The following is a 257,503-nucleotide window of genomic DNA, read 5'->3' as shown; positions in this document are numbered from 1 at the left end:
TTGTCGGCATTGCCACAGAACTTTAAGGATCAACTTGCCAACCAAAAAAAAAAAAAAAGTACTGAGATTTTGAACAGTAAATGGTAAAAGGTCTTCAAAGTTGGTGTATTATGAAAAAACTACACATGTATTTCAAGAAATTTTTGTACCAAAATAAACTAATCTTTAATTCTGTTTTTCCATGCGTTTTTTTGAAGTGCCGTCATATAGGTCAATTTGACACCTTAACTGTGGGGGAATGAGAAGACCATGTCAAGATGGCTGCTGGCAACGGAGCCTGCCTAGCAACAGGCTGTGATTGCTTAGGGCATAAACTGTCCCTTGACCAGATTGGCTGCCTTGGCTAACTGAAATGAACGAGTCTGCAGGCTGCTCGCCTCTGGCCGGCTTTCACCCGACTCCCTGGCTCTGTGTGATGACTCCGTGCCTCTTGCCCCCACCATGCTCCTCCTCTCCGAACGAATCCCCCTCAACACTTAACAATCGAGTCTTTTGACCCAATGACCATGGTGTATCGCCCTTGATTTGTCCTCAACATCTCAGCACTACTTTGTCACTTTCAATGTACAGGTCTGTGCACTTTTTGTCAAATTTACGCTTAAATATTTCATAGTTTTGATGCTGTTACAAACGGCATTTTCAATTTTCCATGCTGTGTTGCTGGTATATGGAAATGGTTGGTCTTGGTATCTTGATCTTATTTCCTAAGACTTTGCAAAATTGCCTTCTGAGACCCAACAGCTTGTTCAAAGATTCAACAGAATTTTCTACCTAGATGATCGTGTCGTCTGTGAACAAAAATTTTTTGCTTCTTCCAAAAGAGTCATTCTGTAAGACAATCCTTCTCTGAGACAGTGCTGGTAGTATTTGAGCTGTTACAGAGTGCTGTGGCGGAGGCCAGGGTGTCCCCGCCTCCTCTACTCTAAGGACAGCCCACTCCCCTCTTCCCACCCACTCTCCCACTGACAACAAGCAGCAAGGGCGGAAGCCAGGCTGTTGTGACCACGCCCACAGCCCCAGAGGGCTGACTCTGGGGGGGTGGAGCCTGCCGTTCCCAGGGGAGCCAGCAGTCTCTTCCAGTCTTCCTGGTGCCATGCTCTGCTGAGCACCGGAGGATGGAGATGGGGCATCCCAGAGCTGCCACACGATAGACGCTCTACCCCGCCCCCTCCTGTTGGAATGTAATGAACAGGGAGCCCAGCACACCGGCTTTGCAGGAGAAGGGGTTCCCAGGGAGCTAACTGCTTTCCACCTGCACTCCCTGGGCTGCCTGGCTCCCATGGTCCTGTCGCAGGCTGATTTGCATTCTCAGGATAATGGATCTCTTGTAACAGAAGATACCCAGTCCCAGCTGCCTGCACAGACATTGCAACCTCGGGTCTGTGGTTCCCAAAAGCGGTCTGTGGTTCCCAAAAGCGGTCCTGCCCCACTTCTTCCTCCCAGTCCCCCGTGTTCCCACAGGTCCTTTCTCCATGGCTCCCCCCACTCCCACCCTCCCACTGCCATCTTTGTCTCCGGCCTGGGCCCCACGGTCAGCGCAGACTGTCTCCCACACGTGGCTTTACGGAGTCGGATCTGAGCTGTGATCCACAACTGGAGGGCACTTCCCTTTGGTAACAGGTGTGATCCTTTCCCTTTAAAAACAGAGAAAAAAATGGGAGTGGTCCCTCAGAAGGGAGTGGGCTCCCCAACCCTGGAGGGCACCCACAGGGGATGAACAAGTACCAACTGGTTGTGGGAGTCCCTACAGTGGGTCAAAGGTCAAAATTGATGCCCTCCAATCCTTCACAATAAAACGGCCTGATTGTAAGCAGATCTCTCTCCTCTGCAGCTAGGTCAGCTCAGCCGAGCACCCCATTGGCTTTGTAAGAACTTCAGGCAGGGGCCAGCGCTGTGGCTCAGCAGGTTAAACAGCCACTTGTGATGCTGGTATCCCTTATAGGCACCGGTTTGAGTCTCAGCTGCTCCACTTCCAATCCAGCTTCCTGTAACGGGCCTGGGAAAGGCAGCAGAAGATGGCCCAGGTGTTGGGTCCCTGCCATCCACGTGGGAGATCCTGATGAAGCTCCCGGCTTTGGCCTGGCCCACTGCTAGCTGTTGTAGCCATCTAGGGAGTGGACCAACAAATGGAAAATCTTTCTTTTTGTCTCTCCATCTCCTCCATAACTTTGGCTTTCAAATAAATAAATCTTTTTTTTTTAAAGTTACAGAGAGAGGTCTTCCATATGCTGGTTTATTCCCCAAATGGCCTCAATGGCTGGAGCTGTGCTGATCCAAAGCCAGGAGCCAGGAGATTCTTCTGGGTCTCCCACATGGGTGCAGGGGCCCAAGCACTTGGGCCATCTTCTACTGCTTTCCCAGGTCATAGCAGGGAGCTGGATCAGAGGAGGAGCAGTTGGGACATCAACCTGCACCCATATGGGATTCCAGCTCTGTAGTCAGGCTTAACCTACTACACCACAGCACAGGCCCACCAAAAATAAATATTTTTTTAAAAAACGCAAAATGTCATGGAGCCTGAAAGGTCATCCAGCCCAACCTTCAGAGGGAGCCTGTGGGCCAGAGAGGAGGGAACTTGCCTGAGGTCACCCTGAAGGCCAGAGCCAAGGCCAGTGTTCTGTGCAGGCCCTGACTTCAGCCCTGCGTTCCTCGCGCTGCTCTGATTCCTGGGAGTGGGGCCCTGAGGACTCGCATTCCCGGAGGAAGCCCTTGCTAGGGGCGGCCATTATGCCCCACACCTCTACACTTGCTGATGGCCTGTCTCTTGTCCACCCAGGGGTGGGCTCTATGTGGACTTCCTCACTGGTGTTTTCCTGCACCTGGGCCCTGATGTGGGGTGCTCCACGAATAGTGGTCCAAGGAAGGAGGGTGGGAGTGAGGGAGAGCTCACCAGGATAAAAGGGGCCTTTGCTGCCATCCAGCGGGTCACCCTGCCCCTGACTTCTCTCCTCCCCATCCCAGCTGCCCTGGCCTGGCCCAGAGCCTCAGCTCCCATCTAGCCACCAAGACCACCTCCTGCCTGCATCCCCACCCACCCCGTAAGGCCACAGAGTAAGTTTTTAAAACACAAGAATTACTTTCCATTGGAATCCCTCTACGTATCTGGGAGAAAAATCTTTGCAAAACACAAAACTGATAAAGGACTCACTCCTAGAGCATACAGAGACCTTTCAAAACTTAATCCAAGAAAACAAGCAAACCGTGTTTTCAAACTGTACAATGATTTAAAAACACTTTGTCAAACAAGAGATACAAAGACATGAAAAACTGCTTGACATCTCATCAGAGGAATGCAAATGCAAACCATCGTGAAATGTGTGCCTTCCAAATAAATCAGAAATCAGAAGAAAAAAAAAAAAGGCTAAACCAAAAACCGAAGAACCTGGCAACACCAAATCCTGACAAGCACGCAGGGCAGTTAAACCCCCCTACCTTGCTGGTGGAAATAGACCAACAAGAGCGCAGATGTTGGGGCTGGCGCTATGGTACAGGGAGTTATGCCACCGCCTGCAAAACCGGTATCCTGTATGGGCACCAGTTGGAGTCCTGGTTGCTCCACTTCTGATCCAGCTCTCAGCTAATGTGCCTGGGAAAGCAGTGCAGGATGGCCCCTGCAGCCACGTGGGAGACAGAGGGAGCTCCTGGCTCCTGGCTTCAGATTGGCCCAGCCCTGGCCATTGTGGCCATTTGGGGAGTGAACCAGAGGATGGAAGATCTCACTCTCTCTTTCTATGCTTATTTCTGCCTTTCAAATAAATAAACAAATTTCAAAAAAATAGAGAGAGAGCAGCTGTTTCAAAATCAGTTGGCAGTTTCTTATCAAGTCACACCCACTCTTACCAAACAGCGTAGGAATCCTACCCAAGAGAAATGAAAACAGATCAATATTGATAGCTGTGTTAATAAAAGTAGCCCTAACTAGAAACAGTCCAAATGTCCCCAACGTGGGGACAGATACACGACGGCACACCTGTGGGAAGGGCACTAGGAAGCGTGCAGCGGGGAGGAATCTCAGGCCGCGCTGTGCAAAATGAAAGCCCCAGCCACAGAGCGCCACACGGGGACCATTCCATTTACACGGCCCCTGGAAAGGACAAAGGTGGGGCGGGGAGGGAGGGCGCCCTGCCTGCAGGCGACAGCGGGACTCGTTCTGAGGGTGGTAGTCGTCGCTGTCTCGCCGGCAGAGATTACACAGCCACATGCATTTGCCAAAACTACCATGCTAAAAAAGGATGAATTTTGTTGCATGTAAGTTCCGTATGTCTGACTTTTAAAACACTCCTCTGGCTTCTTACCTGCAGCCCAGCTTGGTGTCCCAAGGCAAGCACGGCTCTGGCCAACCTCTGCCCACACATTCTCCGCTCTTCCCCATCACCCGCTCCACACCCACGTGTCACTCAAAGTGAACCCCATGCCGTTTGCCGACAGGGCTCCAGCTTTTTTGCTTCCTTTCTTTGGCCAGTGTCCTTCCCTGTGTCCTAAAACTTTTTCCTCCTCCCTGGAACAAGTGAACCTTTGTGGAAAAGCACAGCTCGGAGCCAGCCACACCAGAGAGCCAACCGCTGCTGCAGACAGAGGCGCAGCGGCCCGCGCGGCTCACCGCCCTGTATCGAGACCCCCGCAGCTGCTCCCTTTCCCTGGAACCTGGGCTGGCCTTGTCACTTGCTGTGACCAATAGAAGGTGCTAGAATGGCATGGCATTCTGAGCCAGGGCTGCAAAAGGCCTTGTGCATGTGCTCGTTCAAACCCAGCCCCCTCATGCAAACAACCCTGGGCCCCCCTGCTGCAGGACAGGAGCCCGGTCTAACTGTTCCACCCAGGACCACCCACACACCGACAATGACCGAAGGCTTTGCTGGCAGCCACTGGTGGGCTGTAATAAAAGCTGACAGAGTCAGGGACTCACTGTGGCCCTGGCAAAGCTACTGCGACCTCATCTGGATAATAGAGATGATATCTACCTCCAAGGGCCTCAGGAGGCCCAGAGGAGATACTGTCCAAACAGAGCACAGGACAGCGCCTGGCCCGATCGCCTTTCTGAGCCCATCTCCACGTCTGAGAGCCGGCTCAGATGCCGCTTCTTCTAAGCAGTTTTCCCAAGTCTCCAAACCCGGTATAGCCCCTCTGCCCTTTGATCTCACATGGCACCTCCTCATCACACTCCTGTGCGCCCTCTCCTTGGGCATCCGCACCCTGGAAACCCAGACAGGGCCTGGAACACAAGCATCTAGAACAGGTGTAGCCTCCAAGTCAGGAAAAGATGAAATCATTTGTGCAGGCCTGGGACCGAAAGGCTGTGCCCCTCCCACCTTCGACACGGTCCCAGCAAGCATCTTACACGCAGTTGACAGTCATTGGATCTCGAATTGAATTAGGGGTTCTAGCCCCCCGAGGAGGCAATGACAACCTGCAGGAGAGTTTGGGAGCTGTCACTGAGACTAGCGGCCACTACTGGCCAACAGTGGGTGTGCACCAGGAATGCTGAACACACCATCACTGGACAGGAACACCGGGCCTCAGAGAGCCACTCCTCCAAGCTGCAGGGCCCTGCTGAGGCTTGCTGGCCAGGAGACAGGGGAGGGAGGAGACTCTTTCTTCCCAACAGGCCCTGCCCTGTGGGACAGACTTCATCGTTCCCACCCCTGCAAGGAGTCTTGCTTCGTCGAGCAGGGTCACGCAGCTAGGAGCCAACAGGTACACCTGCATCTTCTCCTGATGCCCGTGAACTTGTCCGAGCCTCCAACCGGCCATGGCCCATTGAGATGTCCAAGCTGATCTGAATGAGGCCATGGAGCAGACCTGACTGCCCCGAACGGGGAAGAGTCCAGGCTGCCTGCTGGGACACTGGCTGTGTCCACGCTGAGGTCATTTAGGGAGGAAGGTGTGCCTGAGGGAGGTCAGGCGACTCGCCGATGCCACAACAGTCTCCCTCTCACCAACCCAGGGCTCACATAAGGTTTCGTAACCCCAAGGGTTTCTGACCCGAGCAACTGGGAACCGAGACACGAGGGGACAAAGCTGAGTCCCATCCTAATGGGATGCCACCTGAGTGGCTCTTCCCAGAGATTCCCCCAGGCGCACGTGGAAGGCAGCTTTCCACGCTGCTACATAGAGCCTGCCCCATCAACACCCTGACACATGCTGTTCACTTCTGCCACGCCCTTCTCTGCACCCTACTCGGCCACCCCTGAGCAGGACATGCTTGTCCACGCCTCCTCTCCCATGCAGTCCACCTGGGATGTCCTCCCACTCTCCACTGGGCCTTCTGCACACTGCTCCGTCACCCCCTCCCCTCTGCCCCAAGGCCTGTGACCTTCTGAGAGCAGGACCCCTGGCTTCCAGCAACATTGTTGTCTCCCCTACCAGCCTGCCCCATCCAAGATAAACATTTTTCCCTGTGCGCGGTCGAGGGAGCCCTGCCCACCCCTCCAGGCCACGGGCCAGGCATGCTCCACCTGTCAGTCAGCCCAGGAGTGCGCTCCAGTCCCCACCCCCATCAAAAATTCAGGGAGAAGAAAGGGAGGAAAAACAGAAATATGGCCTCTGTCCCCACTAGGCACCATGCTGTTGCTATGGCAATGGCATCCTGGTGTGCTGCACAGGAAATGCATAGAGGGCGAGGCCGGGTGGAAGAGGAGATGGGGGAGGAGGGGGATTCCATGTGCTGAGGTTCCTAGGAGCCCCTCTTTCTTACCCGGACTTCCAAGTCTCACCAGAGCGGCATGCACACAGGTAAAGGAAAGTCACGCGAGAGCAGATGGGGAGAGAACAGGGAGATGGGGGTGCCGAAGGCCAGCTCTGCCTCGGCCTTCCCTCCAGGTCCCATCTTCCAGAAAGCTCCTGAGAAAGCACTGTGGCATGGGGGCAGGAGGCCTGGGTCCCCGGCACCCTCCTGCCTGCTCTCGAGCCGCCCTGTAACTGCGGGAGTGAGTGAGAGCCTGCCCCGAGAAGCTGGGAGCCACCGGGGGCAGTGCTGTCCTCCTCTGCCACTCCCGGGAGCCAGCAGGGGGCCTGGCCTGTGATCTGTGCTCAGTCCCTCAGTGAGGGGTGCATGCACCGGGCCATTCGCTGACAGACTCTGGGGAAATCACATTCAGTCTCCAAACTTCCATCTTCTTCACTGAAAACAATGAGGGTGACACCCACCCTTCAAAGCTGTCACCCACAGTCAGACACACACAAAGTGACCGGGTGCATGGAAAACACGCTCCACGCACAGGAGAAACGTATTATCATTTCTGAGAATGGTATCTCTGATCTCCGTCTCAGGCTTCTGGACAAGAAATACTTTAGTTGTAAATCTAAAAAAAAAAAAAAAAAATTTACAGGCTGAAGTCACTGGTATCTGCCATTTCCTCTGAAATCTATCAAAAATAAAAGATGATTAATAGGCAGATAGGCGGATGGGTAGGTAGAAAGGTAGGTCATAAAGCACCCAGAGTAAACCAGGAAGCATGACCTACACTGGCAGGATACAGGTGTACACTGTAAACTTCTTCAACTTTGCTGTATGTCTCAAAAGTTTCATAACAAAACAGCAGGCAAAAAGAGAAAGTGAAAAATGGAAAATAAACTTCTGCCGAATCAACTGAACGTTTTTCTTGTGGTTCTTCCGTGGCATCAGCCAGACCTGGTCCCTTTCACCAATGCATGTGCTTTTGCAGCTTTTTTTTTTTTTTTTTTTTTGACAGGTAGAGTTATAGACAGTGAGAGAGAGACAGAGAGAAAGGTCTTCCTTCCGTTGGTTCGCTCCCCAAATGGCCGCCACGGCCGGCGCTGCGCCGATCTGAAGCCAGGAGCCAGGTGCTTCCTCCTGGTCTCCCATGTGGGTGCAGGAGCCCAAGCACTTGGGCCATCCTCCTTCCCAGGCCACAGCAGAGAGCTGTACTGGAAAAGGAGCAGCCGGGACTAGAACCCAGCGCCCATATGGGATGCCAGTGCCGCAGGTGGAAGATTAACCAAGTGAGCCACGGCGCCAGCCCCACTTTTACATCATTTAACAAGTGTTTACACGCTCCGTCCACATGTGCCAGCCTGGACATGGACACGGTGGAGGACAGGAAGGCTCTGTGCAGCAGGCCCAGGGGCCTAGGAGCGAGGAATTGTAATATCCCAGGGAAAGTGCTCCAACCTGAGGATGCACAAGATGCTGGGAATGAAAAGACACTGTTGGGAAGGCTCAGAACGCCTATGTGTGCAGAGCTGTTAAGGACGAATAGATTTCCAGACAGAACTTCGGGGGAAGAGGTTCAAGAACAGAACAGCTGGCCGGACTGCAATGGAGCCCGCAGGCCCACATGGCCAGCAGGTGACCAGCTGCTGTTAAAATGATCTGCCTGCAAGATCCAAGAGACCCAGACAGGGAGCCAGGTGGACAGTCAGGCCCACTGGCCAGTCCACCACATGCTGGAGCGAAGCACCTATCACATCCACAGCTGGAAAGAATGAAAACCAAAAGACTTCTTCTCCCACGCAAGAGTTAAATCCCAGGCCCCGCGGCTTTCGGGAAGAAGCAGGTGAGGCTTGGCAGTGAGGATGAGGAGGATTAGCTGTACCCGCACAGTCCAGGGGCAGGCTTCGCATAGCTCCCACACGGGCCCTGCCCGGCCCCGACTGAAGACAGCACAGGCGGAAGGCGTGTGTTGGGCCACCTGTGCCCTCTTCCCAACCTGGAGCACAGACTGAGTCCCAGCCATGCGTTTCTGCTCCGTGCGCCGCTCCGCCTGGCTGCAGGATGTGGCAATTCTCTGCACCCCACCTCGCCAAGCCTCCCTAACCCACATGAAAGGGGAAGCCACATGGGGAAGACTGCATTGACAATCACTCTTTGCATTTCTATGTATTTTTAAAGATTTATTTATTTATTCATTTATTTAAAAGGCAGAGCGTTGGGCAGAGCTGCACCCCATTTGGGCGTCAGTTCAAATCCCGGCTGTTCCACTTCTAATCCAGCTCCCTGCTAATGTGCCTGGGAAAGCAGTGGAAGATGGTCCAAATGCTTGGGCTCCTGCACCCACGTGGGAGATCTGGATGAAACTCCTGGATCCTGGCTTTGGCCTGACCCAACCCTGGTGATTGCAGCCATTTGGGGAGTGAACCAGCAGATGGAAGACCTCTCTATCTATCCCTCTTCCTCTCTCTGTCTCCCTGCTTTTTCTCCCTTTAACCCTGCCTTTCAAATAAATAAAATGTTTAACATAAAATAAAATAAATTGAAATAAAAGGCAGAGCATCAGAGAGGGAGAGAGGGGAAGAGAGAGATCTTCCACCCACTAGTTCATTCCCCAAATGGCCACAAGAGCTGTGTGTGGGCCAGGCCAGGAGCCAAGAACTCCATCCAGGTCTCCCACTTGGGTGGCAGGCACCTAAGCACTTGGTTCATCATGCACTGCCTTCCAAATGCATTAGCAGGGAGCTGGATCAGAAATGGAGCAGCCGGGACTAGAACCAGCACTCCTGTATGGGATGCCAGTGTCACAAGCAGTTTCTTAAACTACAACAACACCAGCCCAAGTTTCTGTATTTGTATATATTATGTATTCCCCTTTCTTGAGCTCTCCATGCTAATTCACTTTTCATTTGACTGGATGTATTCTCCAGTAATATTTTCTGAAAAGGCACATTAGTGTGTACCCTGAATCCTTGTGAACCTCTCATTTGCCTTGCCCATGAATGCTAGTTTAGATTCTACAGTCTCCACTCCTGTTCATGAGGATTCTAGACACAGTATTTTTGGTTGTTTCAGAAGAGAAGCTCAAAACACAACTGATTGTCTTTGATTTAGACTGCAGATGTGTTTTTTTTAACGTGATACTAACCAAATTTTTAAAAGATTTATTGTATTTATTTGAAAGGCAGAGTTGGTGGGGGGAGATCTTCCATCCTTTCGTTCACTCCCTAAATAGCTTCAACATCCAGTGCACCCTCTGCTGGCTCCCAGGCGCATTAGCGGGGAACTGGGACTTGAACCAGTGCTCTGATGTGGGATCCCGGTGTCCCAAGCAGCAGCTTAACCCTCTGTGCCACAATGCTAGTCCCAGAGCACTTTTTGTTTTGTTTTGTTTTGTTTTGTTTTTCATCCTTTTACTGAGGAAGAAAAAATATTTAATATTTTTGTTGTATAAGGAACAGTGCCAAGGCAGGTACTTACTTACACTCCTGACCTTGGCCGCATACCCTCCAGTTTTATAAAGCTATAGGACAGAGCAGAGTGGGAACTGAAAAGAAAGGTAGAAGACAACAGATAAATCGGAAGGGAGCAAGGGGATGGAGGAAGAATGACAACGGCCACATGTGTGCCAGTCAAACACTTTCAGTCCCTGCAGCAAATCAGAAAGATGCCAACCAAACCTCTATACTGGCTGGTGACTCTGCCATGGACACAGGAGGAAGTAATCAATACTAGAAGTAGTGACCACAAAGAAAACTCTGAGCCACAACTACAGTGGAACAATCCAGAGGGAAGACAGGACGTACCAGATTTTGCTACTTGTGTCACACAAGCTAGGAAAAGCCTTACCTCTCCCATTGGGGAGGCATATCTACACTCCCCCATTCCTTGCCTTACCATACATTATACATTCCTCTGGGAGAACTGAGACCCTGGCTAGATGCTCCACTCCAGGCTAAGGCTGAGCGGTCCTAGTTCTGCAGACCACCTCTTTGCAGTGATTGGATTCAGGCAGGCAGAATGGTGAGAATTGTAAAGATTTTAAAAAATAAAGTAGAACCCAGAGAAAATGTCAAGCTGCCGCGTGTAGCACCAGCAACAAATTCTTGCATTTCTCTTCCCTGTCTTGGCAGTCCCCCTATAGAAGGTTACATAATTGGAACAGTGCTCTCTTCCCTGCAGTCTGCTGGTACCAGGCTATAACCTGGACAGTAGGGAGGGCCTGCCCCAGGCTGGATTGTGCAAGAGAGCCATCTTAGGTCTCCCTAAGGATGTTTATCTTGGCGCAGATCTTGAGAGCAGGGCCCAATTTGATGTTCATGGCACTCATAAGAAGCTCTTCCTTAAGTAGTAAAAGGGCCTGTCCATCAGTCTCCTGGGAGCAAAATTCCCCTGCAATCTCTTGGCAACCTTGGAGAGGAGCAATGAACTCATACACCTCCTCTACACTCCAACGGCTGGGATTTCCGGACAGGAACACAGGGTTGATGCCACGTAATTCCGGTGTAGGCGGAGCTGTAATGGGATTCCCCAGGTCACGTTCTCCATGCCCAGCTCGTACTGACAATGGCCCAGGAGGTGTTGGGGAGAGTGCTTCATCATAACTGGAATTATCTGAACCCCGGCTGGAGTCCTCTTGACCCCGGTGGCGTCTGCCCTGGATCTTGGCCCGGGCAACGTCAGAGGAGCTGCGTCGGGGTCTGCGCCGGCGCACACGAGCATAGTTGGCTTCTTGCAACTCTTTCATTTTTTTCCTCTTCAGCCAGAACTGGTGGCTACAGCTCACATTGTACCTCTTAGCACAAGTCATGGGTCAGAACCTCTTGGGGCCACGGGACTGCTCTGCAGGGGCGTACTTCCCACAGTACTCGCACTTCAGGAGGCTCGCCTTCTTCTCCAACTCAGCAGAGGGGCTGTCCCCTGCCAAGGGGTCCCTTGAAGGATTCTCACTGAGCCCCGCTGGAAGGCCGGTCTGCAGCGGCTCCTCAGACTCCTTCAGTGACTGAGAACAGCCCACCGGGAAAGGTTCTGCTCCTTCCTGGATAACAAAGCCTTCAATGATGTGCGTGAGAATCTGAGGTTTCACAATGGCCTGTGGGGGTTTTGAGTCACCCATTTGTCTGGAGACCATGGCAAGCGTAGGAGGTGGTGCTGATGGGGCAGGGGTCAAGGCTACTAGTTCACTGCTTGGGGTGTTAGCATTCACATTGGCCACTGGTTCAGCTTTCTCTCCAAGACTGCTCTTCTCCTCCATGATCTTTGGGCTCTCTGCTGCTGGAGATGCCTTGGCAGGAAGTATTGAACCCAGTGTGGGCACATCATCTCTCTCCTCCTCAGACTCAGCCTTGCGTTTAACAGACAACATCTGAGGTTTACCCGGCAGGTGCACAGACTGCATGTAGAAGGCAGCAGGGACCTGGGCTACAACAGGTGAGGTGGTAGTAGCACCACCCTTTACCACATGTGCTGTCCCTTGCACAGGAGCAAGGGTCATCCAAGGGGCCAATGTAGGAGGGCACTCCTGCAGCGCACCAGGAGCCTGGGATGAAGGTGGCGAGGAGGCCAAGTGGGTTTGACCAGGCTGCACTGCACCTGGCATCCCCCGAGAAGTAGTACAGCAGCTGCCAGCTGTGCCAGCCCCAAAACCTGTGCCTGGGCTGTACCTGGCTGCCGGGTGCCCACAACTTGCACAGGGATATGGGGGGGGGGGTTGTTGGGTAGCTGACATCTTAGCAGCTCCCAACTGAGGAGGTTTGATAGGTGCTGCAGGTGGTTTGGACTGGATGGGAATGGATGGCTTAGGGGCTGGGTCAGGTGGGAGGGACAGGGGTGAGGACTGAAGCATCGGTTGAACAACAAGGGTTTGGGCTTGTTGCTGGGACTGAGAAGGGGGGACCTGCTGAGTAGGTGGGACCTGTGGAGGCTGGGGGGCAGTGAGGGTTGTGGTTTGCTGCTGTGCTGTTGCTGCCGGGCCAGCTGGAGGTGTGTCGCTGTGTGCAGGAGCTGGGACTGGCGGTGCTGGAACTGCTGCTGGTGGTGAATGGCAATCTGCTGCTGGATCACCACCTGCTTCTGCTACAGGTGGATCTGCTGCTGTTGCTGAATCAGTGAGTGGGGCTGGATCTGCGTGTACGTGGCTGAACTAATAAGTGTCTGGCTGGGGGCAGGTGTAGCTGTCCGTGTCAGGTTCATGCCTACCTTCTGCTGACCACTCCCGGCTGCCTCTGCCTTCTTGGCCGCTGCACTTCCTGCCTCTGTCTGGCTGCCTTGGCTCACAGTCACTGTTTGGGCTGCAGGTAAGGGCTGTACCACTCCTGTGCCCTTCCTGGGACAGCTGCCACCACCCACTCCGGAGGAAGGCAACTGACCCAAACCTGCAGGCGCCTGGCCACCTCCACCTGGACCCAAGGACCCTGGCATGCTACTCCCACTGCCTCCACCAGCTTGACTAAGGTTGAGGGACTGGCCTGAGGCCCCAGACGAGGCCTGTGCCACAGCCAAGGCCTGGTTAGAGGCCTGGGAGAGGCTCGAGACAGGGGAGGCTCCGGGAGGAATGGCCTTCTGAGTGGAGCCTTGCATCTGGGGTCCTTGGGCTGAGGTCTGCTGGTTCCTCACTGCCAAGTTCTGAACCCGTAGATACATCTGGGCTTGGGACTGGTTGAGGGGTGGGGAGGTGGTGTTCCCCAGTAGCACAGACTGGGTCAAGGTGGTGGCACTGGGAGAGCTCACACTCTGGGATCGGCTGATGAGCTGTGCAGCCGACGTGGTGGCCAGATTGATTGAGGCCTGGGTGGTGGTAGCCTGCTGCTGGGTGGTGCTGGTGTTTGGGGAGCTGGCCTGCCGACTGGCAGCGATGGTGGCCTGCTGGACGGCAGCCAGGCTGTGCAGCTGGGCATCACTGAGCTGCTGCTGGAGCATGGACTGGTGGAAGTACTGCGCCGCATTGGGCTGCCGCTGTAGTGCCTGCAGAGCCCGCACAGCCTGTCGTTCATACAGGGACATCTGAGCTATCTGGGGCCGAGAGCTGCCCCCAGAGCTGGAACTGCCATTGGTGGAGTTGGAGTTCTGCTCACTCTTGGTCTCCACGATAGTGTTCCAGAGTCCCCAAGGGTGGCGCTCTGACTCATGACCTTCGCGCCTGGCTCGGCACCCTCGTCCTCCGAGGGGGCGTCCACCTCATGGGCCGGGGTCCCCCCCAGTCGCCAGGCTGGGCAGGGTGAGGGGCTCGCTGGGCCTCCGCGGCGGGCTCCCCTCGCCTCCTCCCCTTCCTGGAGGGGCGGGGGCGCCGAGGGCGGGGTGGGAGGTGCCAGGCATGGCCGCCGCTCCCCGCCCCTCCCCGCCCCTCCCCGCGCCTCCCCGCGCCTCCCGCCGCTCCGGCCGCCAGCCCGGCCGCGGCTCTCCCAGAGATCTTTTTAAAAAAATAATAGGATCTCTTTATCTCAATGGAGCTTTCTGTGCTATGAATACAGTACAAGAGGCAAATATGCATTTATGTACTGTACCACATTTGCCTTCTTAGCGTCACAACTTTAAAATCAACTCCTGAACTTTTTAGTGAACACATATGTGGTTAGAAATCATGCTGACTTTGCCCTCCTTAGCAATATTTACAATCTCGCTTATTTTTCTTGTCTTACTGCATTTGCTAGAACCTCCAAAGCAACGCGGGGTGATGCCAGTGATGCAGGCAATCATGGTGACAGGCCTCTGCACCCAGGGTCCTGGTCTCCTCTGTCACAGCCCCCAAGCTCTCTAGGACTGTTCCTCCTCCTCTATCGACGGCTCCACCCTGAGACAGGCTTTTCCTTGGGTCTTTGACGAGGGCGACATCTGCCCCTACACCTGCTTTGCCCAGGAGTTGCGCACTTTAAGCCTCTACAAAGAACGCACCCCCAGTATGAATAAACAAAACACCGAATTCTACCACGGCCCAGGCGGACGCCAGGGAAGAGGGAGCTGGCACCTGCAGACCACAGGACAGCACGCACGGGTGGAGGCGTCCACGGGGCCGACCCCTGCGGTCATCATGCCCGCTTGGCCTCATTTCTCAGATGAGAACAGTGTGTCTCGGTGACTTGGCCCAGGTCACACAGCATGGGGCAAGCTGGAAATCACAAGCCTGGTTACATGGGAAATCCTGTGGCTCCCACGCGCCTGAGTGTTGCAGGGGGCACCAGGGGTGGGAGGGAGACAGGTGCTGATGGACCGTGTGGGAGGAACATGGCCCTGGAAGGGAGGACTGGATCCCACCCTGACTCTGCAGCTCAGCAGTGGAGCGACGGGTGGGTTGCTCCTCTCGCTTCCCCTCTGCACGTGGAAAGCAGCCACGCGCCTTGGCCAGGAAGGGGTGGAAAAGGCAGTGCACATCACAAGTGTCCCTCAGGCCCTGCTGCTGCTCAGAGCTGTGGCTGCAGGCATGGCTCTCCCCTCGCTCTGCAGCCAGCCTGCTCGCAGACACATAAGGGAACAGCGAGGGCAGAGGAGACATCGGGGGACAAGGATGCTAATGCGCATGGGGACGAAAGTGTGGGGAGGAGGCTGCAGAGCAAGCTGCCTGCGGGGAAAACCTGCCACTTCCCACCGCAAACCCCAGGAGGGCCCAGGGACCGGCACACCAGCACCATATCTCAAAAAGCAGGCAGGAGACCACGACTGAAAGCAGGAGGCCAGCTGGACCTGATTTTCAGCTGCTCAGGGCCAGCGGGAGGCAGAGGGGTGGGGTGTGTGGAGCAGTCCCAGGAGACCAGGCATAGCCCATGGCCACAGTGTGACCACCGCGGGCCAGGAGGAAGGCCACGTCCTCTTCTCCTTCCTCTAACACCAGCAGCCACCTCCACCCCCATCGGGGACAGAGGTTCTCTCTAGAGAACCTCCTGGAAACGCTGGCACTGAGTGTCTCTCAAGAGAAGGGCAGGTGCCCAGGGAAGCCACCCTGCACAGGCCCCACCCAGACGCAGCATTTTCTAGTGCCTTCCTCTTCAGTGTGAGGAAAGACAGAAGAAAAGAAACTCAGAGGAGCAGGGGACAACGCGGGGAGCAAATAACTTCAGGGATCGTGTAGCTAAGATCCTTGGACAAAAGCGCTCGCAACACGCATGGCACAGAATTGGGAGCTACGCAAAGAATGTTCAAAGGAGCGAAACGCAGCTCTTGGGAACTGCAGAATATGACAGCCAAAATATTCAAAAGCAGCAGTAGGGCTGGAAGACAAAGACAAGGAAATTGTATCAGGAAATAAGAAAAAGGGGGAGAAAAAGACAAGAGAAGCAGAGAAGCAAACCCGGGCTGCTAACATCTATCTAAAGACATTCCCGAAAGAGAGAAGAGAGGAAGCAGAGGGCAGGAAGGCAGCAAAGACAAACACGCAAGACAACAAACCTCCCCCGAGACAGAGCGTGCTCAGATCTTTGTGGCTGTTGTATTTAAGTTCTTATTTATTTATTTGTTTGAAAGGCAGAGGAAAAAACAAAGAGCAAGAGATCTTCAATCTGCTGGTTCACTCCCCACATGCACCCTCCCCCCAACAACGGAGGCTATGCCAGGCTAAAGCCAGGAGCCTGGGACTCCATCCAGCTCTCCTACAAGGGTGGTAGGGACCCAAGTACTGGGGCCATCACCTGCTGCCCCCTGGGTGTGCATTAGCAGGGAGCTGGAATTAGCAAGTAGAGCTGGAATTTGAGCCCAGGGACTCCCAGGTGAGCTGCGTGCACCCCAAGAAGTGTCTTACTTGCTGCACCAAAGGCCCGCCCCTGCTGACTTTCCAGATGGAAAGACCATGCTGAGGCCCTCGCCATGGAATCTCAGACTACAAGGAACAGAGAAAAGACCCTGAAAGCTTCCAAAAATGGAAAACGCAGGTCTCGTGCAGAGAACAGGAAACCAGAACGCATCAGGCCCCTCGACACGCAGGCCAGAGGCCAGGACGCAGGAGAGGGAGGCCCACAAAGCTCCTCCTGGGGACAATGAGTTCTGGCCAACTTTTATTCCCAGCTAAACTATTGATCAGAAGTGCAGGCAGGAAAAATGCAAACATCTCTTGAGGCATGCAGTCTATCCAGAATCTTACCCTCCCCTGCCCTGTCTCAGGAATCCACCACCACAAGGGAGCTAAATCAAGAAGGATGAAGACATGGGATGACGTTGATGGGGAAAACTGAATTTTAAAAATTCCAGGGCTGGCACTGTGGCATAGTCGGTAAAGCTGCCACCTGTACTGCTGACATCCCATATGCATGCCAGGTGGTGTCCTGGCTGCTCCACCTCTGGTCCAGCTCTCTGCTATGACCTGGGAAAGCAGTAGAAGATGGCCCAAGTCCTTGGGCCCCTGCACCCACGTGGGAGACCTGCAAGAAGCTCCTGGCTCCGGGCTTCGGATCAGCACAGCCAACTGGGGAGTGATCCAGCAGATGGAAGACACCCCTCCCCCTCCCCCAACTTCCCCTCTCCCTTCCCTCCCCTTCTGTGCAACTCTTTCAAATAAATAAACAATTTAAAAAAAAAATCACATTTCAAAGCTGGCTTGCCCTGAATGCAGTCCTCCTGATCTCACCATAACGTGCAAAAACCAAACCGCTCAATCCTAAAGTGCATGTTTATTCACACTAACATTTCTGAAGTTGCAAATAGGTTGCCACTGACAGCCTCTTGGGACCATAAGACAGGGCAGCAGCCAACACCTGCAAGCTGCCGCCGAGTTTGCCCCTGCATTTCCTCGCCTCTTCTTTCTCAGGCTTCACCACAGCCTCCTCCAAGCCCACCATGAGCACCAACAAACAGATTCCTGGTGGCAAGGCCACTCAGGGCAGGGCCCAGCCTGCGTGGGCTGTGGGGGCAGGGCTGATGCTGACCGAGAGCCTCTTCCTTGCTAAGAGCTTAGATCATCTCATTTGCGTCTCCTCAGCCATCTGCGCTTCGACAGGGGACGGGAATGGGCTCAGAGAGCTTCGGCAGCTCCCCCCACTCACACAGCCTGCCAGTGGCAGAGCCAGGCTCTGAACTTGGACTTCTCTGCCGTTTGGCTGGCATTAGCTGGCGGCAGCTGTGCTTCCCAGGGATCCCAGCCTGGGCAACCCCAGCCAGCCCCAGAGCAAGCCCCTCCCCCGGGGCTCCAGCGGCACTCACTGCATGAGGGTATCCTGGGCTGGGTCTGAGAGGTAGCGCTTGGAAACCCCCAGGTACAGGGACCGGTATCGCTTCCGTCTATCCTTGGTCTCCATCAGCCTGGTGTTTAAGTAGCGGCCCACGCCTACGGGGTTCTGCACCGGGAGAGAACGGCAGGACATGAGCCAGCCTAGCAGAGGCCATGACCGCCGGCCACCCCCCGCACCCCTCCCTCCTCCATGTCAGTCACGCGTTGATGGTGAGGTCCCTAACCTGGAACCTCAGAATGTGACCAGATTTGGAAATGGAGCAGTTGTAGACATAATTAGCTAACTGTGGTCAGTGGGATGTTGATCCACTGTGACTGGTGTGGGGGAGGCCTGTGGGAGGGGGGTCGGGACTGTGACTGGTGGTGGGGGAGGCCTGTGGGAGGGGGGTCGGGACTGTGACTGGTGTGGGGGAGGCCTGTCTGCGGGGGGCGGGGGCGGGCAACAGGCTCTTGGGCTGGAAGGATGAGCACAGGGCCTTCCTGGACCCCAGCCCTCCCATCAGCCCTTCCTCCTGGGGACAGCTGGGCCTGTGGAAACAACATGCTCACTTGGCTCTCTCGACATCTTACTTGGGGTCCCCGTGTGAAGCGCCACCCCCAGCCGGGCTGCAGGCTGGAGGACAGGAAGGGAAGTCGGATGGGGGCCTGGCCAGCTGGTCAGTAGCGCAATCGCCCAGGGGGGCAGGCACACTGGGGACGGGCTGGCGCTGGGGGAGCTGAGGAGCTGGGGGGCTGGCAGGCTCCCCTTCAACAAGGGAGCGCTCAGAGGCAGGTGCCGGAGGGGGTGGTGGGAGGAGCAGATCAGGGAAGTAGGTAAGGTACACACCAGAGTACCCAGGGTGACAGGGGAGACCTTCAACACAGAAAGCTGTTCTGAGCAGGCAACACCAGTCATTGCCGCTGGGAACTAGCATGGGGGCTCCCTGATGGGGGCTCCTGGGGTGTGAGGGGCAGGGGGCATGCCGGTGAAGCCACTTGGCACCAATCCATGGAGCTGCTCTCTCTGTGCACCTTTCTGTCTGATCATTAGACGCCAGGGACAGGTGTTGTGGCTCAGCAGGTTAAGATGCCACCTGCAATGCTGGCATCCCATAGGGGCGCCAGTTCGATTCCTGGCTGCTCCACTTCCAATCCAGCTCTCTGCTAATGCACCTGGGAAAGCAACAGAAGACGGCCCAAATGCTTAGGCCCCTGCCACTCACACGGGAAACCTGGATGGAATACCAGAGCTCCTGGCTTCTCCCTGGCCTAACCTTAGCCATAGCAGCCATTTGGGGAGAGACCAGGGGATGGAAGATCTCTGTCTCTCCCTCCATAGCTCTGCCCAACAAGGCCCCTGTGTAAACTAAGGAGCCAACTTCCCAGAGCCCAGGGGCTGACCTGTATCACAAGACTGAGAAATTGAGGGCTAGGTTGCCTGCGTGGGGATGGCTGCCTCTGCGGAGGCGGAGAGAGCGGGAGGGGAAGGGGGCAAGAGGGGGCAAAAGGGGGCAGAAGAGGCCTTGCCCAGCCAGAGTGACAGCTGCTCCCGAGGCCTCAAATCAGAGAAATCAGAATTCCCTAGGGGAGATGGGAGCATGGGTTCTGGAGCAGCATCTTGCCTGCAGACTCCCAGCACCCTCCTCCCCGGGCTCCCGAAGCTGAGGCCCCGCACAGGGTCCAGGGGTCCAGCAGGCTGTGCTCTCACCAGTCCTGCAGTGACCCCGGCACCCACTCAGTGTGAGGACACGTGTCTTAGAGGAACAAGGCGGTGGCCATAGGGGCCTGTCCCTTGGGACTCAGGGCCCAAGACAGGTATGAGCGCTCCCCGCCCCTCCCCACCCTCGCCCTCCCAGCCGCCCCAAGCACCTGGTATGTCTTGATGCTGGTCCGCTTGGAGGCCAGGAGGAAGGGGGGCAGGCTGGCAGGCTGGCACTTCTTCTCCTGTGGAAGCCACGAGCCAGGGCCAGACGTGGCCTGGGAGCCAAGAAGGAAGGCAGAGCTAGAGGGCCTGGCGGGTGAGGGTTCTTGGCACCCAGCAATCCTTGAGCTGGGGATGGTGGAGGGACCCAGCCAGGCCCCACGAGGGGGCCCTGGGGGGCCCTCACGACCCATGCTCCCCCTCTTCCAACCTCCGCCTATCAGCCAGGCTCTCAGGGCCCTCACAGTCTGGCAGGTGCAGTGAGAGGCTCTGGGCCACAGCCTGGACAGCGGAGGCCACGCCGGCCTGTGCCACACGGGCTGGGTCACTCCCTGCCCTCCTTGCTCTTACAGGTGTAACTGAGCAGACCCCTCCCCAGATCAGGCCTCAGTATCCTCTCATGAAATGCAGAAGATGACCCCTTCCATGGGGACTGGAAAGTGCCCAGCAGGTCTTGGGGAAGTGACACACCTTCCCCGCCATGCCACCCTAACTCCTTCCCCGATGCTACACACAGACTTGCTTGGGGGAGAGGGAGGAGCCTGCTCAGAGCCCGGGCTGTGCTCTGCACGTCCAGAGAGGCACAGCTGCCTGCTGCCCTCTGAGGAGCAGGTGGGCAGACCCTGTGGAAGGTGGACCCTCTGGTCACCCTCTGCCCTGCTCCTCCTCCAGGGCTCTGAGGGCTGGGTGGAGGTGGGCACTGACTGGGCACTTCCTGGGTGCCAGGAGCCGCACTGTAGGCTCTGGGCACGCGGCCTCATCTGTCCTCACAGCCGCCTCACTGGCCACATGGGGAATGGGCACATCTTACCCAAAGTGAGGGGTGAGGGCACGAGCGGGACTGGAAAAAGGACAGTGCTCCCCAAGACTGCACGCTCCCTGGAAAGTAGCCCCCACCCTCGGAGAGCTGCCCTCCCAGACAGGCAGGTGGGTGGGGTGGGGGTGCAGACCAGCTTCCGGGGACACTGGCTGACGGTGGCCCAGTAGATCCTCTCCGTGGGCGTCTCCGGGTTGCGGGGAAGTTTTGAGAAAACACCGCGATTCTTGTTGTGACGTGAGTTCAGTTCTTCCACGAAGCTCTTGAAACTCATCAGTTCCCTAGCCTTTTTCTTCTGCAAGGGGGGGGGGGGGGTCGGGGGGGGGTCTTCTATGCCAGGAAACTCCAGAGCCTTCTTTCTCAGCCCCCACCAGCAGTCAGAGCAAAGCCAGTGCTTCCAGCAGGGTCATTCACTGCGGCCTCCCCCCCCCTCCACCGGCAGGTCAGGCTGGGCTCAGCCTGTCCCCGGCAGCACTGGACGTGCTGGATAGTGGCATAGCCTACACCAGAGAGGACTTCCAGGGCCACAGCACTGCTCTGTGGGACACTGCTCAGGCAGCCATGGTCCAAGCCCACAAAACAGATGCCACCCAGACTGACAATGGCTCAGGGCGGGGGGAGGGGGAGCTGGCAAGCTGAGACTCCACCCCGGTGTCCCCTCCCAGCCTTGGCCTCATCAACAGACCATATAGACCGGCACCCTCAGGCCCTGCAGGCCCCACGGCCAGTAGCCGGCCAGCCCTGGCATCACGGCCATGTGCACCCCTATGGAGCCCATGTTGGTGCAATGATGGAAAAGAGGCTGTGAGACAGGAGGCCCCGGGCTCAAATCCCAGCCCTGCCCTCTCCAGCCAGGTGGCCAGCTACGGTTTCCTCTTCTAACCCCAGGAGGGGCTGGATTCCGCCTGGCTGCAGGGCAGATGTAAGCAGGTGTGTGGCGTCTCTGGGATGGACTGGTGAGGCCTACCCAACCCCGCCAGCCTCCCAGGTGCGCACCTGCACAGAGAAATGACCGAAAGGCAGCGGCTCACTCCGTTCGCCAGAGAAGATGTCATAGGGGCCGCGGGTGCCAATGGACCGAGCCACGTAGGTGTCGATGCTGCTCTTGAGGGTATAGGTGCCGGGTCCCAGGCCACTGCCCTAGGGCACGGCAGAGGTGACAGTGCCCGTCACCCTGGCAGTCACTCAGAATCCCCAGTGCCCTGGGGGCCTCCCTCCAGGAAGGCGTGGGCAGGCTGGTGGGCTTGGCCAGGGGAGGGCCATACCTGGTGAACCAGGGGGGACGGCTTCTTGCTCATCCTGCACAGCAGGCCCTCGGAGTGGGACCGGTTCCAGGCATTCTCCTCCAGCCGCGTGTAGGGGTTACCTCGCTCCCCATAATTCCCAGGGCCTGGGTAGTAGTTCTGTGGAGCAGGGGAGGGGACTGACGGCATCCAAGGAGGAAACACTCGGGCCTCCCACCTCTAAGAGGGGTCAGGGTTTCAGGTCCCCGGGGTTACCTCCCAACACACGGCACTGGTGCTGCTCACACCTGCCCAGGGCCCCGCTGCCCCATGCTGGTTCCGTCTGACGGCTTCCTTCCCACATCCCGCACAACGTGAGCTCGCTGCTGCTACCCACACCCATGCCGCCCTGCCCAGCTCACTGCCCGGGCTCGCTCATAGTGTGCTCCCTCCCCTCGCCTTGGGGAAGCCACCAATCCTGCAGAGCCAGCTCAGCCGTCAGTCACCTCTCCTGGGGATGGCTTGCCCTGTGGCTCCAGATGGATGCCTGCTGTGGTGGCCTCAATGGTCCCATCCTTCAGAGCCCTGCACACACTGTGCTGTGGACAGTGCTAGACACAGAAGGACCCAGGTCCTGGGTTCGCATCCTGGTTCTGCAGCTTCCTAGCTGAGAAACACTGAGCCCCGTGAGCCTCACATCCTCATCTGTGACGTGGGGATGGTAACACTTTGCTCCGGGAGGTTACGAGGAAGCTGAATAATGTCTGTGAAGCCCCCTGCACAGTGGCCAGCTCACAGTGGGCAGCACCAGGAGTCAGGGTGGGGTGGCTGACAGTCTCGCGAGCAGAAGAGGTTAATAACTGTAGCTGGAATGACCATCGAGGGCTTGGAATGCCAGATCAGAAGGGAAGACGAAATTAGCCCTAGGACGTAGAGGGGGTCCTTGGATACCCTTCGCCCGGTTTTTGCAGCTGTGCTGCACCTCTGGGCCACACGGGGTCGCTGCCGTTCCACGGATGCCTCAGCCAGCCCAACTCCGGATCCTGGAAGCTGGTCCTGGGGAAGCCAGGCCCGGCGCAGGGCCCTCTGCTGGGGAAATCATGCCACTGCAGGCAGCAGCCTTGTTTGTTTTCCCCATGGCCCAGGTGACCCAGTCCATCCTGGAGAAAAACTCCAAGGGCAGGAAGTTGGATTCCGGAATGGTGTGCTGGAAGTTGTGAGAGCTTTAACATCTTGGTTCTGGAGGCAACCCCAGGAGACCAAGTCAGTACTATCTACATTCAGACAGACAAGGAAACTGAGTCTGAGAGAGGCAAACCACCTGTCCAGGGCCCAGTCCTAGGCCCTGGGGTGACTGGGCAGGGAGACTGGGGGAACGAGGGTGGCAACACAGGGGTGAGCATGACCCCTGCCCTGACGTTCAAGGGCAGCCCAAGTCCAGCGCCGACTGCTTCGCCAGTGTAGTCTCTCTCCTAACGTGAAAGCTTCAATTTCCCGGGTTCAATATCACACTCAGGCTGACGCGAAGCCAATGATTTTTAACCACCTGCTATGTTGCCAGAGCTGCTGGGGCCCAGGTAGCAAGGCTGATTCGGCAGCCAGTGGGGGAGTTTGGGAAAGAGGTTTTGTTAACACTGGGCCTCCAAGAGCAAGAAGGACCCCCAAAGATGGGCAACAGGGGACGGTCCCCAGGCAGATGCCCCACCCACTGCCCCACAGCACTGGGGCCAGGGAGACAGATGGTGTCAGATGGGCAGGGCTGAGCCCAGACGTCAGACCCTGCCCCCACAGAAGGTCAAGGACAGAAATCCTGGACACCCTGGACTCCAGCTCTGTGGGCCTGGGCGGCTGTCGCTCTCTGTGCTCAGTTTTCTCATCTGTGAAGTGGACAGAATGATGGTGCCCGCCTCCCAGGGCTGCTGTGGGCCGGGACTCCCCAGGGCGCGGCAGGCCCCGGCTGGGCACCCACTCTACTACTTCCCAAGCACAGGTAAGGGCTTGTTGGCTAAATGCCTCCCGGTCACCCCTGCCTAAGCTGCCACAGCATCTGCCGGTCCCCAAGCAGGGCAGGGGAGAACTCCCTGAGGTCACAGAAGGCCCAGGCCCCAGGGGAAGGCAGGGACTTTGGGGCCTGCGGCAGCTCTCGCCTTCTCTGACCTCCGGGACCTGACCCGCAGAGTCAGCAGAGCATTACAGAGAGTGTCTGGGAGCAGCTGCGTGCACTCACTTGGTCCAAAAATGCCCACTCCCTGCCTGCTGTGCGCCAGGCTCTGCTAGGACCTCGGCACGCTGCTGTGAATGAGCCAGCCCTCGGGGCTGCTGTCCACCGAGCACCCGAGCCCCGCGGGGACTCCAGGAAGACAGGCATCGCCTGGAGGGGCGAGGCAGGCTTCCCGGGCGGCCTCAGCAGGAGCAGCGGTGTCTCAGAGGGGAACGGCAGGTGCAAAGAAGCCTTCCCTGAGACACTGAGGGGCTGCGGGGGCCCTGGACGGGAGGCCGGCCAGGGCGAGGCTGTTCCCAGCCGGCGTGGAGGGTGGAGTGCACCTGCACCTACCCCAATGAAGCCCCGGAAGCGCGTCTCCCCGGAGCTGAGCAGCCCCCGCGTGCTGCACGGCTTGTGCTGCAGCAGCTGTAGGAAGTCTTTGATGTTGTAGGAGCCGGGCCCCAGCTTGTGTCCCTGCACCAGGAGAAGAGAGCACAGGATGAACGCGGCTGGAAGGAGCCCGGGGGCGGCTGTGTTCCTTACCCAGAGAGCTCCGCCTGCTCCTGGATGACACCGGGACGGCCAACATGGGCTGGGGGGCCCGGCCCCAGCCCCCGCACCTGCTGCTTCTTCTCTTTCAGGATGGCCTGGTACTGGAAGTGGGGCAGCTGGGTCAGCCGCGTGGCTTCCTGGGCCCGGGCCCAGCCTGTGCCCACCTCCTTCTTCAGCTTCTTCTTGCTGAAGCAGGTCTCCTTGGAGCTATAGGTTCCCGGTCCTATGTGGGACTAAGGCAGAGCAGGTGGAGGATGTGCCAGCCATACCAACCCTGCCCTGGGTGACGCGGCCAGCCCCTCACCCCACCCCGAGGCTGGCACGGGGACAGGGGACGCTGAGGCGCGGGGCCAGACCATGTGGCAGGCGTCGCGAGCTATGCCAACTCACCACCTCCTCGGAGTAGCGCCGGGAATACGGGGCCTCTGTGAAGGTGCTGTACTTCTTCTGGTTGGGGTAGACAGCGGACACGTCGAACCTGGCGGGGGACCCAGGCCCGGTGAGAGCGCCCCGGGGTGGGGGAGTTGGTTTCCCAGGGGAGTGACTGTGGGTGGCAGGGTGGCAGTGGCTTTGAACTCCACCTCTCCTCTGGCTGAAGGCTTCTCCATAGCCCTAATGCGCATTTCCAGGCAACACACTTTAGCTGCCTGCTGTAGTCCCAGAGCCTACAACTGTGCGTGCACACAGCAGGCGAGACACACACACACACACACACTCCTACATGAAGAAAGGAGGCCAGACTCCCGGGCTTAAGTCCAGCCATGACTTTGTAGCCGAGGGACCTACTGTGCGCCAGGTCATGTGGCCTCCCTAAACCTGGCACAAAGTGGGTGCTCTTGATATGATGTGAGGAAAGAATTCTGGGCACGGAGGCCAGCAGGATGGGGGAGAGGAAGTCCAGCCCCCTGCCCCCAATGGCTGCCCCAGGCTCCCGCCCCCTCCCCCACCCCCACCCTCCAGGCAGAGAGGGGCTGGGGGCGGGTGGGGCTTCACCTGTGGCTCTGCACACCAAAAGGCGCCCCGCTGAACCACTTCGGGGCGACATTCGTGCCCATGGCGTCGGGGCAGGCCCAGCCGCAAGGTTCCCTGGGTGCTCGGTACCCCGCTGCTCCGCACAGAGCCCACCTCCCCGCGCCGCCGCCCACCAGCACTGTCTGCTGCTGCCCCGGCAACCCGGGCCTTGTGATTCGTCCAGGTCGGTGCGCCACGTGGGTGCCACGTGGCAGCCCCCGCCGCAGTCCCTGCGCCTGCTCTGGCCCCTCCTCCTCCCCCCTCGTTTTCAAGACCCCCTTGCCAGAGACCATCCCTCACGGCTGCCGACTTGGCGGCCCCTCGTGCAGCCCCTCCTGTCGCGTTTGGCGGCCTTTGAGACAAAATTGTCCCTGGTTGCTGGCCGGATCCTTGCGCCCCTGCCCACGGCCAGGGACCACGAGACTCCGGAAGCGTCTCTTGGCGTTCCCCTGGGCTGATGGGAGGTCCGCCCACGGGGAGGGAGAGGGAGGCAGAGCTAGGAGCCCAGCGCATGGAGGGCAGGTGAGGTGGGAGAGCAGGTGAGGGGCCCATGCCTCCTGCACTCACCCTGCACTCTGCAGGGTGCCTGGGCCCCAGATGTAGCCCCTGGGAGTCTGGTGACTGCAGTGTGGTCAGGCCTTTGAGAGAGGGAGGCCTGTGACCCAGCCTTGCAGATCACGGAAGGCTTCCTGGAGGAGAATTCCAAACTCAGCACTGAAGCTTGGGTATGACCTGCCAGGTGAGAGCGGGAGTTGAGGGTGTGTGCCCCCCACCCGCACCCCAGGGCCGTGCTCTGGGGTTGTGTAATCCCATCCCCCCCCCCCATGTTCCCACCCAGGGGGCTGCAGGCGAGGCCGGCAGAGAGCCCCGCCCATGCAGGTGCCAGGAGTGAAGCCAGAGAGAGGTGGGATGTGCCCAGAGAGGCGGGGCCAGAGGCACAGTGGGTCTCCGGCCAGGCCCCGCCCAGCGTCCCTGACACTGCAAGCCGGCATTTACCCAAGATGCCGAGGCAGGCAGACGCTGGGGCACCTGCGCCCTCCCTGCGTAGCCGAGCAGGCGGTCAGCAGTGTCAGGCCCGGTGTACACCCGAGGATCAGACACCTGAGTCATCGGAGCAGACCCTGCCCTGTGGGTCACTTCCTTCTCCCAGCTCAGCGCCCTTCCGGGCAAAGGAGGCCGGCAGTCTCCCTCTGGCCAGGCTGCCACGGGCACTGGGTGACTTAGCTCAGGTACCACTAGGGGCACCCTGCAGGCTCTCACGGAGGCGTCTTGCATTGACCGAAAATGGACAATGGATGCTGAATGGGTGAATGAATGAATGAATCCATCCAGCTTCCCAGTGACACGTAAATCCTCCCAGAGACCTCTTTGAACCCTGGTGCTGCTGCCTCCTAGCTGGTGGCCTCGGGCAAGCACCCTGGCCAAGCGTCAGTGTCCTCATCTGTGACGTGGACAGGTGACTGTCATGGTGGCGGTGAGGCTTGGGTGGTGGCACCATCAAGCCCTGAGCCTGGGAGAGGCCTTCGGCGGGCCCTGGATCTGCTTGGGGACAATCGGCGGGCTCAGACCCACCCGCAGCTGTGTTACATCCCTGCTCTCCGAGCCCCTTGGCTGCACACCTCGTGCGGGAGTGACCAGAGCATCCAAGCCAAAGTTCACATGCCTGGAGTCTGGCTGCTGGGCGGACTGGGTGGGGTGGGTTGAGTCATTTAGGCCCCGCCCATCACCGAGACTTCCTGGCCCCGCCACTCTCTCTCTGACAACCAGCCTGGGTGTAGCTCCCCCACCCACTGCCCCAGTACAGAAGAGGAAACAGTGAGCTCCGGCCCTGGGTAACTGACCCTGGGTCACCCCGAATGTCAGCGACATTCCAGGGCTTCTTGGCCTCAGAACCTCTGTTGGCCCAATGCAAACCAGCCAAGCTTAGCCCGGCGGCGGCTCACCTGTCTGGGCTGTGGCCTTAGGTAGGTAGCTCTTCCCCCAGGACACACCTGGCTCCTCCAGGGGACCGCCGACCTGTTCAGACCTCTCCTGCGGCTGAAGTGCCCTCCCCCACCTCCCCTCCCCACCCGACCCCTGCTCACTGGCTCAGCAGTGAATCAAACCCAAACCGGGGAGGACTGGGCTTCAGCTGGGCACCTAGGACTCTGACCTCCCACATCACCGAGTCTGGGTTTCGTCCCCGCTCCCTGGCGCCTGTCTCCAGCTTCCCGCCGATGCAGACCCTGGGAGGCAGCAGTGCTGGGTTCCTGCCACCCACGCGGGACTCCTGGATTTGGTTCCCAGCTCCCGCGTCAGCCCCTGCGGTTGCATGCATTTGGAGAGTGAGCCAGCAGTTGGGAGTGTTTCTCTCTCTCTCTCTCTCTGCCTCTCAGATCAATACAGAAAAGTCCTAATTCTCTTTTTAAAAACCACCCCAGACAAGTGTGTGGCCTAGCAGCAAAGACTCCGGCATCCCGCACTGGGTGCCTGCGTGCACTGCCTGGCTCCGGCCGCCTCCGGCTTGCCCAGGAGACAGTGGTAGCTCAAGCGATTGGATTTCTGCCACCTGCATGGGGTGACCCAGATTGAGTTCCTGACTCCCAGCTGAGGCTGTTGCAGGCATCTAGGGGTGAGCCAGGGGATGAGAGCTCTCTCTCCCTCTCTGTCTCGCAATTTTTTTTTTTAAAGCCAAGCTCATTTGTTACAGTTACCTGCTACACCACAATGCCGGCCCCGCCACATTTTTTAAAAAGTCAGGTATTCTCAGAATCCACTCTTGATTCTCCCAAATAGGTGAGAGAACACGCTTCATCTCGTGATTATCAGCAAGTTAGAGTCACATTTTTATTAAAGGTTATAAATTTTACAGTAAAAAAATGGACAAGTGACAAATGGCAGAACACAGTTTTATCTTTTTATTGTTAAAGTCAATTTTTAAAATCTTGTTTAATAATTGGCTCTTTCCTTTTTTTGGGAAAATGCTGCTTTATTTTTCTTTTTTCCATTATTATTTGAGAGGTGGGGGTGGGGGACATCTGCTCCAGGCTGAAGCTAGGAGCCAGGATCCCAAACCTGGTCTCTCACATGTTGGCCAGGACCCAAATACCTGAGCCATCAGCCACAGCCTCCCAGCGTGTTCATTAGCATTAGCAGGAAGCTGGAATTGGGAGCAGAGCCAGGACTCTCACTCAAGTACTCCAAACCAGAGTCTTTTTTTTTTTTTAAGATTTATTTATTTATTTATTTGAGAGGCGGAGTTACCAGAGAGAGGGAGAGTCAGAGAGAGATCGTCCATCCACTGGTTCCCGCCCCAAATGGCCACAACAGCCAGGGCTGGCCCAGGGCAGAGCCAGGAGCCAGGAGCTTCTTCCTGGTCTCCCACACGGGTGCAGGGGCCTAACCACTTGGGCCATCTTCTACTGCTTTCCCAGGCCCTCAGCTGGCAGCTGGGTTGGAAATGGAGTAGCAAGGATTCGAACTGGTGCCCATATGGGATGCTGGTGCTGCAGGCGGAGGCTTCACCTCCTATGCCACAGTGATGGCACCTAGAGTCTTGAAAAAATTTATTTATTTATTTGAGGGGCAGAGTTACATAGAGAGAGGGACAGACAGAGAGAAAGAGATCTTCCATCTGCTGGTTCACTCCCCAGATAATCACAATGGCCAGTGCCAGGCCAGGCCAGGCCAAAGCCAGGAGCTTCTTCTGGGTGTCCCACGTGGGTGTGTAGGGGCCCTAGCACTTGGGCCATCTTCAGCTGCTTTCCCAGGTGCATTCGCAGGGAGCTGGAAGCTAAGTGGAGCAGCCACTCCTGCTGGAGTTGCAGGCTGCTGGCTTAATTCGCTGTGCAGAGCACAGCCCCCAGCGTCATACATTATTGAGTTTGGAGAAGCCGGGCGGGAACCGGCACAAGGGGCCTGTGCTCTCCCCAGCTGAGCAGAGGAGACGCAGAGACATCTCAAGCACACAGCCTGATAAATAAGGACCAAAGAAAGCCACAAGAGAGATGGACACTGAGCACCTGCCTGATGGACGACGGGACAGCAGCAGGACTGAGGGGGCGTGGCAGCTGGAAGGGCCAGGCCGGGTTCACAGAGCTGGCGGAGGGAGGCTGCGGCGGCGGCCGAGGGGGAAGGGCCAGCACTGCTTCAGCAAACTGGGCTCCCTGGGCCGCCCCAGCTCCGTGACCTGGGCAGGTCCCTTTCCTCCAGCCAGCCTGTTTCCTTTTCTGCTGAGCAGAGTGAAAACACGCCCTTTGCTCGCACCGGGGTTTGCGCGCCCCGAATCTGGCACTGCACCTGTTTTTCTGGCACACCTGATTGTGCAATGCCGGCGTCTTACAGCCGCTGAGCAGCGAAAGCGGAAACACCCACAGGGTGCTCCTTGGCCCGCACTCGGGCCCACCCACGGGCGGGAGGCGCCCGGTACCGGGAAGCGGCCGCGCCCTGGGCCTCTGCGCGCCTGGCTCGCTCGCTCGGGGGGCGCCTGGTCTCCTGCCATCCGCAGCCTTGGGGACGAGCGCGAGGCCAGGGAGCAAGCAGCAGGGCAGCAGCCATGGCTGAGCCGGAGGCCGTGGCCGACGACCTGGACGCCCTCATCGACGACCTGGACTACCTCCCGGGCCACTTCCACCTGGAGATGCAGCTGAACTTCGAGCCGCGCTCACCGGAGCCGCTGCGCATCCGGGACCTGAAGCTGCAGCGGGAGGGCCTGCGGCAGGAGCTGGAGCTGGCCGCAGCCTCGCAGCGGCCCGCCGTGCAGCACCTGCTGGGCACCTTCGCCTTCTACCTGGAGGAGCTGGACGAGGCCCGCGAGCGCTTCCTCCAGGTGGCCCGCGAGGATCCGGACAACCTCAACGCCTGGGCCAACCTGGCGCACGTGTACGGACGGCTGGGCCAGGAGGAAGAAGAGGAGGCGTGCGCCGCGCGACTGGCGGGCCTCATGGGCCTGGCGGAGGACCCCGAGGCCGCCGGGGACCCCCAGCTCCGCGCCGCGCGCTGCCTAGCGGAGCAGGGCTACGCGCACGGCTTCGACGTGGGCTGCGCCAGCGCGGAGGAGCGCGCGCGGGTGCTGGCAGCGGGCATCGCGCTGTACGACAAAGCGCTGGGCTACGGGCAACAACAGGTGGGTGACGCCCCGCATCGCCCCCGAGCTGGGAGGGCTCTAAGCTCGTCGGGATCCCTTTCTTCTGCGGAGATGCCCCCGCGCTCAGCCCAGTCCTTGCCTGAAGCTTTGCTCTCCTGGGCTGAGGAGTAGACCCCAGCGGGGCTGCCTGCATGCCCAGGTTTCTCTTTTGTCAACATTACAAATCCAACCTGGCCAATTCACGCTCTTCCCTGCAAGCACTGTGCCTAGCCTTTGCACACCCACCCAAGTAAGAGGCTCAGCCAGACATTGCCAGAAACCTGGGCAGCTTTCCTCCCTCTCCCTCGACCCGGACCCCAGCCATCCAGACCTCACCTCCTTTCCACTGGGCCTGGGCTCCCTCATATCTGTAAGGTTATGAGCACCACCCCAGCCTCCTGCTGCCGCCGGCCCCTCCCGAGCCCTCTCCTGCTGCACAGGTGCAGTGGCTGCCACCCTCCCTGGGCACCTGCCCTCCAGCTTCCCCCTCCTGTCCCATCCTCCCCTCTGCTGCCCGATCGTGGTGCTCCACCCTGTTGGCCACCCTGGCAGGTGCATCCTGGGCCCTTGGCGGGTGCTGGAGGTCCTCCGTGCTCTGCCTCTCCACCCTTCCTCTGCACACTGCCCTTCCAAGCCCAGCTGTGTCACCATTCTTGTCTTGTTCCCCATGAGCCAGGACTCCTTACAGCTCACCTCGTCCCTTTCTTAGCTGCTTCTTGGTGTGCTTGGGCTCCACCCGTGCCTGGAAGGTTCTCTTCAGCCTCAGGTTTGTCTCTGATGTCCCCTCCTCCAGGTGGGCCAGATGCCCGCTCTGGGCTCCCATAGCCTTGCTCCTACTGTCCACTTGCAAAGATGTCTTTCCAAGTCAACCCGGAGTGTCTGGGAGTAGGGAGAGTGTCCGCCTGGTGTACCACTGCCTACCTGATGGCTGGCATGGGGCCTGGTACACAGTGGCGGTTGGTGACTGCACCTTGTGTGGTGTGCCTGTGTGCCTCATGGGGCTTGGCACTAGGCAAACGGTATATTCGTTATCTACGGCTGCAGAACAAATACGCCCAAAACGTTGCAGCTCTAAACAATAGGCATTGTCTCATCGTTTTTGTGGTCGGGGATCTGGGCATGGCTTAGCTCCCAGCCTCGGGGCTGGGGTCTCATCTGAAGGCTTGTCTGACACAGGCAGCCTCCGCCTCCCAGCGAGCTCTCCTGGCTGCCGGGGGTGGGCAGCTCCCTCGCCCCCAGAATGTCTCGTTGCTCTGGCTGTGTTCTGTTCCTCAGGGCCAAGGCACCAGGCACAGCCCACTCTCAAGGGGAGGGGCTTCCGGCAGGTCGGAAATAGCAGGAGGCGCTGGCTGCAGGGCGGCTGGTGTGGAGGGCGTTATCCAGGGTTACCGAGGAGGGTACTGCCGTTCAGAGGGGCGCTGTGACCTCCGCGGTGGCACAGCACGGGCAGGCTTGAGCTCGTTCTGCCGATGTGTTCAAGTGTCTTAGATTTGGGGCGTGTCAGTGACAGCAAGTCGTCACGCCCGTGTGCTGAGTGTGTGCGTGGCAGCAGACCGCGGAGTGTTTGAGGCTTAGAGAGCCTGGGCCAGGAGCCAGGAGGCCCCAGTTCTCATCCCAGCTGCCACACAGCTCACAGTGACAGTCTATCCTCTCTGGAGTTCCCAGCCGGGGAATGGACTCGCGAGGGGGGCCTGTGCAGCCTCTGGGGTCCTTTGCTGCTCCCCGGAGCAGGGGGAGGCACCGGGGGTGGGGAGCTTCCTGGAGCTGAGCAGGAGGCAGAGAGTCAGGGGTAATGAACAGACCAAGGGCAGCCCCTTCCTTCCTGCCACCAGTCAGCAGGGCCGTGGTGGGGTTCCCCCTCGAGAGAGAGTGTGGCAGGGTGCCCAGTGTCCCAGGGTGTGGCTGCCAGGCTCGGGCTGTGTCCTTGGGCCTGGCCCTGCAGCCGCTCTGCAGTTCCACATGCAGCAGCCATGGTGGGCCCCACACAGGCCCCAGGAGACTGGGGATTTGCTGTCCCCAATTTGTCATCTGAGGCTTGGTTGAGATCTCGCTTGTCAAGTGCCTGGCACACAGAGCAGGTGCACCAGGGTGGGGATGCTGACACCAGCCTTCTTCGTCAGGAGGCTGAGGTTTGAGTGGCCAGCGCTGTCTGACTGTGCTCTGTGGTTTTGCACGCATCCCCTCTGGCCCCAGCGTCTGCTTCAGAAACTTCCCGACAGAGCCCTCGGCCTCAGGCTTGTTGTGTGATCCCCCCCAAGGATAGGTGAGCGTGCCCATCACTGAGTCGGTCCTGGGCACGTCCAAGAGGCATTTACTGGGCATCTGAACAAGTATTGAGCACCTACGGTGTGCCAGGTCCTGTCTTGAAGCAGCTCATGAACGCAGGGAGAAGCAAACATTTGGCTCCTCATGAGCCCCTCCCTGTGCGAGCAGAAGCCAGAGAGACAGACCAGAGATGAGTGCACAGCTGGCTGAGGTCACCAGCGCTCACCCCCCGCCGGGGCCCTGTGACAGCCATCTCTGAGAGCTGACAGTGGAAGTGCACTCTGGGGACACAAGGACCAAATGTTGGCAGAGACCTGGGAAGTCCTGGGTCGTGGATGCAGGGACAGTGACGGAGAGTTGGTCAGCAGCAGGGGCTGAGGGAGGCTTCCGGAAGAGGCCAGAGCACACTGCTGGGAATATGGTGAGGGTGCTCCCAGCAGGTGCATGGTGTGTGCCAAGGCCCTGTGGTGGGAGCCTGCAGCATGTGATGGTTCTAGTGATAGCTGACCTAGAGCAAAGGATGGGGCCTGGAAGGAGTGGAGCCCCAATCCTGGTGGTGAAGAGCACATAGTGGGTCTGCAGGCGGGTTCCTGCATCTCCTCTTACTGCCCATGACCCTCAGTCCCAGCAATCCTCAACTACTTGCAGTTCTCCAAGCATGCTGAGCTGTCCTGGTGCCTGTGACCAGAAAATGTACTCCACCTCCTCCTTAAAGGTTTCCTCCCCACAACTGCACACAGGAATACTAATGACCACCTTCTTTGCACACCTTCCAGCCTTTATCATAGTCTCGCAGTCCCAGCCTACAGATGTGGGAAGCAAGGCACAGCAAGGCTAAGTTAGCAGAGGTCGCGGAGCTAGTGAGTGACAGCTGGATCCACTCCACCCTGCTCGTTCTGCAGAGATCAGAGAAGCGGGGGTGCGATGCATGTATGCAGATGGCTGGTGGGCGCTGAGGAGACACCGCTCACAGGCGGCCCCTGGGAATCATAGACAGAGGGAAATCTGAGAGAGCTGCCATGGGCCAGGGAGCTCCAGGAGGGTGTAGTCATGGCCAGGGTGGGAGCCGGGAGAGGGGCAACAGGGGGTCCCCCAGCTGGGAGGGCGTCCACCCACAGGAGTGCAGCTGCCCTCTGTGTGCTGCAGCCAGGGCCTTCCCATCCCAGCGAGCAGGGCCAGGACCCTTCCAGGAAGGGCCAAGTCCTTGGAGCTCCGTGCTGCAGAGCTGTGATCAGCTGCCTGGATTGCAAAGAGAAATATCCGAGGACGTGAGTTTCCGGCACATGCTCCACAAATTGGCAGAGTCTGTGTGTGCATGTGTGCTCTGTGGCTTCCTCTCTTTGCCCCGCCCCCCACTTTCTCTTTCTTGAACTATGAGGACATGGAGGCAGACGGCTCTATCACACCTCCCCCGCCAGCTGCCCCTCCGCACACCTGGTCCCAGGTGGATGCTTGGTAGCAAATCTCCAGGGTGAGTGGGTGTTGAGATCCTAAGCTATGGGGAGGACAAGTCAGGGCAAAATTTGGCCTCCATCACCTTTCACTTCCCTGTGCTTTGCTTTCCTCATCTGTCAAATGGAATTCTTTTTTTAAATATATATTTTAAAAGATTTATTTATTTGAAGGGCAGAGTCACAGAGAGGCCAAGGCAGAGAGAGAGAGAGAGAGGGAGGGAGAGAGGTCTTCCATCTGTTGGTTCACTCCCCAGATGGCTGCAATGGCCGGAGCTGAGCCAATCCAAAGCCAGAAGGCAGGAGCTTCCACCAGGTCTCCCATGCAGGTGCAAGGACTTGGGCCATCTTCTACTGCTTTCCCAGGCCATAGCAGAGAGCTGGATCAGAAGTGGAGCAGCCGGGGCTGGAGCCATAGCTCACTTGGTTAATCTTCCTCCTGCGGCACCAGCAGCCCATATGGGCACCAGGTTCTAGTCCCAGTTGCTCCTCTTCCAGTCCAGCTCTCTGCTATGGCCCGGGAAGGCAGTGGAGGATGGCCCAAGTGCTTGGGCCCTGCACCCGCATGGGAGACCAGGAGGAAGCACCTGGCTCCTGGCTTCAGATCAGCACAGCGCCGGCCGTTGCGGCCAATTGGGGAGTGAACCAACGGAAGGAAGACCTTTCTCTCTCTCTGCCTTTCTTCTCTCTGTGTAATTCTGACTTTCAAATAAATAAGTAAAATCTTAAAGAAGAAGAAGAAGAAGAAGAAGAGCAACCGGGACTCGAACTTGCATCCATATGGGATGCCGGCACTTCAGGCGGTGGCTTTACCCACTACGCAATAGCACTGGCCCCTCAAATGGAATTCTAACATCAGGCTGAGAGGGGTGTATGTGCTGTGAGTGGGGACTGTGAGAACATGCAGTGGGGATCTACTCTCTCCTGCTGCCTACCTGCCCTCCGGCCCCTATCCAGCACTGTGGGTTGCTCCTTAACAGAGCCATGCCCAGCCTCTGGCCCCTCCAAGTGGTTTTCCCCTTGATGAGGGGGAGTGGATGGATTACATTTTTTCCAGGCTCTTGCCTTGCACCTAAAGAAGCATTCTGTGTACAGGCATGGATCTGGTGCACAAAGTGATAAAGCTTTTATTTAAAAAGTGAGGAAAATGGGGCTGGTACTGTGGCATAGCGAGTAAAGCCACTGCCTGTGGTGCCAGCATCCCATATGGGTGCCGGCTCGAGTCCTGGCTGCTGCATTTCCAATCCAGCTCTCTGTTATGGCCTCATAAAGCAGTAGAAGATGGCCCAAGTCCTTGGGCTCCTGCACTCACATGGGAGACCTGGAAGAAGCTCCTGGCTCCTGGCTTCAGATCAACCCAGCTCCAGCTATTGTGACCATCTGAGGAGTAATCCAGAGGATGGAAGATCTCTCTCTCTCTCTCTCTCTGCCTCTGCCTCTCTGTAACTCTGCCTTTCAAATAAGTGAATAAATCTTTAAAAAAAAAAAATAAAAGTGAGAAATGAACATACACACACACACACACATGAGCTCATGCACACACACACAGATAGCATGAGCTGCCCCCACAAAGAAACCTCTGTCATGGGTGGGCCCCCAAGAGAAAGGGGGTTGGGGAGGGGAAGGAGACTGAGCACCCAGCACCTCCTGCAGTCGTGGTCTCTGGCGGAAGAGAGAGCTCCGCTCAGTCATTGGCCTCCTTTAGGAGGTCGGAGGTGGAGCCGTCACAGCCATAAATCCACCTGGGAGTGTTGTGACACCTGTGTGAAATTCCACATGGATCTTGATATGGATTCCCATGGCGCCTTCCCCCCAGGTCCCGGATGAAACAGATGAGTTCCAGGAAAGGGGGCATTTTAAAAATTTTGTTTTAAAGATTTATTTATTTATTTTGAATGTCAGAGTTAGAGAGAGAGAGAGAGAGAGAAATCTTCCATCTGCTGGTTCACTCTCTAGATGGCCACAATGGCCAGAGCTGGGCCAGGCCAAAGCCAGGAGCTTCTTCCAGGTCTCTCATACGAGTGCAGGGGCTCAAGCACTTGGGCCATCTTCCACTGCTTTCCCAGGTGCATTAGCAGGGAACTGGATCAGAAGTGGAGCAGCTGGGACTCGAACTGGCACCCCTACGGAATGCCAGCACTGCAGGTGGGGGCTTAATCTTCCATGCTACAGTGTTGGCCCCAATTTCTTTGAATCTTGCTCCACATTAATTGCTCCTCGAAATGTTATTGTCTCACACCCTGGGATCTTCTCTGTGCCAGGCCTGGTGCTGAGACAGCAGAGCTGAGGAGAGCCCGGTCTGCCCGTGGACAATGCACGACTCTCAAGTGGTGGCTTTACCCGAAAGGTGGCATTTTAATTGACAAGTGGGCAGATAGTATTATACATGGGGCAGGGCTTGTGACACCCGCCTTCGTGATCCCAAAGTAGCTGCCTGCCTATCCCATATCACGATAGCGAGTGAGCCTCCTGTCCTGGGCCTCTCTCTGCTACGAACTCCACTGCCCGTTCCTGCCACTGTCCAGCAGGGGCCTCAACACTCAAGAGGAGTTGTGACCATTGTTAATTGATCTGAATAACAGCTTGAAGCCTTGAAATTCCTATTATTTTATAAAAGGTTTTATTTTATTTACTTATTTTATTTGAAAGGAAGAGTGACACAGAGACAGGGAGAGAACAAAACAGAGAGATCTTCCATCTGCTGGTTCACAACTCACATGGCTGCAATGGCAGGGCTGGGCCAGGCTGAAGGGAGGAGCCTGGAACTCCATCCAGGTCTCCCACGTAGGTAGCAGTGGCCCAAGAACTTGGGCCATTCTGTGCTGCTTTCCTGGGCACATTAGCAGGGAGCTGGATCAGAAGTGGAGTGGAGCAGGCAGAACCCACACTGGCCTCTGATATGGGATGCTGGTGTCCTGAGTGGCAGCTTAACCTGCTGCGCCACATCAGCCCCTCCTCTTATGGTTTAAATAAGGTAAATTGAACATCCATTTCTCTAACAAAAGGATATCTCTGCCCAAAGCCAACTCAGTTTCCTTCCCCTTTCCGCAAAATATCCGTGTCTAGGCACACACGTGCACTTCCCACAAGTGTGCATCCCACACATGCACACGCGCAGGTGCTCCTAGCTGCTCACTCCCAGGGCAGGCCCTGGGCAATAACAAGACCCGTCCCCACCGTGGGTGCCTGTGACCCAGTGCATTGATTTTATTCAAACCCTGCAGACATGCTGCTGAGAGCTGTGAATCTCCCCAGCACAGGGTGTCATAGGCTCAGCGAGAGAAGTGATTCCCCCAGCCTGACCAGAACCCCTCGAGTGTCTGGGTCTCACTGGGCAGCTGGGCAGCAGGGCAGGGGCGGTGCTGGCAGGTGTGGGCCTTCCCATCCATCACCTGCCCAGAGGCCTGGGGACCCGGCGTGAAGGGCTGGGAAGATAGTCTAGGTCAGCAAGCCCAGGACGCTGAACACACACACACGTGCACACACATGCACACCCATATGAACTCCCATGTGCACACACATGCACACACACAGTTCTACAGTTGGAGTGGCTTGATTTGGCTCGGCTGGAAAAGGAGGTGGGTCGGGCTGGATGATGAGCTGGGCACCAGGCACGCTGAGGCTCTTCACAGAGGATCTCATTCAGTCCTCACTTTGGCAAATCTGACCCGTGAGCCCCATCCTACACATGGGCAAGCTGAGGCTCAGAGAGGGGTAGTGGCCTGCCACAGGGCACACAGCCACACGTGCCGGCAGGACCTGAACTCAGGTCTGTGGGAAAGCACAGCTCCCCTGAGGCTCTGGCTCCACCCTGCTTTTCGTGACTTTCTTTGAATATTTATTTTCATAGTATGTGAAAGGCGGGGGTGGGGGCAGGAGAGAAGAGAGAGAGAGAGAGAGAGATCTTTTGTCTGTCTCTCCAAATGCCCACAACAACCAGGGCTGAGCCAGGCCAAAACCAGGAGCCAGGAAGTTAATCCAGGTCTCCCATGTGGGCATCAGGGAGCCAAGTCCCCATCACTCGCTGCCTCCCAAGGTGTTCGTTAGCCGAAAGTGGGACCAGAAGCGTCGCTAGCCGGGACTTGGACCAGGCACTCCGGTACGGGCTGCAGGTGTCCCAGGTAGCATCCTCACTGCTGCACCGAATGGCGGCCCTGGCTCAGCCATCTGATGGCCTTGGTGCCACTTCTCTTTGGGTGCCTTCTGAGTGTGCTGCTGCTTCTCTCCCACCTGCCTTGTTACTGCCCCTCCTCCCTGCCACAGAGCCCCAGAGTCGCAGTTGCTTTTATTGACATCTGGCCCCCGGCCCCTCCAACAGGAGAGAAGGCCATGCACAGTAAGGGTGCAGGGCAGCGCACAGTCACCGCAACAGGGGGCAGCCACAGTGCAGGAGCTCCACTGGGACCCAGGGTAAAACGGGCTGGCCCTCTTCCACTGGGCACAGTGGGGTAGGGAAGTGGCCAGCACCAAGCAAGGAGGAGCCACAGGACCTGCATCTACACGGCACACCAGGACAGAATGGAAGCGGCCTGGGGGCCTGCACTCAGTCTGCTCGAAGCCTGGATGTGGAACAGTCCAGGGCGTGGCACCCAGCCCTCTAAGCCCCTCCGCCCTCTCCAGCAAGCCTGTGGCACGGGTTGGTCACACGGGATCGTCCGTGGGTAGATGCAGAAGCTGAGCCAGGGACGTCTCCGGGACCCCAGCCCTGTGTCCACACCACACACCCGGATGGCGGGAACGTGAGCTTGGATGTGCCCTGCCTGGCAGCAGGCGGGGCAGGAGCAGAGAGGGCCTCCTGTCCTGGGCGCACAGGGGACATTCCTGTCGTGCAGGCAGGACGAATTCCTAAGGCTGCCACCGCAGGACTTGCATTTCTGCCGCGTCAGCCCTCACCGGGGCCCGGTGATGAGATGGAGGAAACGGGCGTGGGAGGGTGGCAGATCCGAACTTGAATCCTGGCACCTCTGCCCTGGGCTGGTGGCTTCTCTCTCTGTTCCCTGGCCCGGCACAGCAAGGAGGAGGAGGCGCTGTGGCTCCAAAGGCTGTGGTGCAAGCCCTGTGCCCACAGGTGCACTGTGACAATGTTTCTCTGGCCTCCTCTTACGCATCCCCCCAGCGCTCGGGAACTGACTGGAGCATGGAGCAGAGCCCAGCGTTCTCCAAGGGCAAAGTTCACATTGCAAGGCAAATATTTTCCTTAAAGACTCACAGGGCCCTGTCCAGCCTGCTCAGCTGCACAGGAGACGGCTGAGCCGCTGCAGCTGCATCGGGAAGGAAGTTTCTGCTGAAACTTCTCAACACAGCGGAGCCCCGCCTTGTCTGGGGCCGCCTCTGCCCCTCACCTGCCCTGGTACGGGCCTCACCCGCGTCCTCCTGCCACTCTGCCAGATCGCAGGAGCCGGGGTCCCTGAGGACTGCGGTGTGTGGCTCTTAGAAGAACCAGATCTGCCTGCCCGCTTCGCTCCACTCCTCACGGTGTGACACAGCGAGAGTGCAGAATCCTGGTTCTGGGACTTCAGCGCGCAGCAGAGGGCTGGGCCAGGCTCAGCAGGTCAGGAAATCGCCCTTGTGTCCGGTCCCCATGTGATGCTGCTGCTGCTGCTGGCCTGGGAGCCCCACTTGGAGAACCACTGGGTCTACAGGAGTCAGGGGCAGGGAGCCTGTCTTCCAGGCTCTGCCATCTTCCATCTGTGCCACTCTGGGCCCCATGCCCAACCACTCTGTGCCACCATTACCTCCTCTGTAACTTGCCTCAATAGCACCCCCTACCTCATAGGCAACCCTTGAGAGAGTCAGATGGGCTAAGGCAGATAAGACGCTGTGCCTGTACACAGCAAGTGCTCCATAAAATGTGGGCTTGGTAGTGGGGCAAGGAGAACACCGGCTCCAGGCTGCAGTTCAGGCCTGCACACTGGCCCTGTGACTTTGAGGAACCATCCTGTCTTAGCTTTCCCGTCTGCACTCCACGGGCAGTGATGCCCACTTCACAGGATGCACTGAGATCAGGTGGGATCTGGGTGAAAGGCCTTGGCAAACGCTGAGCACTCTCTGTACCCGGGTGTTGTGGGAGGAACAGGAACTTAAAATCAGAGCGACCTGGCCTGAAACGGTCAGGTTAAGTCGGCAAGTCTCTGCTTCTTTCTGCCTCAGTTTCCCCTCTGTGCAATGAAGACAACAATCGCCAGGCCTCAGCGGAGCTGGGAGCACCTGAGAAGCCCTCACCCAGGCTCTGTCCCTAGCTGCCACCATCAGCCAGAACCCAGCTCTACAGATCTCACTTGAGGGTCTGCAGGGGTTGTCCAGATTCCTCCCATGAATCTGCCACGGAGCAGCAACCTAATCGGGCCCCTCTCCAGCCAGAAGCCATGGCTCCCAGGCTGGGCGGCCCCTCTCATAGACCACGGGCTCCCCAGCTCACGCACTGTGGCAAGTTCCAAACTGGGGCAGGAGCGGGGAGTGGGGCGTCCTGCCCAGCGCCCACCCAAGATGGGAGTCGTAAACCCTGCAACAGAATTCCTTGCACGCTAAAAGCTTTCTTCTCTGGGAACCTTCTTGTCCAGGAGAGAGCAGAGCAGCCTCCAGCCTTCTCCGTGAGGGGCGGGGCAGCCAGGGGCCTGTTGAATTTCCTTTAACTGTACCACAGCACAACATGTTGCCCCTGGTAACAGCTCCCGCAGCTGCTTCCCTTCCAACCAGAAGAATTTTTATTAGACAGCCCATTTGGGGGCCAGAATTGCCTAGCAGAGCCAACAGCCTGTGCCGGACTCGAACCCAGGCACAGTGAGGCCACTGACCCCTCTGAATCCCACAAGCCCTCCTGTCTGTCACTCTCACCTGGAATGTGACCGGAGACTAAACTTATTTTTTTTAAAGATATTATTTATTTATTCAAAAGTCAGAAAGAGAGAGAGCGAGAGAAAGAGAGATCTTCCATCTGCTGGTCTTCTCCCCAAATGACCACAAAGGCCAAGGGTTGTCCCTCATCCAGCCAGGCCTGTGGGACCCCGGGGCCCTGCTCTGTGCTCTATACTCGCTCTCGCCTGTGGCCACACCCCCTCGTCAGGAGCAGGCTCTGTGTGAGCCAAGCTCCCTGCAGGCCTGGGGCCAGAGGCCTTGGGGTCCCACAGACATGCAGCCAGGCAGCCTGAGGCACCCCGCACCTTTGGGCCCCTAGTGGTCAGACCTTCACACTACTACAGCTTTGGCCAGCCTGGCCCACGGAAGGGGCCCCATGGATCCAAGTTTTCTTTTCCCTTCCCAGGCCCTGCAGGAGCTGATCCGGCATTTATCCCTGCCTTTTGGATGGGAAACGACCCGCACTTCTCAGGGATGCCCTCAACATGAGGGGCCTGTCCCTCTCTCCTCCCAACAACCCATTGCCACCTAAAGCCCCAATATACAGATTCGCACCTAAGTCACAGGCGTGTCCTTTACAGGGATGTGTATGAAAAGCATGTCTTGGATCCTGGCATGCCACAGCTCTAACTCTTTCCATGGCTCCCCACCGCCCTGCCCATGAGCTCCAAGCCTGCAGTCTGGCCCCCAGGGGCCATCCTAATGTGCCCTTGCTGCCTCTTCCTCCCCTTGCCACGGGGCCCCAGGCTGCAGGGCCGCGTGCAGATCCTCACGGGCTCCCTGGGCTCCTGCACCTGATCCCCATGCTGCCGCGGTGCCTGTCCTCCCAGGGCCCCCTGGCTGAGGCCTGCTCCTCCTTGAGGACCCTGCTCTAGGGCTTTCTTCTCCAGGAAGCCTTGGGGACCCTCCTAGGTTACATAAACCCCTCCCCCGGGTCCCCACAGCCTGCGAGATGGGGGGACTCCCCTGAGGTGGGACCCACCGTTGCTCTCCTGGCTTCACCTGCAACCTGCAGCCACACACACACTGGGAGATGCCGTCTCCGGGCCTTCCCTGGGGCGTCTAGGCAGGCACCCTTCCCAGTGGGATCCCCCACTCTTCTCCTCCCTCCAAGATCATCCCAAGGCTCCCTAGAGCAGCTGCAGCCACAGCCTAGCACCGGCCAGCACGGGCTCCCCCGCCCTGCTCACACATCCTGTGCTCTGTGCTCACCCACGTACCTCTCTCCTCACTTGCTGCACCTCTGCTCAGGCCCAGCCTCCACCTGAGAGGCCTGGGTCCCCAGCCCCACCCTCCGAAATGCCGCTGTACCTTGACCCTCCGTTCTCTGGCCAGGAGAGGCCTGTCTGCCCTGCTGCACTGTGTCTGCATCGTCCTCTTGGCCTTGACCGACTTCGGTCACACTACACTCCCTGGCGACCTGGCGTGGCGAAGGGAGCATGGGCTCTGGAGCTCCACAAACAGGCTTGGAGTCCCAGCTCTGACCATCTCGGGCTATGTGACTTTAGGCAATTCACTCTCTTTCTCTGTCTCAGTTTGTTCATCTGCCAAATGGGGCTAACAGCTCCCTCCCAGGTGTGCTGGGAGACTTAGACAAAGGAGGGCGTCAGGAGCCTGGCCCACAGCAGGCACATGGCCAAGTCCTATGACTAATGCCTGGGTCACCTCCCTAGCCAGCTTGGGAACCTGTCTGGGTCAGGGTGCAGGTGCTGTTCCATGCCACATCCCAACCCAGGGCCTCCCACCACAGGTGCTCAGAAACAGAAGGAGCAGCATGCTGCTGGGGGGAGAGTGGAGGGCAGAGGGACTGGGGTGTGTGTGTGTGTGTGTGGCCGCAGGGGAGGCTGGTGAGTAGCAGAGCTGAGATCAGCAACAGGAGATGAATGCAGAGGGAGGGGCTAGGCCCGAGGCAGAGCTGCTGATGTGCACTGGGGGGTTTTATTGGTTTTCATTAACATTCCATCCTGAGGCAGAAGCAGCTACTCCCATAAATAACGGCATAAATATTTTATTTGCTGCCCAAGTCGGTCTAAATGCATGGCGAGGCTGGCAGGAATCGCAATGAGAAAGCAGTGCAGGGGGTCCCGGCTCGCCTGGGACTCACTTCACGTGCCCCGAGGGGCTTCCCTGGGGAGGTACCAGAGGAGGGTGGGCCCTGCAGGGCTGGGCCTGGATGGGGCAGGGCTGGGGTGGGTCAGAGGACCAGAGTGTGCGTGCGGGGAGCCAGGAAGCATCTCCCACACCTGCTCTGTGCTGGGCACCTCGCTGCAGCATTCACACAGCTTGTCCCGTCCCCCACCCTGTGCTCAGAGAGTGTAGTCACTTGCCCAGGGCTGTCCAGCCTGCCACTGGCGGAGCCAGGGCTACAATCAAGGGTGTGTGAGGTGTTGTGTGAGTGGGGGGCCGCTTGCACCATGGCCCCCCATACAGCAGCAGGCTGGCCTTTGCTCCTCCAGGTCCCCGTGGAGGAGAAAAGGGGCTGGTACTTCACCATGGCAACACTCTTCATCAGGTTAGACCCAGAGCGGGTGGAGGCACCTGTGGGAGGGGGTGTGGCCTGGCACCCAGGCAGGAGGCGGGTGGGAGGAGGGGCGGGCAGCAGTGGCTCAGCCCATCCCACCAAAGGGCTTCCGAAGGCACCAGTCCTTGCCCTGGGCTCCAGGGAGGGCGGGGAGCAGGTGCCGACAGCCCCATCCTCCCCTTGGCGGCCACAGGCTTGACGGCATCTTCCTGGAGCTGGGCACCGAGGAGCAGAAGAGGCTGCCTGCCTTCAACCGCACGCTGGCTCTGCTCCGGCAGGTCCTCAAGTCCTCGGACCCCCAACACCGAGGTAGGGCCCTAGCGGACGGCCTCTGCCTTTCCTCCCTGCCCCACGATCCATCGGCCCACCCGCCAGTGGCCTTGCACCCCCTCTGGCACAGTGTCCCTTCCCTGGTCCCTGTTTCTTCCTCCCAGCTCTGGCCTGGTGTTACCTCGGGATGCTGCTGGAGAGGAAGGACACCTTCTCCACCACCCCCATGGGTGTCCATGACTGCGGGTACTCGGGGACTGAGCCCCTGGACTGCTTCGGCAAGGTGCGTGCCCCGCCACTCCCATGCTGAGAGGGGAGCACCCTGGGCACCAGCCCTTCTGCCCAGAGCCCACTGCTTCTGCAGGCCTCGCCCCCCACCATCCTCTCTTCACACCACACCCAGTGCTGCCAGGGCACACTCCTCCTTGCTTGCTTAGACCAAGACCCTCTCCAGGCCCAAACTGGCCAGTGCCGCCCCACCCTCCTTGGTTCACACCCCAACAGGGGGTTGCCCGCCATGGCTGAAGGGTCCCCAGGCAAGTCTCTGAGAACAGGCAGCAGCCACTACCCATCAGCTACATGCAGGGGAGGCGGAGGCTGACGCTGGCCCCTCCTCTCCCCTGCCCCAGGAAAATGGGGCACATACACTGGACAGGGGGGGTCTTCCTGGGCTCTGGAAGAGGGTCTTGTGCTGGCCACTACCAGTGGACCTGGCAGAGAGCTTGGCAATGAGTCAGGCTCCCGGGGGTCATGGTCTGAAAGGTTGGTTTCCTGGTGTGGCTGAACTCGCCAGCAGGAGGGGATGGGGCAGACTGGGAGCAAGAGTACTGTGGTGGTGCAGCGCGAGTTGGCTGGTTCTGCTTCACAACCAAACTGTCTGCTCTTACCCTCCTCCCTCACCCAGGCCATTGAGATTGCCAAGGACCAGCCGCCCATCCTGAACCGTCTGGCCAAAATCTTCCACTTCCTGGGAAAGCCGGATATGGCCATGGGCACCTGTAACATGGCTCTGGATGTCCTACGAGGCCCAGAGCTCAACTGGCAGGCGTACTGCACAAGGGCCAAGGTGGGTCGCCCTGCAGCCCCGCCTCCCCCTGCCTTTGGGGAGAACAAAGGCTGCGGCACACATCTGCTGCCAGAGCCCATGCATCCTGAGCACCAGCCACCATCTGGGCACAGGTGTTCTGCAGGGTTGTGGAGGAATGGAAGGGCAGCGTCTCCCCCCACCGCAGGAATCCCATCCTGCTCAGGGAGCCTGCAGCCCCCTCTGGATTAACCCGGTGCAGTCACACTGACCGGAGTTGAAATCTGGCCTCTGCACCTACTGTCATGGGGCCTGTGGCAAGCCTGTCCCCATCCAAACCTCAGTTCCCGAATCCGTAAGCCTGGGACAGAAACACCGATGAAGCGGCAGCTAACACCCAGTGCCTGGGGCATAGGAGGTGCCCTCGGCAGGCAGCGGAGCCTACCTGAGGCAGTTCACAGACAGCCTGGGCTCACATCCTGCCTCACCACTGCATGCAAAATACTACTGCCCAATTTCGGAGGCTCGGTGTTTTCCTTTTAGACCAGAGATGAGAGCGCCCACCCCAGAGAGCTGTCAGAATTACACCCGATTCTGTCTGGAAAGCTCAGCGCAGAGCACACAGATGAGCTCCTAAGCACCTGACTGCTATCATTGGCTCCAGCTGTGACTAAGTCACAGCCCCGTGAGCCCCCACTGCCCTGTCATTCAGTTCTGCCAGTTGCACATTTAGGTGAGCGCCGCCCCATCCCAGATCTGCCCTCCGCAGCCTCCACAGAGCCCTTCTGCTTGGGGACAGAGGTCTGGAGCCCCGAGTTTTGGTCCAAGATATTCAGCCCATCCCCTCCACACATCTGCTCCCCGCTCTCCACTACCTTTGCTGCCAGCTGGTAGCAAATCTGCTCCTGGTCTTGGTCTCAAAGGCTTAATTCCTTTCCAGCAGGTGCCAGGCAGGAGGCTCCTTCGCTGTAGCTGATGTGGTTATTATTATCAGTAATGATGGCAGCCATCGTAGTAGTGAACAACAGCACATTTCTTTAAAATTCTGCATTTCGCCAAGCATGCTCATGGTTGGAGTCAATCCTCGGGGAACCCCGCTGAGCGAGGCCAGGCACGTGCTGTTCTACACGTGGGCGCCAGGAGGCAGTGATCCTCCCTAAGGTCCTACGTCCGGGCAGCAGGAATGACAGCCTTAACTTTCCTCATTCCACCATCACCTGGTGTCGCCAGCTCGCTGCTCTTTTGGCTCCAAAGGACAGGGCACCAGCGAGGCGGGAACAGAAGGGAAGGGCCCCCGCGGGCTCTACCTGCAGAAGCCTCTGTCCTTGTGGGAACCCTTAAGCCAGAACCGGGCTCCACAACCTCTCCACCCCCTGCCCCAGGCTCCCGCCCCACTCACTGCATGCCTGGGCCTCCGTCTGGAATGGACACTGCTTCCAGAATCCACCCTGGTGACGTGAGCCCCTCACCTGCGCTCTCTGTCCTCCTCCCCTCCTGGGCACCTGTCACTCCCCAACCCTCCCTCCCTCACTCTTTACCCACTCTCCCTGTCCATCTTCTCCCTCCCCAACTCAAACAGAAGCTCCAGGAGCAGGGGGCTGTCACTTTGCTCTCTTCTGCACCCTCTGGAAGGAGACCGTCCAGGCACACAGCACCCTTTGCAGAATGTTTGCTGGGTGCAGGGAGGAACGCAGCACCTGCCAGACGCTCCCAGTCCTCACAGGAATTCCCTCAAGGAAGACGTTAGTGACCGGGTTTTTTTTTGTTTGTTTTGTTTTGTTTTTAAATGAGATTCCCACAGGTCACTGACTTAATCTAAGCTGCCCCCTATAACAGGTCATGTGGCCGACAGTGGGGGGGCACTCAATACTCAGCATTTGTCGAATGAATGAGTGGATGAAGGAGCTCTCCCTTCATCCCAGCCCCCGCAGCGTACACCCAGGGAAACTGAGGCCCAGAAAGAGCGAGCGGCTTACCCAAGTCGGCACTAGAGCAGGACCTCGGCCTCCAGGCTGCCTGCCACTTCGGGGAATCCCCGCTTGCCACACACCCTGGCTGATGCAGAGAGACAGGCCGGCTTCACGTGGTGGGGGGGGGGCAGGGCGTGGCAGCGTGGCAGAGGCCCTTGCGGTGGGGGGGGGGGTGCACTTTCCCTGAGCTCCCTCTGTCCGCAGATCCACATCAGAGCCTACCTGCAGGAGCTGGAGCGGGCCAAGGCGGGGCTCGGGGGCGTGCCCGACAGGAACCACCTGGCCTGTGCCAAAGCTGACCTGGAGGAAGTGGTCAAGGTGTGTCCAGGCCTCAAGACTTACCTGGACATCGGCCAGGTAAGGCAGCCTGAGACTTGGGCAGCCGGTGGCTCACTAAGAGCCTACTCTCTCCTGCCAGGCTGCGCCTGGGCACTGTGGACAGAGGAGGGCATGCCTGCTTACAGTACCCATCGCCTCCAGCCAGGACGAGGACTGAATGAGAATGGATTCAGAGCAGGGCCTGGCTCTTTCTAAGCCTCAGCATGACCCATTATTATTATTGCTGTCATTTTACTCCGGAAGTGCCCAGAGGTGACAGTATCATAATTTTACATATGAGAAAAGTGAGTTCCAGAGAGGGACTGGCTCAAGGTTACACGCGGCTTAGAGTGGAGGGGCTGGAACTGTACCGTCCCATGGGGTGGGGGAGAGGGGACGAGGGAAGGGCCCGGGTCGCGCAAAGGCGAGCTCAGCCCGCCGTGCCCGCCGCAGGTCTACTACTACATGGGCGTGGACGCTGTGCAGGAGCTGCTGGCCGTGGACGAGGCGGCGCTGAACCAGGCGCTGGTCTTCCTGGCCAAGGCCGGCGAGTCGGAGCTGGGCGCCTCGCTGCCCGAGCTGCAGCTGCTCCGTGGCAAGTGCCTGCGCATCAAGGGCGAGGAGGCCAACGCGGCGGCCTGCTTCAAGCGCGCCGTGGAGCTGGACGACGCGGGCTCCTGCCACACCGAGGGCTTCGGCTGCCTGCTCGAGGCGCTGCTGGCGCAGTGGAGCCAGGCGCAGCTGAGCGACGCCGAGCTGGGCCGCGAGGTGGACGCCTGGCTGCGCCGCGCCCAGGGCAAGTACCCCGCGGCGCGCCTGCGCCAGGAGCTGCAGCGCGTGTGGCGCGGCCACACCCACGAGGTGCTGGGGCTGGCGCGGGCCTTGGTGGCGCAGGGGCGGCCGGCGCTCGTGCGGCTCCTCTTCGAGACCATGGAGCGCGAGGGGGAAGCTGTCGGGGCGCCGCGGGGCCGCCGGTCCTGCTCCTGGTGAGCCTGTGAGCCCCGCCCCGTCCGCAGACGATTGGGGCCAGGGCCTGGCGCTCGCGACGGACCGCCCTGCCATTGGCTGGCGCCAAGGTGAACGGAGCCAATCAGATTCTACCTCGGGCAGTTTCAAGGGCCCCGGTGAGGAGTGTGGAGGAGACCCACGTGGCCGAGCAGCGGGAAGCTGAAGACCGAGGGACAGGATCAGCCGCGAATCTTCCAAGAGAAGTAAAGGAGCTGCCTCCGTTGTGGCGGTTTCCTCGTCCCTGTGCGCAGTCCGAGGCCTGAGTGTCCGTCTCAAGGTCCCCCAGAAGCCCTCTATCCTTAGAATAAAACCCCTGTAAGGCGGTGAGTGGTTTCCGGTCCTGCCGAGGGAGCGCACGGTGGCGGGGTGAGCTACACCTCGGCCTGGGCGCCCAGGGCTCTTCCCGCCTCGCTGCCCGCCTTCCACGGGCCGTACCTGGGCTCTCTGAACGGGAGCGCCACCAGAAAACCTTCCCTGGCTTCCCTGTCTGTGGGGGAACCTGGGGCCCCGCCCATTAGGCAGTGCCATCTGCTCCTGTTCTTGAACCTTCTTCAAGACAGTGAAGAAGACGTTAACACTGTGCATTGTTGGAATCACAGCGGTGGCATCTTTCACGTCAGACTCTGGTGCCTCTCAGATCCCATGGCCCTACCCTCGAGAGCTGATAGAAGGCAAAGCTCCAGGCTGAGGCCTGGCCAGAGACATGACCACAACCCCAAGACCCCCTCAGTGGCTTAGCATGGCTTCGGCATCGTTTCCTTTTCCGGAGACTTAAGCTGCATGCTCTGCTCATATCCCTGGCCCTCAGACGTGACCGAGGCCAGGCCAGCACGCTGGCGCTGCATCACACACGTCTCCATTGCTGGATGAAAGACAGACCGAAGTGCAGTGCCTTGGAACTCCCCCACCCCTGCCCTCCAGAGTGATGGATGGGCAGTGGCTTGCCTGAAGCTACCTGTCCCGGGCTCCCTACCCCGGACCTCAAATTTGTTTCAGCATTTTTCAGGTTTGGAAAAATACTAATAAACTGGCCAGCAGAAAAGCACAAATTGTTTCTGGGTTAAAGGTCCGTGTCCCTTGTCTCATGGGCCGTGACACATGCCAGCCGCTGGGATGGTGCTCTAATGGTGGCATTGAGGTACCTCTGAGATCTGGACAGTGAGCCCACCCACCCAGAGACCCCAAATTCCACCTCACTGCTGAGGATGGCTCGCCACTCTGGTTGGTTGGGGCCCACACACAGGGGCAGCACACACAACCCTCCCCACTTCTTCTCCCCCAACTCCATCCGTTCTCTACCTGACCTTGACCTATGAACCTCTCTGTTCTTGAAATAGAAGAACTGGATTTGGGGCTGGCGTTGTGGCACACTGGGTCAACCCACAGCCTGCAATGCCAACATCCCGTATGGATGCCATTTTGAATCCTAGCTGCTCCACTTCCAATCCAGCTCCCTGCTAATGTGCCTGGGGAAGCAGCAGAAGATGGCCTGAGTGCTTGAGTCCCTGCATACATGTGGGAGACCTGGATAGAGTCTGGCCCAGCCGCAGCCATTGCAGCCAGAGGAGGGAAGCAAACCGGAGGATGGAAGATCTCTTTCCCTCTCTTTATGGCTCTGCCTTTTAAATAAAAAAAAAAATCTTAAAAAACCCTGAATTTAAGGCAGTTTTCTGGCAAAATTTGGAAGTTGGTAAAATTCCCCTGTTTCCCCAGACTCCTGGTTCATTTTCCTCCTTGCCTTTCCTGTTCCCAAGGCCAAATGTTTTTCCCTGTACTGCCCACCCCACCCCCCATCAGTAAACTTCCTTTCTGATGCTCTCCTTCATGCTGATCAGAGAAACAGTTAACAGCCAGCACCGTGGCTCACTAGGCTAATCCTCCGCCTTGCAGCGCCACCACACCAGGTTCTAGTCCCGGTCAGGGCACCGGATTCTGTCCGCGTTGCCCCTCTTCCAGGCCAGCTCTCTGTTGTGGCCAAGGAGTGCAGTGGAGGATGGCCCAAGTGCTTGGGCCCTGCACCCCATGGGAGACCAGGAGAAGCACCTGGCTCCTGCCTTTGGATAGGTGTGGTGCGCTGGCCGCAGCGCGCCAGCCGCGGCGGCCACTCTGCCTGTTAAAAAAGAAAGAAAGAAAGAAAGGAAGGAAGGAAGGAAGGAAGGAAGGAAGGAAGGAAGGAAGAAAGAAAGGAAGGAAGGAAAGAAAGAAAGAGTTAACAAACACCGTGGCAGTTTCTCTCAGGGGCGTCAGCATGTTAACTAAAACCCAAAAGGTGACCAGGAACCCCAAGGCCACCCTAAGGCCAGGCACTTCCCGCATACAATCTCCTCCCACTCTCTCCAAGCCCAGGATAGTAAGCACTGCCACCCTCCTCTCTTACACTAGACATGGAGCACAAGACAGCTAAGTGTGTGGACAGCCAGGGTTTGGGCCAGTCCAGCCTGGATCTGTGCCGCTCTTTGCACCGTTGCCTCTCCAGGAGCTGTGCCCTCCTCCCCAGTGTCCTGAAAGCACCCTCCCTCCCTGTTACTTCACTCCTGCTCTCTGCTCCCACACTGCCTCACCACAGTGCCTTTGTACACCTGCTGTTGCCTTTTCTGTTCCACGTGCTCAGCTCAAAGGCGCCTCCTACAGGAGGGTGGCCACATCTTCCCACCTCTCCTTAATCACCACTCCCTTTTGTGCCCTGAGGCCTCTCAGGGCATTTTGTCCCAGGGCATTGCATTTGCTTCCTCTTCTTTGGGCCACAACTGCACGTCTGTTGCCCCTACTTGATTCCATGTTCTTTCAGCCCAAAGCATATCTGATTCAGGCCTGCGGCCCCGCAATGTGCTTGACATACAAGACAGCCTCAGTTTTGGTTGTTTAAGTAAACTCACATCAGTGATGTCCCTCAGTCCCAAACAGGTAACTCCACACCAGGTCTGCAGCACTGAGGCTGGGACCAGGTGTGCAGCCCCAGGCCCTGTGGTCTAGAGCTCACCAAAACACAGCCCCAGGCCAGTTCCCCAATGACACCATTAGATAACTGAGCCCCAACAAGCAGGGGTTTGTCAAGCTCAAGGGGCTGCAATGGGTTTAGCCACCGTCTGTGACACTGCTGTCCCATCTCCGAGTACTGGTTTGAGTGCCAACTGCTCTGCTTCTAATCCAGCTTCCTGTTGATGTGCCTCAGGGACAGTGGATGTGGCCCAAGTGCTTGGATCTCTGCCACCCACGTGAGAAACCTGGATGGAATTCCAGCTCCTGGCTTTGGCCTGGCCCAGCCCTGGCTGCTGGTGGGTACCTGGGGAGTGAACCAGTGGGTAGAAGATCTCTCTGTCTGTCACTATGTCTTTCAAATAAATAAAACACTTTTTTTTAAAAAGTGTTTTATTAAAAAAAGTGTTAAGTGTTTTTTTTAAAGTGTTTTATTTATTTGAAAGGCAGAGTTAAGTGAGAGAGAGGGAGAGACAGTGAGAGAGATCTTCCATCTGCTGGTTCACTTCCCAAATGGCTGCAATGACCAGGGCTGGGCCAATCAGAAACCAGGAGCTAGGAGCTACATCTGGGTCTCCCATGTGGGTGGCAGGGGCCCAAGCACTTAGCCCATTTTCTGCTGCTTTTCCCAGGCCATTATCAGGGAACTAGATGGGAAGTGGAGCAGCTGGGACATGAACCAGCGCCCATATAGGATGCCGGGATTGTAGGTGGTGGCTTTTCCTGTCATGCCACAATACTGCCCCCACAAATCTTTTTAAAAAACAAAAATCCAAGCTCCACACTTGCCTTCAACTCATAGCCCAGTGATCCTTGCCCTTTCTGAGATAGCTCTTGGTCAAGTTCACTTCTGTCAAGTCCAGGAGGACCACAGTTCGTCCACTCATTCACTCAACAGACATTTACCGAGCACTGGCCAAGTGCTAAGCTCTGAAGCTGCAGTTGGGGATAAAAGAGACCCTGTCCTTGCCTTTGGTAAGTTCCTGGTCTAGACCATGCAGGGCCGTTACCCTGAGCCTTATGGGCCCCAGTGGGAACTGTGGGAGACCTAAGGGGCAGCAATGGGGGATTTCTGCTGGCAGAGCTGGCTGCCCCATCCATCCCTCCACGGTGGTCAGCCCCCACAGTCTGGGGTGGTGAGCTGTCCACAACCTGGTGAGGAGGAGGGCCTGGGACCCGGCCTTTGGCTGCCCCTCTTCAGTGAGCTACTGCAGGCCCAGCCTGGCAGCCCCCAGGACTGTGGCTCCCTGTGCTAGGGGGAGGCCAGTGAGTGCTGATTTCTATGTGATTACGGTTTTAAGCCCTGCAGGACACGCTGCCCCACTGGGCAGCTGCAAGGACAGCTGGCATGCACCTGAAGCACTAGGACTTCCTCGGGGGCAGTGGACCACTGCAGAATAGCAGCCTTCATGACGCCATGCCCACAGAAATGGAGACGAATCTCACCTTGCGCTGCCAGCCAGCTCCTTCTCTGGGCCAGCAGTCATCCCCAGGCAGCCAAAAGCTGTTTAGCTGGTGTGAGCAAGGCATGTTAAAGACGGTGCAGACAGGTGAGAGTGTCAGAGGTTTCTAGAATCTCAGGGTGGGAAAGAACTTAGTCATGGGGCTGGCGCTGTGGCTCAGTGGGTTAAAGCCCCTGCCTGCAGTGCCGACATCCCTTATGGGCGCCGGTTCAAGTCCCAGCTGCTGCACTTCTGATTTGGCTCTCTGCTATAGCCTAGGAAAGCAGTAGAAGATGGCCCAAGTCCTTGGGCCCCTGCACCTGCATGGGAGAAGTGGAAGAAGCTCCTGGCTCCTGGCTTTGGATCAGCGCAGCTCCAGCCATTGTGGCCATTTGGGGAGTGAATCAGCAGATGAAAGACCTTTCTCTCTCTCTCCCTCTCCTTCCCTCTCTCTCTCTCTCTCTGCCTCTCTGTAACTCTTCCTTTCAAATAAATAAATAAATATTTTTAAAAAGCGTAGTCATCACCTCTTCCAGCCTCCAGATCTAGAGCGAGACTCCACTCTGCCGTGCAGCTTCTGAAAGGGGGACAGACAGGCAGATCACTGCCTCACGAGGGATCAACCACTTTCCAGCAGGCCTAAGTCTTCTGAATTTGCTTTCTATTGAGTTGAAATCTTCTTTTCTGTAATTTCTCCCTCCAATTCAAGTTCACCTTCTAGGGTCACCCAAAACAGACCCTAGTAAGGCAGAAGGACCTCGGACAAGCTACTGTGTTCCGACCCCATTCTCTCTCCCCGTGAGGGCACCTGTTAGAGTTGTGTGAGCTGTTCAGGGCGTGGCTGGCTACTCCACACTGGCTTCCAGCTGCCAGTACCCAGCCTGGAGGCTGCACAGAGTGGATGCCAGCAGCGTGACCCGAGCAGCACAGGCTTCTCCCTGTCCCCCGTCAGACCTTGACGGAGCACTCCTTGTGGAGTGGTGACTGGGTGCTAAATGAGGTGCAGCATGTCCTTTTCTGCAGTGGTTCACTTCATCCTTGTTGAAGGAAGGCGGAGGCTCATGACAGTGAGCACCTTACGACTCAGCAGTAAAATGAGCAGCTGGAAGGGGTTCAGGGTGCTGCGGGCATGCCTCCAGCAAGGAGCACTCCCCGGCTCCATGAGGCTGATGTCTGGGGCTCACTGAGGGAAAGAGACATGGGGTCTTCCCTCTACTGCCCCTACTCCTCTCCACATGCAGCTGCTGCAGGGTGCACACCTGGCTGTGCACCTGCCCCCATTTCCCAGTCCCTTGCCTCTCATGCTGGTCCACCTTTCCCACCTGCCAAGTCTGGATAGCATAGCAGCTCTCTAGAGGTTAGAGGAGGTGAGGGGAAGAAGGGGTTCCTAGTACAGCAGTGGTGAGCAGCCTCCCGTGGAGCGGCAGGAAAGTTCCAGCTGGGCTCCGGGTGGCCACAGGACAATCCCACTGAGCAGCGAAGGCTCCCAGAGGGCGGTCTTCATCGCTATTTACTGAGACCCCGCCGACGCCAGTCCCCGTGCTTGTATTTCACAAGCCTTACGCTGCTGAGTGCTCCCGAGCCCAGGAGCTGCACATCCACATCAGCCCCACTTTACAGATGAGGATACGGAGGCTTGGAGAGGGTGAGTGACTTTCCTGCGGTCCCTTCACCCTGCACCGATGGCAGGCGGGCCAAAGAGAATGAATGATTGGCGTCTTCACTGGCGGGGTTGGGGCTGCTTTCTCTTCCAGGGCTTGTGTCGCTCTGGAAACTGGATGGCTTTTTCAAGTCTCTGTTTCTAGTCAATAGCTCAGCGGTGGAACTTGTTTTATTTGGGCATGCAAATTGTTTCATTAAGCTGCAGCTCCTCTGTGAGTTGTATTTGTCACTCGCAAAAATGAAGAAACAAATAAAAGCACTCCCACTGTGGAGATCTATTGTTTCATTTGCAACCTCCCTGGGTGCTAGGAATAGCTGGCTCCCTCAGGAGTGGTGGTGGAGAATGTCAATCATAAAGCCACACCCCCAGACTGCAAAATACAATCATGGGACCAAAGCTGGGCCAATCAGAGTCCTACCCAGAGAATTTTTCAACTGGGCACAAGGGAAGGAAAATGCCCCCTGCCTGTCTGCTGGCACAGCTATTAGTGACTGTCCCAGTTAGGACTAACTTTTAGCTGTGGGCACCAAAGACCTGAAAAACAGTACCTTAAACAAGGGGGTGGTTGATTTGTCTTCCAAGGTTAGCTCAAGCATCCCCTCCACGCCCTACCCTTGTCCCCGATGCCCTCGCTGTCCACGTGTGCTCCCAAGCCATCCTGCTGTGAGCTTCTGCCCCTCTCCACTTGCGGGCTCTCTCCCTCTTAGCCCAAGCACCCTGGGCAACAAATGTACTGGGGAGCAGCCCTGGGGGACAAAGACCCCAGCCTCCCAAGCCCCAGGAGTAGGATAAGTGTGAGGCACGTTGCGCACCTGCTCCATGGCAAGCACCCCACCCAGTGCTTATTTTCCTCCTTCCTGTCTCATATCCTCACTGCCCCACCAGTGCATCCTGGGGTCCCCTCCCAAATAAACTGTTTGCCCTTGAACTCTTGGCTCACGGTCTGAGTCTAAGGGGAGCATCCACACAGAGGTAGCACACTGTGTGTGTCACCTTGGCTTTGTCCTTGCAACATTCAAATGCTAGAACTTAGCCCCGAGGGGTGGATGTGCGAAGTGATTCAGTGGTGATGAGCAGCCTTGCGGAGGAGGCGCCCAAGAGTGCGCTTTGCTCTTCCCTCTCTCCCACACTGGGAGAACGAAGCAGCCACCCGTCTCCGTCCCCTTCTCCCCTGTGAAGACACAGCAAGAGATGCTACTGGGGATGCAGAGAGCAACCCTCGCCAGACACGGAATGCCACGGCCTTGATCTTGAATTTCTTGGCCTCCAGAACTGCTAGAAATAGATTTATGCTCCTTACAAATTACCCAGCCTCAGGTATTTTATGCTAGAGACACAAATAAACTAAGACAGCCACAGTGCCCAGATATTTTTAAACATTATGTTCCTGTGAGGGTGTTTCTTTTATTGGGGGTGGGGGGTGAGATTAACATTTAAGTCCACAGAAGTGGAGTGAAGCCAATGCCCTCCCTTATGTGGGTGGGCTTCATCCCATCAGCTGAAGGCCTGAACACAACAGACTGAGTCTGGACTTGAACTTCCACTTTGGCTTCTCAGTGGCTCTCCAGCCCACAGGACCCCTTGGCAGATTCTGGACTTGCCAGCCCACTAATCATAGGAGCCAACTGCTTAAAGCACGCACATCCACATACATACATCCACACCCACCTATACGTACATGCACACACATACAGGCACCCGCACCCGCACACGCACACACATACGGGCACCCGCACATGCACACACATACAGGCACCCGCACCCACACACACATACACACCCACACATGCACACACATACGGGCACCCGCACCCGCACACACATACGGGCACCCGCACACGCACACACATACGGGCACCCGCACGTGCACACACATATGGGCATCCACACGTGCACACACATACAGGCATCCACACGTGCACACACATACGGGCATCCACACATGCACACACATACGGGCACCCGCACGTGCACACACATACGGGCACCCACACGTGCACCCACATACGGGCACCCGCACACGCACACACATACGGGCATCCACACACACACACATACGGGCATCCACACATGCACACACATACAGGCACCCACACGTGCACACACATACTTACACAAATACATGCACACACATATGCACATATACACATGTCCTATTGGTTCTGTCCCTCCAGAGAACTCAAAAATACAGACTCCCTCGAAGTCCTGCCTTCTTCCAGGGGGAAGCATGGCCACAGCACTTTCTTCATGCCTCTAACACAGTACATCATAGCTATCTTGTCGTATCTATTGAGTACAAAGTAGGAAAGAATATGTATATACTGAGTACCAGCCATGTGCCAGGCACTGTACCAGGGAGCGTGCGCCCATCCACTCATTTATCCACTTGTTAATGCACTCGGTGTGGATTCACTGAGCATTTGCAGGGTGCCTGGCAGTGGTCTGGGCCTGGCGTTCGCTCACGGTGGCCCACAGACCAAAGTCAGTCTCCCCCCTGCTTGCTTAAGGAAAGCTTTGTTGGAACGTAGGCCTGCTGGGGTGATTACCTACGTCCACGGCAGCTTTCCTTCGGGAATGACGAAGCTGTGTTGTGGTGACAAGGTCCTTTGCTCTGTAAAGCAGGAAGGATTTTCTGTCGGGTCCTTTATAGAAAGTCTGGCTCCATCCCGTCAGGGCGCTGGGAAACTGCAGTGACGAAAACACCCGCACCCTCCTGGGGCTCCATTCTACTGGGGCTGGGGCTGGAGGCGGGCATGCAACACAAAACCACTGAAGAGTAGGCAAGATGCGGACTGTGCTCTGCGGTGATACAGGCTTGGGGGTTGGGGGACGGAGCAGAGGGGAGGGACGGGAGTGCGGCCGGTGCTGGGGCAGGGGTGGGGTGCTGTGCAGAGATAAGGCAATAAGATGGCAGGCAGTGCCCGGTGCAGACTTGGAAGAAGTGAAGGAGTGAGGGGCCAGGAGGGCAGGGCAAGCTGGGACAGGAAGGGGCGGGGGGAGCCACCAGGTGGAGAAACCAGAGACACCAGGGCCACAGTGGAATACAAATGTGCGTTAATGCCACACTGAGCTCCAGGTACCAGCGCCCTTCAGCTCTCTCCCTGCATAATCTCAGCCCCCTCCTTAACGGTGCTTAGCTCATCGCACGCTTAGTCTCACCAAAGCAAGGTCTCAGTATATTTCTGCCATTCGTACTGTACAGCACTTCCCACCGACAGTATTTGTAATCATGATGTTTGCCTGATCTTTTTTTAAAGAAAGATTTATTTACTTATTTGAAAGGCAGAGAGAGAGAGAGAGAGAGAGAGAGAGAGAGAGACACTTTCCATCCTCTGGTTCACTTCCCAAATGACTACAATGGCCAGAGCTGGGCTGACCTGAAGCCAGGAGGGACCCAAGCACTTGCCCCATCTTCCACTGCTTTCGCAGGCACATTAGCAGAGAGCTGGATTGAAAGTGGAGCAGCCCGGACTCAAACTGGCACCGGTATGGGATGCAGGCACTGCAGGCAGAGGCTTGGCCTTGTGTGCCACAGCGCCAGCCGCTGCTTGATCTTCTAACAGTTCAAGCAGGCTGGTGACCATGTTGTGGAGTAGCCAAGGGCCAGCAAGGTCTAGTCATCTACTCCAAGTCACACAGCCAGAGAAAGCTGCAGCTGGACAATGAATCCAGGTGTGCATGGATCCGGACAGCTTTGGAGGCCAAGGACTCTCCCTCAAGGAATGTCTTATTCATCACCCCCACTCACAGGCAAGCCAAATCCTGCACCACAGGGCAGATGTGTTGGAAGGAGCTGAGTTCTCATCGTTCTTCCAGACGACAGCGGTCAGATCAACCGCCGGAATCAGGCACAAATGCAGACACTCAACCTGTGCCTTTGTCCTGGAACCCAGGGCAATGTCCCACACAGAGCCAACCCACAGCAGGTACTGGAAAAGAAGTCCTTGACTGAGAGGGTGAGTCTTGCTGTTTCTGCTTTGCGGCATTTTTAGAAGGTGGCTGCTTATGAGTTGATGGACTTCATTAGAGAACCATCAATTCGGCAGCTGTGTATGGAGAGGCACTACATGCACAACGCAGCCAGCAGGGCTGGAGGTAAAAAGGGTATGGCCCTGCCCTCCAGGAGCCAGCAGGGTAGCAAGGGCAAACAGATGAATGTTTTGTATTTGCTACATGACCTACTGTGTGCCAGCCAGGAGCACTGTCATTCACATGAATGATAAGAATGGCAAACACAGAACCTGTACCGTGTGCAAGGCACTGTGCTAAGCCCTTCACGTGGGCCAGCCCACTTCATCTTCATCACAGCTCCCCAAGGCAAAAGTCACTACTATTTTAAGGATATGGGATCTGAAACTCAAGGAGGTTGAGTAGGAAGTCAGAGATAAAGAGAGGATTTGCATTCAGGTAGGTGTGTCCCATTACAAGCCATAGATGCCACAGGAGGGTCCCTGCTAGTGAGAACTTCAAGGAAGAGCTCCTGTGGGTGCCACTGAGGGGCCAGTGCTGTGGCACTGAGGATAAAGTGGCCACCTATGACATCAGCATCTCATATGGGCGCTGGTTCAAGTCCCAGCTGCTCCACTTATGATCCAACTCCCTGTTAATGCACCTGGGAAAGTGCCAGATGGCCCAAGTGAGCTCCTGACTCTTGGCTTCTACCTGGCCCAGCACTGGCCATTGTGGCCATCTGGGGAGTGAACCTGCAGATAGAAGATCTCTCTTTCTCTCTCTCTCTCTCTCTGTAACTCTGTCTTTCAAATAAATAAATCTTTAAAAATAATAATAAATAAGAAAGAGTGTCACTGAGCTGTGCCTGGCACCAAGCTAGGGACTGTACAAATATGACGGTGATGAGATGGTGGCGATAGTTACAGGGATTGGTGACCACAGTCTAATTCTGAGGAATCTTGACCTAAACAGAGTTCCAGCCACCTTTTGGTTGCCAACCATCCTAGACTTAAGCATTGAACAAACACACGAGAGGTGAGCTCTGGGCCTGGAAGAAGGGGTCCCTGAATATAGGAAGGAGTTCACATCCCACACAGGGGGGACAGAGTCCTTGTAAGCCAGAACATCAGTGGCAGGTTGGTGGCAGATGAGGGAGCCATGGGGCCCCAGGGTCAGCGTGGGAGAGCAAGAAAACACACATGGTTGAAAGCAGGTGGCGTGCTTTCAGTAGCATCTCCACATGACACCCCCACAATACCCTGGGAGATGCTGCTATGACTCCTATCTTACTGGTGGAGGAATTGCTTCTGGTTTGCCAAGGTCACACTTGCCAAGGGATGTGGCTGGGTAGCTTCCAAGCCAAAGTCTCTGGACTACAAAACCGTCCTCCCAGCTCCAGGCCAGTCTGGGTAGGCCAGGCTGGTCTAAGCGTACGTGAGGAAGGGACGGGGTTCCCTGTTACCTGCTCCCTCCCACACTGTCCCGATCCGGGCTATTATAGGAGTCTCCCGCCAGGCCTCCCTCCCATTCTGACCCTCCAATCTGAGCACACACCTCTGGCAGAGAAACACTGTTGATAGGAGCTGGCCTGGCCTGACAGCCTGCCGCTGCTCACACTGGGCAGCTCCTGCCTGCGGTGCCAAGAGCACCTGTCTGCATTTACAGCATCTTGCAAAACGCCCAGAGGAGTCGGGGGTGGGGGTGGACGGAGACTCGCTCCTCACAGGAGGAGTTCCAATGGTCTCAAAGACAGGAGCACACACTCCAGCCTGGCCCAGCAGTGATGCGCCCCCTGCTGTGCATTCACCAGGCCTGGGTGTGCTCTAGACCCTGCTCAGAACTCTGCAGGCTTCCTCCTCACCCTCAGAGCAGCTCCCTGGGCCTCTGATCAGAAAGCCCTCCCCCTCCACTCGGCAGCCCTGGCAAGCGCCTCGCTGTTCTTCAGGGTCCAAGTCCATCCTGGGGATGCATTTCACTTTCCCCGGCTCTCAGGAGGCTGCTCCTCCAGCATTTTGCTGCTCCCTCTTCACAGCTTGTTGCCACAGGGCGCTGTGCCCACACTGTTGAGAGACAGCCTCTCCAGGAGGCTATGAGCTGCTGAGGCCAGGGAGGGCATGGTTGGCACAGGCAACACACACCCAGAGTCCGCGGTAGGGCCGGGCTGCGGCGGGCACGGCTGCGTCCTCAGGGGAGGTCACGGGCTGAGAGGCAGACAACCCATCCTCTCTTTCATTGGCTGACACAGTGAAGCAACAGTGGCCCCCGCGCTGAGCCAGGCCTCCTGCTCTGGGCTGAGGATACAGAAAAAAGCAAAATCTGGGCCGCCCGCAAGGAGCTCTCAGTCCAGCCAGGGGAGTCCCCCATGCCTGCTGCGTCCCTAGGGCCAGGGCATCCAGGCAGCTGCGGGATCTTTTTCTTTTCTTTTAATCTTTACTTATTTGAAAGGCACAGTGACAAAGAGAGAGAGGGAGAGATCTTTGATCTGCTGGCTCACTCCCCAAATGGCTGGAATGGCCAGGCTGAAGACAGAAACTCCCCCTGGATGTTTCCCACGTGGGTGGCAGGGGCCCAAGCACTGGGCCGTCTTTTGCTCCCTTCCCGGGGCATTGTCAGGGGCTGGATTGGAAGCAGAGCTGTGACTAGAACCCAGGCACTCCAATACGGGATGTGGACATTCTAAGCAAGGTTTTGTTTTTGTTTTAAGATTTTATTTGTTTATTTATTTATTTGAGAAGTAGAGTTACAGACAGGGAGAGGGAGAGACAGAAAGAAAGGTCTTCCATCTGCTGGTTCACTCCCCAAATGGCCACAACAGCCAGAGCTGGGCCAATCTGAAGCCAGGAGTCAGGAGCTTCTTCTGGGTCCCCCACACAGGTACAGGGGCCCAAGCACTTGGGCCATCTTTCACTGTTTTCCCAGGCCATAGTAGAGAGCTGGATTAGAAGAGGAGCTGCCAGGACTCAAACTGGGGCCCATATGGGGTGTCAGCACTGAAGGTGGTAGCTTAGCCCACTAGGCCACAGCACCGACCCCCCAAGCAGTGTCTTAACCACTGTACCAAGGCCAATCTCTCTCATTTTCTTTGTGATGACTAATAAGTAAGTGAATGAATGAATTTCTCTGTGTGGGTTTTTTTTTTTCTTGGTGTGGGGAGACTCATAGGGCTTTGCTTATGAATGAGCTCTGATAAATCACTGGCATCCAATAAATTGCTGCTTCCTGGACTGATGGAAAGTTTGCACAGCAAGGTGGTAGCAGCCACAGAGCTACATCCTGGATCTTTATGACCCTGGGGTCTCCATCACCAAGGACTTTCTCAGTGGGGAGCAAATGTCCTGTGACCATGGTTGCCTTGGCAGGGGCTGCAGACCCACAGCAAGGTGCAGCTCGGGGCCAGCCTCAGCCTCCTGAGGGGCCGTGAGCACGAATTAGTTACCGCTGGCAAGTGCTCTGAAGATGTGGGGTGCGCAAACCCCACAAGCCATTAGGTCTCTCCACGCTGCACTACTCCACAGCCCAGAATGGCTAATTGAGAAATAATTAACACCTCAGGGTGTGGAGGACACCACCTGGCTTTTCCAATATCAGAAGGGATGTGTGTGCTTGGGGAATGGGGAGAGAGGGAAGGCAACTTTGGCCACGTGGGTCCTAGGCATTCAGAAGACTGACCCTGTCCCCGAAGGCGAGGAGTGGGTGCATCTGGCAGAGGAAGCCTCTGGCACTGGGCTCCCTGGGCAAAGGGAGCCACAGCACCTCTGTGCAGGACAAGCCAGGCTCTCAGGCACAAACGGCTCTGGTCCAGCCATGCGCTGCCCCTAAGAACAGCACGCTGCGCCATGCGCCCTGGCCCCCTCCCCAGGCTGTCAGGTGCCTTTCCTGGGGGCCAGCCATGGAACTCAGGTGTAAGAATCATTCTGGAGTTGGGGCTGGCACTGTGGTGTAGTGGGTAAAGCCACTGCCTGTAGTGCTGCCATCCCGTATGGGTGCCGGTTCAAGACCCAGCTGCTCTACTTCTGATCCAGCTCTCTGTTGTGGCCTGGGAAAGCAGTAGAAGATGGCCCAAGTCCTTGGGCTCCTGCCCCTGCATGGGAGACTCGGAGGAAGATCCTGGCTCCTGGCTTCGGATCAGCGCAGCTCCGGCCATTGTGGCCAATTGGGGAGTGAATCAGAGGATGGCAGACCTCTCTCTCTGCCTCTCCTCTCTCTGTGTGTAACTCTGACTTTCAAATAAACAAATCTTTAAAAAAAAAAAAGAAAGAAAATCAATTAATAAACGGAGGGTTTATTTAAAAAAAAAAAAGAATCATTCTGGAGGGCACCCTAAACTACTGAGCCCTGGGGTGATTAAGGGGAAGGGTGAGCATGGTGAATCAGTGCAGTCAAGGTTGAGAACCACAGCTCCGGTCTGTGTTAGGAGCTGTAAGGAATGCAGATTCCTCCCTTCCTTCATTTCTTTCTTTTCTTTTAAGATTTACTTATTTATTTTAAAGGCAGAGTTACAGAGAGGTAGAGGCAGAGAGAGGTTGTCCATCTGTTGGTTGACTCCGCAAATGGCTGCAATGGCTGGAGCTATGCTGATCCAAAGCCAGAAGCCAGGAGCTTCTTCCGGATCTCTGACACGGGTGCAGGGACCCAAGCATTTGGGCCATCTTCTATTGCTTTCCCAGGCCATAGCAGAGAGAGCTGGATCAGAAGAGGAGCAGCCAGGACTTGAAGCAGTGCCCATACAGGATGCCGGCACTGCAGGCAGCGCCTTTACCCACTTTCCCGGCTTCAGATCTGCCCAGCTTCGGCAGCTGCGGATATTTGGGGGGGTGAACCAGCAGATGGAAGACCTTTCTTTCTGTCTCCCTCTCACTGTCTATAACTCTGATTTTTAAATAAATAAATAAAATCTTTAAAAAAAGAATACCTACAGGCATTGGCAAGGTACAGTGTGATATTTCAGTCGATGTGTACCATGTGTGGGACAGGCACAGCCGCCGAGCCTCTCTTGAGATGCCCATACCCCATACTGGGGTGCCTGGGTTTGGGTCTCTGGTCCCGATTCCACCCATCTGCTGATGCAGACCCTGGAAGGCAGCAGGCGATGGCTCAAGTAGGTGGGTCCATGTGAGAGCCCCAGATACAGTCCCCAACTCCCAGCCGACCCCTGGCTATTTCAGGCACGTGGGGAATGGACAGTGGATGGGAGATCTCTGTCTCTCTGCCCTCCAAATGTAAAATAAATGTTGCTGAGGGAGCCCAGGGCTAAAAGCAGGCCAGACTAGTGCCACCCACAGCTCCTTCGCAGCAGTACACACTAAACAGAACAGGGGGAAGCCCCTTGTGACAAAGGCTTATCAATGATGACAAGATCTAGGTTTCGAAAAAAACAAGCTAGAAAGGGCTCTGTTAAGACTCAGCCTTCAGGGGCCGGCACTGTGGCGTAGCAGATATAGCCATCACCTGCAGTGCGGGTATCCCATATGGGAGCCGGTTTGAGTCCCGACTGCTCCACCTCTGATCCAGCTCCCTGCTAATGCTCTTGGGAAAGCAGCGGAGGATGGCCCAAGTGCTTGGACCCCTGCACCCATGTGCGAGACCTGGAAGAAACTCCTGGCTCCTGGCTTCAGATCAGCCCAGCTCTGGCTGTGGCGGCCATTTGGGGAGTGAACCAGTAGATGGAAGACTTCTCTCCTCTCTGTGTGTAACTCTGACTTTCAAATAAATCTTTTTAAACAAAAACAAACAAACAAAAAGACTCAATCTTTACAGTAGCCAATGTGTAACCACTACCTTTGCTCCTTGGAGATAACATGGTAACCACATACACATACCCGGAGACTGGGAGGCTTTGTTTTTCTTACCTAACAGAACCTTCTCTTCTACTTCTCTTCTGTCGACACCAGGGCCCAGACCCGGACTCTCTCACCGGTTCTCCTGCAGCACTACCAGGGCTCAGCTGCTCGTCGGTTCTTGTCTCTGTGCAAGAAAGATGCTGGACGCAGACAGAGTAGTGGAAAATGAGGTAGCCAAGTTTAGAGAAGAGAAACAGTGAAGAAAGTGCAGCTGACAGACCAGGCGGCATCTCAGTGAAGACCTGGGAGCCCAGGCTGCACCCCGACCGCAGCTTACAGGGAAGCCGCCCGTGGGCCCTCCTCCTCCTCCCCACACCTTTTCTGGGGCGTTGCTGCGTGGAGGACTTTCTGGATGCGAAGTCTCCCCCAGCACCTCACAGTAATTTTACCACTGATCTGAACCCCGACAAGGTGTTCTATCAACAAGGAAGTACGTGGCCAGTGACGAGCAGACGAGAAGGCGATCTGAGCATGGTTTGTTGGGAAAAGTGAAGAGACAGAAATTCCTTCACCTGTTGGACCAGGCAGTGTCTCGGTAAAGGGCCGGGGGCCCAGTCTGCACTCAGACTGGGGTTTTTATGGACATGAGGGTGGATCCCTGTTTCTTCTCCCCTCCTCCCTCTTCTGGGAAGGTGTGGGTGGGGGGTTTTTGATGTAGAATTCCCCTAAACAAAGCCCTCTGGACAAGAGCGGCCATCAGAGTTCCTACCTATTGGAGAAGCAAATAACTCCTGCAGTCCAGGGATTCTAAACTTGCAGGCCAGCAGCATCACTCCCTCAATTCACTGACTTCCTTTTGATCAAGGACAGGTAAGGACACCTTGGGCTGGGGGACACAGACAAGAGGCCGGGCCCTGCTTTCAAGACTTATGTCCTTGTTCCATTGAACATGGTTATTTTCTTTAAAACTTCTCATTTTCTTTGGCTCCTCTTACACACACAGGCTATTTTCTACCTAGCTACCTTAACACCACTAACAATCCAGCTCCCTGCTAACGCACCTGGGAAGCCACTGGAAGACAGCCAGAGTGCTTAGGCCCCTGCATCCCTGTGGGAGACCCAGAAGAAGCTCCCATGTCCTGGCTTCAGTGGATGGAAGATCTCTTTTTGTCTAGCTCTCTCTGTAACTCTGCCTTTCAAATAAATAAATAAATAAAAATAATCTTTTAAAAATTAATTGCACTACACAATACTATTTACCCTGATCATTGAGTTCTTTAAACTCAGCCCTGCTTAAATATCACTGTATTGTCTTATTGGCTACGTCATCTCTAGATGCATTGAATGCCGGCATCTTGTCTTTCTGCTCACTATTTACAGGGTCCACAACAGGGATCCACACACAGAAGGAGCTCAAAAAATGCTTCGTGCATTAAAATTTGGATCGTGTTTTAAAGATGTCTCGGGCATTGTAATAAAGGTGCCTTTTCCCAGATAGTCACAATTTGAGTTATTTATATTGAGTCTGTTAAGGCAGCGTGGATTAGAAAACGCGTTCCCAGGGTGTTGTCATGGTTACACAGGGCGCCAGCCTAGTCCTGAGTGGGCGGGGCCTAACGCAAATCCTAAGAGGTCGGCTTTGACCACAGAGTTACACCTCCCTAATTCCTAGAGGGCACTTCCGGAACGGTAATTCCTCATGGCTGCCCATTCGGGTCCTCTCTCTCTTTGGCTAAACTTCCGGAAACCTTTACGCGGGTTTAGAGTGGGGACGGGCCCCAGTGGCCCCGCCCCCGCCCCTGCGAGCCGGCCTTGCGATTGGCGAGAAAAACGGGAGGTGGGGCTTGGGGGCCTCTGGCGCCTGCGCACTGGCCCGGCGCCGCGGTCGCCGGGCGGTGCAGTCGGTGAGCGTGGGCCAGCGAGACGGGCCGGGCGGTGGGGTGAAGCGAGGCTGAGCGGGAGACCAGGCTCTTCCCGCGTGCATCCCTTCCTGGCACTGGGGCGGGTGTCAATCACGTAGACTCTCGAAAGTGCTCCTCTCGATTTCCTCCGTTGTTCCCGCGCTTCCGCGTGGTCCGCGGGGCGTGAGGAGAGTCACCTCGGGGATCTCTGGTGCCTGAGCCGACTTCCCGTTTTACGTGTGGGCAGGCCGAGGTCCGGGGAGTGGGGTGCATGGGCCGGGTTCTCACAGGGAACCGGGGATGAGGTTTCTAGTGCAGTTTTACGCAGTGTGCTCCGGGAGGGAAACTGGCATTTGGAGGCGGGACCTGGCGTTAGAGGTGTGCCCCTGCCCTCCTTGGCTGTGGCACCTGACACCCGTGGCTTTGCCTCGGAGCCGCCCTTTGGGAGTTGGGCATAATAACAGCAGTTTGTGCAGCTTTCGTGATGGGCTCGAGGGGCACCGTGATCAGAGACCCTTCCTAACACGAGCAGGGGTGACAGGCTCGCACAGAGGAGGTGCTTGCTAAATGGTAGTGATCGAATGACTCGGGCTCTTGCCAGTCTGAAGCGCTGGACTCTTGAGTTACTCTTGGGTGTGTGGTCTGTGCAAGGCCTTGGAAACTTCCGGTGATGCCAGTTCTGTGTGTAAACCGAGGAGTCTGAGAACGGGGCTCCAAGCTCTTATTTAAGTTATTCCAGTAATTATACCATTGCAGGCACTTGCTTTGCTCGGCAGGAAACATTAAGAATGTAAATATTGGATGTTGTGCCAGCTCCTGAAATGTAAAAATGTACAAAACCCCGTGAACTGGTAGCTTGCTGGAAGGCAAAGACACAAAACGCTCATTCCCAATGCCTGGTGCACACAGCTTCTCACCTAGTTGGGAATTACTGCCAACCTGTCCCAATACAGGCCGCCATAAAGAGGTGTGTGATGGGAGCACAGAGAAAGGGGTGCCTTCTGTGTTGCAATGGGTTGGAGAAAGCTTCTTGGAATAAGTGAGGCTTGAACGATGAGTTCAGGTTGCTAGTGTTGGGGAAGGCTGGCCTGTTCCTGGAACAGTGAGCTGTGTGGGGCATGTTAGCGCAATGGCGGGATAAGGAGCTGGAGGAGGTGTGTTTGGATCAAAATATGAATGGCTTTGGTGCCATTCCAAGACCGTGATGGTGGGGAGCCATTAATGGAGTCTGAGCTGGGCAGTGGTTGGGTCAGCTATTTTTTAGCTGTGTTATGGAGACTGGACTGACGGGGTCAAGAATTATTCAATTCATTGTTCCCAGAGCGTTTACTGAGAATGCTCTGTGTCCAGACACTGCTGGAAGCTGCAGATACAGCCGGGAATAAAGTAGACATGGTCCCTGCCCTCATGGAGCTTACAATCTAAATCCATGCAGGTGCACACACTGGCTCCTGGCCTGGTAGTGCCTGCACGCCTGGGAACGTGTTAGAAATACACATTTCTCTGCCCACAGCCACGCCTGGTGAACACTGGAGTTGGGCTGCCCCACCAGTAGCCGTGGTGCTCGGTTATATTCCAAGGCCGCTGGGCTGCTATAATGCAGCAGGTGGTACTGGAGGGTTAACCCAGGGTTGAGGCAGTTAGGACCAGCAGGGAGTCAGACTTGAGGGAGGTCTTGAACAGGGTCACTTGCTTTAAGAGTCAAGGGTGAAGGATTCACTGGCTTGGGGTCTGTGGTTGGACCACAAGTGCGGTTGGATGGCGCCAGGCGTGAATCTGCCGTGCGTCTCACCTCCGTGGCCCAGACTTTGCCACGAAACCACAGTAGGGCTGTGCACTAGGCAGTGCCTCCCCAGTTCCTAATGTTTGTGCAGTGCACAGAGAAATTGGGTGGGGTCGCGTGAGGTTGGAGGGGGCCAGCCGGAGGCCCCGGGCAGCTGAAGGCTGACGGTGACCAGCTAGGGGCCCAGCTCCCAGAGCTCTGACGATCCGTGGCCATTCTCAGCACTGCCGGGGACTCTGCTCCATGGGCTGCGCTGGGAGGCAGAGGGACTCCTCCGCTTGGCAACCCAAATCAAGAACCTTAAATGAGTTTATACCCTGTGACTCAATTCATTCCATTCCTGAAGATCTCTCCCAAATATATAACAAAAGAGAAGCCTTCTGTTCATTGTAGATTGTGTACAACAGAGAAAGCCGGCAACTCTGTGGTAGGAGAATCATTTCTGATAGCGTATTGCTGTTAGCCACGTGTGGCTATTCTGTGCCACATAGAGGAACATACGCACTCACTGGACAATGTCAGGTTAGCCTCTGCATGTGCTGAGGATACAGGGGGAGCAAGCTGGAGGTGGTCTTTGCCTGCACAGAGGATCCTGTGGGGAAAGACAGGCAGCCTGATGAGCAGCCCGCCCCAGGACAGCTGGGAAGGGACTGGTAAGTGACAGTGGCTGTGCAGGAGGAGCCAGGCTTCGGGGGCTGGGGAGTGGGACAAGGAAGGCTTCTAGAGCCCAGGATGGTAGCCCTGAGGCCTGCAGGACAGGTGGATGTGTTCTCTAGGGGGCGAGTGATCAGAGGAGGCCTGCTCAGATGGGGCTGAAGTCAGAGGCTTAGGCTTTATTCTAAGAGCAACAGAAAGCTGTTTTTTCCCTCCTAATTTTTAGAAAACATTTATTTTCATTTTGTATTTAAAGGCGGAGAGAGACCTCCCATTTGCTGGCTCGCTCCCCAAACATCTGTAACAGTTGGGGCTGGGCCAGGCCTGAGCCAGGCGCTCCCGACTCCATCTGAGTCTCCCACTCCAGTGGCAGGGACCCAAGTGCTTGAGCCATCTCCTGCTGCCTGCTCCCCCCACTCCCCGGCCCCGTTTTCTGTAATAGTAACAGTAGCCAACATTGATGGTTAAGTGCCAGATACTGTTCTGAGAACTTTCCCCAGCGCTTCTGAATTCCCACAATAAACCTGTAAGGTCGGTCCTGCTGTTTTTTTTTTTTGTTTGTTTGTTTGTTTGTTTTTTTTTTGACAGGCAGAGTGGATAGAGAGAGAGACAGAGAGAAAGGTCTTCCTTTTTGCCGTTGGTTCACCGTCCAGTGGCCGCTGCAGCCGGCTCATCACGCTGATCCGAAGGCAGGAGCCAGGTGCTTCTCCTGGTCTCCCATGCGGGTGCAGGGCCTAAGGACTTGGGCCATCCTCCACTGCCTTCCCGGGCCATAGCAGAGAGCTGGCCTGGAAGAGGGGCAGAACCCGGTGTGCCGGCGCTGCAAGGCGGAGGATTAGCCTGTTAAGCCATGGCGCCGGCCTCCTGCTGTTCTTACCACTGCAGCTGAAGAAACAGCACCGAGCTGTGTCCTAGGCTACCGGGGAACAGCCAGAGGGAACCCTGCCTGGGACCCAGGCTGTCTGATTCCAGAGCCTCTGCAGTCACCACACAATGCTGTTTCTCCACAGCGTGCTAGGTTGCCTTTTTTTTTTTTTTAAAGACTGGTTTATTTGGAATGCAGAGTGACAGAAACAGAGATATTCCATATGCTGCTTTGTTCCCACATGCTTGCAACAGCTGGGGCTTGTTCAGGTCAAAGTCAGACATCAGGAACTCCATCCGGGTCTCCCATGTGGGTGCAGGGGCCCAAGCACTTGGGCCATCTTGTGCTGCCTTCCCAGGCACATCTGTAGGGAACTGGATCGAAAGCAGAGCAGCAGGACTTGAACTGGTGGTCCAGGATGGGATGCAGGCATCCCAAGCTGTGGCCTAACCTGCTACATCACAATGCCCAACTATTGTTATTTTTTTTTTAAGGTTTTTTTTTTCTGTTTAAAGACAGAGTTACAGAGTTTGGGGGTCAGGGGAGACAGAGAGAAACCTTCCATCTGTTGGTGTACTCCCCAAATGTCCACAACAGCCAAGGCTGGGCCAGGCTGAAGCTAGGAGCCTAGAACTCCATATGGGTGCAGGGGCCCAAGCACTTGAGCCATTTTCCGCTGCCTTCCCAGGCACACAGCGGGGAGCTGGCTGGGAAGTGGAGCAACCGGGACACCAACTGGTGGTCATATGGGATGCTGGACCACAGCCAGCAGCTTGACCTGCTTTGCCACAATGGTGGCCACTTGATAGGTTTCTATAATAGAAAAATACTGAGTTTTCTTTTAATGGAAGTAAGAGGTTGTGAGAAGTAAGTAAAGCTGTGACCTGATAGGTTATTAGAAATGGGAGGATTTGCCTCTGCGAATCAGTGGCTGTCCTCAGGTGTGCTGGCGCCTTCATGGTGTTGGAACCCAGTTACGTCATTCCCACGTGGCTCTTTTGCTCCAGGTGCAGTTCCTCTCCTGCTGGGCTGTCATGGAAGGGCTGCTAGCAAGATGCAGAGCGTTGCCCACCCTCAGCGCCCTCTCCACTTGCAGCCGCCAGCTCTCGGGACGCACGCCCTGCAGGTCTCACCACTGCGGCCCAGGGAGCGGGCAGCGCTTGCTCCTTTCTCGCATCTTCCAGCCACAGAACCTGCGGGAAGACCAGGCGCTCTCCCTGGAGGGCAGATCTGGCGAGCTGACCTGCAGGAGCCAGCGGCTGATGCTGCAGGTGGGCCTGATCCTCCCAGCAAGCCCCGGCTGTTACCACCTCCTGCCCTACACCGTCCGGGCCCTGGAGAAGCTTGTGCGGCTGATAGACCAGGAGATGCAGGCTGTGGGGGGGCAGAAGGTCAGCCTGCCCAGCCTCAGCCCGGCGGAGCTCTGGCGAGCCACCCAGCGGTGGGACTTGATGGGCAAGGAGCTGCTCAGACTTCAAGACAGACACGGCAAGGAGTACTGCCTGGGACCCACTCACGAAGAAGTCGTCACAGCCCTGGTCGCCTCCCAGAAGAACCTGTCCTACAAGCAGCTTCCATTCCTGCTATACCAAGTGACGAGGAAGTTTCGGGACGAGCCCAGGCCCCGCTTTGGGCTTCTCCGGGGCCGGGAGTTCTACATGAAGGATATGTACACCTTCGACTCCTCCCCAGAGGCCGCCCGGCAGACCTACAGCCTGGTGTGTGATGCCTACCGTAGCCTCTTCCGCAGGCTGGGGCTGCAGGTCATCAAGGCCCAGGCCGACGTGGGCAGCATCGGCGGCACGATGTCACACGAGTTCCAGCTGCCAGTGGAGGTTGGGGAGGACCGGCTGGCAGTGTGTCCCAGCTGCAGCTTCTCGGCCAACGTGGAGACACTGGACTCATCGCAGACACACTGCCCCACGTGCCAGAGCCCACTCACAGAAACCAGGGGCATCGAGGTGGGGCACACGTTTTACCTGGGCACCAAGTACTCCTCCATCTTCAGTGCCCAGTTCACCAATGCCGAGGGCAAGCCGTGCCTGGCCGAAATGGGGTGCTACGGCTTGGGTGTGTCCCGGATCTTGGCTGCCGCCATCGAAGTCCTAGCTACAGAGGACAGCGTTCGCTGGCCGGGCCTCCTGGCCCCTTACCAGGTCTGCCTCATCCCCCCTAAGAAGGGCAGCAAGGAGGCGGCGGCCACAGAGCTCACGGAGCGCCTGTATGACCACATCACAGAGGCGGTGCCCCAGCTGCGTGGGGAGCTCGTGCTGGACGACAGGACCCACCTGACCATTGGAAGCAGGCTGAAGGACGCCGACAAGCTGGGCTACCCCTTTGTGGTGGTTGCGGGCAAGCGGGCCCTGGAGGAGCCTGCCTGTTTTGAGGTTTGGTGTCAGAACACGGGGGAGCAGCTCTTCCTCACCAGAGAGGGAGTCCTGGACTTACTGACCCCCGTGCAGGTTGTGTAGGCCCCGGGTACAGCCAGGCACTGCGTGCGCCTATGCTTGTTCAGGCTCACCAACAAGGAGACCGTGTTCGCGAAACCCACTTGGAGCCAGTCACTGGTCACATTATTCCTATCGCAAGTCCTTACCTTGATCCCCCTCTCTGGACTCCCGTGTTGACACTTTTATATTCCACTGTCGAAGCCTCTGTTGGGAACTGAGAGCTTCCCTCGTGTCGGATGGCAGAGGCTGATGGCCAAAGGGACCCACACACACACAACACAGTCTGGTCATGGGCTGTTGGCTGCATTCGGTCTGGAGAACAGGCCCTCCAGGCCCCCTCCACTGAGAAGTTGAGCTGAGTGTGGGAGAATCAGGTGATCTGACTGCCACCACCTCGCCGGTGACTTGATGCAGCCCCTCGCTGCCTCAGTTTCCCCATCTGGCCACAGCCATCAGTGGGCACACCTGGTCCCCGTGGCCCTGCAGCATCTAAGCTTTCCAGAGAGTCGAGAGCATTGGCTGATGGCCCCAAAACCACCTCCATGGGCCTGGCCCCGCCGGGGCGGCCTAGCACCGAGATTACTATGTGTTTCCAATAAAGTCAGCCCTTGGCATTGTGCCTCACGTGTTAATGTGCAACAGTGGCAACACCTGCCGTTCTAACTAGAAACTGGAAGTTAAAGCTTTCCGGGTGATTCTAGAGTGCGTCAGAATCGAGGCTTCCTACTCCTACTCTTTCTACGCTGCCCAACACCCCCTCTCTCCTCCCCAGAAACTGGACGGTTGGGAAAATGTTTTTAGCTGTCTCTTCCCACAGCAAGAGCAGCAGGCCTCAGCAGGTCTGGCCCTAGGTGCCGAGTTGGATCCTCAAGCTGTGATGGGGACAGTGTTCTGAGCTGGTCTCTGCCTGATTTCTGTGGAAAGCTGGGAGCGGGCTGGAGCTGCCCCAGCGAGCCGCTGCTCCACGGTAGTCCGACATGACCAGTGTTTGCGTCTTTGCGTCTCTGAGGTCTCTCAACATCCAAGTCTAACAAGAATCTGTCAAGGTCAGACTTAAAAGCATGGCCTCCTGGTGCCTGCCCAGCAGCTGCGGCACGTGGCTTCCTCTGCCTCCCTCGTGGAGCCCTGCCCGGGTCCTCCTTGTCTGACACACACATGGCCGGTCGGATGCCGCTCCAGCCTCTTGTCCTTGCTGGTGACCCTCCCTGAGGCCAGGAGCTCGAGCTGCTTCCCAGCACACCCCGTTCTTGTCTTGGCCAAAGCTTCCTGGCGGCTTTGTTAACTCTGAGAGTAACGCCACCCCCACCAGCTTGCCCAGTGCAGAACTCTGGGCCCAGGAATCCCTTGGATACTTTAGCTTTTCAGGCCAAGAGACGAGGATTCTGAGTGAACCCCGAAAGGCAAGGCCGCCGGGCAGAGGCACCTCCCCCTTACACACAGGAATCACCCAGGGCCCACCGGGAGGCTCTGGTTGGAGTGGGGCATGGCCAGGGCACCGGGCAGCATGGAATGCTCTGGGGGATTCTGGAGTGCCGCTTCCTCCGGGCCCACTGGGAGCTGGGCATCAGCAGAGGATGCGAACTCTGCTTCCGGCAGCCTGGTCCTGTGTATGTGGAGGGCCTGCCACGTGTCGCTGTGCTGTGAGGCCCGTCTATATGCAGTCTCCAGGCCTCAAAGCTGCGCAGGAAACAGGCTCCATGTAAGGAGTTTATGCAAGGACACATGGCTGTTAAGGGTCAGAGCTGGCATCTGGGCACTGGCCGAGACTGCGCCCTTCCCTCTGCACTGCTTGGCTGTGCCTGGGCAGGAGGGATTGCAGTAAACACTTGGGATTCAGTGGATCTGTCTGTCTAAGCAAGTTAGCCTCCAGTACGAGAGAAACCAGAATGCATGCAAATGGTGCTTTAAATTATGTCTTTAACTTTGAATTCAAGCTCCATAAGCTTATTTATGGAAGGCCAGCCTAATGACACTTTACAAAAACAGATTCGTGAGGCAGGAATGAGCTGTGCCATGCCATCTGGGCAGGCCCAGCGCCATGTCCCCTCTGGCCAGGCCTGCTACATGCAGAGGAGACTGGCTGTGTCCGCCTTTGAGCTGCCAGGGCTCCCAGGTTTGCTGAAACAGGTGCCTGTCCTGTCACACAACAGGGAGACGAATGCAAGGAGGGCAGTGATCTGCCCGAGGTCACGCTGAGTGAACGCCAGGCATCCTGATCACTAAGCCGGGGCTGCTTCTGATAGCCAGAGGCCGCGTTTTGCTGAAAGATTAGAGCCTCGCTTCCCAGGGATGTGATCTGAGACAAATGACTTGCTGTGGGGCCAGTGCTGTGGTGCAGCGGGTAAAGCCATCGCCTGCAGTGCTGGCAACCCATAGGGATGCTGGTTCAGGTCCCGGCTGCTCCATTTTCCATCCAGCTCTCTGCCATGGCCTGGGAAAGCAGTGGAAGATGGCCCGAGTCCTTGGGCTCCTGCACCCGTGTGGGAGACCTGGAAGAAGCTCCTGGCTCCTGGCTTAAGAATAGTGCAGCTCTGGCCATTGTGGCCAATTGGGGAGTGAATAGCAGATGGAAGCTCGCTTGCTCACTCGCGCTCTCTCTCTGCCTTTCCTTCTCTATGTAACTGACTTTCAAATAAATAAATCTTGCCTTCTGTGTGGCACGTTCATCACTCAAGAGGCCTGTGGTACCTGCTTTGCAGGGGGGTCTGGGGCTTTGCCAAGCTCATGTGCATGAACTGCTTAGCCCTTGGCCTGCACTTGAGAAATTCGTCTCTTACGACAGGGCAACTCGGGACAGTCTGGCCCTGGGAGCTCGGGTTCTGCAGGTAGCTTTGTTGTCTCAAGACATGGAGCTTGTTCTCTGGATAGGACGTCTTGCCGCCTTCCTGGGGACAGCCACGAGCAAGAAGTAGGTAAGGCATGCAGAATGGGGGGCGATCCTTAGAAAAAAGCTGGAAGCATGCACAGTGTACCTCTTGCTGCAAACTGATGCAATGAGGGTCCTGGCAGAACAGCAGGTACAGGGCTGTTTCCACTGCTTATCCCTTGGGGCAATGGAGAAGCTAGCGGCTGCGAACTGTCTCCAGCAATCAATACTTGGGGACAAAGGCTGGTGCGTAACAAGTGCAAATCAGGCTTAGAATGTAAATCCAGGGCTCCATTAATATTCTGTGTTTTAATGGAAGAAACACTTGCTGAGCTATCAATAAAGGAGCTTTGCAGAAATCTGCTGACATTGCCGGTCCCTTAACTGTTCCAATGCCAGGTCTCCAAGGAGTTCCCACAACTTAGTTCTCACTAAGATGCCCCAGAGCTTTTCAGAATGGATTCTAACACAGCCAAGGCTGCAGAAGGCTTTGTTTTGGAGTTGGGAGCATTCTTAACGTTTTCTATGTAGAAAATGGGGAAGTGTTTTCATTATTACAAGTTTAAATGACATTAGGAAAAAAGTAAAAGCATTTCACTAATTTGAAGAGTGACAGTGTGGGGTTGGCGCTGTGGCGCAGTGGGTTAAAGCCCCAGCCTGCAGCACTGGCATCCCATATGGGTGCTGGTTCAGGTACCCGAACCTGGCTGCTCCACTTCCAGTCCAGCTCCCTGCTAATGTGCCTGGGGAAGCAGCAGAGGATGGTCCAAGTGCTTGGGCCCCTGCACCTATGTGAGAGACCTGGAAGAAGCTCCTGGCTCCTGATTCGGCTCAGCTCCGGCTATTGTGGCCATTTGGGGTGTGAACCAGCAGATGGAGGATCTAACTCTTTCAAATAAATAATAAAAAATAAATCTAAAAAAATAGAAGGACAGAGTGACCTGTAAGAGTCAGACTGCCCGGGACACTGGAGGGCCATATGACCTTGCACAAGGCACTTCCACGGTAGCCCACTCCCCTGTAGGAAGACAGGCCTCACCAGCCCCCTGCAGAGCACCCAGCTCCTGGACCCGCTCAGTCCTCCCTCCTGGCTCCGGGAGACTCGCTGCAGCTGCAGGGCCTGCAGACCGAGGCTTTGGTGCTGTGGGTGTGGCCAGGCACACTCACTAAGCAGGCTGTGGCTGGGTATGGGGCACACTTGGTCCCAGAAAACTTCTCGTCCTTCCCTCTGCAGGGCCTTGCCCGTGAGGAAGCCCAGTGTGGAGGGAGGCCCTGTGCTAAGCTTGCCAAAATCAGAATGCCAGCAGAACCCAGAGGAGGCACAGCCATGGGCTGGGAAGGCCAGGAGCCTTCCTGGAGGAGGTGTAAGGTGGCCATGTTGGGCTTGAGCCTGGAAATGCTGTTGCTGAGCAAATGAGGGCCTAGGATTAGGACACTGGTTTATTTTATTCTTCCAATCACTAGTGCCTTCATTTGTTCACCCATCCATCCACTCAGTGCACCGGTCAGCACACACACACTGAGCTCCCACTGGGTCAGCTGTGGGGCACTCGGATGAATCCCTGTCTGGCCCCTAGGGTGGGGAGCTCCCCTGCTGCAGGGGGAGGCGGATGCCTGACGTCGGGTGCAGTGCAGTGATGCAGGGGCGAGGACAGGCGTCTGGAGGAGGGGGCTGGTGCACGAGAGGGGCCAGCTCTCCTGGCAGGCGGAGAACACTTCTCAGATAGGTGTTTGGGGCGGGAGAACGGGAGCACGGGCCGAGTGAGGGCAGTGTGGTGTGTTAGGGGACTGTGGTCCAGTCTGTGTGGGCAGTGGGGAGGAGGAAGCTGTCAATGGCCAGGGTTGGGCAGCACCAGCCTATGTGGGCACGCCGCCTTCAGAGCAGCCCTGCACGTCCTGGGCGGAGGATTCAGCTCTGGCCTCTCTCTGCGCCCTCTAAGTAGCAGTTGTGCCAACCTCTGGAGAGATTGCTGCAGGGGACGCCATGCCCACCAGCGGGGGCCCTAGGACCTCCCCAGGACCCTGCTTCCGGCCTTCCTCCCCTCCTTCTGGGGCACGCACCTCTGGGCAGCGCTTCTGTTAGGCATGTCTCAGGAAGGCACTTGCGCAGCCCATGCCGGTGCTGGGTCCCTAGGGCTGCTGAGCGCCTGGAGCATGCTGGGCACCAGGCTAAGGCACGGAACATCCTCGCCTCACACAGGCATCACGGCACTCCCCATCCCCCATTTTTCGCTGGTATTTTTGCTTCAGTTTACAGACTGGGGCTCACAGTGTTAAGTGACATGCACACAGCCCTTACACGGCAGAGCGAGAATCCAAACTATTACCTGCAGGATATCAAGACCCAGGCTGCGCGCTGGCTGGAACCCTGCCTGCTGGTGAGGGCCTACACCTCCTGCTGCTCAAATGATGGCCCCTACAGGGGTGTGGTACTTTCTAGTGCACTGTCCCCATCTCTTAGAGGGACAACAGAGGCCCAGAGAAGGCAGGTCCTGAGCTGGCCCCATCAGCATGCCCTGCCCTCTGGCTTTCTACCCAGGACTCAGATGGGGCCCATCTCAGTGCAGCTCCACCTCCGGGACTTGGGGTTTCAAGAGGTGACCCCTGAGGGCTGAGTCCGCTCATGCCGAGGCCTGCCCTGCACAGGGCCATAGAGCCAGGAAGGCTCCCCTCCAGGGGTGAACTTCCCAGGCAGTGGGCTGTCCCGGAAAAGTGACCGGAGGCAAAGACTAGTGCTAATGAGCATTAACACCAGTGCGGTGCTAGCCATTTCCCCTCACAGCAGTCCTCTGAGCAAGCATACAGTTACCCCTCCCGATGGATACAGACTGAGGCACAAGGCACTTAAGGAGAGCGCTCAGCGTCACACCGCGGTCAAGCGGCAGAACTCAGCTCTGAGGCCTGCTGTGCGGCCCGAGAGCCCGTGCTCTCCACCACTACGTCCCAGCTGCCTGCAGTGGCAGCATCCAGAGTTCAGATGCGGATGGCCCCGTGCCTACCGGTCACTGCCAGCCACAGGGACTGCGCCACGGGCAGCGGCTTTCCTCAGTACTCTCCGGGCTGATCCAGAGTGGCCTCTTCCCCTTCCCCTGGCTCTGCCTGTGCCTCCTGCAGCCCGGCACTGCTCCCCTCGTCCCAGCAGGGGGCACCTTAGCGCAGGAGGCTGCCTGGGTAACCAGACGCGAGGTCCCCTGCAGCGGGCTTCTGGCCCGGCTGCTGAGACACCTAGGTCCCAGACTGCTGTGCCTGGGTTCAAGTTCTAGCTCTGCTCCCAACTCCAGCTTCCCCCTAATATGCACCCTGAGAGGCAGCAGGCGAGAGCTCAACTATTTGGATGGCATTCCCAGCTCCAGCCCCGGTCAGCCAGCCACTGCGGGCATTAGGGAGAGTCAGCAGATGGGAACTCTCCTTCTCTGTGTATCTTTAAAAAAAATAAATTTATTTGAAAGGCAGAGTGACAGAGAGAGGGAGACACAGAGATCTTCTATCCACTGGTTCACTTCCCAAATGTCCTTAACAGCTGGGACTGAGCCAAAACCAGGAGCCTGGAACTCCATCCAGGTCTCCCACTTGGGTGGCAGAAGTTCAAGTACTTGGGCCATCTTCCACTCTTTTCCCACGCACATTAGTAGGGAGCTGGATCAGAACTGGAGCAGCCAGGACTCCACGATGGGATGCCAGTATCCAGTGTTGCAGGCAGTGGCTTAAACCTGCTGCACCACGATGCCAGCCCCTGCGTTTCTCAATTTTACAAAGGGAGACAGGTGAGGAGGCCCTAGCCAGGCAGTGAGAGAAAAGGTCCAAGTGTGGCCAAAATCATGCTCGGGGAGGCTGGACTGGCAGGGCCCCATGCCTGAAGGCCAGCTGCATGGTTCTTGGTAAATATTCCACAGCCAATTTCTCTTCCCCAAATAAGAACACACATAACACAAACCCCCTACTTAGCCCATCTTAAGGCCAGCAGCTGGTTTGGGTTTAATGATGTTTTAGTCAGATTTGCTATAGTAACAAACAACCCCCAAATCTCAGTGCTTATTAACTTCTCGCTCATACCACACCCAGTGGCTGCAGCTCAGATCCACTGTGGCACCCAGCTGAAGGTACAGCCCCTGTGTGGGAAACGTGCACAGGGCAGAGGGCACCAGCACGAGCCCCCCACAGAAACACTCTGTGCCAGCAGCCCTCTACACGTGAGGTGGGCAAGAACACTCCCTCTGGTGGGGGGAGTGGACACTGCAGGAGCCCCGGGGGTTACACAAGGGTGAATAAAATCCTCCAGGAAGGAACAGACAACTGCAGACAGAAATGCAACCCATGACCATGACCACAGGCAAAACGGTTTTTAGCTTAAAAGACATAAAATCCTACAATGTAAAAGCTGGGCAGGAACTCGGAGGCCAGTGCTTAAGTCTGTCCAGTTCTCTTCACTGCGAAGATCAGGGAAATGGGCACACTTTCCAGGGGTGCCACGGATCCTGGCCCATGTGGTCTTTAGAGCAGAAAGATGGGGCGGCTCCATCTCAGTCCAAGGCTTCCACAGCGCCCCTAGACAGGCTTCTCTGTGCTCAAGAAATGATCGGGGCCAGGTCTCGCGGCTGCAGGCCTTAGCTATGGGCAGCTCGAGGGGCAGCTTCCCTGAGGTGTCGTGGTACTTCGACATGGGATCCTGAGTCAGTCTCCACAGCCAGCGGGGCACGGGCCAGCTGCGTGACCACTGCTGCAGAGGGTCCCCTCAGAGAGGGCGGCCAAGGACGCCAGGACCAAGGCACAGAGTTCTGTCAACAGTTTGGCTGAGAGGCTGCAGCTCCACCCCTACCACGATGCCAGGAAGGACTGTCCCCAGGGCGAGAGACACAGAGCACAGGCCTCGAGGCGTGTGTCCGGCTGATTCAGGCCCAACCAGTTCCAGGCTGAGGAAGGCGAGCGCGGAGATCCAGGGCGCCTGGCTCCACTGCCGGGCTGGGTCACTTGACCTGGTGCACCTTCCTCCCTCGGAGATAATTCTTGCAAAATGGAGAGGATCCGACAAACACCAGAAATGCTGGTGTCAGGGCTTTTACAAAGTACCTGCGGTGAACCCAACACAAGAAAGGGGCTTAGCTGAATTACAATCTTTATCACCCGTGGCCTTCCCCGCAACACTCAAGGCGGACCGCTGGAGGCGAGAAGGCAAGTGTTTGCTGGTTTGGTTGTTTGCAAACCTGGCAAATGAGCATGACATCCTCCTTTACAACTTAGCTGGGTCACTCACCTGGGGTGCTGCAGCACCTGCAGCAGGGTGCTCTTGGGAGGTACCCGGTAGAGCTCTGCCCTGTCCTCGTCCTCAAAGTAGACCTGCAAGATTAGCAGAGGGAAAAGAGTCACACAGCCAGGGGCTTCCGCAGCACGAGGCCCCTTCAGGAGGCAGCAGGTGCTGCAAGCTGAACGCCCCCTCAGCCAGCTGCAGGCTGCGCACGCCACCCCTCCCAGGAAGAAAGGTTTTCCAATGACACAGCCACGGCTGAGAAGGGAAACATCTCGCCAACGTCACTGAGAGTAAACAGAGGAGCTAAGACCCATGCCCAGGCCTAGGTCACCTGCCTGTCCTAGAGCCTTAAGTGTGGGAAGAAGAAGCCGTGTGGCCCAGAGCAGAGGAAGCACCTGAGTAGGGGGAGAAGGGGTCTGGCAGGGGGTCAAGGCCTGTGCAGAGCAGGAGGCCATCTGCACACGGGACTGCCCGTGGTGGGAGGGTGTCGGAGTGGGACCAGCAGAACAGGACATCCATGCTGGCTGCCGCCAACTTGAGCATCATGAAGAGGGCTTCCAGGGTGGGCGTCAGAGCCCAAGAGGGCTGAGGGGGTAACCATGCCTGGGGACATCCAGTATAGGGTATCAGGGTCCAATCATGGAGAGGACAGTCATGCTGGGTGGCTGATTCTGTGGGATGCTGGGGCCTGCTAGGCTGAGGGAGGCACCCAGGCTGGGGAACCCTAACATGGGGAGACAAAAGTCCAAGAAGGGTATGGAAGGTGCTGTGTGGACGAAGGGCCAATGTGACACTAGGAGAGTGATGGGGCAAACACAACTAGATCAGGAATCACGAAGGCACTGGTACAAATACAGAAAGGGAGAGAAATCCTGTAGTGTTGGATTAAACTGGAGATGCCAGGGTGGACATGTGGCCCACAGTTTAGACGCTGGCTGGGATGCCCACTCTGCACATCAAAGTGCCTGGGTTTGAGTCCTGGCTCCACTCCCGATTCCCAGCTTCCTGCTAACGCACATCCTGGGAGGCAGCAGGTGATAGCTCAAGTAGTTGGGTCGTTGCCATCCACACAGGAGACCTGTACTGAGTTCCCGCCAACAGCCCCAGCTGTTGTGAACCAGGGGAAGGGTGATCTCTCTCAGGCTGTCTGTCTCTCTGCCTTTCAAATAAATTTTTTGAAAAAAAAGAATCAGAAAGGCCAGTGAGACCTGAGCTATTTACACACACACACTCTCTCTCTCTCTCTCTCTGCCCCTAAGCTGTGAGGCACTGAGAAGGCACGTGAGCAGTGAGGCCATCCTTAGCGTTAAGCAGCAGGCCCGCTGCACAGAGATCTTGCATCCTAAGCACCATTCTCCACTAACAACCAGGACTCCTTGGAAGAAACGGCTGGCTGCAAATCCGGGCAGGCGAGCACAACCTGACTCCGGTCCATCCTGTGCAGGAGACAAGTGCTTCCCAGTGCAGACCAGCCCACAGGACACAGAATAAACTGCAAGGGGTTCCCACTGGCCTAACCTGGGATGATGTGAGCACAAAATCCACAAGCCTAGAAAGAGAGCATAACTCACTGAATAAAGTCACTGACGTAAACAACTGTTGAGGGTCTGATGAACCATGGCTATTCACATCATTTCAAAGAACCTCCCTCAAAACCATCGCTAATCTGAAGGGGAAGGAGTAACTATGGCAGAGCAGCTTCGCAGGCCCCACCTCCGCCGGCAACCAGAGTGCTGGCACCTGTCATGGGGCACATGGAAATCCTGCACCACTTGATGGGATGCAAGGGAATACAGCCTCCTGTCTGTGGTATTGCTGCCAACCACACCCAGTGTTGCTCGGTCACACGGAGACAGACAAGCCCACGCTGACCAACATCCCACAGAGTCTATCGCCTACAGCCACCACACAAGTCGAGGAGAGACCAAGGAACTCTTCCACACTGAAGGTAACCGGAGGGCTGTGGTCACTAACAGTGCGCGATTCTGAACAGGTCCTTCTGCAATGAAGAACACTACTAGGACAATTTATGAAGCCTGAATGGAGTCTGAGGGCTTCACGGGCAGTGTGCCAACATTAGCTTCCTAACTCCGGGGGCCACTCGAGGATCATGAGGGAAAACACCCTTGTTTGTAAGCACACACACTAAAATACTCAGGGACGACGGGTCATACTCAGCTGGCGTCCCACCCCCAGATGATTACAGGCTGATAAATTCTTTATGCTGTAAATTACCTGTGGGTGCTTTACATGCCAACAGTGGAACAGTATTCCACCTCAGAAAAGTCCAACACGCACTACAGTGTGTGTGAATCCTGAAGACCCTACGCTAAGTGAAGCAACAAGCCAGACACAAAAAGACAAATACTGCATGACTCCCCTCTTTTGAGGGACCTACAGGAATCAAATTCAGAGTGACAGAAAGTAGCACAGTGGTTGTCAGGCACCGAGCCGGGGGAAATGAGGAGTTACTGTTCAAGGAGCACGAAGTTCTGGGTCAGGAAGACGCCTTACCTCCAAATTAGCAGGGCAGTATTTATGCTCCAAGTCCCAAGAGGGCGTTTCACCAAACATCACCATTAGGTGGTCAATAAACCTAAGGATGTAACATGGACTTTTTGAGCTTCAGTAACTCACAGTCTGTTTTCCCACATCAGTCCCCAGACAGTAATTCACAGAGAAACCAAGAATGTGCAATGTGAAATGCAGGCTTAACTCATTTTGATAGCAGTGCCCAAAGAAGGTATTACGGGTCTTTTAAAAGGTTATGGAAAATCAGTATTATGAAAAAACTGTGTCTGAATTTCCAAAATTTTGACACTTGGGACAGGTATTGTGGCACAGAAGGTTAATCCCTACTGGAGTGCCTAGAATTGAGTCCCACCTCCACTTCCGATCCAGCTTCCTGCCCTAAGAGGCAGCAGTGATGGCTCAAGTATTTGGGTCCCTGCCTCCCATGTGGGAGACCTGAATGGAGTTCCTGGCTCCTGACTTCAGCCTGGCCCAGCCCCATTTGGGGAGTGAACCAGTGAACAAATTCTCTTTCTCTTTTTATTGCTCTTTCAAATAAATAATACATCAATTTTTGCAACAAAATAAACGTATCTTTTAATTCCATGTTCCAGGACCTTTCAAACGTATTCTCATATGTGTATTACCTGCCAGAGTATAACCTAATTTTATATAAGTGGACTCAGACTTAAGAAATATGTCTTACATTAGCCACACTCTAAGCATCAACCCTATGAAGTAATACATTAAAACTGCTAGTTATGCTTTTCCTAACGAATACACTTCAATGACTGTGCACACACAACCTAAAATGATTTGCTATCTCACCAGCAGTGTGTGCCACTCTCGGGCAAACACAATACCGAGGTGTCACTGGCACAGGCAGCTCAGAAGGAGACTGCCTCTGTCACTGCAGTTCAGTCGGCTAAGGGTGGAGAGGTGACATCAAGCCAGACTGAGACCCTCTGAACTCCTCTCCCCTCCTCAACCAAAAATCCACCTGTGTCTGTCGCCAAGAGAGCAGGAAGAGAGCACGAAAGAGCAGAAGGCTCATGGGCAAGGAAGTACCTGGAATCCTCGTGAAAAGCAGAGACGAAGTCCGACTGGGCATACTCGGGATAGAGAAGGAGCACGGGCCAGCTCAGCCTGCCCTGGCCATCTAGACTCAGCCGGGCTCCGTAGGGGTTCTCAGCGCTGAGTCCATCCAGGAAAACCTCCCTTGGACCTTCTGAGGCCGAATCTTCATCCTGATCCACAGCTTCAGAAACAAGCCTGATGTTCCTAGCCTGGGTTAAAGACATAAATACACATACACAAACACACACACACACTTTACTACGTAGGGGGCTGCAAACCCATGTCACTGAAATTGGGAAAGCCTACCAGTTTGAGCTCTTTGAGGGCCAGCTCCACACGATTCACCTTCACTATCCCTGAGGCCTAGCACACAGGAGGCACCACTTGTTTAACTCACTTTCACTACCGTGTGCCAGACCCAGTGTCACAGAGATGAGCTAGACACGGGGCCCAGTCCTCAGGCCTCCACTAGTGGGGAGACAGCCATGGGGATAATTAGATAAGGTAAGGAGCTGAGCTACAAGAACTGCAGACAGTAGGATAGTTAGTTAGCTTGGGGGCTGCAGGTGACTGGGAAATGTTCAAAGACTTTGCCAAGCAGAAAGCTCAAAGAGGGAAGGTAGAGCATTCTACAGCACGCACAAAGGCGTGGAGAAGAGCCAGAATGTGGCTGTACAGAAATGCCAGACACTTCAGTTCAGCCAGGCCATGGGATACGAGTACCGTGCATTGACTTAATCCTATCTCAGGGGGATGAGCTAAATCAAGGGTCTGAAGTGCAGGGTCACCTTTCATGTATGCATGTGGGGCTTCCTAAGTTAGAGTACAAAGGGAAACCACATCCAATCGGAATGACCTTTGATGATAGCCCCTAAATCAGGGGTGGCCAAACTTTCTCCTAAAGGGTGGGGGCAGATGGTCTCTGCTGAAATTAACTAATCACCTCTGCCACCCTAGTGTGAATGCAGCAATAGATAATACACAGACAGGCAGGGCTGTGTTGCAATGGTTTGCTGACACATGTCTTTACCCATCAGTAAAACACAGCTTGCATGGCTTTGTGCACTGTTGAGAGTAATTCTAATGAAAGTCTGAAATGCAGGGTTGGACTCAAGAAGAGCTAAAAAAAATGTTTAAGTCTGTATGCAAATGTCTGAGCGTTCCAATATCCTTCATTTAAGAAAATGACCAAGTCCCATACAGTGAGTGAGGATGAGATGGGAAGTCTGCAGTACGGGTTGTTTACGTGCTACCTGGTTCACGTAAACAGCTGCCTGTCCTGAGCCCAGCTCAGTAGTGTTTAGTTCTCAAAGTCAACAACTGACTCAAATGGATGTACAATGTAGCTGAACAAAGGGTGAAATCAAAAACCTACTGCACAATCTCCCGGCACGTATCCTCTCCCTGTGAAGGGCAGGCAAGTTCAGGTAGGTGACTTGCCGGGCGTCGAGGTTAAAGCAGCCTTGGATCAGATGGCATCCATTTCAAAATGCATGAGAGACAGGGAAGGGGAGGCAGAGTTTTGCGCTCATAGTTTGAGGCGCAAAGCCCTAAAATTCAGCCTTTCTCAGGAGGCAGTACAGCACTGTGGTTAAGAGCAAGACCTGGCTCTGCCACGCATTTGCTGCATGAGGCTTCCTCCCTCTGACCCTAGTTCATCACCTAGGAAAAGAGGAGCAAGCCCTCGCTCAGACGCCGCATGATGAGCAGGCGAGGTGAGGCTGCACTCGGAGCAAGCGTTCGGTGTACGTTCCTGAGACCAGCACACCCACACGGTGCACTGAACTCAGGAGCTGTGTCACACTGCGGCATGAAAGCAGGAAAAAAACAAGCACATCCATTCAGGTAAAGCATCCCAGGAGAGGTTCCCAACAGGCTCTGCAGGAGTAGTGAGGGGGTCAGCAGGACTGCAGGGGCCCAAGCATCGAGAACTTACCTTGACGGCCTGCAGTAAAGCCTCATTCTGAGTCTGTTCCTTCTTCTCTTTCAACTTGGCTTTCCTCATATCCCTTTGTTCAGTTCGCTGAAAGAGATCCGACCCATCAGCTCCAGGGAGCCTGCTCCCAACCTACTACCTCTGGTCTCCAGCCAACTCATGCTCCTGTGCCAAGGGATGCCAGCTCAACAAACTACAAAACACACGCTTATATTACCCTAGGTTGTTGGGTCTGGAAGCACTGTAAATTTATACCTAGTCCCTGCACCCAAGAGCTCAGAATCTACTGAGGGGTACAGACAAGTGAAGAGGTGTGTTGCACATTACTCTGGTAGTGTGAACAGAGTGCAATAAAAGAGAAAGAGCATTCTCCACCGAAGGATTGGCACTAGGATACACAAGTACACTATGGTGAACCAGAACTTCTCTGTTGTGGCTAGACAACAGGACAACACTAGAAAAACCCAGGGCAAGAAGCTATCAGAGACACTGCCTTTTGTGCAACTATATCCACAAGAGAAAGGGACCATCCATCTACTCAATGTGGCAGAGATTTAACTGATCTTGCTCTTACTCTCAGAACTGTGAATGGATAGGAGTCAGCAAACATTTTCTTCTATGCAGGGTCAGGTCACAATTATTTTAGGCTTTTGGGGTTGCATATAGTCTCTGTGGCATATTATCTGGTTTTGCTAGCTTATTACCATTTTATAAATGTGAAAACATACTTAGTTCACAAAATATACAAAAATTACTGGATTTGGTTGATGGGTCAGTTTGTGACTCCTGCTCTAATGAATGCCCTGAAACATCCCTCCTCTTCTCCCCAAGAGCCAACACAGTTCCTTTCTTGTAAAAAGTCTGCCCTTTCAGGGATACAAGCTGACACTTCTTGGCCATTCCCTCGCTGATCCAGTGTGCCAAGGGAGCGCTGTGCAAGTCCTTCCTGAGCCACTTCCAAGGGTGGCTCACGACAAGGAACTTCTAGGATTATGTCCAATTCTGCCTCCCAGCTGAGCTAGACCTGCCTACGGTGTGTGCTCCACATCAAAGAATGATGAGGACAGATGACTAAGAAGGACAGCTTAGACACTGTCTCACTGTCCCAGGTTCTTTTCACTCTGATGTACAGGACGCAAGTGAGTATATACAGCTTCCTGCGGTCTCATGTGGAATTTGTGGTTTCAGCAGGCCCCATAAAGTGCAATGTCCACCCGTTCAGAACCTGAAACTGGGGTATGCTTTTTTTAAACTCAATGTTGTTGAGGTATGATTTACAGAACAGTTTTAAGTACAGTTGGATGAGTTTGTATACACTTGAGTTTACAACATGGCAATCAACAGAGATCATTTCTACCTTAGAAACCTCCCTCATGCTTCTTTCCTCCTCCCATCAAAAAGACAAGTGTCTTTTGATTGCCAAGTAATATTTCATGGCATGAATATACCACTATTCCCTGATTCACTCCCTTGTTGCTAGACCCAAGAGTTATTTCTGGGTTGTGATAAATAGAACAGGCTACAAATCTCCCACAAGTATTTTGTGAACACTGTCTTCATCTCCTTTAAGTAAACACCTGGAAGCGAAATTGTGAGGTCATAGGATAGGTATACAAAACTGCCAAACTGATTTCCAAAGTGGCAGTACCATCTTCCATCCCACTGGCAATGCAGGAGAGTTCCAGCTACTGCACACCTTCAACAAAGTTGCTGTATCAGTCCTTCTAAAACTTTAACCACTTTAGTGGTTGTGAATTGGGATCCCACTGAGGTTTAATGTGCACATCCCTGATGATTAACTGTTATATATGTTTTCATGTCCTTATTGTAAATCTTCTTTTGAGAAATATTTGTATATTTTGCCATAAAATTTTTAAATTTTAGTTTGTCCTTTTTGAATGGAATTGATTCCTTTATGCATTCTGAATATAAATCCTTTGTCAGATACACAGATTACAATTATTTTCTCCCACTCAGTGGCCTGCATTTTAGTTTTCTTAACAATATCTTTTGTAGAGCAGAAGTTTTCATTTTTCAGTAAATCCCATTTGTGATAAGTTTATTTTAATTGAAACGAAATTCAGTGTAACATAAAATTGGCAATTCAGAGATTCCCAAGAATCCTGGAACTTTTCAGTCACTAAAGAATCTCGTTTCCCAGCTTTTTCTTTTAAGCTTTCCAGTAAGCCTATCGTTTCCCCCAAACTGTTACCCACTGTGTCAGTGAGCCGCCATCTTAAAACAATCGCTCCAACTGTTTCTGACAAATAACCCCACCTCCTCCTACCTCGCCTTTCTCCTCAGCCTGTGTGAACAAGCTTTTCACACTGGGTGAGCCTCAAGTAAGGTTATATAGTATGTGAGTGGGCTTCCAGGAAACCACCAGAGCATCAGATGACAATAGTTTACAGTGACCTACAACCACAATCTGGGGAAGGCTAATTAATGGTAATTAGCAGTGCCAGTTGGCTGCTAACAGTCACCAACCTTCAGCTTGTCTGCTTTGGCCCTCACTTCCAGAAGCTTCTTCTCTTTGGCATTTATCTGCAGCCCCTCGTCGCACCAGTTCACAGCCTCAGCGAAGTGTTTCAGCTCCAGATGGCATAAGGCACCTGCAGAACCCAAAATCCTTAGGATCCAGGAACAATACACATGGAAAAAGCCTGCCTTGAGCAGGACCTCCCACCCCTACCAGCCACCAGCGGCCACTCTGAAGGGAAAATGGAAGATAAAGCCCCTTATACCACAGTTCCCAGACAGGGAAGAATTGTTCTGTGTCCCAGATCACAAGGACACCCAGGCCCATCCAGCTCTAAACGCCTGTAACTGTTCCTGGCATTAACAACTCTCAAAGTGGTGAAGGCTGCACAGGCTGTGGTGAAGGCAAAGAGCACAGGCTTTGGAGACAGATCTGGGCTGGAAACCCGGTCCTGTCATTCACCAGCTAGACCCTAAACAACAAGCTCAATGCCCCTCACTTCAGGTTTCTATATGCAAGCAGCAAAAGTAAAGCCCATCTCAGATGACTTTTCAAGAGAAACAAAGCAAAATTTGTCTGAGCAAATTCATCCAGGTAGCAGCAAGACAAAGTCTACCTTGATGCTGTGCTTTATGGCCACCAAGTCAAGCTGCCTCTCCTTCCTATTACGGTTAATTTTTCTCTGGTTAGCCTCTTTGCACTTTCCACATAATTAAAAATATAACTGTATGGGCTTAGACTTGAGTTAGAACCTAGCCCATCTTCCAGAGATGAGCAAAGTAAGACTGAGTGTCTTGCCAAGATCACAAAGTGAGATAAAACTGAAGCTAAATCAAGGACTACAGACTCAGACTGAGTTCCACGGGGCCACACTCAATGCATCTGGCAAGCTTTAATCAGCACCGCCCCTCCCTAGAGCTCAGGGACATGGAACCACTTACCAGCCCCTAACTAGGAACATCTAAAGAGGCTTAACTTCGATAAAGCCTTTTAAGCTGTTCCGTGGAGATGTAAGGGAGATTAATATGTGATGAATAAATTAAAGTTTGCAAAGCACCTCTGAGCATCTCAAAGAGAAGGTGAAGTATAAAAGTAATAAAAGCACTATTATTACATAGAAAGGTCAGACTCTGAGAGGAAAAAACAATCGGGGAACATCTCAGCATCAGAGTTATCAGCAAAGGTCCCATAACTTATCTTTTAATTAACATTAACATGGCATTTGAAGATCTCGCCTTTCAATCAGCTAATTTGGAAAAAAAAATCAGAATGTGGCTTTTGGAGCTGCTTTGTTTTAATTAATTTTATTCCTTATTAATTTAAAATGAGGAATTTCAATTTCTCTACAAAGTCTTAAAACATAAAGGGTTAGCTCACTGTATGAGAAATTATTTTTAAAGTGGCATATGCTATTGATAAAGAGCAGGGAGTTAATATCAAGATTGCAAACACAAGGCAACTTCATTAGTATCCTGAAACCTTAATAGCGGCGCTTAAATGTCAATTTTGGTGCGAGTGCCACCTGTCCCACAATGACAATCACACTGTAGTTCTGTGACACTTACCTCTTATTATTGCTTTGAGGTGGCAAGGTTTCAACTTTCTGGCAGCTGTCACATCACTGAGAGCAGAGCGAAAATTGCCTACAGAAACACCATTTAGTGAGAGAGACAAGTTTTGAGATCAAATGTTTCCAAAAGTTTGTAATGACAAAGACACTCTTGTTCAATCTTGGAGAAATAGAAATCAGGCTTTTGAAAAAATTTGACTGTGCTCAATAAGAGCCTCTGAGAAATTTACAACCTCAGGCAATACACAGAACTGTAAACAGCACATGTGGAAAACTGTTCACCACCACTAATGATTAGGAAATCCAAATGACCGATATGAAATCAGCGAAACTTAAACAATATCCAGTGAAGATCTAAAAAAGGCCACTTAGGGTAAATTAGATCTAGAGCAAATTAGCCTGCACTTCATGCATATACGCTGACACAATTTTCTTCTAGGAAATTATCCTTAAAAACACTTGTACAGATATGCAAGAATAAATATAAAAGCATATTAAATACAGCATTAGTTAAAAAAAGAATGAAACAGGTCTGCATGTAGGAGGCATGGTAGGATGTCTGTGCTACACTGTTTTAAGTGGTGTTTCCATGTATTTAACAAGAGCCTACTTTTGTAAAACAAACTAAATATATACATTCATGTGTATGTCTACATTTTTTAAAATAATGCAATCTCGCCCTCCCCCTCAACCTCTCTCTCTCCCTCTCAAACACACACACACACACACACACACCAGTTATCCAACCTAGGAAGAAGGCATGAGGTAGACTTCCACTTTCTAATATAAATATGATTTAATGGTTTAGTATTTACCAATCAACTTCACTTCCAAAACTCTAGCCCAAAGGTCAGTAAAATTTTTCTGTAAAGAGCCAGAGAGCAAACATTTCAAGCTTTGCAGGCCACATGTGGTCCATTGCATATACCTGGTTTTTTTTTAAAATTAATTAACCTATTTATTTTATTTACAATGCAGAGAGAATGAGGCAGGCAGAGAGTTCCTATCCTCTGGTTCACACCCCAAGTGGCCACAACAGATGGGCTAGGCCAGGCCAAAGCCAGGAGCCAGAATTTAAATCTGGGTCTCTCACATAGGTGACAGGAACCAAAGCACAGACATCATCACTTCCTGCCTCCCAGGGTGTGCACTAGCAAGAAACTGGAATCAGAAGTGAGGCCAATGCCGGCGCCATGGCTCAACAGGCTAATCCTCCGCCTTGCGGCGCCGGTACACCGGGTTCTAGTCCTGGTCGGGGCGCCGGATTCTGTCCCGGTTGCCCCTCTTCCAGGCCAGCTCTCTGCTGTGGCCCGGGAGTGCAGTGGAAGATGGCCCAAGTGCTTGGGCCCTGCACCCCATGGGAGACCAGGAAAAACACCTGGCTCCTGGCTTCGGATCAGCGCGGTGCGCCGGCCGCAGCGCACCAGCCGCGGCGGCCATTGGAGGATGAACCAACGGCAAAGGAAGACCTTTCTCTCTGTCTCTCTCTCTCTGTCCACTCTGCCTGTCAAAAAAAAAAAAAAAAAAGAAGTGAGGCCAAGGGGCCGGCGCTGCGGAGCAGGTTAATAACCTAGCCTGAAGCGCCGGCATCCCAAATGGGCACCAGTTCTAGTCCCAGCTGCTCCACTTCCCATCCAGCTCTCTGCTATGGCCTGGGAAAGCAGTGGAAGATGGCTCAAGTCCTTGGGCTCCTGCACCCACATGGGAGACCCAGAAGAGGCTCCTGGCTTCGGATTGGCGCAGCTCCGGTTGTTGCAGCCAATTGGGGAGTGAACCAGCGGATAGAAGACTCTCTCTCTCTGCCTCTCTTCTCTGTGTAACTCTGACTTCCAAATAAATAAATAAATCTTAAAAAAAAAAAAAAAAACTAAAAAACATTTTTAGTTCACAGCGAGCCAGGAGCCAGACACAACTGCCAAATCCTGCTTTCATCTAAAGAATAAACAGAATTACTGGAATAACTTCATGACAATCTTTGTTCATTTCTGCATTTTTTAAAAAGACTAAAAAAATGAAAGGGTGGCATTGTGGCACAGCAGGTAAACCTGCCACCTGCAATGCTCACATCCCATATGGGAGCTGGTTCAACTCCTGACTGCTCCACTTCAGATCCAGCTCCCTGTTAATGTGCCTGGGGAAGCAGTCGAGGATGGCCCAAGTGCTTGGGCCCCTGAGCCAACTGGAAGATGCAAATAAAGCTCCTGGCTCCAGGCTTCAGCCTGGCCCAGCCCCAGTCATTACAGCCATTTGAGGAGCGAACCAGCAGATGGGTGATCTCTCTCTCTATTTGCCCCCGCCCCCATAACTCTGCCTTTCAAATAAATAAAATAAATCTTCAAAAAAAAAAAAAAAAAACTAAAAGCAGCTTATATACTCATCAGTAGTAAATAGCAAAGCAAATAGCTTAAATGGTGGTATGTTCACATGAGGCAACTTCGTTTACTATTAAAACAATATGCACAAATCACTTTTAATGACAGGTGAAACTTATAAAACTGACTACAAAATTGGAAGAACAGCATGATCTCAACTATGTAGGGAAAAATGCATCTTAAGGGGATGCAAGGACTTCTGGTTAAATGCAGCAGCCTTAAAACAGACATTTAACGCAGCCTGTGTCCCTCCCCTCAAAAAGCCATAAACCCACAAAGAACACAGAACACAAGCTCCAGAGTTGTACTGCAGGCACTACAAAGTGCTCAGCTCCGGCAGCACTGGGTGCCCCGGGGAGCGGGCTGAAAACCTACTCCAGCAGCACCCACAGCCCACAGCACTGGGTGCCCCGGGAAGTGGGCTGAGAACCTACTCCAGCAGCACCCACAGCCCATGTTCCACACGCCTCTGCCGCAGTGCCCCTCCTCCCGTGGCACACTGGCGGTTTACTGTGCAGTCAGTAGACAGAGGCCTCTGCACTGTGACCCCAGGCACAATGGTGAGTCAGTAAAGAAGTTCTAAATATCAAGCCCTTAGCCCTCTTCCACTACTTGGCTCCCAAAACACCAGCAGCCAAGAGTTCCACAAAAAAAGAAAACAGAAAGAAAAATGTTTATTTCAGGAGATTTCATAGACACACGAGTTTCTTACAGAAAGGGTTCCCTGACTAACCAGCACACAGGACCCTACCATGGCACAAGGTTGTGAAATTTCAGCACATTGGGGATAAGAAAGAAAATCCCAGAAGCCTCAAGAGAAAAAAAGAGAATGCCATTCAAACGATCAGGAATCAGAATAGCTCCAGGCTTCTTAACAGCAATACTGGAAGCTAGAAAACACTATGTACCCAAGTACTGTACATTGTGAAGGAAAACGATTCCCAACTGAGAAGTCTGTACCCAGCCGAGTATCAGTGAAGTGTGAGAGTCAAATAAAGTATGTTCAGACGCACAAAGTTTCAGAAAATCTACTAACAGCCGCTCAAGAAATGTGTTCCACCAAAACACCGATTTCCCCAAGGAGAGAAGTGCAGGAGCCAGGACACTGGGATCAAACACTAGAGGGAAGCGACTGAAATCCCCCCATGAAGGTGAGGCGTGATCCCAGGACAACAGACGTGCCCCAGCACAGGGGGCAACCAGTCCAGACCGGACCAGGTCAGAAGGCTCCAGAGACGTCACCAATAAGGCAAAAACAGTAGAGCACTTGATGAGGCAGGGAATGAGAAATAGGGGGGGAAGCACAGGGCTCAATCAGTGATAATCAGCACAATGAAAACCAAGAAATGTACTCATCAGGACAGAGATTAACTTAAGAAAAGCACAGGTTTTGTTTATTTTAAAGAAAGAAAATGATTAAAACAGTCAACATGGCTCAGCTGTGAATAACATTTACCTAGTCGTAATAATAAAAACACTCAGGGCCAGCGTTGTGGTACAGCAGGTTAAGCCACCACCTGTGATGCCAGCTTCCCATATGGGGACCTGTGTGAGTCCCGGCTGTTCTGCTTCTGATCCAGCTCCCTGCTAATGCACCTGGGAAAGCAGCAGAAGCTGCCCCAAGTGTTGGGGCCCCTGCACTCATGTGGGAAACCAGAAGGAGTTCCAGTTCCTGGCTTCAGCCTGGCCATTCAGAGAGTGAACCAGCTAATGGAAGACTGACTCTCTCTCACCCTTTATCTTTATAATTCTGCCTTTCAAATGAAAAAAATCTTTAAAAATAATAATAAAAACACACAAGACCACATATACATGAGGGCAGGGTGGGAGAGTGGGTGTGCAACTGTGGTGGCAATGGTCAAAGTGCTCACTTCCACAGAGGGAATCAACAAATGGATAATCCCCAAACTGAAAAATCAAAGTAGCAGCATTGAAAATCTGTTATTGGGGCCATGCTGTGGTGTAGCAGGTAAAACCGCTGCCTGCAGTGCCCGCATTCCATATGGGTACTGGTTCAAGTCCCGGCTGCTCCACTTCCTATCCAGCTCTCTGCTATGGCCAGGGAAAGTAGTACAGGATGGCCCAAGTCCCTGGGCCCCTGCACCCACATGGGAGACCTGGAAGAAGCTCCTGGCTTCTGGCTTCGGATGAGCATAGCTCCAGTCATTGCAGTCAATTGGGGAGTGAACCAGCAGATGGAAGACCCCTCTCTCTCTCTCTACCTCTCTTTCTCTCATTGTGTAACTCTGACTTTCAAATAATAAATTTTTAAAAAATTTAAAAAATAAAAATCTGTTATTTACTATCTGATAGTATATATGAAAAGAGAGAGCTAAACAGTTGGGCGTGCATGTGCCTGGGTGGAGGGAAATGGTAGTAGAGCCAGTCAGGTGACTGATGTTTTCCTTTTTTTTTTTTTTTTTTAAAGATTCATTTATTTTACTTGAAAGTCAGAGTTACAGAGAGAGAGAAGGAGAGGCAGAGAGAGAGAGAGGTCTTCCGTCCGCTAGTTCATTCCCCAGATGGCCGCAACGGCTGGAGCTGCACTGATCCGAAGCCAGGAGCCAGGAGCTTCTTCCAGGACTCCCATGTGGTTGCAGGGGCCCAGGGCTTGGGCCATCTTCTACTACTTTCTCAGGCCATAGCAGAGAGCTGGATAGGAAGTGGAGCAGCCGGGACTCGAACCAGCAACCATATGGAATGCCAGCACTGCAAGCAGCAGCTTTACCTGCTACGCCACAGCACCGGCCAGGACTGATGTTTTCCTAACAAGCCTTACAGAACTACTTGACAACTTAACCTAAATGACTATGGTGCAAATCAAGACTAAATTTAAATAAATATGGCCAGAAGGATCTACAATGAATGCACACAGTGGCCACCTGTTTGTGGGATTATGGGTGATTTTACCTTTTTTTTAAACCTTTCTGTACTTTTCAAAGTTGTTACAATAAACATTACTTCTTCTGAATTTTCATTTACTTATTTTCATTCCATCTGAAAGGTAGAGAGACAGAGAGATCGTTCCATCTGCTGATTCACTCCCCAAATGCCAAAGACGGCCAGAGCTGAGCAGGCCAAAGCCAGGAGTCCAGAACTCAATCCAGGTCTCCTAGGTGAGTGGCAGGGACTCAAGTACTTGAACCATCACCTCTTGCTTCCCAGCATAAGCATTAGTAAGAAACTAGATTAGAAGCAGCTAGAAGCAGAGGCACTAGGACTGGAACAGGCATGCCAATATGGGCGGGTGGGCATCCCAAGCAGCATTGTTTTTTTTGTTTGTTTGTTTGTTTTTAAGATTTATTTATTAATCTGCAAGCAGAGTTACAGAGAGAGGACAGACAGAGATCTTCTATCCACTGGTTCTTTCCCCAAACAGCCATAATGACTTGGGCTGTGCCACACCAAAGCCAGGAGCCAGGAACTTCCTCTAAGTCTCCCACATGGGTGCAGGGGCCCAAGGACTTGGGCCATCTTCTACTGCTTTCCCAGACCATTAGCAGGGAGCTGAATTGGAAGTGGAGCAGCCAGGTCTTGTGTCAGCACCCATACGGGATGCTGGCACTGCAGGTCGTGGCCCAACCTACTGCGCCACAGTGCTGTCCTCCAAGCAGCGTCATAACAGCTACACCAAAGAGCTGCCTCTGTATTACTTTTTTAATAAAAGTTACCAAAATATGCATATGTCCAACTCAACAGCTAACAGTCCTAGATATTTTTTAATTAAAAAAAATTTTTTTCACTTGAAAAGCAGGGAGACAGAAAAAAAGACAGATCTTTGTTCCACTGGTTCACTTCCCAAATGCCTGCAACAGCTGGGCCTGGGCCTAGGGGCCTGGAACTCAATCTAGGTCTCCCACATGGGTGGTATGGACCCAAGTGCTTGAACAGTCACCTGCTGCCTCCCAGGAAGCTATTGGAACCCAGCCACTCTGCTAACAGGATGCAGGCATCCTACGCAGCATCTTACCGCTGCACCAAACACCTACCCTACAGTCCCGGATTTCAAGAGCAGACATCCATGCATATGAAGTTACGGTCCTGCACCCTGTACAATAAAGAGCAGGAGAACTTCATTCCCAAGAGTAAGCAAGACTGGCAGCCCAGGGCCAGTTTTACAGAAATACAATCATCACCTGGATACAATCAGATGGGAAACCATTTAGTCACCCTCTCTGCTGTAGTAACTTTTCCTTGAGATCTGTTCTTTACACACAGTATTTTGATACAGTATTTTCCAGGTTGCCTCAACTCTTCCTGATCAATCTGTCTTTTGGGCCACTTCATCCACCACTTCCCTGTTGGTGATTCCTATAGTTTGTTCAGCCACTGTTCTTTTTTTTTTTTTTTTTTTTTTTAAGATTTATTTATTTATCTGAAAGGCAGAGATACAGAGAAAAAAGGAGAGAGATTTTCCATCCACTGGTTCACTCCCCAAATGGCCACAACCTGGGACTGGGCCAATCCAAAGCCAGAAGCCAGAAGCCAGGAGCTTCTTCCTGGTCTCCCACACGGGTGCAAAAGCCCAAGGACTTGGGCCATCTTCCACTGCTTTTCCAGGAACGTTAGCAGGGAACTGAATCAGATATGGAGGGCTGGGACTCGAACCAGTGTCCCTATGAGATTTCAGCATTGTAGGCGGAAGCTTAACTTTATATGCCACAGCCTGCTATATTGTAACTCTTTCACTGCCAACGTGACTTTGCATCCTGATCCCAGCACCAAATACACGTAGAAAATTTATGTTTCTATAATTACTATTCTATTCTACAGTTTCTGAATCCATTGTCTAGAAATACGCCACTAACCTCACCTACCTCACGTAGTTGCTACAAGGTCAAGTGAGACAACGAACACGCCGTGCTTTTAGCTGCACTAGTGACACATCAATGAAGGAAAGTATGATGATCACACATCTGCTCCTCTCGTATCACACACACACACATTTCTTTTTCTGGAGGGGCCGACATTGTGGCATAGTGGATAAAGCCACCACCTGCAACACCAGCATCCCAGATGGGAGCCGATTCAAGTCCTGGCTGTTCCACTTCCCATCCAGCTCCTTGCTAACAGCCTGCGAAAGCAGCAGAGGACGGCCCAAGTGCTTGGGCCCCTGCACCAACATGGAAGACTCTGAAGAAGCTCCTGGCTCATGGCTCTGGCCTGGCCCAGTGCTGGCTGGCTATTGCAGCCATCTGAGGAGTAAACCAGTGAGTGGAAGACCTCTCTCTGTCTCTCTCCCTCTCTCTATGTAACCACCTTTCAAAGAAGTAGAATAAATTAAAAAAAAAAAAAAAACACACACACACACACAAAACATTCCTTTTTCTTGCAAGGCATTTTGGTCTTATTAGCCCTGTAAACCACATTCTGTAAGCCCCTCATCAGAAACCAAGTAGCTCTTGTTTGCAGGATAGTATCTAACAGAAGGTAAAAGCTTAAGACACTGTTCCTGATCGACTAAATAAAACAACAAAACGGCTTTAGAGACAGGCCAGGGCTTACTCATTTCTACAATGCCAGAGCCTAGCAGAGAACAAAGTCCCATTTCTCCATGGAATGAAGGAAATGCGCTTCCCCAGGAGTAGGAGACCAAATTTCTGGTCCAGGTTCTGACACTAATTAAAAGAACCTTTTCTGGGCCGGCGCCACAGCTCAATAGGCTAATCCTCCGCCTGTGGCACCAGCACTCCGGGTTCTAGTCCCAGCTAGGGCGCAGGATTCTGTCCCGGTTGCTCGTCTTCCAGTCTAGCGCTCTGCTGTGGCCCGGGAGTGCAGTGGAGGATGGCCTGAGTCCTTGGGCCCTGCACCTGCATGGAGACCAGGGGGAGGCACCTGGATCCTGGCTTCGGATCGGTACAGCGCGCTGGCCGTAGCGGCCATTTGGGGGGTGAACCAATGGAAAAGGAAGACCTTTCTCTCCATCTCTCTAACTCTGTCAAAAAAAAAGAACTTTTTCTGGGCTGATGCAAAACCAGAGGTTAGCTGGCCCCAATAATCTATATGGTCTGTATCCCTCTGACTTTTTAAAGTCTTAGAATGAAACAGACTAAGGGAGAAACCACTTCAAGCACACTGTGGCTGGAGAGAAACTGCTGAAATGATGATGAGTCCCATGGACTCACTGTGTCTACACTGTAGGCCCTGTTCCCTATCAGCCCCTCAGAAATGCCTGACATCACCCTAGGTCCCCTGAACATTCTGTGGTAAGAAACACAGGTCTAACAATAGTTTTGAGCCCTGGCTGCTTCACTTCCAATACAGCCCTCTGCTAATGCGCCTGGGAAAGCAGCTGAGGATGGCTCAAGTGCTTGGGCCCCTGCGCTCATGTGGGAGACCCAGAAGAAACTCCTGGCTCATGGCTTTAGTCTGGCCCAGCCCTGGCTATTGCAGGCATCTGGGAAGTGAACCAGCAGATGGAAGATCTCTCTCTCTCTCTCTCTTTCTCTCTCTCTCTCTAACTCTGCCTTTCGCATAAATAAATAAATCCTAAAAAAATTTTTTGAGAGAGTAGAAACTTGGACTCAAAAATCTCAAATCATACTGATTCAGGTAACAAAGACCTTTGTAGGTCATTGATATGTCACTTCTCTGGGTTCAGGCAGGAAGAATTATACAGTCAATCCTGCTTTCCTTTTTACCATGTCTATCTGGAAGATCAGCGCTCAATCAGAATAAACTATCTTTAGGTTTCTGGGAAAAACAGCACCTCTTTCTCTGATACTCTCAAGCTTTCCATTAGCCCTCATAGTGGCTCTGACTATAAGTTAATTCTTCAGATCACTCACTAATGAAATAAATTACCCAGATAGTACTGTGCTGCTGCCCGGTTCGTATAAAGGACAGCATTCAAATCAGGATCTGCACATTTCTTCTTCAAACCTTCCGTGTACGAAATCACAGCTTTCTTGTAGTCTTTTTCTTTAAAGTAATCATTGCCTTCATCCTTATAGGTTTTGGCCTGTTCTGCAAAGAAGAGGAGAAGTAATCACTACTTCCTACTTTTTAAAAAAGGCTCCCCAAAAGTCGCTTCCAAACCAGGTAATAATGCAATACATGATAATCCTTAAGAAGAAACCCAATACTGACCAAAATTAATGTTACAATAAAAATGGGAGTCAACATGGAGAAACAAAGTCATGCAAACTTAGTGACATAATCAATTTCAAATGCCTGGCAGGGGAAATTACTAAGTGCTTACCCCCCTCCAAAAAAAAAAAGCATTAAAAAAAGAACTATACTTATCCTAAAGAAAGAGGGGGATATTATAGTTGTTTTTGTTTATTCTCTGGAGTGAAAATTCTATGTGTCCCCCATCCCCTCCCACCAGGAAGAACCCACAAAATTGTCAAGACTCAGCTCAGATTTCCGGTCCAGTGTGAACCCACTCCTGCCATTCCGTGTTCCAACTGCACTCCCTACAGTCGGAGTACACAGCCGCATGTCGGAGCGACCACACACACACCTCTCCTGTTTCCTCAGGACAACGTGGCTTCTCACTGGAGCCTGTCCTTTGAGGCCAGGAACTATGTCTTATTTGTCTCTGTATCCCCAACACCCAGGAGGCATCCACAGACGCATGAGTAGGATGAAATGTGACAAGTTAGCTCAGGCAACTACTTGTCATCTGTAAGAACTTTCTGACTCACACTTTATTTCAACACCATAGAAACACACAACAAGTGTTAGTCATGCAAGATACCTTCTGGAGATCGTTCCTCATCAAAAATAATTGACTGCAGGCAAGCCAAGTCGGGATTCTCCTTGGGGTCAATTTCTGCAGGCGCTTTCTTCATAAATAGGGGGATCTTCTCAAATTCCTGGAGATCATTAAGAAATGGATGAATGACATGAACAAGATCTTCAATTAGTAGATGCAATTTCATGACTCATTATCAACGTTTTCTTTCTCACGATAATTTTTTGACAGGCAGAGTTAGACAGTGAGAGAGAGAGAGACACAGAGAAAGGTCTTCCTTTTTCTGTTGGTTTACCCCCCAAGTGGCCGCTACGGCCGGCGGCCGGCGTTCTGCACTGATCCAAAACCAGGAGCCAGGTGCTTCCTCCTGGTCTCCCATGTGGGTACAGGCCCAAGGACCTGGCCATCCTCCACTGCACTCCCAGGCCACAGCAGAGAGCTGGACTGGAAGAGGAGCAACCGGGACAGAACGGGCGCCCCAACCGGGACTAGAACCCAGGGTGCCGGCGCCACAGGCAGAGGATTAGCCTATTGAGCCGCGGCTCCGGCACATCATCATGATTGCCTATCTCCACAGGCCTCAGTTTCCCTTTTGTAAAATGAGCATGTATGGGGACAGCACTTGGCATAGCAGGTAAAGCCACCGTCTGCAGTGCTGGCATTCCACATGGGTGCCAGTTCCAGTCCCAGCTGCTCCGCTTCCGATCCAGCTCTCTGCTATGGCCTGGGAAAGCAGCAGAAGATGGCCCAAGTCCTTGGACCCTTGCACCAATGTGGGAGACCTGGAAGAAGCTTCTGGCTTCAGATCAGCCCAGCTCTGGCCATTGCAGCCATCTGAGGAGTGAACCAGCGAGTGGAAGACCTCTCTCTCTCTCTCTCTCCCTCCCCCTCCCCACCTCTGCCTCTCTGTAATTCTGCCTTTCAAATAAATAAACCTTAAAAAAAAAAAAAAAAGAGTGTGTAAGGAATAACCTAATCTACGATTCTTTCAAGTCTCACATCCTATAGGTGTTAGTGGCTGCCACTCTTTGGGCGCACTTACACACCCACCATCTCATTTCATCTCTGCCACAAGCCTAGACAATTAGTGCTCTAGGGAGAGCAATTTTATAGAAAAGGAAACGAAATCAGAATGCTAAGTACCTGACCCACTATCAGAGGTAGCGGGCGGGGGAGTGGGGGTCATAGACCTGACCCCAAACCCGGGACTCTAACGTACCAACGGCTTTAGACTTCCCTCACAACCTCGAGGCCTGTTTCTTACACTCTACCACAAACCACCCATCTGCCGGCAGCAACAGAGATCTGGGCGTGAGAGTCACCCCGAGCCAGGGAGCCCCAGGGGTCGGGACGACGACCCCAAACGCGCGCAGAGACCCCCCGGGACGCCCACCTCCTCCCACTGGTCCTCGTGGAAGCCGCCGCGGTAAGGCTGGCTCTGGAACTTTTCCAGGAACGAGTCCATGGCGTTGTCGTCGGCAGCGTCCGGCTCAGAGCGCTCCATGACAGCTCCCCGGTTCTCAAGCGCCGGTCGCGAGGTTAAGCAGCGCGCGCTCCTTCCGGCAGCGCCGGGCGCCCTTCCCTCAATCCTCCGGGCGCCTCCGACCCGCGCGCCCAAGGTTCCGCCGGCCCGGGGGCGTGGCCGGCCCGCGCGCCTCGGCCCCGCCCCTCCCGCGTGCTGGCCGTCCCTCTGCTGGGCCTCAACCCCGCCCGCCCCACGCCCCGCAAGTCCCCAGGATCGCTGCGTCCACCCCGTGTCGTCACTCAACACATATGCCAGCTCCCGCTGCGTCCCCGGCGGGTTACGTCCAGGAGTGGACCTGGTGGGGAAAGCAGAGAACAGGGCCTGTGGGGAGATCCGCGGGCGAGAGTCACTGGGAAAAAGTTTACTCGGGCGCCTGGGTGTGCGGCGCTGGACCGCAGCTTTCCCCGAGGAAGCAGGTGGGGCAGCTGGGGAGGCCGGGGAGATAAATCCTGAGGCCTTGGTGTTCGGATGGGATGCGGCCTTCGGCAGTGTTTTCAGGAAGAAATGACTGGTCAGTGTGTCCGCTCCTGAACTTGACCCCCAGCTGAGATGGAAGCAGGGTCTCCAGTCCAGGTCGGGCAGTGCCCCCAACCCAGCCGCTGCGGCTTCCTGCAGCCACCTTTACCCAGCAAAGGGCTGCCTCGGCCTTGGGGAGCGCCCACCCTGGGCTGGAATGAGAAGTGGACAGGCAGCAGAAGCAGCCAAGCCAGCACCCGGTCACGGTGCGCACAGCGGAGGACCCTGGGACGAGATCCAGGAAGGTTCCCAGACCAAGATGTTTCAAAACGTTCATGAAAAATGGAATTAAATGAAAAAGATTTTTTTAAAAAAATTTTATTTATTTGAAAGAGTTACACAGAGGAAGAGAGGGAGAGGGAGGGAGGGAGGGAGGGAGAGGAGATGTCTTCCGTCCACTGGTTCACTTCCTTAAATGGCCACAACAGCTGGGGCTGGACAGGCTGGAGCCAGGAGTTTCACCTGGGTGTCCCACATGGGTGCAAGAGCCCAAGCACTTGGGCAATTTTCCGCTACTTTCCCAGCACATTAGCAGGGAGCTAGATCAGGAGTAGAGCAGCTGGGCCTCAAACTGGAGCCCATATGAGATTCTGGCCTCACAGGCAGTGGCTTTACCCACTACACCACAACACCGGCCCAAAAGATAAGGTTTTTTGGTGCAAAAAAAGTGAAATCCATGCATGGTTTTTCCATAATATGCATTTTCCATGAGCTTTTTTGTTTTTTAAATATTATTTATTTGAAAGTCAGAGTTACACACAGAGAGGAGAGACAGAGGTCTTCCATCTGCTGATTCATTCCCCAATTGGCTGCAACGGCTGGAGCTGCACTGACATGAAGCCAGGAACCAGGAGCTTTTTCCAGGTCTCCCATGCAGGTGCAGGGGCCCAAGGACCTGGGCCATCTTACCCTGCTTTCCCAGGTCATAGCAGAGAGCTGGATCAGAAGTGTAGCAGCTAGCACTTGAACAAGTGCCCATATGGGATGTCAGCACTGCAGGTAGCAGTTTTACCCACTACACCACAGCGCCAGCCCCTTCCATGAGCTTTTTGAAGACTCTTCTTATAAATATAAAATATCAATTTTTGCACTGAAATAAATTTATCTTTTTAAAAATATATATTTATTTTTCATTTATTTGAAAGGCAGAGTTACAGAGAGGAGAGAGAGAGAGAAAGAGAGAGAGAGATCTTCCATCCACTGGTTCATTTCCCAAGTGGCCACAACAGCTGCTAAAACCAGAAGCCAGAAGCTTCTACCAGGTTTCCCACGTGGGTGCAGGGGCCCGAGGACTTGGGCCTTCCCAAGTGCATTAGCAGGAGCTGAATCAGAAGTGGACTAACCAGGACTTGAACCAGCACCATTATGGGAGCCAGTGTTGCAGGTGGTTGCTTAACCCGCTATGCCACAGAGCCTGCCCCAGACCCACCCCTCATTAACCTACTAAACTGTGTCCTTGTCTATAGAAGGTTAGCAAGAGAACTGGCCTGCATCCTCATAATCCATCAGGCTATGGTGAGACATTGTGGATCATCTTGGCCATGGAAAGGGTTGTGGGAATGGACCACCCTACTTTTGACTCCCTCAGACCAAGAATCCCAATGGCCTTGGCCTACTATTTATCGGAGAATGGTTATGGGGTCAGCATCATGGGTTCCTCATGCCCGGCAGGGGTTTAGATGAGGTACTTCTCAGGCCAAGATCTCTTGCATATGCTCCAGGGAGACCTCAGCTCCACCCCCACCCCCAAACACAGGTGAACCCCACATCTGTTTCCATCTAAGTGCCCTCCGCCAACCTCCAGCCCTGCAGCCGTCATTCAAACTGCTGTCATAGAACACCTTAGACTCTGTGGCTTACAAACAACACACATTTATTTCTCACAGTTCTGGAGAATGGGAGTCCAAGATCGAGGCGCTGACAGTTTCGGGGTTTGCTGAGGGCCTGTTTCCTGTCTTTTCGCTGTGTCCTCATGTGGCAGAAGGGACAGGGCTCTCCGGAGTCTCTTTCATAAGGGCACTGATCCCACTCCTTAATCCCTAATCACCTCTTAAAGGCCCCCACCTGCTAATACCGTCACTTTCAGGATTAGGATTTCAACATAAGAATCTTAGGGGGCATAAGCATGCAGCCGAAGCAGCAGGCAGCCAACCAGCATACTGCACAAGTCCCCCAAACTCCTCCCCTCCCCCTGCTCCCAGCCAACCTGCACCTGGTCCAGGGTTCACAGCTCAGTGTGGGGGCACCATGGCTCAGTCACCCACCCCGGAACCTGTATGCTGTCCTTGACACCACCCCTTCCCACCTTCTTCTGTTAACCAAGAGGTCCTGGGCTCCCTCCCTCATTCTCCCACAGATCCAGTCACCCCTCCATCACACCCTGCAGGGTCCAGGTCACCTTTCCTTGGCAGTGTGTGGCCGGGTCTGTCCTGGCTGTTGTCCACCATCACCACCCAGCCCTTCTGCTGCACTGCAGGGTTCACTTTCTCTGGTTCACAGACTCTTTTGTACCCCAGAGCCCTCCTCCCTACTGGCTCGGCCCTAATCAGTATTCCGATGTGATTCTAAGTTTGTGACTATGCTTGCCAAATGTGAATCCCTTTGTGGACACAAGTTCTGTAGACTTTTTACTCCGCACCTGGTCTTAGAACCCACCCACGGTGACACCTGTACCCCCAACGGCCTCTGACAGCTGAGTGGGACCCCCAGCATTCACTCCACCAGGACAAGTTCCCAAGCTGCCTTCTCTCCAGGGCACCACGAAGAATGCTGAATAGACTTCACCATATTCTCTCTCTCTGCCTTTCAAATAAATAAATCTTAAAAAAAAAAGGCGAGGCTGGCGCCATGGCACAGGTTAATCTTCCGCCTGTGGCGCCAGCATACCATATGAGCACTGGTTCTAGTCCCGGCTGCTCCTCTTCCAATCTAGCTCTCTGCTGTGGCCTGGGTAAGCAACAGAAGATGGTCCAAGTGCTTGGGCCCCTGCACCCATGTGGGAGACCAGGAAGAAGTACCTGGCTCCTGGCTTCGGATCGGCATTGGCGCAGCTCCAGCCGTTGTGGCCATTTAGAGAGTGAACCAATGGAAAGAAGACCTTTCTCTCTGTCTCTCCCTCTCACTGCCTGTAACTCTACTTCTCAAATAAATAAATAAATAAAAATCTTAAAAAAGAAAAAAAAAAAAGGCAGGCATCTGCGCCATCTCTTTCAGGTTAGCAGCCCGCAGGCCTTCCCGATGTTTCCAGGTGAAGTCGTCAGTTTCCTCTGCACCACTTGCAGGGTGGCAATGGCCTTGCCCTCCTCTCCCCTCTCACACTAGGCTCCATCTGCAGCTGATCCTTGGGCCCGTGTGTCCCACTCCCCTCCACACATGCTCTCTACGGGGTTGTCTTTCCAAACCCCCTGGTGCAGGGGTGGGGGTGGGGGGCTCTTCCCTGGGACGCCGCTACCCAGCCCCCTACTGGTCTGTGTGCCCCTCTGCGCTCCATAGCCCCCATGCCTCCCTGCAGTGCTCGTGGTGTCTTTATGTGGCTCTGACACGTGAAGCCCAAGTCTCTCTGCCTCAGCCCTTATGCCATCTGACTCTCGGCTGCAGGGGCTGCGCTGTGCCTTGCAGGGTACTTAGCAGCACCCCTGGCCTCTGCCCACCAGGCGTTAATAGCACCCCACACTGGCACTGCCTGAAGTGTCTCCAGACATGATTAAACATCCTGGGGGCTAAGTCTCCACTGGTGGAAAACCTCTGCTTCAGACACCTGCTCAGGGCCTGGGCTGGGCTTGCCTGTGTCTGGATCCCCAGAACCCAGAGGCCACCCAGGTCAGGTGCTCCAGGAACAGTGCTAGAATCCGTAGTGGCCTTGTCCCAGGGGTGGGGCTCAGGTCAGGTTCTGGGATGTGCTGATGTCAGGAGAGGGAGGGAGTCCCTCCTTCCCCTCTCCTTTCCTTCCCCTCCAGGTCACCCAAATTTTCACCCCCTTTTGTGCTTAATGGGGAGGGACTTCTGGCAGATTCGCTGTGTGGCCCTGGGCAAGGCCCTTGTCCTCTCTGAGCTTCGGCCTCCCCACCTGGACAGTGTAGACCAACGGTCTCTGTGCCTCACTCAGCATTGCCTGAGCCAGCAAATGAAGGCCCTGCTCCTCCTGGATTGGTTGCTGCTGCAGAGCCTGTAGCTTCCCCCAAGAGGACACACTCCTGCTGGAGGGGTAAGCCACGTGGCATTTATAGCAGGTGTGGCTGGGCATGGGGCTGTCACTGCTTCAAGGAGATCTTCCAGAAGCCCAGGGCCTGCAGGATCCAGGAGCGCCGCTGGTGGGAAGTGGGCAGGTCCTCACAGCTGGGGCTCCAGCGGTGCGTGGTGGCCGGGTCGCACACCCACGCATCCCCATGCGGCAGTGGCCAGGAGTTCCGCCAGCAGCTGGCCAGGATGTGCTCCTGGGCCTGGGCCGCACAGATGCACACGGATGCTTCCGGGTCGTGTCTCAGGTTTTCCAGAGCTGCCTCGTGGGAGGGGAGAGGTCACCTGTTCAGACCAGGTCCCCACGGGGCTCTCCGGCCTCATTCTTCCTTCCCACCACTAGGCCTCGGCTTAGGCATCCTCTGCCCAGCATCGCCTCGTCGAATTTCCCGTTCCCCCTTCGCACTGTTCACATCTTTCAAAGGCCTAAAGCCAAACCTGCCTCCTAAAGGAAGCCTTCCTGCACTGTCCCAGCCTACGTTCCTGCTCCTACCAGCTTCTCCAGTTACAAAGTGAATCTGGGCCCCTGACAAGTCTGAAGTACCTGCTCAGCACTAAATGGTTTGGGGTCTTATTTGGAGCCTCCCTTCTCAATGAGACCGTAAGTACCACAGCGTGGGCCATGCGTTCTGTCTCTTATAACCCTGCAATAGCTAACATCGTCATCACCCTGGATGAAGACGGGGCACTCAGCTGAGCTGAAGACCTTCGCCTGAGCATGCCGCACCCCCCCACCCCCACCCCCCGCCGTGCACTCTGCTGTAGGCCGCAGCAGCCGGGCGCACTCACCAGTCTTCACTTCGTTCAGGCGCTCTTCCGTCATTATGCCCTCCATGCAGGGGACCAGGGACCCTGAGCACAACCCAAGAGGTCAGGGTATCCCCGCCGTGCCCCCTCGGACCAGACTCCCCAGAGAAGTCCCCCCCAGTCCCTTCAGCCCCACACATAAGGACACAACAGCGGAACTCATCCCTGGGGCAGAGTCCCCAAGAGGGGTCCAGTGGGCAGAGATGGCACCAGGACAGGGCAGGACTGGGCAGCAGCCGGCTCTGATGGTGTAGTCCTGGGCTGGTCTCTCAGTGGAGACACAGGGAGATGCTGCCTTGGCTGCCCACTTCTCCCAGGAGTTTGAGCAGCCATAACTTGGAGGACATGGGGCAGCAGGCGCACCTGTCAGGCACGGCTGTCAGTGGCACCTCTGCTGGGGCTGACCCTCAGCTGGGCTGGGTACAGGATCTGCCACCTCTGATCCCCCGGCCACGCTGCTCTGCCCTGCCCGCTCCAGCCTGTGCCCTGGCTTCCAATACCCACAGGGCCTGAATGGGCCTGATCTCACTTCTCCTCCTGGCCAATTCCTGTTTGTCCTCTAATCTCAGGGTAACAGGTGGCTCCTGGGGAAAGTCCCTGCTGCCCCTGCCCCAGGATAGGTTAGACGTCTCTCTGGGATTCTGGAGCATCTGAATTTTTCTCTGTTGACCCTGTGTTGTATTTTCCTTGTGATTTATGACTCTTTGTTTCCCACCATATCAGAAGTCTCTTAACCCTGGAGCCAGTGAGGGAGAGTTTGGGAGGAGTGTATCCCTCCCAAGGATACACTAAAGTGGCAGGGGAAATCGTTGGCATATATGTATACTTCTCAGGACCCAAAGGAGGTGAGAGTCGGTGTATTGCGCTGGAAGCTGTCCATGGGCAGACTGGGCTCTCCACAGCTCTGCTGCCCCAGCCCCAGCCCCAGCCCTGGCACAGAGAAGATCCCAGGGTGTGAGACACTAACATTTTGAGGAGCAATTAACATGGAGTAAGATTTAAAGAAACTGGGGGCCGGTGCCGCGGCTCAATAGGCTAATCCTCCACCTGTGGCGCCGGCACACTGGGTTCTAGTCCCGGTTGGGGCGCCGGATTCTGTCCCAGTTGCCCCTCTTCCAGGCCAGCTCTCTGCTATGGCCCAGGGGTGCAGTGGAGGATGGCCCAGGTGCTTGGGCCTTGCACCCGCATGGGAGACCAGGAGGAAGTGCCTGGCTCCTGGCTTTGGATTGGCACCGTGTGCCGGCGTTGCGGCCTTTTAGGGAGTGAACCAACAGAAAAGGAAGACCTTTCTCTCTGTCTCTCTCTCTCACTGTCCATTCTGCCTGTCAAAAAATAAAAATAAAAATAAAAATAAAAATAAAGGAAGAAATTGGGGCCAACGCTGTGGCATAGAAGATTAAACCTCCACCTGCAGTGCCAGCATTTCCTATGGGTACTGGTTTGAGTCCCGGCTAATGAGCCTGGGAAAGCAATGGAAAATGGCCCAAGTGCTTAGGCCCCTGCACCCATGTGACCCAGATGAAGCTCCTGGCTTCGGCCTGGCTCAGCCCTGGCAGTTGTGGCCATTTGGGGAGTAAACCAGTAAACCAGTGGATAGAAGACCTCAATCTCTCTCTCTCTTTCTCTCTCTCTCTGTAACTCTGCCTTTCAAATAAATAAAATAAATCTTTAAAAAAAAAAAAAGATTTAAAGAAATCAGCCTCTAGGAAACAGGTGCACTCCCCGGCTTCTTCCCGGGGAAGCCGCCTCTGAACAGCCCCCTATCCTGAGAGTCGCCCCTGTGCCCCATCAGCATCACCTCCTGAAGACTTTGTTTCTCTTGCCCCACACAGAGCAGGAGTCAACCAGTGTCTGCTGAAGAACCCAGCAGGTGGATGCATGAGTGACCGAGGGCATGGCCACAGCAGATGAATCGGGGAGGGGTGCTAACAGACTCTTCTCCTGGCAACAAGGTCTCCGGGTCCCTGGTGGAGGGCATGTGCTCTGTGGGGGAGGGGCCTAGGGGATGCTGGGGGGATTCTGGGCAAGGTGAATCTGCTATTTTTTTTTTTTCCCCAGAAAGGCAGGTGCTGGAAATAAAAGAATGAAGGTGGCTAGCATGGTGCACCCTGATGTAGCAGGCTCCACCTTTAAAACCAAAAATCCTCATCCAGCGTGTGGAGCAAGTGTCAACCCCCATCTTATAGATGAGGAAACTCAGGCTCAACGGGAGCCCCGCAGAAAGGAGATCCTAGGGCTGAGCCTCTGCTGCTTGGCCCCTGCTCCATGGTCAATGGGAGATTTGCCAGGAACCTGCTGGGCTTCAGCCCATGCTGATCTCTAGGGCCAGCAGCAATTCTGCTGCACAGTTGCCAAGGTTGGAGCTGCACAAGGACTTCAGGCTGACTGTAGCCTGTGGCGCACTTCCTAAGCCGTGTTCTAAGAGGAGAGCAGACCATCCTAATCAGGGCACCGTGACTGTCCCCAGCCAAGCCCTGCACCTGTGAGGAGGCATCCACCCGGGTCCCTGCAGGGCTGGCAGCCTGGGAGGAAGCAAACTGAGGAACGGGCAGTGTCCTGGCAGCAGGACCAGAGACGCCAAAGCCACTTACCTATGAACATGACTGAGGACTTGCGGAGGGAGGCCCGTGGGCTCTTGGCGTACTCCAGACTCTGGCTGAGGAATGTGAAGGCACTGTCTCGGTGGGCATTCACCTGGGACAAAGAGATCCCCACAAAGTGTGGCCCCAGAGGAACTGATCACCACCACCACCCCGAAGCCAGGAAAGGTGACACCGCCAGCAGCCAGGCCCCGGCCCCTGCCTCCTAAACATCTCTGTTGCGCCTCCCTTGGCCTGAGCTGATGGTGACAGTCACTGCCATGGCCTTCCTGCCCCGAGTGTCTCCCTTTCTGGTCCATGCTCTGCTGCAGCTGGAGGGAGAGTTCTAAAGTGCAGGCCCAGCCTGAGCTGGGAAGGGACAGGTCAGGAAGGGGACACAGCTGACCGGGGCCAAGGACTCGAGCCGTGGAGCCATGGGGAATACACCAGAGGGCTGAGGGTCTTAACAGGCCTGAGAGCCAGGCAGGAATGGGGCTTGGAAAGCAGGAGACAGCATTCATTCTTGTGGGGCAGTGACGAAGCAGGGTTTGGGGCACCACAGACGGTCAGACGCGGCCCAGTGGGTTTGGAAGTGGAGACTGGGAGGCAGTTGTCCAGCTCAGCTCAGAGACTGAACCCCTGTGTGTTGAGGTCTCAACTCCCAGGCCTGGCCTGCAAGGCCCCTTCCCAGCCTCCACTCCCCCTGGCCTCCTCCTGCCAGGAACACCGTGCTCCATCTACTCCAAGGACATGGCCCCGCCGTCCCCAGCTATGTATCCTGCCCAACTCGTGGCTCCTGTTTGGATCGCCCTCCCTCTCTTGTTCACCTGGTGAATTCCCTCACATGTTTGCAGCCTCAGCTCAGATGCCACCTTCTCCCTGAAGCCTTCCAGAGCCCTAAGCAGAGCCCATCCCATCACCCTGGCGGTTTCACACATGTCCCTTGTCACAGTGCCTAGGACACGTGTTATGACCTCCAACACCATCTCTCCCACTGCAAGAGAAGGGGCTGCCTCGCCCAGCACAGAGTCCTCAGAGCCTGGCTTGGAGCAGGTGCCCAGCAAGTGTCAGATGAAGGAAAGAACAAATGCATGAATATGTGACTGACTCCTTCTCAAAGCTAGAGCTAGAGGTCGCCCTTCAGATGAGCAAAGCTATTGGCAGCTTGGAAAGCAAAGAAGAACTGAGAATCCAAAGGGGGCTACTGCAGGAGGTCAAGAGCTGGTGGCCATAGGCCCAGTCGCCTGCAGAGCAGTGACCAGCACAGCGTTTTAAACAAGCTGTACTCATTTCTATTAAAGTCATGGTTTTTCCTGTACGGCTGGAGGACCTGGCTGGTGCAGGCTGCATGGAGAGCTGGAGCTCCCTCCTCCTGCCTCCCTTGTCATTCATGATTCCCGTCTGGCTAGCTGGGCACTGACCACTGAGAGCATATGGATTAGTGACCCTGGCAGAACACTTCGTCCAGATATCTTCTGTCCTCTGTAAAGTGATGGTAAGGGGCAGGCGTTTGGTGTAGCCGTTAAGACACTGCCTGGGATACATACATCCCGTGTTGGAGTGCCTGGGCTCCACTCCTGATTCCAGCTTCCTGCTAAGGTGTACCCCGGGAGGCAGCAGGAGGTGATGCTGCCCAAGGGAGAGGGAGATGATAGCTGGAGTTCTCAGCTCCTGGTCTCAGCCTGGCCCAGCCCAGTTACTGTGGGTATCTGCAGAGTGAATCCAAAGATGAGAGCACTCTCTCTCCTCGCTCTCGCTCTCGCTCTCGCTCTCTCTCCCCGTATCTGTCTCTGTCTCTCTGCCTTTCAAAGAAATAAAGTAAGATTTTTAGGAGTCTGTGAGATCTATTGGTTGGCTGGACTCAGGGTCCAGTGAGAGATGTCCCTGGCCTGCAGTCAGGGTGGGAAATCGGAGTCAGAATGGTTTAGGATACTTGAGATGGATGAATGTGGAGGGAGAGGAAGGACCCAGGATGAGTCTAGGCTTCTGCTTTGGGAATCTAGAAGGACAGAGTGGAATGGAGAGAGAAGGCTGTCAGGCAGCATTTGACACAGCAGTTAAGACATCACTAGGAGCCCACGTCCCTTATAGCAGTGCCGGGGTGTCAGTCTCAGCTCTGCTCCCCATCACAGCTTCCTGGGAGGCAGTGGGTGATGGCTTGAGTAGTTGGGTCCCTGCCACCCACATGGGAGACTCAGAGTTTCTAGCTCCTGGCTTTGGCCTGACCCAGCCCAGGCTATTGCAGGCATTTGAGGAGTGAACCAGAGAACGGACTCCTCTCTCTCTCTCTCTCTCTCTGAATTTCAAATAAAATGAAAATAAGTAAATAAACACTTTTAAAGAAAGAAATGGGGGGCTGGTCATAGTAGGCTAAACTTCCATCTGCAGCACTGGCATCCCATGTAGGTGCTGGTTTGTGTCCCGGCTGCTCCTCTTCTGTCTCAGCTCTCTGCTGTGGCCTGCAGGTGTTTGGGCCCCTGCACCCATGTGGGAGCCCCAGAAGAAGCTCCTGGCTCCAGGCTTCAGATCAGCCCAGCTCTAGCCGTTGTGGCCATTTGGGGAGTGAACCAGCCAACGGAAGACCTTTCTCTCTGTCTCTCCCTCTCTCTATCTGTAACTCTACTTCTCAAATAAAAATAAATAAAATCTTTTTAAAAAGAAAGAAATGGAGTGCCATAAGTTTGAAAGAGACAGTGCTACGCGTGGAACAATGTGGGCCTGTGGGGAAGAGTCCCGGGAGCCACCAGAGCGAGCCCTGGCAGTGGGGAGAGGCGTCGGGGGTGGAGACGGCAGTCCCAGAGCCAAGACTGCGAGGTGGGAGCCGAGCCGGGCAGTCAGCATGGGGCACAAGGCAAAGGCAGAGGGGAGGACAGAGCCCCTCCGCAGCCCAGGGGCACTCACAAGGTACTTGCAGATTTTGGTCACGGCCTGCTGCTGGTTGTCCCAGGGCTTCCGGCTGTAAGCTCTTTTCGGCAGCTCCCACGCCATGAGGTAGGAGCAGCGGAACAGGGTCTTCACGCATTTCTGGGGGAGGCAGTAGGAAGAGAACACCAGGGCCATGTAGTTCCAGGGCGGCCATAATGTGGTTCACAAAAAGAACGTCAGCTCTGCAGAGACCTGGCGCTGTGGCGCAGTGAGTTAAGCTACTGCCTTTCTCCCAGCCTCTCATACAGGCACCGGTTCAAGTCCTGGCTGCTCTGTTTCAAACCCAGGTCCCTGCTAATGCACCTGAGAAAGCAGCGGGAGATGGCCATGGAGCCATGGAGTTCGTGGCTCCTGGTTTGGGCCTGGCCTTGATGCCATTTGGGGAGTGAACCAGCAAACAGAATCAATCAGTCTCTCTCTCTGCCTTTCAAGTAAATGAAATAATATATATATTTTTTTTAAAGAAAACAAGCTAGGTTGAGGAAAATCCATTCCCCTTGAAAACAGGCGAGGTTGGCTGTGGGGAGGAAGACTGCTGCATGGGGTGTCTGGGAAACACGTGGCTGCACAGGAGTCACTGTGCCGCCATGCCGCGCCGCTGAGCTTGGCCATCCAGCTTGCTCCCTGCGGGGAGGCCCAGCCACAGGGGGAGTTCGAGGCCCGGGCGCGCCACTCTCACCTGGCCCACCTTGGTGTTGCCCTCCTGCATGACAAGTAGCAGAGGCACCAAGGTGCTGAGCAGCTGCTCCTCCACGGCCTGCGTGCGCGGCGAGCGCAGCTTCTGGACCACCTTCCCGTACAGGTTGATGCAGGAAGAGCGCACGTCCTCTCTTGCCTGGTGCAGACCGTGGGCTCAGTGGCGCTTCTCCTCCTGGAAGCCCTCATTCTGCAGGGCCCGCCAGGCACCAGGGACTCGCAGGTGAACAGCCGAGGCCACCAGTGGGGCTGGTCGGGACCCCTGTTGCCCTCACCCGAGCCTCATCTGGCGGTCTCGTTTCTGTTCCCAGCCAAAGAACAACTAACCTGAACAGCGCCTGAGTTCCTAGCAGAAAAGTACTCCCTTCTGCTGGGACCAGGAAAAAAAATATGTGGACCCATCGCCATGAGACCACCTTCTCCAGGGAGCCTCCAGGGGCCATTCCCCTGGGCTGGCTCAGCCCCGCCCAGCTCCCAGTAGGGCGCGGCACGTATTCCTGCTCCCAGCACAGTAAAGGACCACCCACCATATGCCACTGGGTCAATCCCTGCTGTCCCCCTCCCCGCGGGACTCCTTACGTCACTGAAGTGGGGCAGCAGGACCTGCAGCATCTCCACGTAGACAGAGCTGTCTGCCAGCTTCCGGTCCTGCCCCTTGAAGATGGCCTTGAGGTTTTGGACTGCCTCCACCACCAGCATCCCATCCATGCTCTTCAGTCCTTTCACCATGGAGGGCAGGAGGGCCTGCACCTTGGCTGTCTGTGGACCAGGAGCATTTGGGAAGGGGTTCCTACCAGGGCTAGCAGGTGGGAGACCCAGCCTCAGAGCCATTGAGATGAACTTAATGGCTCAATCCCACCCCCAGGCCTTTGCCTATGCCATCTCCCTGCCTGGAAAGCCCCCGCTCAAGCTCCTGAAGCCCTCCCTGGCCTCACTCCTTTGTTGTTTGGTCCCCTCCCTGGAACGAGGCAGATGGTGCCCTGTGTTGTTAACTCCCTATTCCTGTCCCTGCACCCTGGCTACATCTTGAGCTGCAGCAGTACCTGGGAGAGAAAAACAAAGCACTTTTTTTAAAGTGCAAATGATGCACCATCTAGCCCTCAGTTTCTTAATCTGTGAAGTGGGAATAATTACTGCCACCCATGCCCTTCCTACACTCATCACCTTTAGGATCACTGCAAACAACTTGGAATACAAACTATTGAACAAAGGATAGCATATTTAGGAATTATTAAGCCATATCAATTTTACATATAGAATCACTGAGGTTGAGACAGAAATGAGCTCTCGGTCCAGCCCCCAGCCTCTGAGCGATGGGGATGACCAATCTCCTCCCGGTCTCCAGCCCAGGACCGGCCTTTCTCATTCCTTTCCACGCACCTTCTCAGTCCTGCGGGCCAGGATCACCAGGCCTCTGATGGACAGCACCTTCATGATGGGGTCGCGGTGGCCCAGGCCTTCCGCCATCCTTCCCAGAGAGTACTCCTCGGGGATCCGCCGCACCTGTTCCATCTGGAGGAGCTAAGGGAGCAGAGAGCAATGACTCCCAGTGGCCTCCCCCGTCCTGGGGGGTGCATGTTAGATACGTGGTAGGCTCAGCCCCTACCCAGAGCTTCACCCCGGAGACCTCCCCAATGTCCACCAGTGAGGGCCTGACTCTGAGCTCCTTGTTACAGACCCTGGTAAGTGGCCTGGACCTCCCCGAGTGACAACCATCAGGTGGTTAAGACAGTGAGTTCTACAATGGCCACCAGCGGGTGAGTGGATGAGCGATGTGGAGTGTCCATACGCTGGAACATTGTTCAGCCTTAAAACACAGTTCTGACATGTGCTACAGCTTGGGGAAAACTTGGAGGCAGCGCAAGTGAAATGGCCAGACCCAGAAAAGGACAAATAGTATATGAGCCCACGTCTGTGGGGGGCCTAGGACAGGGAATTGCATAGAGACAGGAAGTAGAATAAAGGTGCCGGGTGGGGGGAGGGGGAGTGGGGAGTGAGGGTTCAGAGGGCACACAGTTCCGGGCGGGGAAGATAAAATGCTGGGATGGAGGGAGGTGACGGTTGCACATAGTGTGGACGCACTGAATGCCACTGAACTGCACACATAGAACGGCTAAAATGGCAAGGTTTATGTTGGGTCTATTTTACCACAATTTCTTAAAAGACCAAAGAGAGACTAAGGAGCAGCACTGTATCTCATAGGAGCACTGGCTACTCCACTTCCCATCCAGCTCCCTGCTAATGCACCTGGGAAAGCAGCAGAGGATGGCCCAAGTGACTGGGCTCCTGCCACCCCTGTGGGAGACCCAAATGGAGCTCCTGGCTCCTGGCTTCAGCCTGGCCCAGCCCTGGCTGTTTCAGCCATTTGAGGAGTGAACCAGTGGATGGAAGATCGATCTGTGTGTGTGTGTGTGTGTGTAACTCTGCCTTTCAAGCAAATTAATAAGTTTTTAAAAAGAGAAAGAGGGAAGGAGGTGGAGTGGGAGAGGGAGAGAGAGAAGGGGGGAGGGAGAATTTAGAGCTCGGATGTCTGAGTTTGAATCCTGAATCTGTCATCTGAGAGGCGTAGCCGGGGGAAAGTTACTGCAACCTGCCCTCCACTTCCTCCTCCCCATCAGGGCGTGGAGAACTATCTGAGGGGATCGGTGGGAGGGTGAGCTCAGGAACATGCCTGGAACACAGTAAGCGCTCCACAGCCAGAAACCATTACATCTGTTACTGAATCGCCCCTGCCAACTTCCCCTAACTCGTCACTCCCAGCACCCACGCACGCCAGCACCAGGGTGGCCTCTGTGTCCCCTGCCACACCAAGAATCCCTTGAGGCACGGTGGTGTCAAATTCAGGCTTGTCTCTCTGGTGCCTGGCATGCAGAGGCACCCGACAAAGGTGGTGCCTGCCTGGGAACCGGGGCAGTTGGGGCAGAGGAATGGGTGGAAGCCTGGAGAGAGGAGGGGAGAAGGCGGCGGGCTGGGGGGCTTATGGGGTCTTCCCATTCAGGGCAGCCATGCTCCTGGAAAGGCTTTGATGGCTGAAAGGTGCCTCCGCACAGTGGCGTGGACAGAGGCCTGTGAGCAGCCCGCCCTGCGCCTGGAGCCCAGTCAGTACCTCCACAAAGAAGGCCGTGGCTGTGATCTTGTGCTTCTCGTCACCGTGCTCCAGCAGTGGGATGAGCAGGTAGAGGATGCGGCACAGCTCCTGGCAGGAGTAGTGCACCATGGCCCTGGGGTGGGAAGGGCGAGCAGTCCCTTCAGGCTTCCAGTCCGGGGGGAGGGGCCTGCTGAGTGGGGGCCCCGCGCCAGGGCACCAGGTTTCCCACAAGAGGCCCTCTAGTTGAACTGCTTCATTTCACAGAGGCACAGAGACCCAGAATGGGCAAGTGACTTGCCCAAGAGCACAGAGCAAATCAATAAGACAATCAAAGAGCCCAAGCTGCACACCCCTTCAGGAGCTAGAGACAGGAAAGAGGAGATGTGAGAGCCACGCACACAGCCACAGGTGGCAGCCACACGGGTCCACTTCCGCCCTTCAGAGCAGGTTCCTGTCATTACCCCCATTTCATAGATTCCAAAAACAGAGGCTCTGAGCACAAACTACCCCAGGTCACAGGGCTGGAAAGTGGCAGAGCTGGAGCCCCAGGGCTCCCCAGTCCAGCTGCCTCGCTCCTTCTATTAAGCCGCTGTTTCTTAACTTGTTCTCCCACCCACCCAAGCAACTAGCAGTATCGGGTCTGCCTGGGAACTTGTTAGAAATGCATGTTCTCTGGCCTCCAATCCAGACACGCAGGGGAGGGGCAGCAGCCAGCATTTGCCAGGCCCCGCCGATGACTCTGAGCGTGCTCCAGTCATGTGCTCCCTGAACCAGCAAATCCAGCCAGGCATGGCCACAGGCAGGCAGGCAGCCTGGAAGGAGACAGCTGGGTCCCAGCACCGGCTGTGTGATCTGGGGCCGTCACTTAACATCTCCCAGGTCCTCATGTGGAACACTAGGATCGGAATGGTCTGTTTCATTAGTCCTGGCGAGGGGTGGCCTGGATCACCACAGAACACCTCTCTGCACGATGCTTAGCGCACAGTGATTGCTCAGCAGAGGGGATGGCGTGCTGAGACCCCCAGGGAGATCCTGGGCGCTCGGTGCAGGGCTGAGCAGCAGGCTCTCCTGTGGGAGTCACTGCCGGAATCAAGGTGCATCCTCCACGGGCCCACAGGATGCTGCGCGTGGTCAGGGGAAGAGTTCCGGTCTGGACCAGAGGCCATTCCCTAGCTCTGCTGCTTCCTGGCTGTGTGACCTTGGGGTCCTGCCTGGCCCTCTCTGAACCTTTGGGTGCTACTGTGCAAAGTGCCCCACCGGTCACCATAATGCTAGTCAAAGCCAATCTGTGGCCTGGGGCTTTCCCAGGGCTTTGTCTTCCCGCCCTAGCCCTCGGAGGTGAGCCTCATCATCTCGCTGCTCCTGAGGCAGAATGGAGAGCTGGCGGCAGGCAGGGCAGCTTGCCCCGGCTCAGTGGGGATCCAGACACAGGTGGGCCATTTCCACGGCCACACTCGCAAGTACTCGATTATGCAGCTCTTTCTATATTAGTATGGGGACGAAATTCATTCATGCATCTTTCACATGATCCACTTCCTGGGCAGAGGAGAGGCGACAGGCAGAGAGCGAGAGGGATGCAAACCAGGTCTGTGGGCAGGTCCAGGGGGCCCCCGCCTCCCGCCCCGAGGGCCCAGGCTCACCTTGCCAGCAGTGACACTCCTCGGTGGTGGTTCTCCGCCTGCCCCATGAGCTCCCAGCCCCCCTGGTCCTCCAGAAAGGTGGCCTCGTACGAGCAGCCCATCTTCAGCAGTAGGGTTTTCACTACCTTCACCACCCAGCTGCGAAGACAAGGGCGCAGACCCCTCAAGTGCACCTGCGGGCCGGACCTCCCTCCACCCGGCCTCTCCCACTGAGGCCACAGCCCAGGCTCGCAATGGTGAGACCGGGGTGGTCGGTGTGTCCACCAAGGGTGGCCTTTCACACATAACCTTGGCTCTGAGAACAGGTAGAGGAACAGAAGCAGAGCTCACCCCCACCCCCACCTGCCCCCAGCTCTGACGATGGGGCTTCCCCTTCCATTTCTCCTGAGCCTCATTTATTGGAGAAGAAGGAGGGCCTCTTTCCCTCCATGGCTGGACGCAGTTATGGGACAGTCCCCTCTGCCGCTGTGCACACCAGCAGGCTCAGTGCCCTGCCGAGGCCCGGGCACTCTCTCCTTTCAGAACACAGGAAGTAGATTCCCAAACTGGGTGCCCAGCAGAAGCCCCTGGGGAGCTTCTCTCGCTGGGGGCTGACCAGGGCTCAGGCCTCTGTGCTTTCCGGGCTGCTGCGTGAGCTCAGGAAGCGCTGCCCTGGGGCACTGCCACTTCCTGACATCCTACCATGTGCCTGGCCAGGCACTGGGTGCTCACACATGCAAGCAAAGCAAATCTCAGAGGGCGCTCTGTGGCTCTACAAACCTTGACTAAGATAAAAACTGACAGTGTGCGGAGTAAAGTTTACATGGCAACGAAGTTTTCCGGAAGCCTAAACATTTGCTTCAAGAGTTTACGATGCTCTTGTGTGGACACACACATCCAGGTGACACTGAGGGCTGGGGGTGGGGCGGGAGGTCTCATGATTCCAGACCAAACATTTTGGAAATTGGTTAATCCTGGGGCCGGCACTGTGGCGCAGCGGGTTAAAGCCCTGGCCTGAAGCGCTGGCATCCAATATGGGTGCCAGTTCTAGTCCCGGCTGATCCTCTTCCAATCCAGCTCTCTGCTGTGGCCTGGGAAAGCAGTAGAAGATGGCCCAAGTCCTTGGGCCCCTGCACCCACATGGGAGACCTGGAAGAAGCTCCTGGCTCCTGGCTTCAGATTGGCGCAGCTCCAGCCGTTGGCGGCCATCTGGGGAGTGAACCAATGGATGGAAGATCTCTCTCTGTGTCTCTACCTCTCTCAGTAACTCTGTCTTTCAAATAAATAAAATAAATCTTTTAAAAAAAAAGAAATTGGTTAATCCTTAGGATTGCTCTTCAGTTTTTGCTTTTTCAGTGGCAAGGATCCTGTGTGGCCCAGAGGCCCGGGGCCATGGGGAGCATTCAGCCTCCGCACTGATTCTTGGAAACTGTGCTGTTGGTGACCTCCCCTAGCAGCAAGGCCTCCCGCATCCAGGGTTACACACAAAGGCAAGGAGAGGGAGGCAGGCCCCAGGAGCTGTCCAAGCTCTCCCACGTCCCTCCAAGGTCAAGTGCTGAGTGACTCAGCTGAGATGTCAAGGCTTCTGTTTGGAAAAGAAAAGTTATTTTCTTCCACTTCCAGCATTAGCACCTTCGACACAGGCAGCGCGAGCCGCCCGTGCATGCTCTGTGCGTGACTTGAGGTCCCAGGGGCAGTGGCTTGGGGACAGCCCGGAGCACACACGCAGGCTGGGCTTCCAAGCACAAATCCGCAGCATTCCTAGCATCTCCTCTCCACTCTCTGCCCTCACTTCCTCAGTTGGGCTCCAGATTTGGACAAAACTGACCATCCCCAGCCCCTTCCCAAAGCTACACCTGTAACTGGCCAAACAACAGGAGTCAGAGAGGAAGGCACTGAGGAACTTGGCTGAAGCTTCTGCACCGGCCGGGTGAGGCTTTGGGGAAGAAGGTGGCGGTGGTGCGGTGTCTTTTTCAGCCCTCAAAGCCCCACACTGCAAGTTTCCCCCTTCCTGGAGGTTTTCTCAGTGACCTGGAGCAGGGGACGCCTTGAATTCTCATTGGCTCTTGCTGCCTGGGGGCCGGGGGGTTGGGGGGACAGCGGGCCAGGAATGCAGCCCGGAGCTGTTTCCAGGTGGTGTCTGGTGTCTGCAGAGCTAACTTGGCACTCCCTGCCGTACCCTCCCTGCCTCCCCCCCACCCCGCCCCTGCCGCCCCTGTGTGCACTGAGGGCCTCTCCATCTTCTCACTGGAAGTCTCTGGAACTCCAGAGACTCCCCGGGCCCATGGAGGGGGCCATATCTTGGTGTGCTGGCTTCTGCTGGCTGCTATACAAATCACCAAGGACTGAGTGGCTTCAAACAATAGAGGTGTACTCTCTCTGAGTTCTGGAGGCCAGATATCCAAAGTCTAGGCACTGAGCCCTCTCATGCTTCTAGGGGAGGATCTGGCTCGCCCCTCCCAGCTTCTGCTGCTGGCAGCCTCACTGCTCACTCCGTGTGTGCATCTTCACAGCCTGCAACCTCGGGTCTCTGTTTCCTCTCTTCTCCTGTGCACACCTGCCGTTGGATGCAGGGCCTGGCTGGTTAATCCAGGATGCTCTCACCCTGAGATCCTTAATTACATCTGCAAAGACCCTTTCTCCAAATAAGGTCACAGTCACAGGTTCCAGGCAGACATATCTGTGGTGGGGGGCACTGCTCGGCCCACTGCAGCCAGGCAGCGCCTGTGGCCTTTCTGGTCCCCTCAGCCTGGCCCTCGCCCGCCTCTACTTTTGCTGCTTCCCAGGTGTTTCTACAACACAGAGCTAAGATGGCCACGCAGCCTCTCTTCCAGCCCCTCCCGTGATCCTGGCGGAGCCAAGCTGTCCATGCTGGAAACCACAGCCTGCGTCACTCCACGGCGAGACCCTCTCCCGCAGTGTACCCACGCCCTTCCTTTCCTCCTGTTTTGTTTTGCCCAGCGCCCCCCCCCCCCCCCCGCCAGCTTTCTGAGTCAAGGGCGCTGCTCCCCAGGCAGCACTTAGGAGTGTGAGGGGGCCCGGAACCAGGCCACACGGCCAGCACGTGGTGTAGCACTGGGACACCGTCCTATTTGGCCCTCGTGATGCAGCTCTGGGGCAGGAACCACTTACTCACTTCATGGGCAAGGAAATCAACTGCCAAGGGGGGGGAACTCAATTTACCCAAAGTACAAAGCGCTAAGTCATTGACTTGAACCCAGGGCCTTCTGACGCCAAGCCCAGCTGTGCAGCTGCCTGCTCTCTCCCCTTCTGAACACACTGTGTGAGCCTAACACACAATGGGAGTCAGAGAGGAAGGGACGGAGAAACTTGGCTGTGTAGAAAGCTAAAGTTTCTGGGGGCTGGCGCTGTGGCCTACTGGGCTAAGCCTTTGCCTGCAGTGCCAGAATCCCATATGGGCACCAGTTCAAGTCCCAACTGCTCCTCTTCCAACCCAGCTCTCTGTTATAGCCTAGGAAAGCAGTAGAAGATGGCCCAAGTCCTTGGGCGCCTGCACCCACATGGGAGACCTGGAAGAAGCTCCTGGCTCTTGGCTTGGGATCAGCCCAGCTCTGGCCATTGTGGCCATCTGGGGAGTGAACCAGTAGATGGAAGACCTCTCTCTTTCTCTCTCCCTCTCTCTGTAACTCTACCTCTCAAATAAATAAAATCTTTTTTTTTTTTTAAAAAAAAAAAAAGAAAGCTGAAGTTTCTTAAGGACAAAAGACCACAAAATAATAAAGTAATTGCAGGTTAAGAGATCGACACACAGAAATAAAAATGCCCAATCTGTTGCCTTTATATATAAAGAGCTCTCACATATCACTAAGAAACATCCCCAGTAGCCCTATATGAAACTGGGCAAGCGTCAAGAACAGAATGTTCGCAGAAATGGAAACACAAATGTCATCAAAACCTTGCAAACTAAAACTACAGCAACATCCTGCTTTTTTTCAGCTCAGATTGGCAAAGATAAAACTCTCTCAGGACCCATTGTGCTGGCCAGAGTGTGGGGAAGCGAACACTCTGGGCCCTGTAGGAAGGGATGCCCCCTGGCATGCCAGGCACTTCAGGAATTACTTCATCTTCCTCTTCCTCTACTCAATGGATGAGAACCTTCCCAGCATGCATTGCCATGCCACCCTCACATTTTATGCAGCAGCCTTTTGCTGTGCCCATTCTGCTTTGAGGAAGTTTCCCACATACACAATCACACGTGTGCAGAAAGCAGGAAAAGTGGCTGTAGCATTGATTGAAATGCAGATGGCGGGGGAGCCTGGTTGGATGCAGTAGGTACACTGGAACTCTGTACCTGGGACACCATGCACAGCTCCGCACGCAGTGATTTCCAAGACACAGCATGTGATAAAAGCAAAAATGTGTAACCAGCTAAGGTATGCTACCTCTGGTGTAAAAAATAGAGAATATAGGGGCCAGTGCTGTGGCACAGCAAGTTAAAGTCCCAGCCTGCAATGCCAGCAGCCCATATGGGCACCGGTTCAAGTCCCAGCTGCTCCACTTTCAATCCAGCTCCCTGCTAAATGCACCTGGGAAAGCAGCGGACTATGGCCAAAGTGGTTGGGACCTTGTACCCTCATGGGAGACCTGGAAGAAGCTCCTGGCTTCCAATCAGCTCAGCTCGGCCATTGCAGCCATTTGGGGAGTGAACCAGAGGATGGAGGATCTCGATCTCTCTCTCTGTCTATACCTCTCTGTAATTCTATCTTGCAAATAAAAATAAATCTTTTTAAAAAAATAGAGAATATAAGTGCAAGTGCTAATCCCTGCATAGGCCAGCCCCAGAAGGGCATGGAAGAACCGGGTCTTTAGACAAGGTCACGGTGGGTGGGGGAGACATACTGTGGTATGAAGGGAGTGTCTCCCCCACGGGTTTCTGTATTAGACCCTGACCACCACTGTGAGGTATTAGGAGGGTGGGCACTTAATGCCATTGTGTTCCAGTCACCAGGGTGGGGCGCCCAGGTGAACAAGAGAGGAGACACACACGTGCACTCCCGCCCTGCCAGGCGATACCTGAGCTACCTTGGGTCTCCACCACCAGGAAAGCCGCGCCCAGGTGCAGGCCCTTGTCCTTGGACTAGAACTGTGAACCAAAATCAACGTCTCTTCTTTATAAAGTGATTCGGCTTCAGGTGTTTGATTACAGTGATGGAAAACAGACACACAGGACAGGCGTGGAGAATGTCTTCCAAGCTTGCACCCAGGGCGCATATTGCCTTTTCTAAATACTCACTGACAATAGGATGACACACACCTGATGTAAACAGCATCTCAGGGCAGGTGCTACGGTGCAGTGGGTTAAGCTGCTGTTGGGATGCCCGCATCCCACATCAGAGAGCCAGTTCAAGTCCTGGCTAACTCCTTTCCTGATCCAGCTCCCTGCTAATGTGCCTGGAAAGCCAGAGGAAGATGGCCCAAGTACTTGGGCCCCTGCCACCCACATGGGAGGCCTGGATGGAGCTCCTGGCTCCTGGTTTCAGCCTGGCCCAGATTGTTTTGGACCTCTGGGGAGTGAAGCAGTAGATGGAAGGTCTCTCTCTCTCTCCCCCTCCCTCTCTCTCCATCTGTCTGCCTTTCAAATAAATTAATTAAATAAATTCTTTTTAAAAATATAAACTCTAGGGATGGAGGACAAGAACTTCAATGGTGGCGAGCTCCTGGGGGAGGGGAGCTCCCGGGGGAGGGGGGCTCCTGGGGGAGGGGAACTCCTGGGGCAAGGGGAGCTCCTGGGTCCTGGGGGAGGGGAGCTCCTGGGGGGGGAGCTCTCGGGGGAGGGGGGCTCCCAGGGGAGGGGGGCTCCCGGGGGAGGGGAACTCCTGGGACAAGGGGAGCTCTTGGGTCCTGGGGGAGGGGAGCTCCTGGGGGAGGGGGTCTCCCAGGGGAGGGGGGGCTCCTGGGGGAGTGCTATTCTCTCAGCCCAGTGGCAGGCACACAGAGCAGGTGCTCACACACTGTCTCCCCCTGGTTGCCCTCGCAGGCGCCCCCCTCCAGCAAGATGGAGAGAGGGAACGGAGCATACCGCACAGGGACGAAGGCAGGAGGCCGCGCTTGGCTCTTGGCACTCTGGGCGTCCTTGCGGGGAGCCGCGCGGCTGGGCAGGTTGAGGCCGATGTGGTAATGCACCTGGATGAGCAGCGCCAGGAGCAGCTGCGGGTAGATGCGCCTCACGCGACCCACGCAGCTGTTGACGGACAGGAGCTCACACAGGCCGCTGGCTGCCTGGGGGCAAAGGGGAGGTTGGGGGTGCTGGGGGCCCACCTTTCCGGTTCTCCTGCCTGGGGCAGGGTGCCCAGCCCCACCCCCAGGCCCCTGACCCCTGGCTCTCTAGTGGGTCTTGCCCCAGACCAGTAATGAAAGCCCCCTCTCTTAGCAATGGCCCAGGGCTCGGCCTGGGAGAATTGCAGTGGAGCCCCCCACCGCCCCATCCCACTTAGGGAGAGGTGGAAAGGCCTGACCCTATTTGGCAGGCGAAGGGGGTGAAGTGACTGCCCAGGACCACCCAGACCCCTGGGGACAGAGCTGGAACTTGAACCCAGGTTTTCTGTTGTCCAGTTCCCTGCTCTGTCCTCCTTCACAGCACAGGCACAGAGAGCGTGGGGGGAGGGGGTGCCAGGCCGGGCTCTCGTCCTGGGCTGCTAAACCACACTGCCCCCGCCCCAGCAGCAGGGAGAAGCGAGTGCCAGCCTGAAGTGGGAGCCTGCGCTCAAGAGGCTGGGTGGCCTTGGGCGGCTTCTCCATCTGTCACTCTAACTTCAGGGCTGGCCTGGCCCTGACCTTCACACTTGGCCCCTCAGGTCCCATCTCACCCACCAGCATGGAGGTTGGGGATGACAGGTCAGGCGCGCAGGGCCTGAAGGAGTGCTGAGGGATGAGTAGAAGTTAATTTGGTGGGGAGCATTCTAGGTAGAGGGAACAGATGTGCAAAGGCCCTGTGACAGAAGATAACACAGCGGTATGACGTCTTGACCAGGACCTGTGAGGCTGGCGGAAAGTGAGCAAGGAGACCCTGGAGTGTGGCAAGGCTCTCGTGGGGCGCAGGGCCTGGCAACACAGATGGTTACACTGGAGCTATTGAGAGGAGTAGACTCTGGGCTTTGGTACAGGTTGGAGGGGCAGGAGCGGGAGCAGCCAGCTGACATGGGCCATGCTGGTGTGGGGCCAGGCAGAGAAGAGGCTTCCTGACCAGGAGCCGCCCTTGGCCAGGCGGCCAGGAGCACCTCACCAATTTGTATCACCTGAACGAAGGAACGAGTCATTTCCTTTAACCTCCCCAGCTACCATGCGGGGCCCATACGCTTGTTTCTCTTTCCAGGAGGAGAGACTGGGCCTCAGGGAGGTGCAATGACTACCCAGAGCACAAAATAGTAACACAGCAAAATCAGGACCTAGACTAAGGTCTGGGGCTGCCTGCCTGGGGTTCGGTTTCCACCGCCCCAGGCTGCTGCTGTCACCGCAGGGGGCACTGACACTAAGGTCCACTGAATCACAAGCAAGAACCCCGAGGGCAAGTGCTCGGCCAAGTGCAAGGCCGCAAGCTCACTGCTGGCTGTGGGCTGGGGGTGGGGGGGACGGGACAGGAAGTCAGGTGCACTGAGCCTGGCGGGAAGGAGGAGCGGGCGCGGGTGGAGAGGCGGTGGTGGCAGCGAGCAGCCGGGTCCTCACCGCGAGGGGCACGATGGAGGCCCGGCCCTTCTTGGTGACGGGCTTCTCTTTCAGGCTGGTCAGCAGCAGGTCCAGGAGGTCTCGGACGTCACAGCTGGGCTTGCGCAGGATCAGCTGCCGCCACATCTCTGCCCCGTTGCTGCCAAGTGGTGGAGTGGTGGGATTAAGGGGGACCAGGGCAGTGGGGGCCCAGCCAGCCCCCAGATGGCTTCTCAAGGGGCAAGCTAGGAAGCCAGTGCAGTGGCATCCATGCGCAAGCCGACAAGGCACGTTCCAGGAAGCCCGGCCCCAGAGGCAGGGGGCTAACAGTGATTGAAATCCTATTTCCCAGGCGCTTCACGTACAAATTCTACTTCAGCAAAAATTTATGGAGCAGCTGCTATAGACCAGGCGGCAGGCAAGTCTCGGTGACACAGACGCACATAAGAATTCACGACATCCAAGGCCACCGAATCCTCACGACCCTCAAGGTGGGTGTAGCTATGTGCAATGTGCCGATGTGGAATGGAGGCTGAGAGAGGTACAAGGAGCTGCAGGGCCAAGACGTGGCCAGATCTGCTGCCTCCCAAGCCTTTGCTCCTTCCTCTACGCCAAGGAGCAAAAGAACCGAGGCCACCGCCCGCTTTGGGGCCTGGATCTTGTCCTCCTCTCCTGCATCAGGGAACGCCCACCAATGTTCCTCAGAAGGCAGCACCCCAGCCGGCCAAAGCATCAGGCCCGCAAAATGCCAGCCTGCAGCACTGCCACCACAGACAGCAGCCCATGTGCCAAAGGGTTCATTAACAAAGCCCTTCCCCTAGAAACCTGATAAAGATAGGTGTCAACTGTGTTGCTAGGCAACGTTGCTTCCAGCAAAAAATGACCTCTTCACACTACGCAAGGTGGTGAATGGGTACATTGCATTGGGCCAGAGAGGAGCTGTACGTTAACTCCAAGAACCACTAGGGGCAGACGAGAGCCATAAGCATTGAGGGGCCTGGGACTCTGACAACTGGGTTTGCCTCTGTGGGCACCAGGGAAGCAAACCCTCCAGAGTCGTGCTGAGAGATACCAGCCTTGGTGAGGCCCGTGCCAATCTGGCCAGCTCAGTGCCTGCACTGTCTGTCACACTCGAGCCAAGAGGCCAGTTTCCAGACCCAGGGCCAACACCAGGGTAAGGGAAGGGAGCCAGGCAGGGCAAACTTTAAGGAGGCCCTCGCTCTGGGGCTTGTGCAAGAGCAGGTGCACCTAGGAGAGAGTGCCTCCTCCAATGCCAGACCCTGGTGCCCAGCTGGCCTCAGTCCTGTGCCTGCTCTGCCTGGGACAGCTGCAAGGAGGGGCTCCTGACACTGGGTGACTGTGATGCCAAGTGTGCCCCCTGGAAGGCTCTGGGAGTCTGAGTATTTAGTGGTGGGAGGAAGCACACCCCGGGCAGGTGGTGCTATCAGAAACAATGATACTCTTGCAAGTGGGAGGAGTGGGGGGGTCAGTGGGGCCCTCTCCATCCCAAGTGGTCATCTTCGTTTCTACGCATGACATCACTGTCCTTACTGCACACCTCGGGTGCACAGCTCTGCACACAGAGCCTTTACACTGACTCTCACACAACCATCCCCCAGTGTGCCTCCCCCACTGCACCGTTTCCATCAGCCAAAGAAGCTGTGGGAGCCCTTCCTGGGCCAGACAGGCCACATCAGGCCCATGGCACCACGAGCTCCCTAAGGGCCGTGATGGAGGAGGCGCCCCTGCACAGTCCCAGGCCTGGCCATGCACCAGCCCAGCTGTGCTATGACCACTCTCTGGGGTGGGAACATGGGGATCATTTTCTCCATCTGCCTATGGGAGAAAACTCTCTGGGCAAGCAGGCTGCCCAAGACTGCCAGCAGCGGGGGGCAGAGTCAGGACACACCCTCAGCCTGCTTTCAGCGACATCACTGAACAGGCGCCAGGCTGGGAGTCAGTCAGCTTAAGTTCAGGTCCTTGCTCTGTTGCTTGCTCAATGAGTGCTCACAGCAAGAAACAGTTTCCTCCTCTGTAGAATGGGGCTGCGGTGAGGATGAGTGACCGGGCTCAGGCTCAGCACGGACACCCAGCAGTGCTCAGTGGTTGTCACACGCCCTGCAGATCATGGAGGGGCGTTCTGGAAGGGCAAGGTGCTTCTCTGGGCAGGAGGAGGTTTCCCAGTCCAGGGTGGGGCTGCTGCTACCCTCAGACATGCAGTGACTGGGAGCCCCCTCACTTGGTACCTGTCCAGCGGGAGGGGGCACATGAGCAGGGCCACCACGACCTCGGTCATGAAGGAGCTGGCCAGGAGGGAGACGGGCAGCAGGGCCACCTCGCGGGCCCGGGGCTCCTGGATGTGGCTCAGCTGCACGTAGATGCCCTGCATGATTTCCGGGATCTGCAGCAGAGCCAGGGCAGCCGTGAGGGGTGGGAGGGAGACATGGGGGAGGGGGATGACGGGAGCAGGAAGGAAGACAGGGTGGTGGTGGCAGAGAGGACCTTTGCCACCCTGCCCTGTCCCAGTCACGCCAGGAATGAAGTTTTGTGAGCTATGGTCAGAGAGAGAAACCTGCAAGGCAGGAGCGCCAGCCCGGTCCCACCCTGGTGCTCCAGGAGCCCACAGCCCCACCACAATGCCAGGGCTGTCCCAAGTGATGGCAGGGGACAGGGGCACGTGTGCCAGGCCCCAGTGACAGCCCAGCCCCCGGCCCCAGGCCTCACCACCTCCAGCGCCCTGTGGCGGTACCACTCCAGGACGGAGCTGAGCGTGACCTCCGAGGCCAGCTGCACCATCTCTCCTGAGTCCTTCCCCCGCGCCTCTGCGCTGCCCTTCAGCCCTTCCAGGGCGGCTAGCAGCAGGTCCTTCACCTGCTGGGGCCCCAGGAAGTCTCCAAACTCCTGAAACAGAGGCACAGAGGTCCTGACGCTGAGGGCCAGACCCCACCTGGCTCCCTGGAGCTACAAAACTAGGGGCAACGAGGGCCCTATCCTCAGAACAGTGGTGAGGATCGGGGATAGGAAGCCACTGTGCCCTGGCACCGCCTGGAAGAGGGGGCCCTCGTGCTTGCATGGTGGGGGAAAGTTTCTAGCCCAGGCCCAGGAGTGCCCCCCGCCCCCACCCCGCCCCGCCTGCCGACAGTCACCGCGATCACACGCAGGATGTTCTGACACGGGCTGACGGGGTTGTAGGGCCCCAGGAAACGCTTGTTGCTCTCATACAGCTCCTTCTTGTTGGTCTCTTCCTTATCTCTGGCTCCTGCAAGGAGAGGACCTTCTCAGCGAGGCCTGGCCACCCTGGAGTTCGTTTTTTAGCTTTTTAGTAAACCTGACGCCCAAACCTTACGGAACCAGAGGGATCAGTTCCTGCAGGGAACACCTCCAGGTGGCCGGCACCAGGTCAGTAACCAGAGCCCGCTCGGCATCCCAGAAGCCCCTCCTGGGTGTCCCTGCTGGTCACGGTCCCCCTCCCATGCCCAGGGTAACTGCTACCCTGGTTTCTCAACTCCTGGGTAGAGTTTCCTGCTTTTGAACTTAACATAAACGGACTCGTATACTATGTTCTCCTTTGGATCTGCTTCCTCCGCACAAAACACGCCAGGGGATGAGAGGTGTCCACACGGTGGCACCCAGCCTTCATTCATTCATTCCTTCATTCATTCTCAATGCCATACCATTTTGCATGGTCTGCAGACATGAAAACATACACATCCGTTCTACCGGTGATGGACGGGGCGGTGGCAGCCATTCTGCACAGTGCAGCTGTCAGCGTTCGAGAGCGTGTCTTTCGGCAAATCTCTCTACACTTGTGTTCGTTACATTCCTAGCAGTGGAAAGGCCGAGCCACAGCACAGGCATGGGCACAGCTTCAGGAGCTGTTGTTGAGCCATTTGCCACGGTGGGAAGCCCATGATGCTCCTACTGGCACTGAATGAGAGTCCCCATTGTCCCACGTCTCCGCCATGCGCGGCTCTAAGATTTGATCCTCTGGTGGATGAGACCGTCTTTGGACTGTAATCTCCTTACCCCCAAGCAGTCCCAACCCCCTCCTCTGCCTTTTTGCTTTAGTCCTTATCCCCACCTGACTTACCGTACGTGTTACTGTTCATTTTGCTCACTGTTCCCTGACAACAAGAACCCAAGCTCACCAAGGGGAGGAGGTGTTTCCTTCATCTTTTTTTTTTTTTTTTAATTTGACAGGTAGAGATATAGATAGTGAGAGAGACAGACAGAGAGACAAAGGTCTTCCTTCCATTGGTTCACTCCCCAAATGGCTGCTATGGCCGGCACTGCGCTGATCCAAAGCAGGAGACAGGTGCTTCCTCCTGGTCTCCCATGCGGGTGCAGGGGTCCAAGCACCTGGGCCATCCTCCTCTGCCCTCCCGGGCCACAGCAGAGAGCTGGACTGGAAGAGGAGCAACTGGGACTAGAACCTGGCACCCATATGGGATGCCGGTGCCACGGGCGGAGGATTAACCAATTGAGCCACCATGCTGGCCCCCTCCTTCATCTTTTTTCACTACTGCATCCCTCAAAGCACCCGGCATCTGGTGGTGCCACATTTTCTGGTGAATGGAACATATCTCAGGAACACTTGCTCAGCCCTTACGATAGCCTGGTCTGGGTCCCACCTAGATCCCTTCTAGGTATGCAAGACACAGGTGCAGCAGAGGGCCACTGAGGCACCCACTGTGTGCTGTTTGGAAAGGGAAGGGGCATGAGAACCAGAGTTAGGCAGACCTAGGCTCAAATCCTAGCCATGCTGCTCTCCACGGCAGGGGGACCTCTAGGAGCCATGTCACTGCTCCAGGACCTCACGGTGCGGGGTTGGCTGGGGTCGTCAGATAAAATACAGGATACCCAGTTGACATTGAACTTCAGGTAGACAAATAAGTTTCAGTGCAATGTGTCTTAGATATATTAAAAGTTATTGCTTATGTATCTGGGGTTCGAATTTAACCAGGTGTCAGATAACTCGGTCATTACTGTTCCTCCCCTCCAGACTGACAACTGTGCACCTTCACTCAGGAGGCACAAGGCGCTCTCAGCCCTGCAGATGACAGCCCAGAGCCCAGCTCTCTGGCCCCATGAGGAAGATCAAGGAGAGCAGGGCCGCCACTCGGCTCCCGGCAGGCCAGAGGAATGGCGACAGGGAATGGTGTTTGACAAGTGCCTACACTGCGCGACACGGCACAGGTTTCTTTACATGTGCTCTCACCTACGACCTCATTGAACGTTTCACAAAGCCTACGCGTGATATACATTCTGGAACACCCTTTTCACCGATGAGGAGATCCGGGCCTAGATAAGCAAAGTGCTTGCCTGAGGTCACACAGCTAGGAAGGGCCGGAGCCAGGTCTTGTGCCCTGGTCACTCTGCTACCAGAGCCAGTGGAGTATAAATAAAAAGTATAGAAAAAGTGTATATGGAGCATAAACAGTGATGTATAAACAAAAAGCCAAGCTCCTTGGGGTTTGGGGCCCAGCTGGGAGAACTCTGGAGAAATGGAGACAGGAAGGCGGCGAGAGAGAGCCGAGCCTGTGCAGCTCTCGGTGCAGGAGCGAAGGGCACCTGTGTCAGCCTTCCCACATCAGCAGCTCCCTCCCAGAAGCTGCAGGTAGGAATGCTCTCCCTCCTACATCAACAGATGTCCACTGAGCCCCGCCATGTACCAGACCTGGAAAAACAGCCCAGCACAGCCCTGCCCTCCTCTTCTGGGGGGAACAGAGACAAGAAAACAAGACGTTTGGGCCATCACACCTGGCGTACATGGTGCCATGGAAATGTGAAAGTGACAGTCACACCGGAAGCTTGAAAGGATGAGCGAGAGTTCAGGCAGAAAGAATAGCTTATATCCAAATGGGCTTGTTGGCAGCCTCTGCCCCCCGGTTCTGTGGGGACAAAGGCTTCCCACCAGCCTCCATGGTCCCCACCGAGCCCTGTGCTGGTGTTCTCCCACTCCGACCCGTGCCTAGGGCAGCCAAGGCTCCAGCTGACTCCCGAGCCCGCCGCCGTGAGCGCTTACGTTTCTGCAGCTCCAGGATGGTGTAGAGGGTGATGATGCCGTCCAGAGCCTCCCGGCCAATCTCCTCGTCAGGGTCTCCGATGCGGAGGATGAGCCTCCCCAGGAGGACACCCAGCGCCGGGAACCCCGAGGACATCTGTGGGTGTCATGGTCTTAGGGATTGACTCTTAGGGGTTCAATCATGCTATATACAGCGAGCAGCCCCAGGCAGTCTGCCCCAATAGTGCCTTCTGAGCTGCAGGAGTCTCCTTAGGGAGTCCGTCCCTCCCAGGGATCACTCACAAAGAAAGGCAGGGTCAGAAGCGTGTGGTTGAGCACGGAGACGTTGCTGTTGACAGCCCGTGCTCGCTCATGGGCCTTCCCAGAGTTCATCCAAGGGCCCAGAGGCTGTGGGGACAAGGGCAAGGCTTAGAACTGATGTTGGCTGCCAGCCCCTGCTGCTGGGGGCTGGGGGACAAGCCAGCCTTTGCCAGTCAGCAGGAAGGGCCTATAGGCAACTCAGCACGGCCCTCCTCTTCCTGGGCTTGGGGAAGGGCCGGGGTTCCAAAAACCGAGATGAGGACTAACCAAACCGGAAGAAGGTGGTCAGTGAGGAGGGAGGGAAAGGACAGAGAGCAATGAGGATGGAAGAAAGAGACAGGACAAGGTGGAGAGAGCAGAGACACCGGGGCAGCTGCAGCTGCATGGGGATAGAGAGCTTGGAGGGGTGGGAGTCTGCGATGGCCCAAGAGGACATGCTGAAGTCAAACCTGTCCTGGGTGCAGTCCCCCCGCTGCTCCTAGCCTGTTCCCCATTTTCCTATGCCCGCTCTCCCCTCCTTCTCCACCGAAGCCCACACCCCACCCCTCACACCTCCAAGATGCTCTTCAGCCCAGCCGGAGTGGGGTCCTCAATGAAGAGAGCATTGAGCAGCTTCTGCAGAGCGTCCAGGGTCTGATGGTAGAGTGTCTGTGGACAAGAGGAGCCCAGGCTGCTAGGGGGCCCTGGAACCCACGCCAGCCCCAGACAACCCCTGCGTGTGACAGGAGGGAAGGGGGCACTTGGACCCAGGAGGGCTGCTTTCTGGCCCCACCTCTGAGAGCAAGCAGATGCCTGACATTGGGCAAATAGCTTCCCTCCCGAGGGTTACAGCTTCCTTACTGAGAAATGAGACACTAGCACCTGTGGCTCCCACCTTAAAGGCACAGCACATACTGAGACCTGCCAGGGGACACAGGAGCACGTGCCTGGCAACACGCACAGCCCCATCACTCTGTCCTCAAACTTTTTCTCACTTTGCAAGCGAAGAGGTACTTGTCCACGTTTGTGCCACAAAGAAGTTCCAAGTTGTGAGGAACGATTTAGGGGTTGGAGGGAAAAGGCTCTAGGATGAGGAGAGCTAGCTGAGGACAGGGTCAACCTCACGTCCATCATCTCCCAGGGGAGTACTCTGACTCTCTGTCGCAGGGCTACTCCTAGACCCAAATAAATTTTCCAAGTTGCCCTGGAGGGAGCCTCCCTCCTCTGTCCAGAGCCCACATCCTTGGGCCACACCACCTTCCTGGAATTGTCTTTCGGGCGCAGGCAGCAGACACAGGCTGGGCAGCGGGTTTGATGCACTTGCTTCCCCTCCGTCTGCCGGCCCCCAGTCTGTCTGCTGTGCTGTCACTGACCAGGCTTCCATAGTCCGCACACACTCTGAAGCCAGAACATTCCAGCACCTTCACCACGCAAACCTCACGGCCACCTACGACCTCCATCGGCCGCGGACGACAGCTGTGCGGCACTGGCCTCTGCTGGCCAGATCTGGAACTGCAGCATACATGCCTTCCCCACTACAGTCTCTGCCTTTTTCGCAGGTCTTCACTCAGCGCATGCGCCCCAGGATCCAGCCGCCTCATGTGTGTGCAGGCTCGCTTCTCAGAATTCTTGCCTCGCGTGGACGAGGTCACCACGCAGCCCCTACCCACAGGCCTCTGCCTGCAGCACTCCTTCTGCCAGCCCCAGCTAGTTAGCTCTTCTTTCACCTTTCTGCTCCAGCGTGGTGACCCCTGGCACCATCTAGGCCGTGCCCCCTCCAGGCTCTGTGCAGCACCAAGCATTTGTCTTGTCTGGGACGTTCACCCCTGGGACAATTCTGCACGTATTTGTGAGATTCTTTGATTATATCCATCTGTGCCATTTCCCTCCTACTCTACCACCCTCTAACTCAGCATGGTTGAAGACACCCCACCCTGATCTGAGACCCAGCTCGCTTCATCCCCACTGATCCCGGGTTGCCCCTCCTCTGCCCATTGCTCCGGGAGGACCCCCAGAAGTTGGAAGATGCTCATGCCAGCGGCTCGAGGCTGTGCTTCTCTGGTCTCAGCCCCTTCCTGTGGCCTCCCTGCCCTGGCCACCCACTCTGGCCATGCCGGCCTCTGCTAGCCTCCCTCTCATAGGCAGGAGGGGCCTGACCCAAGGCAGCACAGACCCACAACTCCTCCCAGAGGCCTTTGCTGCTCCTGGCCAGCCTGGTCTCTTGCTCTGATAGCATCGAGGGCCCTGAGGGCCCCCTCCCCAGCAGGGCCCCGCCTCACCTGGATGACCTCAGCTTTGGCCTCGTCCTTCTCCTGCATGGCCTGCACGGAGGGCAGGGAGAACACGCTCTGCACACACGTGTTCACCAGCTCCGACCGCTCGCGCACACCCAGGATGGGCTGGGTGTGACTGCCGAGAGACAGAAAGCCAAGGTGCCCGGTCAGGGAGGGGTTTGGGCTGAGGATGTGAGGCTGAGATGAAGGCACTGGGTGTGGGCCTGGGGCAGCCCGGGGTTCAGATCCCCATGGGGACAGATAGGTGGGGAGAGTGGGTGTGGAGGGTGTGGCCAGGAAAGGGTGCAGGAGCCGGGTCCAGGGTACAGAGGAGAGGCCCAGAAGAGATAACGGGGCCCCAAGAAGAGGGAAGAGGGCTGGGAGGGGGGCAGAGAGGGGCTGTGGGCACCTCAGCTGCGTCAGGGTCTCCATGGCCTGGCGCCGCACGGAGCTCGAGAGGGAATCCAGCGGCTCCTCCTGGATCTGCCTCTGGACAGGGGACCACAGAGGGGCCCATGACGGGGGTGCTGGTGCAGACCACACCGCCATGGCAGCCTGGGCGGAGCTCCCATCAGCTCCCATCAGGATGCTGCCTGGCCTCTTCCCTGGGGCCTGAGAGCCAGCTCACTGCCAGAACCCCGTGCTGAGCCCTCGCCCAGAACACCCCAGCCCTAGCCAGCCACGGCCCCAGAACTGTCTCCCATGACCTCACGGGGGGGGGGGGGCGTGTTTAAAGCACAGCCTGGCCCCAAGCGAGGGACACCAGGCACAGCTTTTGAGAACTGCTTGGATACCTAGAAAAGTGTCCTTTGAATCCTCACCATTGATCTGGTTCCTACACACAGTAGTTAGGGAAATGAAGGTAGAGGGGCAAGGATTTTTTTTTCCTCTGTCTCTTTGAGAGACACAAAGCCAAGTGCAAGTTTGGAAAGCTCAGGGGTTATCCTTGCCCAGCTACTCTTTGGATAGCTGGGCAGAGACTGTATTCAGCAAGGGGATGAGGAAGGAGGAACTTCTGGGATAAGAATGCATTACATAATAATAACTGCTCAGGTGCACAAGGACTAGCAGTGCAATAGCCATTGGGCTGTGTTCTTCCAACACCTGTATGACACAGGTACGTCATACCCCTTTGTGAGATGGGAAGAGTGAGGCTCAGAGAAGAGTCTCCAAGTTCCTCAGGTGGGTGGAGGGCAGACGGAGTGGAGCTGAGGCTCACGTCCAGGTGTCCTGGCTCCCCATCTCCCTTCCTTTCCTCTTCCCACCTCACCGCCCCCCCCCCAAGTCTCTTCAGTGGCTGAACTTGAGAATTAGCCCCCTTTCTCCCCCAGTGCCACAGACCCGCATGTGGCTCCCGCACCATCATCTTCTTCATCATGGTCTTCTTCTCTCCCGCTTCCAGCGGATCCTGATTCTTCTGGAGGGTGATGCCCTTCTCCACCTTGGGGGGGCGGCAGAAGGCAAAATCTCAGGATGTGAGCCCTACTGAGCCCACGCACCCTTAATTATCTGGCACCTGTGGGCAAATGAGTCCTAGATGTCAGCCCCGACTTGGGGTGGGATGAGGACCGGGGAAAATCAGGGTAGGGGGAATCCTGGAAGCCAGCATTTGGAAGAGGACCACATATGAGGGGCTGTAAAGCCCTCCCTCTTTTCCAGGTAACTTTAGGGAGGGACAGAAAAGGTCCCTACCCCTCAGTCTGAAATTCCACCAGGAGCAACACTTCTTAAGGCTTTCAAGTGCTCACAAGACAGACCACAGCATTCTGCCATTGAGAGAGGGAACATGTTAATTAATGTGCAGTTGGTCTATTAGTTCCCATTATCTTACAGCAGAAGGCCAAAAGATAGCCAGGAAACAAGCAAATCAACTTCATTTAGTGGAGAAAGTGAAGCAAGTTAAACCCATGGAGAGTGTGGGGTTAGAGGCAGCCGTGAGTTCCATCCCAGTCCTATCAAGAGGACAGGTTCCCCTCTAATACCGGTTCATGTGACAGCTTGTGTTAGCCAGTAGAACGCTGCAGAGCCAGTTACTGGCCTAGCTCTTAAGGGAGTTGGCAGCTTCCACTTTCTCCTCCTGGAACTCAGCTGCCACACTGTGAGGGAGCCCCAGCTAGACTCTGGAAGAATGGAAGACTGTGTGGAAAGAGGCCCTGGAAGGTGAGGGGTCATCATGGATGTTCCAGACTCCCCCCACTCCACCCCAGGTGACCTCAATCTATACTACATGGAGCAGAACAACCACCCTGCTGAGCCCAGTGGATTTCAGACTCCAGAGAAATTGGGCCCCTCTAACCCTGACTCCCCCAGCAGCCACAGTGCCAAGTTCTGGGGTAGTTTGTTAGGCAGTAACTGACAACTGAAACTGCAGGAGCGATGGAGGAGGGTGGCTGACTCAGACTGAATTGGTCCAGGAAGGCCTCTCAGAGGAGGTGACTTTTAGACTGAGTCCAGAGTGAGTAGAAAGCTAGCCACATCAAGACAAGGGGAAAGACTGGAGTGGCAGGTCACTGCCGTATCCCGGGTGCCTCAAACAGTGCCTAGTATACAGTAGGCGCTCACTAATGTGTTAAATGACAGCGATAATCAGTCTCGTCTGTGCAGGCACCGCGCATTACCTAACGCAGGCCTCACTTCAACTTTTTCGTGCCCATCTGATGGGGGAGAAGCCGCTTCCTGGCAGAGGAGACAGGCGCAGAGTCCCAGAGGCAGGAGTGAATCTGGTGTGTGAGGAGCCGGAGAGGACCAGAGTGGAAGAGCAAGGCGGATGACTAGAACGCCAGGAGGTGGGGACAAATGCCGCCCAAACGCAGCGTCTCTTACTCCCGCCAGACTCTCCCCAGCCCCTGCCCTGACTGGAGCTTGTCTCTGAAGCAGCCTGGCGACAAGGCTTCCCTCCCTGAGTCCAGGCCTGGGTGGATCCACCCGCCGTCCACCAGCCGATTTTGCCCTCAGTCCTGTGTGTCACTCCTGCTGACCGGCTGATCCAGTCTGCCCCTGGCCCTCCCCAGTGTGCCACTGCCTGGCCCAGGCTCTGGCCTCCCAAGGCCGCCTGTAGGCATGGGCCTGATCTGGGGTGGGTCTGACTGTGTCTTGAAAAAGGTCACTTCCAGCCTTGGTGTCATTTCCAGGGCCTCACCCACGATCTTTTATTGAGCACCTACTATGTACCCAGCACTGTCCTAGAGGCTGAGGATACAGCTGTGACTGGGACGGACAGAAACCCCTGATCTAGGGAGGACACGAGTCAGTGCAGGGGACAAGCGAGAAGTTGGAGTGTTTAGTGACAGGTCAGGGCCACAGACGGCAAAGAGCACTGGGCGGGGGAGGGGGGGGGAGAAGAGGTGGGAGGGGTGGGAGGAGGAGCCGGGAACTCAGGGCTGGGGTGGGGGCTGCAAAGGAGATGTGCCAGGGCCCTTCTGTTACCAACCTCTCTCTTGTCTGGCCCCTTCGTCAGGCGCGAAGTCACTTCACTGAAGGCTCCTGCGTGTCACCGTCCCGAGGAGGAGAGGGGAGGGAGGGTAAACAGTGCATCCGGGGTGCCCGAGCCCCAGCCCCCCACCCCCAACAGGACCCTGCACTGCTCCCTCCTGCAGCAGACACACTGAGCTCTCAGAAGTGTGCGTCATCATCATCGTGGCCGGCTAGGTCGCCTCCCCCCACCAAAACCTCCCGTGGTGCCCACTTCCTGCAACGTGAAACAGGTGGGAGCTCCTGGTGGGGTGCCCTTCACAGTCAGCCCTTCCTAGTCATCCCCACCACTCCCCATCTCCCTCCCCAGCGTAAGTCCCCTCGCCCACCCCCAGCAACCCCCTCAGGGCCTGCTGCACAGGGGGTCACTTATACCTGGGCCACCGCAGGCCTCCAGGTCTCCCCTGCCTGCCACTCCTCAGGGAGGCCCCTGCTGGCCTCCAGGCTCGGTGGGGCCCACTGCACTGCCCCCACACGTGCCTTCTTCCCTCTCTCAGCAGCTACAATCCCTAAGTGAAGCCCAGTGAGGCATGGGCTGGTTGTCAGCCTCGACCTCCTCTGCTTTCTTCCAGGTGGCCGCCCATTCCAAGCAGCCGGTGAGACTGAATCCTGCCACCCCGCCACCACCCCTCCTCCATAGAGGGCCTGGAACCCACGCTTGGCCATGGTGACTGGTCCAGGGACTGGCATTTGGCTGAGTAGGACCAGGGAAGCTCTTTATTTAAGGGTTGAGGGGGACCCCAAAGAAGAGCCGGTCTCTCCCTCTGAGGTCAAGTTCATGAGGGCCTCCGAGTGCCTGGAACTCCATGGTCATCTTTGCCACTGGACGCTGGCAGAAGATAGAGCCCAGAGGAAGAATTGGGCAGAGCTAGAGCCAAGATCTTGGCTTCTCAACCCCATCCTTGTCTGAAATGAGCCAGGCTCCTTGCAGGGAGTGCCCAGGAGGAGCCAGGACCTCTTGTACCGAAACCAAGGGAGAGGGCTCCAGGAATGATGGGGGCCGTGTCAAAGGGGAAGGGGCTCCCCTGATCAAATGGAAGACAAAGGGAAACAGCACAGGGTGGGCCACTGAGTGAGGTAGGAAACCACGAGTCTACCGACGCAGACGCAGACGCACGAACGGAATGTCGGATGAGCAACAGGGCCTCTACCCAGGGCGGGACAGGGCCTTCCCAGTGAGATCAGTGGCAGCAGCCTTCTCCCCTACTCAATGAACACCAGCAAGGGCACAAAGCAGCCGGGATCGGCAGGTAGGGCAGGTGCAATAGGACTACTCGGCCCGGAAGCGCATGGTCCAGCTCTGGTCACCAGGACACCTCAGCAGCACCAGACCCGGACACAGGGTAACAGTGGCCTGTGCTCTGCAGTTGTGTCCAGGGCACGGAGCCAGGCCTGGAGGAGGCCGGGGGCCTGGGACCAGGGGACACTGAGACAAGAAAGGCGGATCCGGGGCCTTCAGCTCCAGCGAACATTGCTAGGAAAGTGGGTGATGGCTGAGGGTTAGGTAGCAGCTGTGTATCGAGAGCAACTTCCTGACTGGGGAATCTATTTCTTCCTTCTGGTGCTAAGAAATACTGTGGGGCTGGCGTTGTGGCCTAATAGGTTAAGCCACTGCCTGCAACGCAGGCATCCCATATGGGTTCAAGTCCAAGCTGCTCCTCTTCCCATCCAGCTCTCTGCTATGGCTTGGGATAGCAGTGGAAGATAGCCTAAGCCCTTGGGCCCCTGCACCCATGTGGGAGACCCAGAAGAAGCTCCTGGCTTCTGGCAGCCTGGCCCATCCCTGGTCATTGCAGCCATTTGGGGAGTGACCCAGCAGATGGAAGACCTCTCTCTCTCTCTCTCTCTCTCTCTCTCTCTCTCTCTCTCTCTAACTCTGCTTTTCAAATAAATAAAAAATAAATCTTAAAAAAGGAAGGAAGGAAGGAAGGAAGGAAGGAAGGAAGGAAAGAAGGAAGGAAGGAAGGAAGGAAAAAGAAAGAAAGAGAAAGACTCTGAAATTCATGGGTGGGGAGCATCATCTGGCTACTTATTCTCAAGTGATTCAGGAAGAGCAAAACATTGTATCCAATATTTTGAACTTTTCTGTAAGTTTTTTCTTTTATTTTTTAAGTATGAGAGAGAGAGTGAGAGAGATCTTCCATCTACTGGTTCACTCTGTCCCCAAAGGTCCACAATAGGCAGGAGTGGGCCAGACCAGAGCCAGGATCCGGGGACTCAATCCAGCTCTCCCACATGGGTAGCAGGGACCCACCTAGCTGAACATCACCTGCTGTTTCCCAGTGTGTGCACCAGCAGGTAACTAGGACCAAGGGCAAAGGTGAGACTGAAACCCAGGCACTTGCTCTTATCTGTTGCACCAAATGCCCGCCCCAGTTTCTTTTCACAGTTAAGCAAATACTTATTAAGCATCTGCTATGTGATGGGAACTCTTCCAGGTGCCGTTAGCAAAAGCGAACAAAGTTTTTGCTTTTATGGAACTCACAGTCTAATGGGAGTAGGCACACAGATGAGTAACGACCAAAAACAAACATCATGCACCGGGTGAGGGTGAACGCTGAGCGGAGGCAGAAAGAACAATGCACATTCTTACAAGATTTTACTGTTTAAATTCTGAAAAGGAATGAAGGACAAAACTTGAACTTGAAAGAGTCTGCCATTAGCAGAATTCACTAAAGGAAATTCCAAAGGGTCTACTTCAGACGGGGAAGAAGTGAAACCCTGGTGGAGAGTCAGAGAGGCAGTAAACGGTGAAGGGAAGGAATGAGGTTAACATTTGAGTGAATACAAGAACACTGTGTAAGATGATAATTGGGCAGGCATTTGGCCTAGAAGCTCAGACACCTATATCCTACACCCAGATGCCTGGTTTGAGACCCAGCTGCTCCACTTCCAATCAGGCTCTCTGCTATGGCCTGTGAAAGCAGTAGAAGATGGCCCAAGTCCTTGGGCACCTGCACCCATATGGGAGACCCAGAAGAAGCTCCTGGCCCCTGGCTCCTGGCTCCTGGCTTCGGATTGGCTCAGCTCTGACTATTGCAGCTATTTGGGGAGTGAACCAGTGGATGAGAGACCTCTCTCTGTCTCTCTCTCTCTCTCTCTCTCTCTCTCTCTCCTCAGAGAATCGATTCATGATTGCCTAGGGCTGGGGTCTTGGGTTGGATGATATCTAAAAGATACAAGGTTTCTTTTGGGGGTGAATAAAATGTTCTAGGGGCCAGCATTGTGGAGTAATGGATTAAGTCACCACTTTCAATGCAGACTTCTGATATGGGCACCGGTTCGAATCCCAGCTGCTCTACTTCTGATCCAGTTCCCTGCTAATGCATCTGGGAAGGCAGTGGAAGATGGCCCAAGTGCTTGGGCCCCTGCACCTGCATGGGAGACCCAGAAGAAGAACTGGCTCCTGGCTTCTGATCTTCTGATCGGCTCAGTCCTGGCAGTTGCGGCCATTTGGGGAGTGAACCAGTGGATGGAAGACCTCTCTCAGTACCACGTAGGAATTGTCTTAGAAAATAAGATATGACTCATGACAGAAAAACAAAAAACAAACGTATCTAGGATTAATCATCAGAAAATATACTAGACTTTTATGGAGAATTTCTTTCAATTCTAGTGAAGCAAACATCCTGTGTAAAGGAAAACTCCAATAGGCAGATAAATGAATAAAATTCTAATAAAAATGCCAGCAAGATGTTTTGAAGACCTAGACATTCTAAAACATGTTTGGAGGAATGAAGGTCTATTAATAGCTAAGTCAATTTTGAGGAGAATTTGGAAGAGGAATTCTCACCCCAGCAGATAAGAATACAATGTCACAAAACCACGGTCCTTGTTTTAAAATCACCGTATGCTATTGGTGCGTGAACAAACATGAATGGACTGGTGGAAGATATTTATAGCGTTGGAAGCTTCCAGGGCATTAATTTATGGAACTCCTGCACATCAGGAGTGAGGCACGGGCTCCAGACAGGGCCTCACCAGGTGAGAGCCTCCAAGACCCAGCAGAGGTGAGCTGAACCTGCAGCCCACCTGCTCCACTGCTCAAACTTTGGCCAGAGGGCCGGGGCTGTGGCACAGTGCTTAATGCCCTGGCCTGAAGCGCAGCATCCCATATGGGCGCCGGTTCAAGACCTGGCTACTCCACTTCCAATCCAGCTCTCTGCTGTGGCCTGGGAAAGCAGTAGAAGATGGCCCAAGGCCTTGGGCCTCTGCACCTGCATGGGAGACCCAGAAGAAGCTCCTGGTTCCTGGCTTCGGATTGGCACAGCTCCAGCCGTTGCGGCCAACTAGGGAGTGAACCATCAGAAGGAAGACTTCTCTCTCTCTCTCTCTCTCTCTCTCTCTCTCTTTCTACCTCTCCTCTCTTTCTGTAACTCTGACTTTCAAATAAATAAATCTTAAAAAAAAAAAAAATTTAGCCTGAGACATGAGGTGTGAAATTTACCCAGAGAGAAAGAAGTGTGTGCTTCAAATGGAAGGCCAATAATTTGGAGAGAATAGAAGTATTATCGTATGTGTTATCACTGCTAAGGAAGTTAAAGCTCAGAGAGGCTTAGTAGCTTGCCCCAGGTCACACAGCTACCAGCAGGGGAGTGCTAGATCTTTCCCGTGAAATAAACATGCTGTCTGTTATCTGTGGCCTGCCGTTCCCTTCTTCTCTCCTCTCTGTTCCCCTCCTTGCCCCATAGATCTGAATGCAGGTTTCTAGGGCTGTCGCCCACCCATGCCTAACTCACCATCCGGGATGCTTCGGAAGGTGTCCCTGTCCCCGGCGTGGGTGGTGGGGAGCCCCAGCGGGAGATGGCCCACCTCCACACCGGCCCTCTCGCCCCAGCTCTCCAGATTGTCGTCCAGGACCATGGTGCGGATGCTGTTGTCCTCGGAATAGTCCTGCTGGCTGCTCAGGGTCAAGGTCGAGGTGTCACTGAACATGAGGCTGGAGCCCACACTGAGGGTCTCGTTGGAGCCCAGGATCAGAGTCATGCATGAGGGTGGCGAGAGGGAGGTGATGGGTCTGTGGGTGCTGGAATGCAGGCTGATCCCATCACTGGAGCCAGGGATCAGGGTCACACATGAGGCCTGGGTGAGGGTCATGTTCAAATCGGATCTGGAGTGGCTGTTGGAAGTCACATCAATGGTCCCCTTGGAACTTGAGCTCCAGGTTGCACCAAAAGTGCCTCGGGAAACAGACCCGGAGAGGTTGTGGGCAGCCAGCGTGACCGTCTCACTGGAGTCTGGGGCTATGTTCAGATCCAACTTGGAGACGTTTCTTGAAGCCACGCTGAGCCGCTGCGTGGAGTTGGGGTCCAGAGAAGTATTTGAGGCTGGCAGGAGGAGTGCTTTGGAGCTTGGCCGGGAGATGCAGTGGCCCAGCACCAGGGCCTCCCCTGAATGGGCCCTTATGAACGGGTTTGACTCTGGTCTGGAAGGATTGGTGTTACTCTGCCCCAAATCGAAATTGCTGCTAAAGAGGCACTTGAAGGCCTCCTCTGCACTTGGGCCAGAGAGGATCCCTGAGCTCTGAGCAGCGGCCTCAGGAGAGCCAGAGCTCAGAACAGGGCTGGAGGCGGAACAGAGGGCCCCCTGGGAGTCAGACCCTGAGGCATGATTGGAATCCAGGACGTGGGCTTCACCAGAGAAGGAACTGGCGGTCTGGAGGGAGGCTAGAGCCACGGCCCTGCTGTCATCAGCTCTGGGGTTGCCATCACACTCCAGGCCAAGGGCCTTCCCTGAGACAGGAGTCAGGGTGGAATTAAGGTCTGGGATGAGAACCGAGCCAGGACTTGGAGGTGGATTCAAGGTAGGAACGAGGGCCATGTCTGGGCTGGACCCAGGGACGGCGCCGGAGGCTAAGCCCAGGGCCCCACGGGGATGGACACTTGGTGGCATCATTGGCTCTTCAAGCTCCAGACTTGCCCCTGGACTCAGAGCCATGTCCAGTCTGGAGGTCTCTCAAGGCCACTGCCCCTTTCTCTTCAATAGCCAGCTGCTGCGCTCCCTGCAGTGCTCCTGGGAGGGAGAAAAGAAGACAATGCAGCCAGGCACCAGCTGTGGACACGGTGCCCTGGCTCTCCGCTCTCCCTAGGCTGAGGGCTCCCACACTGTGACAAGGCCCTTGGTGACAGTGCCCAGCCCACCTCCCCAGCCTCTTCCCAAGCCCCTCCCCTCCTTGATCTCAGGGCTTTAGCCATATCCCCTGAGCTCCCCTCCCTGGACCACAACCTGCTCCCTCTAGGCTGGGGGCCCAAGACAAACTCAGCACCATTGGTTTGGAACATCTTCCAACTGCCCTTTGCCAATTCTTGACTCCTACAATGTCAAGAACTACGTATAGCTGGGGTCCTGGGACATCTTTTTTTTAAAGATTTATTTTATTTATTTGAAAGGTACAGTTATGGGGACGGGGAGAGATAGACAGATCTTCCATCTGCTACTTCACTTCCCAAAATGATTACTGCCAGAGCTGGGCCAGGCCAAAGCCAGGAGCCAGGAGCTTCTGGTTCTCCCACATGGCTGCTGGGGCCCAAGCACTTGGGCCATCTTCTACTGCTTTCCCAGGCGCATTAGCAGGGAGCTGGATCTGAAGTGGAGCAACTGGGACTCAAACTGATGCCCATATTGGATGCTAGCATTGCAAGCTTAACCTGTTCTGCCACAACCCCGGCTCCTAGAACTATTGTGCAAGTGGCCATGGCACTAGATTCTCAAAGCCATTGGCAGAGCTGCCTACAGCCCTTAGTTGTTTACCTGCTCCAGGTGAGGCAGACCATGCGCAGGACACTGAGCAGTTGTCAAAATCTGAGCCTGCCTCAATCTAGCACTCTAACTGCTGGGTGACGCCCCTCCCCAACCCTCCCATCATGCCCCGCCACAGCCCCCGGACCCTCCAGCTCACCTCCATGCATGGTGTTCTCAAGCAGGAGTAGGGCCCTGGGAGGAGAGGCAGAAGGAAGTCGAGTCAGGGGAAGAGCAGCTTTTTTGTTGAAAAAGTCTATGGGCCAGATGTGCACACCTGTTAACCACCTCCCACCTACACACACCATATACACATCCACCTGCCCCATCTCTGAAGAGAGTTCAAGGACAGGAAGGTCACACGCCTCGCTGGCCCTCTGGGCACCCAAGATCATCTGCACGCCCCCACGATTCACTCATGCACTGTCTCACTTAGTGAATCCTTTCGTGTGCAGTTTGATGTGTAACATTATAGCTCAGTTTTGGAAAGATTTGGAGACATCTAGTCCTGAGTGCAAATCCCACCTCATCCTCCCACTAGCCTGGCACGGAGCACGTGGCCCACCGACGGCCTTAGCTAATGTCTCTCTCTGCAGGGCACACAAGTGGTCGCACACAGCTTTGCATCTACCAGGGAAGCAAGAAGCATTCACTTGGCTGGCACCACAGCCCACTAGGCTAATCCTCTGCCTGTAGCGCCAGCACCCTGGGTTCTAGTCCCAGTTGCTCCTCTTCCAGTCCAGCTCTCTGCTGTGGCCCAGGAAGGCAGTGGAGGATGGCCCAAGTCCTTGGGCCCTGCACCCCATGGGAGACCAGGAGGAAGCACCTGGCTCCTGGCTTCAGATCAGCGCAGCACGCCGGCCTTAGCAGCCATTTGGGGGTGAACCAAGGGAAGGAAGACCTTTCTGTCTGTCTCTCTCTCGCTGTCTAACTCTGCCTGTCAAAAAAAAAAGAAGAAGAAGAAGAAGCAGCAGCATTCACTTACATCTGCGTGTGATTTTACCCTGACGCTAAGGAAGTAAACATTTCAAGGCACCTTATTTCACAGTCCCCTTCCAAAGACCCTAGACTGGATTGCGGGCTAGTAATTTTTCCTTCTTTTATTTAAAGGGGGCCTGGATTCTCCCATGTTCATCGTGCCCACCCGTGCACACAAGTTCACACACACACACATAGACCATCATCATCAGTGGGAGGCCTGTTGGACTTGAAAAAGATGTGTCCCATGAGGCGGAGAGTATGACCTTGGAAAACCTAACTGATTTGGCCGGCGCCATGGCTTAACAGGCTAATCCTCCGCCTTGCGGCGCCGGCACACCGGGTTCTGGTCCCAGTCAAGGTGCCGGATTCTATCCCGGTTGCCCCTCTTCCTGGCCAGCTCTCTGCTATGGCCTGGGAAGGCAGTGGAGGATGGCCCAAGTCCTTGGGCCATGCACCCGCATGGGAGACCAGGAGAAGCACCTGGCTCCTGGCTTCGGATCAGCGCAGTGCGCCGGCCGCAGCGGCCATTGGAGGGTGAACCAACGGCGAAAAGGAAGACCTTTCTCTCTGTCTCTCTCTCTCTCACTATCCACTCTGCCTGTCAAAAAAAAAAAAAAAAAACACCTAACTGATTTGGGCTCTGGTAGACAATAATAACAGGGCCTCCCCCCGGACCCAGCAGGTGAACACTACCAGGAAACAGGCAGAAGGCCACAGGTCTCAACCCTGGCTGACCTCCCTCTTCTCTGGAGAAATCAGAGCTCCCTCCCCAGGCTCTCCTGTTCCCTTCGTGCTCCTCCGCTCCACCTTGCAACCAACAAGTGAGTCTTCAGGGCTGACTGACATGGTGGGGCCACCCAAGGCTTGCCCACCACAAGTGGACACTGTGCAGGGAGAGCAGTGGTGGCTGATGAGGGCCCAGGAGGAACCCAAGGGAGCTAAAGAAGCCCATGACTTGCTCGCGACAACCACAGCTGCCCACTGGCCTTTGACCCCAAGTCCTGGGGTGCCGAGTTGGGGAGGACAGAGCATGGCCATGAGACAGCTCGTCCTGGCCAAGACTGCAGGAATCACTGACTGACCATGTCCTCTCTCCCCAGCCTCAGTGAATGCCCGAGCCTTCAGAAGACAGATGTGCTAGGCACCCTGGGAGTCTGTGTGTACACACAGCACCTGACGCTGGGGCAGCTCATACCCGGAGACCCCCAGCACAGAGTCTCCACGCTCCCCCTCCCCCCACCTACTCTCATGGCAAGGAACTGGCAGCACCACCCAGTCCAGAAGCACAGCGTCCTGGACTCTGATCTCTCTCACTTGCTGCACCTGCGTTCTGCCCATTCTGGCTCCAAAACCACTCTCAAATCTCTGCCCATCTCTCCAGCTTCACCGCCATACCCCAATCCCACCCCCATTTCTCAGGGATGGATCTTGGAATTTCTCACTCAATAGGAACCCCTGTATCCAGCTCAGCTCCCAACAAACTATTTTCCAAAGATCTTCAAGATTGCATGCAACGGGGGCTGATGTTGTGGCGTAGCAGGTTAAGCTGCTGCCTGCAGGACTGGCATCCCATGTGGGCACTGGTTTGAGTCCCAGCTGCTCCTCTTCCAATCCAGCTCCCTGTTTATACACTTGGGAAAGCAGTGGAGAATGGCCCAAGTGCTTGGGTCCCTGTACCTGCATGGGAGACCCAGATGAAGCTCCTGGCTCCTGGCTTCAGTCTGGCCCAGCCCCAGCCACTGCAGCAATTTGGAGAGTAAACCAGTGGATAGAAGATCTCTCTCTCTCTCTCTCTTTCTCTCCTCTCCCTCCCCCTCTCCCCACTTCTCTCCCTCTCCCTCTCCCTCTCTGTCTGTAACTCTGCCTTTCACATACATTTTTTAAATTTTTAAGGAAAAAAAAAAAGAAATGATATCACATAGCTGGTGGCAGGTGTAATGGAGACAGTGGAGAGAATTCGAAGGGGGGAAGAACATGAGGAAAGAATAGTCTCATCAACAAACGGTACTGACCCGAAAAGTGGGAAACTGGACTCCTGCCTCACAGCAACACGAAAATTAGCTCAAAATGGATTAAAAGCCTCAAGAGCCAAAACTACAAAACTCTTGAAAGAAAACATGGAGTAAATCTTCATGACTTCAGTTTTGGCAAGAGGGTTTCTTATATATGACACCAAAAGCATAGGCAACAAAGGAAAAACATAGATTAATTGGACATCGCCAAAATTAAACTTTTGTGCATCAAAATTTAGCATCAAGAAGCAAAGAGACAATCTACCAAATGGGAGAGAATATCTGCAAATCACATACCTGATAAAGGTCCAGTGTCAAGACTGTATAAAGAACCCTACGATGCAACAACAAGAAGACAAAACCCAATCAAAACCTGGGCAAACAGCTTGGAATAGGCACCTCATCAAAGATATATACAAGCGACCAGTGAATATATGAAAAATAAGTTGAAGGTCATCAGCACTGGGAAATGACCATCAGAACACAATGGTAAAACCTCCCATGCCCACTTAGGAGGGCTGGGCTTCAGTGGACAGCAGTGAGCACTGATGAGGATGTGGAGGAGCGAGGCTCCTCATACACTGTAGGTAGAACGGGAAACGGTGCAGCTTCTGCAAAAGCCAACTGGGTGGCTCGGCCCCAAGGGAAACAGAATCGCACTATGACCCAGTACATCCACTCCAAGTTGACCCGAGCCATCTACTCTAAGCTCCAAACGAACTGGAGCTCTGTGTCCCAACGAAAGCCTGTACACAAACGTTGATAACAACAGCATTCAGCAGAGCCAAAGATAGACACAGACCAAACGCCCATCAAACCTGAATAAACTTTGAAAACCTTATACTAAGTGAGAGAAGTCGGCCACAAATTATACTAACATGATATGAAATATCCAGAGTGGCCAGATCTACAGAGCAGGAAGCAGGCTGCAGTAGGCAGAAGCAGGTGGGGGAAGGGGAAGTGACTACCCAAGGGCCCAGGGTTTCCCTGTGGAGTGGAAGTGGGTGGTGGTGACGATTGCACAACACTGTGAGTGTCCTGCGTGTGCAGCAGTTTTATTCTACTTACTTTGTGCCACAACTTGGAAGGCAAGAGTGTACATTGATTCACTTTTCTCTGCTCCTCCCTTCTAAGATCAGCCAAATAGTCTAGAAATAGTTCGACGGACAACCATAAAAAGGACTGTGAAAGCTGAAAGGAGACAGCAGACTGGGGGAAGGATGAGAGAGAGAGAGAGAGAGAGTCCCCGGGTTGGATTTTGTTTGGCCTGCAATGCAGAGTTGCCAAGAGCACAAACACACATTTAGAAGAAGATAAGAAGCCTGCTCTCTCCAGGCATGGGCCCAGAAAAGAGGAAGCCCAGTGGAGAGGGAGCCCCAACCCCCCAGCGCGGTGCCCAAGCCCTGCTCCTTCCTGGGGCAGCCCAGGCCGATCTACCAACAGTGGCAGTGTCTTCAGAGCCCTGTATCTCCAGGCCTCCATACAGTGGCCGAGAACTTACCAGACGCCACAGCTCCTGGGCCCCCGGAGGCAGCCCAGGCAAAAGCCTTCTGCGCCTGCAGGCAGCACCAGCAGGGCCGAGTAGGAGCCCTGTAGCACCAGAAAAAATGATGCAAACCGGGCCTCTGAAAACTGTCGCGGGCTGGAACCTGCACACTGCACTTCAGCAGGTTGAGGATAAAATAGATTTAAGCAGGAACAAGAGTATCTTAATATAATACCCAAAATGGCAGGATGCAGTAAAAAATCACTTGTCACACCCAGAACTAGGCAAATCTCATCTTGAGAAAAGATAATCAATACTGACACAGATAAATCAGATATTTGTGACCAGGATTTTCAAGCAGTCATTATGAAACTGCTTCAATAAGCAATCGCAGATCATCTTGAAACAAGTGGGAAAAAAACAGAAAATTTCAACAAAGAAATGAGTTATTTTTAAAACAGACATTAATTGACATTAAGTTATTTAAAAGACAATAACAAATTTTTGGCTTCATTGAAGGATAGTTGATATACCAAGAAATTGTTCAAATTTAATGTATACATATTAGAGAGTTTAGACATATGCATACATGCACAGTACTATCATCACAATAACCATAGCACTCCCCAAAATGTCCTTGTGTTCTTTTGTGTTGTTCGTGTGTCTGTGTGTTTTTGTGTTAAGAATACTTGGCACGGGGCCAGCACTGTAGTGTAGCATGTAAAGCTGCCACCTGCAGTGCCGGCATCCCAAATGGGCGATGGTTTGTGTCCCAGCTATTCCACTTCCAATCCAGCTCTCTGCTATGGCCTGGGGAAGCAGAAAAAGATGGCCCAAGTCCCTGGGCCCTTGCACCCTTGTGGGAGACCAGGAGGCTGCTCCTGGCTCCTGGCTTTTGATCAGCACAGTTCCAGCTGTTGCAGCCATCTGGAGAGTGAACCAGCAAATGAAAGACCTCTCTCTCCCTCTCTCTCTCTCTGTAACTCTGCTTTTCAAATAAACAAATAAATCTTTAAAAAAAAAAAAAAAACAGAACACTTGGCACATGGTCTAGGCTCTAGACATACTTCAAAGTGCACAGTGTCACCTTATTAACCACAGGTACCACGTCGTATAGGTCTCTACAGCTTACTCATCTGGCCTAGCTGAAACATGATAGCCACTGAAGAACAATTCATCACTCACTCTCATCCTAATAACTGACTTAAAAAACAAGACTGATGGATGGGCTCAATAGTGGAGATGACAGAGGATAGAATCCATAAAACTTACTGAATGTAAGCAACAAAAAGAAAATGGAAAACAACCCAGAAGCTCGGGGATCTGTGGAACAATGGGAAAGTGTTTAAATCCTTATTATCCGAGTTCCACCAGGAGAAGAGAAAGAGTGATGAAAAACATTCAGACAAGTACTGGCTGAAAACTTCCTAAAGTTAGTCAAAGATGCAAGCATGTAGACTTGGGAAAATGAGCAAACCCCCAAAACGAGGCAAACCTAAGGAAACCCACGCTGAAACATTTCACAATAAACTGCTTACAGCTAGAGACACTGGAAAACAAGCAAACAGGTACCTCTCAGGAGCAGCCAGAGAGCATTACCCAGCAGGGAGCACCAATTTGAATGACTGACACTATCAGAAACCTTGAAGGTCAGAACGATGCCTGGGGAGAGAGGGGCTGTAGAGGTCTTCGCAGGGGAAGGAGGAAGTCACGGGGTCTGGCCATGATGTCCCCCTCTTACAACCCTCTGTGACATCTCTCAGGTTCTCAGGCTGAGAGGTGTGGGTGCTGCTTATATTTCCCCAACAGTAGACTTGCAGGCCCCACACTCAGAGACTTCACGTCCGGTCTCTTTGATCAGCCCTCACCCAAAGGATAATCACAGAGCTGGTGGCCAGGGGCTTGCTGATCTGCAGTCTGCTATCTGGGCTTCTTTGGCCTGGGCTCTGAGCCCAGAAGCCTAGTGCCCGCCATCTCCCCAGCCACATCCGCGCCCTTCCCTGCCCTTCACCCCATAATGAGACCACTCTGAACTTCTCCCAGCGCCTCAAGGGCGTCGGCAGCCCTACTGCCTGGAGACCTTGGCAGCTCCTCTCCCCTTCCTGTAAGCTTCTGCAGACCCTAGACTTTCTAGACTTTCAGCCCTGCCTCTGGCTAACCTTCAAGCTAGTCTCATTTCAGCACTGGTTTAGCTGTGTCCTCCTCCAGGAAGTCTTCCTGGGACCTCCACATGTGGGTGAGGCCCCCTCCTCTTGCAATCCCTTTGTATCAGAGGATCACTCTGTTTTACTTGTAGGTCTCCACTCCAAAAAATCAGCGTGCTGAATGTCTGGCTATGTTGCTAGCACTATTTTCCAAGAGTATAGCACAACGCCTGGCATAGAAGGGAGGTTCAAAAAACATCCACGGGGTGAGGCAATGAATGAGTGAAAATTCTTCAAGACAGATATCATTATCCTCCCTCACTGGTGTGTTAATTCCGACTGTGTTTGGGTCTAAAGCCTCTTGAATTTTGCAGAGTCCCTGGCAAGTGGCAGTGATGGGATTCAAACCCAGATCCTCTAAACCCACAGCTTCCCACATAAGACCACAGAGATTCACAAATCTCTCCATGGAACGGTGCCTCTTGGTCCTCATCCTTCATCTGTCATTCCCTCTGCCCCTTCCAGACCCCTACCCTAGAGGAAACATTCGCTGGAAACAAGACAGCTCTCCTGGTGCCCAGCCTCGGTGCCACCTCCAGGGCCGGGCAGTCAGCCAGGCCTGGCTCCCACACCTGCTGTCTCTCAGCAGCAGCCCTGTGGGCCCGGCAGGTGGCCTCACCACTCTGAGCATCCGTCTCCACGTTTCAGATGGGATGATGTTCACCCGTGACGGTGACAGCCGCGTGGGGCCCAAAGCAGCCTCCACAGGGCACCCTCCCTACCTCCCCTTCCTCCCTCTGGGTGAGGGAGGGGAACTTGAGAGAAAGAGTCTGATATCCCGTTTCTCTGCCTTCTCACTGCCTCCCTGCACACCCTCCTCCCTCTCGGCTCCCCCTCCCCCCTGCAGCCTCCGCCCACCACACCCTAGGGCCTTGCCAGCGGGAACTCTTCTCTGTGAGCCTTGAGCTGCCCTTGTAAAAGTCACCGCGGGTTACCTCCACCTGGGAAGAGAATTCAGCTCTAAGCCAAAGGTATGAAGTTCTAACCATGGGGTTACAGCCAGAGGGGGGAGACTTCCACACGGAGGGGTGGGGTCCAGGTGGTAATAGGCTGTGTTGGCTGCCCCCACCCCTGGGACTGGCTGAGAGCCACCTCTCAGCTTACCTAGGTCCCCGCACCCGGGCTGGTGGGGTGCTCTTTATGAAGTCACCATGAGCCCGAAGTCCCAGCCAATGAGGCCCCTCCTGCTCCCGCCCGCCCAGTGGGGAGACGCAGAGCAGGTGTCCTGGAGGAGGCTCTGTCTCTAGACCCTGCCAACCACCTGGAAAGGAGATGCAGGTGGAGTTCTTTGCCTCGCACTCCAGGCTTCCCCCCAGAAGCTCCCGGACCTCAAAGCTCTGTTTATCCCAAGGCGACAGAGGCTTGGGGATCAGGCAGTCCGAGGAAGAAATGGAGACCCACAGAGGGAACCTGCTGTCCCAAGGCCGCAAGCCCAGAGGACTATCTGTGTGCCCAAGTCCTCGGCCTTCCACCTGCTCCACCCTGCCTGCTTATCCAGGCGCAGATAAGAGTGCGGAGCAGGCTGAGGATGGGGCCGGAGGGCGGGGTAAGCTCCACTCCGTGATAAGACAACCAGGACTCTGCAGCTGTCCATCTCCCGAGCCCGATACGAGTGCCAGGGCCTGGATGGGGCTGCTTCACTGGGCGCCATTTACAAAACGAGAGTGGGCTGTGCAGGAAGCTGCGCCCCCACTCACCCAGGTCAGTGGGTGGGTCTGGACAGTCTAAGTCCTCAGCCCTGGTGCCGGTCAGCACTTGGTGTGGACCTCGCGTGAGCAGGACACGGCGACGGCCACTCTCCTGAAGTCCTTCCTGTCCGTCTGACCTCTCCCATCCCCTCTGCTGTCCACACCTGGTCCCGGAAACTCAGTCCCCTCAGGCTGCGTCAAGGGCCTTGTGCATAAACAGCTCCTCCTAACTCGCTTCTTCCCTGTGTTCCACAAACCCGGCCAAGTTCTCTGTCTCTCGGCACAAACCCTGACCTTGAACCTGCTCTTCCTCCACAGGCCTCTCCCTAGGACCCTGTCTGACTCCTCCCTCTCCTTCCCCTCAGCCCCAACTCGAGTGCTCCTCGTTGGAGCTCAGATTCTGGCCAGTCCGCCAAGTAATGCCCACAGGGCAGGGGCTGTTCTCTCCTGGCCACCTGCATCCCACGCATCGTGCCCCATCGCCTCGCTGTCTGCCCGCTGCCTTCCGGGCCCCATCTGAGCTCCGTGCTCTGGCATCGGGGCCCCTTTCCACTCTGCCCCTGCCCACCCAGCGGCTTGGCACTGCCCCCTTTTCGAGTCTTGACTTGTACTGAAGTATCGTACGCACTCAGAAAGGTGCATGCATCATGCCAAGTTGGACGAATTTTCACCTGGTGGGCGCACCCACGGCTAGAAAGAGCCATTACCAGGACCCCTCCTCGGCCCTCTCACAGTCTCACAATCCCCGCAAGGGCAACCCCCTTGCTGACTTCAAACACCGAAGTTTACAGTTGCCTGTTTTTGTTCTGAAAGCAAATGAATTCTACAGCGCGTACAGCCTCGTGTCTGACTTCCTGGGCTCAGCGCTGTGTTGGTGCGAAGTCACATCTGCCTACACCTCGTAGCTGTCCCCGCTTCCAACTGTTGGCTCCCCTGGTTTCTTCCGGCTTCTGCGTGTTGTCCAGAAGTGACTTGGCCATTACCAGACACACAATCTCTTTTTTCCCATTTTTATTTTTTCTCGGTCCCCACTTTGTTTTGGATTACTGAATTCTCACTCCTTCTCCTCTCCGTCTTGGAAGTCACATAGTCTGTGTCTGTTTTTGAGGGCTTCTCTAATCATTTAAATATTCATAGAAGTATTTTAGATAGCAAAGTCTAAAATTAATGAATAGTGAAATCCTCTTGTGTAAAATACGCAAATTAGTAACACAAACACCTGACAAGACTATTTCCAGTTGGCCAGCTCCCAACTCTAGGTCATTGTTTTTCCTTATTTTAGTCCTCTTCTACACTATAAACACCACCAATTAGATACTATTATGATTTTTTGCAATCAATGTTTGTTTCCATTTAACATTATCTCACCAATATATAGACTGACGATTTTAAAAATCAAATCTTAGTTCTTCCAACTGGGATCAATTTCCTTCTGCCTAAAGTGTCACATTTATAATGTCCTTAATAAGAATCTTACTAAGGAGCCAGTGCTGTGGTGTAGTAGGTAAAACTGCCACCTGTGATGCTAGCATCCTCTATGGGCACCAGTTTGAATTTTGGCTGCTCTACTTCTGATCCAGCTCCCAGCTAATACCCTAGGAGAGCAGCAGCAGATGGCCCAAGCACTTAGACCCCTCTCACTTGGGAGACCTGGATAAAGCTACTGGCCCCTGGCTTCAGTCTGGCCCAACCCCAACCACTGCAACCATTTTGGGAGTGAACCAGCAGATGGAAGATCTCTGTGTGTCTATCCCTCTATCTGTAACTCTGCCTTTCAAATAAATAAAATAAATCTTTTTTTTTAAACAAAAGAATCTACTAATGGTAAGCTCTTTTAGTTTTGTTTGCCAAAAAGCAAAATTATTTACTTCATCCTCATTCTTGCAAATATTTTCATTACATGCAGAATTCTAGAATGTTGCTGTTTTATGAGTACTTTAGGATATTGAAGTCAATATCCCACTGTCTGCTGAGAAGCCAGTCTGCCACATTTTAGTAATCAATCTATTCTTCCTGACAGCTTCCAACTAGTGTTCTGAAATTTTTTTAAGATTTATTTTTCTTTATTTGAAAGGCAGAGATACAGAGAGAGGAGGAGAGAGAGAGAGAGAGAGAGAGAGAGAGAGAGAGAGAGAGAGATTGAGATCTTCCATCCTCATTGGCAGGAGCTGGGCCTATCTAAAGCCAGGAACCAAGAGTTCCTTCCTGGTCTCCCATGTGGGTGCAGGGGCCCAAGCAGTTAGGGTGCTGCTTTCCCAGGTGCATTAGCAGGGAGCTAGATTGGAAGTAGAGCAGCCAGGACTCAAACCAGTGCCCAGGTGGGATGCTGGTACTGTAGGCAGAGACTTAACCTTCTACACCACAGTGCCAGCCTCAATGTATTCTGCAATTTTACTGTGCCATATATAAGCATGGATTTCTTTTTATTTTTCCTACTTTAGATTCACTGTGATTCCTAAATTTGGGGATTGGTATTGCTCAATCATTTTTAACATTTATTTCATAAATATTGAAAAATATTTGTTTTGTTTTGACAGTTAGACAGTGAGAGAGAGAGACAGAGAGAAAGGTCTTCTTTTCGTTGCCCCCCCCCCCCCCAAATGGCCGCTAAGGACGGAGCTGCGCCGATCTAAAGCCAGGAGCCAGGTACCTCCTCCCGGTCTCCCACGCAGGTGCACGGCCCAAGCACCTGGGCCATCCTCCACTGCTTTCCCGGGCCATAGCAGAGAGCTGGACTGGAAGAGGGGCAACCAGGACTAGAACCTGGAACCCATATGGGATGCCGGCACCGCAGGCAGAGGATTAGCCAAGTGAGCCACAGTGCAGGCCTTGTTTTTGTTTTTAAAGCTTTCTTGGGGCCAGCACCATGGCGCAGTAGGTTAATCCTCTGCCTGTGGCACCAGCATCCCATATGAGCACCGGTTCTAGTCCCAGCTGCTGCACTTCCAATCCAGCTCTCTGCTGTGGCCTGGGAAGGCAGTAGAGGATGGCCCAAGTCCTTGGTCCCCTCCACCCACGTGGGAGACCAGGAAAAAGCACCTGGCTCCTGGCTTCAGATCGGGCATAGCTCTGGCCATTGCAGCCAACTGGGGAGTGAACCAACAGAAGGAAGACCTCTCTATCTCTCCCTCTTTCTGTAAAGCTACCTCTCAAATAAATAAATAAAATCTTTTTTAAAAAAGATTTTATTTATTTATTTGAAAGTCAGAATTAGAGAAGGAGACAGAGAGAGCTGTTCCATCCACTGGTTCACTCCCTAAACTGCCACAAGTCAGGGCTGGGTCAGGCTGAAGTCAAAAGCTAGGAGCTTCATCTGGGTCTCCCAAGTGAGTGCAGAGGCCCAGACACTTGAGCTGTATTCTGTTGCTTTCCCAGGCACATCAGCAGGGAGCTGGATGGAAGTGGAGCAGCTGGGACTTGAACTGGCGTCCACATGGGATGCCAGTGCTGCAGCCGGCAGCTCAAACTGCTATTCCACAGCGCTGGCCCAGAAAATATTTGCTTTGCAGTCCTTTTTCTGCTCTTGTGCAGCTCTGATGAGATACATGTTAGTCCTTCCCTCTAGTCCTGTCCTCTTTGTCTCTTAACCTCTCATTTTCCACCGCTTTGCTTCTCTATGCTAATTTCTAGACATCATTTTCTGTTCTTATCTAATTCTCTAATCACCTGTGTCTAACGCTAAACCCCGTCATTGTGTTTTTAATTTTTTTTTTTTTTTTTTGACAGAGAGAGAGACAGAGAGAAAGGTCTTCCTTTTTGCCGTTGGTTCACCCTCCAATGGCCGCTGCAGCCGGTGCATCTCGCTGAACCGAAGCCAGGAGCCAGGTGCTTCTCCTGGTCTCCCATGCGGGTGCAGGGCCCAAGGTCTTGGGCCATCCTCCACTGCCTTCCCGGGCCATAGCAGAGAGCTGGCCTGGAAGAGGGGCAACCGGGATAGAATCCAGCGCCCCAACCGGGACTAGAACCCGGTGTGCCGGCACCACAAGGTGGAGGATTAGCCTGTTCAGCCACGGCACCAGCCGTGTTTTTAATTTTATTTTTCATCTCTAGAAGTTCTTTTCAGCTCCATCTCAAATCTGCTTGATAATTTGCTATAGTCTACTGTTGTTTCTTATATTTTCAAGCTTTTAAGTTTTTTTTCACTAGATATATTATCCTAATCATTTGGATTAAGTCAGAGAGAAGGAGAAAGAGAGAGAGGAAGAGAGATCTCCCATACGCTCACAACAGCCAGGGTGAGGCCAAGTCAAAGGCAGGAACAAGGAGCACCATACAGGTCTCTTGTGTGAGCAGCAGGAACCCAAATCCTTGGGCCAGCATCTGCTGCCTCCCAGGTGCATTAGCTGGGAGCTGGATTGGAAGTAGAGCAGCTGGGACTCAAACTGGTGCTGACAGGGATGCTGACGCTGCAGGCAGAGGCTTAGCCTACTACCCACAGCGCAGGCCCCTATCCATTAGTAACCTTTAAAAGAATTTTTAAAATCCCACCAATCATCAACATCAAAATTGGTCTGTGGGTTTACTTCTCTTTAACTGTCCGCAGGGCAGCACCTCCTGTGTGATGGTGTGTCCTAATAGAATCTCTGCTTTGAAATGGGTCCAGGCTCCACTCTCTTGCCAAGCTATCCTGAATAGCCATCCGCCGGGGGCCGGGGACTGGGGCTCAGGTCCGCACCACTCCTCAGGACGGAAGTCAGGCTTGGCTGTGGCCTACCTCTCAGGGCTCCTGCTTCCATTTATGGGTCTTTACTATATATACGAGCTGAGATGCACTTGAAAAGGACATTTTTATTTCACCCTGGATTGTTGCGTTGGGAGGTCTGCTCATTGCTTCAAGTTCACTGCCCTGCAGGCCTTGGTCCCCAGTTCCATTGCCTGTCATTTTCTCCTGCCCGATTTCCATTTCCAGAACACAGAAACACCTGGGTGATGTATCTGCCTCTGTGCTTTTTCTGTTTATGAGGTTCCTTCCATCTAGGATGCCCTTCCCCTCCATTCTTCCGACACCACCTGGTAAACTCCTACTCATCCATCAAAACCCAGCAGTATCCTCTCCAGGAAGCCCTCTGTGATCCCATCCCCCACAGCCGCACTAGCACTTCCTCTGCTGCTCTTGCAGCATTTATGGCAGGGACTACCAATCTCTGGGTCCCTGCCTATTTCCCCATGACACTGCGAACGTTCTAACAGAGATCACGTTGTAGTCATCCTTGCGCACCTGGCTTTAGGGCAGCCAGGTAGATATTAGCCCATGAGTGCAAAAGGGGCTGAAGACAAGTTTTAAAGGAAACAAGTGTATGTGCGATGGATCGAGGAAGCAAGTCCTGAACGCAGGCCCCAGCCTCTTGTCTGTCTCCCCCAGCCCAGGGTCTCCTTGCCGGTCCTTTATCCAGAGGAATTCACGGACTTGTGGGAAGGCTAGAGCTGGGCAAGGTGCTGATCACTGGACTGAAGGAGCCGCTTGCTTCTCCATAGATAAGATGGCCGGTCTCGGTGGGAGGGGTTTGCTTAGGGGCGATTGATGCACGAAGTGATTGATCTTGTGCTATAACCCTGTGAGCTGGGTTTCGGCCCCCTCCCTGCAGGCAGCTCAGGGGAAGCCCATCTGCCCTTCCTCAAGGGAACTGCTGAGGCATTGTGGGAGGGAGCCCACGCCCAGAGAGCCCCCACCCAGGAGTACCCCAGAGCAGGTGTGGCAGGAGGAGAAACCGGGACCCATCCTCAGGTGCTGAAACAGCCTGGGCTCTCCATCCCTTACTGAGACGCTGGCCTGGTCCCTCCACTTTGCCCAATGAAGTTCTTTGTTAATGAGCTTCTTCGTTAACCTGCTCCTTCGCTGGCCTCATACTCCCAGGCTGAATCCATCTGCCCCCAGCAAACCCTGCGTCTCCTCCCGCCTCCCTGCTTCCATCAGAGTTTCTGGAATTTCAGCGTTGGGCTGCAAGCCCCCAGCACGGCCTCTCGACCTCGCTCTCCCCCTCCCCCTCCCCACCTCTGCCTCCTGTAAGCTGATTCCCAGGTAGTAAAGCTTCTTGCCAGCACTGCACAGGTGCCCCCTTGGCGCTTTCCCTGCCCCCAGCTAATTCCAGTCGCCTCCTGATTTTCTAGCAAGAACCCCTTCACCCGGCTCCTTCCCCGATCCAGCCCAGCGCAGTCCCACAATGCCGTTCACTTCTCTAAAACCTGTCGGGAGCAGGCGTTTGGCCTGGCGGCTAAGCCACCACTTGGGATGCCTGCGTCGCCTGCTGCAAAATGCCTGGGTTCAAGTCTCAGCTCTGCTCCCAGCTCCAGCCTCCTGCACCTTGAGAGGCAGCAGGTGATGGCTCGAGTCCTTATGCTCATGAGACTCATGTGGGACACCTGAATTGAGTTCTGAGCACCTGGCTTCAGCCTGGCCCCACCACAGATGTTGTAGGCATTTGGGGAAGGAAGCAGCAGATGGGAGCTGGCTTGGTGGCTGGCTCTCTCAAATAAATGAAAGTAAGTGAAAAAGTAAAAACCTGCCTGTCAAGATTTTAACTCCTCCAAGCTTGGAACCAACCCCACTCTCCATGCTTACCTCCCACATGTGTCCACCCAGGCCTCATGCCTGACACGTGGGCCTTGTCCCCCATCTCTCCGTAGGTGCCCCAGCATTTTGTCCTCCTACCAGTGGCCAGGAGTGGCTCTGTTCCTTCCTAGCCTCTCCGGGGTCAACCCCACCCAGCAGCCCCAGGTTGGCTCCAACCTTTTGCAATGAAATTAGGCGGCGGATCCCAAGAGCCTCACATGTACACTGGCCCTTTGAGCCTGTCATTCTGTTTCTGGGGAGCTCACCTAAGGGTGTGATCGGGAGAGGGGCCAGAGGCGCTCAGTGGAGCGTTTGTGTGATCCTGAGTATGCACAAGCCAGGTGTCCAACACGGTGGGCAGAGGTTTAACTGCCAAGACAGCCGTGGTGGGAGTCATGGTGCGCCCACTAAAGAGAGAACTTCCACCCTGCAGGGGACTCCTGGGAGGAAAGCAGGAGCCCGGCTCGCGGTTTCTGAGTTGTGAGCACCTGTGCAGTAACGGCTCCTCCTTACCCAGCAGCTCCTGTGCGCCAGGTGCCGTCCTGAGACATCTTCGTGGCTTAATTTATTTGAGCCGCTCGACAACCCTACAAGGGTATAAAGGAGGAAACTGAGGCACAGGAAGATGAAATGCATGGCCCAACTCAGCTGGGGAATATCAGGAACCCAGGCATCCCAGGGCCTGCACACTCGAGCCGTGCTACCCTCCCCACACAGCACGGCCTTAACCACTCAGAAAGGGGAACAGAAGCCAAGCCCACTGGGGTGGACAGAACACCAGCATCCAAAGATGTCCACATCCTGGTCCTGTGGTCCTGTGTGTACATGCTACTGTACACAGCAAGGGAATTGTGACATTTGCCCCTTTAGGATGAGACCCCCCAGGAGTATAGGGGGGCTCAGCGTAACCATAAGCCATCTTTAAGTGGAAGCAAGAGGCAGAAGAGAGCCAGAGAGACAACCTTGTGAATGGCGCTGGGCACAGCCAACCTGGCTTTCAGATATAGGACTGAAGGGTGGGCACTTATGGTTAAGACACCTGTTGGGAAGCCCTTGTCCCATAGGGGAGTCCCTGGGCTCAAGTCTCAGCTGTGCTGTGTTCTCCCACTTCCAGTTACCTGCTAGTGCGCACCGGCAGGCAGCAGGGATGGCTCAAGAAGTTGGGTCCCTGCCACCCACATAGATCTGGATGGATTTCCTGGCTCCCAGACATTTGGAGTGTGAACCATCAGGTGGGCACTCTGTCTTAGCATCTCTCTCTCCCTCTCAAAGCAAAAAACAATAATAAAATTAAAAATGCAGAGGTTACAAATATAAGAATGAGAGGTGGGTGTGTAGCACAGAGGCTAAGACCTTGCTTGGATGCCCATATTCCACATCGGAGTGCATGGGCCTGAGTCCTGGCTCTGCCTCCAACACCAGCTTCCTCCTAACACACACCCTGAGAGACAGCAGGGGAGGTGCTTGGTTCCCCGCCACTCATGTGGGAGACCCAGAGTGAACCAGTAGATGGAAGATCTCTCTCTGTCTCTGCCTTTCAAATAAGAAATACATTAATTATTATTATTAGTAGTATTAGTATAGGAATGGGACCCCAAGCCAGAGAGTGCAGGCAAACCCTAGAGACTGGAAAAGGCAGGGAAACAGAATATTGCCAGGGCCTCCTGCAGGCACTCAGCCCTGCTGGCAACTCAGTCATAGCCCAGTGACGCCTACTGCAGATTGTGAGCTCCAGGAGTGTACGATAACAAATCTGTGCCGTTCTGCACCACTAGGTTTGGGATAATCTGATACAGCAACAAGAGGGAATTAATATATCCACCAAAAAAAGCAAAACCAAGCAAAAAGACCAACAATAAGCGTGCACAACAAAATGAAGACAAGTGGCATGGGCGTGTGCTTCCATCCCATGTCAGAGAGCCAGCTGGAGCCCGGGCTTCTAACCTTCTGATCCAGCTCCCTGCTCGTGCACCTGGGAAGCAGCAGAGGATGGCGCCCCTGCTCCCACGTGGGAGATCCAGATGGAGTTCCTGGATCCTAACTTTGACCTGGCCCAGCCCTGACTGTTGCAGCCATCTAGGGAGTGAACCAGCAGATGGAAGACTGAACCAGTGGAAAGAAGGTCTCCTCTCCTCTCCTCTTCTCTTCTCTCTCTCTCATTCAAATCTTTTTATTTTTTTAACAATTTATTTATTTATTTGAAAGGCAGAGTTATAGAGAGGCAGAGAGAGAGGGAGGTCTTCCATCTGCTGGGTCACTCCCCAAATGACCGCAAGAGCTAGAGCTGTGCTGATCCGAAGCCAGGAGCCAGGAGCTTCTTCCAGTCCTTGACGTGGGTGCAGGGGTCCAAGCACTTGGGCCACCTTCTACTGCTTTCCCAGGCCATAGAAAAGGGCTGGATCAGAAGTGGAGCAGCCAGGACTTGAACTGGCGCCCATATGGGATGCCGGTGCTGCAGGTGGCGGCTTTACCCACTACACCACAGCGCTGGCCCTGCTCCTTTGGTTTTGTCTCCCCTCTAGCATGTTATGGAGCGGGGATGGGCTGTACCAAAGTAACCTGGGTAACAAGGCTGAGACCCGAGCTTCCACAGGCCTCTGGGGGCTTTGGTGCCATGGTGGGAGGAGTCATGTGGTTTCTGGGATGCAGGCGTGGGCTGTGCTAAATTAGCAGGATGACCCGGCAAGGAGGGGCAGCCAGGCCTTCCAGCTCCCAGAATCCCCTTCCCAAAGCAATGCTGAACACGAGCTCTCCCTCTCACCCCACAGGGCATGGCCCCCATCTCCTGTAGCCCACGGCCAAGCTCTTTGATCAGCACAACCCAGACCTGCTCAGCACCGCAGCCTCTTCTCCTGCCCCCCACCCCCTGACCTTGCCTGGCATCAGGCCGTCTGGGTCGCACACCCCTCACCACCATTCCCTGCTCACCAAGTCAGCCCAGGCCAGGCCTCTTCCAAAAGCCCCCGGCCACCCCGGGAGGCTGGGTTCTCCTCGGCGCTGCTGATGCCCTGTCTCCGTGGTCCCGTGAGCCCCACTGTGCCCACGGTCATTCTGCAGGCCTCATGGCCTTACTGGCAAGAAGCCCCCACCCGGGGCATCGGCTGGGCCCCCCACGGCCCCCGGGTTCTCCTCTCCAAAAAAACACTAGCTGGGGGATCCCCAGAGCCCCGTGCAGAGAGTGCCAGAGGCGGGGAGCTCAGGGGCTTAGCTGTTTCTGTCCCAATAGAGAGACCTCAGAGCATGGAATCCTCACAGGCAGGGCTGCCTACCTTCCAGAAACCAGAGGCAGAGGAAGCCCTTACTCCAAGATACAGCCTTAGAGGGAGGCGGTGGAGCTCGGGGGCCCAGAGCCGCGGGCCCGGCTCCCACAGGGGCCTCACTCGCACCCAGCTCCACGGCAGCCGGATCCTTTCTGAGAAAGGGGCATGGTACTGCCTCCTTGGTCAGAAATGATCCAGCCCCCACCCCACCCCCCAACCCCCACTGACTCCTCCCCCTCTCTGTAGCCAGCCGCCCCCTAGGCAGCTCTTCAGGGAAAACCATCGCTGCCAGGACCCCACGTGGCCTGGACCAAAATTCTCCCTGACCACTCCTGCACCCCACTTCCCTCCAGCTGCCCGCCCCCCCGGGCGGCATTCCAGTCTCTCTCTCTCTCTCTCTCTCTCACACACACACACACACACACGCACACTCACTCTCTCACACTCACACTCAGTTCCCAGGCGCCCTGCTGGCTTCCCATGCGGACTTCCAGGAGCCGAGGTGCCTGTGCACGTTACACACAATACTGGCCTCACTCACACCCGAGGGTCTCCGGAGCCTCGCACTTGGTTCCCCTCCCAGAGCCCCCTTCTGCCTGCACGTGTGACTCAGCCCCTAGCTGTGGACTTGCTGACCCAGGCTGCTGTATACCAGGAGTATCCATTCCAATCTCGGCCAGATAGTCTATCAGCCACATCCCTCAGGCAGATCTAATCTGTCCTTGTCACTAACCCTTGCCTGGCCCGGGATTACAGGGGCAGGGCAGAAGGGCCTGGAGGCAGAGATCACCCAGCCCACTGCCGCTGCCTCCTTTCCCAGGGGTGGGAGTGGGGGAGGGGGCAAGCGGCCCAGAGAGGGGCAGACGCTTGCTCCAGGCCTCCAGGAAAGCAGGTAGAGCCAGGCTAGATCTCTGGTCTCCCAGCTCCCAGGCAGGGCAGGCAGGCAACAGGCAGGCGAGGGCTCAGTCCAACACCTCCGCCTCCTTCCAGGGCGCTCAAAGGTCATTCTGGGGGGGTGGCCGGATTTTCTGCTTGACCTGCTAGGATCCTGGGAGGCGGGGGAGGGCGGGGGGAGGAGGAGCTTCAGGAGGAGGGGATTTAGGAGAAGGGCATTCGGGTTGCGGACGCTGCATCCCCCACCCCATCCCAGCTGCAGCCAGCCACAGGGGCTCTGGGCTGCGAGGAGCTGAGACCGTCCTCAGAGAGGGCATCATGGCTTGCAGGAAGCAGTGCTTGGACAGCTCAACCAAGTGGGCGCTCGTCGGCGGCGGCAGCGTGGCTCTGGTGTTGACCATCGGGATGATCCTGGGCTTGACACTGTCACGCGGCACCCAGCCAGGTAGGACCCGCCCCTGTGCCATCCTCACTGGCTCCCCCTTCCTCCGTTCCTCACCCTACTGAGGCTCGGGCCCCACTGACAGCTCCCATTGGCGCTCCCGTCCCCCCACGAGGCCCTGCTTGCCTCCTCTGTCCCCAGTCGCGCCAGGCTTCACCCCAGCACACGGCCACGCTGGCTGTGTCTCTTCCGGTCAGCTGCTGCCATCTCTGAAGCCCAGCCTGCAGCCCAGACCTCCTCCCAGTGCCGTCTTAGGGATCGCGGGGACTCCTCAACCTTGGCAGGCTGTGCTGAACCCGCCCCCTTCTCCCACACCTGCTCCTCCCTGCACCTTCTCTGGGTGAAGCTGGGAACCTGGGAGTCACCTCCACCCCTCCCTCTGCCTCGTGCCTGTGCCCTTCAGTCCCGAGCCTCCTCCCCATGGCTCTGCCCTGTGAGGCCCGAGTCCCCTCTGGGACCCCGCGTGGCTGTTCCCTCGTCCCTCCCCCCCTCCCCTCAGCTCTGCCACCAGCCCACTCTCTGCAGCCAGCAAGAGCTCTCGCAACACGAATCCCATTCGCTGCCCCAGCACATGCTGCCCAGCTACTGTGCTGGCATTCACGGCAGCTTACAACCTGGTCCCAGCCCTCCTTCCAGTCCTGCCTACCCCACTTCTCTCTGTTCCATCTCTACCGGACAGTGGCCGTGCCTTGGGGCAGACCGCCCTCGCTTATGCTGTTCCCGGTCTGAAGCGCTCTGTTTCCTCTTCTCTGTTGGATCCACCCCCATCCTTCAAGGTCCCTTCTCTGAAGTGTCCCAGGGGCCCACGCAGTCCCCTGTCTTGCAGCACTGGGCCTGGGTCTCGCTGTCTCTGCCAGATCAGATATTGGACACACGGTGGGAGCCCAGGGTGGCGTGGGCAGGGACAAGGACTCCCTCGAACGGCTTGCTCTTCCTTGCAGGCTGTGAGCACGATGAGGCCTGCCGCCCCGACGCGGACATGCTGGACTACCTGCTAAGCCTGGGCCAGATCAGCCGCAAGGACGGCCTGCTGGTCACCTGGTACCACGCGGCCAACAGCCAGGAAGAGATGGGAGCTGCCCTGAAGAGTGAGTGCAGCCGCGGGGACTGGGGACTGGGGCAGGCTGGGGCTGGGGCGGTGAGAGGGAAGAATGGAGCGCAAGGCCAGGGCGAGACCCTAGGGTCACAGTAGCAGTGTGATGGCCACTGCCCAGAACCCCCATCCTCTGTGGGAGGAATGGGAGCTTAGGGGCTACACGATGACCTCAAGGTTGGACCAATATTGGATGCCAAAGTCAGCTCCGTGCCTGCCCTTCCTGGGCCAATCGGGACAAACATCCCTGATAACACAGCCTTTGCCACCCTCCCCCCCCCAAAGCCTAAGAAAGCCGGGATATCAACCTGAGGCCCAGCCTCTGGAGCAGTTCCTGTTAGGTCCTCTGAGTGCGACTCAGAGGCAGCCGGCAGGCAGGGCTCGCCGCGTGGGACACGCGTGTGCCATGCAGGTTTTCCTGGGGCATCCTGTAGCCTGTTACAGAGGGAACACAGGTCAGAGAAGTTAGGTGGATGGCTCGAGTCGCCATGCTCTGAAAGTGGGCGAGCCAGCTCAGGGCCCTGGGCGCCCCCCCCCCCCGCCCCGCCCTGCAGGGAGCTGCCCTCCCCTCCTAGACTGGTGGGATGCTCCGCACCAGAGTGCTGGTAGACCCTGACGCAGCGCTGTGAAAGCTGCAGGGCTTGCAGGGAAGGCCTGCAACTTGAGGGAGCTTCCGAAGCACAGGTGCCACTCCTTCCCCAGAGCTTCCGAGTCAGGGATCCTGGAGGAGGCCCAAGAATCTGCATTTCTAGTAAGTGCCCAGGGGATGCTGATGCAGCTGGCCCCGGAACCCACAGTGTAAACCATTGCTCAGCCAAGCAGAGGAAGCCAGAACCCAGTGTGGGGGAGGGTCTTCTTGTCCAAGGTGATGCAGGATGCCTGAACAGAGCACACCCTGGGGACCAGTCCTACATGCTTGCTGAATGAATGGGTGGCTAGGGAGGGCTTCCTGGAGGAAGCAGGCTTGGGAGTCAGCAAGGGAGGAGCCATTGAGCGTGCAGCCGCTTCGGGATTTCCTCCATTTGGGAGGTTGAATGTTGGCCCTTGATGATCAGGAGGGCAGAGAGCCCTCTCCCCTGCGAGGGAAAGCAGGCAGGCGAGGAGGACTCTTTTTTTTTTGACAGGCAGAGTGGATAGTGAGAGAGAGAGAAAGGTCTTCCTTTTTGCCGTTGGTTCACCCTCCAATGGCCGCTGCGGCCTGCGCATCGCGCCGATCCGAAGCCAGGAGCCAGGTGCTTCTCCTGGTCTCCCATGCGAGTGCAGGGCCCAAGGACTTGGGCCATCCTCCACTGCCTTCCCGGGCCATAGCAGAGAGCTGGCCTGGAAGAGGGGCAACCGGGATAGAATCCGGCACCCCAACTGGGACTAGAACCCGGTGTGCCAGCGCCGCAAGGTGGAGGATTAGCCTGTTAAGCCACGGCACCGGCGGAGGAGGACTCTTATCTGGGGAGAAAGTGCTGGAGAGAGTGCAGAGAGGACCAGCCACACCCAGCTCAGCCCGGGGTAGTGGAGGAGCAAGCAGGGCCCCATTGAGCTCAACCCAGCAGTGGCCAACAACAGTGACCATGGAGAGCACCAGTGGCTTAGCTCCAGGGGTCCAGAGGACCAAGGCCCAGTTTTCTCCCCGAGGGTTCTGCCAGGTCCCAGGGGCAGGCCTCTGGGAAGAGTGCTGTGCTGTATTGAGGTGGGGACCCTGAGGGGGGCTGATGGCAGAGTTCAGCTGACAGAGCCAGCTTGGACAAGAGGGAACATTAGTGTGGAAGAGGAGGGGCCCAGCACAGGCAGGGAGACCAGGGAGCAGTGGCTTCACCAGGCTGCAGTTCGAGCTCCCCCGCACAGAACATGGGCTGGTAGGGACCCCGTCATCCGTCATCCGTCATCCGAACCAGAGCACCTCCGATGGTGACAGAGGTCATTAGCAGCCATTACACTGTGACAGCAGAAATACCCCAGATTGTCCGGGTCACTCCTTGTTGACAATCATTAACACCTGCTCAAGAAGAAACAGAGGCGGGGAGGGCCACATGTGAGGGCTGGGGCTGGAGGCTGCAGTGCAGGCTCCAGGGCTCCTCCCTCAGCCTCCATGCTCCCCTGCCTCTCTCCCCGGGGGACGGAGCGCAAGGGCCTCAGGGCCTGCACAGCCACTTCCCACTGGACATCAGCAATCCTTCCCTCCCGCCTGGGCCCCAGGACCAGGGCTCCCACTGCAGCCGTAGGAGCCCCACCCTGTCGCTGGCTCTTGTTCCTTCTTCATTGCCCCACCCCAGCAAGTCAGCCCCTGGAGTCAGCCGTTTAGTGTTAGAAAGGCAGAAATAGAGAGAAAGGGAACTTCTCTCCGCTGGTTCACTCCTCAGATGGTTGCAGCCAGGACTGGGCCAGACCAAAGCCAGGAACTTCATCCAGGTCTCCCACATTGGGGCAGGAGCCCAAGCACTTGGACCATCTTCTGCTGCTTTCCCAGGCAAATTAGCAGGGAGCTGGATGGGAAGTGGAGCAGCCAGGACAAGAACTTGTGCCCACATAGGATGCCAGCGCTGCAGGCTGCGGCTTTACCTGCTGCACCACAGTACCCGCCCTGCAATGAACAGCTTTAAAGTCAACAGCAGAGGCTTCTCCAGGAAGAAGCTGGGTCCGGGTGGCAGAGCCACTCTCAAATGCAGCTTCCATCTGTCCTCCTGGAGCTTTGGCTGGGCCCCTGCTCTGTGTCAAGCACAGGAGGAATTTTCTGGAAAGAGTAAGGCACGACTCTGTCCATAGAGCTCACAGTGTGGGGAGGCAGCAGCTTTGGAGGGTCACTGGGACTCAGAAACCAATGCCCCCTGCTCCCCACAACATACCCTCTTCTCCCCCAGACCAGAACTGATCCAATCTCTTTAAAATATATATATATATATATATTTTAAATTTATTATATATAGGCCGGCGCCGCGGCTCAATAGGCTAATCCTCCGCAGTGCAGCGCCGGCACACGGGGTTCTAGTCCCGGTCGGGGCACCGATCCTGTCCCGGTTGCCCCTCTTCCAGGCCAGCTCTCTGCTGTGGCCAGGGAGTGCAGTGGAGGGTGGCCCAAGTCCTTGGGCCCTGCACCCCATGGGAGACCAGGAGAAGCACCTGGCTCCTGCCATTGGATCAACACAGTGCACCGGCCGCAGCGCGCCTACCACGGCGGCCATTGGAGGGTGAACCAACGGCAAAAAGGAAGACCTTTCTCTCTGTCTCTCTCTCACTGTCCACTCTGCCTGTCAAAAAAAAATTATTTTATATATTTATATATATATATATATTTGAAAGGCCGAGTTAATAGAGAAAGGGAGAGACAGAGAGGTCTTCCATCCGCTGGTTCACTCCCTAAATGGCCACAATGGCCAGAGTTGTGTCAGTCTAAAACCAGGACCCAGGAGCTTCTTCCAGGTCTCCCACGTGGGTGCAGGGGCCCAAGCACTTGGGCCATCTTCTACTGCTTTCTCAGGCCACAGCAGAGAGCTGGATGGGAAGTGGTGCAACTGGGATTTGAACCAGCGCCCATATAGGATGCCGGCCCTGCAGGCAGCAAATTTACCCTCTGTGCCCCCACACCGGCAATCGTTTTTTAAGCACCTGAACGGCCTGGTTCCATCGGGCACTGGGAGAGTCAGGGAGGATCTTTTCAGACTGGACCCTGCTCTCCCAGAGCTTGTGCTGGGCAAGCACCCAGAGGAGATGCTGGGGCGCCCCCTGGAGGAAGTGCTGTTTCAGCCCACACTGAAGGATCAGTGGGAGGCGGCCTGGTGAGGCTGTGGGAAGAGGGCTGCAAGGCAACAGCCACAAGGAGGGGCCTGGAGACTTAGAGACCACGTGTGGTCCAGGGACAGGCAGCGCCGGCATTGGAGGCAGAACCTCAGTCCCCGCCGTTTGGAACAGGAAGTGGCATGCTGGGGACGCAGTTAGGGCACTGGCTCTAGTGGCCCTGTGGAGAAGGGACAGTGCTAGAGGGAACAGCCAGGAGGCTGCAGCAAACCCAGAGAAAGGCTCCTGCTGATGCTGCCTGACTGTGGCAGATCTGAGCTCCCTCCTGGCCTGAACTTCTGAGGGCAAGCATCAGATGATACATCCACCTGGTGGGGCCAACTACATGACATTAAAAGATTAAAAAAAATGCTTGCTGTTGGTGATGATGCATTGAGCTGAGTGACTCTACTTACTTCAGGCAGGAGCACGAATCAACAATTTTCTGGAAAGTAATTTGATACTCTGGACTTTAAAAATAATCCTCATTCCACAAGGAAGAACCAGAAATAATCAGAAAATCAAGATAAAATATGCATCATTATTTATTACCAGCAGAAGACTGAAATTATTAACATGTCTCAGGATAGGGAATGGCGCACTAACCACATTGTGTGTGCACCCTCGACCAGAGCTTTTGAGGATATTTTTTAAGTGAGTTGTATAAAAAACTGAAAATATGTCACAATGTTGAAGAAAAATGCTAAAAATTGCAAATACAATGGGTTCTCAACTGTGCGAAATCTGTGAATAGATGAAAATACATCAAAACATGAACTATGACAGAAATGTGAGTGAAGGGGCTGGCATTGTGGCCCAGGAGGTTAAGCCGCATCACATCAGAGTGCCGGTTTGAGTCCTGGCTGCTCTGCTTCCAATCCAGCTTCCTGCTACTGTGCCTGAGGAAGCAGCAGGTTAATAGCCCGAGTGCTTGGGTCCCTACCACCCACATGGGAGAACTGGATGGAGTTCTTGGCTCCTCCAGGCTTCAGCCTGTCCCTGCTTTGGCTGTTGTGGGCATTTTGGGAATGAACCAGTGGATAGAAGCATTCTCTCTCTCTCTCTCTCTCTCTTGCTCTCGCTCTCGCTCTCGCTCTTGCTGTGTGTGTGTGTGTGTGTGTCTGAAAAGAAATGCGAGTGAATATCCCCCCTCTCCCTGCTTCTCTGTATTTTTCAAATGTTTTATAACATGTGAACTTTTATGACATGGAAGACTGTTTAAAAAGAAAAGGATCTTGGCAAGTTCTGCCTCTCCCACAGGCGACGCCATGGTCTTGGAGGCTGACGTCACTGTGGAAGGACTCAACACAGCCAATGAGACAGGAGTCCCAGTCATGGCCCACCCCCCGGCCATCTACAGCGACAACACCCTGCAGCAGTGGCTGGAAGCTGTGCTGGCCTCTTCCCAGAAGGGTAAGGGCCCCTGGGGCTGCCTCCCCAGCCCCCCAGCCTCTGGCCCTCGGGCAGGGAGCCTACCCCCAGAAGGCAGTCCAGGCTCCAGCACCAACATTGTAGATGGCCAGGCTCCGGGAGGGACTGTGATGTGGGAGACATGAGTGCATGGGGGAGGCAGGGATGTGGAAGTGCCGAGTAACCTACAGTGTGCGACAACTGTTCCAGTGTGCCCTCCTAAGTCTGCAGAACTGGATACAACAGGTTCAAAGTCAAACTCCATCCTTCACCTGTCTGTGCCTTTGCCAGGTGGTCAGATCCCAGGCGTTTGTATACTCCCCCTCCCTCCTCAGTCAGTGCATCAGTGCACCTGCTGATCCTAACCCCTGAGCTACCCTCATGCTGTGCCAGCCACAGTCTCTTCCAGACCTGCAAGCCTGGTGCCTCTCATCTTCCCAGGTCACCACTGCGACCACCAAGCCTCCCGGGGATCCTTCCCAGAGGCCCGGGCTCTCAGGCCCCTCCCCTGCTCCCACCTTCCATGGCTCTGTTGTCCTCAGGACCAGTGTGGTCACCAGCCGCCTCTGACTTCCCAGCCTCCTCCTCACCACCTCCTATAGGACAGCCCTTCGTTCTCGGCAGGGCCTTCCTCTGCCTCCATCGCTCCCTCTTCTCACATGCCCCTTCATGGAGGCCAAGTGGCGCTGCCCACAGACTGGTGGCACAGGACCCTCTGAGGCTGCCCTGGCCGGGAAATTACAGCTGGATCCCTGCTTCCCCCAGCCCCAGGTCCTGAGCCCTTAGCCCACCTGCTGGGGCCCTGCAGGGGAAGGGAAGTCAGGGTTCCAGGGGCAGGCCCCTCTCTGGTTGGTGCTGCCTGATCACGCCTTCCCCCCAGCCCCCACCAACCATGCATCTACCTGCTCTGTGCCCAAGGAGCCCCATCTTCCCAGGTCCCTCGCCAGCTCCCCAAGCCTTGCCTCCTTCCCCACAGGCATCAAACTGGACTTCAAGAGCATCAAGGCCGTGGGCCCCTCCCTGGACCTCCTGCGGCAGCTGACGGAGGAGGGCAGAGTCCGGAGGCCGGTGTGGATCAATGCTGACATCCTAAGGGGCCCCAACGTGCCCCTGCCAATCGAAGTCAATGCAAGCCAGTGAGTGTCCGCCAGTCTGCCCAGCTGTGCAGCCCTCCCTGTCATCATCTAGACAGGAAAGGGACCCTAGGGCTTTCCAGCCTCACCACATGGTCTCACCTCTGAGCCTTTGCACATGCTCTTTGCTCGGCTACGGATGCCTTTCCCACCTTTCCTGATGAACCTTTGCCGACCATTTCCTCCTGGGAACTTCCCAACATCCCATTCTGCCGAGGTGCTTCCTCTGGGTCCCTTGGCCCCCACACTTCTTCCCGCAGCTCCGATTTTCTCGGGCTGTCACCGTAGGTTTGTGGGTTTGTCACCCCCGCTACACCGTGGACTCCTAGAGGGCCAAGTCCTCTTTGTAGCCCAGGCATGAGCACAAGACCTGGGCTGCTGGAAAAATCCCCAAACACGGTCTCCTCCCCAACACTGCCACTAAGAGCCCTGTCGCACGCCGGCGGCACAGTGCTCTACAGGTGCAAAGGAGACAGCATATCTGATTTGGTCCCTACAGAGCACTGCCAGGCAGCGATATATTTTTCTGCCCACTTTGCAGATGAGAAAGCTGGAGACGGAGGCTAATTTGCTGAATGCTTAGTGTGTTCCAGGCACAGTGTTAAGCACTGTCCGTGCAGGATGCCATTTAACTCGCAGTGACAATGAGGCCGGTACCCATACGTCATTTTATTTATTGAGACAAGAACTGTCTTACAGAAGCTAAATGACCTAAGTGTGGTCAGTGGCAAAGACTGAAATCCAGGCTCCTTACGGTGCATGCCTCCCTCCACCCATCTGTCCGCCAGCCAGCCAACAATCCGCCCATCACCCAGCACCCAGTGTTGTGGTGCTTCCCCAACCCAGATGCAACTGGAAAGCGGCAGTCGGAGCCATGTGGTCAGTGGCCAGAGCCAGATCCGCTATCTTCTTGGGGGATTTGGCTTTAATAGGGGGCATTCTTTTAACATCAGAGCAAAATTCAAATAAAACTGGAGGAAGATGTGCTGAGATGCCCATGCCCAGTCTCCCGCCCTGCTCTGGGGGCATAGAGGCTGTCTTTGAGAACCACAGAGACTGAGTGGCCTGGCCAGGCACAGAGTTGGAGCTGAACCCAGACCTCTCTGGCTCCCAAGCCCTCCTATTTTGGGGGACCTTGAACAGCCACTTCTGTGCTCTAGGACTGCTTCTGTCCTCATGTCATAGCTTCTACAGCCCCGCCCCTTCCTGGCACTGAGACAAGACCCCAAGAGAGGAGGAAAGGGACCAGTGTGGCTCTGAAAGACCAGTATCTCTCTCTCTCTCTCTCTGCAGGTTCCTGGCCCTGGTCCAGGAGAAGTATCCTGAGGCCACCCTGTCTCCAGGCTGGACCACCCTCTACCTGCCCCTCTTCCCCAACAGCACGTATACCCGCGCCATGGTGGAGGAGATGCAGGGGCTGGTAGGAGCACTGCCACAGAGGGTCACCTTCCCCGTGCGGGCTGTCATGCTGCGGGCTGCCTGGCCCAACTTCAGCTGGCTGCTGGGGCAGTCGGACAGGTAAAAACGCCCAGGCTCCCGGCACGGCCCTGCTGGCTCCACACCCACACCCAGGCACTGATGCGCCCAGACCAGATTACCCTGTCCAACCCCACTGGTGCTCACACCCTTTCTGCTTGTATGCCTCTGGTGATGGGCTGCTCACTACTTCTCAAAATTATTTGTTCTGAGATACGATTTGTCTCCCCATAGCTTCCTCCCCAAGAGAGCCAGCCGTGCCCCTGGGGCTGCATAGATTGTGCCTGCAGCCTCTGCCCCAGGCTAGCCTCCAGGGATTCAGGGGTCCCCTAAACACCCCCATGACAGCTCCCAGCTGCCAAGCCCTACCTCCCTCAGCCACTCCCCACAGGAGTCCCCATGCTGTCCCCTTCCTCACCTCCTGCAGACCCCTCCCTGCTCAGTTCCTGTGCCTTGTCCTGTTCCTTTCCCAACACAGGACCCAAAGCCACTCCGAATGAGCAGGCAGGGCAGGCACCCCTTCCCCACTCCCACCCCCACTCCCACCCCCACAGGGGTGGAGCAGCTCTGGGAGGAGGGGCCAGGCAGGCCCTGAGCAGCTCTCCCGCTCTCCTGGCCCAGGTACAGCCTGACGCTGTGGCAGGGGGCTTCAGACCCCCTGTCAGTGGACGACCTCCTCTACGTCTGGGACAACTGTGCCGCCCACCAAGTCTACTACGACCTCTTCGAGCCTGTGCTGTCACAGTTCAAGCAGTTGGCCTGTAAGGGAGCGGGCCCGGGAAGGGTAGGGGTGGTGCGGGCCGTGCTCTGCACAGGGCAGCCTCAGTGGGCACTGGGGAAAATCCCGGGTGGGACGAGGGGATCGAATATTCCTGGCAGAGCTGTGTGCCAGACCCTGGCGTGGCCTGCTGTCTACACTTGCCCCTGATGTGAAGCAGGGGCTCCCGTTAGTAGATAGGGACAGGGGAGGCATTGCTTTGGTCACAGCTCAGACAGAACCGGCCAGTTCCAAAGGCCACACGCCATTCCTTGTAGCTCGGCTCCCCTGTGCATCACCAAGGCACTTGAGCGCACAGCCCTTTTCTGTCCTCTCAATCAATGACCCGGATGCTACTGCCCAAAGCCCCTAGAGGGCCTGCAGCGAAGCCACCTCCAGGGGACCCATCAGACTGTGGAGACCACATGTGGGAGGGGAAGGATGCCAGCTCCGGGGCCAGATACCTGTGGGCCTGTCCAGATCCAGTCGCAGCAACTTTCCTGGGTATAGGATCCAGGGAAAATCATCTCTCCCAGCCCACCATGCAGAGTGATGGCAGCTGTCTGGCAGGACGTGGCAAGCCTTAGCCAACACAGCTAGCACCGTGGCATACGGAAGGTGCTCCACAAATGGCGGCCACTTCATCTTGGCATTTTGGGGCCCACAGTGAATGACACACGGAAGCGAATGTACTACTCGGGAGGCAGCCTGATCCCTGTCCTCCAGCCAGCTGGGGGCGACGGCCTGGGCGTGGAGTGGCTCCTTCCAGACATCCAGGGCCATGGAAGATCGGCAACAGTCACCCTTCCAGGTAAGGCCTGCTGCCAGGCTGGTGGGATGCCTGGGGCTGTTACCATGGCAACAGGGGTCCATTGAAGTTGCACACCGGATGCTAGGTGCGTGTGGGTGGAAGGAGGGAGCAGTGTCAAGAGCATAGGGTCCTGGCCGTGAGGCCTGAAGCCCCCTTGAGTCTGCAGCTGCATCGCACTGTGGGAGAGGCAGTCACAGGCTGCAGGCCCGTTTACTCCAGAGCTAGCCGTTTACCACGTCAGTCTGACAAGCACCAAGCACATCACCAGGAGCCCAGTACCAGGCCAACAGAGCCCGAAGAGGCAGGGCACCGGCTCCTCCTCCTTGGCTGCCCCCAGAGCCCCCCAAGAGGCCTCTGATCCCCACTGGAATCTGAAGTGGAGATGCTGTTGCCTCTTCCAGACAGAGAAGGCATGATCCTGCTGAACGTCGGCCTCCAGGAAACTGCAGCCGCTGACCCCGTGCCCATCGTCCTCGCCCCGGGCGACCCTGCCCTCACACTGGAGTCGTGCCTGCTGCAGCTGGCCACACGCCCCGGGCGCTGGGGCGTCCACGTGCACGTCATGGAGCCCACAGCCCTCCGGCCATCCCTGGCCATCCTGGCACACCTCTCCTCCCTTGGCCACCTGCGTCGGCCTGTGTGGTTCGGGGCCACGATCTCCCATGGCAGTTTTGTGGTCCCTGGCCATGTGGCTGGCACAGAGTTGCTCGCCGCCGTGGCTGAGGTGTTCCCCCACGTGACCGTGGCTCCGGGCTGGCCCGAGGAGGTACTGGGCAGTGGCTACGGGGAGCAGCTGCTCACGGATATGCTAGAGCTGTGCCAGGGGCTCTGGCAACCTGTGTCCTTCCAGGTGCAGGCCAGGCCCCTGGGCCAGAGTGCGGCTGGAGCCGTGGCCAGTCTGCTGGCGGCCTCCCCCAGGGCCACTGTCACGGTATACCAGAGTGCTGCCGGGGGCGACGATGCAGCCGTGCGGGCAGGGCTGCTGGCGGCCAGGGCAGAGGACAGGACCCGCGTCTACTACAGGCGGTTCTAGGAGCACCGCCCGGACTCGCTGGCGGCTGCTGGCACAAACTCATCACCCAGGGTGCTGGGCCTGCGGGCCCCTGGGCAAGAGACAGGAAGCAATAAATGTCACTGCCTTCCTCCACACGCTGTCCGTGAGTCCTCGCGGCCGGGCCTAGAGGGTCTGGAGGCTGGGGGCCAGGTCGCTGCGGTTGTCCACCAGGAACTGCTCACAGGCCTTGAAGGTGGCGGAGAACTCGGACGAGAGGCCCGTCACGTTGGTGGTCACGTAGTTGAGAAAGCCGGGGGTGGCCTGGTTGTAGTAGGACACCTGCGGGGAAGAGGCCACCTCAGGGCGGCTGAGCAGGGGCCCGGGGCGCCAGGGGCTCTGTGGCCTCAGCCACAGGAGTCGGCCCCGCTGGCCTTTCTGGGAGGGCAGCAAGCACAGCCCCACTATGTGGGGAAATTAGTTACATGATGGCGCCCAGAGGAAGTAAGGTGGGCGGAATCCAAAGTTGTTTACCACTAAAACTAATTGGCTGCGCAACGTCAGGGGAGGTAACAAAACTGGTAACAAGTGTATAGACATACGGCTAGTCCTATAGAAATCCCCCCGTAAAATGACCGTTTAAGTGATTGGTTGGTCCTTAGCCCTGCCCCAATGACTCTGCAGTTTTGTGCTATAAAAGGTTCTGTTTCACACGAAGTAAATGAGTCCTTGCTAGACTTGGCTCCCAGCTGTGTCTGATTGTCTCCGGGATCGGGAGGCTGGGGAACGGGTGAGCGGCGCACTTACCTTTCCTCGGACCTAGTCCATCCTTGTACGGGTGGACTAAGACCCAGCACCACTAGCTGGGGTCTTGGAGGTCAGCTAGGGAACTAGGTGCCTGGCAGGGATGCCCTCCTCCAGCAAGGTTCCCTGGCCGCCCTGGGGGTCCTGCCACCCCGCAGACGGCACCACCATCAGCATTGTCCCCACCAGCCACAGGGCCCTGGAGGGCAGCGACTAAGTCACCAGAACCCAGTACCAAATCCCGTGTAAATGGAGGTGGCTGGGACCAGCACTGTGGCATAGCAGATAAAGCTGGCACCTACAGTGCCAGCATCCAATATAGGCTCAAGTTCAAGTCCTAGCTGCTCCACTTCTGACCCAGCTTCCTGCTAATGGCCTGGAAAAGCAGAAGATGGCCCAAGTCCTTGGGCCCCTGCACCCGCGTGGGAGACCCAGAAGAAACTCCTGGCTCCTGGCTTCAGATCGGCCCAGATCTGGTCGTTGTGGCCATTTGGGGAGTGAACCAGTGGATGGAAGACCTTTCTGTCTGTCTCTGCCGCTGCCTCTCTGTAACTCTGTCTTTCAAATAAATTAATAAATCTTAAAAAAAAAAAAAAAACACCCAGATATGGTCCTGAGACATGAGTAGGGCCATACACATGAACTCAGCAAACACGCTGTGCTCCTCTGCATCGGTACAGGGGGCACCAAGGAGGGGCGGCCGCACTCCCCCCACCCTTGCTGCCTCACCGCCACCTCCCCATGGCTTCCAGCAGCACTGGCAGCCCTGCCGCACTTCAGAGCCACATCCAGCCTTCCGGGCAGGCGGGCTGCACGAGTGAGTCACGAGCGGAATTGCAGCTCAGGACCCGGGCCTCCTGTCCACCCTGGACTTCCGTCCACACAGATCAGATCCTAGTGAGCCTCGTTTGCAGCCCCTGACCCTCTTCCACTCCCCCAAGCTCAAGTTGGAAGAGGGAAGCTGCTGGAAAGGGCCCTGGGCGAGCTGGATACACACATGCATGGTGCTGGGGGGAGGGACCCCAGGCCTCACCTTGGTCAACTGGTCCCCCTCGCGCCAGAGGCAGAAGCCTGAGCAGAGCGTCTCCCCGCGCCGGTACTCCGGGGTCTCGGGGTGTGTGGGCAGCGTGACCGACCTCAGGGCAATGATGTAGGGGTCCCTGGAACACAGGGTGGGCAGGGCCAGTCACAGAAGGAGGCAAGGGCCTGCTCTGCCCAACCAAGGCCCAGGCCCCAGGGGACCTGGCACTGAATCCTTCAGGGAAACCCGACCGCCAGCTCAGACCAAGCTGGAGAAAGGCATTGTGGGTCCACTCCGCTGGATTCGCCGGCAGCCAGCACGACCCCACTGTGGATGATCTGGCAAAGCCCTGCCTCTAGCCACTCTGGGCAGGAGTCACATGCATTCAAGTCTATCCTCTGTCTTGTGTGTCCTGGCACACCCACACAGTGCAGCTGGCAGGCCCACTGCCCGCCGTCTCACGGAGGAGAGTGGCCAGGAAGCATCGTGTCCATGACCGCCCCAGGCAGGCCCTGCTTTAGGGCACAGAGGCTCCAAGGGAACTGTGTGCCCTTGTATCCTATTCTGCCCACACTAAAACCACAGCATCCCAGGAAAGTCCAGTGGGGCCCGGGGACCCACAGCTACGGAAGGCGAGCTCGACCCTGGGCAGATGCCCTCCCTTGGGAGGGGAAGGGAGCCGAGGCCTCCTGCCGCCGCCCCCCATGCACCCTTCCCCCTTGCAAGCAGGCACTCACCCGTTGTCACACGGTTTGCGGCGTGAGGCCAAGATCACGAAGTCCTGGGGCTTGGGGTCGCCACCGAGAGGGGGGCTGATGACGTGGCAGATGGCATCGTCCTCATCCACCTGCTGCACGACCTCCACGCTCCTGCAGGGAGGCCGGAACTCAGGGCCCGAGCAGGTCTGCGCAGCCTCCCCAGTAGCTGCTGTGCTGGGCACTGGCCTGTACTGGAGGTGGCCAGCCCAGCCAGGCCAGGCACACGTGCACGTACAGACAAAGACACGCACACGCAGGCAGGGATACACAATACACACGCATGTGCACACAGACAGAAAGGTACACACATACAAGCAAACAGACATGGGAACAAAGACATCCACAGACACACCCATACCTGCAGGTGCACACATGCCCCACAGAGACACAAGACTGTTCAGTAGTTGTACCTAATGTTCAGTGAGCACCCACTCTGCACCAGTGTTACCTCACTTCAGCCCCACAAAGCCACGGGGCAGGTACTCTGCATGTCCCCATGTGATAGATGAGGGGGCTCAGGCTCTGCCCACACCATGGAGCTATCAAGGTGGCAGGGCTGGGACGTGCTCAGGCTGGTGGCAGTGTCATGCTCCCAGGCCCAGCACACATATGCCCAGGTATATACATGTAGACTCGCACCAACACACACAAGGCACATCCACACAGACTTCCAACCATGCCCACATCACTGCCTGCGTCCCACTTGCCCTGCACTCAGAGGCTGCCCTGGGAGCGGGGTAGCTGTAGGGAGGGTGGGGAGAAGCAAGCTGGGGGCTCTCTTCTCCCTCAACCCGCTACCCACAGACAACCATCAAGTATCAAGATCTGAGCCAGCCTTCAAGGCCCACATCAGCCCACCTCCTCTAAGAAGCCTTCCTACCACAAATAAAACCCCTCTCCCCACCCAACATCCACCACCAAATTATCCCTCTGGCTTCTAGAATACACCATCAGGAAGCTAGGGTCACCTAGACCAGGTCTTTAAAAAAATGCTTGGGAGAGGGGCTGGCACTGTGGCATAATGGGTAAAGCTGCCACCTGCAGTGCCAGCATTCCAGTCCCAGCTGCTCCACTTCTGGTCTGGCTCCCTGCTAATGCACCCAGAAAAGCAGAGGAGGATGGCCCAAGTGTTTGGGCCCCTGCACCTACAGGGAGACCTGGGAGAAGCTCCTGGATCCTGGCTTTGGCCTTCCCCAATCCTGTCCATTGCAGCCATTGGGGGAGTGAACCAACAGATGGAAGATCTCTCCCACTCTTCCTCTCTCTCTCTCTCTCTCTCTCTCTCTCTCTCTCTCTAACTCTGCCTTTTAAATAAATAAATCCTTTTTTTAAAATGTTAAAAATGAAATGCTTTGGGGATTTTTTTAAGTATTTACTTATTTGAAAGGCAGAACTATAGAGGGAGAGACAGATGGAGATCCTTCATCTGCTGGTTCACTTCTCAAATAACCAAAACGGCCAGGACTGGACCAGGTTGAAACCAGGAATCAGGAACTTCATCCAGGTCTCCCACATGGGTGCAGGGGCCTAAAGAGTTGGGCCTTCTTCCATTGCTTTCCCAGGCACATCAGCAGGGAGCTGGATGAGAGGCAGAAGTGCCGGGACTTGAACCAGTGCTCAGATGTGCCTTGACATGGCCCCTGCGCCAGCCCTTTCTGCAAAGAAAGCACGTGTGTACACAGCTGGGATGGGTCTGCTCTGATGAGGTGAGATGGGGCAGGAAGGTGGCCAACTGGCCAGCAAGGAGCCACCACGGGGTTTCCTAGGACACAGGCCCTCCTTTGGGAGACACTTGGGAAGGCAGCTCCTCCTGCTCAGCCGCTGGAGAGGCAGCAAGCAACCTGCAGAGGCCAGCAGCGGAGTAACAGGAAACCCAGGGTAAACGCTAACCCTCCCATATTAAACACCGACGTTTTGGCAGTTTTTCTAAGAGAAGAGTTACTGGGGTCAGCATTGTGGCACGGCAGGTTAAGCCACAGCCTGCGATGCTGGCATCCCATATGCATGCCGGTTCAAGTTCCGGCTGCTCCACTTCCGATCCAGCTCTCTGCTAATGCGCCTGGAAGATGGCCCAAGGACCCTGCCACCCATGTGGGAGACCTCCAGATGGGGTTCCAGGCTCCTGGCTTTGACCTGGCCATTGTGGCCACCTGGGAAGTGAATCAGTGGATGGAAGATCGATCTCTCTCTCTCCGCCCCACCCCCTTCTCTACCTCTGTCATTCTTTCAAAAAAATCTTTAAAAAAAAAAAAGGAAGAAACTTACTAAATTCAAGAAGATATTCATATGAATAATTGGGGGAACAAATGTATTCAAAGGAATAACACATTTCTATTCATAGTCATTTGCTATATTCAAAAATAACATTCACGTGCAAAATCATAAGAGGAATCAGCAAACTTGGTTAATTCAGCAAATTGGCCATTCCATTAGCTGGCCTGAACCTGGAAGGGACTCCCACCCCTTCTCCCCTTCTGTAACACTGACTCTCAAATAAATGAGTCTTAAATTTGAAAGAAAAGAAAAATCACGCATCTATCTCTACATGCAAATCCATGCCCCAGCCCCCACGAGCCCATTTAAAGAGGAGGAAAGCCGAGGGCGAGGAAGGAAAGGTGCAAACACAGGCCCCCAACTCCAGTTCCAGTAGGCCCATGACCCCGACCCCCACCTCACACGTGACCTCAGCCCACCCCCACTGCCCCCACACCTGCGCCCCGACTGGAGGCTGGGGCTCAGCGGAAGGGGGCGCTCACCGGTAGTGCCTGTCCCACTCAGGCCTCCGGCGCAGGTCCGAGAGCAGCAGGAAGGCCTGGGCTGCGTCCACGTGCACCGTCATCTCCATGTGGAAGGAGAGGAATTTGTCGTCCTCCAGGGTGTAGAGGCGGACCTGCAGGGCACAGCGCCCTCAGCCTCAGCCCTGCACCCGCCCTGCACTCTCCCTGCGCTGTGCTGGGGCAGGGCGGGGGTGGGGGACAGGCACAGGCACAGCAAGCTCAGGGCTGCACCCACTGGCTGTGACTGTGACCAAGGGACTCTACCTCTCTGAGCCTCAGTCACAGCCCCAGGAAAATGGGCACACAGGGACAAAGGTGGCTGGCGGCCCCTAAGGCTCGCCACGGGCCATCCAGTGCTGCGCGGGTGGGGCCGGCTACCTGATTGCTCTCCGAGGACAGCACCCAGTTGTCCTTGGCCACGAGCATCTTCAGGGAGGAGACATTGTTGTAGCTCAGGTACACCTGGGGGACACACGGAGACACGGGTCTGCCCTGCCCAGAGCAGTGCTGGCGGGTGGCAGGGGAACCTGGACCATCAAGTGGATGGGTGCCGTGGAAAGGGCGCTGGGCTCGGGGAGGGAGGTCCAGGCTCGGCCAGGCCTGCCAGGTGACCCCGGCTAAGTCATGCCACCTACCCACGGTCGCAGCTCCCTCCTGCCCAACAGGGGACCAAGCCCTCTGTGGACTGTAGGAACAGATTTGGCATGAGCACCCCCACTCCCATCGGGCCTCCCTCCCAGCCCACTCGGGCAAGCAGGGAAGGGCCGGGGACCCCGACAGGCCTGAGGACCATCCCCTTGGAGGAAAGGGCCTTACCTGATTGCTTGGGTCCCAGGGGACAGAGAGGGGCACCTCCGTCTGCTTACAGGACACGATGTACTTCCTAGAGGGCGGGAAGGGGACACCTGGTGTCCCTAGGAAGCCCATTGCTGTGGATGGACTTCACTGCCACTCGCGGGTGCCAGGCCCTATGCTGTGCCCAGCGGGCTGGGAGCCTCCTGCCCCAGCTAAGAGCCCACTGGACACAGGAAACAGCAGCTGGGAGCACACAATCCTGGCAAGGTTGTAAACCAGCAGACCGGCGCCTGCTCAGAGGCCGGGAACAAGCCAGCAAGGGAGGGCGCAAGTTTGAGGCTCAGTCCCCTCCTGGCTGAGTGACTCCAGCCTTATGCCTCAGTGCCCTCATCTATGAAATGGGATCAGTAGGGAGACCTGCCTCAGAGAGTCCTGGGCCCCTGCTCCAGGCTCAGACTACGGCAAATGTTGCATAACCACACTCTTGTCTTATTCACCCTGGCTTTGTGAACACCGTGTGCTCACCGCACTCTGAAGTTTGTAAAACATTTTTGCAGCAGTCAGAAACACCAGGCTTATGTCTTAGTAACCATGGCTCCTGTCCAAGCCACTCCCTCCTCACTTGCCCACTGGGTGTCACAGTCAATAGATCTAAAACCAGCCAGACCCAGCCAGGCTCCAATCCCAACTGCTGATCAGACTACCTGGCCCTCTGCCACACTGTCCTCATCTGTTCAATGGGCCATACAACCACTGTGCAGGGAGGCCAAAAGGGGAGGCCCCAGCACACCGGTAGCCCTGAAAAAATGCCAGTACCCCTGGGGTCGGCGCGGCCAGAGAGCCATGACCGGGTGTCTTCCCCGCTCACCTGTCCAGGCGGATCTTTTTCCTGGCGCTGGCCTCCCGGTACCGCCGCTCGCCATCCTGGGAAGGATGCAGGAACAGGTGTGGTATGGGCAGGACAAGCAGCTGGCCCTGCCCCCTCCCTGCAGCCCCAAAGCGGGGCCCGGGGCATCCTGGGAAAGCTCTTCCTGGCCGGGGAACTGAGATGCAGCCCCAGCTCCCTTCAGACTCCCCAGGTGACCCTGGAACCCCTCCCCTCCCTGGACCACAGTCTGAAGATCCCTCTTGTAGAGTGGGTCTCCTTGGAAGATACAACAGCAACGCGATTCCACACTGCCGGAGCACCTGCCATGCACCAGCCACCCTTTCCAAGGGTTTGCTGTGCAAAATTCCACACCCCACCACCACCACCTCCTGAGACCGGCACTGGTCCCATTTCACAGAGGCGGAAACCAAGACCCAGGAAGAGGGAGTGCCCTGCTCAGGGCCACAGGGTGACTGGAGCCCACCTTCTCTCCCACCACCTCTAACGTCCCCACAAGGCCTGACAAAGCCGCCAGAGCCATGGCTCCCACCTCTGGGCTCCCAGCGTCCAGCCACCACCCAGCTGCCCACAGCCCAGGCTCAGGTGAGGCATGTGGCGGGGTTGAGGACCCTCTTAGAGAAGGGGAGGAGCCGCCTAGCCCACAGCAGCAGACGCAGCCATTCCTGAGATGGCCTTTGAGCCAGGCCCCTGCCGCTTGTCCCTGTGCCCCTTGCTCTCTCCATCATCCTGACAGTCAACACTCACTGAGCGCTCCCAGGGCCCAGTCAGGCGCTGGGTCAGTGCCCCGGGAGCCCTAGCCCTGCAAGGCCAGGACTGCTGACACACCCATTTTATAGATGCAGATGGAAAGCTCGCAGAGGGCACCCACTAGAACATGGCAGACATGGGGTTCTGACCCACATCTGACCCCAAAGCCAGAGTCCTCCACTTGTGCAGGCTTGTAGGGGCCCATTAACCCCCACTGTAAGCTGGGCCTGTATGCACACACATTCCACAGAGTGCCCACCTTGCACAAGTGGCATCCCAGCAGAGCACAACCAGGGCCCCCGAAGTTGGCTGGGCCCCAGCAGAAGGGCAGGGCTGGACCCCTTGCTCCCCGAGGCCTGCAGGGGCTGGTGCTGGGACCTGGCACTTCTCCCACTCACCCCAGGCTGGGGCCGAATCCAAGGCAGCAGCTGGGGCTGGTCATCTGCGTCCAGGACAACGAAGGTCATGAAGGCGCTGTTGATGTGTCGCCGGTGGGTCTCAGCCTCCTGCCGATAGGCCTCCACGCACACGCCCACCTCCATACTGATGGGAAAGCGTGTGGTCACGGGGACAGTCCTTCCCAGGGCCACACCGCCTGTCAGCACACACACGCACGCACACTGATCTGCTCACTTACACATGCATGTATGGGACACTCATAGACACACATATATGCACACACACTCATCTCTTCACACTCACATATACACACAAACTCACCCACAGGCACTCACTCATATACACACACACACATGCCTGTATACACGCTTATCTGGACACACTCATACATGCATGTACATGCATACAGAGGCCCACATGCACACACTCATATATACACACATGTCCATGCATGTATGTATGTACTCACCTCCACACACTCACACATGCCTGTGTACACACTCATACAAACATATACACGGTCACGCACACATCTCTGTACAGACATGTACCTACACACATGCACTCCTACAGCTCTCCCAGACACCTGGATCAGAGCTCATGGGCAGGGCACTCAGAACTGTCCCCTCCCGTCACATTTGCAGGGCACCTACCGTGTGTCCAGCCCTGATGGACACAGAAATGAATAATCCTGTCCTGTCCATGCCTCATGGGACAATAGCTCAGGGAAGGGGCGACACATAGGAAAGCAAAGACCTCAATGACCAGTGACAACCCGTACGCAGATCTGCGGCACGGCAGCAGCTGGTCACTGCACCATGCATCTGTCCCCCTCTGCTGGTTATAAAACAGCAGCCCACCTGGAGCGTGTCATCACACCCACAACAAGGCAATGACCGGCCAGGACGAGAACCTGGACCAGGAGCCAGGCCTCTCAGGGTGAGGAGGGGGCATTCCCCATGCAGCAGCAGGACATGGGTGGGTCGGAGGGCAAATACAGCGGCAGTGCGGGCCGGCCGGTTCCCACCAGTGAACCAGAGTCCTCGCAGCAGCGCGCCAGTCATGGTGAGTGAGCCCCCGTCTTAAGGTGAAGGCACGAGGCTCAGAGGATAACTCCTCTGCCTGCCCAAGGTCACATAGACGGGGAGAGGCGGGGTCAGACTTGAACCCAGGCAGCCTGGCTCCAGATCCTTCAGGTCTAACGACCACACTACAAAGTCACCGACAACGTGTGTGGTGTGTGTGTGTAAGCTTTCATGGGAGCAGGTGTCAGAAGTCACCCTAAAGATAGAGGCTCTGGGGACCAGTGGCATTAGGAGATGGGTAGAGAGGATTTGATAAACAACTGAACACTGCTGGGATCTGAGCACCCACAGTGTACAGGCCCCAGGAAGAAGTTGGAGAGCCACAGACTCGGGGAGCCCAGAGGAGGGGTCCCCGTCCCAGCCAGGTGTGTCCAGAGCGGGTGCCAGGGAAGGCTTGCAGAGGAGGGAGGCTGAGAGCTAGATGTGGGTAGGCGTGAAGGGCCTGGGAGTCAGGCAGGGTTTCGGCCTCGTGCACAGCAGGCTTGCTCGCTGTGGGGCAGAGTGGGCCCCGCCCCGCCCACCCGGTCCCTCACCTGTGTTTGAAGGCGTTGTTCACGATGGCCTTGAGCACCAACCGGTCCCCGACCTGGGATGGGCCTCGGAAATGGAACATCTCAATGGCCTTCAGCGTCGGATGGGAGCGGCAGAGCCGGCTGAGGACACGGGGGAGGGGGCTTTCAGCCACCACCCGGGGCCAGCCTTGTCCCTTCCCCCTCCTCCCCAGCCTCGAAGCCTCGAGCCACACACACTGTCTGCCCTTAGTGAACCCAGTGATGGCTCTGCTCAGAGGCACAGAGCTAAAGCCCCATTTCACTGCTTAGAATACTGAGGTCTAGCTTTGGAGTTTGAGATGACAGAAGAACGCCTAAGCTTGGGGTAAACCCTTCCCCATGTCCCTCCCGACTTTCACTCCTTACTGTCTGCCATGCCCACTACCTGGAAGCCCTCCCCTTATTCAGAGCCACCTGCCAGTCAAGGACCTGCTGAAGTGCTCCTCCTCCAGGAAGCCTTCCCTAACCATCAAGGCTCCCACACTCCTCCGGCATCTCTGGGCACTCACAGCTGGGGCTGCCCGCCACAGCAGTGCTTGTGCACTGTGTGCCACGGGTTCACACAGAGGAGGGTCGCTGGAGCCAGGCTCCAAGGGCTGAGGAAGAACCTACCTGCTAGGCAAGAGTGTGAATGGGAAGGGCAGAAGGAAGAGCAAGTTCAAAGTCATGGAGATTCGAGGGTGTGTCAGTTAGTGACTGCCAGTTTGTCCTGAGCCTAAAAATACCCTGATGTTCAGGTAGCATGAGCCCCAGACGGGCACATGGGAGGGGGGCTGGCAGAGGCAGCTGTGAGGGGAGATGGGCGGGACATGGGCAGCAGTGTGGGGGATGCACAGCAGGTGCTTACACCAGGAGCAGGGCCCAGGGCTGGGGAAGGGGAGGCAGGGAGCAGGAATGGCAAACACTTGGCTGAAAGGGACAGTAGACACAGGAAGAGGGCAGACAGGGCCACAGCAAAGGAGAGAGGGGCTTGGTTCTTCCCGGGTAGGTGACGGGGGCCAGGGGCCAGGGGCCCTCTTTGAGAGGAAGAGGGAGGGAAGGCTCAGTTCATCAGAAACCGTTTTTCTCTGGTTCTCTGGGTCCAGGTGCCCCTACAGAACAGCCAAGCCTCTGAGGCTTTGAATGCCAGCCCCAGGCCACGCTTTCTCCTCCCGGGCTGGGGAAGCAGCCAGAGAAGGAGGAGGAGACAGAGGTGGCGTGCTCGCCCCTCACCTGGCTGCAATGGTGGCCACGTTCTCCATCCAGGCCATGATCTGGCCCCCAAAGGTGTTGCCCTGGTGATTGGCGTGGGGGGGTAGGACCAGCTCCACGCTCTCCACGCGGGTCTTCTCGGCTGGTACCATGCGGCTGCAGTCTCTGCTCTCCAGATCTGAGCAGGGACAGGGCCCAGGGAGGTGAGAAACTTCCCAAGGACAGACCCTCCCCGGGCAGCCCTGGGACCCCCACCACTCCAGCCCACCTGGTCCTGGTCCCTACTCAGCGCCAAGTGTGCCTGAGGCTCAGCTGGCCCTGCGTGAGGGGTAGGAGGACATGGGCCGAGGTGGTGAGCCTGTCACAGGGCAGTGGGCAGGATGCCAGCTTTGAGACAGGCCACGCCTGCTCTGCACTCCACCTCCAGCCCACACGGGCTGCCGACCTCGGACAAATCAAGTGACCCCTCTGGACCTCAATTGCCTCTTCTGGAAGGGGCAGACGTCAAACCTGACCCTGCGTGACTGCTGGGGGTGAAACACAGTTCTAAGCGTGTTTCAACTCAGAAGACACACCCCGGAGGGTTCTTCCAGCCCCTGCCCTGATCCCTGGCTGCCCTGGCATGGGGACATCCCCTGGAGGAGAAGCGGATGGGCAGACGTCGCATGTCCCCCCAGCCCGTGGTGGTGCTGCGGTCTCCTATCCTCTTCTGGGAGGGGCCAGCGGGGATGGATGTTTCCCAGGTGGGGGCAGAGGGGCTGGCAGGAAACTCCCAGGGTGCAGTGAGGCCCCGGCCTAGCTGGAGCTGTAAAGGGAGAGCATCCGTGAGGCCGAGTGGCTGATCCTAAGGCCCGGATACCAGGCAAAGGCAGGGACTGACTCCTGCACAGAGGGGCTGTCGGACGGGAGGGGTCTGGGGAGGCTTAGGTGGGCTGAATGCATCCAAGAGGACCTCCATGGTTGCAGAAAGGGCTGGGCCCTGCCTGGCCCGGCCTCCAAGCCCAGCTTCCGTGGGGCACATGGCATCAGAGCACTGCCTGCTGCTGCCCTGTCGGATGGGCGAGTTGAGCCTGCTCTCCGCCCGCTCTGGGCAGCTGAACTGCACTTTGTTCTCAAATCCCCTCCTTTAGGGAGAGCCTGCAGACTGTTAACCAGATCTAAGGTCCTAGCCTGGGCCCTGGCCCAGACTATGCCCTCTGTCAGGAACTCCTTTCCTCCACTGTCAAAATCCTACCAAGTCCAAGGTTGATCTCTGTGTCCCGAGATGGAGCCACCTTCAAGATACACTCTCAGGGTAGGGCGACGCAAGGCACGGGAAGTGGGGAGGGGGGAACTAGCACTGTGGCACGGCAGGTTAAACCACAGCTTGCAACGCCGGCATCCCACATTCCCACATTGGAGCACCAGATCCAGTGATGGCTGCTCCGCTTCTGATCCAGCTCCCTGCTAATGCGCCTAGGAAGGCAGCAGAAGACGGCCCAAGTATTTGGGCCCCGTCACCCATGTGGGAGACCCAGACAGACTTCCAGGCTCCTGGCTTCAGCCTGGCCCAGCCCTGGCCACTGCAGCCATCTGGAGAGTGAACCAGCAGTTAAAAGGTTTTTTCTTTCTCTCTCACTCACTTCCCCTCTCATTCTGCCTTCCAAATAAATAAATAAATAATACAAGACGAGGGTAAATAACACACATTGTGCTTAAACAAGGAGGAGTTGCTTCTGGAAAGACTTCTAAAAACAAGGAACAGGAGCTGCCTCTGGGGAGGGGACCCGGGCTCTGGGAAAAGGAATCTTGCTTCTCAGTGGGGTGGGGGAACACATGTGTGCACACACACACACATGCACACGCACACGTGCACAGACGTGTTGCACCTCATGATGCAGATCTATGCCAAGAACTGAGTCCTCAGGCAGCTCTGTCTTTGCAGGCCCAGTGTAGAATGTGCTTACACAAACCCAGATAAGCCAAAAAAATAAAAAATAAACCAGATAAGCAAAGAAAAAAAAAGTGGACGTGATTCTCCAAACAGTGCTCCTCCACTTGGTTGGCACAGCGACTCAAGGCCCCTGGGGTATGCCCTGGACCTGTGCACCCAGAGGCTTGTAGGCCCTGGCTGGGGGTCCCACTGGGCCAGCTCCTCGGGGTTTCCATGTGAGCCAGCCTCGCCGCCCCAAGGAAGACTGTGGTCCTGTCCCAACAGCCGGGAAAGCTGACGCTGCCTCGGCCCCTGGGGCGTCCTTCCAGGAATCCCTTTCCAGAACGGGGAGGCTCCACAGGTGCCGGGGGTCTGCCCTGGCAGTCTCTCCCCACCACAATCAGCCGACCTGGAGCCCCTGGCGTCCTCCGCTCTCACATCAGCCTCTGCACACTCACTGCTCGTGTAAGGAGCAATGACTCTCTGCCATAGCTGGCTGTAAATTAGACAGCACGTGGGCCCGTGGGGGCTGTCACAGACCACAGTGTTGACACAGGGCACGTGACTCAGATGCTCCCATATGCCTCTTCACAGCCCCACGGCCTTCAAGGCCTGGCTCAGTCGGGCCACTCCAGACAACCTGGCTCCCAGAAACTCCCGGGCATGCTGTAGATGCCAGAGGGACTCCCGAGTGTCCTCGCTCTGGCTCAGGGTTCCTGGGAGCTGGCCGAGAAGCTCCAATGCTCCCTTTTCCCTGGACTACTCGAGACAACAGGCCTGAGGCCACCAGTCAGGGGAGGTCCCTCCCTGGGGGACTCCGCTCCCCCATCTGCCAGGCAGCGCCCGGGCCCCCAGCTGCTCACTGTCCTGGATGGCACAGTTGGCCAGGAGGTCCTTGATGGTGTCGGCGTAGACCAGCCGCATGCGCCGGCGCTCAGCGGCCACGCTGTGCTCCGTCTTCTCCTCCTCTGTCCGCGGCGTGATCTGCTTCAGCTTCACCTGTTGGCCAGCACGCAGGATGGGGGTGCTCAGGACATGTTTCCCGAAGCAGCACAGAGGCCTGAGTGGGCCCACCGGAGGCCTGGGGCCACTCGTGGGTCACAAAGCTCCTTCGCCACCTTCCTGCTTCCATCATGACCTGATGTATCAGACTCCTCCTCCACGTGTCGCAGGGAGAGGGGAGGAGAGGGCAGGTGCCTGGGGGCCGGCGGGGGGGGGGGGGGTCAGGTCACAGTCGGGGGTGGGCCTTCCTCTAGGGGCTGTGGCTTTCCCGCAGTATCCCCTCCTCAACCCCAGCCCAGGCCCCGGTGTCAGGTGCCCAGGTGCCAGAGCAGCATCAAGCCAGCAGGTGCAGCCACTGACCTTGGAGAGCTCCCGGTGGGCCACAAAGGTGGCTAAGGCCTTGCACACGGTCCACTGCTTCTCAGAGCACAGGTCCTCGGAGGTCACCTGGATGCCCACCTGGAGAGGAAGAGAAGGTGGGAGGACTGAAGAGGGGAAACAGAGCTCACTGATGGGACGGGAAGTCCCCCCCAGCCCGCCCCAGGCCAGGCCTCTGGTACGTCGACCAGGTCCTGTGGGTCTGGCTCTGGCCCGGCTCCCTTGGAAACCTCGTGCAAGTCGCTTCCCTTCCCTGGGTCTCCGTTTCCTCATTTGTAACCTGGGAGTGATCATACTTCCCCTTGTGGGTGACCAAGAGGCAGATTTAAAGAACGGGCACCTAGGGGTGCCCGAGAGACACTTGGGAATTTGTGGGGTGCCCAGAGGCCTGGAGAGGATCCACTCTTCCTGGCCCCAGGGGTCCATCAGGAGCCACAGGCCACAGGTAAAGCCGCCTGGCCTCAAGTCCATGTGGATGACGTGGAGCCCCCTCAGTACTCACTCACAGGACCCTCCAGCAAATCTCCAACAGTCCTGCAATGCAGGGATCATGCTCCCACTCCACAGATGGGCAGACCGCGGCCGGGGAGGGTCAGCTAATGGGCCATGGTCCAGTGTTCTGGCCCAGCCCCTCGGCCTCCAACCCCGCAGCCCCCTGGCTGCTGAACAGGAGGGGCTGGGAGTGCAAGTCAGGCCTGTGTGGTTCAGTGCAGCAGAAGCCCTGACTGGTTGGGACACCTGAACCCTACATCAGACTGTACCACTCCCGGTCCAACCTCCTGCTAACAGCACCCTGGGAGCCAGCAGACGATGACTCAGGCTTGGGTCCTTGCCACCCACATGGGAGTCTCAGTCTTTCCTTCTGTGTCCTGGGGTGTTGGACAGAAGATGGCTAAGTTCCGCCCAGCCCAGCAGCCAAGCTCTGCTGCCCTGACCAGGATGGGCGTGCCTGGGCTTCTTCGGGTGAGAAGAGGAAGAGGCCCCACCGTGCCACCCCCAGGAGTGCCCGCCCCACACACCTCCATGCTGGAGTTGAAGGCCCGGTTCACCTTGGCCTTGATATTCACCACTTGTCCAACACTGGAGAGAGGAAAGCAGGAGGTGAGCCTTCCAGAGGGGACAAGGCGGGGACAGGACCTCAGCTGCTCCCTGCACCTCTGCGGGGGGCGGGGGGACAGCAGGATGACGTCACAGCCCACAGAGCTTATTCACGTCTGTGGTGCCACCAGGGGGGAGGGGCACTACACCCACTGCACAGGTAGGGAAGCCAAGGCTGAGAAGGGGTCTGGGTTCATTCCCCTCCCCACTTTCCCCTGCTCAGCTTGTCCAGCTAATGCCTGAGCTCCTCTTCGCTCTTGGCTTGAGCCTACCTTCTCAGGGAAGCCCCACCCTCCAGAAGCCCCCAGAGCTCAGCCTCCAGCCCCTCTCCCAGGGCCCTGACCACTGTCTCCCCACAACTGCTAAGCGCCCCATGTTTTGCTCACCATCGACTCCCCAGGGCCGGCACATACTGCGGGGCAGGTCCTCCCAACAAGGACCCACGAATGAACGGACTCCACTTGATGGAGTACCTCCCAAGGGCAAGGGGCTATGCGGAGAGCGCACACGGGGACCTGGAAACAGGGGCCAGGGCAGGACACCACCCATCTGAACCCGGCCCCGAGCCTAGCAGGCGTGTGTGTCGGGGGAGGCAGTTGCCCAAGCTCCCGCAGCTAAAACGTGGGTCAGGAGCCTGCCAAGGGCACCGGCCTCATGTGTCCCGGCTGCAGCCTGTGCCTCCTGCATCCCCAGGGAACACCTAGCCTGTGCAGCACCAGGGGAGGCAGCCAGAGGTGGGAGAGGGCAGGGGGCTGGCATGCTGGCCGCCAGCCGTGCCCTGTGACCTTGAGAAGACCTTCACCTCCGTGCCTTGCCTCAGGAACACGAGAGCCCAGGGTGATTTCTTCCTCACACAACTCAGCCCCCTGCCCCAGCCTGGCGAGAGCCCTTGGCGAGGGGTGTGCCGGTCGGGGGCCACACTGAGCCCAGGGGGAAGGCCGCCAGGTCTGGGATCCAGCTGCGCTGTGTGACCTGGGGTGAGCCGCTTCGCCTCTCTAGTCCCGGTGTGTGTGAGTCCCAGGGACAGGTGAGAGGGAGGACGACACAGCCCGGGGCCAGGCCAGGCGCTCCTCCAAGAACACGAGTGCCCGTCTGCCAGACCTGTGCATTTCTGTTCATTTCCGTTAGCACTGTCACCGAGTGACACCACATATACCAGGGTACGAAGGACCATGATCACCGCAACTTACTTTCAAATGGCTCCAAGGAGGAGGTGGGGTGGAGAGAAACGTACACTTGGTGATGCTTCTCTAGATCAAGCCAGTTTAGCAAAATCTTACTTTGGATCTCGGCACAATTTTCCGTGTCTGAAAGTTTCCACAATCAAATAGTGAAAACTTCTATGGTCGCTAAAATACAGTAGCGCCCCCTTATCTGAGGCATCCTTCCCACAGCTCCAGCTCCACTGTCCACAAGTATAGACAACTCCAGAAATAAACAATGTGTACGTTTTACCTAACTCAGTAAACTACATTGTTATACTTGTTATTATTGTTGTTATGGATTTCACACTGCACCTAATTTATAAATGAAACTTTATCATAGTATGTACAAGGTACTTCAGAAAGTCCATGGAAAATGAAACTAAAAGATAACTTTATTCCAGTGCAAAAAATTGAATTTTTTTTCATGATAGACATTTTCCATAAACTTTTAAAAGATCTTTCATATATGCAAGAACAAAACATAGTATACAAGGGGGGGGGGTATTTACAGAATCTTTTAAAAAAAGACTTAAGGCTGGCGCTATGACATTGAGGGAAAGCTGCCACCAGCAGCGCCAGCATCCCATCGAGTCCCAGCTGCTCCACTTCTGATCCAGCTCCCTGCTACTATGCCTGGGAAAGCAGCAAAGGACAAAACACAAATCCTTGGGCCTCTGCACCCACGTGGAAGACCTGGAAGAAGCTCCTGGCTCCTGGTTTCAGATCAGCCCAGCTCTGGCTGTTACAGCCATTTAGGGGAGTAAACCAGTGGATGGAAGACCTCCCTATCTCTCCCTCTCTCTCTCTGTAACTCTGCCTTTCAAATAAATAGATAAATCTTAAAAAAAAAAAAAAAAGACTTAAGTCCCAGCTCCCCTTCCCATTCCAGACTCTTGTAGGCAGCAGGTGACGGCTCAAGTACTTGGGTGCCCAGCCATCCACATGGGAGACCCAGAATTGAGTTCTTGCCTCCTGGCTTCAGCCTGGCCCAGTCCCAGCTATTGCAGGCATTCGCAGGTCAATCTCTCTCAATCTCTCTCTCTCTCTCTCTCTCTCTCTCTCTCTCTCTCTCTCGCTTCCTTTCAAATAAATAAAAATAAATAAATAAAAATTTTAAAAAGACATAGACACAGCAGTAAATTTTATTGTAACCATATCTGCATCCTTACTTGAATAAGGAAAATAAAATAAACAAGTAAAAGCAAATTCACGGGACCAGCACTGTGGTGTAGCGAGTTAAGCCACCACCTGCAATGCCCATTTGGGCCCAGTTCGAGTCCCAGCTGCTCCGCTTCTAACCCCGCTCCCTGCTAATGCACCTGAGGAAGCAGCAGAAGATGGCCAAGTGCTTGGGCCCCTGCAGCCATGTGGGAGACCCAGATGGAGTTCCAGGCTCCCTGGCTTCAGCCTGGCCCAGCCCTGGCCATTGCAGCCATTTGGGGAGTGAGCCAGCAGATGGAAGATCTCTCTTTCTCTAACTCTGCCTTTCAAATAAATGAATAAAATAAATACAAATTTAAAAAAGAAGGTCTATATTTTAAAAATCTGTAAAAATTAAAAAGAAAAACAAACTCATGAGACAGTGTGCGCATTCAAACACTGACTGGATACCGATGCTCGTGAGAAATGATTTTCGTTTCTGAGGTAGGGTAATGGTGCCGTGGTTATGCTTAACAAGAGCCCTTCGCCCCAAAAAATACACTCGAAAATACTTTAAACGGCAAAAGCCAACAAAAAGCTTTCCTCGGTGCAGCCAGCTGCCTCCCAGCTTACCCTCCTTCCCGGGATGCTCTCTGCTTTCTTGTCCACACACGCCCACCTGTGCCCAGGCTCACGGTCGCTCTCCGGGCCCTGGGGCAGGGCCTCCACCATGCAGCCCTCTCTAGTCCTCCCTTCTCTGAGGAGCAGAACCTGTGTTGGCAGCAGGGACCCAGAGCAGGCCCAGGCTTGGCTCCACAGCCTTCTGCAGCGTCATCATGTACAGCGCTGACAGTACCGGAGTCCACTCAGACACCTCCCCCAGGAAGCCCCCATGACCACCCTCTATGCCTGGATACCCGCCCCAGACATGTAGGAAATGTAGCCCGTGGTAAAGAGCCAGGGCTCTGGGGCCAGACTGCCTGCCGCCTGCCTGGTCACATAGCCTGGGCTCGCCACAGCGGGGCGCCCTTAAACGAGGTGGCTCGCTTCTCTGAGCCTCAGCTTCCTCGGCTGTAAAACGAGAAACTAGCAGCGTGAACTCATTCTGAGGATTAAACAAACTACGGCATTTAAAAATCATTACGAGTAATGTATCAGTACTGGTTCAGTGAGGTGGGCGTTCGGCACAGCGGTTAAGATGCGGTTTGGTGTCGACACCTGCGTCCCGTATCAGCGTGCCTGGGTTTGAGGGCCGGCTCCACCTTCAATTCCGGTATCTGGCATATGTGCACTCTGGGAGGCGGCAAGTGGTGGCTCGAGTACTTGGGTCCCTGCCACTCAAATGGAAGACCCCAAACGAGTTCCTGGTTCCTGGCTTCAGCCTGATCCAAGTAAGATAAGCAAGAATTTTTAAAATATACATTAGAGGGTCTGATATTGTGGGGCAGGTTAAGCTGCCACCTGTGACAACCGCACACCACATCAGAGTGCCCGTCCAAGCCCTGGCTGCTCCACTTCCAATCCAGCTCCCCGCTGATGTGCCTGGGAAGGCAGCAGAAGATGGTCCAAGTGCTTGAGCACCTGTCACCCATGTGGGAGACCCAGATGGAGTTTCTGTCTCTTGGCTTCAGCCTAGCCCAGCCCTGGCACGGCTGTTGTGGCCATCTGGGGTGTGAACCAGTGGGATGGGAGATCTCTCTCTCTCTCTCTCTCTCTCTGCTTATCAAATAAATAACTAAACCATACATGTTCATTGTGCCAAAAGTATTGTAGGATGGTAAATGTGAATAAAAGGGGAACTGGGTGTAGGATATACCAGAACTGTCTGTACTGCCTTCAGAGATACAATCTTTCTGTAAATCTGAAACCACTCTAAAGCAAAAACTACTGGCAAAGTAGGACAAGCACCCCTGTCAGACCACATCTGTGTGGCACGGCAGTGATGCCCCTCCCGCCACCTCCCTGCACGCAGGGGCTGCTGGGTACACAGACTGTGCTCCAGTGGGCTCTGTGCATGGGAACCTGGTGCAGGCCCAGGTCCAGGAAAGGCACTCAGCCACTACTAAGTAAGAGCGGACGAATGAAAGTCTGAGCGTGGGCAGGGGCCAGCCCAACGTCCTGCTTAACTGTGACACGCGGGCCCCCAGGCCCCCTGAATGAGCCTGGGGTCCCGGGCACTGAGGCGAGTGTAGGAGCAGGGTCAGAGACAACAGCTCTGGCTGCAGCCCCTGCAGCCCGTCCTGGGCCAAGGGCATGGCCTTCTCCTCGGGACCCAGAAGCAGGGCAGCAGCCTGTAGGTAAAGCTACCTGGGGACAACAGTCAGTACAGGGTAACACAGAGCTTCCTACCAGGATGGCCATTGTCAGAAAGGAAAGGTAAGGCCGGGCTTGGGAATGAGCTCCCCGTCCCTGGAGGTATGTGAGCAGAAGCGGAAGACATCTTGCCTAACGGCCTCCCTACAGTCTGTGACCAGGGACCCAGAGAATGTCCAAGCTCAGAAAGGCAGTCACTGATGAAGCTGAACCTCTTCTACTTGCAGATAAGATAACCAAGGCCCAGAGAGACAGACTGACTTCCCCAACGTCACACAGCACCCACAATGCTGTCTCGGCACCACCCAACTCCACACCTGCAGCCACTTCTTCGGCCCCACCCTGGCAGCCAGCAGCAGGTGGGCTCCAGACCTGGAGGGCAGGTCCTTGCCCCCCAGCAGCTGCCCCCACCCCACTCCCAAAGGCCCTTGGTCAGTTGAGTCAGGTTTCAAGTAGCACACAGGCTGACTGGGCCGGGAGACGGGAGAGGGGCCCCAGGCTCGAGGCAGGCAGGGGCCACTCACCTGATGGTGTGCTCAAAATAGATGTCATCCATGGAGGCAGTGACGCAGGGGCAGCCGGCGTGCCTCTCCGCTGGCATCGAAAGACAGTCGGACGTTAGCAGCCGTCCCATGTCACACGGGCTTCGGATCAGATGTCAGCTCCGCAAGACTGCTCCAGCTGCCCGGGCCAAGGCCACCATGCCCCCACCCCTACCCCACCCCTGCTGCTTTCCATTCTGTCACTGCAGAGGCCATGCCCTGGCCCTCACCCTCCAAGGGCTTTGCTTCCATGGATTCAACCAATCACAGACAGAAAATACGCAGGAGGGAGGGGAATTTACATCTGTGCTGCCCGCGTGAGGACTGCGGTCTTGTCGTTAGTCCCTACACGTCGTCTAACGACTGCGTGCCGAGCTTTTGCCTTGGGTGAGCTTAACCTGAAGCATACAGGAGACCTGGCACTGTGGCTCAGCATGTTAGGTTGCTCTGCTTCCAGTCCAGCTCCCCGCCAGTGTGTCTGGGAGAGCAGCACAAGATGGCTTCCATGCTGTCCTCCCACCCCCGCGGGAGACCCAGATGGAGTTCTGGGTTCCTGGAATAGCCCTGGTTGTTGTAGCCATTTGGAGCGTGAACCAGTGGATGGAAGATCAGGTGTATGTGTATGTGTGTGTGTGTGTGTGTGTAATAAACAAATCTTAAAAAAATAATAAAGCATACGGCAGGTGTGTGCAGGTGACAGCACTGTATATAAGGGACCTGAGCATCTGCAGAATTTGGTAACTGCAAGGCAGCCCTGGATCCAACCCCCCGCAGACCCCAGGGGACACCTGCACGGGTTCTGTCTGCCTGTCCGCGCTCCCTTCCACTAGACGGCAAGTGACCTGAGGGTCCGCGCAGGCCTGCACCCTGGTCTACGGTACACAGCAGGCACTCAGCAGCTGTCAAACGTGCAGGCAGCCAGGCCACACTGTCAGTGCTGAGTGCCTGCAGGACCAATACCCAGGGCTGGGAGGGCCTGGGGGAGAGGGGGTGCACTGAGGATGGGGAGCCTGGGGAGGCATTTCAGGCAGGAGGGCCGAGGCGAGGCTCCAGGGTGGCACTCAGCCAGCACCGGGTCAGCTCTGAACATCGTGGCCTCTGCTCTGAGCCTGCGGGCGGGTGGCTGGGAGGAGGGGCGGGGCCAGCCTCACCGGACAGGCAGGCGGTGGTGTCGATCCACTTGAGCAGCTGCCCCACGCTCAGCTCGCCGCGCTGGTTGGTGTGGCAGGGCAGCACCAGCTGGCTCATCTGCACCTCCGTGGGGTTCCGGTAGCCCTCGCCATCCGCCATGGCGCCGTCAGCATCCCCGGCTCGTGAGGCTGACTTCCGGGATGTACGGCTGGAGAAGACAGAGGCGAAGCCCTGGAGGACAGGCGGGGACAGAGAGGTCAGCTCACTGCTCGCTGCAGGGTCTCCAGGCCGGGCAGGTGCGGGAGTTCCAACTCTCAAGGCCAATGTGGCCCCTTCCCTGTGGGGGGTACAGGCCCAGGCCCAACCCCACCTCCACTGCTCTTTCCTGCCACATACACAGAGCGCAGCGCCACACACTGGACACAGGGACGGGTCACCTCCCAGATGGCCCAAGGGAGACAGCGGCATCACATGCGATTTTACACTTCTGAACTATCTCATTTCTGGAGTTTTCCCATTTAATATTCCGGGGCCTCGCTGACTGCAGGTAACAGAAACAGCAGAGTGAAAGCACGGCCCAGGAGGGGCCGCCGGGTACAGCACAGCAGCGCCGCAGCTCCTTCCAAGGGCTTGGTCTGTGCTCACCCGACAGCGCACAGCAAGCCTGGGCGACAGGACATCATCCTCACCGTACTGAGGACACTGAGGCCCGGGGAGGTGGCCAGGCCCAGCTGGGACCCCAGAGGTCTGGCTGCACAGCCTGAGCTCCCATCCTGTGACATTGCTGAAGGGCAGGGTGACCCCACAGTGAGCCTGCTGCAGCTGCACAAGGGCGCGGGCCTCTCTCGTGCCGGGGTCTCTATTCCTCGCATGATCTCCTGGAGCTAACTAAAATTCCAAACACACAGAGCTGACGCATTCAAGGTCACGGACCCCTAAAGGGTGGAACCAGATCCATCTAACTCAGAACTGCCTGTGGGTTCCCAGGGCTGCAGCTGAGAACCAGGTGTGGTACTGGGGGCACCCTGGAGAGGCAGGCAGGGTGCCGAGCTGTCGGGCTCGCAGGCTCTCATGGGCGTGGAAGGCTGCTGTGGTCCAGGCACCAGGACCTGTTGCCATGGTAACTAACCACTGCCAAAGTATGGGAGCCCGAAGGCTGTGGGTGGATGGCTTTTTGGGTATAGGAACAGGTGGGAGGAAGATGCAGGCAAGCTCCATTCACCCACACTCTTCTCAAACCCCTCTCTCAGCCGAGAGTTCTAGGAAGAATATTCCAGAAAGAAGCCCTGGAGAGAGACAGAGAGATAGGAGAGGCAAGTTGAGGTGGACAAACAGACCATCTGGGGTCTCTGGGAGGTCTGGACATGCACACAGGGAGGCCACACACAAGGCCCCCGCTCCCCAACCTATTCACATCCACAGCCTCAAGGAGTGTTGACCCGTTTTACAGACGAGGAGACTGAGAACAGAAAAATCCCTGGGCCAGCAGTCCAGATGCCTGAGTCCCAGTGCTCTCTCTCTGCCTACTCCCAGAAGCCTCCTATCTCACTCTGTGGAACGGAAGCCCCACCTTCCTGGGACACTGCGTGCCTGGAGACAGATCTCTGCCTCGACCGTTGGTTCACGTGTTCATTCACTGAGCACCCTCGCTGCACGGGGCCCTGAGCCAACCGCTGAGAATACAAAGACAAACCGGGTCACATGGGGAACATCACATTTCTCTCAGCGGGGCTGTGCTCTTGTCCCCCCCCCCCCCCCCCCGGCACCACACTGCCCCTGCCCCCCTCCAAAAGGGATGCAGAGCCCCTGGGCTCCCAGACTCTGCCTGCCTCCCTCCCTGGGCTCAGGCAGTGTGCCTGTGTCAGGCCAGGCCAAGCCAGGCCTCCCCGTTCCAAGGAGGGTGGGCAGCCAGCCCAGGAGGCAGGGGTGTGTGCAGCCCAGGCAAGGTTTGGCCAATGGGGCCCCAGAGCCGGGCCACTCCTCCTCGGGCAGGCATGGGAGAACAGAGGCCCTGGATGGAGTCACGGCCTGCCTGGGGCGTCCAGGCGGCTTGGGCCAAGGCAGCTGACCGGGAGGCCAAGCGCTGAGGCTGGAGGGGCACCTGCAGGTCAGAGACGTGGCCGCTCAGACGGCAGCCGTGCCAGGCACTGGCCCCTGGCCTCGGCAGAGCTGGCCAGGCTTCGTCATGCGGGACTGGGTCCTGCCTTGTGTCCTTCCTCCTGGTCAGAGTCATGTCCCTCACCTGCTGGGTCAGAGCACGGTCAGAGACCAAGGTGGCCAGGCGCCGAGGGAGAGGCCTGTCCGGCGAGACCCAGCTGGGGCATCCAAGGAAAACCGGGGTCCTGCAGGCTCACTTATTCTGCCTGTCCTCCCTCTGCATGTACCCAAAACGCTTGGCCTACCCCACTGGCCTGAGCACCCGGCCCCGGCACTATCCCCACGGCTATCAGAGGCCTCGGGTCGCTCCACCTGCTTCCAGCGTTCCCAGCCCCAGAGGGACCTTCCCAGAGAGGCATTCGCAGGCAGACCTGGTCATGTCCTCCTCGTTGCTCCTCCACACCCCCACCCCCACACACAGGACATACACGAGCCTCCCCAGAGCCTCCCCTGCTCAAGACTCCTTTCTGGCTCCCCTCTGCTCTTAGACTCAGAGCCCAGCCACTGCAGCCCCGCCACAAGCCCCCACAGCCACTCCCCCAGCTCCAGACCACATGCAGCTGCTCTGTGCCCCTTGCCCACTCCTGCTGTTCCTCCTCCACATAGTGCACCCCACCTGGGCCCTGTTACCTGCCCCGTCCACTCCGGGTCCTTCCTCCTCCCCTCTCCTCCCACTTCTGACCAGGGAAGGTGCAGCCTCTGAGGCCGCTCTCAGCACTGACCCCGCAGGGCGGTCCTTGCCTTCACAGCCTCTACGGCCATCACACAGCGGCTCCTGCAGGACAGGAACCCAGGCCCGGAACAGAGCCAGTGCCAAGCACACACACCACAGAGCTGAGCCCTGAAACACCAGGAAGGTGTGAGGTGCAGAGAGAAGCGGCGAAGGGGAGCAGGTGGGAGAGCAAGGCCACATAGGTGCTGGCAGGGGGACAGGGGTGCCACCAGGGGCTTGGCAGCAGGACGCAGGAGGCCACAGAGACCCTGGCAGACCCCTGGAGAGAACGGGACCTAGGGTGGTTACCCAGCTCAAACTCCAGGGCCTGCAAACATCACCTGGGCCAGCAGGCGGCGTGCGAAGGAGACGCCCACCTCCGCACAGGCCTTTGCAAGAGTCCGGCTCCACAGCCAACTCACGGGACCCGGGGCAAGCAGCTCAGCCTCAGCCGCCTCATCTGTAAACATGGGGTCACAGTAGCACCTGCCAGGGTCCGTGTGGCAGCGACAGAGAGGGAGCTAAGTACCCAGCGCTCCTGGTGCGCACCTGCCCCTGGTGAGCATTTGCTGAGAGCTCCGGTTAGTGTTAGTGGTCAGCCGCACCGAGCCAAGCTCAGGCTCCTACACAAAGGTGGGGAGCCCCAGCCAAGGTCCGCACTGGACGTCCCCGACAGAACCTGGCCGCCACCATGCGCCCAGGCCAGGCCACACCCCCGTGGGAAAGGTTCTGTGGGAATTCAAACACCACCAATTGTGGCCACATCCCCCTCTCCCTCTGCTGCCTCTTCCAAGGAGTGTGGGGACAGGAAGGCAGGCCCCTGAGGAGAGGGGGAGGGGAGGCCTGTGGGCCACACTCAGAGCCGCTGGCCAGGCCCCCTGAAAGTTCTCGTTGTCTGTGCCAGGCCAAGCTGAGCACTGTGAGGGACCTATGCCCACAGCACCCTCCCTGGCCCCTCAGGGGGGTCAGAGCCACAGCAGCGCAGCCTCCAGCCAGCTCCCACCAGCAAGGCAGGAGCGCCCGTCAACACCGCAAGCTCCCTTCCACGCCTGGCCCCTGCCTTCTTCCCAAAAAAGGCTCTGAGGCAGCCTGTACATGCACGCGCGCGCACACACACACACACATGCTGGGAGCCAAAATGAAAAGCAAACACACCGAGCTCAGGAGCCAAATAAGGGCGGAAGGCCTTAGGGTGGGCATCCAGCTGCTGCCCAAGAGAACTGCACTGGCCTCGAGGTTCCCGGCAGACGCGGCAAAAAGGGGCAGCAGTGGGTGCCAAACTCCTGAGTGCAAGAAGGAGCATTCACCCCTGAGCCAGGCGCCAGGCCGTCCTGTGACATCAGGTCACATCTTGGGTTCTCGAAGCTCGGTCATGCCTCCCAGTGCCTCTCAAACATCTAAGTCTGCTTCTAGGTGCAGAACGTGTTGGCCCTTGACCTTTTCAAACTGTGGCGTTTGGAAGGGTAGAGAATTGAACCAATATCTCCTAGCAAGCAGCCCCATAGGCTATGCACTTGGTGAGCATTTAGTGAACACCTATTAAGAACCGGGTCCTATGCTAGGAGCTCTCAGGTGTACCATCCTAGCAACTCCTGGGTCTCTCCTGCAGGCATTATTATTCTATATTTTCTGTATTATCCTATCTATTTGATGAGCAAACCAAGGCTGAGAGAGAGCAGGTTGCTTCTGGGCAGCACGGAAAAGTGCTGGGGTTTGGGCCAAGCCCAGACCACACCTAACATCCAGGTTTACATCTCGGTAGCCCTGGGGAAGGAAAGGGGGAAGAGATTCTCCCATCTGAGGCTCCGGGAAGAGCAGAGACGCAAACCATCCCAAGTCACCCGGTCGTCAGTGAAGGAGGAGGGGGCAGAGCTGGGGCCCCACGCCACATCTGGGGCGGCCATCCAGCATCCCATATGAGTGCAGGCGCAAATCCTGGCTGCTGCTGTACTTCCGATCCAGCTCCCTGCTAATGCTCCTGGGAAAGCAGCAGAAGATGGCCCAAGTACGTGGGCCCCTGCATCCACGTGGGAGACACAGATGGAGCTCCCGGCTCCTGGCTTTGGCCTGGCCCAGCCCCAACCATTGCAGGCATTTGGGGAGTGAACCAGTGGATGAAGATCTTTCTCTCTCTGCCTCTGCCTCTCTGTAACTCTGCCTTTCAAATAAATAAATAACTCTTTAGGCCAGCACTGTGGCGTAGCAGGTAAAAGCCTCTGCCTGCAGTGCCAACATTCCATATGGGCACCTATTCAAGTCTCAGTTGCTCCACTTCCAATCCAGCTCCCTGCTAATGCACCTGGGATAGCAGTAGAAGATGGCCCAAGTGCTTGGGCCTCTGTACCCATGTGGGAGACCCGGAAGAAGCTCCTGGCTCCTGGCGTTGGCCTGGGTCAATTCTGGCCACTGTAGTCATTTGATGAATGAACCAGTAGATAGAAGATATCGCTCTCTCTCTGTGTGTGTCTCACATCTTTCAATATATAAGCCTATCAAAAATAAATAAATAAATAAATCTTTTTAAAAATGGTTACCTTTATATTGCATGAATTTCACCTTGAAAATATTTTTTAATTCTTATGAGAAAAACATTTTAGACAAATGTCAGGTCAGTCTGTTAACTTAAAATTAGTTTAATTTAAATGGCAATTGTATTTTAAGAAGGAGAGTGACAGCAGAACAGAGCGCTCGGCTCAGTGCCGGGCCCATGCTGCGTGCTTCTGAGAAGGCGGGTTCATGTAGCTTCCAGGCCTCCACGTGCCCGTCTGCCAAATGGACACTTGACCAGACAGCCTCCAGGACTTCCGCCCGCAGGGACAGCGGGGCTCACGGGAGGAAGCCCTTAACAAGGTTGCCGGAGGCTCCGCGCTCTGGCCTTCTCTCAGCTCCTCACATGCATCACACCGACCACTGCCCCAGGGCCTTTGCCCGTGCCACTCCCTCTGCCTGAAGCACTCTTCCTGCCCGACTTCACTCTAGGCATTGCTCAGCTCCGGCCAGCATGCCCCTCACCTCTGTGGTGCTGTCTACGGTGGCAACGCGCCCTGGGCGGTGGCTGTATTTGGGTGACACCAAACCAGAAGCCCCCCAGAGCAGGAGCCCTCTCTCTCCACACCTGGTGTCCAGCTGGCTATGGACCCCAGGCATGATCTGCTGAGTGTGTCCCGACCTCCATCAGTGTCACCCTCCACAAGCGGGGAGGACAGTGCCCATTGCCATCCCTGCCCCTCGCCCAGCCCGGACAGCACCGGCCTCCCTCCTACCCCCACGGGTAAAAATAGCCTCCTCTGAAACCCGACACCTGCTCTCCTGCTGAGTCACTCAGAAGAGCCCCAGGGGCCCAGAACAAGTGGGGAGGACTTTCCCTGCCACTCACCACTCCTATCACAGCCGCCCAGTGTGCAGCTCGCAGCTCTGAGGTGCTGGGTGCTGGCCGTGGTGGGGTGCCCAGAGCCCTGGAGCCCAGAGAAGTCCCCAGTCCTGCAGTACAGGCTCCTGCCTCTGCCCACCCCGCTACCCCTATCCTTGGCACCAAGACAGGGAGAGAGGCCGTGCACACTGACCACAATCGCATGGGGAAACTGAGGCACGGGGCCTCCCCATCCAAGGTCTTAAGTGAAGGGCAAACAATGGAGAAGCTGTTTCGTCCTGGGGAAGGAAAACACAGCGTCTGCCTGCCCACTTCCATCCGGGAGGGCTGAGGGTGAGAGCCCAGGGTGAGAGGTGAGGGGCTGGGTCCAGGTGCGGCAGCGGGGCCAGCTGGGAGCACGTCTTTCCTCCACCAGCCCACGCTCAGCAGTCGCTGCTTCTCACCATGAGACACAGAAATAGCAAGAAGGGAGGCAGAGCAAAAAGGATGCCTCGGGGCCTCCCAGGGACCTGCCCCCTCACCTGCCAAACCAGAACCATGAGGACCTCACAGGGGCACCGTGGGATGCACAGCGAAGGGGCTTTGCAAACCCCTAGGGTTGTACCTTCCTTTCATTCTGGAATTGATCGACAGGCAGAGCCGGTGCACAAGCCCCAGTGGCTCCAGTTTCCTGGAGCCAAGGGCTAGAGGGGCACAGAGGCGGAGCCAGGGCTCACCTGGGAGGTGCTGTCGCAGGGGCTGTGGGAGAGTAGGCAGAGCCCCAGCCTGCGTGGGGACTGGAGCCAAACCCTGCAGGACAGGGGATGGCCGTGTGGGTCACTGTCCCTGCGCTGTGGCCAGGCCAACCACCCGGGGACACAACAAGTGTGTGGCTCAGCTTCCTCAGTTACAAACCCGAAAGTGTGGGGGAGGTTTGCAGGGGAGATGGGGAACAGTGGTCCCTCTGCAAGTGTTTCCCATGTGCCAGGCCAGGCCAGCACCTGCCACCACCACCCCCACCGCCCGCCCCCGGTCAGCATCGCATAACAATCTCTTGATTGCCGCAAGGCCCTGCGAGGTATTCCCACTTCACAGATGTGGAAACGGGCAAGCAACCTGCAGAGACACACACACACAAAATCCCACAGCCTGGAAAGGGCAGAGCTGGCCTTGACCCCAGCTCTATGTAACCCAAAGGCTGAGGCTCTTGGCCACTCGGCTCTAGCTGCTTCTCCTGTGGCCCCTGCTGCAACCCAGGCATCGCTGACAGCCACGGCCCCTCCTTACCCAGACCTGCCGGGCCAGCTCCAAGCCTGGAGCCGGGACTCGAAACAAGTTCCCCAGTGATGGCATCAGCCCTTCGCCCAGCTGGGGCCAGGGTCCCGGCACTTTCCTCACACTGTCCCGCTGGGCCACCCTAGCAAGGGCACGGCAAGCTCTGTCTCCGGATAACCCGCACTTTGGGAATCCTCAGCTCCTGGCAGTGGGAGGACCCTCCCGGCCGAATCAGCAGCAATTGCCACACCTCCTCCAGTGGCATCCAGCAGCTTGCTTGTCCCCAGAGACAGAGGGCTCGCACCCTTCTGACAGAGACCCTTGCACTGAGGAGCAGGGCTTCCTGACCCCGTCCTCCCATCCCCCAGCGCACTCAGCTGCTCCCCAATCTCTACAGGCAGCAGACCCCCAGAAGGGGCCCGGAAGGGTTGGAACCAGGTGACTGAGCCAGCTCTGACAGCATCTAGCCCAGAACCTGCACTCACAGGCAATCAGCCCTGCGCCGGGGCCCCTGGCAGTGAACTGGGCCAGTCAGAGGCCGTGCAAGGGCAGATCGGGCCTCTCTCCTACCAGACAGAGGCCTTCATGTCCTCCCACCATGCAGCCAAGGCTGCTGCCTGCCATGGGGCTGGGTCACCATGGCAACGGCGGCCAGGCAGTGTGGGCTGGGCCCCACCATCCCACAGGCAACCTCATTTACCCTGGAGCTGGGCGCAGCAGCTACGGGCATCACAGTTCCCCCCAGGAGAGAGAGAGAGAGAGAGAGAGAGAGAGAGAGAGGAACAAGAGCAAGGGAGGAACAGTGAGAGTGATTATGGGGCTGGGCTGGGGGAGGGCAGAGTCAGGGAGAGGAGAAAGGAGAGAGAAGGAATGGAGACAGGATGAGGTCAGAGGAAAAACAGGAGCTGGTAGGGAGCAGAGCAAGCAGAAGAAAAAATAAACACACAGAGAAGTCAGAGAGGCATGAAAGGGCCCCCCTCCCAACCTCTCTCCCCACCCCCACCCCGCACACAGTCCTGGGGCGGGATCCTGGCCGCAGCTGGGACTTCCTGCCCCGGGAAGCTGACAGCCCAATGGGCCCCCTCAAAAAGCCGCTCCTCCGGGTCCCTGCAGAGGCATGGTGTCCTCGCCCTCCCCAGAATATGGGTCCCTTCTCCCAGCCCCTGGGGCCCACGCGGTGGCCAGAGCTCTCCTGCTCCCCCTTCATCCTGCCCACTGTACCCAGTTCTCCATTCCATGAGTAACTTTGTGTTTTTCCCCAAAGTGCTCCAGAAACCATTCCTAAAGAGAGCGGCGGGAGCCGGCGCTGTGATCGCCTGTGCCATGGGCTTCCCTGACCTTGCACAAGGAGCAGAGCAGGCCTGGGAACAGGTCTCAACTAGGCTGCACGGCGGCTTCTCAGACCCAGGCTGTCACACCTGAGAACTAGAGCCACGGAGCTGGGCCAACCTGGCTGCTGGCAGAGGCCACAGCGCTAAGCAGGGTGCTAAGCAGGTGCACCAACTTGACAGCGCCCAACTGTGTCCCAGGAGCCTCCATCACTCCATGTTCCTCTGGCTGCAAAGTGGCCTCTGGGGGGCAGCACTGTGGCATAGCAGGTCAGCCACCACCTGCAGTGCCGGCATCCCATATGGCCGTTGGTTCAAGTCCTGGCTGCTCTGTTTCCAGTCCAGCTCTCTGCTATGGCCTGGGAAAGCAGCAGAAGATGGCCCAAGTCCTTAGGCTCCTGCACCTGCCTGGGAGACCCAGAGGAAGCTCCTGACTCCTGGCTTCAGTTCAGCCCAGCTCTGGCCATTGAGGCCATCTAGGGAGTGAACCAGCAGATGGAAGACCTCTCTCTCTCTCTGCCTCAGCCTCTCTGTAACCCTGCCTTTCAAATAAATAAATAATTCTTTTAAAAAAAATGGCCTCTGCACACCTGCCCTAGTCCCCCATCAGTTCCCTGTCTCCTCAGTCTCCAAGGAATCTGGGTCCCCAAGAGGGAAACACAGAGAACAGTGGAGAGAGAGGAAAGAAAGGAAAAGACAGGAAGGGTCAGGGCTGGCAAGAGGGCAGCAGCAGCAAGGCCCGGCGGGCCCCTCCCCCCCCCCCCCCCCCCCCCCCGCCAGCTGGATCCTGGCCCTGCTTCTGTCTGGCTGGGCAGCCCTGAGCCATTCACTTGAGCCCCTTGGAACCTCACTGTCCACATCTGTAAAATGGGAATAAGAACATCATAGTGAGGAGGCAGTGCGATTATGCAGGTAAAGGGCTTACAACAGGATCCGACCTGTAAGAAATGCTTGCCAGCTGCAGCTCTGTGTGTCAGGCCCCTGCCACCCACGTGGGAGACCTAGATGGAGCTCTAGGCTCCTGGCCGCCACCTGGCCCATCCTGGCCTGTACGCCCACTTGGACAGTAAACCAGCAGATGAAAGCGCTCTCTCTCTGCCTCTGCCTCTCCCTCTCTATAACTCTGACTTCCAAATTAAAATGATGATACAGCCAAGGCAGGGGCAGGTGTTAGCCTGTCGGTAAAGATACTGGCGTCATACACGGCAGGGTTAGGGCCAGGGCTCCCAACTCCAGCTCCCTGCTAGCCCAAGTGCTGGGAGGCAGCAACAATGGCTCAGAGTAATTGGGTTCCTGTTGCCCACATGGGAAACCTGGACTGAGTTCCCAGCTCCTGGCCTTGACCCAACCAGGACTGGGCCACTGGGGAGTGAACCAGTAGATGGCAGCTCACCTGTTCTCTCCCTCTCTCTCCCTCTCTCTCTCTCTCTCTCTCTCTCTCTCTCTCTCTGTGCTTCTCAGATAAGTAAATTTTTAAAGCCAACGCATTGTGAAAGGACACAGGCAACCATCCAAGCAAGGAGAGGTCCCAGGGGTCAGAGGCGTCAGCTGTGCCGGCCAGGTAGCCTTTGCAAGGCGGCAGCGATCAGGTGGGGGCCTGTCAGTCCCAGCCTGTGACAATGACATTCACCTTCCCTTCCAACATGGCCAGCTGGCCACACAATCTGTCCTCCACAAGGGCTTCATTTCAGCCAAGAACCAAGGTGTTGACCAGGACAGTCTGTGACGCTCCGTGAGGCCACCCACAGCCACCTGCACCAGGTCAGCCATTCGCAAGGCTGCTGGGAAAACTCTCATCCCCCAGCCCCCGACAGCCCTCAGACCCTCAGGGAGGAAACAGATTCTGGGGACAGGAGGGGAAGTCACTAGAAGCCAGCTGGATGCGCTGAGAATGAGGTACAGGGGGGCCACTGGGCAGGGAAGGGACATGGTTTGCATCTGTATAGTTCCCGAGACAGACAGACACACACACACACACACCTCTGTGAAATGGACCCTGGGAAGTTATCACCACAGCAGCCTGCTCCACCTGAGATCAGGCTTGACCAAAGCCCCCGGTCACAGCGGCCCCCTGGAAGTTGTCCCCTGGAAACACAGGTCCATGCAGATGAAAGGGAGGCCGGCCCGGCAGCCTGCGTTTCGGCTCGCCCGCTGCTGTCATTCTGTTTGCGAGCCGGGGTGGCTCTGGTGTAACAGTTGTTTATGCAAAAACTGCCTCATGTTTCCCTCTGTCCACAAACTCAACAGTGACAAGCCCCGCTGTACCCAGCTGGGCCCTGCGGCTGCGGAAGGCCTCATGCTGCGGCAAGGGGTGGGAACCAAGGGGGCCACTTAGGGAAGGAATGACTCAGGGGCGGGGGGAAAGGAGGGGAGGCTGGGCAGGGCCCCAGGTTGGGGTTTTGCAGGCAGCACGAGGCCCTGTGAATGCAGGGGACCAGAGGGGACAGGCAGTGGCCAGGATCAGGATGGACAAGGAGGCTGCTGGAGGGGAGGCCAGGGGCCGAGCTGTGGGAGCCGGCCAGTCTCTGGATGCAAATGGGGTGGGGCTGGCTGGGACTGGAAGCCGGGAGTCCCAGCAAAGCATAAAAACCAAGACCAGGGTTGGGGCAAGGTTAGAAGGAAGCCAGTTCTGGCTGGGGATGAAGATCAACCTTTTTAAAAACTCCCACTCACTCCTTCAAGGTGCTGGGACCACAGCACTGAAGACACAGGCGGATGATACACACCAAAGCAACAAGAGCATGTTTTTGAGAGTGCAAGGAAGACAGCAAACACACAGGGGATGTGACAGAGGGAGAAGGCGGTGGAAGGGGAGGGGCTAAAGTTTGGGTACCAGAAGAGCTTCCTGGCCCCGAGCTGAATGAAGGAGAGGAGGAACAATTGTGCAAGGCCCTGGGAGTGCTAGGGTGCTGGAGTGCAGGCCAACCTGACGCTGACCGTGAGACAGAGGACTTGAGCCTCTGAGAGGGAGCGGCAGGTCTGAGCCGCCCCGTGAGCTGGCTCTGCTGCTGCATGGATGCAGCAAGAGATGGAAGAGGCAGGAGGATTCCCCAGTGGGGCCCTGCCACCCAGGGGAAAGGCTGTTGGGCTCGCCAGAAAGGGGGGCTCCCCGTGCCAGGGAAAGAGAGAAGGCCCCAGGCACCTGTTACTGAGCTGGGGAAGCCCAGTGGAGATACAGTGGGGAGTGAAATCAAGGATTTGTGAGACCCTGTGAAGCGTTTCAAGAGAAAAATCAAGGTGTGTAAGTTGGAGCTCACCAGAGAAGAAGCCGCTGCACCCAGAGACCCCAGCACACAAGGACGCTTAAGATCCGGGGATTCCGCGGCCCGGCAGCAGGTCAGAGACGGCTGCCGAGGTCTGGCTGCTCCTCCCAGGGACAGGCAGAGTCTACTCCCCCAGCCCTTGAGTCCCAGTCACCTTTAGGGACCAGTCCATCAGCAACTCTGAGACCAGGTCATGAGGAGCCCTGGGAACGCTGGCTCTGCGGGAAATCTGGCTCTCCTGAGACCCTCAGACGGAAGATGCCATCCGGGTGGGTACTCAGAGCGACAGCCCCAGCCAAGCCACCCCCACCAGGGCCCCAGGGAAGCCATCTTGGCCTCCTCAATTGTGCTCACACACCAGCTAAATGCCACCAGTCACCTCCATCGGCGCCACGTGGAGCAGAAGCCCCGCCCAAATCTCAGACCCCCAAAGCTGCCAGACACAGTGAGACACTCGGTGTTGTGAGCTTGGGGCAAGGAGGGTGGGCAGAGAAGATGCGCTCACTCCCGGGTGCTGAGGCCCCGTGGGAAGGAGGAGCCTGCAGAGGGGAGGCAGCGAGGAGGGAGGAACCCAGGAGCTCTCCACAAGCGATGGGCCCTGCTGCCCGGTAGGCTGAGTCCAGGCAGATAGGGGTAGGGGAAGCACTGAGCACTGGAAGGGAGTGGGAGAGGGAGAGAGCAGAGAGGGGTCCAGTGAGAGAGGATAAGAGGACACAGGGGACCTGGGGACCATGTGCCTGGAGGCTGGGAGATGGCAGCACTCCTAGGTCAGCTCGTGGCCGGCAGGAGGGGTGTCCAGAGCCCAGAGGTGCCTGCAGGACAGGGGCTGCTCACAGCCCCTCTCCAGGTGACAGCTGCCCTTCCTCACAAGGCCTCCTGGGTGCAGGCCTCGTCTTTGGTCCTTTCATTCTCAACTCCTCTCTAAAGCCAAAACCCTCCTTTTACAGGGGACCAGGAAACACAGACGGCAGGGGTCCTGGAAAGAGCTCTGCTGCCCGAGCCCCAGGGCCAGGCCCTCTCTCAGCCTTCCCAAGCTGAAAGTTCCACCTTGAACTTCCCTGGAGCCGGGAGGGTGGGGCCCCAGGAGGCTCTGGTGGGAGGGGCTCTCCCCTCCAGGCTCTCTTGGGAGGGGCCCTCACCTGGCCCCAAACTCTTTTCACCCCCTGCCCTTGCCACTCCCTGCTCCCAAAGCCTTCAGAGGGCCACTCAACCCCTTAAAACTTGCCTTCTCCTTGCAGTCAGCGTGGCATTAACCTGCCTGGCACTGGGTAGGCCCAAGTGACAGGGACTATTATACCCCCCCCACACACACACACACTCTCGTTAGCGGTGGGGAAACTGAGGCTGGCATCTTGTGGCTCCAGACCTCCCATCTGCCCCATCCCCCCCTTCTCTGCCCCCCCCCCCGGGGCTGCAGCCCCAGACAGGAAGGAAGAGAGGTAGGAGAAGAGGGGCTGCGGCTCCCCCAGCCCTCCCCCAGGCGCCCCAGGAAACAGACCCACCTGGCTCAGCTGGACCCTGGGCAGTGCAGAAAATGACAGGCTGCCTGGAGGGAGGCCCCAGGGCCACGCCCCTTCCTGACCTCTCCCAGGCCCAGGGCCACACCTGGGCCAGGCCACGCCCTGGGGGCGGGCCACAACCTGTTCCAGACACCACAAATGGAGCCAGGGAGCTGAGAGCCGGGAAACCCAGCACCACAGCCTCCCCACCCCACCGTGCCCCCCGCCCCCGACATCCACAACCCTGGTCCCCGGCCCACATGTTTCTGGATGCCAGGGCAGAGTCCCTGAAGACATGGCCGGGCCGAGGCTCGCACTCTGTAACTGCCTGAGCACCTACTATGTGTGGGGCCCTTACAGACATCAGACCTTGGCTCTGCATCCAGAACATTCTGTAGCCCTCTCCAGGATCCTCTGAAGCACAGGAGATGAGTGCCCGGCCAGTGAGTGCGGCCTGGGCTCTGCCCCTTGCTCCCAGAGCTGTTTCTAGCTGGGCTGCCCTTCCAAAAGCAACTCTTGGCAAATCACCACGACTAAAGACGACCGGGACAGGAGACACATATTACACAGACACATGGCTGTCCTCAAGGGGTCCCTGCCAAAGTCCCCCATCATTTCCTAACCCTCCCACACAAGTCACTGTGCCTAGCCCTCACTCCCCTACTTGGCAGTTTTTAAGGCCATCACCTCCTCCAGGGAGCCTGCCCTGACCCCTCAGCCGGAAGGGCCCAGCTCAGGACTTCCCTCTGGCACAGCTGGCTGCACTGTGCTGCCACAGTCACCTCGCTCCTCTCTGCATCCCTCAAGGGGGGGATTCTGGCCTTTTCCATCTTGCCCTGATGCCGCCTTTTACCTGCAAGGAGGCCGCTCCTGGGAACAGCAGGACACAAGGGCCTGTGGCGAGGGAAATGGCAGAGGACCAGCTGGCAGCACCATCTGTCCCAGGAGCCACAGGACAGAGCAGGCACAAGGCAGAGGTGTCGGCTCCTTGGTGCAGCCAGGTCAGCCTGGGGCAGGCAGGGGAGCCCTGGTGCCAGCTGGAGCCTGGAGCTACACAGACCTTGACACCTCTACCTGGCCCACGGTGAGTCCCTGCCCGGCCATGGCTTCTTATCTGTAAAGGCAGAGCCACATCAGCAGCCTTGCCGCTCAGTTACAACAGCTAAGATATGCAATCAACACAAATGTCCACCGGCTGAAGACTCAATGAAGAGACTCCGGGATATGTACACCATGGAACACTACAGAGCAGTCAAAGAAAAAATGAAATCCTGTTATTTGCAACAAAATGGATGTAACTGGGAACATCATACTTAGTGAAAGAAGCCAGTCCTGAGAGGACAAACATCATACGTTCTCCCTGATCTGTGGTAACTAACAGAGCACCTAAAGGTAATCTATGAAGTGAAACTGACACTTTGAGATGCGATGACTTTGAACAGCTGTTGTCTGAACTGTCGAGGAACAGGTTTTTTTTTTTTTTTTTTTTTTCATACTATTTGAACTCTTTACGCAGTATAGAGTTCATCTTAAGTGTATAAAGTTAATTGAAAATAGATCTTAGTAAAAAATAAGAATGGGAATAGGAGGGGGAGGAGGAAGAGGGGTGGGAGGGTGGGTAGGGTGAGAAGAATCACTGTGTTCCAGAAGTTGTATTTATGAAACGTGTGAAGTTTGTATTCCTTAAATAAAAGGTATCTGGGTTAAAAAAAAAAATACTAGCAGCCTTCAAAGCTAATTGGAAGTTTAGATAGTAGGTACTCAACAGAAAAGTTAGCTTTTACCATTTCGTCTGAGCAACCAACCCATCACTAAACCATTAAGGAAGGACCAGCACTGTGGGGTAGCAGCTAAAGCCGTCCCCTGCAGTGCTGGCATCACATATGGAAGCTGGTTCGTGTCCTGGCTGCTCCACTTCCGATCCAGCTCCCTGCTAATGCGCCTGGGGAGCAGTGGAGGACGGCCCAAGTGCTCGGGTCCCTGCACCCACGTGGGAGACCCAGAAGAAGCCCCCGGCTCCTGGCTTTGGCCGTTGCTGCCATCTGTAAAGTGAACTAGAGGATGGAGGATCTCTCTGTCCCTCTGTGTAACTCTGCCTTTCTTATAAATAAACAAATCTTTTTAAAATGAGCAGATAAATAAGCCACTAAGCAACTTTGACATCAGATGAGATGAAATAAAAAGGATCTTATTTACCTCGGCCAGTGCTGTGCCAAATCCTACCCTCCTCCTGCCAGCAACCTGGGAAGATCTGCCGCGACAGAGCTGGCTCACCGGTGAGGACACAGGAGTGAGTCAGTGTTGCTAAGGCAGCGCGCCGGGCCAGCCCGCCATCCTGCAGAGCAGCGGGCAGCTCTCCAGAGCCCCTGGCAGTGCTGGCTTCACCTGGCCTCCATCCCAGATACAGGCAGGGCTGTGCTGCAGCCCCCTGGCCCCTGGGGGGTGGTGTGGTGGGTCAGCTCCGCCAGCCTGGGGCCCCGAGTCTGCCTGGTCGGTGTGAGAGGGTGGAACACTGAGGCCACTTTTGGGTACACAGAGCTCCAGGTGCCAACCCGGCCAAGACCCAGACGGGTGGGGGTTCTGAGTCTCCCCAGCTCCACACGCCCAGGCTCCTCCTTTCGCTCCTCCATGCCTCACCTGTACCAGGGCACTGGTCCTATACCCACTGCCCCATCGGGAGAGGCCAGGGATGAACGGGACCGTCACAGCGCTGGCCGCTCCGAGAGGAGGAGGTGCAACCATGAGCTCACGGAGCTCGGCAGGCAGGGACTGCACACCTGGGCACCAAGCCTGGGGCCCGGAGAGCCGCCCAGCAGCTCACGGTCCAGCGGGCAGAGCCATGCAAGCCACGCTGCTGCAGCCCCCAAAGCCAGCGTCCTCATCTCTGCCCCTGGCAGCCCTGCTCTCTCTCACTCCGAGCCCTGTGCCTTCATTCAGCAGCTCACACTCAGCTCCTGCACCTGGGAGCCTGCAAATGACCCCTGTTCCCTCTGCCTACAATGCTGCCCTCCCAGGTCCTCCCATGGCTGTCTTCTTCCCAGCAGCTGGGTCTCGGCTCACTGTCACCTGTCCCTAGCTCTCGCATATCCCTCGAGGCCACATAGCCTGAGTTTAATACCAGCAATGCCACTTGCTAGCTGTGTGACCTCAGACAAGTTACTCAGCCTCTGTTTCAGCTTTGTCTTCAATGCGGGCAGCATAACACCATCCACTTCGCAGAGAGGCTATCAGGAGTGACTGGTGCCTGCCTAGCACATAGCCAGCACCCACGTGGCACTGGCTCTTATCATTATTCCAGTTCACAGCACCTACTGCAGACTCTCACTGTTACTTATTCCACTCCCTTCCCACTGTCTGTCTCACACTCGCTGCAGCTCCATGAGACACCGAGGGGTGTGGGGCACAGTATACCTAGCACCTGCCCTGGGTGAAGCCCTCAGTACGTTCCTGAGAGGGAACGTCTCCCTGAGGAGACGCCATTCACCCCTGGGCAGCTGGATGGGGTTTTGCAGGGTGAAGAAGCATCCTCTGGACAGCTCAGGCACACTAAGGGAGGCTGCCTATGGCTGAAACTGGGCTTCATTTGTGGCTCCTGAACACGGACTGCAGCTGAGAGTTCGAGTCCTACTGTTCCTCCAGGAAGCCCTCCAGGAGCGCCACAGCCCCTCTGAGCTCCCAGCGCCACTCATTCACTCGGCAGTTCTTGAGCTCCTGCTAAGGGCAGGCACACCAGCTGCTCCGTGGTCTCCTCCCCGCACAAGGCGGGCAGGGTCATCGCAGGAGGTGGGCCCCTACCTCTGACACTCAGGACCACCTTAAGGAGAAGCACAACCCTTTTACAACATTCCCTTCCCACCAGGTTAAGGCCGCTGGACCCTCAGGGACCACCCAGAACACTGAGGCCCAGAGAAGAAAACACCCAGGCCCATCGGAAGTAGAGCAGCCGGGACTTGAACCTGTGCCCATATGGGATGCCGGCACTGCAGGCGGCAGCTTTACCCGCTATGCCACAGCGCTGGCCCCTGCTCCACTTCTGATCCAGCTCTCTGCTATGGCCTGGGGAAGCAGTAGAAGATGGCTCAAGTCCTTGGGCCCTTGCACCTGTGTGGGAGACCCGGAAGAAGCTCCTGGATCCTGGCTTCAGATAGGTGCAGCTCCGGCTGTTGCAGCCAATTGGGGAGTGAACCATCGGATGGAAGACCTCTCTCTCTCTCTCTCTCTCTCTCTCTCTCTCTGCCTCTGCCTCTGCCTCTCTGTCACTCTGCCTTTCAAATAAATAAATATTTTTAAAATAATATAAATAAATACAAAACAGCTTGGGTACCAAACCAGAAAGCCTTTAGAAACTCTCGTATCTCCCAGAGGGGCTAAGAGAATTCAAGCAGCAGCCAGGGAAATCCAAGGATTCCTGCCAACCAGGCAACAGTCCAAACGTGGCCGTCAAGGCCAGCGTGCTCTTGACTGACACGAGGCGCTTGTGGCCTCACGGCCCAGCTTCCACCCCCAGCCCCACGGAGGAGAAGCTGAAGGCCGGCTGGGCTTGGGGTCAGGACTTGCGGGTTGGAACCCAGCTTATGCGGCTGGGCCTTGGGTTCTTTTAAGAGTTCAAACTCTGGAGCCAGACGGCCGAGCCCAATCCCAGCTCTGGCATTTCCCCGCAGTGGGACCAAGGGCGAGTCCCCGTGCCTCTCTGAGCTGCACTCTCATGTCTTAGCCAGGAGAGGACAACAGTCCCTCCCCCGCAGAGAGCAGACTGCTACTGCAGGCTTGCTGTGGCACGGCGCCTCGCCCAGTCCCCAGTCGGCAGCCCTCTGTAAGGATGTGGTACCGCTGTCATCTTTGTGAGATGGGAAATCCTATGTCCCTCCTGCTGTGACCACTGAGCATTAGTGGGAAGAGCCACTAAGGGTTAACTCCACCAGGGCTTGGGGAGAGGAGCAAGGGGCCCTGGGGCTCAGATCCCGGCCTGGGCCTCACTGAGAAGCCACCCGCCCCATTCATTGGTGAGCATTCCCCTGGACTCTGGCCGAGCTGCTCTGTGCACCAGGGACAGCCCCTCGGAGCTCACCGGCTTGTGGGAGACACAGACGTGTTTGTGGAGCGCACAATCCAGCGTGAGAGAGAGAGAGGGCTCAGTAACCCAGAGGCTCCCTGGGCCATGAGAAAGCTGGGAAGACCTCCCAGAGGAGGCAGCACCTGAGCTGAGCTCGGAGGGCTCAGAAGGAACTTGCTAGGGAGACAGGCACAGGGCGGCTGAGCGTAACTGGCAGAAGGCACAGCACGGGCAGCGGCAGCGGAGGACATAACAAAGGCAGTGCTCTGTGGCAGGAAAGAGCACGGGGGGGGGGGGGGCACAGAGAACGCAGGGGCGGGGGACAAACAGGGGCGCACAGGTATCTGCGGCTGCCAAGATCCTTAGGGCTCAAGTGAGGAACGTGAAGGTCATGCCCAAGGCCCCAGTGACCTTGACCTTTTAGGAGCTACTGGAGGGGCTGGGCATGGGGCAAGGGGACCTCAAGGGCCCCTGAGGATGAGGATGCTGAGCTGAGTGGCGGCCGGGGGCAGGGGCGGGGTGGGGAGAGACATTTCTTTATTTGCTCCAGCCCCTTGTAAAAAAGCTGAACACGTCTTCCGGGAACAGCCACCCCATGCCCCGCACAACCGTGCCCGTCCGTCCTGAACTCTCCTCCACTGCCCAGATCTAAGGACACTGCCCGTGCCACCAAGCGCCTGGGGCTGTCTCACACTGCCCTAATCTCAGCTCCAAAGTCCCTGCTGGGAGGTTCCAGGGAAAAGCTGCCTCCAAGGTCATCTGGCCGGACACTCCTCCACAGCCCCACACAGTCCTGCACTTGCTCTCCTGCTTTGCTTCACCCTGTGGCGCTCACAGCCACACACACACACACACACACACCCTGGAACTGCCTGGAGCCCAGAGCCTCCAGCAGAAACCCACACAGACATGCCCCGGGGGAGCCAGCTCTCCAAAAACACCTGCTAGCTGCAGAAGTGAAGAACCTGCTGACAGTGATCCCACTCCACTTGGCCAGCCCTGGGGGGTTGTCTGGGCACTGCTGCATGGACTGCCCTGGCCCAGGGGTGCTGCGCCCGCTCCCTCCACAGAGAACTGGGAAACAGCCCATGGGGAGCGTGAGACCAGATGCAGAACCTGAGACTTGCAACAGAAGTTTCCTCTGCGTCCCCAGCCACCAGTGCCCGGCCCTGGCCGCCGCTGCCACCCTCCGTACCCTTCGCAGGTGACTGCCGACGGTCTGGATCATCGTGGCCGGTCCGCTAGCTGCGTCTGCGGGGCTTCAGGGCTGGGGAAGCAGCGCCCTGCCAGACAGACGCCGGTCACCCCAGCGACGGCGCAAGCTCCAAATGCTGCCGCCGCTGCCTCTCCTCGCCTCTCCTCAGCTCCTCCTCCCCAAGCTCCCGCCCTCCAGGCCAGCTGTTATCACCCCTGCCCCCTTCTCCTAGCACCCCTGCTCAGAAGGCTCCGCCAGATGGCCGGGCGGTCACCCAGCCGGACACTCGCTCTGCTCCAGCCCCAACCAAACTCCAGACACTCCCACTTCCAGCCCCTGTCACCGTCCCCACGGGACCTCTTGGCTCTGGGATGGATCCCAGGGGCTGGCACTGGTGGCTCCAGTTGCCCAGCTCCAGCCTGCTAGAGACAAACGGGCAGCAGGTTTCCATCTGTCCACCAGGGGTCAGGCTGGAGGCGGCAGGCAGGAGGCCGGGGAGCTGCAGCGCCTCCCAGCGGGCTACCAGGCCCACCTGCTAGGAGTCCTCATTGCAGGAACGCGGCCCGCTCGCCCCATGCTCAGGGCTGCCGGCTCCAGCAGCTGCTGGCCAGCGACACCGCACACCCTCACTTCCTTATATAGGCAGCGTGACTTCTACAAGCAGCCCCGAGGGCCCCAGCCCAGCCTCTCTGTAGCCGTCCCAGGATTTTCCCCCCTCCTCTCCCTGCTGCAAGAGGCTTGAGGACCAGGTCTTGACACTCAGATCGGACTTGACACTCACACTGCACTTAGGACGGGGAGGAAGCGGCGGGGGGGGGGGGGGGGGGGGCAGGAGGGAGGGGAATGACAAGCTCCCATAACAACCAGCTGATCCCCCAAGCACCGGACCACCTGCTGCTCCTCCTCAAGCCACCCTCGAGGAAGGTTCCTGGGGAGGGAAGGTGCAGTGCCCCAGGAGTGCCCACAGAAAGCTCTGGAACAGATTAGCCCGATCCAGCAGCCTCTGCCCCCTGGTGCCCCCTGCCTCTGGTGCACCCACCACAAATCCACTGGGATGTCCCCCAGGCCCGGCCTACCTGAGAGGCCTGGGTTCTCAGCCTGGCTGGCTCTCTCATTTCTTTATTTATTTGAGAAGCAGAGAGAGGGAGTGGGGTCCCCTCCCACCACCACCTTCCCCGCAATGATCTGGACTGGACCAGCTCGAAGCCACAGTCCAGGGTGGCAGGTACTCAACTCCTTGAGCCATAAGCTGCCGCCTCTCGGTGTCCACAGGAGCCGCAGCTGTGTATGGAACCCAAATACGCTGATGTGGGAAGCAAGTACCTTAAGTGCTGTGCTAAACACCACCCCAGGGCCCAACACTCTCACTAACGTGTCGTGTGACTCTGGGAAAGTTCTCTCCTCTCCATGGGCCTCCTTTGTCTAGATCAAGGGCTCTAACAGCCCTCCTTGTGGGCGCAGGCCTTGCCCTCAAAGAGCTGATCACCCATCGGTATTCTGTGTCTGCTAATGAGAAATTAAAGTCCCCACCTTAGAGACTGCAACATAGTGCTCAGATGGCACTGAGGGCTGGGGCAATCCGGAAGGCTCCCTGGAGGAAGTGGTGCTAGAACTGCCTGGAAGACTAAACAGGTGAGGCAGAGCAGAGTGCAGGCGGAGGCAGTGAGGAGTCTAGTGCTGCAGGAAAGCTGGGGGCCTGAGAGTGAGGAACGTGCTCACCATGTTGAAAGCTACAAGAGGCCAACAGGACAGGCGTCACAGGATCTCCCGGACCAGTAGAGAAAGCAGCTCAGACCAGGGACAGCTCATCCCAGGGTACCCTGAGGTCACCTGACAGGCAGGCAGCCAGAGCAATGTCAAGGTCCTCACTACCCGGGCCAGCGTGGTGGCACAGTGCCTAAGCCTCCACCTGTGGTGCCGGCGTCCCATGCAGGTGCCAGTACTAGTCCTGGCTGCTCCTCTCGCTATGGCCTGGGAAAGCAGTAGAAGATGCCCAAGTCCTTGGGCCCCTGCATCTACATGGGAGACCTGGAGGAAGCTCCTGGCTGCCGGCTTCAGATTGGCCCAGCTCCAGCCATTGCAGCCATTTGGGGAGTGAACCAGCGGATGGAAGACCTCTCTCTCTGTCTCTGCCTCTCTCTCTCTCTCTCTCTCTCTCTGTCTCTGTAACTCTGCCTCTCAAATAAATAAATCAAACCTTAAAAAAAAAAAAGCTGGCGGCATAGCTCACTAGGCTAATCCTCCACCTGCGGCACCAGTACCCCGGTTCTAGTCCCAATTGGGGCACCAGATTCTGTCCCGGTTGCTCCTCTTCCAGTCCAGCTCTCTGCTGTGGCCCGGGAAGGCAGTAGACGATGGCCCAAGTCCTTGGGCCCTGCACCCGTATGGGAGACCAGGAGGAAGCATCTGGCTCCTGGCTTCAGATCGGCGCAGCGTGCCAGCCGTAGCGGCCACTTGGGGGGATGAACCAATGGAAAGAAGACCTCTCTCTCTCTCTCTCTCTCTCCCTCTCTCTCTCTCTCTCTCTCACTAACTCAGCTTGTCAAAAAAAAAAAAAAAAAAAAAAAACCTCCTCACTACACAGGCAAAGGAAAGGAATCGAGAGAACATGTGACCCCCAGCCCTGCCCTCTCTCCAGAGAACCATAACAGCCCAGTCGCGGCCACATCAATACAGCCACAGAGAGGTCCAGGGTGGAGGGTGAGGGCGTCATCTGGGACCCCCACTCCTGATCTCCCGTCCAGAGAACTGTCCATCCTGCCCCACAACAAGGCATCAAGTGAGAGGCTTCAGTTAGACTTCTGAGAGGACTCCCAGCAAGACTGGATAGGTGTTGCGGTCAGGAGTAGGTGAGTGAGTCCAGATCTTCCGGTGGCCGCCCCCCAGCCCCCACAGGTCTCTGGTCCATGCAGTCTATCACTCTGCTCCACTGGATGCTCCTAGCGTGTCTGCTCCTCTTCCCAGCTCACCTGGGAGGGAGCTCCCGCGGGACTGGGACCACCTTTTCCTCACCTCTGTGTCCCTCCCCCAGCCTCTGGACAGGCACTTGAAACACACAGAAGAAAGGTGGTGGAAAGGGCCGGCTCTGTGGTACATTAGGCTGATGCCGGTTCGAGTCCCAGCTGCTCCACTTCCAATCTAGCTCTCTGCTATGGCCTGGGAAAGCAGTAGGAGATGGCCCAGGTCCTTGGACCTCTGCACCCATGTGGGAGACCCGGAGGAGGTTCCAGGCTCCTGGCTTTGGATCAGCCTAGCTCTAGCCATTGTTGGCAATTTGGGGAGTGAACCAGCAGATGGAAGATCTCTCTCTCTCTCCTGTCTGTAACTCTACCTCTCAAACAATAAGTACACAAATAAATCTTTAAGAAGAAGAAAAGAAAAGTGGTGGGGGAAAAGTCTTAAGTGCCAGGTGGGTCCGAAGCTCTCCAAGGTCAGCTGTCCACGTGCACACGGCGAGACCCCAGCAGGGCTGGAGCAGAGCCGAGCACCCGCACCTCTCACAGGATCCCCAGCAATGCCGCCGCTCGCTCTGGGGCCGCACTTCGAGAAGCAGGGAGCGGGCACAGCCTTCCATGTCACCGGCGGAAGGAGGCCCAGAGATTTAAAGACAGAACCAACAAGACAGCACTGCCATCAGCACCTCTGCCCGGTTAGCAACCACTGTGGGCACTGTCATTGTAGCCTTGTCACTGGAGCCCTCCGGCCTCCCTCCGCCTGAAAGGAACACACAGAGACGCCCCTGCAGAGGCAGAGTGCTAAGTCAGGGTCCAAAGTCACCCCGCTGATAAGGGCTAGCCTAGCGTCAGGATCTGAACCTGGCTTAACCAGGACTCACCACAACCCACTTACAGCTTATACCAACCTGCCGACAACTTTTCTAGAGAATCCCGAATCCAGCAGTCTCATTCCTTTTTTTTTTTAAACTTCTTTATGGGTGAAGCAGAGAAAAACAGCAAATAAGCTCCTAGGTGCTGGTGCTTTTCCTTTTTTTTTTTTTTTTTTTTTTTAATTTGAGAGGCTGAGTTAGACAGTGAGAGAGAGAGAGAGAAAGGTCTTCCTTCCGTTGGTTCACCCCCCAAATGGCCGCCACGGCTGGCACGCTGCGCCGATCTGAAGCCAGGAGCCAGGTGCTTCCTCCTGGTCTCCCATATGTGTGCAGGGCCCAAGGACTTGGGCCATCCTCCACTGCCTTCCCGGGCCACAGCAGAGAGCTGGACTGGAAGAGGAGCGACCAGGACTAGAACCCGGCACCTATATGGGATGCCGGCGCCGCAGGCGGAGGATTAACCAAGTGAGCCACAGCACCGGCCAGGTGCTTCTTCACTATCCAAATGCTCACAGCAGCCCCAGCCAAGGTCCAAAGCCAGAAATCAAGAGCTCCATTCAGGTGTCCCCCGCGGGTGGCAGGGGCCCAAGCCTGAGTCAGGAGTTGGAGCCAGGCTTCGAACCTGGGTGCTGCCATGTGAGACGGGGTGTCCTAAGTGGAAGGCTACACGCTCACTGCCCAGCTTGGAAGACAAGCTCGCGGCGCCCTCAGCCTAAAGGCCCCAGGCAGCCTGCCTCCCAGGCCCGCGCGCCCAGAGCCTTCCTTTCCCCACACCACAGCCAGCGTCTCCCGGCCTCCCTCCGGCCTCCCTGGCTACAGAACAAGTGCCTGCATTAATCCTCCATGTCCACACCACAGCTCTGCCTCCCCAACCCAGGGCCAAAGGACACTGACATAAACTCATGTATACCCCACAGTGACTCTGGGTTGGCACTCACAAGCAGGGTCTGCCTCCCCCATCAGACTGGGAACTCAAAGAGCAGACACCTAAATCCCCAGCACAGGGCCTGCCCCAAGACAGGGTTCGCTGCCTGACTGATAAAAGAACACATCCCTGAATCCGTGTGCAGGCGAACGAGGAAATGGAATAGTGAATTCAGGAACTCCTTCCGCTGGGCCTTCAGCCCTCCCAGATGGGACCACCAGTTCTCTGGGCAAGAGGGGACCACTGACATCATCCGCTCAAGCGTCCACTTCCAGCAGTGCCAGCTGAAGCCCTCCAGGAGCCAGAACCTACCTGTAGCTACACACACACACACACGCGCGCGCACACACACAGCCCCTTAGCTCCCTGAGGCTTTTTCTTTTAAACTGGCTGAGCTGTGCTCCTTCCCCCTTTCGGCTTTGAGCAAGAGGGCAGCAGAGAAGAGACGGAGCCCTCGGAGTATCCTGCCCGCGCCCGTGGACACGCAGAGCCTGGGACACCGCAGATGCTCAGCGAACACCCGGAGAATGAATGGACGGGAGCTGAGCGCAGAAGCACAGGGAAGCCGTGCGAGCGCCAAGCGGGGAAAGGTAGGTGCGGAAAGGCAGGATCAAAGGCAGGAAGGCACGCAGGGGCAGGTGGCCCCTCCCGCGCCCCCCGCGGGACGCCCCGTGCTTCGTGCTTCGGGGCACCCTTGGGCAGTAAAGGGAAGTTGTGAGCCAAGTGGGGGAGGGAGGAAAGGCAGAGGAACAAAGGGGCGGTGATGCCAGCAGAAGAGGAAGTGGCGCTGACCTGGCCCAGCCACTCCTTTAGGGAGGCGAGGAGGGAGCAAGGGGAGCCGGGAGAAGCCAGGTAAGCAGGGAGGAGGTGAGCGCCGGGGGCCTGGACAGAGCGGCCATGGGGCCAACACTCAGGGCGGAAGCCCAGAGGAGTGGCCCTAGGCAGCTGGACCCTGAGCCCCAGCCCACCCAGCAAAGTTAGATGTGTCCTCCCTCTCCCCGCCACCCAACTCCTCCTGCCCAGTCCAGCTCTGCTTCCCCCACCACGTGGCCCCAGGGCTGCAGGGCTGCACCTTGCCTAATTCTTGGACTTGGCCCCTGCCCAGTAACTGCTCACAGCCAGGGCTCCTGTTCTCTCTCTCTCTCTCTCTCTCTCTCTCACACACACACACACACACACACACACACTACTTCCCAGTGGAATCTGTGCTGGCTGCAGCCTACACACTCTGAGTCTTGTGCCCCTGGGGCAAGCTTCTGCAGCCAGTGTGGGACCCCAGCCCCAGCCCAGCGAAAGGCCGCCCCCTTCAGGCCCCAGCGGTGCCTGGGGCAGACATACCTAAGGGGGTGTCCTGGGGCGGGGCAGGGGACGGAGCAGGAGCCTACCCGGAAACGAGGTGCTTGTGGCGCAGGCAGGGGCTTCGCCTGGCGGTGGGAGACTCCAGGCCCTGCGGCCAGAGGACCCAGCCCGGAGCGGGTTCAGCGAGTTCGCGGGGAGTGGTTCGGGACCCGCCTCTGGGGTTGCAGAGGAAAGTGTGATGGAGGAGGCGCGGCAGGCGGAGGCGAAGGCGGGAGCGCCCCGGCCAGTTCCGGACCAGGCTGCTCCGGCGCCCTCCCCGGCTCGGGTGGGGCGGTCCCGGGCTGCCCGGCCTGCGGATCCCCAGGGCCAGGCCCCGGGCCCGCCACGCTTCCGCCCCCGCCCAGGGCAGAGGGAAAGGCGGCGGGCGGCGCACCGGGCCGGGCAGAGCGCGCCCTAGCCGCCTCCCTGTTACTGCAGCCCCTCGTAGAATCTGCTTTGTCCACACCTGTACTGAGCACCTACTATGCACCCAGCCCCGCGCTGGGGGCCGGGTTGAGGTTCCTAACCGGACTCGGCTGCCCTGGCCCTTTCTGGCGTTGATAGAAAGAAGATAAAAAATGCATGGCTCTCTACAGCACAAGAAAATGAACTCCGCTCCTCCCCCCACCTACCCCCACCCCCACCGCCGCACGGCTCACAGAGGGAAGCGCTGTGCCCGGTCTGCGGGGCTTGAAATTTGCGGACTTGGAGGACCCGGCTGGGGCCCCTCCCCCATGTGTGCGGGCAGGGCGCCTTACACGCATGATAAGACATGATAAGATCACAAGCGAAAGAAATCACACACACACACACACACACACACACGGAAGTCATGGCAGGAGCGCGCCCCAACCCCACCCCTCAGAGAGGCAGGGCTCACCCTGGCCCAGACACCCTGGAGAGAAGAGGGCAGTTTGTGAACAGAGAGAGCCACTGTGCTGAGTGGCCACACGGAGCAGCCCTCCTCAGGGGACCTCTGTGTCACAGCAGTGGGGACCCCTTTATCTCTTGCCTCACTCTTAGGTGGGGAGCAGCAGGGTGGGGATGATGAGCGCCCCACACCTGGGTCTGCCTGGTTGGCCCTTATCTGGCCCAGCTGGCTGTGCTGATGCTGGAGCCGCCGTGCAGCAGAGGCCCCAGGTGTCAGCAACAGCAAATGACCTCCAAGACCACTTCCAGGGGCCAGCGCTGTGGCCCAGCCAGTTAAGCCGCAGCCTGCAGCGCCAGTCCCGGCAGCTCCATTTCCGATCCAGCTCTCTGCTATGGCCTGGGAAAGCAGTAGAAGATGGCCCAGGTGCTTGGGCCCCTGCACCCACATGGGAGACTGGGAGGAAGTACCTGGCTCCTGGCTTCGGATCTGCACAGCTCCGCTGTTGAGGCCATTTGGGTAGTGAACCAATGGAAGGAAGATCTTTCTCTCTGTCTCTCCTTCTCACTGTCTGTAACTCTACCTCTCAAACAAATAAATAAAATCTCTTAAAATTAAATATTTCAACTAAATGAATAAATTTATAAAATTAAAAGATAAGCTTATTTTCTATAAAATTTTTTGAAATCTATGAATGTAAGGAGATCTTTAAAAAGCTCCTGGAGGGAGCCAGCAGTGTGGCTTAGTGGGCTAAGCCTCCTCCTACAGAACCAGCATTCCTTATGGGTTTGAGTCCCAGCTGCCCTTTTTCCCATCCGGCTCTCTGCTATGGCCTGGGAAAGCAAAGGAAAATAGCCCAAGATACCCACGTGGGAGACCCCAGGTGAAGCTCTCAGCTCCTGGCTTCAGCACTGGCCATTGCAGCCATTTAGGGAGTAACTCTGCCTTTCAAATAAAATAGACAACTCTTTAGAGAAAGAAAACACAGCACAGATTATTGCAAATCAATACAGAAAAGATACTTAACATCAGTTGTGAGTTGTGGGTTGAAATCCATCCTATACCACTATGAGTCCACTGCAACGGCTAAGATTACACCCACCGACCGTACCAAGCACCGGTGCGGATGTGGAGAAACTGGAGTCCTCACGCGCTGCTGGCAGAAATGTAAAAAGAACACTAGCGTCCTGGAAAAATGCTGGCCATTTGAAAAATGTCTGTCTTCTGACCTGGCCGTGCTACTGCTGGGTATCTCCCAAGAGAAATGAAAAGTGGCCACACGTGGTTTTGAACACAAATGGGCACGCCAGCTTTGTCTGTCCACTGGCCCGAGACTAAAACAGCTTACCATCTGTGACTCGGTGAGTGGCTGACCAGACACGGCACATCCCCGTGGTGGGACGCCACTCGGCATGGAAGGGACCCGACTGCGGATGCCGACGGCAACATCCATGAGTCACAGGCCCGTGGTGCTGAGTGCCCCGAGCCAGGCGAGAGAGGCCATGCGCTACAGGGTCTCACGCCTGCAGAGCTACGAGAATGCGAGCTCATCTCCAGGGACAGAGGCAGGTCACTGTTCCTGGGGTGGGGCCACGTGGAAGGTTTGGGGGTGACGCATATCCTCCTTACCTTAATTGTGATGATGTTTTAAAAAATGAGGGTACCCCAAAAGTGGGTGGAGGAGCCAGCATTGTGGTGCAGTGTGTTGGGCCACTGCCTGTGACGCCAGCATCCCATGTGAGTGCGTGTTCATGTCTCAGCTGCTTCACATCTGATCCAGCTCCCTACAATGCACCTGGGAAAGCAGTGGAGGACGGCCCAAGTGCTTGGGCCCCCATCACACACAGATCCTGATGGAGTTGCAAGCTCCTGGCTTCAGCCTGGCCCAGCTCCAGTTATTGCAGCCATTTGGGGAGTGAACCCTCAAATGGAAGACCTCTCCCCCTACCCCCGTATAACTTTGACTTTCGAATAAATAACTAGATCTCTAAAATAACTAAATAAATCCTGATGGAAAATGGACTTAAGAGATGTTTGCTGCAAAAAATTTGAAAGCTATGCATGCAAAAACTCTTCAAACAGTTCATGGAAATGGTAACTATGAAAAAACTGCAGAAATTTAAGAACTTTGGCACCAAAATAAAAACCCTTGAATTTCATTTTGCTATGAATTTTGTTGAAGTGCCCTTATATTCCAAAAACACTATGTTCACATCCAAACGAAAGGATAAACAGATTGAGGCAGGGGGGCCACACACGCAGAAGAATAGAACACAGCTGTGAAAAGGAAGCAGGCCAGCTGCAACGTGGACAACCTCGAGGGCGCTGGGCCACGAAAATAAGCCCGGCCCTAGCAGGCCGTCACTGTGCAATTTCGCTGTGTGAACTGGAGTAGTGAATTCAGAGAGCCAGAGTGGGGGTGCCAGGGACCGGAAGGAAGGGGAAACGGCCGAGCTGTTCAGTGGGTGCAGAGTTTCTATTTTGCAAGAAGGAAAATACTGACGATTGGTTCCCTAGCATTATGAATATATTTAGCTGTATTCACTGTTGACTTAGAAATGGTTAAGATGGGGACCAGCGCTGTGGCGTTGCGGGTTAAGCTGCTGCCTGCAGTGCCGGCATCCCACATGGGTGCCAGTTTGAGTGCCGGCTGCTTCACTTCTGATCCAGCTCCCTGCTGTGGCCTGGGAAAGCAGTAGAAGATGGCCCAAGTCCTTGGGCCCCTGCACCCACGTGGGAGACCTGGAGAAAGCTCCTGGCTTCTGATCGGTGCAGCTCCTGCTATTGTGGCCATTTGGAGAGTGAACCAGCAGATGGAAGACTCTCTCTCTCTGCCTCTCCTCTCTCTGTGTAATTCTTTTTTTTTTTTTTTTTTTTTTTTTTTTTTTTTTTTTTGACAGGCAGAGTGGACAGTGAGAGAGAGAGAGACAGAGAGAAAGGTCTTCCTTTGCCGTTGGTTCACCCTCCAATGGCCGCCACGGCAGGAGTCAGGTGCTTCTCCTGGTCTCCCATGGGGTGCAGGGCCCAAGCACTTAGGCCATCCTCCACTGCCTTCCCAGGCCATAGCAGAGAGCTGGCCTGGAAGAGGGGCAACCGGGACAGAATCGGTGCCCCGACCGGGACTAGAACCCAGTGTGCAGGCGCCGCTAGGCGGAGGATTAACCTGTTGAGCCACAGCGCCGGCCTTTCTCTGTGTAATTCTGACTTTCAAATAAATAAATAAATATTTAAAAAAAAGAAATGGTTAAGATGGTAAATTTTATGGCATGTATTTGTGACCATAATTTTTAATTTTTAAATAGAAGGGTTTTTTTAGTGTATTCTGGTTCTGTTGGATATGTTTTTCAAATGTTGTTTCCAAATCTGTGGGTCATCTTTTCATTTTCAGAGTTGTATCTGTTGAAGAGTAAACTTTTAAAAAATTTTAATTAAATCCAATTTATTGATTTTTTTAAAATTTTACAGCATAATTTTTTTGTGTCCCAATCAAGAAATCTTTTCCAGGGGTCGGCACTGTGGTGTAGTAGGTTAAGCACCTGCTTGCAGTGCCAGCATCCCATATGGGCACTGGTTTGAGTCCCAGCTGTTCCACTTCTGATCCAGCTCTCTGCTATGGCCTGGGAATGCAGTGGAAGATCACCCAAGTGCTTGGGTCCTTGCACCTGCATGGGAGACCCAGAAGAAGCTTCTGGCTCCTGGCTTCATATTAACTCAGCTCCAGCTGTTGCTGCCATTTGGGGAGTGAACCAGCAGATGGAAGATCTTTCTCTCTGTGTGTCTTTCCCTCTCTCTGTCTGTATCTCTGCCTCTCAAGTAAATAAATAAATATTTAGAAAAAAAGAAATATTTTCCAAATCCAGGTCTCTAAGATTTTCTCCTAGAAGTTTTTTAGCTCTTACAAGACATCAATCTATTTAGAGTTAATTTTTGTATTTAGTAAGAACACAGGTTCTTTAAAAAATATATATGGCTCTCTGGTTGTTCCAGCACAATTTATTTTAAAGATTATCATTTTCCCCATTAAACTGCTTTGGCACTATTTTCAAGAGTTGATTGAGGGTCTGGGCTGATGCTGTGGCATAGCGGGTAAAGCCACCGCCTGCAGTACCACCATCCCATATGGGTGCTGGTTCGAGTCCTGGCTGCTCCACTTCCAAACCAGCTCTCTGCTATGGCCTGGGAAAGCAGTAGAAGATGGCCCAAGTCTTTGGGCCCCTGTACCCATGTGGGAGACCTGGAGGAAGCTCCTAGATCCTGGCTTCAGATAGGCCCAGTTCTGACTGTTGCAGCCTACTGGGAAGTGAACCAGTGGATGGGAGACCTCTCTCTCTCTGCCTCTGCCTCTCTGTCACTATGCTTTTCAAATAAACAAGTGAATCTTTTAAAAAAAAGAGTTGATTGACCATGTATGGGAGCCTTTTTGGAATTTCTGCCTTGATCTGTTAATCTATATGTTCATCTATGTATCAATCTATATTTATCTATTTTTAAAATATTTATTTATTTGAAAGCTACAGAGAGAGAGGGAGAGACAGAGAGAGAAAGAGAGATCTTTTATCTGTTGGTTCACTCACTCCCCAGATGGCTACAATAGCAAGGATTGAGCCAGGCTAAAGCCAGGAGTCGGGAGCTTCATCCTGGTCTCTCACATGGGTGGCAGGGGCCCAAATACTGAGGCCATCTTCCACTGCTTTTTCCAGGCCATTAGCTGGGAGCTGGATTGGAAGCAGAGCAGCTAGGACATGAACCAGCACCCATGTGCACCCATACATTAATGCACCTGAGTCAGAAGTGGAGTTGCCAAGACTCGGATCAGGCACTCTGATGTGGGATGTAGGCATCCCAAGGGGCTGCTTAACCCACAATGCCCACCTCTGTATTTCTTGTTTTAAAGCCATGACCACATTTTCCCAAACTCCATAACATATAACAACTCCTGAAATCAAGTGATGTAAGTCCTCCAACTTGGCTTTTCTTTATCAAAATTGTTTTGATTGGTTTGAGTCCTTCGCATTTCATTTAAATTTCAGAATCTGCTTGTCAATTTTTTTCTTAAGATTTACTTATTTATTTGAATGGCAGAGTTACAGAGAGGGAGAGAGAGAGATCCTCCATCTGCTGGTTCACTCCCCAGATGGCCACAGGAGCTTCTTGCAGGCCTCCCACAAAGGTGCAGGGGTGCGAGCACTTGGGCCATCTTCCACTGCTTTTCCCAGGCACATTAGCAGGGAGCTGGATTAGAAGTGGAGCAGCTGGGACTAGAATTGGAGGCCATATGGATTGCCAGCATCACAAGCAGCGGCTTATCTAACTATACCACAACACCGGCCCTGTCAATTTCTTTTTTAAATTCCACTTGGATTTTTTTTTAAGGATTTTATTTATTTATTTAAGAGGTAGAGTTACAGACAGTGAGAAGGAGAGACAGAGAGAGAAAGTCTTCCCTCCGCTGGTTCACTCCCCAGATGGCCACAACTGCCAGAGCTGCGCCGATCCGAAGCCAGGTGTCTCCTCCCAGTCTCCCACATGGTTGCAGGAGCCCAAGCACTTGGGCCATCTTCTACTGCTATCCCAGGCCATAGCAGAGAGCTGGATTGGAAGAGAGGCAGTCGGGACTAGAATCAACACCCATATGGGATGCCAGCGCTGCAGGCGGAGGATTAACCCACTGCACCACAGTGCCAGCCCCTACTTGGATTTTGATTGGAGTTGTGGCAGATCTATAGGTTACTTTCAGAAGAACTGATGTTGATACTATTGAATCTTCTGACCTGGGAACACGTATATCTCTCCATCTATTTAGGTTTTCTTTCATTCCTCACTGCAATTCTGTAATTTTCAGCAACAGTTCGTACACATCTTCTGTCAAGTTTATCCCCATGTATTTCATGTATTTATACTATTTTAAGCTTCTTTTCGCATTTCAATCTCAGCTAGAACATGCCCAGCACATAGAAGCCCAGCTGACTTTTACACCCTAAGTGTATGTCTCAAAACTGACCAAACCCCCTCTAGTGATATTCTGTTGATGTCCATGCTGTCTGCCAATGAAGGCAGTTTTAGCTCTTTGTTTGCAATCCGTGTCTTTATTTATTTATAGATTTCTTCCAACTTATGAATATTTGATTCATCCCGTACAGATGAACACTCTCACCTCGCCCCACCACTCCTCCTTGATTCTGGATTCCATTATCACTGTTCCATAGAGTCTTGTGCTCTCTTGCGCTCTTTTACCTGAGCCCACGTAAAACCCATTATCAGGGGAGACTTGGAGAGACCTAGCTGGAGACCAGGGATTTTGCTATAACGAAGCACCAGGCAGAGCCCTTACAACACCTGATAGTGATGTGCTTCCAGAGAGAAGCTCAGAGGTTTCTGAGTTGCCTTGTGGTTGTCAGTCTCGCCTTACTGCCTTGACTTACACACTCCATGAACAACATTGGACACAAGTGCAAAAGTGGGCGTCCTGCTCTGTTCTTGATCTCAGGGAGAAGAGTGTTCTGTCTTCCACCATTACGTACTAAGTTAGGGATAGATTTCATTTTGTCTGGTTTTGTATGTTCAAAGGCAGAGAGACACAGATAGACAGATGGAGAGAGCTCTTCCCTCCACTCGTTCACCCCTCAAATGCCCTCAACAGCCAAGGCTGAGCTAGGCTGAAACCAGGAGCACGGAGTTCAGTCTGGGTCTCCGACACGAGTGGCAGGGACCCACGTGCTTGAGCCATCACCTGCTGCCTCACAGAATTCAGAGTAGCTGGGATTTGAACCCAGGCACTCCAGTTAGGGGATCTGGGCACTGAGCCATGGGCCAGCCCCAGGGATAAGTTCGTTGTAGATTCCTTTATCAGGTTGAGGAAGTTCCTTTCTTTGTAGTCCTACTTTGCTGAAAGTTTTTATCTTGACTGATACTAGATTGTATCAAATGCCTTTTCCATATCTATGGAGACAGGCACTTGGTTTGTCTTTTCTAGCCTGTGAATGTGATGGATTGTATTGGTTAATTTTCAGATGGTAAAGTAACTGTTCATTCCTGGAATATTATATTGTACAGTGACATATTTTACGTTTTGTATATTGGTGTTTATGATTTGTTAAGATTTGGCTAAGAATTTTTACATCTATTTCCTTATGACTATTGTTCTACAGATTTCCTTCTTTGTGATATTTTTACCTGGTTTTGATCTGAGAGTGATGCCAGCCACCTAGAATGAGTTAGGAAGTGTTTCCTTCTCTTCACCTTTCCAAAAGAGATTCTGAATCTTTTATTCCTTAAAATAGAAGGAATTTTATTTTATTTTGGTATAAATCAGCAGTGAACTCATTGCTATGTGAAGTAGTTTGACGGGTTTGCTCCCCAAATGGCCACAGCCAGGAGCTTCTTCTGGGTCTCCCACATGGGTGCAGGGGCCCAATTATTTGGACCCATCTTCCATTGCTTTTCCAGGAGCTGGATCAGAAATGTAGCAGCTGGGACTCAAGCTGCCTCTCACATGGGATGCTGGCGTTGCAGGCAGAAATTTAACCTACAGTGCCACAATGCCGGTTCTTTTGTGGGAAATTTTTTAAAGATTAATTGCTTTTTATTTATTTGAAAGACAGAGTTACAGAGGTAGAGAGAGAGAGAGAGAGAGAGAGAGAGAGAGAGAGAGGTCTTCCATCCCTGGTTCACTCCCCAAATGGCTGCAACAGCTGGAGCTGAGCCAATCCAAAACCAAGAGCCAGAGGCACCTGAGCCATCCTCTGCTACTTTCCCAGGTGCATTAGCAGGGAGCTGGATCGGAAGTGGAGCGGCCAGGACTTGAACTGGCACTCATATGGGATCTTTCTACATCTCATCAAAAGAATCTAAGGGGACAGTGCTGTGGTGTAGCAGCTAAAGCCGCCATCTGCAGTGCCGGCTTCCCATATGGGCAGCAGTTCAAGTCCCAGCTGCTCCACATCAGATCCAGCTCTCTACTATGGTCTGGAAAAGCAGTAGAAGATGGCCCAAGGTGCTTCTTCCAGGTCTCCCACGCAGGTGCAGGGGCCCAAGGACTTGGGCTATCTTCTACTGCTTTCCTAGGCCACAGCAGGGAGCTGGATTGAAAGTGGAGCAGCCAGGACTAGAACTGGCCCCCATATGGGATGCTGGTGCTTCAGGCCAGGGTGTTAACCAGCTGCACCACAGCGCCGGCCCCCCATCCACTGTTATACTCCCCAAACAGCTGCAAAGGCAGGGCTGGGCCAGGCCAAAGCCAGGAATCAGGAACTCTGTTCTGATGGGTGGCAAGGACCCAAGCACATGGGCCATCATCCACTACTCTCTCAGGTGCATTAGCAGGGAACCCAATTGGCAGAGGAGAAGGGACTCATATGGGATGACGGCATGGCAGGCAGCAGTTTAACCCACAATGCCGGCCACAGATTGAAATAATTTCTCATTTTTCTTATGACTTCTTCTTGACTTATTAAGAAGTATGTTGTTTCATCTTAGGAGAATATTTAATCAAGGAGGTTAAAGATCTGTACTCTGAAAATTGTCAAACACTGATTAAATAAATTGAAGAAGATATAAATAAATGGAAAGATATACCATGTTCATAAACTGGAAGAATTAATACTATTACAACATCCATATGGGAACTGACACTGTGGTGTGCCAGGTAAAGATGCTGTCTTTTGAGGCTGGCACTGTGGCATAGCAGGTAAAGCCGCTACCTGCATTGCCAGCATCCCATATGGGTGCCGGTTCAAGTCCTGGCTGCTCCACTTCTGATCCAGCTCTCTGCTATGGCCTGGGGAAGCAGTAGAAAATGGACCAAGTTCTTGGGCCCCTGCACCTGTGTGGGAGCCCTGGAAGAAGCTCCTGGCTCCTGGCTTTAGATCGGCACAGCGCTGGCCATTGTGGCCAACTGGGGAGTGAACCAGCAGATGGGAGACCTCTCTCTCTATCTCTACCTCTTCTTCTCTCTCTGTGTAACTCTTGACTTTCAAGTAAATAAATAAATCTTTAAAAAATAAAAATAAAAAGATGCTGTCTGCAGGACCAGCATTCCATATGGGCTCCAGTTCAAGTCCCCACTGTTCCACTTCTGAACCCATTCCCTGCTAATGTGTCTGGGAAAGCAGTAGAAGACAGCCCAAGTCCTTGGGTCCTTGCACCCATGTGAAAGACCTAGATGAAGCACTTGGCTCCTGGCTTCAGCCTGGCCTAGCCCTGACCATTGCAGCCATTTGGGGAGTGCAGCAGCAGATGGAAGACCTCTCTCTCTCTCTCTCTCTCTCTGCTTCTCCCTCTCTGTAACTCTAATTTTCAAATAAATAAATAAATAAATCTTTTTTTAAAGTCCATACTACACACCCAAAGTGATCTACAGATTTAGTGCAAGTTCTATAAAAATTCTTTTTTTTTTTTTTGACAGGCAGAGTTATTGAGAAAGAGAGACAGAGAGAGAGAGAGTTATAGACAGTGAGAGAGAAACAGAGAGAAAGGTCTTCCTTCCGCTGGTTCACCCCCTAAATGGCCGCCACGGCCAGAACTACGCCGATCTGAAGCCAGGAGTCGGGTGCTTCCTCCCAGTCTCCCATGCGGGTGCAGGAATCCAAGCACTTGGGCCATCCTCCACTGCCCTCCCAGGCCACAGCAGAGAGCTGGACTGGAAGAGGAGTAACCAGGATTAGTACCTGGCACCCCAACCAGGACTAGAACCTGGGATGCCGGCGCCGCAGACAGAGGATTAGCCAATTGAGCCACGGCGCCGGCCAAATTCTATAAAAATTCTAATGATATTTTTCACAGAAATAGACAAAAACAAAAATCTGAAAACTTATACGGAACCACAATAGACCCCAAACAGCTAAGGCAATCTTGAGAAAAAGAACAAAGAGAGAGAGAGACAGAGAGACAGAGAGAGAGAGAGAGAGAGAGATCCTCCATCTACTGGTTCACTCTCTAACTGGCTGCAACAGCCTGGTCCGGGCCAGGCAGAAGCCAGGAGCCAGGAGCTTCTTGTGGGTCTCCCACGTGGAGTACTTGGGAGCATCTTGGGCCATCTTCTGCTGCATTCCCAGGCCATTAGCTGGGAGCTGAATGGGAAGTGGAACAACCAGAATACAAACCAGTGCCCACATGGGTTGCCAGTGTTGCCAGCAATGGCCTAACCTGCTGTGCCACAATGCCAGCCCAGGCACTGAAACTCCTGAGGGGACTTGGTGTGGAACAGAGAGTGCAAGGAGACGCTGGAAGCTGAGGCCAGACCTTTCTGTGGCTGCTGGAGATGCGGCCAAGGAGGATGACGGGAAAGGCAGAGCCTCCCACAGAGGGGGCTACTTCCGGAAGGCAGGACCTGAGCCTACCAGAAGGGTACGCCCCAGCTCCACGCAGGGGGCCCTTGGCTGAAGACAAGCCAAGACCTGCCCCCAGTGCACTGCCAGAAACCCTGGCTTTGAACTTGGAGCTGCAGCTGAAAGAGACTCTCAGGTGTCTGCCTGGGTGGTGGTGGAGGGGTGGGGGTGGTGCTTCCGTATATAAAATACGCCTTGTGGGCAGGCAAACTCCCTTTGGAGACCAGAGGTGCACTGTTTCAACAGTTGCTAAATATCTACAGACACTTGCAGACACGGGCATGCCGCACGTCCCTACCCTCTCTGAAGTTAGCAGAGCCCTCTCACTCGCTTTAGCCAATCAGCTGTGAGCAGAAGCAGCGTGTGCTTTGGGGGCTGCATGTCACGGCAGCATAACCGAGCCGCTCCCGGCTAGCACAGCCATCACCCCGGCATTTCTCCTCCCTCTGCTTCTCCGCTAAAGCCCCTGTTTCCTGGATTAAGAGAGTTTTCTCTCTGGATTTACTTCTTTGTTTTCCTGAAACACACCGCCAACAACATAAGACCACATGTGGGAGGTAAATTCTCTGTGTCCTTACGTATTTGACTATCTTTTCTTAAAAAAAAAAAAAAAAAGATTTATTTATTTATTTATTTGAAAGACAGAATTGCAGAGTCAAAGAGGAAGAGACAGAGAGAAGGCTTCCATCCACTGGTTCACACCCAAACAGCTGCAATGGCCAGGGCTGGGCCAGGCCGAGGCCAGGAGCCTGGGACTCCATCTGGATCTCCCACATAGGTGCAGGGGCCCAAGCACTTGGGCCATCTTCCCCTGCCTTCCCAGGCACATTAGCAGGGAGTGGGTCAGAAGTGGAGCAGCTGGGACTTGAACAGGTGCACGTATAGGATGTCAGCATTGCAAACGGTGGCTTTACCTGCTGCCACAGTGCTGGCCACTATTTGCTTTTAACAACTCTCAGATGCATAGAACTGGATAAATCATAACCCTGGCTTCCAGACACCATGGCTGTCTTATATTTATGTATTTCTCATTTGTGCATCCATTTATTTATCTGTAATTAGTATAAACTACTTTTAGCAGTTTTACAGTTACCAAAAAAATTAAGCAACACATGTCCCCACATGTTCCCCGCCCCGCCAGTTTTTACCAACAGTAACATCTTGCATTAGTAGGGTACATTTGTTCCAATCGATGAGCTAATGCAGACACATGATTGTTAACTACAAACCAGAGTTTATATTTAGGTTCACTCTTTTTTTTAAGATTTATTTTTTATTTGAAAGGCAGAGTTATAGACAGAGAGAGGAAGAGAGACAGAGACAGAGCGAGAGGGAGAGAGAGAAAGGTCTTCCATCCACTGGTTCACTCCCCAAATGGCTGGAACTGCTGGAGCTGCGCTGATCCGAAGCCAGGAGCCAGGAGCTTCTTCTGGGTCTCCCCCGTGGGTGCAGGGTCCATCTTCTACTGCTTTCCTAGGTACATTGGCAGGGAGCCAGATCAGAAGTGGAGCAGCCAGGTACCCATGTGGGATGCTGGTACCACAGGTAGAGTCTTGACCTATTATGCCTCAGGTTCACTCTTATACATTCTATGGGTTTTTTTTTTCTTTTATGTTAAAAATATTTTTATTCACATGTGACACTTGTACATCTTTATGTGGTACATTGCAATATTTCAACCCATATGCACAGCATGAAGCGATCAAACCGGCATTTGGAGCCTGCGGGCTCCTCCCTTCCAGCTCTCTCTGCGGGAGATGATTCACTCCTGTGAGCTGCAGTCACTTCTCTCCAGCTGTGTTTTATCAGAGTTCCTTGTTCCCGCCCCCTGTTGTATGGGTTTTGCTTTCCTGGGACAGTGCAAAAACTGGCCTGGGGTGAGAGGGACTGGGTTATAGAATGGGGCAGGTGATTCGGGTGTGATGCCTGAAAACTTGGGCAGTAGTTCAGTCTTCCTTCTGTAAAATATAGGGGCAGCAGGGGGCAGCGTTGTGGTGTAGCGGGTAAAGCCGCCACCTGCAGTGCCAGCATCCCGTGTGGACGCTGGCTCGAGTCCTGGCTGCTTCATTTCCAATCCAGCTCTCTGCTGTGGCCTGGGAAAGCAGTAGAAGATGGCCCAGGTCCTTGGGCCCCTGCACCCATGTGGGAGACCTGGAAGAAGCTCCTGGCTCCTGGCTTTGGATCAGCTCAGCTCCAGCCATTGCAGCCAATTGGGGAGTAAAACAGTGGATGAAAGATCTCTCTCTCTCTCTCTCTCTCTCTCTGCCTCTCCTTTTCTCTCTGTGTAACTCTGACTTTAACATAAATTAATTAATTTAAAAAAATAGGGGCAGGGGTCGGCGCCGTGGCTCACTTGGTTAATCCTCTGCCTGCGGCGCCAGCATCCCATGTGGGCACCAGGTTCTAGTCCTGGTTGCTCCTCTTCCACTCCAGCTCTCTGCTGTGGCCCCCGGGGTGGGGGGCAGTGGAGGATGGCCCAAGTGCTTGGGACCCTGCACCTGCATGGGAGACTAGGAGGAGGCACCTGGCTCTTGGCTTCAGATCAGCGTAGTTCCGGCTGTGGCGGCCCTTTGGTCTTCGGGTGGAAGACCTTTCTCTCTGTCTCTCTGTCTCTCACTGTCTGTAACTCTACCTGTCAAATAAATAAATAAAATCTTAAAAAAAAAAAAATAGGGGCAGTGGTTTGGCTTAGTGGTTATCTGCCCACCACCCACACGGTAGTGCCTGGGTTCCACACCAGGCTCTGGCTCCTGACTCCGGCTTCCTACTACCGCAGATCTTGGGAGGCAGCAGGTGGCTCCCAGCCTGTAGTAAGTAATTCCTGCTGCCCATGTGGAAGACCCGGATTGAGTTCCCACCTGCCTTTGACCCTGGCCCAGTCCTTGCCATTATAGGCATTTAGGGCATGAACCAGGGCGCTCTCTGTCTCTCTCTCTCTCTTGCTCTCTCTGTCTCACCTGGAACCCCTGCTGGCCTCTGCTGCTCTTCAAACTCGCAGTTCTCCCCATCCGCCTGCAGGCGGTCTCCCCGGTGTTCTAGGTGTTCTAGCCTCTGTCTCAGCTCCGTGGTGATTTCTTCCCAAGCTGTTAGTCTAACCTCTAACTGTCTGCTTCTTCTCCCCCTCCCCTCTCCTCCCCTTCCCTTTAGAAATGCTTCTTGAGGGTGTGGGTCAGGCCTGCCTGCTCTCCAGTCTCCTCAGCGTGCAGCCCCAGCGGACGATCGATGAATTCTTGTTGGATGGGCGAATGAATGAATGAACTGGATCTGAAAGCGTCTTGAGCCGCACACGTGGATATTTAAATGAATTACGAATAAGTAAGTTAGGAGTAGGTGTTTGGCAAAGCACTTAAGATGCATCCTGGGACACCAACATCCCATGTGGAAGTTCCTGGTTCGAGTCCTAGCTACTCCACTTCCAATTCTGCTTCCTGCTAATGCAGGAAGAAGCATTAAGGGGCTCAAGTACTTGGGCCCCTGCCAGCAACCCAGGAAACCTGTTAGGTAGGCAGTTAGAAATTAGCCTGTGTGTGTGAGGCGGGCCGAGAGAAATGCAGCGAATGGGGCATCTGCAGAAGCAGCCCAGCATCTGCTCTTCAGAGTGCTGCCCAGACCCTGATAACCTTCCAGGTGGTCCCAGCCCTTCCCCCAGGAGACTTCTCTGGCCTGATAACAGTGAGCAATAAAACCTTTATAGGCACAGTAGGCCCGGCGCCAGGATGCCCACACACCACCACCACCCTGTCTGGCAATACTGAGTGGTAAACCTGGGGAGGAATCTCCCAGTTTACACTCAGCAAACCCTTTTTCCTGAAGGAGGAGGAGGGGAAGGAGAAACCTGGACCCCTTATCCCTTATAAGCCCCAGTCTAAACAAAGACTTCGCGCTCAGCTCTGCTCTCCTCTGAGCCACCCACCTGGCCTGCAAGGCATATTCTCTCCATTTAACCATGTAACCTTGCACTCTCTCTCCGTCCCTCCCGTTCTGACAGATGCCTGTCCCCAGTAAAACCTTGCTACTTGGCTCTCTGTCACATCTGAATTCCTTCTTGTGCGAAGCCTAGACCCCCCCAACTTCTCTCTGCAGACACCCCTACATTGAGTTCCAGGTTCCTGGCTTCACCCTGGCCCAGCCTTGGCTGTTGCGGGCATTTGAGGAATGAACCAGCAGGTGGGAGAGATCTCAGCACTCCCACGGTGCTGTCCAAATAAAATGAAAAGCAAACATCTAAATAAATAAACACAATGCAACTCCCCAGTTGCGTGGGCCACATTTCAAGTCGCTGCACATGGCCAGGGGCTACTCGGGAGCAGCCCAGATAGAGTGGCGCCAGCATTTCAGAGCACGACCCGGCCACCTTAGGGCAGAGGTGGCTGACGAGGGCACTTGGAACAGTGGGCACAGCGCGCCCCAGAACCTGCCTGTGTTTCGGCGAGGGACGGCGTGCCCTGGAATAAAGATGGGGCTCAGCACCCATCTTCACAGTCCACTGGTTGTCAGGAAGTTTGGCTGAGAGCGAGGAAGACTGTCAGGGCCAGCAGAGTCCTCTGAGACCCCCTGGTCCCCTGTGTGTCCTTCTTAGAGGCCCAGACTGTGGCCCAGAGAGGGAAAGGGACTTGTACCCAAGGTCACAGAGAAAGCCGCATACATGGGGCCAGAGCCCAGGCCTCCGGGCTCCCAGGGCGTGGAGTCCGTTTCCCTGTCCCAGGTTCATGGGCACCTCCTCCCTCCTTCCCAGCCTCCTCTCCGCGCCCCCACAGCAGGCCCTCAAGCTGGCAGAGCGCCCCAGGCTGGTCCCCCCAATCTCCACTGGCTGCAGCCATCCCTCATTCATGCCCTCCCTCCAGCACACCCCCAGCATCTGACCCTTAGAAATTTTAGACATCCCAAGGAGAATAGCTGCTTATAACCATTTGCTAATTACACGTATGGATGTCAATTAATTCATTTAGCTAATTAGCCACTCGATGAGCACCACGCACCAAAGAACTGTAAAAGACAGGCATATGGTGAGAGAGGGGGGTGGCGGGCGCTCATGCAGCACGCGGGGACCGGGGGGCGGGCAGGGGCCCAGCTCCTCCCCACCCCCATGAGTGGAGGGAGGCATTTTAATGGCTGTGGGAACAGAGCGCGGCTGCTGTTGCCATAAGGCGTAATGACAGCTTTTCATGAGGAGTGCTAGGAGACGTACACACGCATCACGCCACAGCCAAGCACACGTGCGTACACACACACAGAGCCACACTGAGGTACACACACACAGCACGCCCATGCACACGTGCACAAACACATGCACACACACACTTACGGACACGTGGGTCTCAGGAGATGGATCCATGGAAGTGGCCGAGTGCCACCCTCACGGAGGTGGGCAAGGGGGTGGGGGGATTGCTCTTCCACTGCTGTCCACTTTGTGCCAGGCGCTGTGCTCGGCCCGTCCGCCCACAGCGTCCACTTCATCTCCACGTAACCCCACAAAGAATGGCTACTGTGGGGAGGCTGAGGCACAAAGGAGCTAAGACCCTTGCTGGGGCCACACAGCTGGACACAGCTGGGGTGTGGCAGAGGCGGGACAGTTCCCTCCCCTACCGCCGTGACCTCCTGCAGCAGGAGGCAAAGGAGGGGACAGTCATCTCCACCTGCGTGTGGCTAGTGCGCTTTGGGGACAGTTGTCTCTTTAGGGGACCAACAGCTCCCAGGCTCCGTTCCACAAGCATGAGCCTGATGAGAAAGCGGATTGATAGGAGGTGAGAGAGCGACACAGTCCCAGCTCAATCGCAGATGTCATTGTCACGAGCAAAGGAGTCCCCAGTCAGCAATCTCCACCTGTGCCAGGCCCAGCGCTCGGGACGCAGGGTGAGCCAGAGCCAGCTCGCAGCCAGGTGAGGCAGACAGAGTGACACAGGGTGTGTCAGGAGAGCTGTCACGTGGAGACCCCACATTTTCCCAGGGCCTTTGACCCCTCTCTTTCCACACTTGGGAGGGCTGAGCTGAGACCCCTGGAAGCCCCTGCGTGGGCCTCTGTTCCCGGGGTCACAGCCACGTCTCCATGACAACAGCAGGGCCTGTCCTGTCCCACAAGGCAAGAATGAATAACCTTCATTTTGTTTTGTCTTCTTCCATCCACTGGGTCACTCCCTAGTGACCACATCAGCCAGGTCTGGGCCATGCCAAATCTAGGAGCCAGGAATTCCTTCCAGGTCTCCCACGTTGGTAGTAGGAGACCAAGCACTACCCATCACCTTCCAAGGTACATTAACAGGGAGCAGAATTGGAAGTGGAGCAGCCAGGACTCGAACCGTCACTCGTATGGGATGTGAATGTTGCTGGTGGCAGCTTAATCCGCTGCACCACAATGCAGGCTCCATATTTTGGGTTCTAGGGGGAAAGGCAAGGTTCCACAAACTGTCCCAGCCCCTGTCCCAGCCCCCGCTCCCACCTCCCTTCATTTCCATTCACCAAAGTGATGATAGGGACCATGGGCAAGGTTATTATTTTTTATATAATTTGTTATTTTTTTCTATTTATTTATTTTACAGGTAGAGTTATAGACAGTGTGAGAGAGAGACAGAGAGAAACGTCTTCCTTCTGTTGGTTCACCCCCTAAATGGCCGTTACAGCTGGCACTGTGCCAATCCGAAGCTAGGAGCCAGGTGCTTCTTCCTGGTCTCCCATGTGGGTGCAGGGGCCCAAGGACTTGGGCCATCCTCCACTGCTCTCCCTCCCTCCTCCCCCCCTCCCCAGGCCATAGCAGAGAGCTGGACTGGAAGAGGAGCAACCGGGACTAGAACCTGCACCCATATGGGATGCCGGCGCCACAGGTGGAGGATTAACCAAGTGAGCCACGGCGCCGGCCCCAGGCAACTCATTTGTTCAAGCACCCCACAGCTCCCCACAAAATTCCTCTGGTTGGCCGGCACCACGGCTCACTAGGCTAATCCTCCGCCTGCAGCGCCGGCACCATGGGTTCTAGTCCTGGTCGGGGCGCCGGATGCTGTCCTGGTTGCTCCTCTTCCAGTCCAGCTCTCTGCTGTGGCCCGGGAGTGCAGTGGAGGATGGCCCAAGTGCTTGGGCCCTGCACCCGCATGGGAGACTGGGAGGAAGCACTGGCTCCTGGCTTCGGACCAGCACAGCACCGGCTGTGGCGGCCATTTCAGGAGTGAACCAGCGGAAGGAAGACCTTTCTCTCTCTCTCACTGTCTAAATCTGCCTGTCAAAAAAAAAAAAGATTCCCCTGGTGGAGGGCTGGATGGTCTCACATACAACCCTGTAAGTGAAAAACAAAACAAAACTCCCAAATCCTGCAGCTCATGTCCCAGCTCACGTCAGCACCGTACCCTCAGCAGCTAAAGGTCTGCTGTGAGTGGCAGGAAACCCAGCACCTGCAAGTCTCAGCAGAGAGGAAAGGCATGGGCTCAGGTGCCCTGGAGTCGTGGCGCTGGGCGGCTCCACCGCTGTGGACGCATCATCAGGACAGCCTCTCCCCGGCAGCTGCTCCCGCTCACTCCCATGCGCCGGCCCCGCCCTAAGCCTCTCCACCTGCGACAGGGCACGGTGGCAGCATCTCCAGCTTCAGACCTCACAATCGAGCCCAGCAGGGGAGAGGAGCTTTTCCAGGGGCTCCCGCAGAACCCTGGGGATTCACTCTGTTGGGACAGGCTCCGGCAGCCAACTCTGCACCAACCACTGTGGCCCAGGGCATGCCGCGCTCAGACTGCAGCCTGACTTGAGTCCTCTCCACACCCAGCTAGTCTACACTGCCTGTGGCCAGGGTCCTGGGCCGCCATGCACACCCTCCTTCCTCCCACCATCGAGTCCTCAGGAGCACAGGATCGGTGTGTGCAAGAGCGAGGCCAAGAACGTCTCCAGAGGCCTGGTCAGACGTCACCGCCAGGATCCCCGGGCAGCCACCCCCACAGCGCCCCTCTCTCAGGCCGAGCTCCTCTCCCAAGCTCACAGGACTCCTCCTCTCCCTCCCTGTCGAAGTCAGAGAGCCCCCTCACTTACCCACTACCCGTGGCCTTGGAAACCCTGGGAAGGTGGGATGAGGGAAGATCTGGCTTTGACTGGTCAGGCAAGACCGGGGGACAGGGGGCCTTCTGCATGCCCTAGAATCTGCAGGACAACAGACACCTCAGTCCAACCATAGCAATCAGAGAGAGAGAGAGAGAGAGAGAGAGAGAGAGAGAGAGAGATGCATGCGTGTTTGATGCCACTGAGTTTGGGGCTAATTTGATACACAGCATGAAATAACCAGTCACCTCCTATCTCCAAATGCACTGCATTTTTTTTATTTATTTATTTATTTTCATTTTTAGTTGAAAGGTGAGGCAGCAGGTGGGGAGAAAGAGAGAGGTATCCTCCATCCATTTGGTTCACTCCCCAAACACCTGCGACAGGGCTGGGCCAGGTCAAAGCCAAAAGCCAGAAACTCCACCTGGGTCTCCCACATGGGTGGCAGGAGCCCAAGCACTTGAGCCACCATCTGATGTCTCCCTGGCTATGCATTAACAGGAAGCTGGATGGGAAGTGGGGCCGGGACTCGAACCCAGGGACTGCACTATGGGATGCAGGCTGTGCCGCATGCTCTCCCCTCCGAGTGCTGGTCCTGCCTGGATGACCCGGCTCGCTGCAGTTCTGTCAGTGCAGTCTCCTCCTCCTGGGGAAAGAAACACGCGTGGAGAGAGGCTGAGGGTGCTCTCTGCGACACAGGTTCCACTACCCGGCCCAGAGGCAAGGGGGCCTCCTACAGCCTACACTCACACCTGTGCCTTTTGTCCTCCTCCGGCCCCCCAGCTGCCTGTGCACAACCCCCAGTCCCTGCTGCTTTTTCAGCTTCTCGCTCTCCTCCTCACCCTCCACCTCCAGCATCTGGGAATACACAGGCACCAGCTACACACAGCCTCCACGTGTGGCAACACCAGCGGAGGCTGGGATATTACAGCTTGTCCCTGAGCTAACCCTGAGTGGCAGTGGCAGGCAAGCCTCAGGTGGGTAGGTTGAGGAGGGGTAGGCTGGGAGGACAGGTAGAAATCTATTTCTTTGTTTTTTTTTTTTTTTTTTTTTTAAGATCTATTTATATATTTGAAAGGCAGAGTGACAGAGCGAGCAGGAAAGACAGAGACAGAGAGAGGTCTTCTCTATGCTGGTTTATTCCCCAAATGCCTGTGACAGCCAGGGCCGAGCCAGGCCAAAGCCAGGAGCCTGGAACGCCATCCGGGTCCCCCACATCAGTGGCAGGGGCTCAACTACTTTTGGGCCATCATTTGCTGCCTGCCAGGCACATTAGCAGGGAGCTGGATCAAAAGCGCGGAGTAGCTGGGTCGCGAAGCAGTGCACCAATACGGTGTGCAGGGCCCCAGGCAGCGGCCTAGCCTGCTACACCACAGCGCCAGCCCCGGACTCTCCTCTCTCTTGAGTTTGGCCACCTCTGGAAGGCAAGCACTGCCCCGTGCTTAGACAGAAAGGAGGCTGTCGTGGGCAGCTGCGGGGATAGCCTGCAGCACGGGGAAGCCTGGCAGGAATGTACACGGTGGCTCCAGGGCTCTTGGTGCTGGAACATTACCCGGATTTTACCCACGGCTACAGACTGGAGTCAAGTGCACCGGCACTTCCTCCATGCTGTCTGCATTCCTTTCTCATGATCCCGCATAATCAGCAAGAACACATTTCCACTGGGAGATGGGAAAAGGGTTTTGAAGCAAGACGGGAAGCCTGGAGCCCCACAACTCTGCCCTCTCTCAACCCCCAGCCCAGCACTCCAGGGCATGCCCTTAGGATGATTTCTCAGATCTTCCTGCTTTGACCTAGTGTCAAACACTTTTCAGAGTTGGGGCCGGTGCTGTGGCATAGTGGGTAAAGCCGCCTCCTGCAGTGCCAGCATCCCATATGGGTGCCAGTTCAAGACCCGGCTGTTCCACTTCCAATCCAGCTCTCTGCTGTGGCCTGGGAAAGCAGTGGAAGATGACCCAAGTCCTTGGGCCCCTGCACCCATGTGGGAGACCCAGAAGAAGCTCTTAGTTCCTGGCTTCGGATCTGCTCAGCTCCAGAGGTTGCAGCTAATTGGAGAGTGAACCATCAGATGGAAGACCTCTCTCTGTCTCTCTCTGTCTCTCTCCCTCTCCTTCTCTCTCTGTGTAACTCTTATTTTCAAATAAATAAATTTTTTTTTAAAAAGTGCTACAGAGTCAGGACCTGTGCAAGATCCAGGCCCAGGGGCTAGCATCCTGGCATAGCTGGTAAAGCCGCCAACTGCACAACCTGCATCCCATATGGGCGCCAGTTTGAGTCCTGGCTACTCCACTTCCGATCCAGTTCCCTGCTAATGCATCCAGGAAAGCAGCGGAGAATGGCCCAAGTCCTTGGGCCCATGTGGGAGACTTGAAAGAAGCTCCTGGCTCCTGACTTCACCCTGGCCCAGCTCTGGCCACTGTGGCCACTTAGGGAGTGAACCAGCAGATGGAAGATCTCTATCTCTTTCTCTGTAACTCTGCCTTTCAAATAAATAAATAAATCTTTTTAAAAAAAAAAATCCAGGGGGCCGGCGCTGTGGCACAGTGGTTTAACGCCCTGGCCTGAAGCGCCAGCATCCTATATGGGCGCTAGTTCGAGACCCGGCTGCTCCACTACCGATCCAGCTCTCTGCTGTGGCCTGGGATAGCAGAAGATGGCCCAAGTCCTTGGGCCCCTGCACCCATGTGGGAGACCCAGAAGAAGCTCCTGGCTCCTGGCTTCGGATTGGCACTGCTCAGGCCGTTGCAGCCAATTGGTGAGTGAACCAACGGATGGAAGACCTCTCTCTCTCTCTCTACCTCTCCTGTCTCTGTGTAACTCTGATTTTCAAATAAATAAATAAATCTTTTTTAAAAAAAATCCAGATCCAGGGGTGACAGCTCCCTCACTGGCCCAGCTGCACCACCTGGTATGAGTGAGCATCAAAACCACCCAAGGCTGACTGCCTCCATGTGGCCACGCAGGTGCCTCCAGACAGCACAGGCACCACAGGTGCTCTTGGCTCTGCTCACCGGCACTGGAGACCGCCCCCACACAGGCCAAGGCTGACAGTCACGTTCACACCTCCCACGCTGCACCATCCCAGGTGACCAGGCCCCGCGTGGACTGGCTCTCTTCCCTTAGCAATTTCCGGAGCTTCCCGAAGGTCCAGGACCCATGGGGAAGTTACTGCCCAGTAGGAGCCCAGAAAGTGCAAAGCAAAGCACTGCGGGGACAGAGAGGACAAATCGCGCAGAATGTGGAGGCGGGAGCGAGGGCAGGTGGGCAGGGGGGACACAAAGGGTCCAGCCCCAGCGCATGCAGTTCCAGGAGAGGCCCTGCCTCCTGTACATGCAGTCTTTTCTTGATTAAGCTGGTCCTTGGTAAATGCATAACCAAGTGGAGGAAATTTCGTCCTTCCAATATGTAAGATGTGGAACAAGCATCATGTGTGAGAAATGCTAGAGGAGGCCACTGGGGCTGCAGAGGCTTGTGGGGAGCACACCCCAGGAGCCTGGACACATCCCCCAGGGTGGGGGCGGACAAAAGCACCCCGCTGCTTCCACCCACCACCTCGGTCTCCACGCCACCCCTGCCTGTTACCGCCTGTCTCAGTCTGGTCCAGTTACTTCTGCCTTTAGTTTCCTCATCTGTAAAATGGGAATGACTATGATGGCCCCTCCCTCCATTGTGCTGAGGATTGGAAAAGCACCTAGCAGTGAGTGCCTGTTAACCAGCAACCCCCTGCCGAGGGTCACAGGGCCGGTAGAAACCAATAAGGAGGCCGGTGCAGGCTTGTCTGTGTCAGCGGTCAGGGAAGGCTGCTCTGCGGACATGGCTGAGAGAAAGGCAAGGCTTCGGTCATGCAAAGGGAGGCACAGCAGGTGCAAAGGCTGGGGAGGTGAGAAAAGGGGGTGACAAGGAGAGGGGAACCTCAGGACAGGCGGCCGAGTGGGGGCCCAGGAGAACAGAGGCATCCAACTTCGTTGGCTGTAAAGTTCTTTGCTACGGGGGGTGCACAGACTAGAGGGCCTGGCCAGCTCCGCTTTCACCTGCAGGCCAGCCCACGTGCTCATCCGTGCCGCCGAGTGATCAGGTTTTCTTGGTGGCAGGACTGGGGCCGCGCAGATCAGGGAGGTTCTGCATTCAAGGTGGAACAAAAGCCAAAACAACAGGTGCAAGGCACCCCCACTGGGGTCCCAGGCAAGCCCCTCCAAGCCTCTCCTACCCCAAACCCAGCCTTCCTGAAGATCCTCACCAGTACCAAGGCTTCCGGGTTTCCCCCAGCCAGCAAGGAGCTGCCCGTGATCCTGACCCAGGAGTGACGGCTCCCTCGCTGGCCCTGTGTCCACTATGGTCCACCTGCACCGACGGCCTGAGTGAGCATCAAAACCACCAGCTGGGCTCTGTGACTCCTTGGCTTAGCCCCTCGTCACCCAAGGCTGACTGCCTCCATGTGGCCGCACAGGTGCCTCCAGACAGTACGGATGCTCTTGGCTCTGCTCACCGGCACTGGAGACCGCCCCCACATAGGCCAAGGCTGACCTTGGCCAAGTCACATTCACACCTCCCAAGCTGCACCATCCCAGGTGACTGGGCCCCAAAGCCCAGTCTACCGTGGCCGCAAAGCCCCGGAGGTCTCCTCAGTGACCTGCATGGAGGGGCAGGGAGCTCTGGTTTGGGCATCTGTGGAGCAGACTGGGTCTCAGTCTACACACTTGGACCCTGGGTACTCGAGCAGTCACCCAACCACTGGCTCTAAAATTGGCAGGAAGAGTTGCAGGGGCAGGGGAGTGAGTCTGGGCACTGTGTAACAGGTATCAGCCTCCAGAGACCATGTCTGTCACCCTGTGTCCCTGCGTTGGGGCAGGGGTCAGTGGGGCAGCAGCCTCTCCACCATACCCATGGCCAGCTGCCGTCCATGGGTATGCTCTAGGTGCCAGCCATGCGCTAAAGAGAAAAAGGAGCAATGAAGACTGAAAACCCAAAGGATGAGCACTGAACAGAGCAGCTCCATCGCTGGGCAGGTGGCCCCATGCGGCACAGAGCCCAGGCTCCAGACACTTGCAAGTCTGAAGAGAAAAAATGAAGTAGGCACCAAACACGGTCTGTGCCAGGTGTGAGACGGTGAAGCCCCTGCGCTGAGCCTTTGGGAGATGCGGGAAGCCCTGGAGGCAGGTGCAGGGCCTGTGGAGTCCACGTGCCTCCATTGTACACAGGGCAAGTGAGGCCTAGCGCCACACTACCCAGGAGGTGTGCCCCAGAGGCAGCAGATGCTGTCACAAAGACCCACACGACAACCCCACGAGACCCTGCTCCTTGTCCCCATGTAAGGCAGCAAGTGTTTGGCTATGTGGTCAGGCTGCTTGGGGTGCCCACCGCCCTAACACAGTGGCTGGGTTCAAGTCCAGGCTCTGCTTCTGATCCCCGCTGCCTGCTGCTGCACCCTCCAGGAGGCAGTAGGTGATGGCTCAAGCACTTGGTCCCTGCCGCCACACACGGGAGACCCACGCTGAGGCCCCAGTTCCTGGCTTCAGCCTGGCCCAGCCCCAGCACTTGTGAGCACAGAGGATGAGAAATACCTTAATATCTCTCCCTCCCTCTCTCCCTTTCAAATAAATAACTTTTTAAGTGGGGAACTGAGCCCCAGAGAGCACAGGGCTTCCTCAGAGGTCACAGTTAGAAGATGGCTGGGCTGGAGTTGGAACCGAGATCTGTGTGGTGGCAGAGGACATAACTGTCACATCGAGCCACAGAAATGCTGGCTTTGGGGAGATAGCAGCAGGCGACAGGCTGAGCACAGACTCCTGGGGGGAACCGGGACAGAATGTAGGCCCCTGAGGGTTGAGGGAAGGCCCAGAGAGAAATGTGGGGTTCACAGGCAGGCCGTGGAGGGCAGAGCTGGTCTCCGCCTCCCCTCCCAGGGCCTGCCCCCCCCACCCCGGAGCTGACGTTTCAAGCCAGACTCTGCACCCTCACCCCTCCCGGGTGTCCTGCCTCCTCGCTCCTTCCAGAAGTGGCGGGAAGCCGCAGTTCCTCTGCAGACACCCCCTGGTGGAGACAGCTCATTATGGGATAGGGAAAATGTGCTAGAACATTAGCTTGATAAATCAAACGTTCCCGGAGCCCGACAGCTGCTGCTCAGAGAGCCTGGGCCAGGGCTCCCACGCTCACCAGAGGCAGGGGGTGGGGGTGGGAGGAGATCCGGAATGCCACCTCTTCCCTCTCGGCTCTGCACCCACCCCCCTTGCAATTGCCTCCCCACCAGCTATGAAGCCTCTGTTGAGAGAAGCTTTGGGTCCCCTGGGTTTGAATTTCAGCACTGCCACCTGCTAACCTGAGACCTGGAACCTGGGTCTCCCCAGAGCGTGGGTATCTTCCTTCCGACCTTGAGGCACTAATGACAGAGGGCCAGCTAAAAGCAGGTGCCTTCCAGCCCTCCCCATAGCCCTGAGAGACACAGGCGGCCTGGCCTGGGTCCCAGAACCGGGAGACTTCGGACTGATTTCCAGGCCACCTCCCCTCCGCCCAAGGTCAGCCCCAAGCCAGTGGCCCCCGCCGCATGCCCCTAGCAGAAGTAGCTGCTAGAAGCCAGGTCCTGCAGGCTGGCTGGACCTGCAGAGCCACAGGCCACTCTACCGCTCCAACCTCTCCCAGCTAAGCAAACTCTAACCAGATGTCGTGGAAAAGGGGCTGCCTGCTACCAGGCACCCAGGAACCCCAGGCTTTCTGCAAGCAGGACTGTGTCCTTGCTCAACACCAAGCCCTTATAGGCCCCTTCCCCCCCTTGCTGGGTCAGCGGGAGCTGGCCGGGTGCCTGCCGCAAATCTGCCCTCGCTGGGCCTCGGCTCCCTTCTCCGCACGAGCCTCAGTCCTGGGGGTTCTAAGGAGAGTCCGGCTTCCACTCTCCCAGCCGGCTCCCTCCTCGCTGGCCCACGAAGGGGAGGGGACGCACCAGCAGAGCCCTCGTTCAGGAAAAGCCCGTCTACAGAGCTAATTCCTCCAGCTCTCTGGGGGTGGAGAGGGAGAGGGAGAAAAAAATCCAATTACCAGACCTTCTATTTGTCAGCTCCGCCCTCCCCGTTGACTTCATTTTCTCCAGCCAGGCCCAGAGTCTGGAAGGCAGGAGGAGTGAGCCTCGGGCCCAGAGAGCAAGGAAAGAGAGCAGCGACAGGGACAGGGAAGCGGGCCTCAAAGCAGACCTGGGGACGGGGCTGGCTGGGCACACACCAAGCCAGGAAGTGTCACTTGGGCCAAGCATAAACAAGCAGCCCCCAGAGAAGAGGAATGGTAATCGTGTGTCCAGCCCTACTCAGGGGCTTGTAGCAGCATCACTTCCTCTAGGAAGCCTTCCTGGATCTCCCAGGCTGGATTAGAAGCCTCCTCAGGCTCTCACATCCTTTTGGTCTCCACTAACGCCACACTGATATGATCTGTACACTTTCACTCATTTATACCACAACTACGCAAATTTGTGGAGCATCTCGTATTTTCCAGGTTAAGTGCTGGGAACAGAGCTGGAAACAACAACTATTATCTACCAGGGCAGCCTGACAATAAGTATAAACCTGTTTGGATTATCTACTGCTGTGTAACAAATATTCCAAACCTTGCAGCTTGAAATAACAGCAATCATGGTCTTATCTCTCACCACTTCCGTGGGTAAGGAGTTGGGAAAGGGCGCAGCCGGGCGCCCCAGGCTCAGGCTCCTGCGTGCACTGAACTCACCCAGCAGCTGGAAATGGAACAGCACAGGACGACTGGCAGCTGGGAGATGGCTTAGCATGGCTCTCAGATTCGTTCCCAGACTCATCTGCAGGATGTACCCCAACCTGTCACAACACTAGCATCATTTCCGCACAGCCATTGGTCGTGGAGATCCTACAGGTCCACCCAGCTCAAAGAAGGGCTGAGGATCTCTTGATTTGGTTGCAGGAGTTGCAAGGTCACACCGAAGAGGAGCGAGTGGAACGAGAGACACAGAGGTCCTTCAAAAAGTGATGGAGACTGGGCCAGTGCTGTGGCTTGGCAGGTAAAGCCACTGTCTGTGATGCCAGCAACCTATATGGGCACTGGTTTGTGTCCTGGCTATTCCACTTCTGATCCAGTTCCCTGCTGGGAAAAGCAGTAGAAAATGGCCCAAATGCTTGGGCCCTCTACCTACATGGGAGACCCAGATGAAGCTCCTGGCTACTGGCTTCAGCCTGGCCCAGCCCTGGCTGCTACGGCCATCTGGGAAATGAACCAACGAATGGAAGATTCTCCCTCCACCCCCTTCTCTCTCCTTCTCTCTCTCTCTCTCTGGAACTCTGACTCTCAAATAATTTTTTTTTAAAAAAAGTGATAGAGAATAGTTAAATTTGGTGCCAAAAAATGTGAAATTTGGGGCTGGTGTTGTGGCTCGGGGGGTTAAGCCACCACCTGTAATACCAGCATCCCCTATCATTGCACTGTTTCAAGCCCCAGCTGCTCACTTCTAATCCAACTCCCTGCTAATGCACACCCTGGGAGGCAGCAAAAGATGGTGCGAATAGAATAGTCGCATGCCTGCCACCCACAGGGGAGACCTGGGTTGCATTCCAGGCTCCTGACTTCATCTTGGCCCACCTCAGGCTGTCGCAGGCATTTGGGGAGCCAGCATATGAAAGATTCTCTTTCTCTCCCCTTCCTTTCTCTCTCTCTCTCTCTCTCTCTCTCGTAAGTAGAAAATAAATTTAAAAAATTTTAAAGCAGTCAGCATTGTGGTACAGCGAGTTAAGCCACTGCGTGTTAACACCTTCACCCCACATCAGAATGCTGGTTCAAGGCCCGGTCACTCCATTCCCAATCCAGCTCCCTGCTAATAGGCCCTGGAAGGCAGCAGAGACAGTCCAGTGCTTGGGTGCCTGCACCCATGTGGGAGAGCAGAGTGGAGTTCCTGGCTTCAGCCTGGCCCAGACCCAGCTGTTGTAGCCAATTGGAGAGTGAACCAGCAGATGGAAGATTCTCTTTATCTGTTTCTCTTCTTCTTTCTCTGTCACTCTGCCTTTCAAAACAATAAGTGTGTGGTATGTGTGTGTGTGTGCGCGCGCGCCATCACAGGGGCAAAAAATGACATGGCAGATAATACCAAGTGCTGGCAGGCACATGGGAGCCACGAAGTCTCATTTCCTGCTAGTGGGTGTGCAAGATGGCTCAGCCATTCCAGGAAGCCACCTAACAACACGCAGGAAAATGAAGTAGGTGTGTGTCCCACAGGGCAGCCATTGCATCCCAGCCCTCCCAGGGCAACTCTCCCAAGGGTCCACAGCGAGTGGAGACCAGGGTGCTCGGCCAAGGGTTCAGGCATGAGAGGAAGAACCAGGAGCAGCAGCGATGCCCCTGAGGGGGAGAGCAGGTGCAGTGAGGACGCCGCACAGCCCTGGGAATTAGCACAGAGCTGGGGGGCGGCCACAGAGGGCCGGGCTCGGGTATGGGAATCCATCACAGCGGGCATCACGGGAAGCGGAGACTAGGAGCGGGCAGAGGGGGAGAGAAGGCAGGAACACAGCGTGTATTATGTGCTTACTGTGAGCAGGGCACCAGGCTCAGGGCTGCGCGTCAGCTCCTCCAATCTTTGGTAGGTTCTATTAATAGCTCCATTTTTTCAGAGGCACAAGCTGAGGTTTCGAGAGGCTGCTCCATTCCCCAGAGTCACCCCTCTGGGTGTGGGCTGAGTGGTGGTGCCAGGTTTTGACCCAGGTCTCGGTCCCCATGCTGGCCTCCTCCTTGCCTGGGTTCACCCCAATGCCAGCTCTGCAGAACAGAGTTTGGCTCGTCCACCTGTGGCCCCAGTTTCCACGCAGCCTCCACCTTCCCTCTGTGTATCTCCCTGCACCCCAGCAGCAGCCCGGGCCCCTCCAAATCCAGCCCAGCACCGGCCAGCAGCCACCAACTCCCGAAGCCGCAGAGGCAGGGCTGTCCGAGAGTCAGTGGCTCCCACCTGCTGGGACACCATCTCCCATTCTCCTGGGGCATTCTAAGCCCTCCCCAACTGGACCCAGCTGCTCTGGACAGCCTTCCATTTTCTCTCTCTGGTTTTTGTTTTAAAGATTTATTCATTTGAAAGGCAGAGTTACAGAGAGAGAAAAAGAGTCAGAGAGAGAGGCAGAGACAGAGAGAGAGATATCTTCCATCTGCTGGTTCACTCCCCAAATGGCTGTGATGACTGGAGCTGCGCTGATCCAAAGTCAGGAGCCAGGAGCTTCTTCCGGGTCTCCCACGCAGGTGCAGGACCCAAGCACTTGGGCCACCTTCCACTGCTTTCCCAGGCCACAGCAGAGAGCTGGATTGGAGCAGACAGAACTCGAACCAGTGCCTATATGGGATGCCAGCACCGCAGGTGATGATTTTACCCGCTGCACCACAGTGCTGGGCCCCTAATTATTTCTGTTCATGCTTCTCCCACCAGCTCTGCACGCTGTGGACGTGCACGCTCGCCTCGACAGCCTTCGCTGGACTTCCTCCTGGGAAGTCTTCCTGAGGCCGTCCCGGTGGCACCGGGGACCAGAGCACAGCACGGCCAGCCATGGAGGTCTACGGACACAGACCACACGGGGCAGGTTCTGCTCCTGCTTCTCACCAACTGGGTTCACTCACTCTTTAAAATAACAACAAAAAGCTTTATTTCTGAGTTTTCTCAGACCTAAGAAGTACCATATGCTTTAGCCTGTGTGTTTTTCTAAAAATCGATGTATGGGGGAGCGGGTATGCACCTCACAGTCGAGACGCCCACCATCTGTGTGAGGGGACCCCGGGCTCAGGCTCTGGCCCTGGCCCTGACCAGGCTCCTGCTAATGCAGACCAAGAGCCGCAAAGATGGCTTAAGTGACTGAGTTCCTGCTGCCCACGTGTGAGACTGCGATTGCATTCCCTCAGCACAGCACAACCCTGGCTGTCGGGCATCGCCCACCCGATGGGAGCTCGCGCCCTCTCTCCCCTCCCCACCCCCACTCCTCTGCCTCCCACATAAACAAACAGGCTTTTTTGTTTAAATGACGTATGATCTTCAAGCACAGGAATCTGCCAAGTTTTGACAGACACCTTTGTCGTTACTCATCAGAGTCAGTTTCCCCATCTACAAAATGGGCTGACGTGGAGCTTCAAGGCTGTTGTAAGAGAGCAAACTAACAGGTGGTGAGGGGCGGGCGGGCAGCAGACAGGTGGCCAGTGTCTGTCACTGCTGTCACTCACAGGCGGTGCATGCGGTCTGCAGCACTGGGTGAGGGCGAGAGGGAGGTTAAACTGCTGTGATCAAAGATGTACAAGGGTCTTCAAAGGAGGACGCAAACTCTGCTTTGTGGCTCAAGGAGGGCTTCCTGGAGAGAGGGACACCTCGGTGGCATCCCAAACAAGCCAATGCTGGGAACAGGTTCCTGGGCCAAGCAATCGGTGCGGGCCACGGACCTGAGGGGTGCGGGCCACGGACCTGAGGGGTGCAGGGCCACGGACCTGAGGGGTGCGGGCCACGGACCTGAGGGGTGCAGGGACATGATGTGCTTGGGGACTACAAGTGACTCAGCCGGCCGAGGGGCCGTGGAGGGCTGTGGATGGAAGGGGTGGCGATGGCCACGGGGCAGGCCACAACTGAGGCAGGAAGCCAATCAAAGGCTGCAAGCAGGACTACAGGCCTGCCCCGGGGTGGGGTCCACCCGGAAGCTCCCTCCGTGCTGTCTTCCTCCTGTCTAGACCCAGCTACTTCCTGTCCTGTCCCAGTCGGAACAGGAGCCTCATGGATTCTTCCGCAGCCCTTCGCAGGGTGAGGTCGGCGCTGGATTTCAGTCCAATTCAGTGGCTCAGTTCTGGTCCCAGTGCCTGGCTCCCAGAGACAGGGAGGCTGTTTCCAGGGGACACCGCGGGCCAGGGCTCAGAGGCCATCCCTCGGCTCCTGGGGGCCGCCTGAGTCTCACCGCTGTTTCACCTCACACTTGAGCCACACTGTCCCGTCATCCCCACGACAGTCCAGCTCCAGTTCATCTGGCACCTGCCTGCAGTGGTCACTCTTCAGCACTGTCTGCCCGGCCCACCTCTGTGTATGGACCAATCCCTACTCTTCCCTCGGGACTGGGCATGAGCATCACCTCCAGGGAGACTTCCCCCATGCACCCACCCCAAGAAGGGTCCGCTTAAGACCCCATTCATTTTTTAAGATTTATTTATTTACTTGAGAGGCAGTTGCAGAGAGAGAGAGAGAGAGAGAGAGAGACCTTCCATCGGCTGGTTCACGCCCCAAACAGCTCCAGAGCTGGGCTGATCCAAAGCCACGAGCTTCTTCCAGGTCTCCTGAGTGTGTACAGGGGTCCAAGGACTTGGGCCATCCTCCACTGCTTTCCCAGGTATATCAGCAGGAAGTGGATTGGAAGTGGAGCAGCTGGGACACAAACCAGTGTCCATATGGGATGCCAGCCCCAAGACCTCATTCTGCTAACAACAGCCCCTGCTTGCTGTGCAGGGAAGGGCTGCGGTGTGGACCTCAGTCTCTCCAAGGCCTGGCAGGTGGGCTTGACTGTGTGACAGCCTGGGCAGTCACACGCAATGTCACAAAGACTCGGGTCACAGCGGTGCAGGTGGTGAGGATGCTGCAGGGAGCAGCAGGACAGGCTCAGGGGCAAGAAGAAGGATCAGAGGGACCTGTCTGGAGTCCCCGGGAGACCAGCAGGCGGGGGACTGTGATTCCAGCTGTTGAGGGATGGAGAGAAGGAACTGGCTGGAGATACTGAAGGGGAGAGGGGACGGAGCTGGTGCCGCTGGGCAGCTGGAGGGCAGTGGGGAGAGGGAGGGACCTAGATGACTCCCATGTCTCTGGGGAGAGAGGGAGGCGGCCAGCAGCCCGCTCGGACACCAGTTACCCTGGACACAAATCGCCTCCAGGGACCTGGACCCTGCCAGCTCCGAGCTGCAGCCTCCGACTGCGGCTGTGGCGGCAGCAGCCAGCAGCCCCCCCCCCCATCTCCCTAGGGACTGACTTGCCGCTTGGCTGGCTCCCTGCCCACGGCTCCCTCCCGCAGCCCGCGCTGCGCCTGCCAGGAGCAGAGGGGAGGGGTGGCTGTGGGAGCCCGGCAGGGAGAGCAGGAGGGGGGGAGTGGGAGCCAGGCAGGCAGACCCCGGAACCCAGAGGGAGAGCGGGAGAGGGCGTGGCAGGCAGGAGTGCAGGAACACCCCCCCGCCCAACCCCCCCAGCCGCAGGGGTCACCAACCCTGGGAGCTGCAAGCACCTCCTCCAGCTCCTTGCCACCTCCCCATTTCAGAGATGGGGACACTGAGGCCCAGAGCCCGATTTTCAGCAAACCCCCACCCCCCCGCGGGGCCTCCCCCCCCCAGGAGTGGAGAACGCGCCGGGGAGGGGTGCAGGGCACAGGGCTGGGCTGCAGCGTCCCTGCGGTCCAGAGGGCTGTACCCAAGCACAGGGGTGAGTTCTCAGCTAACTGAGCAAGGCGGGTGGCTCTGGTACTCCACTGGCACCATGGGGCTGATAATGTTTTTCTCAACAGGTCCTCGCCATGGGGACGAAAAACAACTGAACTCCCAAATCCACGGCACCGCAGATGGAAACCAGGACTGGGGTCAAAGCCACGACCCTGAGCACGCTGCTTCCCAGTCTGGCCCTCGGTCCCCCCGGCTGCCCATCGAAGGGACTCTTCGCAAACATCTTAAAGGTCAGGCCTGTCGTTGAGAGCCTGCAGATGCACCCCATACTCTGCCCAAATTCCAGATTCTAGGGCAGAAATACAACTCCCATCAACCGTAATACGGCCCTCGTCCCCACACCTGGCGCTCGAGAGGTCCACACGGTGGTCACTGCGGCCGCCGCCACGCTGCGGGCACAACACCCGGGACCAGACCCAAACCCCAAAACCTTCGAAGACCCCTCACTGCCCCGGCTACGACGAGCCGCCTCCAAGGGCCCCTAGGGGGCAGTGTTGCCCTGAGCTTAGGCTGCGCCGCCGCCGTCCCCGCCCCAGCGAGCGCCCGAGAATACCGAGTTCTGGGAATGCGGGCCACCCCTGGCACACTCGCCGCCCCCGCCGCGCCCCAGCCCCGGCGGCTCCCGCGCCGCGCGCAGCCCACTCGGTGCGGGCGGAACGCAGCGCGCGGGGACGCCGCTAGTGTGTGGGTCTTTATTGCAGGGCTGGGGGCACTTTGCAGCCCAGGCGGCTCGCGCGGACGCGGGGTATGGCTGTGCTCAGAGATCCGCGGGAGAAGCTGGCAGGGCGCAGCGGCTCGTTCTCCCGAGAACCTGTCAGCGGCCTCCCCGTCCCCTCTTCATCCCGCAGTGCCTCCCCCAGACCCATCTCCAGGAACCCTCCCCTCCCCGACCGCTCCGGGACGCGCCCCGGGGCGAGGGGTCCGGGCTACAGCGCCCAAGGTTCCCGACCTCACCACCTACCAGCAACGGCAGCAGCCTCGCCTTCCCCAGCCCCAGAGGCCGGGACGCGGCCTCGACCCGAGGGGGCTGCGGCTGGGGGCGATTTGTGCTGCGCCCACCACCCCCCACCGCGCCCCCGGGGTGGGGGGGAGCCGTGGTCAGGGGCCGCAGTGGAGGCGGTCAACGGAGGGAGAGCCCCGCTCAAGTTTGCTCCAACGGTTTAATGGGGGGGGGGGGATTTTAAAACCCCGGGCCCACCGAGCAGACTTTTTAAAAAATCATAATTGAAAACATCTCGAAGTCGGAGCCGCCAGAAGCGGGCCGGCTCCCCGCCCCCCGCCCCATCCCCCTCCCCTGCTCCCCGGAGTCCGATGAAGTCATGATAAGTAGGCTGCAGAAAAGAAAAAAAAAAAAGTGGGGGGTGGGCTGCAGGGCCTGGGGGGCACGGGGGTCCCGGGCTGGGGCCCCGCGCGGACACAGTTTGGATACTATGGTTACGCGATCCGACCCAAACAGCGAAGGCGCACAACAATAGCGGCCGCCAGAGGAGGAAATTCCTTCCGGGGTGGACGGCGCGGGGGGAGGGGCGCCTGGCTGGAACGCCGAGGCGGCGGCTCGGCCAATCAGCGCGCGGCCGCCGGCGGTTTCAAGGTGCCCCGCGCCGCGCTGCCCCCCGCCCCCCGCGCGCTGCGCTCGGGCGCTGGAATTGCTGAGACGTTTCCCCGCACGCGCCCGGGTAACCCTGCGGGGGCTGCTGCCCGGGCCGCCCCCCGCCCGCCGAGCCCACCGCCCTCGGAAGGCCGAGCGTTCCGCTGCAGGAGCTGCTGGAGCTCGGGGGAGGTGCGGGGAGGGGGGGGGGGAGAAACCCCTACACACCAGCCCCTGCCTACGGGCTGATTCCTGCACAAGCCTGTTTTCTATTTTAAAGCATGTCTCAAGAAAAAAATGAGAGAGGCAAAGAGAGAAGGGAGCGAGAAGGGCCATCCCCAACTCAGGACGCCTGTGAGGCTCTGATCCCCCGCTCGCTGGTCTCGGGGGCTATTATAGAATGAGCTGGGTTACTGATAGTGGCAGTTTTGCCCGGGCATCCGGGGTGCAGAGGTGCAAGGGCGAAGCTGTCATTCGCAAGCCCCCACCACCGTCACATTAATGTGACCTGCCGTGGAAGGGGCCGCAGGAACCACGGGCTCTGCCTAGCCCCTGACTCGGGGTTGATGGCAGTGCTCGGTGGGGAGATTGTGCCCGCTTCCCCCCACCTGCCACGGACTCTGTGCCCGAGACCCCGGCCTGGCACCTTGCTCCGCGGTGTTTTCCTGCTCCCTGCCAATACCCTAAGCCGGCCTGCTGGGTACTGGGA

At 55.9% G+C, this 257,503-nt stretch overlaps 8 protein-coding genes across 11 annotated transcripts; 3 read left to right on the top strand and 5 right to left on the bottom strand.

The window, feature by feature from the left end:
* Window positions 1-1,561: 1,561 nt before the first annotated feature.
* On the bottom strand, window positions 1,562-25,569 carry CIMAP2 (ciliary microtubule associated protein 2). The gene is made up of 11 exons (XM_062190085.1): window positions 25,508-25,569; window positions 24,905-24,992; window positions 24,583-24,747; window positions 24,314-24,436; window positions 21,802-21,939; window positions 21,533-21,676; window positions 20,670-20,831; window positions 19,656-19,775; window positions 19,530-19,532; window positions 17,792-17,925; window positions 1,562-1,634 (listed from the first exon to the last, which is right to left on the bottom strand). The coding sequence occupies exons 1-11, from the start codon at window positions 25,567-25,569 to the stop codon at window positions 1,562-1,564; spliced, it is 1,212 nt and encodes a 403-aa protein (XP_062046069.1).
* Window positions 10,926-14,698, bottom strand: LOC133760487 (polyhomeotic-like protein 1). Its single transcript, XM_062193029.1, is given in 4 exon segments — window positions 10,926-12,062; window positions 12,585-12,628; window positions 12,631-13,827; window positions 14,659-14,698. Coding segments are annotated over 4 exon segments (2,418 nt in total).
* Window positions 25,570-30,019: 4,450 nt separating the features above from the next.
* Window positions 30,020-48,293, top strand: TTC22 (tetratricopeptide repeat domain 22). Its single transcript, XM_062193357.1, has 7 exons — window positions 30,020-30,629; window positions 43,657-43,712; window positions 43,915-44,030; window positions 44,156-44,274; window positions 44,896-45,057; window positions 47,190-47,342; window positions 47,757-48,293. Exons 1-7 carry the CDS (start codon window positions 30,060-30,062, stop codon window positions 48,291-48,293), a joined length of 1,713 nt encoding a protein of 570 aa, XP_062049341.1. The 5' UTR covers window positions 30,020-30,059.
* A 17,704-nt stretch (window positions 48,294-65,997) lies between these two features.
* PARS2 (prolyl-tRNA synthetase 2, mitochondrial) lies at window positions 65,998-75,007 on the top strand. Of its 3 annotated transcripts, none has more exons than XM_062191400.1 (2): window positions 65,998-66,027; window positions 70,334-75,007. In XM_062191400.1, the coding sequence occupies exon 2, from the start codon at window positions 70,361-70,363 to the stop codon at window positions 71,795-71,797; it is 1,437 nt and encodes a 478-aa protein (XP_062047384.1). In that variant the 5' UTR covers window positions 65,998-66,027; window positions 70,334-70,360; the 3' UTR covers window positions 71,798-75,007. The 3 variants fall into 3 exon arrangements, with proteins under 3 accessions (XP_062047384.1, XP_062047381.1, XP_062047383.1); XM_062191397.1 differs by lacking the exon at window positions 65,998-66,027 and adding an exon at window positions 66,100-66,991; XM_062191399.1 differs by lacking the exon at window positions 65,998-66,027 and adding an exon at window positions 66,899-68,460.
* Window positions 75,008-78,963: 3,956 nt separating this feature from the next.
* On the bottom strand, window positions 78,964-101,098 carry TTC4 (tetratricopeptide repeat domain 4). Its single transcript, XM_062191396.1, has 10 exons — window positions 100,925-101,098; window positions 99,535-99,652; window positions 98,637-98,798; window positions 89,456-89,533; window positions 87,899-88,023; window positions 85,412-85,498; window positions 83,467-83,684; window positions 82,402-82,483; window positions 79,894-79,976; window positions 78,964-79,709 (listed from the first exon to the last, which is right to left on the bottom strand). Exons 1-10 carry the CDS (start codon window positions 101,033-101,035, stop codon window positions 79,607-79,609), a joined length of 1,167 nt encoding a protein of 388 aa, XP_062047380.1. The 5' UTR covers window positions 101,036-101,098; the 3' UTR covers window positions 78,964-79,606.
* Window positions 101,099-105,822: 4,724 nt separating this feature from the next.
* Window positions 105,823-143,169, bottom strand: MROH7 (maestro heat like repeat family member 7). The gene is made up of 22 exons (XM_062193356.1): window positions 141,972-143,169; window positions 137,171-137,244; window positions 135,122-135,202; window positions 134,171-134,250; window positions 133,768-133,897; window positions 132,062-132,157; window positions 131,492-131,596; window positions 131,210-131,345; window positions 128,331-128,443; window positions 127,909-128,085; window positions 127,431-127,585; window positions 125,206-125,344; window positions 123,563-123,762; window positions 117,544-117,681; window positions 115,922-116,036; window positions 114,196-114,336; window positions 113,395-113,574; window positions 112,799-112,954; window positions 112,096-112,218; window positions 109,207-109,309; window positions 106,598-106,660; window positions 105,823-106,067 (listed from the first exon to the last, which is right to left on the bottom strand). Exons 1-22 carry the CDS (start codon window positions 143,167-143,169, stop codon window positions 105,823-105,825), a joined length of 3,948 nt encoding a protein of 1,315 aa, XP_062049340.1.
* Window positions 143,170-163,363: 20,194 nt separating this feature from the next.
* FAM151A (family with sequence similarity 151 member A) lies at window positions 163,364-174,965 on the top strand. Its single transcript, XM_062190084.1, has 8 exons — window positions 163,364-163,490; window positions 164,429-164,575; window positions 169,606-169,758; window positions 170,732-170,891; window positions 172,182-172,406; window positions 172,986-173,125; window positions 173,789-173,932; window positions 174,334-174,965. The coding sequence occupies exons 1-8, from the start codon at window positions 163,364-163,366 to the stop codon at window positions 174,963-174,965; spliced, it is 1,728 nt and encodes a 575-aa protein (XP_062046068.1).
* ACOT11 (acyl-CoA thioesterase 11) lies at window positions 171,544-222,831 on the bottom strand. 2 transcript variants are annotated; one of them, XM_062191395.1, is made up of 16 exons: window positions 222,582-222,831; window positions 196,682-196,892; window positions 195,513-195,582; window positions 190,252-190,312; window positions 189,215-189,313; window positions 188,716-188,851; window positions 185,962-186,118; window positions 184,732-184,851; window positions 183,113-183,257; window positions 181,947-182,002; window positions 181,100-181,166; window positions 180,662-180,745; window positions 180,263-180,396; window positions 177,486-177,617; window positions 176,761-176,887; window positions 171,544-175,265 (listed from the first exon to the last, which is right to left on the bottom strand). In XM_062191395.1, exons 2-16 carry the CDS (start codon window positions 196,818-196,820, stop codon window positions 175,110-175,112), a joined length of 1,683 nt encoding a protein of 560 aa, XP_062047379.1. In that variant the 5' UTR covers window positions 196,821-196,892; window positions 222,582-222,831; the 3' UTR covers window positions 171,544-175,109. The 2 variants fall into 2 exon arrangements, with proteins under 2 accessions (XP_062047379.1, XP_062047378.1); XM_062191394.1 differs by lacking the exon at window positions 222,582-222,831 and adding an exon at window positions 216,493-216,541.
* Window positions 222,832-257,503: the final 34,672 nt, after the last annotated feature.

Source organism: Lepus europaeus, chromosome 5 (assembly GCF_033115175.1).
Source record: "Lepus europaeus isolate LE1 chromosome 5, mLepTim1.pri, whole genome shotgun sequence".
Classification (NCBI taxonomy): Eukaryota; Metazoa; Chordata; class Mammalia; order Lagomorpha; family Leporidae; genus Lepus; species Lepus europaeus.
This window is presented reverse-complemented; position numbering and strand designations above follow the sequence as displayed.

Coding starts and splice junctions, on each gene's coding strand:
- CIMAP2 (XM_062190085.1), bottom strand. CDS start 25,569: ATGGGCACGAATGTCGCCCCGAAGTGGTTCAGCGGGGCGCCTTTTGGT. Junction 19,776..20,669: donor GCCAGTGTCCCCGGAAGCTG/GTCTGCACCCCC, acceptor CTTGGCTCCCAG/GCCACGTCTGGCCCTGGCTC. Junction 1,635..17,791: donor GCCCAGGATACCCTCATGCA/GTGAGTGCCGCT, acceptor CTGTTTTTAAAG/GGAAAGGATCACACCTGTTA.
- ACOT11 (XM_062191394.1), bottom strand. CDS start 216,525: ATGATCCAGACCGTCGGCAGTCACCTGCGAAGG. Junction 195,583..196,681: donor CACCACCGCCTGCCTGTCCG/GTGAGGCTGGCC, acceptor TTTCGATGCCAG/CGGAGAGGCACGCCGGCTGC. Junction 180,397..180,661: donor TGTCCTCGGAGAGCAATCAG/GTAGCCGGCCCC, acceptor TGTGCCCTGCAG/GTCCGCCTCTACACCCTGGA.
- TTC4 (XM_062191396.1), bottom strand. CDS start 101,035: ATGGAGCGCTCTGAGCCGGACGCTGCCGACGACAACGCCATGGACTCG. Junction 98,799..99,534: donor TGAGGAACGATCTCCAGAAG/GTATCTTGCATG, acceptor TCTTCTTTGCAG/AACAGGCCAAAACCTATAAG. Junction 85,499..87,898: donor CCAAAGCAGACAAGCTGAAG/GTTGGTGACTGT, acceptor GATCTCTTTCAG/CGAACTGAACAAAGGGATAT.
- PARS2 (XM_062191397.1), top strand. CDS start 66,917: ATGCCTGGTGCACACAGCTTCTCACCTAGTTGGGAATTACTGCCAACC. Junction 66,992..70,333: donor ATACAGGCCGCCATAAAGAG/GTGTGTGATGGG, acceptor CTTTTGCTCCAG/GTGCAGTTCCTCTCCTGCTG.
- MROH7 (XM_062193356.1), bottom strand. CDS start 143,169: ATGGCTCTGAGTCCAGGGGCAAGTCTGGAGCTTGAAGAGCCAATGATG. Junction 137,245..141,971: donor CTTCCGAAGCATCCCGGATG/GTGAGTTAGGCA, acceptor GGTGACACGCAG/GAGCCTTCAGTGAAGTGACT. Junction 123,763..125,205: donor CCTCCATCGTGCCCCTCGCG/GTGAGGACCCGG, acceptor CTTTGCCCCCAG/GCAGCCAGCGGCCTGTGTGA.
- FAM151A (XM_062190084.1), top strand. CDS start 163,364: ATGGCTTGCAGGAAGCAGTGCTTGGACAGCTCAACCAAGTGGGCGCTC. Junction 170,892..172,181: donor ATCGAAGTCAATGCAAGCCA/GTGAGTGTCCGC, acceptor CTCTCTCTGCAG/GTTCCTGGCCCTGGTCCAGG. Junction 173,933..174,333: donor GGCAACAGTCACCCTTCCAG/GTAAGGCCTGCT, acceptor TGCCTCTTCCAG/ACAGAGAAGGCATGATCCTG.
- TTC22 (XM_062193357.1), top strand. CDS start 30,060: ATGGCTGAGCCGGAGGCCGTGGCCGACGACCTGGACGCCCTCATCGAC. Junction 44,031..44,155: donor CTCGGACCCCCAACACCGAG/GTAGGGCCCTAG, acceptor TCTTCCTCCCAG/CTCTGGCCTGGTGTTACCTC. Junction 45,058..47,189: donor CGTACTGCACAAGGGCCAAG/GTGGGTCGCCCT, acceptor CTCTGTCCGCAG/ATCCACATCAGAGCCTACCT.